The 266,630-nt window shown below is 41.2% G+C and overlaps 5 protein-coding genes across 5 annotated transcripts; 1 reads left to right on the top strand and 4 right to left on the bottom strand.

Annotated features, from left to right (window-relative positions):
- Positions 1–25,260: 25,260 nt before the first annotated feature.
- LOC139446028 (tetratricopeptide repeat protein 41-like) lies at positions 25,261–84,593 on the bottom strand. Its single transcript, XM_071227293.1, has 18 exons — positions 84,494–84,593; positions 63,004–63,844; positions 61,134–61,341; positions 56,705–56,925; positions 52,923–53,098; positions 50,671–51,112; positions 49,449–49,688; positions 48,151–48,355; positions 46,471–46,636; positions 45,560–45,733; positions 44,905–44,950; positions 43,036–43,142; positions 41,774–41,963; positions 34,000–34,153; positions 32,068–32,217; positions 31,012–31,118; positions 29,344–29,436; positions 25,261–28,232 (listed from the first exon to the last, which is right to left on the bottom strand). Exons 2-18 carry the CDS (start codon positions 63,791–63,793, stop codon positions 26,968–26,970), a joined length of 4,734 nt encoding a protein of 1,577 aa, XP_071083394.1. The 5' UTR covers positions 63,794–63,844; positions 84,494–84,593; the 3' UTR covers positions 25,261–26,967.
- A 3,096-nt stretch (positions 84,594–87,689) lies between these two features.
- Positions 87,690–148,050, top strand: LOC139445993 (uncharacterized). Its single transcript, XM_071227260.1, has 19 exons — positions 87,690–87,873; positions 90,689–90,788; positions 103,599–103,740; positions 106,864–106,980; positions 113,429–113,624; positions 114,990–115,119; positions 117,308–117,419; positions 118,091–118,284; positions 118,876–119,065; positions 119,676–119,753; positions 120,162–120,322; positions 121,757–121,928; positions 122,459–122,704; positions 123,338–123,474; positions 124,417–124,495; positions 125,262–125,417; positions 126,472–126,590; positions 130,444–130,452; positions 140,815–148,050. Exons 1-19 carry the CDS (start codon positions 87,825–87,827, stop codon positions 145,919–145,921), a joined length of 7,494 nt encoding a protein of 2,497 aa, XP_071083361.1. The 5' UTR covers positions 87,690–87,824; the 3' UTR covers positions 145,922–148,050.
- A 7,005-nt stretch (positions 148,051–155,055) lies between these two features.
- On the bottom strand, positions 155,056–209,392 carry LOC139445466 (uncharacterized). The gene is made up of 32 exons (XM_071226611.1): positions 209,373–209,392; positions 205,330–205,623; positions 204,775–204,944; positions 204,438–204,510; positions 203,227–203,294; positions 202,206–202,328; positions 198,083–198,215; positions 196,321–196,448; positions 194,476–194,646; positions 189,893–190,152; positions 188,013–188,190; positions 187,057–187,359; positions 186,106–186,232; positions 183,857–184,061; positions 182,773–182,830; positions 182,035–182,181; positions 180,735–180,868; positions 179,317–179,452; positions 178,175–178,329; positions 176,046–176,196; positions 175,271–175,405; positions 174,471–174,650; positions 173,460–173,567; positions 171,689–171,817; positions 169,373–169,567; positions 166,691–166,795; positions 165,040–165,147; positions 163,878–163,978; positions 161,366–161,432; positions 160,397–160,503; positions 158,056–158,486; positions 155,056–157,188 (listed from the first exon to the last, which is right to left on the bottom strand). The coding sequence occupies exons 2-32, from the start codon at positions 205,472–205,474 to the stop codon at positions 156,956–156,958; spliced, it is 4,764 nt and encodes a 1,587-aa protein (XP_071082712.1). The 5' UTR covers positions 205,475–205,623; positions 209,373–209,392; the 3' UTR covers positions 155,056–156,955.
- A 9,200-nt stretch (positions 209,393–218,592) lies between these two features.
- On the bottom strand, positions 218,593–219,897 carry LOC139446489 (uncharacterized). Its single transcript, XM_071227798.1, has one exon. It carries the CDS (start codon positions 219,895–219,897, stop codon positions 218,593–218,595), a length of 1,305 nt encoding a protein of 434 aa, XP_071083899.1.
- A 28,750-nt stretch (positions 219,898–248,647) lies between these two features.
- LOC139446488 (uncharacterized) lies at positions 248,648–251,618 on the bottom strand. Its single transcript, XM_071227797.1, has 3 exons — positions 251,318–251,618; positions 249,225–250,357; positions 248,648–248,725 (listed from the first exon to the last, which is right to left on the bottom strand). The coding sequence occupies exons 1-3, from the start codon at positions 251,616–251,618 to the stop codon at positions 248,648–248,650; spliced, it is 1,512 nt and encodes a 503-aa protein (XP_071083898.1).
- Positions 251,619–266,630: the final 15,012 nt, after the last annotated feature.

Here is a 266,630-nt window from a genome sequence, read left to right as displayed (position 1 = left end):
TGTACCCACTGGACGTAGAAGTAACGTGCTCCTTGTATACCCACTGGACATAGAAGTAACATGCTCCATGTGTACCCACTGGACGTAGAAGTAACATCCTCCTTGTGTACCCACTGGACGTAGAAGTAACGTGCTCCTTGTGTACCCACTGGACGTAGAGGTAACGTGCTCCTTGTGTACCCACTGGACATAGAAGTAACGTGCTCCTAGTGTACCCACTGGACGTAGAAGTAACATGCTTCTTGTGTACCCACTGGACATAGAAGTAACATGCTCCTTGTGTACCCACTGGACGTAGAAGTAACATCCTCCTTGTGTACCCACTGGACGTAGAAGTAACGTGCTCCTTGTGTACCCACTGGACGTAGAAGTAACATGCTTCTTGTGTACCCACTGGACGTAGAAGTAACATGCTCCTTGTGTACCCACTGGACATAGAGGTAACGTGCTCCTTGTGTACCCACTGGACGTAGAAGTAACGTGCTTCTTGTGTACCCACTGGACGTAGAAGTAACGTGCTCCTTGTATACCCACTGGACATAGAAGTAACATGCTCCTTGTGTACCCACTGGACGTAGAAGTAACATCCTCATTGTGTACCCACTGGACGTAGAAGTAACGTGCTCCTAGTGTACCCACTGGACATAGAAGTAACATGCTTCTTGTGTACCCACTGGACGTAGAAGTAACATGCTCCTTGTGTACCCACTGGACGTAGAAGTAACATGCTCTTTGTGTACCCACTGGACGTAGAAGTAACATGCTCCTTGTGTACCCACTGGACGTAGAAGTAACGTGCTCCTTGTATACCCACTGGACGTAGAACTAACATGCTCCTTGTATACCCACTGGACGTAGAAGTAATTTAACATGCTTCTTGTGTACCCACTGGACGTAGAAGTAACATGCTTCTTGTGTACCCACTGGACGTAGAAGTAACGTGCTCTTTGTGTACCCACTGGATGTAGAAGTAACATGCTCCTTGTGTACCCACTGGACGTAGAAGTAACGTTCTCCTTGTGTACCCACTGGACGTAGAAGTAACATGCTCCTTGTGTACCCACTGGACGTAGAAGTAACATGCTCCTTGTGTACCCACTGGACGTAGAAGTAACGTGCTCCTTGTGTACCCACTGGACGTAGAAGTAACATGCTTCTTGTGTACCCACTGGACGTAGAAGTAACATACTCCTTGTGTACCCATTGGACGTAGAAGTAACATGCTCCTTGTGTACCCACTGGACGTAGAAGTAACATGCTCCTTGTGTACCCACTGGACGTAGAAGTAACATGCTCCTTGTGTACCCACTGGACGTAGAAGTAACATGCTCCTTGTGTACCCACTGAACGTAGAAGTAACATGCTCCTTGTGTACACACTGGACGTAGAAGTAACATGCTCCTTGTGTACCCACTGGACGTAGAAGTAACGTGCTCCTTGTGTACCCACTGGACGTAGAAGTAACGTGCTCCTTGTGTACACACTGGACGTAGAAGTAACATGCTCCTTGTGTACCCACTGGACGTAGAAGTAACATGCTCCTTGTGTACCCACTGGACGTAGAAGTAACATGCTCCTTCCTATTGTGCCAACTGAATATGCTAGATAATATATGAATATAACGTTTGAGGTCCATTCTTTGTGCCCCCTGCCGCGACATGGGGGAACTGCTGCTAATAGGAGCGAACCATACTCACTAACCACTTATTGACTGTGGAGTCATGGGCGTGCAAATACATGGGGACATTGGAATGTTCCTGTCTAAACATTTAAGGAGAGACTAGACCTGGTCAAATTGGCAGTCCCTGTCGACTTGGTTCAAGTTTTTCAAACACCACTTTGTTTGCTAGATCTAATTGTATGTAGCCTATATCTATCTAAGAGTTAAAAGAATACCTTAATTGTCCCAGTATCATACAAGGCACTTATTACAACGTCTATACCTTGACTGACAATAAGCACTAGACGAGGAGCACAAGCCCCCTTTAAGTCTTAGAATATATCTATTACAGACTCGGTGACGGCAAAACAGCCACGAACTACGAAGGGAGATTACTCTCGATCATTCACATGTGCATGAAACTTATAGTAAGTGAAGTGATCGTAAAATAACCAGTGTTCCGACATCAGCTTCGAAGCTATGGCAACCCATGTTCATCTATTGACTTCGGGTTTGCCATCACAGACAGCTCGTAAAATACTCGGCTAGAAGACAGCAACAAAGCGGGATAGGGCAAATGACCCCCTAAATATCTTTATTTGTTAATTAGTTTACTCTGTATAACAACTTCTTCAAGATATCTTTAGCCCAGACTCGGTTCAGCTGCCTCTCCTGCTGTGTTGCTGTCATCTTGTCGTTATTAATCCAATGAAGGAAGGAAAACAGACTCGTGTGTATACCATTCATTAATATTTATTTAGGTGTAATCAAGAAATAGAATGGCATGCGCCAAAGGAAGGTATCTGAATCGGGGCCAAAAAGGAAGAACAGTCCCTCTCTTATTAGGAGACAAATAAACTTAGAAATGTCAGCCAAAGGATATGCCAAAACATACTAGATCGAAAGAATGTGTCTAAAAATAAGCCAAATGGAAGAAGCCAAAATAGACCAAAAGGATGAAATGAGTTTATAAAATGGCACCAAAACATATCCTCTCACACACAGAAACTCACATCCGACCATACATGCAAAACACATCTACATCACCAATACACACTCACACTAAATCACAAAGACAAAATACATCATCTCCCACATACATCCAATCACACATGCAAAGAATATTCTGTCATGCACACACAATCCCACATGCAACACATTTCCTCTCACACATGCACTTAATCAGACATGCAAAGCACGTCCTGTCATATGTAAAATACTGCACCTCACTCTAACATGCAATCACTCATGCAAAATGCATTCTTTCACATGCAGACAAAATCACTCATGCAAAACTCATCCCCTCACATGCTCACGCAATCACTCAGGCACTCGTACCCATACACACTCACATCCAATCACACAGGCAAACCACCCCCACCCCCCTCACTCACTCTCTCTCTCTCTCTCTCTCTCTCTCTCTCTCTCTCTCTCTCTCTCTCTCTCTCTCTCTCTCTCTCTCTCACACACACACACACACAATCACACAATCACACACACACACATACACACTGGATGAGGAATCTACGAGAAGATTCTCCTCCAGAAGGCAGCCACTCTCCTCAGTGCCTTCCTCAGAGGATGAACGTCTCGGTCCTCCACGAAGCTGTCGTCGTCCTCATCCTCATAGACCCAGTAGTCACTGTCGTCGTCACTAGGGGCAGGGTAATAATCGACGTAGTTGATGGTGACTGGGGCAGGGAGCGTCTCGCCGTGGTCAGGGCGGGCCCAGAACGGGGTGAAAACACTCAGGGGGTTGGGAGAGGGGGTCGGGGACGCAGCCGTGGGACGCTACATCGGTGAGTGGGAGGATGGGAGAAAGGAGGGTCATTGGGCGAGGGTTTATAGGAGATTTTCAATGACAAATTGCAAGAGAAAATCAGAGTACATAGCCCCTGATTACACATGCCATGAGACGGTATCCCACGACAAACATGCTGATAGACTGTTAGAAAGAAATCTTAGTCAGTAAATGGGAGAAGGGTCCCCTGAGACTGCTTTTCAGCACACCATAACAGTGGAAATATAATATAATGTCACTAGTATGCGTAAGAGGACATCGATACAAGGACAAAAGAAGCAAGCTATTCGGTCGATCATGAAGAACAGGTGGATAAGATACATACACACTCGGATTCCTCATCCAGCGACGGCCATAAACTCGCAGCAGGAGTGATATGATACCGGATCATATCTTCCCATGCTGAAAATAACCAAAACATCAAATTTAAATGCACATTAAATGCATGTACAATGGAACCAAAATATTTGGGGGGGCCGTCAAAAAGATAGCAACACAAGCGAATTGACGATAACAGAGACCAAAGTGTCAAAAGAGACTATTTTGGGACACGTGTAGGCCACGAGAATGTTTTAGAGGAAATAAAATGGGCATTTAATCCTTGTGTGGATATACAATGCGTCTTACAGTAATGCCATTATAGGCCACTCATTTGAAAGAGAATTTTACACAGAAAAATATACTAAAGCTACGTCTTATATATATGAAAAAACATCTATAGTAGTTTAACAACATCATCCGTCATATATAAATACCGACAGTTCTCATTTCATTGGCAGAAAAGACATTAAATAGATACACATTTCTCAATTTTTACAAATTGCAAATGGCGGCCAGTGTCATGCCCACCGATGCTGCTGTCAAACTATGGCCAGTTACAGTACTAATCTACATATTAAACACTTTAAAATACAATAACTGTCTTCTCAAATACCTTGAATATGCAGCCTAGTAAACATCTTGTTAGTAGAAGTCCTCGAAACCATGTTGTAGTCAACGAAATGCAGAGCAATAGCAAGCAAGAGCGATAGTGAATCTGTTAAAAACAGAGGGGACGTTGGCAACGACAACGGTTACTATGTTATGAAGATGAAGTCAGAACGAGGCGTCATCGTCCATTTCCGGCAACGTCAAACAGCCACCTAGAGCTGCATGTCATGGGGGCTAAACACTTGGCGAGTTTTAGGTTTTAAAGCGTTGCTTGTACATTCAAACACCGGCTATATGGTAGTTCACCATCATGTCCAGTCTGCTAGTTGTCGAAAACAAACTATTCATTCTCTAAAGCCGCGTAAGATTAGCACTAATGTGAAACTTAAGGATTCGCTATCCGTCAGAAAGGTCTAAGTCTTCCGATTCCTTTTTTGCTATTTTAAGCATGTTTATCTAAGAAACAGGCGTTGCAGTCTATACACTCACAGTCCTGATTATAATGGCCAATTATACTTCGTCATTAGCGCCATTTTGCATGATGCTGAAATACAGAGGATAAGATTTCTGGACGTGGCCATTTGTTATAATGAAGACAGGAAGAATAGCCTTTAACTTCGACACAAAAGCAAACGACTCAATACAAGAAGCAGATCCTGGTTTGACGGCCGTTGTCATGGTTTCCGTCGTTGATAAAAAGAAGAGCAGGTTGTGTTTGTTTTGACCCCGAGGATTAACTGGTTAACTGCTGAACGTATTTAATTGCTGGCAAAGACAATTCATCTGAACTGGGAACGGCATGCTGGTGTGTAGCTCGTGATGTACGTTTAAGGTTGCCGGTAGCTGAACTACTTGCTGCGGAAAGACAAGCTGTGCAACTCGTCTTGGAAATTCTTCGCTACTAAACTCGCGCTAATAAACCGACAAGAGTGGTCTCCCTTTGTTCACTGGCCGAGAAAAAGCTGGATAGGGGAGCGGTCCATCCATTCCCCACAAATACAGGAGAGATGGAAGTTAATTAACATGCTAACAGGAACCAGTTTGTTTATTGTGCTCATGATTCGATTAAGAATTTCACGCCGGCGCTACATAATATTTCTAGCTATGCTCCCGCTCATTTCAAATACCAAGGCAGGGCCCCGGGTGTTTAATTGTAAGGCAAAGTACTTGTTAACCTGCTGGTAATGATCGACCGGTATTGACATTCAGTATTGGTTGGGCGTGCATGTATTTGGTCAGTGAACCTGATGTATCATCTGGCTAAGGCGTGCTAAACTGACAAAGGCCAGGGTTAAGCAACAGAGAAGATTAAACGCCTCACGCTGATTTGAAGCTTCCTTACTTTTTAAATAAACATGGTTATATATGGGCCGTATATTTATAATACTAATGCATGTTCAAATTACGAGGTTGTCACGTCCAATATACAGCTACACGATGTTTATCTCCCAGCTTATGTAACATGCTTCTTGTGTACCCACTGGACGTAGAAGTAACATGCTCCTAGTGTACCCACTGGACATAGAAGTAACATGCTTCTTGTGTACCCACTGGACGTAGAAGTAACATGCTCCTTATGTACCCACTGGACGTAGAAGTAACGTGCTCCTTGTGTACCCACTGGACGTAGAAGTAACATGCTCCTTGTGTACCCACTGGACGTAGAAGTAACATGCTCCTTGTGTACACACTGGACGTAGAAGTAACATGCTCCTTCTGTACACACTGGACGTAGAAGTAACATGCTCCTTGTGTACCCACTGGACGTAGAAGTAACATGCTCCTTGTATACCCACTGGACGTAGAAGTAACATGCTCCTTCCTATTGTGCCAACTGAATATGCTAGATAATATATGAATATAACGTGTGAGGTCCATTCTTTGTGCCCCCTGCCGCGACATGGGGGAACTGCTGCTAATAGGAGCGAACCATACTCACTCACCACTTATTGACTGTGGAGTCATGGGCGTGCAAATACATGGGGACATTGGAATGTTCCTGTCTAAACATTTAAGGAGAGACTAGACCTGGTCAAATTGGCAGTCCCTGTCGACTTGGTTCAAGTTTTTCAAACACCACTTTGTTTGCTAGATCTAATTGTATGTAGCCTATATCTATCTAAGAGTTAAAAGAATACCTTAATTGTCCCAGTATCATACAAGGCACTTATTACAACGTCTATACCTTGACTGACAATAAGCACTAGACGAGGAGCACAAGCCCCCTTTAAGTCTTAGAATATATCTATTACAGACTCGGTGACGGCAAAACAGCCACGAACTACGAAGGGAGATTACTCTCGATCATTCACATGTGCACTTATAGTAAGTGAAGTGATCGTAAAATAACCAGTGTTCCGACATCAGCTTCGAAGCTATGGCAACCCATGTTCATCTATTGACTTCGGGTTTGCCATCACAGACAGCTCGTAAAATACTCGGCTAGAAGACAGCAACAAAGCGGGATAGGGCAAATGAGCCCCTAAATATCTTTATTTGTTAATTAGTTTACTCTGTATAACAACTTCTTCAAGATATCTTTAGCCCAGACTCGGTTCAGCTGCCTCTCCTGCTGTGTTGCTGTCATCTTGTCGTTATTAATTCAATGAAGGAAGGAAAAACAGACTCGTGTGTATACCATTCATTAATATTTATTTAGGTGTAATCAAGAAATAGAATGGCATGCGCCAAAGGAAGGTATCTGAATCGGGGCCAAAAAGGAAGAACAGTCCCTCTCTTATTAGGAGACAAATAAACTTAGAAATGTCAGCCAAAGGATATGCCAAAACATACTAGATCGAAAGAATGTGTCTAAAAATAAGCCAAATGGAAGAAGCCAAAATAGACCAAAAGGATGAAATGAGTTTATAAAATGGCACCAAAACATATCCTCTCACACACAGACACTCACATCCGACCATACATGCAAAACACATCTACATCACCAATACACACTCACACTAAATCACAAAGACAAAATACATCATCTCCCACATACATCCAATCACACATGCAAAGAATATTCTGTCACATGCACACACAATCCCACATGCAACACACTTCCTCTCACACATGCACTTAATCAAACATGCAAAGCACGTCCTGTCATATGTAAAATACTGCACCTCACACTAACATGCAATCACTCATGCAAAATGCATTCTTTCACATGCAGACAAAATCACTCATGCAAAACTCATCCCCTCACATGCTCACGAAATCACTCAGGCACTCGTACCCATACACACTCACATCCAATCACACAGGCAAACCACCCCCACCCCCCTCACTCTCTCTCTCTCTCTCTCTCTCTCTCTCTCTCTCTCTCTCTCTCTCTCTCTCTCTCTCTCTCTCTCTCTCTCTCTCTCTCTCTCTCTCACACACACACACAACACACACACAATCACACACACAATCACACATACACACACACTGGATGAGGAATCTACGAGAAGATTCTCCTCCAGAAGGCAGCCACTCTCCTCAGTGCCTTCCTCAGAGGATGAACCTCTCGGTCCTCCACGAAGCTGTCGTCGTCCTCATCCTCATAGACCCAGTAGTCACTGTCGTCGTCACTAGGGGCAGGGTAATAATCGACGAAGGTGATGGTGACTGGGGCTGGGAGCGTCTCACCGTGGTCAGGGCGGCCCAGAACGGGGTGAAAACACTCAGGGGGTTGGGAGAGGGGGGTCGGGGACGCAGCCTTGGGACGCTACATCGGTGAGTGGGAGGATGGGAGAAAGGAGGGTCATTGGGCGAGGGTTATAGGAGATTTTCAATGACAAATTGCAAGAGAAAGTCAGAGTGCATAGCCCCTGATTACACATGCCATGAGACGGTATCCCACGACAAACATGCTGATAGACTGTTAGAAAGAAATCTTAGTCAGTAAATGGGAGAAGGGTTCCCTGAGACTGCTTTTCAGCACACCATAACAGTGGAAATATAATATAATGTCACTAGTATGCGTACGGACGACATCGATACAAGTACAAAAGAAGCAAACTATTCGGTCGATCATGAAGAACAGGTGGATAAGATACATACACACTCGGATTCCTCATCCAGCGACGGCCATAAACTCGCAGCAGGAGTGATATGATACCGGATCATATCTTCCCGTGCTGAAAATAACCAAAACATCAAATTTAAATGCACATTAAATGCATGTATAATGGAACCAAAATATTTGGGGGGCCGTCAAAAAGATAGCAACACAAGCGAATTGCCGATAACAGAGACCAAAGTGTCAAAAGAGACTCTTTTGGGACACATGTAGGCCACGAGAATGTTTTAGAGGAAATAAAATGGGCATTTAATCCTTGTGTGGATATACAATGCGTCTTACAGTAATGCCATTATAGGCCACTCATTTGAAAGAGAATTTTACACAGAAAAATATACTAAAGCTACGTCTTATATATATGAAAAAACATCTATAGTAGTTTAACAACATCATCCGTCATATATAAATACCGACAGCTCTCATTTAATCGGCAGAAAAGACATTAAATAGATTCACATTTCTCAATTTTTACAAATTGCAAATGGCGGCCAGTGTCATGCCCACCGATGCCGCTGTCAAACTATGGCCAGTTACAGTACTAATCTACATATTAAACACTTTAAAATACAATAACTGTCTTCTCAAATACCTTGAATATGCAGCCTAGTAAACATCTGTTAGTAGAAGTCCTCGAAACCATGTTGTAGTCAACGAAATGCAGAGCAATAGCAAGCAAGAGCGATAGTGAATCTGTTAAAAACAGAGGGGACGTTGGCAACGACAACGGTTACTATGTTATGAAGATGAAGTCAGAACGAGGCGTCATCGTCCATTTCCGGCAACGTCAAACAGCCACCTAGAGCTGCATGTCATGGGGGCTAAACACTTGGCGAGTTTTAGGTTTTAAAGCGTTGCTTGTACATTCAAACACCGGGCTATATGGTAGTTCACCATCATGTCCAGTCTGCTAGTTGTCGAAAACAAACTATTCATTCTCTAAAGCCGCGTAAGATTAGCACTAATGTGAAACTTAAGGATTCGCTATCCGTCAGAAAGGTCTAAGTCTTCCGATTCCTTTTTTGCTATTTTAAGCATGTTTATCTAAGAAACAGGCGTTGCAGTCTATACACTCACAGTCCTGATTATAATGGCCAATTATACTTCGTCATTAGCGCCATTTTGCATGATGCTGAAATACAGAGGATAAGATTTCTGGACGTGGCCATTTGTTATAATGAAGACAGGAAGAATAGCCTTTAACTTCGACACAAAAGCAAACGACTCAATACAAGAAGCAGATCCTGGTTTGACGGCCGTTGTCATGGTTTCCGTCGTTGATAAAAAGAAGAGCAGGTTGTGTTTGTTTTGACCCCGAGGATTAACTGGTTAACTGCTGAACGTATTTAATTGCTGGCAAAGACAATTCATCTGAACTGGGAACGGCATGCTGGTGTGTAGCTCGTGATGTACGTTTAAGGTTGCCGGTAGCTGAACTACTTGCTGCGGAAAGACAAGCTGTGCAACTCGTCTTGGAAATTCTTCGCTACTAAACTCGCGCTAATAAACCGACAAGAGTGGTCTCCCTTTGTTCACTGGCCGAGAAAAAGCTGGATAGGGGAGCGTCCATCCATTCCCCACAAATACAGGAGAGATGGAAGTTAATTAACATGCTAACAGGAACCAGTTTGTTTATTGTGCTCATGATTCGATTAAGAATTTCACGCCGGCGCTACATAATATTTCTAGCTATGCTCCCGCTCATTTCAAATACCAAGGCAGGGCCCCGGGTGTTTAATTGTAAGGCAAAGTACTTGTTAACCTGCTGGTAATGATCGACCGGTATTGACATTCAGTATTGGTTGGGCGTGCATGTATTTGGTCAGTGAACCTGATGTATCATCTGGCTAAGGCGTGCTAAACTGACAAAGGCCAGGGTTAAGCAACAGAGAAGATTAAACGCCTCACGCTGATTTGAAGCTTCCTTACTTTTTAAATAAACATGGTTATATATGGGCCGTATATTTATAATACTAATGCATGTTCAAATTACGAGGTTGTCACGTCCAATATACAGCTACACGATGTTTATCTCCCAGCTTATGTAACATGCTTCTTGTGTACCCACTGGACGTAGAAGTAACATGCTCCTAGTGTACCCACTGGACATAGAAGTAACATGCTTCTTGTGTACCCACTGGACGTAGAAGTAACATGCTCCTTATGTACCCACTGGACGTAGAAGTAACGTGCTCCTTGTGTACCCACTGGACGTAGAAGTAACATGCTCCTTGTGTACCCACTGGACGTAGAAGTAACATGCTCCTTGTGTACACACTGGACGTAGAAGTAACATGCTCCTTCTGTACACACTGGACGTAGAAGTAACATGCTCCTTGTGTACCCACTGGACGTAGAAGTAACATGCTCCTTGTATACCCACTGGACGTAGAAGTAACATGCTCCTTCCTATTGTGCCAACTGAATATGCTAGATAATATATGAATATAACGTGTGAGGTCCATTCTTTGTGCCCCCTGCCGCGACATGGGGGAACTGCTGCTAATAGGAGCGAACCATACTCACTCACCACTTATTGACTGTGGAGTCATGGGCGTGCAAATACATGGGGACATTGGAATGTTCCTGTCTAAACATTTAAGGAGAGACTAGACCTGGTCAAATTGGCAGTCCCTGTCGACTTGGTTCAAGTTTTTCAAACACCACTTTGTTTGCTAGATCTAATTGTATGTAGCCTATATCTATCTAAGAGTTAAAAGAATACCTTAATTGTCCCAGTATCATACAAGGCACTTATTACAACGTCTATACCTTGACTGACAATAAGCACTAGACGAGGAGCACAAGCCCCCTTTAAGTCTTAGAATATATCTATTACAGACTCGGTGACGGCAAAACAGCCACGAACTACGAAGGGAGATTACTCTCGATCATTCACATGTGCATGAAACTTATAGTAAGTGAAGTGATCGTAAAATAACCAGTGTTCCGACATCAGCTTCGAAGCTATGGCAACCCATGTTCATCTATTGACTTCGGGTTTGCCATCACAGACAGCTCGTAAAATACTCGGCTAGAAGACAGCAACAAAGCGGGATAGGGCAAATGAGCCCCTAAATATCTTTATTTGTTAATTAGTTTACTCTGTATAACAACTTCTTCAAGATATCTTTAGCCCAGACTCGGTTCAGCTGCCTCTCCTGCTGTGTTGCTGTCATCTTGTCGTTATTAATTCAATGAAGGAAGGAAAACAGACTCGTGTGTATACCATTCATTAATATTTATTTAGGTGTAATCAAGAAATAGAATGGCATGCGCCAAAGGAAGGTATCTGAATCGGGGCCAAAAAGGAAGAACAGTCCCTCTCTTATTAGGAGACAAATAAACTTAGAAATGTCAGCCAAAGGATATGCCAAAACATACTAGATCGAAAGAATGTGTCTAAAAATAAGCCAAATGGAAGAAGCCAAAATAGACCAAAAGGATGAAATGAGTTTATAAAATGGCACCAAAACATATCCTCTCACACACAGACACTCACATCCGACCATACATGCAAAACACATCTACATCACCAATACACACTCACACTAAATCACAAAGACAAAATACATCATCTCCCACATACATCCAATCACACATGCAAAGAATATTCTGTCACATGCACACACAATCCCACATGCAACACACTTCCTCTCACACATGCACTTAATCAAACATGCAAAGCACGTCCTGTCATATGTAAAATACTGCACCTCACACTAACATGCAATCACTCATGCAAAATGCATTCTTTCACATGCAGACAAAATCACTCATGCAAAACTCATCCCCTCACATGCTCACGAAATCACTCAGGCACTCGTACCCATACACACTCACATCCAATCACACAGGCAAACCACCCCCACCCCCCTCACTCTCTCTCTCTCTCTCTCTCTCTCTCTCTCTCTCCTCTCTCTCTCTCTCTCTCTCTCTCTCTCTCTCTCTCTCTCTCTCACACACACACACACACACACACAATCACACACACAATCACACATACACACACACTGGATGAGGAATCTACGAGAAGATTCTCCTCCAGAAGGCAGCCACTCTCCTCAGTGCCTTCCTCAGAGGATGAACCTCTCGGTCCTCCACGAAGCTGTCGTCGTCCTCATCCTCATAGACCCAGTAGTCACTGTCGTCGTCACTAGGGGCAGGGTAATAATCGACGAAGGTGATGGTGACTGGGGCTGGGAGCGTCTCACCGTGGTCAGGGCGGGCCCAGAACGGGGTGAAAACACTCAGGGGGTTGGGAGAGGGGGTCGGGGACGCAGCCTTGGGACGCTACATCGGTGAGTGGGAGGATGGGAGAAAGGAGGGTCATTGGGCGAGGGTTATAGGAGATTTTCAATGACAAATTGCAAGAGAAAGTCAGAGTGCATAGCCCCTGATTACACATGCCATGAGACGGTATCCCACGACAAACATGCTGATAGACTGTTAGAAAGAAATCTTAGTCAGTAAATGGGAGAAGGGTTCCCTGAGACTGCTTTTCAGCACACCATAACAGTGGAAATATAATATAATGTCACTAGTATGCGTACGAGGACATCGATACAAGTACAAAAGAAGCAAACTATTCGGTCGATCATGAAGAACAGGTGGATAAGATACATACACACTCGGATTCCTCATCCAGCGACGGCCATAAACTCGCAGCAGGAGTGATATGATACCGGATCATATCTTCCCGTGCTGAAAATAACCAAAACATCAAATTTAAATGCACATTAAATGCATGTACAATGGAACCAAAATATTTGGGGGGCCGTCAAAAAGATAGCAACACAAGCGAATTGACGATAACAGAGACCAAAGTGTCAAAAGAGACTATTTTGGGACACGTGTAGGCCACGAGAATGTTTTAGAGGAAATAAAATGGGCATTTAATCCTTGTGTGGATATACAATGCGTCTTACAGTAATGCCATTATAGGCCGCTCATTTGAAAGAGAAGTTTACACATAAAAATATACTAAAGCTACGTCTTATATATATGAAAAAACATCTATAGTAGTTTAACAACATCGTCTGTCATATATAAATACCGACAGCTCTCATTTAATCGGCAGAAAAGACATTAAATAGATTCACATTTCTCAATTTTTACAAATTGCAAATGGCGGCCAGTGTCATGCCCACCGATGCCGCTGTCAAACTATGGCCAGTTACAGTACTAATCTACATATTAAACACTTTAAAATACAATAACTGTCTTCTCAAATACCTTGAATATGCAGCCTAGTAAACATCTTGTTAGTAGAAGTCCTCGAAACCATGTTGTAGTCAACGAAATGCAGAGCAATAGCAAGCAAGAGCGATAGTGAATCTGTTAAAAACAGAGGGGACGTTGGCAACGACAACGGTTACTATGTTATGAAGATGAAGTCAGAACGAGGCGTCATCGTCCATTTCCGGCAACGTCAAACAGCCACCTAGAGCTGCATGTCATGGGGGCTAAACACTTGGCGAGTTTTAGGTTTTAAAGCGTTGCATGTACATTCAAACGCCGGCTATATGGTAGTTCACCATCATGTCCAGTCTGCTAGTTGTGGAAAACAAACTATTCATTCTCTAAAGCCGCGTAAGATTAGCACTAATGTGAAACTTAAGGATTCGCTATCAGTCAGAAAGGTCCAAGTCTTCCGATTCCTTTTTTGCTATTTTAAGCATGTTTATCTAAGAAACAGGCGTTGCAGTCTATACACTCACAGTCCTGATTATAATGGCCAATTATGCTTCGTCTTTACCGCCATTTGCATGATGCTGAAATACAGAGGATAAGATTTCTGGACGTGGCCATTTGTTATAATGAAGACAGGAAGAATAGCCTTTAACTTCGACACAAAAGCAAACGACTCAATACAAGAAGCAGATCCTGGTTTGACGGCCGTTGTCATGGTTTCCGTCGTTGATAAAAAGAAGAGCAGGTTGTGTTTGTTTTGACCCTGAGGATTAACTGGCTAACTGGTGAACGTATTTAATTGCTGGCAAAGACAATTCATCTGAACTGGGAACGGTCTGCTGGTGTGTAGCTCGTGATGTACGTTTAAGGTTTCCTGTAGCTGAACTACTTGCTGCGGAAAGACAAGCTGTGCAACTCGTCTTGGAAACTGTTCGCTACTAAACTCGCGCTAATAAACCGACAAGAGTGGTCTCCCTTTGTTCATTGGCCGAGAAAAAGCTGGATAGGGGACCGGTCCATCCATTCCCCACAAATACAGGAGAGATGGAAGTTAATTAACATGCTAACAGGAACCAGTTTGTTTATTGTGCTCATGATTCGATTAAGAATTTCACGCCGGCGCTACATAATATTTCTAGCTATGCTCCCGCTCATTTCAAATACCAAGGCAGGGCCCCGGGTGTTTAATTGTAAGGCAAAGTACGTGTTAACCTGCTGGTAATGATCGACCGGTATTGACATTCAGTATTGGTTGGGCGTGCATGTATTTGGTCAGTGAACCTGATGTATCATCTGGCTAAGGCGTGTTAAACTGACAAAGGCCAGGGTTAAGCAACAGAGAAGATTAAACGCCTCATTTTGATTTGAAGCTTCCTTACTTTTTAAATCAAACATGGTTATAGGTGGGCCGTATATCTATAATACTAATGCATGTTCAAATTACGAGGTTGTCACGTCCAATATACAGCTACACGATGTTTATCTCCCAGCTTATGTAACATGCTCCTTGTGTACCCACTGGACGTAACTGGAAGGAACATGCTCCTTCCTATTGTGCCAACTGAATATGTAGATGATATATGAATATAACGTGTGAGGTTCATTCTTTGTGCCCCCTGCCGCGACACGGGGGAACTGCTGCTAATAGGAGCGAACCATACTCACTCACCACTTATCGACTGTGGAGTCATGGGCGTGCAAATACATGGGGACATTGGAATGTTTCTGTCTAAACATTTAAGGAGAGACTAGACCTGGTCAAATTGGCAGTCCCTGTCGACTTGGTTCAAGTTTTTCAAACACCACTTTGTTTGCTAGATCTAATTGTATGTAGCCTACATCTATCTAAGAGTTAAAAGAATACCTTAATTGTCCCAGTATCATACAAGGCACTTATTACAACGTCTATACCTTGACTGACAATAAGCACTAGACGAGGAGCACAAGCCCCCTTTAAGTCTTAGAATATATCTATTACAGACTCGGTGACGGCAAAACAGCCACGAACTACGAAGGGAGATTACTCTCGATCATTCACATGTGCATGAAACTTATAGTAAGTGAAGTGATCGTAAAATAACCAGTGTTCCGACATCAGCTTCGAAGCTATGGCAACCCATGTTCATCTATTGACTTCGGGTTTGCCATCACAGACAGCTCGTAAAATACTCGGCTAGAAGACAGCAACAAAGCGGGATAGGGCAAATGAGCCCCTAAATATCTTTATTTGTTAATTAGTTTACTCTGTATAACAACTTCTTCAAGATATCTTAAGCCCAGACTCGGTTCAGCTGCCTCTCCTGCTGTGTTGCTGTCATCTTGTCGTTATTAATCCAATGAAGGAAGGAAAACAGACTCGTGTGTATACCATTCATTAATATTTATTTAGGTGTAATCAAGAAATAGAATGGCATGCGCCAAAGGAAGGTATCTGAATCGGGGCCAAAAAGAAAGAACAGTCCCTCTCTTATTAGGAGACAAATAAACTTAGAAATGTCAGCCAAAGGATATGCCAAAACATACTAGATCGAAAGAATGTGTCTAAAAATAAGCCAAATGGAAGAAGCCAAAATAGACCAAAAGGATGAAATGAGTTTATAAAATGGCACCAAAACATATCCTCTCACACACAGACACTCACATCCGACCATACATGCAAAACACATCTACATCACCAATACACACTCACACTAAATCACAAAGACAAAATACATCATCTCCCACATACATCCAATCACACATGCAAAGAATATTCTGTCACATGCACACACAATCCCACATGCAACACACTTCCTCTCACACATGCACTTAATCAAACATGCAAAGCACGTCCTGTCATATGTAAAATACTGCACCTCACACTAACATGCAATCACTCATGCAAAATGCATTCTTTCACATGCAGACAAAATCACTCATGCAAAACTCATCCCCTCACATGCTCACGCAATCACTCAGGCACTCGTACCCATACACACTCACATCCAATCACACAGGCAAACCACCCCCACCCCCCTCACTCTCTCTCTCTCTCTCTCTCTCTCTCTCTCTCTCTCTCTCTCTCTCTCTCTCTCTCTCTCTCTCTCTCTCTCCCTCTCTCTCTCTCTCTCTCTCTCTCTCTCTCTCTCACACACACAATCACACACACACACACACTGGATGAGGAATCTACGAGAAGATTCTCCTCCAGAAGGCAGCCACTCTCCTCAGTGCCTTCCTCAGAGGATGAACCTCTCGGTCCTCCACGAAGCTGTCGTCGTCCTCATCCTCATAGACCCAGTAGTCACTGTCGTCGTCACTAGGGGCAGGGTAATAATCGACGAAGGTGATGGTGACTGGGGCTGGGAGCGTCTCACCGTGGTCAGGGCGGGCCCAGAACGGGGTGAAAACACTCAGGGGGTTGGGAGAGGGGGGTCGGGGACGCAGCCTGGGGACGCTACATCGGTGAGTGGGAGGATGGGAGAAAGGAGGGTCATTGGGCGAGGGTTATAGGAGATTTTCAATGACAAATTGAAAGAGAAAGTCAGAGTGCATAGCCCCTGATTACACATGCCATGAGACGGTATCCCACGACAAACATGCTGATAGACTGTTAGAAAGAAATCTTAGTCAGTAAATGGGAGAAGGGTCCCCTGAGACTGCTTTTCAGCACACCATAACAGTGGAAATATAATATAATGTCACTAGTATGCGTACGAGGACATCGATACAAGGACAAAAGAAGCAAGCTATTCGGTCGATCAGGAAGAACAGGTGGATAAGATGCATACACACTCGGATTCCTCATCCAGCGAATGCCATAAACTCGCAGCAGGAGTGATATGATACCGGATCATATCTTCCCGTGCTGAAAATAACCAAAACATCAAATTTAAATGCACATTAAATGCATGTACAATGGAACCAAAATATTTGGGGGGCCGTCAAAAAGATAGCAACACAAGCGAATTGCCGATAACAGAGACCAAAGTGTCAAAAGAGACTCTTTTGGGACACATGTAGGCCACGAGAATGTTTTAGAGGAAATAAAATGGGCATTTAATCCTTGTGTGGATATACAATGCGTCTTACAGTAATGCCATTATAGGCCGCTCATTTGAAAGAGAAGTTTACACATAAAAATATACTAAAGCTACGTCTTATATATATGAAAAAACATCTATAGTAGTTTAACAACATCGTCTGTCATATATAAATACCGACAGCTCTCATTTAATCGGCAGAAAAGACATTAAATAGATTCACATTTCTCAATTTTTACAAATTGCAAATGGCGGCCAGTGTCATGCCCACCGATGCCGCTGTCAAACTATGGCCAGTTACAGTACTAATCTACATATTAAACACTTTAAAATACAATAACTGTCTTCTCAAATACCTTGAATATGCAGCCTAGTAAACATCTTGTTAGTAGAAGTCCTCGAAACCATGTTGTAGTCAACGAAATGCAGAGCAATAGCAAGCAAGAGCGATAGTGAATCTGTTAAAAACAGAGGGGACGTTGGCAACGACAACGGTTACTATGTTATGAAGATGAAGTCAGAACGAGGCGTCATCGTCCATTTCCGGCAACGTCAAACAGCCACCTAGAGCTGCATGTCATGGGGGCTAAACACTTGGCGAGTTTTAGGTTTTAAAGCGTTGCATGTACATTCAAACGCCGGCTATATGGTAGTTCACCATCATGTCCAGTCTGCTAGTTGTGGAAAACAAACTATTCATTCTCTAAAGCCGCGTAAGATTAGCACTAATGTGAAACTTAAGGATTCGCTATCAGTCAGAAAGGTCCAAGTCTTCCGATTCCTTTTTTGCTATTTTAAGCATGTTTATCTAAGAAACAGGCGTTGCAGTCTATACACTCACAGTCCTGATTATAATGGCCAATTATGCTTCGTCTTTACCGCCATTTGCATGATGCTGAAATACAGAGGATAAGATTTCTGGACGTGGCCATTTGTTATAATGAAGACAGGAAGAATAGCCTTTAACTTCGACACAAAAGCAAACGACTCAATACAAGAAGCAGATCCTGGTTTGACGGCCGTTGTCATGGTTTCCGTCGTTGATAAAAAGAAGAGCAGGTTGTGTTTGTTTTGACCCTGAGGATTAACTGGCTAACTGGTGAACGTATTTAATTGCTGGCAAAGACAATTCACCTGAACTGGGAACGGCATGCTGGTGTGTAGCTCGTGATGTACGTTTAATGTTTGCGTTGCGAACGCCTGTGGGTTAGAGGAACCATGAGATATAAAATGTCCAAGATATTCTTCAATGATCACTTATTTTGCGTTAGAAAGTGATAAAAGAAATGAGTTTGTGCATCGCACATAGATATTAAAACTTCTGTCACATATTACATTACGTAAAATCTTGATACAACTGCGTTCGCTCGTCACGCCGAAGACCCGGGTTCTATTCCCGACATGGTAACAATGTGTGAAACCCATTTCTGGTGTCCCCCGCCCTGATATTGCTGGAATATTGCTAAAAGCGGTGCAAAACCATACTCACTCACTAACACAACTGCACTCACTACCCAAGGACCTTGCCTAGCCTTACCACATAGAGATATTTCTTACACTTCATGTGCTTCACTTATCTTAGTGATCGCAGATTAAGTCATAAGTTATCAAAATGTTTTAGAAACTTAATCTAACGAAGCTTTCAAAACCATATTTGTCCATATTTTGCAAGATCATTTCAGAACACTTTGGATGAGGTTTCAGGTGATATTTTGCAGTGTTACTGGCATTATATTTCTGAATTTGTGTTCTTCTGACTGCCCAGAACCAATTACAGTAACTTTCAGCTGAATAATGAAGTGATAGGACGAGCTCTTCTTGGTGAACTTATAGATGTATTTCATAATATCTACCTACGAATACAAATACACGAATTCCAAATTGACTGTAACTGTGTCAAAATCCTATGTTGGTGAATCATCCCGCCCCATCAGCACCAGAATCAAAGAGCACAAAACTTCAACCATCAAATTAGACAGTTCATCAGCTATCCCGGACTGTCTCAGCAACTGCCCCAACCACAACAACAACTGGGAAAACATCCAAATCCTCTCCAACAACCTCCATGACTTCACCAAATGAAAATTAGCAGAAGCCGTCCGTATTCGCCGCCATGAGCCCCCTCTATCAATAGAGATCTTGACTATTTAATCCATTCCGTATGGGCAGCCATGCGGTCAAAGCATACACAGTTGAAATAAAGGACAAAAGTACGCAATAATAGTCAAATGTTACGAATAAAGGTCATTATTTATACAAACGAATGATGAATTCAAAATATATACAAAATAATTCCAATGAACAACTCGCAAACAAAAGACTTCGTCATATGTTAAGAACTGCAAAGAAAGGACACTAAATTGCTACGTTGACACTATAGAACGCCAGATGGCACTGCAATATGTAAACCATTCCGAGTTAACTGGGCTTTTTCCGCCGTATTTATGATAAATGATACAAAACTTGAGCAGCTATGCTTTTTAAAGTCCAATGTATATCTGCAAGACGATCTAGCCAAGACCTGCTTTATATATCCTACAGTGAGAAGGAACATTTTTTATCAGTTATAACAGTATTTGTATATAAGTTGTATGATACTTTTTACTTTATTCTCTCATAATTCCTTAAGGAATTGGCCATTCATTTTAATCCAAGGGATTGTAATGCAATAGTGTTGTACATCGGGTGAGACTATGAGAAAGAATCTGTCTGTCCATTCCACCTATGAAGTCATCCAGCAGTTTTTGTTCAATTAACCACACCAACTAAATTAATTAGTTTAACTGGCTCCCTCATCGTGTTCTGTCCATCATATTACAATATTAACCTTCTGTTGTTATTAGTTAACCTACAGGTGTTGATCCCTCTCATGTATGGTAATTGCTACTGTTAATCCTTCACCTACCATTTATAAGTCTTGCTTGACAATGGTATGAGGATCTCTATTGAAACGTGGCCATTACAGTATAATAAAGAAGTTGTTATCCAAAATGTTTTGTCAACTTAATCTAATGAAGCTTTCAAAACCGTATTTGTCCATATTTTGCAAGATCATTTCAGAAAACTTTGGATGAGGTTTCAGGTGACATTTTCCAGTGTTACTGGCATTATATTTCTGCATTTCTGATCTTCTGACTGCCCAGAACCAATTACAGTAATGTCTTACAAATAACCATACATGTCATAAAAGGGTCAAAATATGTTTTAATGACAAAATCTGACTTAATTTCCCATAATCTGGATACTAGTATTCGTAATAATTTGTCTCAATGATTGTCGGATCCGTGAAGATACGGGTTAGAATAGGTCTTCTGCAACCCATGCTTGTCGTAATGGCGACCAATGGGATTGGGTTTAGGCTCGCTGACTTGGTTGATGCATGTCATTGTATCCCAATTGCGTAGATCGATGCTCATGATATCCATCACTGGATTGTCTGGTGCAGACTCGATTATTAACAGACCGCCGTCATGTAGCCGGAATATTGCTGTGTGCGGTGTTAAACAACAAGCAAACATAAACATGAGTGAATTCCGTGTTTGAATGGGTTTTTTTTGTCCAGACTCAGTTATTAACAGGCTGCAGTCATATAGCTGGAATATTGCTGAGTGCGGGGTTAAACAACAAACAATGTATTTGTTCTGGTCGGAACAAATGTTCTATGTGTGAAAAAACAAACCAATTCATTACAAAATGGGTTTTCTTTTATTAATCTCTGTAACCTTGGTAAAAACTTTATAATCATTTTCAGGACACTTCATCCCGACAGCCGTACTATTCTCTGATGACTGCCTTTTGGTTTAATTTATTTGACATAGAGTCATTTCATGGAATTCTCATATATCAGTACTTCCGATTTCGGTTTTTGTTTTGGCCTCTGCATTCTATCCATTTCTGTCAAAATAAATTACATGTTGTCACATTTGCCTTGATCATTAATTAACTATCAGGATTTGTTTCATGCTTTCCTTTTTCATCATATTTTTTTTGTTTTTCTTTAAGATTATGTTTATTTGTATTGCGATTGTATGTCTTAGTTTCCGTTTTTCACATTAACAAAATACAGGAACATTGCTCATAAACACACCAAAACAACTAGAACTTTTCACTTCAGGGTCGGGACATTTTCACTGTAGTTTTATTTAATCCTGATATGTTCTCCAGGTTGGAACAAAAACACGCTTTCAGGGCATCCATGTTTAACTGTGGCATGGTATCTCAGTGGGCTAGCACTATAAAATCGTCATTAGTCCGGTCTAATACAAGCAGTCACATGCATGCACGCAGGCACACACACACTCTTGTGCATGCTTGTCAGCATACAAGTGCAGTAATCTTGACGGTGACATTTAAGCCCATTTCACCCCACCTACAAAGTGTGCCCTGGCTGCCTGGGTCATCTGACCGTGATGGTGTGGATTGTGTCTGGTGCTCCCAAACAGGTGCACTGGTTTGCCTGGCCCTGATTACCTCCAAGCATCAATGATGCACAGTGAAACCCTTTTTGGGTTGGGGCATTGTTTTAGAAGGAACATTTTATTACAGAGGTGGCTCTCCAAAGGTTTGTGTATTTGACACCCTCCTACATAAGCTTGCAAGAGTGAGTGAGTGAGTGAGTGAGTATGGTTTTGCTTGGTGAGTATTGCTTTTAGCAATATTCCAGCAATATCACGGCGGGGGACACCAGAAATGGGCTTCACACATTGTACTCATGTCGGTAATCGAACCCGGGTCTTCGGCGTGACGAGCGAACGCTTTAACCACTAGGCTACCCAACCCGCTCTAAGCTTGCAAGAAGCACAACACATTTCCTGAAAGAGCTGATACAATTACCACCTTCTCTGGTGTTAAGATCCTCTTGATGCCAGGTCTGATTTTGTTCAGCGAACACTGGACAGGACAGTTTTGAAACCATCTTTTTCTTCACTCTATCTGTCACAGCCTGAAGTATAACGGTCTCATGAAAACAAAACTTACAAAAAAAAGTTGTCCATTTCTATCATGACCCTCCCAAATGTGATCTCTTAGAACTTGAGTCTACCTTTTAACTAAATGTTGCACAGGTTAATTTTCTGTAGAGTGAGTGAGTGAGTATGGTTTTACGCCGCTTTTAGCAATATTCCAGCAATATCACAGCGGGGGACACCAGAAATAGGCTTCACACATTGTACCCATGTTGGGAATCGAACCCGGGTCTTCGGTTCGACGAGCGAACGCTTTAACCACTAGGCTACCCAACTGCCCCTTTCTGTAGAGAGGACTGTTTGAATACCAGGTAACGCTGACATTGTATCTGCACTCTGTGGTTTGATCATTTCTTGTTATCAGACTCAATCGATGCCAAACCGTGAAGATCTGGGGATGGGGATGGAATAGGCTTCAGTAACCCATGCTTGCCGTAAAAGGCGACTATGCTTGTCGTAAGGGGAAAATAACAGGAATGGGGGGTCAGGCTCGCTGACTTGGTTGATGCATGTCATCATATCCCTATTGCGTGGATCAATTGGGGACAACATACCACGACATAATCTCACTTGACTTTCAGTCAGGTGAATTAGTATAGCTCAAATGCCAAGTGAGCTTAACTAAGATTAATTATCAAGAAGAAGGTTTTGGATAAATATCCACCCAAAGTGAACATGATGTAAAGGTGGTTTTATTTGCAATGAATGTTCTTGGAATGTTCTTGGCATGTTCTTGGAATGTTCCTTCAAGCACTCATATTATGAATATGCATTTACAACATCATTCTCCATTTCTAAAAATAGAACTCAACAACGTAATGACTCCGTCAAAAAACAGAGAGATCTTTTCTTAAGTAATTCTCACAACCATGTCTAACAAAATCGGTAACCACATAATATAACAATTGAACTAAACAAATATGTCTAACAAAACATGAATTCCAAACTGCCATGATCATCTATATTAGAAAAATATGGATACCAAAAAATGGACGGTTCAAGCATGTTTCATTGATAAAAACAGCATTTTTTGATAAACTATACTCTTTGGGTCAACGAATAACATAATACAATAACATTATATAATAACCATCCAATCAAATTACACAAATGAGCCAGGGCAAATTAAAGCAGAGGCCGTAAATTATATAATTTAAAGTTACTTATTTAAACGAACTATGGGACCATTAAATGAGTCCAATTGATTTATTATAATAGTATGGAGACATAATCAGATAATATGCTGGATAACAAAGATGAACTTAAAGTAGCATCACAAGGGTGCATCCAGCATTTTTAAAAGGGAGGGGTCAAATATATCAAAATCCTACCCAGATAAATTTAATGGGTGGGGTGGGGGGTGGGGGCTGAATCCCATACCTGGTTCCATAGGGTGCATCTGCAAAGACAGTAGAGACATACTCTGTTTAAATAAACATAACATATTTTTATCTCCTGTGCAAGGTCCAAAGTAGATATTGGTTTTGTTTCTTGTTAGAAAAACAAAATCCACTTGTCCAAATCATCAATTATCAATGTTAATTATCAATGAGAAGTTTATAGTCAAAATGTATTCAAAGACTAGACATGTAACTTGTGGAATTAAATATGTTTAAGAAATATAAAAACACAGGTTTCACATATTTAACAGATGAGAATTATGTTCAGAAATCTTTTCTTCTTTTTTTTAAAATGGTGTTCAAGATTAGTTATAGTTGATAAACAGTGTAAAATTTGTTGATTGAATATATTTTAATTTAATTAATTAAGTACAATCCTGACACAAATGACACAAACATGAAAATATAGCAACAATGAAAACAATACAACACTTTATCTATCATTGTAAACCTATAGAAAGTGTGTTCTGTGTTGTGATTGGCTAATTTGGGTCACATGACCAAATGTCAAATCCCGAAGGAAGCGAAAGCAAAGGGTGAGTAAGTACGAGGTGTTAAAGAGCGCGCATGTTTTTTTCAAAATAAAACAATAGGTTTACAATATCGATAAATACTATGTGTGTGTCTATTTCCGGGATTTTATCGAGTATTTGCATCTTGGAAATTTTCATTCGAGCCCCTCAAGCTAACGCTTTCAGGTCTTGAGATGAATTTCCAAGATGCAAATACTCGATAAAATCCCGGAAATAGACACACACATAGTATTTATCTTCTAAGTAACATTTGAAAAGATGTATATCACAGTCAAAGCATACTGAATTTGCTCATTAAAAGTACTCGCCTCAATAATGATAGTTTGTAGCAGAACACAACTGAGTGAGAGATCCCTCATCTGTCTCCCAGACCCTTGAGAATTTTTTTAAAAGGAGTCCGACTCAAGTCTAGAATGATTTGGCAAGACTAGATTGCCTCAGCGGAAATTAAGGATTGTACTGGGCTCCATTTGGATTTTATTCTTTTTATTATGTAGATATATATTTCTAAATAAGATAACTTTATTTCTGGGACTACATGTCAGTCTAAGAGATCTCCTACTGTTATCCTAAGGGCACAGATGAAGGTCATTATCAAGCACTACGTTCTAAGCCAGGCTTCCTGTCATGATGCTTGACAGTCTTATTATCATTAGGGAAATATTATTTATGAAAAATATAAATATTCCCTATTTATCGAATCAGTTGAATCATTGTGGCGGTAAATTTGAATGAAATGCAGTAAAAAACACTTAGATACTACCACTTGGTAGAAACTATTATTTCCTATTTGTAAAGTCAATCATCTAACTGGCCTTCTTGGAAGTTATTTTGGTACAAATATCACAGTATCTTATATAAATCACAGATAAGTTAAAGGAACATTTATAATTAGTTTCATAAATACACAAATCTGATATATTACAAACATGACACATAATATAATTTTGTGTTAAAACAACTTTAATTTTACCAACCTTAATTTTCTAGCCCTCTGGTGGCAACATAATTTAACCCATTTACAGTATTACTAAGCAGTGTGTGAAATAGCCACGTAGCAGCCTGTTATCAGATGACATGGCAACCCACAAACCTGGTAATATACCAGTGGTCAAACTTGCATATCGTCACCTTAACATACCTTATTCGCAGTATTAAGCAACCTTCTCCAGAATCAACCCTTGACCAAATTCCAGACCAATCTGTGAGTAATCTTCATATGCGCCGTCCAAAATATTTCACGACAGTCTGTAGTGTCTTGTGAATATTACAGAAAACAGTAGAGTAGAAGGTGTATATAATTGCCTAACATCAACATTTGAATGAAGTTTTTACTACCACTCAATCTCCGAACACAAATTTAGTTTGTTGTGTACGGATCTAATAGGCGAACCCCCACATCAATTTATTAAGCTTATTGTCTTATTATGGCGCATACGGTATGTATATCCAAGATGGATGACCATTAACAACCTTAACTATCTTCTTATCCTTTGACATACATGTACATGACAACACAATACTATCAGATCATTCATCATGGAAGCACAAGGTAGATAACTGTTCATCTACAAATATAACAAAAATGATACAACACAGATGAGCATATATTAAATTTGAAATTAAAAGCATAGTTTATAAATGAGACACAGTTCCTCCTGCAATAAAGAGATATGCTTTGAAGCCCAAGCTACAAATACAAATACCTGAAAACTAATATCTACATTTGGCCTGTTTTGTATGTGAAACAGATCTTAATATGGGAATAAATAAATATATATTTTAAAATAGAATCATATTCTTTAATTGTCCATAATTTACAAATTAATATATTTTAACAAAGAAAAACATAAGGCACACAGATTGCCAAAGGCAATCAATTAAATATTATGGGGATTTGTAGTATTCGTTTGCCAGATGTTCACCTAAGTTGTTGTCATGTGCAACTTGTTCTTATTTCTGGACCGCTGCGATATTGCTGGAATATTGCTAAAAGCGACGTAAAACCAAACTCACACACTCACTCTTATTTCTGGAACAAGATTAATCATTTCATCCTGATAGGTCAAAATACTTTACATATTTCATACAAGAAATCAAAAACATTTCCACCAGTTTCTCAGTTTTCAAAAGAAACAAGCAAGTAACCAATTTGTAGTGGCCTGATCAATATTTTGTGTGTAATAAATAACAAATTAAAACTGCAAAAACAGTTTGTTCTTCTATGAAGCAATGGAAAATTGTCAATATTTACAAATTATTTTTACATACCTGTACAAGGCTACAGGTAGGAATGCTAACATAAGTTACTACCCTGCATTGACTAATATCATACATCATTTCTGAACTCATATTTTACATCTATGTACACAAAATCTAAATGAATAGTCAAGTACAGATATCAGGTAACAATCACAGTTTCTGGTTTAAATGAGACAACAGCATAATTCAAGGCCACACCCCCGCGGATTCCCTCCCTTTGTTGAGACTCTCGTGATTGGTGTGGATGTGCAAGCATGGGCTCAGATCGCTGCGACATGATGATCCTCCCCACAGCATGCTTACGAGATATTGACTCCTTTTCCTTCACACCATTCCTACGTATATTATCTCTGGTTGATGAACTGGTAACAGAATTTGGTCGACTCTGGGACCGCTTTGATGGAACTGGTTCTTCGTTTGTAGAATACCTGCCTTTGACGTGATACCAGGCCGATTTGTGATGAACAGCTCGCTTCATATCCCGGGGTATGCCAGGCTTTTCCAGTAGGCTGTGGATGGAGCTGTGTGGGCCTGTGATGGAGCGGCAGTTGGAGACGTTGATGGCGTACGGACCTGGGATGCTGCAGCGAGATCGGTGACTCTGGAGGCTGCTGTTGGTGAGACAGGAAGACGAGGCGCCTGTCGTGTAGACCCCTAATCCATCTCCTCGACTGAAGTTGGCACTGTGAGTCCTATTGGGCATGCCAGGCTTCACACTTCCAGCACTGCCATACCGAGCGAACAGCTTCAGAGGAGCACTGACAGGACGGGAGTCCACTTTAGCTTTCACTGGAACCTTCTTTGGTGATTTCTGCGGCTGGGGAGCCATATCACTTGCATAGTTGTCTATCTGTGGCTCCGAGACCATGACTGGAGGGTTTCTAGGATCCGCCTCCTCCTCATCACCCCCTCCCCCTGCAAAACTGAGGTCCACAGTCAACCTCCTGATAGAAGAGTCTGATGTTAAACTGGAGGTGTTGGTCTCGGACAGAGCCACAGTTTTACCCATATCCAGAGCCTGCTGAAAGCGTCTCTCCATTGAGCCCCTTCTCAACAGCTTTGGTCGGTCTGATTCAGTCAGAATTCTCTCGGATGCACTCATGACACTAGCAGAGCTGCCCATGATGCTGAGTGGACGATTGTGCTTCAGTAGGTCATCTCTGCTGACAGATCTCACACAGTCACGATCCCCATTTCTCAACCTGTTAATGGTGGTGGAAGGCCGGAATTTTTTCTGGACAGCTGAAAGATCTTTATCTCTGAAGGAAAGACTGCTGTAGGGATTGGACGGTGTCCGGGTGTCGGTAGGTTTGGCAGGCCCAAACTCATAGTGACCCAGTCTCAGCATCACCTCCTGGTTTGTGAGGTACTGCTGGGCTGCCTTCGTGTCTGGGTGGTCTCCCCCTGGAAGTAGGACCAATAATCTTACAAGCATCAAAACACTGTAACCCTGAGAGAATAATTAAATTAAGAAAATAATCTCACTTAATGATAAAAAGAAATAAACTTTATATTTAAACAGCACTGATACCTATTGCCATACTAATACAGTCCTGGGTCTACAGAACCATCTTTACACAAAGACTATTGTAACATCTATCCTTTAACACATACAATAGATGTAGAACTAAGATCACTTCTGGGAAGTGGTTCCTGGTGATAGTTGTTTGCATAAACACTCATTCATTGTGTTTGGTAGTGAATGAGTGACTATGGTTTTACGCCACCTTTAGTAATATTCCAGCAATATCATGGCGGTGGACACCAGAAATGGGCTTCACACATGCTACCCATGTGGGGAATTGAACCAGGGTCTTCAGCATGATGAGTGAACACTTTAACCACTAGGCTACTAGTCCTGTTTGGTAGTGAGATAGCCAAGGCTATCAGTGGGTTCGCTCATCACGCCGAAGACCCAGGTTCGATTCCCGACATGGGTACAATGTGTGAAGTCCATTTCTGGTGTTCCCCCGCCGTGATATTGCTGGAATATTGCTAAAAGCGGCGTAAAACCAAACTTACTCACTCACTCACACTATCAGTGGGAGGTGAGATGGAGAGTTTTCATCGTTCATTCCCTGAACATGTCATGTTTTTCCTGTGACCCTCCCTCATGGTCCTTTGAAACAAATGCTAACTGAGGCTCACATCTCAAGTTTGAAATCAGGTAGTATTTTATAGATCCGCATACAATCTGGAAGAGGGACTGATTGGGTTGTGTTCAACACCGCTTTGAACATCATTCCAGTTATATCATGGCATGTCAGCTTAATGTGGGAGGAAATCCCAAGTGATGTAGGTCTCAGATGTTTACCACTTCGATAAAACCCACTAGGCACATCTACATGGGATGGTGCTGACAAACCTCGAAACTGAGATTCCAGGGCAAACTGGGATTTGAACCCACAATCAAAGGTTTCACAAAACTCTGCAGTGCAAATTGGGGAGCCATAGATGGCTAGGACAACTGTTCCCCCTAGTCTACTTGATACAGACCCCCACTGATCCAGCTTACCTAATCTTGTTGTGCGGATGTCCAGAGCCCGTCTCAGTAGCTTTATGGATTCCATTTTCGCTGAATAACTTGGCTGCTCCCCAATCAAACAACCTGAACAAAGGCAAGAATATTCCTAATTTGAAACATGCATGACATACTGTAGAAGCACTTACTACTCATTACAAAGTCTGAGTTTTTTCTCATAAGAATGTTGTTTAATGACAATAATACCCTTAGCACATATATATTCTCAACTAGATTGACACATATTTTCATGCAAAATGTGAATTATGGAAAATTGGACAGATCTTGTGACAGTACATTCATTATGTGGATGTTGAAGTACTGTCAGTCAAACATGTGAACCATCCTATTTTTATTTTTGTCTTATTTGTTATTTGACAAGCTTGTTGCACTGTGGACCAAATCTTTTCCGGCAACAAACTCACTTGTCCTCTCTACCTATCATAATAAAGATGCAAATCTCAATGAAATTATGCCTAAAATTGGATTTGACTAAAAGTGCAAATATTTTGTGCACAAATTCACATGCTTTCTGGCATGCTACCCTACTCAAAGAAGATAACAAACCCCTGATTCTTTCATATTACTGTAGTTGTTAAAAGGTCGACATGAGCGTCACGCCAAATAATTCATACCCAAAAAAATAAAAAAAAATTTTTTTATTAATCTATTGTTCACAGATCCACAAATGTTTAAAACTTGGCTTTTATCACACCATCTGTCAAACATCCTCAGAAAATATACTAACTGTCAAATAAATTTCATTGAAACTAAACTCCAGAACAATGTGTGAACTGTTTCCATGTGAACATGATGAATTAACCCTTTAATGTTTAGTTCTGACCCCCCATCATGTAAGAAAAACAGGACTGTTTTCAGCATTTAAAGTGCCAAAAGCTAATATCCCTCATATTGTGAAACAACATTCAAATGTTCAAATCAAGATACCATTGAGATTTCCTTCTGTCTGTAGTTAAAAAAAATATTTTTTACATCATAATGAATAATTCAGAAGCTAAGTTCTGGAATAAAAAGAATTATCACATGGGCAGGTACCTAATATGTGGAATTTGGTAATAATATATAAATTCACATCCCCAGTTCATAGGAATATGTCAACCAATATGTACACATGAGGTGCCAAGGTTGCAAAACTTTGTTTTCACATGCCCAGTTCATAAACTTGAAGATCCGGGTTAGAATAGGTCTTCATCAACCCATGCTTGACCTCAAGGGCAACTATGCTTGTCGTAAGAGGCGACTGACGGGATTGAGTGGTCAGGCTCGCTGACTTGGTTGATGCATGTCATTGTATCCCAATTGCGTGAATCGATGCTCATGATATCAATCTCTAGATTGTCTTGTCCAGACTTAATTATCAATAGACCACCATTATATAGCTAGAATATTGTCGAGTACGGCATTTAAAACAAACAAACAAGCAAACATAAACATGTGTGTTTAAATTTGTCCCCTACAACCAATGCTTGTCATGAGAAGCTACGTCAAGAGGCGTGTGGTCAAGCCTGGTGACTTGGTTGATTGCAAGTTATTGTATCTCAACTGTTTTTTCTCGTCCAGTCTCAGTTATTCACATGCTGCAGTCACATATCTAGATTATTACTGTACTGCAGCATTAAACAAACAAGCAAACACACAAACCCAGTTCATAGAGTATCTCTGCCGTGAGGAGATGGTTGGGAGTGAGGCACTGTTCCCGCACTTCTATAGCCCGACTGTACAGGTGCTCTGCCTGCGCCTTGTCACACCTGCACGGGTAAACACAGGAAGGCAACGATGAACATCTTCAAAATGTACTTACAAATCATTCCAGCTTTCACCATCGTAATAATGAAGTCGCTGACGTTCTCAAAAATATTCATTAACTAAAGTATATATGTACATCCGGAATCAACACAATGGAGTGATTTCTCTGACTTATGATATAATTATAATTTTGCATTATGACCTATAGTTCAGAACGGCCAGGGAATTCATGGCTCAGAATCAACTGTAACAACCATATAATTGTTTAATATTCACAGAATATATAAGTCGTCCTTGCTCCATTAAGCACACCCTGACCAACATCTAGATGAAGAAGTACAGCAGTGTAGAAGGGGAAAAAGGTTTAGTTCCATCGACATTGGCAATAAGTTTGTTCACTACTGCTCGATCTCCAAATATACAAATTTAACTACCGTATTCGACTTAATGGCGCCCAGGGCACTCTCAAAATTAGAAATAGGGGGCTCTTTTTAGAATATTATTTTGGTGGAAAAAACAGAGTTGAAGGATAAATTTCGTGGTTTATGCTAACGACCTGACTGTTTATATACGACAGATATATTTTTCCAGAATTTAATTGCCCATAATTAAGGGTGCATATAACACATGAGTGCGTATTATACACGAATAAATAAATCTTGTGCACATTGATCAATCGGAAGGGATGCTAATTGGGATGGTTCACTTGCCAATATATTTGTAAATATCACCATGGGTGCTTATTAGAGCGGGGTGATTATTACGTGGATTACAGTAATTGTGTATGGTTTTAATTAGCTCCACCAAATTCAAATTTTCTATGTGCCCAGAGCACCTATCACAGCAAATGCAGTATACGTAACAAGGCGTTTGACACTGCAACAAAATATGCAATGTTCATTTTCTTAAATGGCTACAATCACAGAAGAGTCACATTTGCATAAGACATACCCTTTGTTATTAGTAGTGGAAGACAGAAGTCTGGCAAGTGCTACCAGAACATCAGCAACCAAGGGATGACGTTTTCCAAACCACTGTTCTCGTAGGATAAGACACTGTCGTAGACACGACTCAGCACGAAGACAGTCCTGTTGTTTGTGCCTACCAAGTAAGGAATATCACAGTACACACATGGATATTGATTAAATCTCAAAACATTCACCAACTGTAAGCTGTGGTTATGGTGTAATGTAAATGGATTTATTGATAAACTGACATCTGATATATCAAACAATACCGATCTCTACAGGAGGTAGGTAAGTTTGTCTTATCTCATACCCAACACTCCAGGAGATATTAATTTACTTATTAATTTCAGGGTAGGATACTGTCAACACACTTTTTTATACTTCCAAAACAGGTGATATCTTATTGTAAGGGACCAGTCATTTATTACAGGGGGCTGAGGCTGGGCAGAGGTTTTTGATGAAACAATAATGACCCTCCCCTAATGCTTGTCGTAGTTTGGATGACTCTCCCTGTGTCCTTGTACATTTTTTTCATGACCTTACCGAAAAGACAAAATGTAAAAGCACTCGATATTCTATTAAAACATGTCTCTTTTTTCAAGACCCCCAAATATGTTAAAAATATTTTATGACCCTGCTCTAGAGACTGTGATATTTTATAGTGACCCTCCCCTGCTTCCCTGTGTTGACCTAAGGAATTTTTCCAGAACAAATTATCTGCACACAGATCTGTTATGGCTTGCAGATAGTGAGTGATTGATGGACCTAATGGGTTTATTTCAGTCTTGACATCTTGACAGCTGATATAAAGAGGTGTCATAACTCACAGAAGGAGTAGTTTTGTTTCAAGTACTGATGCATAATGATAGTATATGAGCATGGTAAACACGTAACATGGTATATAATGAACAATAAAATATTTTCAGATTTTATGTGCAAGGGTTCTCAAATCACTGACTCAAATTTCCCAATTATTTTCAAGTTAAGCTTCTGCTAAAGGTCTGTCTCCTGAACTTCACAAGTATCAACTGTCAATGTATTGCATCATGTATTGTATCACAACCTTACTGTTGAGATAAGTATCTAATAACAACCAGACATATCATGACAGTCCTAACCCATGTATAACTGTTGACTTCAAGGGCAAAAACCTCAAACATGATTCCTTGAGAATGTTCAACTAAACTGAAAAGGAAAGAAAAGACTTGAAAATTGTATTTGACCAAAAAATGACAAACGTTACCAGGCTGAATGTTTGGTATCTGTGAACCAACTCACGCTGATCATGACAACATGCGCTTCACTCTTCTCATTACATTGTCATCGAATAACCATTTCTTGTTTGTTTCGTTTTTAGCCACCATCAAATATAAGTGCATATCGTTGGATCATAGGTTTTCGCACACCATACGTTTTCGGACAGACATGTTTATTGCGATTATTGCGTGTTTGTTTCATTTTTAGCCTCCATCAAATATAAGTGAATATCATCAGATCATAGGTTTTCGGACATCATACGTTTTCAGACGGACATGTTTATCGCGATTCTTGGCCCTAATATAAGGGTTGTTGCGTACCACATTGTTAATACCCAAATGATTGCTTGTTTTTGAGATAAAGTTGTCTTTTATGAGTGAGTGAGATGTTCACAGTTGTTCTTGTGATAAGCAAGAAAACTACACATTTTTTAAGCATCTGAAAACCCATAACACGGGGATACTTTCTTTTGCTCGGCAGTTTACTTCAATAGAAGGCAACACCAAGCAGTAGTTATTTTACTTTTACATTATTCTAAATACTGTCCACATACTGCAAGGACAAAAAATATTGGAGGCTACAGCATTAAAGAATATTTTGGGGAAATAATCAGTAATGTAATCTATTTTTAAATAAGGCCTCAGTGAAGATTTCTTACCTTAGAATGCCAAGATGGTAGAGGATGGTTGCCCTGAGGGTGACATGACCTGGACAGTTCTCGATACTCTCAAGCGATTCCTTCAGTAGGTCCTCCGCCTCAACCAGCTCTCCCTCACTCAGTCTGATACTGCCATGGTGGCCCAGTAGACGACCTGAACGCACAAGACATCAGCATGTGAGGTAAATAGCCATGACATACCGCTTCGGATGCTCTTCTCAGATGCTCTTCTCAGATGCTCATGATTACTGAGTTTCATTACCCCACATATGATAAAGTCTGTGTCTCTATCAAGCCTAAGCAAGATACTCCAGGGTTCCATGAAAAACTTGGAATACCGGTATCTCAAATATACTGTGACAGATCTTTATGATATATAGACAAGGTTCTGTTTTTTCTCATAGTAAGGCAAAAACATTATTTTGTTGCAAACAGACACGTGCATTACTTTTCAAATGATTTCCCTATACAGTCCTTCATAATGTGTTCAGATCTATCTCCTTCAAAGGACAAGGCATGACAATGGTTGGTTGGTTTGTTGGTTGGTTGGTTTGTTGTTTAAGGCCGCACTCAGCAATATTCCAGCTATATGACGGCGGTCTGTAAATAATTGAGTCTGGACCAGACAATCCAGTGATTGACATCATGAGCATCGATCCACGCAATTGGGATCGTTGACATGCATCGACCAAGTCAGCGAGCCTGACCACCCGATCCCGTAACCAAACCATCACCTGTAAGATGACAACACGACCACTGTGCCATCCAACAGTACCACACAGGTAGAAGGCTACATAACTACATTGTAACAGCAGAACACTTAGTATGGGCTTAATACTTGGCACCAAACCATCACCTGTAAGATGACAACACTACCACTACCAACAGTACCACACAGGTAGAAGGCTACATAAATACATTGTAACAGCAGAACACTAAGTATGGACTTAATACTTGGAACCAAACCATCACCTGTAAGATGACAACACTACCACTGTGCCATCCAACAGTGCCACACAGGTAGAAGGCTACATAACTACATTGTAACAGCAGAACACTAAGTATGGACTTAATACTTGGAACCAAACCATCACCTGTAAGATGACAAAACAGTAATGGTGCCACACAAGAGAAAGCAATATTTAGTAACTCACAAGGTACAGTTCAACCCCTCACCATGTTCCAGCACAGATTCTCGATGATAACAATACCCAAATCTATATGTATCGATCTGTTTACTGGAACAATCTGATTGTAACAAATGTGAGTCTTGTTCAACCTCCTCATACACAAAGAGTAACTGACACCCATGTTGGAGGTCCTTGAGTCAGAGATAGATGGGACATCACACAATGGCCGACACCAGACGAACATTTCATGCTCAGGAGACTTTATTCAGATACTTCAGGAAACAATGACATGCTTGACAGAAGGCCATTGGGGATTGTTCAGTACTGAATGCAATACACAGTACACACCCACAACAATGCTTCAGGGTTTGATAAAACGTGTATTTGGAGCTAGATAAAATTTGATCTGTGTTGATAAGATCCAAGTGCATATTCATGTATTCATTTTGGACACCCACTGTACTGAATTGAACCTAGGACTTTGAAAAACATGAATTTATTTATATTTACTCAGAGCTGTAGGTTCAAATGAGTAACCTTTAAAAAAGGACTAACAAAAGAGGTTTAAGGTGTTGAATCTAAATTATTCAGAAATAGTCAGAACAGCTCCTAGAACAAAAATGAATTATGCTTTTACTTTTGGATATCGTAATAAATAGGGAAGAACTCATTAGATCATTTATCAAATCAACTAAATTCTGTCCTCTTGGAAATCTTGAAGTTTATTTATTCTTTTTCAACACCTGGCCTGACATAACTGAAATCTGATGACCATAAACAAAAATTATTTTACATGATAAACATAGGGCTAACCAATAATGTTCTTTAACTTAAAAGTATTAAAAGACCATTCTCAGAAAAGTTTCTAATTTTATAGCTTTCATTTTTTTTTTTAGATTATATATTTGTAAAGGATTTGAGCAGGATCTTTTTTAGGTTTTCTGGTGTGATCATATCAAAATGAATTGTAAAGGACTTGATGTAACAACATGTAAAGATTGTTGAACAGAGCAGTGGAATTAATTTAGGCTTAGCCTATTTGCCAACCTGCTTGAATAAATTTTATGTAAAATACAAGATGAACTTAAAATATAGTGTTTAAACCACATCACTGAATTGAACGAAACAACATGTACCTGGCGCCATATGATTTATCGGATTATCCCATCATGAACATCAACTAGGATTACACTACTCACCCCGAACTTAACAACAGGGATTCACCATGAGGGTATGTCAAACAGATCCACCTCCTCTGAACCAAGCAACATGCACACAGCACAACATGTACATTTAGACAGAGCTCCGGAACAAAGTTGTCAAGGATCCAAAACCTCATTTGTCCTTCAGTCAATGTGGAAGGTGACATGCTTCTCTTGAATGCTGCCAAGTTAATCTGTACAGGTTACGCTGTGTATTACAATGTAATCCCATTTGCTGAGTGACACATCATTAGGGCTTATAGATAATCTGATTAATCTTGCACCCCTGACTGTTGGCAGATACTCATAGACATGGGATTCTATACAGTGGTTCTAAGAAGCATATGGGTGGTCTTATTATCTCAGACTCAAGTGATATACGTCATGTTAAACAGTTTATGGTGATATTATTATCATTATGATACATTATGAAAACGGCATTTCAACCATGAACACCTGGGTTAGTATGTGTCCCCAACACTCCACTGCTAGTCAGAAGAGGCGACTAAATTTAAAACCTGAGATTTCGGTTTAGACTTGGTCCTTAGCAACCTACGCTGGTCGTAAGTTGGTTGGTTTGTTGTTTAACGCAGCACTCAGCAATATTCCAGCTATATCACGGCGGCCTGTAAATAATCGAGTCTGGACAAGACAATCCAGTGATTAATATCATGAGCATCGATCCACGCAATTGGGATCGATGACATTCATCAACCAAGTCAGCGAGCCTGACCCCTCGATCCCATTAGTCGCCTTTTACGACAAGCATAGTCACCTTTTGGGTTGATGAAAACCTATTCTACCCCGGAATCTTCACAGGTCACGCTGGTCAAAAGAGGAGGGAGGTTAAATGGATTGGGTGGTCATGCAGGCTTGATATTTGTTTGATGAAATGATAATGTTTCGGGATAGTATGGATTGTTGTTCATAATATCAATCACTGGATTGTCTGGTCCAGACTCAATTATTTTCAAGTCACTATAGCTGCAATTTTGCTGAGAGCAGTGTTAAACAACAAACACACACACACACTTCAATAATGAAGTCAAGCGTTCTTTGAATCATCAAGTTACAGATATATTTAAGGAGACACTACAGATTTCCTTGTTTTACAGATAATATTTTTGTTTAGGATATATGCTGGCAAGATTTTCAGATGGCAAGATTTTCAGAGACTCTGTGGTGATAGATGAAGCCTACATTTATAAGGAAATTATGAGCTTGTAAAACATCTTTGTGTTTACATGTCATACACCATTGGAATGGTCTAATCCTAGTGTATACAAATATCAAAGTTATGTTTATCACATTACTTAAATAATGCTTAAAAAATAATTACTTAAATAAACTGAAGGCCATATGGGCCTGCTGAAATTTAAAACTATCAGCCCGGAAACAAATCTTTCATCCTTAGGGCCGATGTCTATTTGGAACACTGCATGACCAACAGCCATTTCCAGTGTGTTACCATATAAGTTGTAGCAGGGTCACTCGGGGTACATAGGGTTTTATGCATCCCATATTAGGTTTTATACCACGGCCTGTGTTAAGTTTTTTACCACGTCCTGTGTTAGGTTTTTTACCACGTCCTGTGTTAGGGTTTTTTACCACGTCCCGTGTTAGGTTTTATACCACGAGCCTGAGGCGAGTGGTATGAAACTAAGGCTGGGACAGGTAACTCGGGTACTCGGTCGGGTGGGTCCTGAGTAGGACCTGAGTACCCACAGGACTACCCGGACCCATGGTTAGTCACGTGATATATTGTTTAATGACAAAAAGTATCTAAAACTCAATGTCCTGTCCTGTCGGTCGCACATTTGTTTGAAAAGCTTAACAGAATCTACATTTCTGATCTTTTCATTCACAAGTCTAGTCCACTGACATTTACTGGGAACATTACAATTAGCCATGTAATCATTCAAGACATGGAAAAGATCGTATTTATGGACAAGGTGCATCATGTTAAAACAGGGAGATTTATAACATCTTTAGTCAAAATCTGGTTGACATTTGTATTGCCCAAGTCTGCCAATAAATAGTTGTTTGAAATAGAAGTCACAGCAACATCGACACAGTTGACGAAATAAGAGCAGAGCTTGTTTATCAATGTATGCTTGAATGGTAATAAGATCTAGACTATCCAATACAATATTCCTGAGGCAAGAGAGTTAACTGACTTTAAAGGTCCAGTTTCAACCCTTGCCGAACTAGGCTGGAATTACTGGGCCCGATCCTGGCACCACCAGTGGATATTACCAGTTATGTCCCTTCTAAGCTTCTCCTATGGACCAATCAGATTCCACCTCTCGTATCACTTGCGTTTGCTTCACACAAAATGGTGGCACCAAGTCAGGACGATCTGATCGATAATCAAGATCTATATTGTGATAAAACAGGTCTTACATCGCAAAATGCATCAAGTCACGTGAGCACATTGATTAAAAACGTGAAAAGATTTGGAAAATATCTGCTGACAACGAGTTGGCAGTGCACATGCTTTGCAAATCCTGCAATCGGCCGAAATCTGCACGACAGTTTACGAACCGGATTTCAATTTCGGTGCACGATTTTGATTGGACTATGCTTAAACTCGTTAGTCCAGCCAAAATGTAACTCCATAATACCAGCCTAGTTCGGCAAGGGTGTAAACTGGACTTTTAGAGTCATTTAACTCTCTTGACTCTTGTCTTGGTAGACCATTTAACCCTAACCCTGAAGCAGCGCTGTGGTATTTCCTTCATACTCTCTACCAGTAAGTTGTCCCCATACATTGCATCCATATAAGGCACATGGCAAGATAACTCTATGTAGTATTCGCACAGCTGCAATTGGGTTCAACCCACCGAAATACAAACCATTGTTATGGTTTACATTAATAAGTCTTTTCAGTTTTTCACATGCAATACGCGAGCGTTCGAGTGTTGAGATACTGTCACTAAGGCATACCCCAGCATACGTTACAAAATACATGGCAATTCTATCTTTGCACAGGAAACATGAGGGTCAGGTCCATTATATGTACAGTGCGAAAATACTACGACTGCACTTTTATTCACATTATAAACCAGACGCCATCTACACGCATAATTGTGAGCAATATCTAGCAGGTTTTGCAGTGCTGATAGAGAGCTACTAACAATGGTTGTAATTAGTGTTTGAATGACATTGTTTATATACTTGTTACAAGTGCTGCTCAATAAACAGTGACGTGGAATATATAGTTGTTTGTTTGTCTAAGTTGGTAATTCTGCTCTCCAAAATGTATTATTGTTAATATAAATGCAATGTTTAATAATGCGTGCAAAGACCACATTTTTCGCATTTAATTCACGCTTGCATTAATTTCAAGATTTACAGTATTAACTTGGCATTCATTTACTGATTGGCATGAAGAATGAACAACACGAAACATCTACTGCAAATAACAAGAATATGAAATAAATATCCAACATTACTTTTAGAAATCGACTTTGCTGTTAATTTACATTTTGTAGGTGTGGGAACCTTCCTGATTCAGCTCGGTATCTATTCTCCATTATCTTATAACACCACTGACACAAAAAGACTATCATTCAAGTCCCAGTACGTAACACATTACACAATTTGTAATCACAAGATTTACACATGACAATCACATGACTCCTTCCACCTCTGCCCATGGTGTTGACCAAATGACTTGTTAATTCCCCATAGACACATCAATTAAACGTTTCTTTGAAGTTAGGTGTGAGTGTTACTAACAATCCAATTGGCCTTTGACACGCTGAACTCAGTGCAGTGGAGATTTCTGTCTTGAATAGCCTTGTTTATTTGAACCGTAATAATGCATGAGTCAAGGCAAGGTCGACCTATCAGAGTAAATTTGTGTTGGAAGTACATATTTTGGGCTGGAAAATGACTTGAAGACAACCTCCACACATCCGATTCGACACATCAGAGGTTAAATCATGATGAATAAAGATGAATATGAAGGGATCAAACTTCTATTACGACCAGGGCTGGTATGATTCACTCACGTATTCGGTGAATGGAACCGTAACCATTCATGAATTTAATTCATTATTCATGGTCATTAGAATCGAATATTTATGAATATGCTATCATGTATATTAACATACCCTGTACCTAAAAATATCCATAACAACATATTATATGCATAGATTTCTTTCAATGACAACACTCTAATAATATTTAATTTGACAGTATTGTTGTCACTGGTCATTGTCACATTTGAGCAGATACTAGTACCTGGATAAGTGCAGTATATAAATGAATAATTTATTCATAATTAACAAACCATGTGAAATATTTTATGTTATTGTTTCACTGAATATAATTAATAATACATTAACTGCTGACTTGTTATTGTAATTGTGAATTAATATTCGTATTCGTTACCCTTATATTCGTGATATGAATCGTATTCGCCTCACAGTGTATTCGTTGCAGCCCTAATTACGACACAACCATAAGTCCGACACATCAAAGTTCGACACAACAATGTTTGACTGTATTCCTGGAACATTCACAAAGGTCTTACTCCACACTGCCCTAGGATGACATGTACCAAGTTTCATTGACTACATTCAATTCCTCTTAAGTAATTTTGAGGCTATAAACTTGTGGATGACCTTGACCCTTGACAAGACAGATCAATGAGTCAAAGGTATTTCCCAGAGTCATGAAGGAGACAAACATGAAATGACATCTCTGAGATGTCTAAGCACCACAGGGGCGGTCGGGTAGGATGGTTAAAGCGTTAGCTCGTCACACCGAAGACCCGGGTTCGATTCCCGACATGGGTACAATGTGTGAAGCCCATTTCTGGTGTCCCCCGCCGTGATATTGCTGGAATATTGCTAAAAGCGGCGTTAAACCATACTCACTCACTCTAAGCACTACATTCTTGTATGGTTTTCAAAATGTGTGGCAGCACTGAGATCCAAATTCGGAAAAAATCTTAAAGCATCCCCATTTCATGGGTCTACTTCATAAAGTTAAATAATGGTTATCTTCATCCAGGTAGATGCTCAGATCTCAAACACTGAATGTTATTCATGCATATTAGAGCATAGCATTTTCCTATTGCAATAATGATGCAAACAATATCACCAATGTATGTCAGTTGGGCACGTGAAAAGAAATCTGATATTGTAAACATGCATTTCTATAATGATGTTGTGAAACGTCTTCCAGGCTCCCTATGGGGATTCCAAATCTGAATAGCTACCAAGTACTTGCTGCTTGTTGTAAGAGGCGACTAAAATGGGGATTGATTTGTCAGGCTCTTGACTGATTGTGTCTTGTACCTTGGTGGCAAGGATGGATGGTCATGTCTTCAACCACTGGTTGGCCTGGTCCAGAGGCTGCTGGGATATATAGCTGGAATATTGCTGCCTCATAAAGCAGTATTGAATCACTGTAATAGGAGAACACACCTACCTTTTAGCACCTGTAGTCGAGTGATGTCGATGTCCTCATCATTCTTCTCCAGGAGGTCGACAATGATCCTGAGCGCTCGTCTGTAGCAGCCCTCACAGCGCCTCATGTCACCCCGGGAGTGGTGGATGTTTCCGAGCATCTCCTGACACTCCGCCATCACCTTCAGCTCATTGCAGCTCAATGGGTAGTTCTACATCAAAGGGAAATGTAAAGGTCATTTTGAGAGCTGTATACTGTATCTCTTTCAAACAAAGGGAGAAAACCCTGTGGGATTTCCAGGTTAGAATAGGTCCCCAGCAACCAATGCTCGTTGTATGAGGTGACCAAATGTATTGGGTGGTCAGGTTTGATGACTTAGTTGATTATGTGTCATCACACCCTGATGGCATGGATTGTTGCTCAGAATATCGGTCACTGGATTATCGGGTCCAGACTTCATCGATTATTTAAAGACTGCTGTCATATAGCTGGAATATTGATGAGTGTGGCATTGAACAACAAACAAACAAACAATAAAAAAGAGTAAAACACTGAGGATGTTTTCGATAAATAAGAAAAATCATATACAGGTCACCTCCTTACCCCTTGTTTCTAGATCTAAAATTCTGTGAAATATGGAACTGACAAGAACGAAAGGAATGGGTGAATGTCATCTTAATCATTCAAAGTGATGTCTACGTCATGGTCCTCCATAATCCTGCATGTTTTTTCACATGTAGAAGGCAAAGGTACACTGACATTTTACTTCTGAAATGCACCGTCCCAATTTACAGGATTTTAAAACATTTTTCATCACCATCCAACACTGAGGCACAAACTGTTCTGTGTACATGGTAGTCAAGCTACTATAATTGCTTGAGCGAAACTGTCTGCTAACATGGAAATGAACAGTGCGACTTGATAGAAAATCTCATCCGATAGTTCAAACAATTTTTGACAAGAATCATATTAGCATGTACATATATGAACTCCATACGATTACTCAGTGTTCACCTGATGAAGAGGCAAAAGGTAGCCCTGAAACGTCGTTACAAACAATAAAGAGGTGTTATCTATAACATCTTCATGACTTCATGTTGAAATATTTGAGATCCAAAGACACAAAAATGAGATCCTATCCTGCCTGTTCATATTACTGTACCCAGGCTTCACTTAATTTCTTAATTCCGAGAGCTGAAGAGGGATGAGAATAAGCTGCTCGAGATAAAGGGGATGAGATTGTTTTGTAAGAAGTATGGGCTGTAGGAGAGTCTAGTACTGACCCTGCAGAGGTACTCGAGGAGGCCTGTGAGGATCTGCTCTGTGGTGTCAGCGTGACCAAGCTCCAGCAAAAACTGACTGATGTGCCATGCAAGGGAGGTAACCAGTCCTGCAAAAATAACATTTCTCTTATATTCACTTGTAGATAGGAAACAAAATCATCCATGTTTCTCTTCCACTTGTTCCTCATACAAAATGAGATGAAATAATCCTTCACAATATCAGTAAATCTGCAGTTATTCCCATCTTATTAATCTTCTTACAAATACATTGCTGGGACGAGTCCTAATTTACTACCCGGGTACCCACACCACTATTACCCGACCCTACCCGGGTACCCGCTGTAGGTCTCAAGAGATAGGTACAAAATGTCCAATTGGTAAACGTTTGACGTATTTAGATACACGTATAAAATGATCTGGTCATGCATACACCGAAGTTGACTGAAGTTTTATCTTTATGCAAACATATAAAGTCAGAAGGAATGCGTGCATAGTCGAAAAGAAATATGAACATTTGTCACTTGTGGTGTAACCATAGAGTTTTAGATAATTTTGGTCATTAAAAAATATATCACCCGACTAACCACAGGTCTGGGTAGTCCTGTGGGTACCCAAGTCCTACTCAGTACCCACCCAAAACGAGTACCCGAGTACCCGTCCCGGCCCTAGTACCTGATGCTATTGTACTCACGCTAATAGCTAGAGGCAGATCAGTCAGAAGTGGTGAGTGAGTTGGGTTTTGTGCACCTTGACAGTATTTCAGTTACATCATGTCAGGTTAAGTTGGGAGGAAAACCATGAATTCTACTATGAATTTGGAAAATACTCGATTTTGATTGGTCAATCAGAGGTACCAAATCACAATAAACCCACCTTGATTGAAACAGTCGATTTGACAGCTGCATCACCATTGAAGCCAATAATTTTACAATAGTTCTTCTTTTACATTTATTGTCAGTAGGCATATTTAAATAATTATATGTACCAAGCTAAATTTTGCATTTTAAAACTCATGTTGTGCGTTCGGTTTATAAATCAACTTTGCATTGTTAAATCTACAGGTAACCTAGCTCTACATTGTAAACACAGTATGTTGATCTCCAAAGTGATGCAGGTTGTTGATGTTTACTACTTGATGCAACCTACAAGCACGGGTATGGTGCAGACAGACCAAGGATCATAATCACGGCATTATGGGATTCAAACCTTACATCGAGGACACAGGTGGCCCAGTCGTCTAAGGCGCTGCGATTCACTGTGCAGAGTTGCGTCCCTTCTGCATGCCAGAAACCTATGATTGTGGGTTTGAATCCCCGTTCACCCCGATTATGTTTCTAGGTTTGTCAGCACCATACCTGTGCTCGTTTCACCAAAGTGGTAAACGTCTGAGACCTGTATCACTTCAGGCTTTCCTCCCACATTAAGCTGACACGCCATGATATAACTGGAATACTGTTAAAAGCGGCGTTAAACCCAACTCACTCACTCACTCACTCACTCACTCAAACCCTACATGGGAAGTAGGGTCGAATGTTGCATTTAATTTTCTTGCACTCATAGAGCAACATGCCTGTGTGTGTTTGTGTGTGTGTGGCTGCTTGTACTAGTCAGAACTATTGTTACTACTAATGCTAGCCCATGCTGCAGTTTAACATGGACCCCACTCAGACACAGTTTACTGACTCTGAGCCGTTTTATTCCCTTAATGCCGAACGCTAGACTGGGAAATGACAATTGATGCTGCTGGGTATATAACCACCAACCTTCCACCCTCCAGGCAGACACATTATCCACTAGACCACAGAGGCGGTCTATGTAGGTAGAAATACAATTATTAATAGTTTTACTGAGAATGTGTTTGCCACTCACCCTTGTCAGATATGCATATTTTTTCTTCTTCTTTTAATACTTCTGACTGTAAAACAAAATACCATTTCTCATTAGCAGGAAAACTCAGCTCAAATGTTATTCTTAGTAGCAATATAAACACAATATTGCTTTATATTTGATATTATATGATTCTTTTAGCATTTTCCAATTCCATAACTTAAATTCTACCAAATACCTAAAATTGCTTGGCTGAATGTGTTCTACATTATGGATATGGAGTTTCATTTCCATCTTGACAGAGCGAGGAACTGAATTGGAGTGGAAGACTGCGACTTGAGCCACTTGTATGAAGCCAGGGTTTGACAGATTTCTTCCTGTCTACTATTAAGAACAGTAAGTGATAGTCCATACATTAACACTAAAATCTACATCAATGATACAAAAAGGCTGTAAGATATGGACATTTTGGGCACAGACTGGATTGCGTTAAAGTGTGACCACCACAGTGGGACAATCCAATCCATTTGGTCATCTCTTAATAAGAGTCTTATGAGCAATATAGGTTGCTGGGGACCTATTCTAATCCGGTTTCCCCATGTGGTCGGTGAGACTACAGAGGATGCTGATCGAGTGGCATCATACAGAGTAGCATCATAGAAGGGTTTGGCTGTATAATTATAAGCATCCTCCTCACCTGCTGGCTGAATCTCTCGTCTGACTCGCTGTACCCCTCCTCTATAACAGACAGCTGCTCTGGATATCGGAGGACCGGGGTGTGGAGGATGGTGGACTTCCTGGGATCGTGGATCTCCACACTCCTCGCATCCTCCGAGTCCGAGTCATCGGGTACCTCTGTCATCATCACGGGCTGCAAGAAGAAATAAGCAGTTTAAATCTGATAATTCATGGTTCTTTCAAAACCAAAGTGACCAAATTTAAGTACATATTGAGAAAGACCCCAGCATGCTTTGAAAGAGATTTGTTTACGACATCCTTAGCTTCTTTCTTGCAAGAAAGATGCTACTGGTACATCCAATAACAAAACTATTCCACACACCAGCGTTTCAATATTATTTATAGATCAAATTAAGGACTAATCTATTGCTGTATTTTTACTTTAAAAAATACATTTATTTTTTTTCTAATAATGCTTGATCATTTATACTTATCCTGACTCAGAGTCATACATATTGCTTTAGCATATGAGTCAGGATAAGGAAAAATTATATTTACTGAATCAGTTCACTATACTTGCCAAATCCGACGCCTTTCAAAATGTTTAAGTCATTTCCCCAACTTTAACGGCATTGGATGATGATGTTATTGTCATATATCAAAACAACCTCCCTCATTGCCTGCTTGTTTCTGTTCCTCAATAATTGTATGGTGGATGTTTACAGGATGGAAGTTTATTTTATGTATCTTTGGAGATTTTTACATTCAATGCTACACAACTGAAAATGTGTGATACATGTAGCTTGTGTTCACGAATTCACCCATTAACTTTAATAACTTTCTTGGAATGTGCAGTGGCATTGCATGCATGCTGTGGCCACGCATCCCAGATGGACCTGCGGATGCCTCCAGGGGCTGAGTTGTCATCACCTGCAGGTCCTTGAGGCTGGACTCCAGCAGCCCGATCCGGACCAGCAGCTGGCAGTATGTGTTGTCCACCTCCAGGCCCAGCCGTGACAGGTACACCCAGTACATCTTCAGGTCATGTCTGTTGCCTGGGAACTTGCCCTTCTCATCCAGCAAGTCCAGCAGGTAGCTGGAGATCAAACATGGGTATATATACCAGTGCTAGCAATCACAGCCCACTGATGCACAAGGCTCCATGGAATAGTGAGTGAGAGATTCACACCAAAGCAGTATTCAAGCCAGAAACTGTAGGGACCACCCGGAATGAGCTTTGCACATTGTGTGAACTAACTATTCTGTTTGAACCTGGCGTTCAGACAAGCACAATTCTTAAGTACTAGGTTTTAACACTTCCTACTTACGTTGGGAAATCATTACCAGCTTACACAATATAAGTTGTAGCAGGATTACATGGGGTACATGGGGTTTATGTGTCCCGCATTAGAGTATAAAACCCCAAGTACACCAAGTGATCCTGCTACAATGAATTTATCTTACAGACATGTTCTAATATGACATTGTAAAAGAATTTATACAAATTCAAAATTGATAGAAAACAGCTGCTCGATTGAGCTGAGGTTTGCTTGCACTATGTCAAGTGACTTCCATTGATTTGGAAAAAATTTGAAGCTTTTTGCTTTGAAGCGGGGTATAAGGGATTTATTCTGCCTCTCAGAAATCCACGTGCAGCCAGACTTGCTTGTGGTTGGGTATAAGAGATTTATTCCCCCGATGAGAAATTTATTCCCCTCCAAGGCGGGATACACAGTATTTTATCAAGATCACTGGGCCAATCAGATCTCATTCTGACATGGAGGTATGATAAACAACATTAGAGCCCAGTGTATGTGCATGACAGGTCGATGCACTTACCACTTGTCCAGCCAGCCAGCACATCTGCTTTTATAAGTGCAGTGTGTATGTGCAATGCTAATGTAATGGACATAGTGGAATAGGATAACTGTGAGAAAGATATGTTATATTTTATGGGTACCGGCAATCATACCGATCACCTTGTCAAATTGGACACTGGAGTCCAATGATCTAAAAGTGTGTGTTTGTTGTTCAATGCCGTACTCAGTTATATTCCACCTATATGACAATGGTCTGTAAACAATCAGGTCTGGACCAGACAATTTAGTGATTGATATTATGAGCAACAATCTGACTACCCATGTAGTCGCTTTTTATTACCAGCATAGGGTGCTGGGTAGGGCTGGGACAGGTAACTCGGATACCGACAGGACTACCTGGAGCCATTGTTAGTCATGTGATACAATACATTGTTTAATGACAAAAAACTCACTGTTTACATTACAAGTCGCTAATGTTTGTAATTCTTTCTGACAATGTGCACATTCCTTTGACTTGTATATGATTGAAAAAAGACAAAGTTTCAGTCAACTTCATTGTACGCATGATTTGATCATTTGATACATGTATCTAAATAGTTTTTGCCAGGGCTGCAGTAAAACAATTCCAAATCAGACATTTTGTTCCCATCTCTTGAGACCTGCAGTGGGTACCCGGGTAGGGTCAGGTAATAGGGTTAGTAAATTTGGACTCGTCCCATCCCTAGTGCTGGGACCTATTCCCACCTGGAATCCACAAGGGAATGATCTATGAATGAATAACTGTTCTTACTCAATGTGTGTGACAAATCCCAGAAGCGCTTCATGATCTCCTGCCATCATCAGTTGCCATGGTAACTCCTGGAGTTTCCTCTGGGAGTGAGGTTGATCGTTGAAATACTCAGCGAGATGATTGTGTAGTTTCCTCTTCTTCTCCACCCATTCTGTCTCGAGCTCCGACTTCCGGCTCACGTCACTTGATGATGATTTCACAACCCCTAGTTACAACAGAGATAGAACAATTAAATAACACTATTTGGGAACGTGGGAAGGGGCTGGACATGGCACTGACATGTCATACCCACCCACTTCAATTACACATACATGTATACCACAAATAAGTACCATTCATGTAATCTGCTAAGGGTTTTTTCTAAATTGAGTTAGAAATAAATGTTCTCTGCAATGAAGACTGGTTCATGGTTGTATTTGCATTGCATCCCCTTAAAGGTGCACACAGAAATATTCTTATTAACTGAATTTACTTTTAGTGGACACCCACTAACTAAAACTAAAACTCTTTGTTTACCGAACTCGGTAAAGAAAATCAGCATCGATCAATCCTAATTGATGTCCTAAAAGTTGAATAAAGAACAAGAAACATTTTGTGTTTGACATGGTTAATGTGTTAGTAAACATTCGCCATTATGATCCATTACGAATTAACTACCACAATAATATAGTGTACCATGCTACTTGCATGTTTTGTAATAACAACAAAACTAGATGTAGACATGGTAGAGGTAGGGTTAAAATGTGTCCAAAATGCTGCTTTTCCATTTTTTAGGATTTAATGTTCGAATATTTGAACATGAGCAAGTGATTTTATTTGGACATTTCGATACAGACATACAAACATATGGTACAACAAGGTCTAGCTTGCAGTTCATGCAATGCAATTAAGAAACAAAAGTGTGAATGTCTAATTCAAAGTTAGGTGCATGGTAACTGAAGATGTGAAGGCCAATGGCCTACATCTATGCTGAAGAAAGATGATAATGATTTGTTTGTTTGTTTGTTTGTTTCTTGTTTAACGCTGCACTCAGCAATATTCCAGCTATATGACAGCGGCCTGTAAATAATCAAGCCTGGACAAGACAATCCAGTGATTGACATCATGAGCATCGTTCCACGCAATTGGGATCAATGACATGCATCAACTAAGTCAGCGAGCCTGACCACCCAATCCCGTTAGTCGCCTTTTACCTCAAGCATAGTCGCCTTTTATTGCAAGCATGGGTTGCTAGAGGAGGAGGAGGAGGAGGAGGAGGAGGATGATGATGATGATGATATGACTCAGTGTCTACTTACGTAGCACCACATATTCCACAATCTCTTTGAGATGTTGGTGTGAGAAGTCAATGAGTCCATCCGCCTTGTCATAAACCGATGACCCAAGACATGACCTGAACTGCAGCCAGTCATAATGAGACACCTCGAGACTTCCCACGTAGCCCATGTTCCGCAGCAGCTGCATGACCTCTATCCGTGACAAGCCGTTCCTTGACAGAGCCAGGAGACAGAGCGCATCGCACACCCAGCCAACATATTCTGTAACAGCATCAAGCTAGGGTTATGTTAATGCCTCATACATGGAGATTAAGTACGCTATACTGATTTTACAAAACGAGTGTCCGAATTCTTGTGTTTCCCGAGAAAGTGAGGCCAATACATGAATTCTGACACGAGTTTCGTAAATTCAGTATGACACACGTGAGTGTAAGAGTTTCTTTATTACAATTTATTTCTTAATCCATTCGAGCTCCCCTTTAGAAAAATGCACTGATCATGACAACTGTCTTTGGAAACCACAATTGTCAAATGATGTCAACAATCTTCAGCAGTGACCTCGTTTCTAGTGTGACGTCATTCCAACTTTACTTCGCAATAAGATTTGAATTATGTCAACAATGCCGTCTGGAGGATGTATACAATACACTGGTGCGCGTGAAGTGATATTTGAACACGTGAACACACAGTTCTTATGAACTCGGTTATTTCTAACCTAAAAAATGCAATTAAAACAGTCCTTATAACATAGTCAACTGGGAGATAAACTTACTGTGTTGTTTGAAGTAAAAGGTTTCAAACATAGATTTGTTACCTGTTAATTTCATTTGATACCTTACACATTTGTTTTTTTATATGTATGTTGCTCTGAGCCACATACCCCATCATTCCAGCTATATCACAGCAGCCTATACATAATCATGTCTGGACCAGGCAAACCAGTGATTGATATTATGAGCAGTCCCATCAGGGCTCCAAATAATTACTTTAACCATATAGTTATTAACATTGAATATTGATAGTTTTCTATATGTATTATATATATTAATCCCTTGGGTCCAATCTATCTATCTGTCGATCTATCTATCTATACAAACAGGGATTTGTACCCACGATCATAGGATTCTGGTGTGCCTAAGGGACACAACTCTGCACAGCAAATTGCGGCGCCTTAGGCCATTGGACCACCCGTACCTCCTCATGAACAATTAGCCCCTATTAACTGACTGACGGTTGTACGCACCAAACTCTTTCTTGTCATCCTCTTCCGTGGAATGTGAGTCCAGCTGCCAGCTGTAGTGACTCGTCCACCTCCGCAGACACTTGGTCCAGAACTCCCGCACAGAACACACCTCCAGGTTGTCCTCAATGAACTCTTCCAACTGCATGTACACATGGAAACACTGCATCTCAGCAGAGAGTACACTGAGGAAGAGGGGGCGACAAGTCATCTTGATGTCTAGGATGTGCTGCAGGCAGGACTTGGAGATGTGGGAGTAGTGCTGCTTCATGCTGTCCTGGAGGAAGTGCATCTTGTGGGAGTCTGATGTTATGGACGGGATGGACATCAGCTGGACATCTGACCGCTTGGACAAATTTCGGAAGGTCAGATCTGATCTGGTGGTTGTGACAATGATGCGACACTTCTGTGGTAGTGTCGAGGGTAACCATAGGAACTCCTTCACCTGTAAAACAAAGACCTTTAGAGCATCTTGTTCATTGCATCATGCATACTTTTGTCCTATTTATTAACTTTTCCTTTTTGTCTTTTCCAGTGAAATAGCATTGTGATTGTTACTCTACTACTAGTTACTACAACACCCAGACCTACACTACTTACTGTGGTATGGGACAGAGTGTTCCTTACTTGTGCATCCCTCACCCAGACCTACACAACTTCCTGTGGGATTGGACAAAGTACTCCCTTTTTGTTCATCCTTCAACCAGACCCACACTACTTCCTCTGGGTGGGGCTGTATCACCTTAACTACCCACCCTTGCCACACACTACTACACTACTTCCTGTGGGTGGGGCTGCATCACCTTCACTACCCACCCCTTGCTACACTCTACACCACCTCCTATGGGGTGAGACAGCATCACCTTCACTACCGACCCCTTGCTACACTCTACACTACCTCCTATGGGTAAGACAACATCCCCTTCACTACCAACCCCTTGCTACACTCTACACTACCTCCTGTGGGTGAGACAGCTTCACCTTCACAACACACCCCTTGCTACACAGTACTACACTACTTCCTGTGGGTGAGACAGCATCACCTTCACTACCAACCCCTTGCTACACTCTACACTACCTCCTATGGGTGAGACAGCATCACCTTCACTACCCACCCCTTGCTACACTCTACACTACCTCCTGTGGGTGAGACAGCATCACCTTCACTACCAACCCCTTGCTACACTCTACACTACTTCCTATGGGTGAGACAGCATCACCTTCACAACACACCCCTTGCTACACTCTACACTACCTCCTATGGGTGAGACAACATCCCCTTCACTACCAACCCCTTGCTACACTCTACACTACCTCCTGTGGGTGAGACAGCTTCACCTTCACAACACACCCCTTGCTACACTCTACACTACTTCCTGTGGGTGAGACAGCATCACCTTCACTACCAACCCCTTGCTACACTCTACACTACTTCCTATGGGTGAGACAGCATCACCTTCACTACCAACCCCTTGCTACACTCTACACTACCTCCTATGGGTGAGACAGCATCACCTTCACTACCCACCCCTTGCTACACTCTACACTACCTCCTGTGGGTGAGACAGCATCACCTTCACTACCAACCCCTTGCTACACTCTACACTACTTCCTATGGGTGAGACAGCTTCACCTTCACAACACACCCCTTGCTACACTCTACACTACCTCCTATGGGTGAAACAGCTTCACCTTCACATCACACCCCTTGCTACACTCTACACTACTTCCTATGGGTGAGACAGCATCACCTTCACTACCAACCCCTTGCTACACTCTACACTACCTCCTATGGGTGAGACAGCATCACCTTCACTACCCACCCCTTGCTATACTCTACACTACCTCCTGTGGGTGAGACAGCATCACCTTCACTACCAACCGCTTGCTACACTCTACACTACTTCCTATGGGTGAGACAGCATCACCTTCACAACACACCCCTTGCTACACTCTACACTACCTCCTGTGGGTGAAACAGCTTCACCTTCACAACACACCCCTTGCTACACTCTACACTACTTCCTATGGGTGAGACAGCATCACCTTCACTACCACCCCTTGCTACACTCTACACTACCTCCTATGGGTGAGACAGCATCACCTTCACTACCACCCCTTGCTACTCTCTACACTACCTCCTATGGGTGAGACAGCATCACCTTCACTACCACCCCTTGCTACACTCTACACTACCTCCTATGGGTGAGACAGCATCACCATCACAACACACCCCTTGCTAGACTCTACTCTACCTCCTGTGGGGTGAGATTGAGGGAGCTTCCCAGCTCATCTATCCCATCCAGCACCAGGACACACGGACCCAGGGAGGCAGAGGCCAGGAATGCTTCACATGTCTCCGGGAAGTTGGTTGGTTGGTCTTCACTGTCCGTGGACTGAGAGGGTTCATCACTGGAGTCATCCCATGTGTCTGTCAATCAAGCCATGACAAGCACACTTAACCTTCAGTTTGTTTGTTTGTTGTTGTTTAATGCTGCACTCAGCAATATTCCAGCCATATGACAGTAGTCTGTAAATAATCAAGTCTGGACCAGACAATCCAGTGATTGACATCATAGGCATTGATCCATGCAATTGGGATATGATGACATGCATCAACCAAGACAGCTAGGCTGACCACTGATCCCGTTAGTCGCCTCTTACGACAAGCATAATTGCCTTTTATGGCAAGCATGGGTTGCTGTAGACCTATTCTACCCCGGATCTTCACTGGTCAACTTTCAGTCAGGTGTGCTAAAAAATATAAACTTTTCAATACGTTTCAATGTTGAAAGCTATAGCATACTAGCAACATTTTAAATACCATTATGTTATCTGAGTAAATGAAAATCATGGATTGAAAAAAAGGTTTGTTTAGTAGTGAATAAGACTTCATTGAAAACCAGACCAGTGTATAAACTTTGGATGGAGGCAGTTGAAAACAAACTAGCAAACATTTCAGTTCTGTAGCTTTCTTGGTTTGAAGTACTGAACGTTAAACTGATACAAACTGAAGACCTGCGTTTTGATGCAATGAATATGAGTGGTTGTCAAGGAAAAATGTTTGCAGGAGGTATGGTATATACATATTCCTAACCTTCTTTCTCATACCTCCAAGTCAGAATGATGAGATCTGATTGGTTCATGTGATCTTGATAAAATACTATGTTTCCCACATGGGAGGAAAAAGAAATTCTGAGCGAGAGAATAAGTCCTTTATACCCTGCCACGAAGAAGACAGGCTGCACATGGATTTCTGAGAGGGAGAATTAATCCCTTATACCCCCTTCCAAGCAAAAAGCCGCACACTTTTTCCGAGTCAATGAAAGTCATGTGACATAGCACAAGTTAACCTCAACTCAATCAAACAGCCATTTTCTGTCAATTTTGAATTTGTATAAATTCTTTTACAATGGCAGGTTATGAGACCCTCATTAGCTATTATAGCACACGGCTCCGTCTCATGGTACAAAACCTAACACGGAAAGCATAAAACCCAATGTTCCCCGAGTAATACTACTACAACTTATATGATACTTAAAATATACTGAACAACAAAAATTCCTGTGACATTAAATAAGATTTAATGCAAAGGTACGTTTTTCACCAAATCTGAAACAATTTCGGTTTACAACAGATAAAAGACTCCCGTAAGTGTTTAAATGGTTTAATTTGCCATACTGACTTCAGAAAATGCGTGATTTCATAAAAAATATGAAAATGCCAAAATGTCAGTTTGTCAATCAATAGCGTGTGTGTCCACCTCTGGTTGCGATGCAAGCAACACATCTTCGTCTCATGGAAAAGACCAGGTGTCGCACAAAGTCCTGTGGGATATCTGTCCATATCTGCTGGAGCATGTTTCAAAGTTCCTGGAGTGTCTGTGGAACACATGGTTGACGTCGAAGGCGCTGATCCATCGCATCCCACATGTGCTTGATTGGTGAGAGATCAGGGGAGCGAGCCGGCCAGGGGATGACATTGGCGTTGTTTTGTTTAAGAGAATCCTGAACAAGTTGAGCAATATGAGGCATGGTCATGTTGAAAGGTAATGCCTGGGCCATGATGACGCAAAAACAGTAGAACAACAGGGCCGATGATCTCGTCGCGGTAGCGCTGTCCATTGAGATTTCCCTCTACCACTATCAAACCGGACCTGTCTTGCTGTAATCCCATCCCATACCATAACGCTGCCGCGTTAATCTTATAATTTTCTTCGATGACACAATGATTGACGTAACGTTCACCTCGACGTCGGTACACTCGAATCCGTCAATGACTGTGGCTGAGGTGAAAACGAGACTCGTCAGTGAATAGAATTTGTCCCCACTGCATGGCCGTCCAGCGTAGACGCTGTCTGCACCACTGAAGACGTGCTTGACGGTGGTTTCCTGTCAAAATTGGACATCTGGCGGGTCGTCTGGCGACAATCCCTGCACAACTAAGGCGGCGACGAACGGTTTGTGAAGATATTCGTCGAAGGCCAGGGATGCTTCTTGCAGTCACTATTGCTGGCTGGAATCGATTTTGTAGGTGTGTTGTTCGAATCCAGTTGTCTTGTGGATTATTGGTTACGCGTGACCTGCCACTCCAAGGATGGTCTCTGACTGGATTCGTTTGTTGCCAACATTGCCATAAACACCAAATGGTGTTTCTGTGGACGTTATATTGTCTTGCAACATCACGTTGACTCGATCCTGCTTCAAGCATACCAATGGCTCGCAGACGCTTATTTTCAGACAGCCATGGCATATTGTAATGTTGAATAATTGCGTAGCTTTGTTATTTTTCTGAGTGGTTGTTGTCAGCACGATGCTAAACAATGCATATGGAATTCCGTTAAAGCACATGCTTTTATACCCATTTTTGGGTAGTGAAATGCATGGGGCTTGCATAAAAGTCAACTTTTGTATGGAATGCATGCTTTTCTGCAGCAGTTGCGTTTTGGTGACTTGATTCCATACATGTACTACAATAATGAAAACCAAACTTAACTTGTTCGAAAAATAAATTAAAATATTGGTGGCACAGGAACTTTTGTTGTTGAGTATATTACAATTATGAAGTCACTTGACTGAATTAATACAGCTATCAGCAATCTGTATATGTACGTAATAACAGTATGTTCCAATGTTTCCTTAGAAGTCCTGTAACTCTAAGAGAAAGAGTACCACAGTCACCCATAACAGTATTGTGTATTTAGCTGCCAGGTGTGTATACCATGCATGTGCACTGTTTGCATAGAACTACCAACTATATGTAACAAATATTGAGACCATCTTTAACATGATCCTTGCTTATACAGAGTATTATACAGAGCTCCAGATAAGCTGCGTATTTGCGTAAAATTCGCATCAGAAATGTAGAAATATGCAGTAAAATAAAATCAAAGCGTATCAAATACGCAACGAACATTACATATATGCTACAAAAATCAAACTTGTGCGTATCATCAAAATATTGTGAAGTAACCCTGCGTATTCGATTAGAAAATCAGCAACTTATTTTGAAATTATAAACGGGCATTCCGTCAACCTTGCCAAACTCCACGATGACAGTAACATCATGATCATTTGCCATCCCACTTTCTTGCGGAAGTATCATGGTATTTTTGAGTCCTATAAAGCTCTCGAACCGACACGACACCAGTTTGCGGGGACTAGATGAATTGTGTTTTTAAATATTTAACTTAAATACCCACATGTGTAAAAACTAGTGGGTAACAGAAATTTGAATACCCAGATAGAATTACTGAGACCCAATGATTTTAAAATGCATGGGTAAAATACCCACAACACCAAAAGCTTGTCTGGAGCTCTGTTATATCTCTATTCTGTTATGATAAACACCCTGGACCCATCCTGATGCATTTCGGAAGTAATGTCACCACCTCCTTTGATCCTACATCTTTAACTTCATACAGACTTTCTCTCGCTCATGAGAGGTATTTAACATGATGTTTATAACATGTTTTCAGTTCCTTTTCAACACACCTGTATCTACTACCATTAATGCTGAATGAACCATGCCTACATACCTTCAGAAAGAAAATGTGCACGTAGTTGTTTGATGCAGTGTTTGAGGAAGATGGTGATGTCAGTGCTGTGTGCGCTGCAGCCAACAAAATGGTGGATGACCTTCACCTCCGGGTTGTCTTCGTGAAACACCTTCAGCCATTTTGCCACCAGTGCAGACTTGCCTGACCCTCTCTCCCCTGACAAGATCATCAATGACTTCCTCTTACAAGGCTCCTCTTTCCTGTCGTCATGGAAACATACAAAGCCTATCTGTAAACATCATTTAATGTTTATCGCCTGATTCTAATATTTTCCAGTCAAAATGAAAAAAGCTTGACTTACAACAATGTCAAACACAAACAAAATGTCCTCTCAGTCTGTAAATAATTGCACCTGGCAAGCTGACTAAAACATTCAAACTAGAGGTTGATAGCATGAAAAACAATCTGCAATGACAGACATAATCCAGGTCACACATTGATTTAACATGACACCAATTCTTTAGTGTAATAAATAGCTCAGGCCACAACAAAATGACATCTAGTTTAGGGTTTTTCTTGGGGGTTCTTACTCATAAAGGAAGCCAGACGCAGTGTATTCAATGTTCTGTTATGACGTTTTTCTATAAATAACTTGGCTTTTTATTGGTCGGCGGGACTTTTCATTCAGTCATTCTTTCGATTCCACTCGTGGGAACAATGGGTGAAGCCTATTACTTGTCTCCCCTGTTGTGATGTTGTTGCAATATTGCTGGAAGCAGTGTAAAACCATGCTCACTCACTCACTCACTCACTCACTCACTCACTCGTTCACTCAAAACTACAGTAGAACATGGATATAACGAACTACAAGGGACCAGAGAAATCAGTTTGTAATATCCGTTGTTCGTGATATACATTTTCGCTCGGAAACGTCCACCATCTTGGATTGCGTTGATTCGCTGCCATTGTGTTGATTTGCTGCTGATTGCATACAGCCAATTGTCAGTGACACTGGACAATGAATGAGATGGCTCAGTTCGCTATACCCAAACTAATTAGTGGAAGATGGGCTTGTCGGTGATCAGATATCAGTTCACTATATCCGTTAGTTCGCTGTAGAGAGTTCATTATGATTGTAAATTCTATATGATAATATATAGGAGATAAATCAGTGAATTTGTAAAGGTTCGTTGTATCCGTCTGTTCACTCTATCCGTGTTCGTTATATTCGTGTTCTACTGTACTCTCACTGAGCCAGGTCAAGCCCTCAGATTCCAATGCAGCAAAGATAAATATGAATGAAGACAAGAGTTTGCCACTAACGTGGCTATATCCCCTGTCCCTGTTGCAGAATTTATGACATAATTAAATCTAAACAAATCCTAACCTTTTTTAACCGAGGTGGAACTTGTCATGGAAATTGTAAAAAACAGAAGAGTTTGGAACCTAAGTCCATCTTGTTGCCATGGAAATGTAAAAAATAAAAATTTCTAAAATTTCTAAACAGCAAAAGGCACCAGTTCAGCATGTACCTGACAAACCTGCAAAGTTTCATGAAAAAATATTGAACGGTTTATGAGTTATGTTCCAGAAACGAACCCTACCCTCACAGAACCTAAGTCCATCTTGTTGCCATGGAAACGTAAAAAATAAAAATTTCTAAAATTTCTAACTAGCAAAAGGCATCAGTTCAGCATGTACTTTGTTGGGCGGGGGATAAAAATGTGGGGGCAAGAGAAAGTCTTTCCAATGAAGAAGAGAAATATTAATACAAATTTGTTCAAAAGTGTTAAGAAACTCCTCTTTTTAACAAATTTGGCTACCAAGTTATTGTAGCCTTGAGTTTGTTGTGGATGTCTAGTCTAAAGCCAAATTCTAACACATCATGTTATTAGAGATAAAAAATGTTGTTTAGAATGGCAAACAACTGTATATACTTCAGTGTAGGATTGTTAATTGTCTAAGGTTGTTGGACACAGATATAGAACTACTCAAAGATTGCTTATATTTTCTACGTCGATGCCTGTACTTGCAGGGAATACAAGTTTATTTTAACATGAATCCACAGTCTGTTGTAGTCAGTCACCTACTCAGCAAAACACCACATGCAGGCCAATGTAAAACTGGCAAAATAAACTGGGTGAATTCTGTGATATTTCTCTCAGTGTACATCTCCACCTCAGCTGCTTCTGTGACTCATGTGTGATACATGGCACCCCTGTATCTATCTGTGATGCACAGCCCAATGAAGGAACTCCTTTCTGTGTCACTAACCACATTTAGTATACTGCAGTACGTGATAGGTCATGACAATCGGACACATTTTTTACATGCTCTTTTCAGCAAACTTTGATTAGATTTTTTCCCCTTAACTAGTCTGAAATTGCAGATATTTAATTTGACTTCATTTTAACCCTTACTACTTGATCTGGTATTGTCTAAAAGTGATTCCTCAATTATTTACAAATAGAAATTGAAATATTATTTTACTATGACTATATTAATCCATAACAATTTGTAAAAATTGCAAATTTTAAATTATTTTTACAGACGAGACCCAGTTCATTCCCTAAATTATGCAAAATTATACAAATGCTGACTTTGAATAAAAATATTATTTTTAAAAAAATCTATTTTTGCTATAAATTTCGAAAAGTTATTCTTAAGAAAGTAACCTAAAACATGTCTATTCGATCATGATTTTTCTTATTTTGACTCCTGCCTCATGGTATATAATGTGAATAAGTAATGAGCTATGAAGAATTACAGGTGGTTATTCTCGGTCCTGCCCTTAATCAGATTTAAGTATTCCTATTCCATTTAAGATCTTATTCCGAACCACCTTTGCAATTTCTTGTAGTTATAACCCAAATATATTCCTACACAACTGTAAACAAAACACATCAGATTGAGTAAATTAGCTTGATATCACCATTCAAATTTGGTTTATTCATATCAGTTACACTTGTAGAAAAACAACATGCAAAATGTGAATTTTGTTGTTGCATTTAATGCATAATTTTATCAAGTGTAAGTTTACAATTTAATAAGCCAACACTGGCAAGTGTAACTTCTTTGAGAGGCATTTAGAAGATGGAGTCTTAGTATGTAAGGAAAGACATATGGATCATGGATGAACAACTTCTTTATTACAATTAGGAGCGACGTTTTGTTGTAGGTTCTAACACCGTTATCCAGCAAGTGATGACAATATCAGTTGAAGTGTTGACATAACATTAGAGCTGCTCAGTAGCCAAATTTAGACGAGTGTCGAACATGAAACAACGCCAGACTTGCACAACAACGCTGGATGATGCATGGATGGATATGGAATACAGTAAAATACGTTTATAACAAACACGCTTATAACGAACTCACAGATATGACAAACTTAATCTTTGGTCTCCGCCATTTGCTGTATAGATGTTGTAAGTATGCTTATAACGAACTACGGTTATTACGAACTTAAATTAGTGGTCCATTTGAGTTCGTTATAACCGTAGTTTACTGTATTTAAGTTGCAGTTCGTTATTTGGAATCAGAATTCTCTCTTGTTCTCATTCCATATCAGCATGTGGATTGATAGACTGACTGAAAGCTTTACTATCCCAGGTAAAGATATACTGCCCTTGTAATGTTAACTAGGGCTGCAACGAATACACTATGAGGCGAATACGATTCGTATCATGAATATAGGGTAACAAATACGAATATTAATTCACAAATACAATAACAAGCCAGCAGTTGATGTATTATTTGTCATATTCAGCATGTTCAGTGAGGCAACAACAACATGAATTATTTGACATGGTTTGTTAATTTTTAATATATTATTAATATATTATTCATTTATATACTGAACTTATCCAGGTACTAGTATCTGCTCAAATGCAACAATGACCAGTGACCACAATACTGTCAAATTAAATAGTATAAGAGTGTTGTCTTATGAAGAAATCAATGCATAAAATATGTTCTTATGGGTATTTTTTTTATGTAAATGCATATGCTTGCATATTTGTAAATATTTGATTCTAGTGGCCACAAATAAAGAATTCAGTTCATAAATGGATACGGTTCGATTCACCGAATACACGAATGAATCGTAACAGCCCTAATGTTAACACAATGGGTATGATAGGAAATGTGAAGTAGCCCACAGGAATTTGTACAAGCCGAAGTCAAAATTACATCAAACTAAGTGGGAAACATATATCCATCACTTGATTGCATCGTATCATATGAAACAGAAACATACGAACATGATGACAGAAGGCCTGAGTAACTGAAGTAATTCACCAATCAAGTAAACTTTGCTTTTTTTGTGTTACAGCCTTACAGGACCACCTTTTCCATACAAAAGTGTATGTTTAAAAATATTAGGGTCAGGGCCAGTGTTAATAAACTTTGTGAATGCACACTGAATACTGCAAGAACAATGACAGTGTTTGTCTGATGTGATACCCACCTCTTCCTGAGAGCGCTGCTGGCAGAATAGGCTCTGTACTTGGAGAAGGTCTCGACCTCCATGTCCATACTGACCTCCTCAAGGGCCGACAGGGCAAAGTCAGTCAAATTATCCATGACAGTGTCACTTGTCGATGAGGCAATGAATTTCTGCCGAAGATTCTCAGCAAATGACTCCTGAGACATCCATTCAGTGTACTCCTCTGTATCTGGTCAGGACAAAACAGTGGCTATGGTTTAACAACAAGTATTAAGAGTGATAACCTTGAGAAAGACTTTCTGACCTGGGTGCCGTTATACAAAGCGATCTTAGCGCTAAGGAGATCATAACTCCCATACCTTAACATAGACCTAAGACAGTCGTAATGCTAAGGTTGTTTTGAAAAACGGCTCCCTGGTACGTAAGATACTGCAGCATCTTGTCTAAACAAAACATTCTAAGTACCATAATGTAAGTCGTTCCATGATGGTTGCAATATATAGACCTTTATTAGACTCATCAGTGACAAAAAATGGAGTCATTTTCACTAAAACAAGGGGGTATGGGAGGGCATTTTCAAACATTTGGGTTTGGTTTAACACTGCTTTCCTTTGAACAGTATTCCAATTATGTCATGGTGTGTCAGCTTAACTTGGGAGGAAGGCCTGAAGTAATGTAGGTCTTAGACGTTTACCACTTTGGTGAAACCCATGAACATGTGTATGGTTCTGACAAACCTAGAAACATAATCGTGGCGAACCAGGATACGAACCCACAATCACAGGTTTTTGGCATGCCCAAAGGATGCAACTCTGCACAGCCATTTGCGGTGCTTTAAAGGACTGTGCCACCCACCTCACATCAGTGATAATTCTTGTGTCAGAACTGAAATTGATGCAGCAATGCCAAAATGACGCACTCAAGGATGATGAGTGTTAATCCTAATCACTGCAGATGCTCTATGTAAAATAAACATGTCCCCCAGCCTGTAATTGTTATTTGGCATTTTCAGCTAGTGATCATGATGACAATCTGAACATATGGGCTGTAATGTAAACTAGATGTACCTGCATTTCTTAATTACTGATATATAAGATGTTAAAATCACCAACAGGACATATTCTTGCACTATCAAATGACCCAGTCTTTGACTGATAGGCTTTGTTTATACTTCAAGCAACAAGCATAGGTTGCCAGGGGTCTTTATTCTTATGGGGCGGTCGGGTAGCCTAGTGGTTAAAGCGTTCGCTCGTCACACCGAAGACCCGGGTTCGATTCCCGACATGGGTACAATGTGTGAAGCCCATTTCTGGTGTCCCCCGCCGTGATATTGCTGGAATATTGCTAAAAGCGGCGTAAAGCCACACTCACTCACTCACTTTATTATTATGGTGGAATCCCCACAAGGTTTGAATGATGGGAGCTTTTGCCCATTCCCAGCACTCATAGCAGAGGACATACAGTATGAAGACTAACCAGTGGTCGATACAATGAGAACCATCCCATGCTGTGGGGCTACTATACACACAATCAACCAAATCCCTCTGTCTCACCAACCAATCCTATTTAGATGCACAATATACAACCAGCTAAAAGGTCTATTGATAATTGATATGAAGACAACCATTCTGATCCAATAACTATGCATAACTACAGTAGGTTCAACTTCCTCTGAAGACTAAAAGCATCAGCTTGTTTTCTTCCAAACTCCCAGTTTCAATCCCAAATGTTTAGTCTGCATGCCCCTGCCTTAATCACTGACTGCATCATGGTATCCAAGCAGCATATGTTTCTCCTTAATACGTCTAATGCAACAAAATGTTAAAGAAAAAATTGACAAACATGATAACATTCTCCACAACTTAATGAAATGGAAGCAAAGTGTACCTACCTATGAAATACTCAAAGTTCTCAAGAGGAGGATACAGCATGTCCACCACAGCAGTCCAGTCTTTGAACACCAGGCTGCCGAGCTCCTCCGGTGTCTTGAAGTACTGCACTGGCAGACCCTTCTTCACAATTCTCTGCTTCATGTCTCCGATCTTCAGTCCAGCATGCTCGCTCTCCTCCCGATACATAGCACAGGCAGCTTCCTTCTCATTCTCTCCCAAGTCAGCAAACTTGTAGTCCAAATGTTCCGCCTGCCTGAAGTAGAAGTTGCAGTGTTCACTGTCCCCAAGGAAGGCCGCCTGGATGATCTCCAGTTCTGTCAGGCTACAGTTCTGGTGAGACTCCTCCAGAACCCACTCATACCCTGCAGACGCTGCCACCATGTAGTTCCTGTCCAGAGGTGGAGATGATTCTGGGATGCTGGTGAAACATTTTGGGAGCGTGGCCGAGCTGTCTGGGCGGTAAGGGCCGTAACACTCCCCTAACAGGCAGATAAGGAAAGGCATGCATTTGTGGATGTAGTCGAGCAGGAGGCGCAGGAGTTGCCCGTTCTGGATGATGCTGTCATCAGGCTTCCAGCGAATGTCAACAGGGCTAAAATAGGCACCTCTTTGTAAGGAGAACTCAACGATACGAGGGTAGATCTTCTCAGCTAAGAAGTTGAGTTCGTCCTCAAAATCAACTGGCGTTGCGCAAATATATGGACAGATGGGTTTCCGGATCTTCAGTTCCTTTCCTGTGTCCGGAACTGTGCTAGGATCCGGACTCTCATCCAAAAAGTCCTCGAACATGGTTGCCAGTCTCCACCTACAGACACCCTCACATCTTGAGTGTTCTCACATCTGTAACACAAACAGATTGGTACAATGTGTTAAGAAGGGCTGATATATGCAAATGTCTTCTTCTGTGTATTTGTACATATTCTTAAGGCCTACTGCCACACATTGATTTCAAATGTAAACAAATCTCTAATACAAATGTATGGGCAAACAACTTTTGCTTAAAATACGAATATTATAAATGAAAACAAACAAAAATATATGAATGATCAACTTGTTTATTACAACTGATGTTTGATGTAGACCATTACAAAGCCAGTAATCAACAGAGTAATCAAACATTCATCAATGTACCACAGGCCCATGAAGATCCGGGTTAGAACTGGTCTTCAACAACCCATGTTTGCCATAAGAGGGGACAAACAGGATTGGGTGTTTGGCTGACATTGGGTGGAACGATGCTCGACATCAAAAACTGGATTGTCTGGTCCAGACTTGATTATTTACAGAAGGCCATCACACAGCTGGAATATTGCTGAGTGTTGCGTTAAACGACAAACAAACAAACAAACAAACAACAAAACAATATACTACAGGTTACATTTACATTCAATTAAAAATGAAATCACTGGCAGGATGATTCAGTGTTAAGATATCTGACTTGAGAAACAAACAAGCAAAACAAAAGTTAAAAAAAAGAAAGAATATGAAATATGTTTAGCAAGATAAGAATTTGTAAACATAGGGTTATATTATTTGAGGAGATAGTCATGTCCACAATACTGTTCAAAGGTCAGGCAAAGACATCATATTCTTCTGCACCTGAACGTACACCTACTTCAACTGTGGCACTTATCTCAAGCCACTACCAGGAACTGTTCATTCACACTGATGCTCACTTGACATCCTCATAAACCGATCGGGAGTGAGTTATTGTGACGGGCTGTGAGGACAATACAATGCTGTATAGTACAATCCTGTATAAACCTGGAGAACAACCATCTACCAACCAGCACAGTAAAAACTCCATGAGTGTCTGACAAGTATTTACTGTGTACACACTATGCTATAACACAAGTTCACAACCCCATGTTATCAGTGAAAATACCAGCTCTGCACTGATGGGCAAAATATTTAGAGAACAAATACAAACTATGAGGAATTACAGATTAATTATTTAATCATCGCTCAGAACCCCACGAGTTACAAGTAGGTTATTCTTTATATTATCTATAGCCTTTTATTCTGAAAAATGTACAAAATGTGGGTTTTCTAACCCCAAGTGGAGAAATCAGCTCTTTTGGCCTATTGTTGGAACAACATCACATAAAATCGTTTGTGACATCATGAACAATGGATGATGTCATCTTCAGTTATTTGTTAAAATACGTACATTAAAAACCTGTTATACAGGTATGGGCCTCTTCTCAAACAATTGAATACTTGGATAAATTCCAAATCAGCATTGAGCAAAAATTATAATGCTCAGTGAGAATTACAGAAGATAATTACACCAATAACCATGCCCCTATGGGTAATATTTGCCTACATTCTACAAAAGGTATGTAAAATTGACTAAAACCTTTGAGTTAGAATCAGAATAGGTCCCCAATGTGTCAATCAGGATTTAGTAGTCAGACTCTGTGACCTGGCAGAATGCTATCAGTGTAACCTGATCGTTACTCATGCTTTCAGTCCCAAATCACTGCCTGCCCACCTGCCCATGGCTGGTAACTTTTCTGTTGGGCTGAATGAAATTTTCCTCCACCTGCTGGACAGTCTGGCAGATAATTTTAAGACTACTTACGTATTCAGTTTTATTGAGATTTATTATAGTCATCATCTGGTCCATTTGTCCGTCTGTATTTCGTTTCCAGATCATAACTTGAAAACCGTGAAAGATGTTTCATCACTACTTGGTATATGTCTTAACCAAGGGCTGAGCGGTGCTTTTTGCTATTGTAGGCCAGGGGGGGATTGTCATCTTCTGATGACTCTTGTTATTCTCAAGTAGTTGTTTGCATTATTTCAACCGAATCAAGACGCGATTTGTCTCATATTCTTTTGGCAATTTTTCAACATTTATAATGTCTGAATGCGGGCAGGTAACTTTGAAGATGGGCAGGCAACACTTATGAGTCACCTACCCTGCTGTCTTCTTGGGTTTTAACATAATTTCCAACACTGCACTGGTCTGCCTACTTGCCAAATAGTGCAAGAAAAGTACTGCACACCCGGGTCCACTTGCATGAAACAATCTTAGCGCTACGACAACCATGACTCCCACATTCAAAAACACAGGCTTACATAAGTCGTAGAATTACTAAGATAATATCATTAATAATGTATGAATGGGCTCTGATGACCATCTTATAAAAAAAAAATCTCCATATAATGGTATTAAAAAAATATATATATTCAATAATTATCACTATTCAGGTTAGTGCCCCCAAAAATATCTTTTCTCCTTGACCTGATAATCTCCAGCCAAGTGCTAACTCTCAATCAGAAATATTCTGTCCCTGTAGGCATGCTAAGCCATGGATTAGAACAGTCCAACTTTTAATCTAAGCTGGTTAATCCTTAAGCTCTGACAGTCATCAGGCACAACCACTTTAGAAAGGAATGCTGACCTCATATTGGAAATATCAGATATCTTAATCCTGATTGATTTAGAGTTACAACTCCGATCTTAAATCAGGCGAGTTTCGTGCTGACAATCATAGTTCTACAGCATTACTGTAAATCTTTACGATTATTTCCGCAGAAATCTCCTTGCGGTTGTTCCTGGCGAAACAGTCTACTAAGAGAGGATAGGATGTTTATGTGTGTTCTGAAGAAGGAAAGACAGATATAAGTGAAATCAACGTCAACATTGAAGTCATGTTAGTAGGTAGCATTTTGCAATACAGTAACCATGGCAACATGCTCCAAAATATTTAAGAACTGCTTTTCTTTGCGTTTTTTTCTATATTTTCCACATGCATTATCCATTCACAGGAATTTGTAGCTCATAATACACAAATAAAAACATAATGTGTTTACGAGACCTGTGTCCCATGTGGAGGACGTTTCATGCACACATGGTAATAAACAATTATATTTATATTTCTGTACAGCTTACACATTCTTGCTATCCACCGTCAATTGTGGCATCATGTAAGACAGGTAAATATTTTACCAATTTGAAACATAATGACCTTGACATCTAAACCCATCTAAACGCAGGTGCTTTTGAATTCATTGTTTTTTCATGAATTAATACAGGTATCCATGAATCATCTGTGGTGATCTGCACGACCCTGCATCAAACTTAACTAGAACCTATTCAAATGAATAAACCTAACAGAGATCTTGTAAAGGTTCTCATCAGAAAGATTCAAGTTTTGTGGAACAAAGTTTGCTTATTTCATCAGTGCCGTATTCGACATAATAAGCACTTAGAAAATTGAGAGATGGGGGCACATATAAAAAAAAAAAAATTCATAGATCTAGTAGCAGTTAACAAACTTAGTTCAAACCACCATTAGAAATTGGCAGAAGTCCTACGGTCCCTGCAAAACTGCCCAAAAGTTAAGGTATCATGATGACTAATATAAAATTGCCATTTTTAAGGGTTTTGCTACATGTTATCATTATAAATATTAAAAAAACTGGACTAAAATGTTTAGTTTCTATTGCTCCAAACATTGATGAAACTAAAACTTTTTCAATGATATCTATTGAGCAATACTACAAATATACTACCGGTATATATATTTTCAGTCTTAGTAGGGGTTATACGTTATATAAGTTATAGAGATTACTTACAGATTGGTCTAGGCAATCAGGGCACACTTGTTGGAGCAGGGTGCTTAATACAGCGAACACAGTAAACCTGACCTTTGATTCAAGCAATCAGTTTTGTAGAAAAATTCAGTTACCGGTAAATGTCTAATTTGTGCAGTGAGTTTGTGGATGAGAACACAAGATGTGGTTGCGAAGATCAAATTCAGACCACATAAAGCTGGGCATTTCAAAGGTGGCTGCTAATGACTTCTGAGCTGAAACCAGAGACATTGCAGTGGTCATCGAAGACCAAGTGTGAGGTCAGATTGCAAAGTTACTTATACTAATCAAGGCAGATCACATTCAGCTGAAACATCATTGAGGGCATGCACTCTAAATGATTGCCTGGCATGCTGTGACACAAAACAAAGACTCGTGTTTCTTGTGTTTGGATTTCAGCAAAGCCAATGCAATTCAGCTATTTTTTGTACCTACATCATGAACAATAAACATAGAGAAGGTAGAGTGCCACTAGTCACAGACGTGTATATGACCAGTCACAAGAAAGGGAATAGAGACATCTGCCCTGCTGTGTACAACTGTCAGAAAAAGACTGCTCTTAGTTGAAAACACATGCACAGAAGGACAAAAAATTAGTCATTTTTGTTTTTGCAAATCAAAAATTATTCTTCCAAATTTCTAAAGCTGCATGTCAATGGACTGTTCATTTTAGAAATTCAGTCTGTGCCAAATCTTTCGAGTTTGCCAGCCTGAATTTGTCTTTTGGGAGATGTTTTCAGTAGATAATAGTTTCAACACATACAGAGTATCATAAGCTGAGCTTAATAGAAATTATACCCACGCTTCAGACTAGTGGCCAAACTCGTGTAAGTGATCCCGAAAATGATCATTCAATACTATCAATAAATTTGATAGTTTCAGATACCGGATATTTGATTACAAGGTAAAGTGATATTTATTATAATTACTGAAAAATTCTTCACATTTTTCCACTAAACGAAATGATGACCCCAACCACCTGAATATTTTGCCCGTGATGTTTGTAGAACTACAGACACAGGCACTGTCACCCAATCCTATCACCCAAGGCCATGGGCGGGGCACAAAACAACATGCACACCTCACCCCGGTACAGACTTACTTGACTTGTCCCAGGTAGATCGTGTGACCACAATAGTTACCCATCCAGCAGAACAATGCACACGCTTCCTCTGCAGTGGACTGAGGCACGACAACCTGATCCCAGTCATGGATCTGACAAGGAGACAGTCCCTAATGGGGCACAACTGACATGCAAGTTAAGCTTCTTATTTTCGACTGATCCTTTACATGATAAAAGTGCCTGCATGCTACAGCATTTAGAAAAAGGGAGAATGTGTTTTCTGCTGCTTACAACTACAAGTAAAGCTAAACACATAACAAATTTGTTCGGTTTCCAACACAGCTGAACCTAAGTTGACATAATCAAGGAGAATCTAGGATGCAAGCCCACAAGAAGCTCAGGGTTCACTGTAGGAATGTTCTGACATGGGCCCTTTATGTGAAAATGTCAAATATTCCCGAGGTATGCCCATAAAGCATAATGTTAAAATGCCCCATTGTATTTGAAAATGTGGGCCTTTTTTTCAAATTTAGGGGCTAAAGGCACAAGGCCCCACCCTAGAATTATCCCTCGAAGATTATTCTGGAAGCTAAGGGACACAACTCTGGTTAAACTGCACATCGAACTATCCTCCTTCCCTAACATGTGGGTTGCAAGCTATCAACCCCCGGATTGCCTATACCTGACTCATACTTAAAGTCCACTATGAAACAGGTGGAATATCAGTGACTCTGTCACTAAACAACATTCCCTCACTAAGGGTTTTAGAGGACTTCCTTTTCTGGGCCATTGATTGTCATCCCAAATTACCTATAAGTTTTTACAGCAAGTCATAACATAAAAGTATGTCCTCCCCAAAATCACTGAAATGTCCTTATGAATGCTATACGTCTCTAGCACAATCACTATTCAATCAATCACTCAGTGACCCTAATCTTCTTGTACAATAGAATCAAAGAGATTAGCCTGTAAGCCAATACAACTATCTAATGCCAAACAGCAGAAAACAATCACAGAGCCCACTTCAGTCAACGATTACCGTTATAATAGAAGGCAGAGACATACCATGTCAGATGGTCTCCACAAGCAGGTCTAGGGCAGTGGTGTCACTGACCATGCTGACAGGAGTGTCCACTCTTCTGCCAGTTGATCCCACATCAAGGGGCACCTGCAGCTACCTGGAGCTCGCTGTTTGTACACAGGACATAGATCTGATTGGGAGACAATGCCAGTGTCCACTATCTACAAGTTGATCCCACATCAACAGGCACCCGCAGCTACCTGGAGCTCGCTGTTTGTACACAGGACATAGATCTGATTGGAAGACAGTGCCAATGTCGACTATATGCCAGTTGATCCCACATCAAGGGCCACCTGCAGCTACCTGAAGCCCCCTGTTTGTATACAGGACATAGATCTGATTGGGAGACAGTGCCAGTGTCATGGGCCTGTAAAGTTGATTATTATCTGTGTTTATCACATGACTGTCTGTCAACCATCAAATCTACCACCACAGGCTAATCTGCTATCAACCACTCACAATGAGGACAACTAGACTCTTACTAAGATCTCTTGAAAGATTTTAATGTTTGCCTAAGTTACAATATTGATCAACAGCTTAATCTTACACAACCTTTTGAAGTAGATAATGAAATCGCATTAATCTTTCTTCATCTTTACCATGTTTAATCTATTTTCGTTACACAAAGAAAATATGACAACTTTTGCAGTTGTGAGGCGAAATCATAATTTATCAAAACAGATTGATAAATAATGTATGGTCATATTCCCATGTTGCACATGAACTATTACAAATCTTACTTTGTATGGAAAATTAGAAAACAGACTCTTTTTTAAAACTAACCTCATTTTCCTATCTTTGAAATATGTAGATCTGGTTAGCACTGCAGGTATAAGCCCTTATTGGAGCATGGTTGGTGCAGGAATTCTGTGTATTTGACTCTGCTTCTCATTCAAAATACTCCTAGTCATATTTTTATGAATACTCTATTTTTTCAGTCATTTTTAAATGTCAATACAACAGTGTTTGACCCGATAAATTTTTACTTTTAACCTTTTATAAGGTTATGACAAGGACTCGGTGATTTTGCTAGAGATAAATGTCATGGGAAATTTTCATGAGTTTTGCAAATTTGGATGATATTCTCCTATACCTTCACTAAAACGGGAAAAAACTTTTGAGCTCACGTTGAATAACAATCAGTCTCTATCCTAGAACATGAACCAATCTGAAACACTCAGCCCCAGGGTCTTCTTGACCTTCATGCTTAATTCTGAACACTGACTGATAACCCCAGAGTATGTATTGTTCACATCTGAACATACCATATTTCCTCTATTAGAGACCCGTGAAGATTCCGGAGTAGAATAGGTCTTCAGCAACCCATGCTTGCCGTAAAAGGGGACTATTCTTGTCGTAAAAGGCAACTAACAGGATCGGGTGGTCAGGCTCGCTGACTTGGTTGATGCATGTCATTGATCCCAATTGCATGGATTGATGCTCATGATATTAATCACTGGATTGTCTGGTCCAGACTCGATTATTTACAGACCGCCGTTATATAGCTGGAATATTGCTGAGTGCGGCGTTAAACAACAAACAAACCAACCACCAAATCCTCTATTAGATGCCAGACCTCAAATACACGCCGACCTCGAATTGATGCCCGGTCTTACACACTGGTAAAAAATACAAGCCAGGGCTCTGATACTGTGATATGTTGGTGATTAATAATGACCGTTTCCACCAAATGTACCCTTGATATGACTGTAGAATTTGGGAATCGGTAATTGGGATACGATGACATGCATCAACCAAGTCAGCGAGCCTGACCACCCGATCCCGTTAGTCACCTCTTACGACAATCATAGTCACCTCTTACGGCAAGCATGGGTCACTGAAGACATATTAACAGGTACATGTAATTCTCCTCAGTCAGACATCAGATACTAAGACATATTACCTGTGTCCTGAAGACTGCTGCAAGTGGAAGTGTTAGATGAGTTTAAAGCCAGCCTGGGAACAAGTGCAGGTGAAACTGACTGATCCCCCCTATATTAGTCTCCATGTCTAGACAGCCCTGAGGATCAATAGTCATTCCAGGCTCCACTTTCCACAACAAACCCAGTCACCCTAAACATTTTAATAAAGAATCACGTCTTATATAAATGAAATTTTCAGACACTTAATAACTGAATTTAATCAACTTTGCTACAATGGGGGACTGTGTAGACTGGGTGTGACACGTTGACTGCATGATGTTGCATGGGCCCCCCACTATGTTGATAAACTGAATGGGCATACGTGTACTGTTTACTGAAATATGTAACTAAAAAACTTGTAATTTTGATTTGAAGTTGTGCTCTGAATTTGGAATTTCTACTTAGGGTTTCAGACTGATTGCTGCCATTGGTCATTAAAAGATATTTTCCTGAAATGTGACTATTTTATGTACTGGTACAACATCTGCGACAAATCACCACCTGAACATTATATTTATGTGTGTTGATAAATTCAAAATTGGGAAGTTGAACATAGAGGCTTTCTTTTATACAAAATAGTAACTTGTTGAAAAATACCACATGAGGGTTTCATAATTTCATTCCACAAAGCAATCTCAGTACTACGATGATCACAAGCCTATATTAAAGTATGGGAGTTACGATCACCTTAGTACTAAGATCGCTTTGTGGAACAGGGACCTGCCTCTTGATCTTACCCTGCTCCATCACAGGCAGTGTGTGACAAATACTCTTGAGTCTACTAGCCCAAACTTATATTTTGACATTAATCTTCAGTAGATTTTAATCTTAATATACATATGGACTGGAATAAGATCTTACTAGGCCAGAAGAAATATTTAGACTCAGGCTTCGGAATCATGGATAAAATCCAGACAGCACTTGTATAGAATGTTTAGGTTTTACACTACCCAGCAAATAACACCCTCACTTGCCAAAGAGTTCAGAAATGTTACTGTTATAATGTTCCATTGTTGGAACCAAAAATGAAAGAAACTATTTTTCAAAGAAGGTAGTGTAAGATAGCATCTTTGTTATATTTGAAGGCTTCAGTTACAAAGGCCTAATGAGTCATTGATGAAACAGCCAAGACCTAGATTATACAACTTATACAATATTAGAAAAATCTCACAAACAAAATCAAATGAATGTAAGATACTAGCAACATATACCGGTTAATTCTTACAAAACAGTGTTTGAAGTTAAAGAGATCTTTATGCCATTAAGTTATTTTTTGTTATATTATCTAAAATTTTAGAATTTTCATCATGGCATTAATCCTTCATTTAGAGCACTCTAAAATATTGATAAATATTTACAGAGATACCCCAATAAGCCCATATCATAAGCATGCCTTGTATCCAAACATAACAACATTGATTACTGTTAAGCATCTGCTACTAAAGAAATTCAATCATTCAATGTCTTAGTATTCAGAGAAACACAATGTCTTCCATCTGTCTGTCCAACTAAACAACATGCATACAAACCTTCATCCAAACCATCCACAAAACCAAAGTCAAATCTGAAGACATGAATCCAAAAATATGAAATATTTCCACATATCACATCCAATTCCAAGCCTGGAAATTCAGGCCTCATCTCAATCTCCAAGACATGCATACTGTTTCTCACAGCGAGTTTCACATTTACAACCACAATTTAGGCTTATCATGGAGCAGTTACCTCTCCAACCCATGAGAGTGTTGTGGCACCTGAAGTGCCTAGAGTGAATCGGTTGACAAGTTCTCCTTTCAGCTCATGTCTGATCCTAATATTAAACAAGCTGAGAAAAACATCGAAGAACGGTGCTGACTGAATGACAGTGAGTGGTTTCTAAGGGGGCTGTGTGGAGTTTGCAGTGTGGTGACCAGGTCAGTCTCTCCAATGGAGCTGACAGTGTCAGGCATTGTTACACAGCGTGAGTTCCTATTGATGCTGTGTGATTGTCCACCAAGCATTTACATGCTTCCATAAAGCTGCCTTTCAATTACGAACCTTGCCTGGATTGTATTTCTGTTTTGTACATGGTTATCGTTTTAAAATAATTCAATGTACAAATCGAACATCTGTCAACAGTTATGATTTGACGGCTGGATCAGGTATCTGAATACAAGGTGATCAACTGGATTCTTTCTTTTCATATTTGGGGCGGTCGGGTAGCCTAGTGGTTAAAGCGTTCGCTCGTCACGCCGAAGACCTGGGTTCGATTCCCGACATTGGTACAATGTGTGAAGCCCATTTCTGGTGACCCCTGTCGTGATACTGTTGGAATATTGCTAAAAGCGGCGTAAAACCATACTCACTCACTCACTTTTCATATTTGTGAGTGAGTGAGTGAGTGAGTGCATGGGAGAGGGGTGTGGTGTGGTGTGGTGTGGTGTGGTGTGGTGTGGTGTGGTGGTGTGGTGTGGTGTGGTGGTGTGGTGTGGTGTGGTGGTGTGGTGGTGTGGTGGTGTGGTGTGGTGTGGTGTGGTGTGTGGTGGTGTGGTGTGGTGTGGTGTGGTGTGGTGTGGTCTGGTGTGTGGTGGTGTGGTGTGGTGTGGTGTGGTGTGGTGTGGGGTGGGGTGGGGTGGGGTGGGGTGTGGGGTGGGGTGGGGTGGGGTGTGGGGTGTGGGGTGGGGTGGGGTGGGGTATAGTAAAGCTGAGTTGAGGGGGCAGGGCAGGGCAGGGCAAGGCAGGGCCTCAGCGCCATTCACTCACTCAATCACTTTTGCAAATGTCAAACAAGTTAAGTACATACATATTTAAACAAAATCAGACAACCATGAAACCCACAAGGACATATTCATTACTTAAAAAGAAGGTTCCAAAAACAAACACGGTGGCTCATAAATAAAAGTAGTCTCTCAGTTATCCAATAAACGTCAGTGTTGTGTATCAACCACAACAAATGTAAACATTATTGCCACGTTACAACTGACATTTTGACCATGACACTCAACCATTCATACCAACACAATTCCAACCCACACCCAACAAAGATCCGCGTCGACTTGTCACAGTCACATGAGACTAAGCGATAGGTGAACTGTGATCACATTGCCCAGTCCAAATCTCTCAACAATAGCACACCTCCATAACTGCAGCTCACATGACCGGATTGGCTTTCATTGAAACGTTCAAAGTCTTCATTAAAAATCAAGTTACACTATGCATTGATCAACAGAAACTCATAATCATCTATCCACGTAGGTTTCTCACAGCTGGCTGATCTGCAGTGAATTGAATGAAATCTCAATACAAGTTCCTTGCTATAGGTAGACATATACTTTTCCCATGAGGCCAACAGGCCAATAGCACGAGGGGCGCTCTGACTGTCAGAAGTCTATGTAAAAGTATGGGAGTTACGATCACCTTAGTCCTAAGATACCTTTGCGGAACAGAGCCCAGATACTGTAATCGATGTATACACCAGGAAAAAGCAATGCGCCACTCCCTTATTTCATATAGATAAATTGTAAGTGACTCCATGGCACTTGATCAGCAAACTAAGCAATTTGTTTAGCAGTTACGTTTCCATAAACCTTAAAACAACTATCGTAGTCCTATGTACAACACTATGAATCAGTGACATCATTCAGTTCAATAATATAACCCAAGCTCCGCCCACCCTATTATCAGCCAAACAGGAAACAGGGCCCACTTGCACAAAGCGTAAGCCTATGTTAAAGTATAGAAGTTACGATCATCTTAGCGCTAAGATCGCTTTGTGCAAATGTTTGTTTGTTGATTAATGCCACACTCAGCAATATTCCAGCTATATAATAGCAGTCTATTAATAATCAAGTGATTGACATTATAGGCATCGATCCACGCATTTGGGATACAATGACATGCATCAACCAAGTCAGTAAGCCTGACCACCCGATCCCGTTAGTCGCCTCTTACGACAATCATAGTCGCCTTTTATAGCAAGCATGGTTGCTGAAGACCTATTCAACACCGGATCCTGTGGCAAGGACTACAGCAAGGTGTGTGCCTGTGTATTCAGTCAAGCAGTCCACATCATTGCAATGCGTATGCAGGACTCCAGACAACTTCTCAACCATTGAGTATTTACTCACGTTATCATTCACATGGGATAGTGATAGTTTTCTTGGAATATTTGATACATTTTGTGTCCATTTGGCTAAATCTATTGTGTATAATTAAACCAAATTTTAATACCAATGAGTAGATATTTTATAATAAATAATTCAGCTTAAAATACTGTTTCAGGTGACTTCTACTTTTCTTCTGTGCATGCGCTACTCTGAATCGGAAAAGACGTATGGTTACACAGGCTGAAATGACTACATAGGGAAATTACGCAGTGCTGATACGGTATATTTATTAAAAGATCAAACTTAGGTTATGGACACTTATTATGCATCTTTTACAAAGAACTCAAATGAGTATACACAAGAGCTGGTAAGAAATGTTCTAAGCCTAACAAACAAAACCAACAATTGTGAAAGTGTTCTTAATTATATTTTTCAGCATAATCTTCCTGCTTTTTAATACTCTTCTCATATCGAAAGTGAAACTTTACAAATTCAGTCAGAGAGAAGTTTTCTGAAGCCACCCTGAAAACCCATCCATGGCCGCTTTGAGATCCTTGTTGTTGTCATAGCACTTTACACAAGGTGAATCACTTGGTGCCAGGTCTGGCGAGAATATAATGGAGGGTCAGGAAGCTCTTCGAATCCACATTGTTTCAGAGCAGCCTTTGCATCATTAGGCCTGTCCTCCCAGCCTAAACAGCTAAACATTTAACAGTGGAATAGCTAGGGCACTTATCCCTATACACTTGTGACATGCGGTCATGAATTTCTTTGGGAGTACTCCAAAGTGAAAACCTTGATGACTCCTTGGTACTTGTACTTTTCCATTTCTGTGTCCATTTGGAACCCTATCACGTTCAACTGGCTGTCACTAATATACAAGCAGCCTAAACAGACCACATATACTTGCAATGAACTACTCAAACAAATTATACTACATTGACTAGTTCACTTTGTTATGGCCCATGGTTGAAAGTTAGTCAGGCTAAGAACCTTTTTGAGCAGCCCTTGTATATATATATATATATGTTGGTGTGTTATGTTGTTCGTAAATGGATAAAAACGTGCACATTTACATATTTCCAACACATCACAAAGTGCCGTAATCAATGTGCAATATATCGTAAACAAACCCTTCTTGTTTGATACTTAATGCTATAGCTAAGACAATTTGTTGGAAATACAGAAACATTAAAAGACCATGATTCTCAGCTGAATTGTTTCATTTCAGTGATAGATTGACTTCAGATATGTGACACCCAATTCATGACAGTTGCGCAGTTACACATAACCATTACAGCACTATGTAACAAATGTTATATTTGGGAGAACACTTTCCTAGTAAAGTACAGGTCCTCATACTTTTGGGGGTGGTTGAGTCCCATCTGGGATTCAAACCCACACTGCCAGAGTGAGGCACCTAATTGCAAGCACAAACAGTGAGCGATCTAACCCACACAGCCAGCAAGGCTTCCACAAAATGAAAGCCTGAAAACTTGTTATCTAGATTACGTACTTTGTGTACCTCTCTGACAAGTTTAAATTGGCATGGCTCCCATAGCCAAAAGCTATGAACACACAATGCCATTTAGAAAGTGGTCAAATGTAACAAATGTTATATTTGGGATAACACTTTCTTAGTAAAGTGTGTGTTCATTCCAGCACTGTGACATCTGTCGTTTTTGGGCTTCCGTTCACTTACAGTCTATATAGCACAGCTGTGGCCAAAGACATGGGGAGCTGAAGATTGGATTTAGAAACACAAATATTGTCCTGGATGTAACATGTTGTCCTGCCATAAAGTATCAGCTGTTGCCTGCCATAATCTCAAGCAGCAGTCAGTCAACACTTTCATCATAAAACTGATTTCTTTTGTGTTGTTGAGGAGTTAATGGCTACATAGTTTACAGGTAGAAAGTACAATGTACTTAGGAAATTAGCAGAACAGTAAACTATATAACGAACACTCTTATAATGAACTGACTGAAATTACAAACTTATGTTTTAGTCCCGACCATTCGATGTATATATGTTGCATATACGCTAATCATGCTAAACGAACTACTGTTATTACGAACTAAAATTAGTGGTCCTTTTGAGTTTGTTATAACCATAGTTTACTGTATATATATATATATATAACAAGAAATAAGGGTGTCACAATTCATGCCATATGATATCAGAATGCTTCCTGTGTTTTTTCCCAACAATTTTGTAAACCAAGTAAATAATTTGGTCTGGTGTTGATAAGTGATGATGACATAAATTGGAACATGAATGAAATGATCACAGATGTCAAGTCTAGATTTGCACCATTACTTAGTTGATTGTCATTTCCCCAAATCCATTACCTGCTTATAAAATAACAAGAAATTATTTTTTTTTTTTTTTTTTTAGATTACTCTTTTTCCACACACATTTTGGCCGCCAAAAATCTTATTTCTACTGGTGTTGAAAACGACACATTTCCAGCTTAAGTCCTCTGATAATACCAGTCAGTGATTTCAGCCACTTGTCCAAGTGATTCCTACATCTCTTATCATAGCTCATGTGCTTATTGCAACCCTGAATTGTAAGGCTAAAAAAATTAATAGTCTTGGTTCTCAGGCACCACCCGCACCATTATAAAGTCTGCTGCATGTTTTGTTTTTATTTCCATTTTCAAAAAACTATAAAAATCCTAATACTTAAACACAATGCACAAAGCAAATGGAAAATGGAAACAAAAACGAAGTGTGCAATGAACTTTATGATGATGCCTGAGAACCAACACTATTATTTTTTTAAGCCTAAAGAGTAATAATTTAACAAGTGGAAGAAGGTCAATATGGGGCAAGTAGTCTGGATTTCAGGTCAGTTCAATATCTAGGACGCTGACTGATAGTCATCCAAGATGTCCTTGAGAACTTCTTCCAACTTTGTAATGGTATACCAGCAGATGAATGTCCTACCAAACTAGAGAGAATTAAGACAATTTTCTAACAATATTTGTCTCCAGCAAAATCACTAAAGTAGATAAAAAAACTTTGGGTACTGACTGTACACATAAAAGTAAACCCTTTTCATTATTTTTAACATATTAAATAAAAATCAAGCGAACAACCAATAATAATAATAACAACAACAACAATAATAATAAACTATACATACACAAATCATAAACCCATAACAAGCCAATCCACAGTCTGAACAATCATAAAATCAGGATCCAAATCCCTCAAATCCGTTAAATCCATCAACTACAAAAAAATCTATAACACTGGTATAAGCAAAATCGAGTGTTACTTTATCCCTCACAGTGTCGCACGCCTGGCCTAGCGACCTATTATCTTGTTTCAATATCCTGCTACTAATCTCCGCCATATATCACCTTCCATCTAACTTTCTAATGCCGACCAGCACAGGCATGTAGTCTACCTGGTTTAATAATACAGCATTATGTTCCCTGATTTAATGCCTTGCCTGGAGGAAATTACTATATTGTTAAACTGGTTAATAACTCCGCAGCAAAAAAATTAACCTTTCTGATTGATTTATTTCTCTGTGTAATAATCTAGTGTTATTTGGATATATTTGCGTCACATGGCAGCAATTTATATTAATGTTTTATGAGCTTTTGTTGCTGTAATTAGAAGTGTAAAGTGAATTTAATCTTGTAATAAATTCTTTGTAAATTAGGCTACAATCATGGCTACAAATAACAGAGTTGTGTTGGGCTGAAGGCACATGTTCCAGGTATTTAATTGCATAATTACTGTCAGGTATTTCTGTGCTACCATGACCAAAGTTCAAAAGCTACAAAATGAATACAACATGTTAAAAAAAACATTTGCTGATTGGTGTTCATAATTCACAGGCTACCTTGATAACATCATAATATTGTTGATTACAGCATTCAACAACATTCACTCACTCACACAGGGTGAGTTAGGTTTTACCTTGAGTTACAAACCTAGGGGTCCAGAAGACCCACAATTACTGATTACTAATGAGGATCCTGTAAAATAATGAAATGGTGCAGTGTACTGTACTGCACTAATCCTGTAGTTCTTACCAAACTGCCCAATAGGTAAGGTATCCTAAGGACCAATAAAAATTTGTCCTTTTTAAGGGTTCTGCTATATGTTTTCATTGTATATTGACTCACGGGCTAAAACTGTTAGTTTCTATCACGGTCTATTATCATATTTAATAATTACTTAAATTACAAGAACTTTATATCTCTTAAATATGAATACACAATGCCATTTAGAAAGTGGTCAAATGTAACAAATGTTATATTTTGGATAACACTTTCTTAGTAAAGTACAGATTCTCGTACTTTTTGGAGTTGAGTCCTGTCCAGGATTCGAACCCACACTTGCCAGAGTGTCAGACTTTCATTTTTGTTTGAAGCTGAGTGGGTTAGATCGCTGACTTTGTGTGCTGGCAATTAGATGCCTCACTCTGGCAAGTGTGGGTTCAAATCCCGGACAGGACTCAACTCCAAAAAGTATGAGAATCTGTACTTTACTAAGAAAGTGTTATCCCAAATACAACATTTGTTACGTTTATATCTCTTGTTAAGAATTTAGTACCATGAATATTATTGTGCGTCCCTCAGAACGCCATATATATTTTTTTCTGCATCCATACACATTTGTGCATACTGGATGCACATTTCTGCATCGTGTAAAACCCTGGGACATTATCCAAAGGGTTTGGAAAAGTAAAATGTACCTTGTAACCTGAAGACAGTTTGGGTGTAGACCCCGACATGTTGGAACAGACTCATTATATGTTGGTTACACCCAACCTCAGTTTCACATTTGAGCAAGTACGTATGGGTTTTTATTGTCGAAAAACTGTTTCCATGAAAATAGGAACAGATCTATGATACGATATATATTAGAGTATCAGTATACATATCTCAGCCATGAGGGCTAGACATTATTGTTTATTTACACTAGTCTGCAAAACTGATCTGCTACAGAGTTGACATCAAGCTAATGACAAAAGTGGTTACTAACTCTACAAGAAAATGTCACAAGTCACTGTAATTGTCCAAACATTAAGTCAATAACACTAAAATCTACTGAAAAGTTTCCAAAGACACAATTTGGGGCAAGTGTTCCACAGAACATGATTATGTTTTAGTGACTTCCAACCTACAAAATAAATTTAGCGAGTAGTTTTGGGTTTGTAATCCTTGAAAATTTGAATTTTCCATATTATTTGTTTGTTTGTTGTTTAACGCCACACCCAGCAATATTCCAGCTATATGACGGCGGTCTGTAAAATAATCGAGTCTGGACAAGACAATCCAGTCATTGACATCATGAGCATCGATCCACGCAATTGGGATCGATGACATGTATCAACCAAGTCAGCGAGCCTGACCACCCGATCCCGTAAGTCGCCTTTTACGACAAGCATAGTCGCCTTTTACGGCAAGTATGGGTTGCTGAAGACCTATTCTACCCCGGAATCTTCGCGGGTCAATTTTCCATATAAAATATGATCATATAAGGCAATTTATGTTAAAGCTAAACATGGACTAGAACTTGAGCCACAAATGTAAGGTTCGTTACTTTACTTCATTTGTATGCCCAATAAACAAACTTTTTATACATTCAAGTCCACACGCCAGTGTCACAATTATATTAGTATTTACCGATTGAGTCAAGCATTAATGTCATCACACACTAACTGAGAAAAATAACTGCAACATTTTTGTTTCACAGGAATATTAATAATGGTTGCCAAATTCAAGGCATTTTCAAGGCAGATTCAACTTTAAGGCATCTTCAAGACTAGACCGCAAAATTCTAAGCCATTCGATGCTCATGATGTCAATGACTGGATTGTCTTGTCCAGACTCGATTATTTTACAGACCGCCGTCATATACCTGGAATATTGCTGGGGGAGGCGTTAAACAACAAACAAACAAACTTGTAAAATCAACTGAAAATGATGCTAAGAGCCAAGTCCGGGCTAGTAGCCTTAAAAGTGTTTGTCACAGACTGACATATTCAGCATGTTGAGGTTCTCAGTAAGAGAAAAAATTATCAAAGGAAATTTACCCACTAATGAAATTATTTGAACATGAGAGTAGTCTGTCATAGAGAGTAGGTTAAACTTTAAAATACCAGTAAGTATGTTTTGCCTCCAGGCAACCAGTACACATCAGTAAAAGTGTGTTAGAATAATCAATAAACAGAAACATGGCCAAGCAACTCATCCTAGATCAAAAGGTATTAGGTGTCACTCTTATGACAGTAAAGTATATGTAAACAGCTTTTCATGAATCACTGAATACCAGCCATGGCACTGTCTACATGTGATATTGGCCTAATTAGCTGCTGTATGGGACTCCTGTTTGACCACTTGACCCGAGGGATTTGGGAAAGGGGAGACAACTCTAATGACAACTGATGCACAGATGAGAATTGCTGAAGAAATATTCCATCTGAATAGTCTGAAGTGGTGGCTGATACTAAAAAATGATTCATGGAAACATACCCAGTTTTCTTTAAAATATATGAAAGTCTTCAGGTCTGTCGACTACGGTTATCTCTGGCGGATTAGGAAGTGATTTTGACTTGCAACTTAGGTGGTGAGGTGAAATGGGGTTTAACGTCGCGTCCAAGATTATTGCACTTAAAGTGACTTATATAGCGACGTGCATGCACATGTATGTGTGTGTGTGTGGCTGCTTGTACTAGTCCGGACTGATGCCGATTTATAGTGCTAGCAAACTGAGATACCATGCCACAGTTTAACATGAATACCCCACTCAGACACAGTATACTGACTCCGAGCCGACCAGTCCTTGTTTTAGCCCCTTAATGCCGAGCGCCACACAGGGTAACAACAAGTACCATCTTTTAACGTCTTTTGGTATGACGCGGCCAGGGATCGAACCCCGGACGCTCTACCATTAGACCACGGAGGCGGTCCTTACAAGACAGACTATGGTATTCCAACAAAACCAGCCAGTTGTCAGCAGTGCCAGCAACCATCCCCATCATCCACGCACAATGACACTGAATCAGCCAGGTCATACATTGTGAATAAAAAATCATCAACTGGATGATTCTTAAGACAAGCATAGGGTACTTGGGATATTTTGACCCCCAGTGATTAAAACTGCACAGTTTAGAACCCAAAGCTGAATAAAAAGGTGGGACCATAGTCAAAGACAATGCTGCCACCAAAGTGAAACCATTGGTCTCTTCAGAAGGCAACCAGTATAAGAAGTCCTGTCCTAAGGGTCCTTGGTTTGAGCCATAGCCAGGAAAATAACAGGCATTCCTTTACCCAATTGACAGAAGCAATCTAGCTGCCCAATAGTCAAAGATATCCTTGTTCACATCTTTGATACGTCATGGGTAAAAAAATACTATGTTTCTTCATCACCTCATAGATGACAATATACAGCCTTTGTGATGTAGTTGCTATTTATAAACAAACAAGCGATGGCCTGGTTCCAGTGAGGGGATTGGTTGGTTTGTTGTCAACGCTGCACTTAGCAATATTGCAGATATATGACGGCAGTTTGCAAAATAAGTCTGGAACAGACAATCCAGTGATTGACATCATGAGCATCGATCCACACAATTTGGACACTATGACATGCAATCAAACGAGCCACTGAGTCTGACCACCCCATCCATTTAGTCGCCTCTGATGACACGCATAGGTTGCTGTGGACCTATATTTATACCAAGAATGCCCACGTGCCATGGCAAGAGGGAAACCACTTGTACTCAGACCAATGTGCGCTAAGTTTAAATACAAACGTACATACAGTTACGCAGAAAAGACGATGTCTCTCACTTGACGTTGCGCTCTACACCTTGCTTCAAAATCAAGTAATGGTAGGCTTCACCGAATTTCATACACGGAGTAGAGATTTTCTGTCTTCCATAAGTTATACATGGTCACATGTCATTTGATGGCCAACATTAGACAGACATCGTCACTTCACAGCATATCAATATATGCATGTTACAAATTTCTTCATTGTGATTGTGAATGAAGGGCAGTGTATACAAACCTGTGAAATACTGCAGATGTGCTGCTCAGGCAACCATTTCATATTTTGAATAGTTATATGTATATAGCATTACTAAAATGAATGCTGTGGAAAACAAATGTATAGTAGTATCCTTGCTAAATTTGCAACAAGAGGGTTAATTAACATGATTAAAATACCCCTTAACTTAATTTCAATTTCAAACAAGGCAAAGCTTTCATCAGTAATGTGGTGCACTGTTTTGTCTTAAGGATTTAATGGGTTTAATGGCGTGTAGCTAAAGCTCTGTATCAATTTAGGGACCAGTATTGATCATTTATACCAAAGTGTTCCCATTTGACCAGTTTAGTTAGCGAAATACATAATTACATATTCATGAACGACATTGCCATTGAGTGAATACTTCAATACACATGGAGTTCTATCAATATGTGGGGTCAAAAATGTTACATCGTATGCAAGTGCTTCAATATATATACTGCAAAAAAATAGATCTAAATCGAATATTTTTCAGTTTGTATCACATTTTACACGTTGATTGATTTTGAATCGGTTATGTTCCGCACAGTACTATGTCACTAGGTAAAGTGACACCGGCAGTATCCCAGTGTCAACAAAACTTTAACAAGTCTCAATCTGAAGTCTAATGTTCAAAACAAATCTAATAGAGTAAAACTCACAAAAACATCGTTGGATAATCTTAGACAACAAATACCTGTAGATTTCATAAATATCCCGTATTCATATCAGGCGCCATTGAGGATTCTCCAACTTGTTGATATTCCTGATCGATCATTCATATCACCATGCACACTGTGTACACCAACTAGCAGACGCCCCGGAAATAATTGTAAAGCTGAGGTCAAAGGAGGAATTGTGGGATGGTTAACTTCGGTAATGTTCGGCAAGAAACCGGCTTCTACGTAAAGTAACGGAACGTGCTAGAACAAGGTCAATATTTATAAATAGGATACTATTCCCAGCACTGCATATAACATTAACAAAACCTTCTGTCGACAAATCTGCAACGATGTTTTAAACACAACTAACTGCAACTCTTTGAACCCCGAAGTGTTTTCTAAAAGAAAATCCATAAAGATTTTGTTGTTGTTGTTGTTGTTGTTGTTGTTGTTGTTGTTGTTTTGTCATTTGAAATGTGTAGGAATTTGACACGTGGACAGCAAAGCAACGTCTTCGACTTCTGAGAGTGACACGTCAGCCAATAAGTCGACAAGCCTGAGGTCGCTGTCACAGCTGAAAACAGTTTCTGATAAGCAAGATAACCCAAAAAATATAAAGCCAGGAAAATATTAAATTGTTTGGGCGTAAATGGGGTAAAACAATATGCCTTTTCATAGACTGAACGATATTGATATTTTCCTTTGCCAGATTTTGTATCTCGTCAGCTGAAATTGAAATATAAGATTAACCATAATTTCACTTTAAACTGTCAATATATTTGGACCATCTGTTGAGCGTTAATAGCTAGTTTGTTTAATTTGTTTGTAACGACCCAACAGGTGGTTTGCCAGTCATGTTGAGGCAAGACAGGTGGCGAAGTGGGTGAAGGTAGATATCCAGTACGATATTGCCATCAGAAAATTGCAACATATATTCCGTATTCGACGTAATAAGCGCCGCTCTCTAATAAGCGCCCACTGCGATATTTGCTAATATATTGTCTAGTGAACAATCCCAATTAGCACCCCTTCCGATCAATGTACACAAGACTTATTTATTCGTGTATATATTATACGCGGTTCACTCCCAAAACTTCTACATGCCAAAACATCTACAGAGAGTTGTCATGGCTGATTGAGTTTACCTATTGTTATAATGGTATAGTCCTCCTGTAATTAAGAAGACTCATTAGCTTCTTTACGATGTTGTTTTAGAAAGGCAAGGAAGTGTACTTTCGGAATATTAAATAGTTACAGATGTACCTGATGAAAACAACGCACTCGTGTGTTATATGCACCTTTCATAAAGGGCAATTAAATTCTGGAAAATATATCTGTCGTGTATAATACGCACAGACTTTTCTTTTGTATCATTTCAGGCTGTTAGCATAAACCACGAAATTTACAATCTTTCAACTCTGTTTTTTCCCCACCAAAATTATATTATAATAAGAGCCCCCTATTTTTAATTTTGAGTGCACCCTGGGCGCTTATTACGTTGAATACTTATAGAGCTTTGGAAAAATAGTTAAAGGGGGTCCCAGGGATTTATGCGTCTGTGGGCGCTAATATAAATCTCACATAAACAGAAAAAACTACAACGCATAGATTTAGAATAATGTTGTTATGACATTAACCACGTAATATAATACTATGAAAAAACAATATATTTTGTTCAGATATATTAGAAACGGACTTTTCTGTCCCTAGAAACAACCTCTGGCATGAATAAAAATAGTGAAAAATCGAATTATTTATTTTGTATGAAGAATCACTGACACCCATAAGAGTCAACACTTCTACCCTATTCTGTCATCAAGCTCATTAAAATCAGATCTTAGTTCTCGCTACCGCTAAACAAAGATTGTTTAGCGGTAGCGAGAACTAAGATCTGATTTTAATAAGATTGTTCTGTCACAATAATGTGTTTCCGAAGTAAATTATTCAGAACAAGCTTTGCCAGCTGATCTGTACTGACGGTTACAGCTCTGGCAATGTCAGAGGTAGGATCGACAAATGAAACACATGACTCTGGCAACGCCTGTGCACAGCTCATCCAATAAACTCTACATACAGTAAACTACAGTTATAACGAACACGCTTATAACGAACTGACGGATATAACGAACTTACTTTTTTGTCTCGACTATTTGCTGTAGCTATGCTGTATATATGCATATAACGAACCACGGCTACAACGAACTAAAATTAGAGGTCCCTTTGAGTTCGTTATAACCGTAGTTTACTGTATACAGAAAATAGCTGGAAACAAAGACAAATCAAGACGCTGACAAAACAAACGTTATCTATGTCATATTTGTAAATGAATACCAGTCCAAAAATAACTGAACTTAAAAAATAGCTGAAGCTTATATTTTGTACAGGGAAGGTAGGGATAAATAATACATATACATCTAGTTAGCGGGAATCGATGTAATATGATATCAAACATATTTCATATACCTTTTCAGACTATAAGGCCGGCAACTGTTCCAAGGAATGAAGAAAATAAGAGAACGAGTCGGTTACCTTTATCATATTGATATTTTGATGTGTTTTTTGTTTTATATTTTTTTCTGTTTCGTTTTGATGTCAGATCCGCATAGCAACATTGTCGTGTGACGCGAGAATAGATCAAACATCCCCACTGTAACACAAGCATATTTGCGATATTATGCTTCTTATTATTATTGTTTGTTCCTGATTGACGTTTGTGTACATGGTTTGCCTCTAGGATGTGCAAATTAACATAGTAATAATAATAATCTATTTCTGGCGACAGCTGTTAAAATACAATTTGTTAAAACGAACAAATGTCTCCACAATCAGTGTTATATCAGTGTATCAGATCCGTTGTCATGGCGCTAATATTGGTTGTTTTTTTTAAAGTGGCTCTTTAATTCACATAATAACGTGGCTGTTTGAGGGTCACTGGGTATCGGCAACTGTAAATATTAGCAATTATACATACAGATAACCATATCTTAATTAATCAAACACGCTTTAATGGTATGGATTGCATGAATCGGATGTATAATATCGCCAAGCTTGTACAACATATTAATTTCCGATCGAAGTTGTTTCGTCAAAGCCATATTGTTAGTAGGTGCCTTACACGTAGTATACTGCGTTCAGCCAATCAAGTTGGGCCAAGTCTTGCCGAGGACTCGTACTTGGTTCATTTTGATTGGTCAATCTTCTATATGTGGTCATATTTCATTGGTTGATCACACAGCGGAAGGGAATTCCCTAAAAGTTGCTCTGCCGAGTGAGGCAAGGACACACCGTCGACTACACGTAGAACATCGAAACACAACCTCTCCTAGTCCTACCAGGAGACGAAGGAGTTGGTTTCCTTGGATAAAAATGAAAAAGCTCATCGTTTTAGGAATTATAGGCCTTCTTTTCGTTGCTGGTAAGTTTTATTCACTCTGCAAAACACGTGCTTTTCGTTGAACCGGTCCGGCATGCGTGCGTGGAAAACGCGTATCGAATGACATTTCTTACATTAGAACTTGGTACCATAGGTAGAGAGTGCCGACTTGGCATCAGCATCTTTGTCTACTTGCAGATTCTTTCGTCGGATGGTGCCAAAAATATCAAATATACATGCACAGTCGTGACAGTTATGCATGTGTCGGTCAACTTAGTGATGAAAGGCTAAACACATGTGTCGCTAACAAAGGGGCGGGGTTAATTCGGTTCCACGTTGACCTGTCGAATCTAAGACAAACAAGGGCTTTTGAAAACAAATATTTGGATTAGGTCAGATACATATTTACAAACAGGTGAAAGAATTTGAGAAAATAGTAAGATTGAACGTATAGATAAGGAATGGATACATGTGATCACCATTCGAGTACAAACCTGTTTATGTACATTGGCCTAATGTGAAACAATATTGAAATTAAGTACACATTTTATCGTTTCATTTACTTTTTAGTGAAATAGTGTTTCAGAAATTTGAAAATATAATTGTAATACTCAACTCTATGTGAAGGAACGGTGTATGGGCAATGATGGGAAAATGATAACTCGACATCTATTAAAGCTGATAGTGAAATAAGGAAATATTTGAACAATTTAATGTTCTAAGATAGGGCCTTCTGATATCTCTCTTCAGAAATGAGAGTATATATAGTTGAAAACTTTAAACTTACACAAATAGGATATTATTTCATTATCAAAAAATATATCTTGCCTTATATTTCTAAAACCATAACACTTTTTTAACGGGTAATGGATTAATTTAGAGTTCAGCAGATTAGTATTCAAATCAATCTTAAGAAGTAAATATAAAAATTCAATTAACATTTTTGTTTTTTAATAATTTGGTGAGTTTGTGACCATGTTACATGTTAACCCAAAATTAACAGAATCATTCCTAATGGTGTCAGTAAAAAGTCTTTGCTGCCGCTGTAGCAAGGTTTTACTGTTTTCAAACCTTAGCATCACAAAGTCTTAATTGCAGGACTAGGTGTATTCTCTTCAGACCACTTAAGCACAAAACTGTTGTAGACTATCCAGCTGGGAAAGAGTGATGTAAGACAGACTGAATGCTGATGTTCCACGACTTGGCTGATTGCCGTTGTGGCCATGCATCATTTCTGCTCTGTTGTTTGCCGAATGTGAGAACAATTTATGATCACTGAAAAGCATTTTTAGTAGTTTGGATCATTCAGTTTGACTTGTCCGCCATTCTGGAGATTAATCTATAAGCTTGACCTGAGCATAGATAACCATTGATCTAGTTCTTTGTATAAGCAGATGACAAGGAAGTGAAACTAGTTTGTATTTTTTACTCTTGGATTTGGGTATCTGCTGACCTCTAATGTGCAAAAGGATAGATTATTAAGAAAATATTTTCTGCAGTGATGAGTTACGAATTTTATACAGATCTGACAAATTACCCAGTTTTAGTTCATTCAAATTTAGATAATGGATGTTAAGTTTTAGAAGGGGTCCTTGGACAATTTCTTTTAGCAAATAAACATTGAATATTGTCTACAGTCAAGGCTACCTGTTAGGATTGACGTAATCAGAATAATTGTTTGTGTTGTGAAACCTGAACTTAGTTGCCTTATCACAGATTAGTTAATTCTGAACCAATTCAGATCTTGACATAAACAAAGATGCATGATAAAGACACAGTACTACCATACTCATCGACTCTTGAGTGGCTAAATTACTGCCCCGCTCAGTCGGTGAGATGTTCCGGGGATCTATCTAGACCTTATCGGAGGCCGATATTTTGCCCCAAGGTCTGCAGCAAATTTCAGAAAATATTCTGAAATTAAAATTACAAATTTCCCAATTCATGTTATACAGTAAGAACTAATGTTGTAGTTTTGTACTGATGACTTGTTTTGTCTCACTCAACATTTTGAGCAATTTCATTAAAATCAGATCTTATTTCTTGCTATCGCTAAACAAAGATCTGAGGACAACCAATTACGGGTCACGTCAGAATGACCTTTCATCCAACTAATCAGAGCGTCGCTTACCAGATCGTGAAAGTGACAGTCGGAATGTGTTTCTGATCATGCAACCACAAAATATTTACCACGGGGTATTCAGATTGACTGTTACGGGTTTTATGATAACATCCATACAATCTAGCCCATCTATAAGCCATTCCAGAATGTTCTTATCAGTTTTAACATTTTTAATCGAGAATACATCAACATTTATTTCGAAAGTAGTCGCCAGTTTGAAACCAGTGTCGTAAAGCTCGAGAAAGCTGCCTTCTGATTGGCTAATGTCAATTTCTTGTCGGTCATTTCATTGGTCGGTCAAAATTAACGAAAGGTCGTTCTGACGTGACCCGAAATGTGATGTCCTCAGATCTTTGTTTAGCGGTAGCGAAAACTAAGATCTGATTTTAATGAGATTGAGCAAGATACAAAATTCCCAAATTGCCTGCCACAGGCATTTAGTAGTTTATGGATAACAATCTTTTTCATCCGATGAAAGAGCAATGGGCTTTCCCTGAAACACTGTGTATGAATAAAAGGAAGTTTTTATCCATGATACTCCTTGTCTTAAAGCAAATTCTGTCTTGGGAGGACGTGTTAAGCGAAAAATAACTTCAAGATTATATTAATTCCTAAACACCGAACAAGGATTTCCTTTTTACACAGTTGAATATGGACACTTGCAATCAAGAGGTAGTCTATCAAATGTCAGTTATTAACCGGAACATTCCTAATCGTGCATGATTCTTATTTCAGCCGTATCAGCAGCAGACGACAATGAGGGGGAGGAGAAGGTTAGTGAAGACTTGGGCAAGTCTAGAGATGGGTCCAAGACTGACGATGAGGCCGTTCAAAGGTGAATATTTATTAATGAGCTACCTCAGATGCACAAGTATCACATGCAAACTTTCACATCATCTGGAGTCAAAATATTACAACCGTCATATGGCTGAAATATTGCTGAGTGTGGCGTTTAACAACAAACCAACCAAAATATTACAACCCAGTGACTCCAGGGTAGAATGGGGACCACAGTAACCAGGGTTACAGGAGATCACTGGCATGGGGGTTGGGTGGTTAACATGGTTAATGTGTGCCACCTGTCTGTCTGGGTGAGTGAGTGAGATTGATCTTGTGGACCATTGGTCATGTGATCAATCACTAATTTGCCAGGAGCAGGCTGTTTATTGCTAGGAATTTACGTTATTCAGCTGGAATATTGCTGAATGAAGTGCAGTATTATCTGGAAATAATGAAATTTGAATCAGGAAAAGGGATGATTTATTTGATCAGTGTGCAAAAATACGAAAATGAACGCAATGATCAGCCAGGTCAGACACGGTGATCAGCCAGGTCAGACACAATGATCAGCCAGGTCAGACACGGTGACACGGTGACACGGTGATCAGCCAGGTCAGTCTCAATGATCAGCCAGGTCAGTCTCAATGATCAGCCAGGTCAGTCTCAATGATCAGCCAGGTCAGTCTCGATGATCAGCCAGGTCAGTCTCAATGATCAGCCAGGTCAGACATCACATCCAACCTGTCCCATTGTAGTTCGCTACTGGGGACCTATTCTAAATTGGAATTCCCACTGAACAAACTTACAAATTGGTGTACAGTCCCTTGCCAGTCTTAACACAGGGGAATGATTAAACACTGTCTGGTCCACTTCATTCACTGTCCGAACCTGTCTCGCTGTTTACTGGGGCCAGTTGTCCGAACCTGTCTCGATTACTGGGGCCAGTGGTTTCACAACACATGCATCAGTGCACAGTGAAGTCTTCTTACCGAACCCATATCTCTCACTTCACTTGATGACAAGAACCAGACGTATTACAATGTTCGTTCTGGAAACTTGGCTATCTCCACAACAGCAGGGTTTTAGATTTGTTTGTGGAAAGATGGAAAGAATTTTTGATGAATGCCCTAAGTTTCAAGAGCTGTACAAATGAGGGATTGTCATTTAATCCTGTGGTCAGCAGTATTCCAGCTAGATCATTGCAACTTGTTAATAATTGCGACTGGACCAGACAAACTCGTGACTGAATGCACCGCCTCCGTGCCGTAATAGTAGAGCGTCCGCCCGGAGAGAGCGGAAGGTCCGGGGTTCGATCCCCAGCCGCGTCATACCAAAAGATGTTAAAAGATGGTACTTGTTGTTACCCTGTGTAGCAGTCGGCATTAAGGGGCTAAAACAAGGACTGGTCGGCTCGGAGTCGGTATACTGTGTCTGAGTGGGGTATTCATGTTAAACTGTGGCATGGTATCTCAGTGTGCTAGCACTATAAATTGGTATCAGTCCGGACTAGTACAAGCAGCCACACATACACACACGTGCATGCACGTTGCTATATAAGTGCAATAATCTTGGACGCGACGTTAAACCCCATTTCACCTCACCTCACGTGACTGAATGCATATTCATCGATCCATGCCACTGGGTCATCATGACAAGCAGTCAACCAAGTCTGATCACTGATCCATTTAGTAGCCTCTTATGACCAGAAATTGGATCCTTCCAACCATTTCTACTCCACAATTCCCAGAAGCCTCACTAAAACATGACAGGGTTATAAGACATTAACACATTATTAAGGTGTCCTTTGGAATGTGCATGGGACAAGCTGCAGTGATAGTATACATTAGTTGAGTCAGGTTCAAGGACAGTCTTGTTGGTGACAGTCCAAAATCTTAGTTAAAACATAGCAGTCTGCCAATAAGTTTTGAGATTACCTGCCTGACCATGGCTCTTATCTTCATTACTGTATGGACTGTTAGAGCCTACTTCACGTACTAGACTGAAAAGATGTCTACTAGACTCTGGCTTTTGTTTGTCAGATCTACCACAGATGGGAGACTTAACATATAGTCTATCAAAGCTTATAATACACAATACAGTTCTCTTCTAAAATTGAAACCAATAGTTTTCCTGATGCTGGTTTCATGTGGAACAGAGCTGGCTAGACCTGGCTAGACCTGCTTTAGTATACGTATCTAGTTTTTTTCGTTTTTTTTCCATAAAATAAATATATTCCAGTCATGGTGCAGGACTAGGAAATGTGCCCCACATCAAAAACTATGCCACAAAACTGAGCACTGCCATGGATACGCATGGTTTACCATGCTTACAGCTACTTGGGAATTATGATATATGGCAGAATTAGTCTACATCATCATCAATCATGCTTTCAGATGTCCTATCAAAATTTTGCGAAATCCTGAAAACTTCCAAATACATTTCTTTCTGTCCAAGTCATTGGATCACTACAACTACCAGACGTTACAAGTAGCAGGGGCGGTCGGGTAGCCTAGTGGTTACAGCGTTAGCTCGTCACGGCGAAGACCCGGGTTCGATTCCCGACATTGGTACAATGTGTGAAGCCAATTTCTGGTGTCCCCTGCCGTGATATTGCTGGAATATTGCTAAAAGCGGCGTAAAACCATTCTCCCTCACTCACTAAATGAACTGAGTCAAGTATCATCAAGATCATGGTGGATTAATGAATCATTCAGCCAGTAATCTTATTTTCTTATTTTTGGTGTGGTAAATACAAACATAACAAATGCCTTGGAGCTATGGTTGATGTTCAGGTTTTGGCAGTGTGCCATTACCATATGTTTATGATCAACTCTGGTGATTGGCTACTCTGATCTACCATGGCTACTGGCTACGCGTGTTTGACGTGGGCCATCAGGGTATCGGCATCAAAGCAGGTTCTGGAGCTCACCTGTAATTAACCTCCATGTCTGGAGCTTGTCAGAACATCAGATCTGCTCCTTGATAATTATATTTACATTTGTCATGTTTTTGAACCGTATCAGCAGGAAATAGGCTTTCATTGTTAGAAAGCAAACATGTTGGAATACGTATGCCAAATTATGCCTCGTAGTTTCGTGGATGATAAAATGAATGGATTTGAACTATATTTTTCATCATGCTATCAAGACAATCGTTGTGCAGTATCTCATGAAAAAATGAAGTTATTCTGATTTATTGTTCTTTTGCGTCCAGGTCATCATTTTTAATGGGTTTTTATATTAAACATTTGTCTTAACACAATCCTGAACATGAAACAATTTGAAATTTGGTGTTAAGTGATTCCAGGTTTGTAGAGGCCCCCCCATCCTCCAAGCCTTTATGGAGTGGGTGGTCAGACTTAGTGACTTTGTTAATTGAGTGTCATTGTACCCTGACTGTGTGGATTGATGCTCTTATATCAATCCTTAAAGTTTTGGGTTAGAATTGGTCTTCAGCAACCCATACTTGCAGTAAGAGGCGACTAAAGGGATCGGTTGGTCAGGCTCGCTGACTCGGATGCTGCACGTCACCATGTCCCACTTGCATAGGTCGATGCTCATGATGTCAATCACTGGATTTTCTAGTCCAGGCTCAATTGCACACAGGCCACTGTAATATTGCTGGAATATTGCTGAGCAAGGTGTTAAACAACAAACAAAACCAATACCATATTACTATGGATAAGATCCTAAATTGACCCAATTGTTAGAGAGAAGCGTGTTTAGCATCGGTATGGTATTAAAGAAAGTGGTTATGTAAGCACCTGGTATGTCTGTAACATTACTTGACAGTTTTACTACTTGCAACTGTTGGAAATACCACCATAGTCTCTCTCGATATTGTATGTACTTGACATTTGACGGGTTCCAAGAAAACAGTGGCGACTTTGGTCCAGGGAAGCTGCGAAGACAGGCATGCAAGTCATCTTGTATTGATGATATTTTTAAGTCTACAAGTTGCGTCGGTGTTGATGTGCATGGAACGGTACTGCAGTATTTGGCAGCTGCACAGAATGGGATATGTGAACCCCATGCTGCATAGTCAGCACTTACCACATGTAATATTGATCTCGGTGCTTGGAAGGCAACACATTTTGTTATTTGCAAATGGAGTTTGTAAGAAACTAGAATTGAAAGCTTTCAATAAAATATCCTTGATGTGTTTAGCAGAGTTTTGAAATAGGTCAGGTCTTGCGGATGGAAATATCTTGACTTTTCTTTACAGACATGAAAGTATTTACAAGTTCTATGGAAGTTTAGTTGTTGAAAGATTGTAACAAGATTTGTCTTTTATTCAGACAAACATCTTATTTAGTATTTGTTCTGTCTGTTATGGATTTTTATTATGTTAGGTTGGTTGGCTTGTTGTTTATGGCCGCACTCAGCAATATTCCAGCTATATGACCGCGGTCAGTAAATAATCGAGTCTGGACCAGACTATCCAGTGATTAATATCATGAGCATCGATCCACGCACTCTGGCTCGATGATATGCATCAACCAATTCCTGCGATCCCGTTAGTCGTCTATAACGACAAGCATAGTCACCTTTTATGGCAAGCATGGGTTGCTGAAGACCTATTCTACCCCGGATCTTCACGGGCCTATCATGTTAGCTAGGGGTATAAGAATTAACAGCTAATTTTGATCATGCTAACCGCTTTTCTTTTGGATACAAAATTATATTTTTTAAATGTGAAACAATAATGCCAGGCTAACATATGGTTGTGGATATTTGATATATCCTGTTTGTGAGTGCCATGGCATCTTCACCCAGAGGGTTACTATGAGGGTATAGTCGTGTTCTGTGGCGGTTTACTGAGGCAGGGATCAAAATATCCAAATCAAGACTGTAAAATAATGGAAACACATAAGCCGTCATAATCAATCTGTTGGTTTCTCTTGCCAAACATTGTGAAGTGTTACTAAGATACTGGCATGGCATCTGACCCATTACAGTGGGAGATGAAATGGTCCCCCCTCCCTATCTTGACTGTGCACCCCTGGGTGTAGACTCTTCTGGAGCCAGGGTCCCTCTCCTAAAGTTACTGGGCAGCCCTGGGTGTCCGCTCATCTGGACCCAGGGTCCGCCCTCCTGAAGTAACTGTGCACCCCTGGGTGTAGACTCATCTGGACCTAGGGTCTCCCATCCTGAAGTAACTGTGCACCCCTGGGTGTCTGCTCATCTGGAGCCAGGGTCCCCCCCCTCCCGACCATGGCTGTGCACCCCTAGGTGTCCGCTCATCTGGACCCAGGGTCCCCCCCTCCTGAAGTGACTGTGCACCCCTGGGTGTCTGCTCATCTGGACCCAGGGTTCACCCCAGAATGGATACCTAGAGCAGTAATTACCCTCACACCAGCAACAATTATCAAACATTGCTCCCAGCTTGTAATCACCAGCCAGACAGTGGCTAATACATTTGACCAGCCTTGATGAGGAAGCAGTTAAGGGTAATGGTTGCTTGATGTCTGCCACCTGATGTGGATGAATCGCCAGTGACTGCTGGTAGATGAGAACAAATGAGTTTGGTTATCTTCCTGGGCTGGTTATAACTGAGACAGTGGTTCATGTGTTGGCTTGTCGAGCCAAAGATCCAAGTTCACTTCCCATATTGGTTATTTGTACGATTCTTAATAGGTGGCCCCATGATATGACTGGAATATTGACAAGTGCAACTCACAAACTAACAATGTTTACTTTTGTCTAAAACGTTTCATTGCATCTTCATCTTCACATTGCCATATTCATGGAAAGTTTGGTTAAATTGGGTTTTCAAATAAATGTTCCCATTTTTTTACCCAATTTTATCATTTTTTTCAAAGTTGTACGTAACTTCTGATTTGATGCCTGATGAAACATGATGAAAATAGCAGTACTCTTTACCATAATGAGACTTAGAACATGCTCGAAGGACCGCCTCTGTGGTCCAGTGGTTAAAGCGTCTGCCCAGAGAGCAGGTCAGTGGTTCTATCCCGGGCCACATCATACCAAAAGATGCTAAAAGGTGGTACTTGTTGTTACCCTGCCTGGCACTCTGCATTAAGTGGATAAAACAAGATGTCAGCTCGGAGTCGGTATACTGTGTCTGAGTGAGGTATCCCTGTGAAACTGCGGCATGGTATGTTTAATTGGACTAGCACTTTAAACCAGCCTAGTACAAGCACACATCACACACTATGCATGCACATCACACACTATGCATGCACATCACACACTATGCACGCACACCACACACCGAGCACATACCACACACCACCAAGCCATGTTAAACCCCATTTCACCTCATGTCGCACGCTGGAAGGCTTGGGGTCATTGACCCATGGAAAGAACAACGATGCTCTGCCGGAACAATATGAACCCTGCGACCCTAAATGTCTTGTACTTACCCCATCATTGTCACAAGTAATGGGTATCTGGACTTACCTGTATTCACAGGTATCTTGTACAGCAGATTCAAACTTCAACGTGAATTAAACAGAAATAATTTATTCAATTAACTGGTTGAAATTGAGTCATATGGTCCTCGTCATGCTAAATGTTAATTTTTTTTGTAGGGGTTGGGGTCCCAAGATCCAAATACTATAGCAGCAAATCTCAAAGATCCCAGGCGCCCTTTTATAATGGCAAACACAGTTATTAATTACTTAATATATCGTGTTCAAGTAGGCTACAAGGTTACTTATTAAATCCAGACCTTGACATCTGACCTCAGTACTTAATAATACCTGGTGTATATTGCACAATACTGCACATACTGCAGCAGAATCAGCTGGTTTATACCTCAATAGCGAGTGTATACACTGCGTATCACAGTGGTGTGCAACGCGATATCTGCCCAAGTTTGGCTACTCACTCCGTGAGTGCTGGGCTGTACTCTACTCCTGGTCTTCCTACAGTGCTAGCTAGCGCTCGGAGTAGTAGTTCCCTCCGCCAAAAATACTCTGCTACCTTGCTTGTGTAAATTACCACAGGAGAATGCTGGCAGTGCAAGAACGTTCAGCATTGTTCTTGTGTGTTAAGGTCACATGTGCCGAGGAGAAATAAGACAATACTCTCTTTATTATGTTTGTCATCTTGGAACTGCATCACAAGACGAAACATTTAACCCAGTGTTAAGTTATTTTTGTATCACAATGTGTTTGGTGATGGATTGAACTTTTTTTTTGTCTTTTTTTTGTTTGTCGACTTGTTTTGGTTTTCAAAATCATATTTTCATAGTTTTTGAATGTGGGATGGATGTCAACATAGACCAGGGTTCTTGTACTGGTTCGCCGCGAATAGCTGCAAAATTGCTGATGTGGCGTTAAGCAATATTCACTCACTCACTCACTCTTATACTGGTGTTGGATGGGAGATATAGAAGTCAGTCGTCAGAACTATATTAAAAAATATCAAGTATTCAACAATTGCCTTTATACATTGAGACCCGGGTAAGCTTGACCAATAATTACACCCACCTTTTTAACAATTAGCTAAGATTGTTTTCACTAAAACATTACCACTTGAAAGTTGCAATGAATCAGATATGTTACAGTCTGTGACTTTAGTCACTAGCCTGAAGCATGTGTCTAGTGAAATTCAGGAGAGAAATGGTTGCTGAACTGGTCTTGTCTGACATGTTTAATAGGCATCACTTGAGAATTCACAGAAGTTGGCTCTTCATGTTAAGGGCTGAATTCCAGTTATGTTTGAAATTTCAAGGCCATTGATAAGACTCATCACTTTTTCAATGTGGGGAACTCGTTTTCCTTATCACTTAGTTCAAGGATGAAGATACAGAATGTAAGACTAACCTACCAACGAAAGTTAAGCACTCCTACACATGGTTGCTGATATTTCTGTGGCTGGAACATGTTGAATGGTCCTGCACCATGACTGGAATACATTTATTCTATGGAAAAAAAAGCATACTAAAGCAAGTCTAGCCAGCCCTGGCTAGCTCTATTCCATATGAAATCAGCATAGGGAATTTCCATTTTATTTTTAGAGTCAAGAAGGATATTGTATAATATAAGATTTCAGAGACTTAATGTTAGTCTACATGTTGGAGTACTTTGATTGATCTGAATGTGTCTCTGAACATGAGAAAAGCAGTGGTCAGTCTAAGAAGATGGAATGTCAACATTGTACTATCTGGCAACGTTTGCTTGTTCGTTTCATTCTCATCATGTAATTCACAACTTAAAATATGTGTCCCAGGTTAACCATTTAGGTTGTATTGGTTGTGTGGAATATTATACCAGTTCCATCTATGGTAAAAGTTGTATGGAATATAGTCCCAATTCCGACCATGGTAAAAGTTGTTAGGAATAAAGTACCAGTTCCACCTATGGTAATGGTTGTGTGGAATATAGTACCAGTTCCACCGATGGTAATAGTTGTGTGGAATATAGTATCAGTTCCACCTATGGTAATAGTTGTGTGAAATATATTACCAATTTCGACCATGGTGAAAGTTGTGTGGAATATTGTACCAGTTCAGAGCAGAATTGGTCATTTTTAAGGGTTTTGCAATGTTATTATAAGTACTCATATACTAAACAAGTTAGTATCTACCAGTTATATAGTACCAGTTCCAACAGTGTGGTAATGGTTATATGGCGTATAGTATTTCTCATATTACCTGTACCGTGTCGAAGGTATGGTGTATACATTGTTGCAGAGATCATGGAGGTAGAAAAGTGGGGGAATCGTGTCTGTAATGTACCCCACATGTTGATGATAAACAGTCAGATAGGAGGACAACGAGAGACTTCCTTGCTGATTAACATCTTGCATCCAGTGCTGGAAATAAATGTGGCCTGTTGTCCTGTGGCTAGTGATATTTAAATAGTTGGACTTGTGATAATCTATATTTTCTGTTGTGGATGTATTACAAACTAACTTTGTTTATGACCACATTGTGTACGTATCTCTGTGTAGATGTAAGTTGTTCATATATTTTTTAAGAAATGCCAGGCTAGGAGAAAAGTATTAAAAAGATCATTGCTCGTGGACAGTAGTTGTACCGTATTTTCTTGAGTATAGTGCGCACCCATGTATAATGCGCACCCCCCTCTAGCGGGTTCAATATTTTGGAAAAAAAAGAAATTTGAATATTATCATGATTATGCGCAGAAAAAAATTACACCGTACCCTTTCAGCGAAGTCCGGCAAACGAACGGGTGATGAGAAACTTTGTCAGTACAAATTCGAAATTTGAGATAAAAAATCACCAGACATGTTTATTTACCGTTTAAATAGTATTTATTGTTCTGCTAGGCATTGTTTTATATCCAGGGATTAAGATTACCTTGTGTATTTTCTCGTAAACTAAGCCGGAAACAGCAATCAGCTGTACACACGTTTTCTTGGAATCGACTGGTGATTCGGTCAAGACACACCCAATGATATAACTTTATAGGATTTTTAATGCAAGGATCGGCAAAAATTGTATCTGAAACTATTTTCCGTGTTTCGTGCTCACGGTAATGTCTTTCCATGGGGGGGAAAAAACATCCAAACTCATAATTCGTGTATAATGCGCACCCCCTTCCACACAGCTGTGTTTTTTGGAAAAAAAGTGCGCACTATACTCAAGAAAATACGGTATTAGGCATTTGTTAGGAAGCTACCTAGCCAGCCAGCCCAACAGGTGGCCTAGAGATTTAAGACAAGGCACAGCAATTCGTTGTGCAAAGTTGCATCCCTTTATTGTGCCAGGATCTGCTATTCATGGGTGTTAATGCCTTATATTTGGATATTATGATGCTTAGTTTTCTCAGCGAGCTTGTGGGTTCACCAAAGTGGTAGTCCTCTAAGGCCTACGTTGCTTTAGGCTTTCCACCACCTACTATAATACAACTAAACACAATTCGACATGCTCATCATGGTGCCATTAAACCCAACTCTCTCACTACTGGTTCTGTGGTATCTTCCCACTTTTAATGGAGGGATAGGCTAGTGGTCGCAGTGTTTGCCCACCACACCAAAGATCAAGGTTCTATTCCTCATCAGGATGTCATTTGAGGTCACTTGCTGTGGTGAGACCGCCTCCGTGGTCTAGTGGTAGAGCGTCCGCCCGGAGGGCGGAATGTCCAGGGTTCAGTCACCAGCCGCGTCATACCTAAAGACGTTTAAAGATGGTACTTGTTGTTACCCTGTCTGGCGCTCGGCATTAAGGGGCTAAAACAAGGACTGGTCGGCTCAGAGTCAGTATATTGTGTCTGAGTGGACAATTCATGTTAAACTGAACTGCAGCATGGTATCTAAGTGTGGTAGCACTATAAATCGGCATCAGTCCGGACTAGTACAAGCAGCCACACATACACGTGCATGCACGTCGCTATATATATAAGTGCAATAACCTTGGACGCAACGTTAAACCCCATTTCACCTCACTTGCAGTGGTACTGCTTGCATTCTGCTAGAAAAAATGTTAAACCATGCAAACTCACTCTGTCATTGTTTAATACTGTGTGACTGAGAGAGAAATGAACTGGAAATATATCTGAAACATTTTGTATCCATAGTGACAGACTTGCTTATCATCTGTAGTTACTTGAGTATGTATTTGTCACGAGGGATTTATAGGCAGTGCTTTTTACCTATGAGCTGTGTGAGCTAATTGATGGTTAATTGATCTACCGAATGTGTTCCACGCAAGATGATGCCTCATAGAATGAGTTCACTGGATCAATTTACATAACAATCTAGAATCTGGTGCATCTGACTTTGTTGTAGAGTTATTAGGTCCTGGGGAATTCGAAAGGAACACTCAATGCATGGGATACCATTTAGCCCTTGCCTTTTAGTCTGAGCATGTTTTTTAGATCACCATAAGATCAGGGCTAGCAGACATGGTAGAGTTTCTAATTTGTTTGGGCTTGTTGTTATATTTTCACTATTTGGGCAATTAGGCTTTCCTGGTTGGACAACAAGTGGATATTGTACAAGTGGGTTAGATGTCCAAATTTAAAAAAAATGAAGCCGGATTATGTTTTTGGCATATTTTTGTAGACAAGATGTTCAATATTACATTACTGGAATGGGGTTGCAACAGGCGTAGAAGTTCTCAAATTTCTTGTAGCCTCTGATTCTCAATTGTCATGTCAATTGCATTTTTACACTTTCATGAAGTAATAAAAAAGGCAACTCACTCACTCACTCTTCATCTGTAGGTAATTGGAGATGTGGTGGGGGTGGGTGGGTCGTGAGGCGGCTGGGTGGGTGAAAATCTCTACTCTATATCTTTTTATGTGTCCTCTTTGAGTATGAAAAGGGTTGTAGTCAGCATCTTATGTTTTGACTGATCAGAACCACATGACATTTTTTTTAAGCTCCACACCTGGTGGTCGCTAATAATCCTGCATATGATGTAAACGTTTTCTTCTTGAAGACGATAATGTTGGAAGATTCCAAGTTTTCACCACATTGTATCCCATAGGAAGCCCCACCAGCAGAGCCAGGACGATATGCCTAATAATGTTACTTACAATGCTTTATCTTATCCAACCCCCTGAGTTAAAATGATTTGCCGTGTGAACACCAAAAGTATCGCCTGCATCCTACTCAGAATAGCTACAACTCTGCCAGATGCTTGCATTGCTGTTGTTAACACTGTACTCAATTCTTAACATTACAAGACTGTCCGCTGGCGCTAAGGTCATTCAGCAGACATACCTGTGTATATATTGGTCTGTTAACAAAATAAACATCCCATCGCTGCTGTATGACCATTTTGATGGTTCTGGAGATTATTTCAATTTTCACCAAGGGGCATTGGGCAACTCTCCCCAACAAGACTGATAGTGGCGGCAGGCCAACTCAAGAATAACTGCAGCAGAAGAGTAAATATCTGCAAATGTTAAGGGGATGTTTATTAGCTGACTGAAAAGTTTATTTGTAGTAGCAATGGAGAGTTTTGATATTCATCAGTATGTAGATGGGTGTTAGTACTGAGTAAGGTTGAGGGTGTTCTCGTATAGAGTGGTACTGGTGGATAGAATCGGTGTTGGTTACTTAGTGATTGATGTGTCTGTAGAGCTATAGGTTACCAAGAAACAACTGTTGTGGGGTTAGTCAGGTTGTCAGAAGGCAAGAATTGACACTGTCCCTGTCTTGTTTATCAAACTGTGGGTAGTTTATTTGTATTATCCTATGAAACGACTAAAGTTGAAACTAAAAAAATGTTTGCTTGTAGGCCAACAAAATGAGGCATGATTTGTGGGTGTTGGAAATCACTCTGCAGATTTGCCCCCCCTAGCTATGCCAGGATCTGCAGGTCATTGGTCTGGAATCAGACTACATGGTCATGATTGTGATCCTTGCTCATAACTGAACAGTTCTGAAATACCTTTCCAAGTGGAAATAAATATAATAGCTCTTTGGTAATAACTTGCTCAGAATTATGATTTCTGCAAAATTATTATGTATTATCATACAGACATATTTTTATCTTCCATCTTATACATCGGTCTGAAGTTATGGCCTAGTGCCTGAAACCAAAAGCATCGTCTGTGGCGTTCTATGTAAAAGACTTAACTGCCTCAGGGTAGGGAACAGTAAGGGGACACAACTCTTTGTGTCATGTTGGCTTAGGATTGCTCCCCAGCAACCTGTGGCAACGTAATGGGTCGAGTGGTGACTCAGTGACTTGGTTGATTGGTTGTCATCGTACGGCATGGATCATTGCTCATAATATCAATCACTGGTTTCTCTGGTCCTGCCTTCTGAACAGGCCACAGTCAAATAGCTGGAATATTGCCGAGGGTGGCATTAAACAAAAAAAACCCCAAAAACCCTTGCCAAGCTGTTGTGTGTTTTATGAGATGATGAAATTGAAGACGTCACTGTCCATGCTTACCATGTTTGTTGTTTGTTTGCAGGGAGGAGGAAGCCATTAAAATTGATGGATTAAATGTTGCTCAAATGAAGGAGCTCCGGGAACAGTCGGAGAAGTTTGCATTCCAAGCAGAGGTTGATCGTATGATGAAACTCATCATCAACTCGCTCTACAAAAACAAAGAAGTAAGTTGTAGCTTTGTACTTGGGATCATAGTTTTCTCTATGAGACAGGAACCATGAAGATCTGGGTAAGAATAGGTCTTCAGCAATCCATGCTTGTCGTAAGAGGCGACAAACTGGATCAAGTGGTCAAGCTCGGTGACTTTGTTGATGCATGTCATCATATCCCAAAGATGTATATCGATGCTCATCATGTCGATCACTGGATTGTCTGGTCCAGACTAAATTATTTACAGACTGCTGTCATTTAGCTGAAATACTGCTGAGTGCGGCGTTAAACAATTACAATCAAACAATGAATCTTTGACCATGGTGACACAGATTTGGGATTCAGGCATAATGAAATGTGTTAATTTTGAGATGATCCTACATAGTGCATCCCTCAAACTCAGGTCAGTCGTCAGGAGATTCTGCTGTAGACATGGGGATTGGGTGCCCACAATGGCTGCTGATTAAAGGACTCTTGGATCGGCAACTGACCATGATTTACTGTCATACTGACAGCAAAAATATATGATTAGTGTTAGTTATTGGCTTGTCAGGTTGTAGGTAGCCTGGTGGTTAAACTGTTTGCCCATCACGAAGGGGCGGGTTTGATTCCCCATATGGGTGTGTGTGCAGCCCATCTCTGTGTAAAACAAAGCTATTGGTTTGTCTTCATTAAATTAACTTGATATGGATGGCCAGTGGTCAGGGGGCCACACCTTCCGTGTCCCTCAGCTGTAGGGAACAACTAGTCATTGAGTTTCATTTTGGTTCCAGTAAACATGCAGATGTGTGAATCATCTGCAGTCGGTTCTTGCCAATGTGGATTAAAATGAAGACTAAAACTAAAACTCACTTTCTTTCACTCTGCATCACTCTCCACATCAGCTTGAGTCGCCATGAAACACTGCTATCAATGTTGAAAGCCCATGTCACTCCAGGCGTCTGTTGTAAGATAACAAAATACTTCTTACCATGGTTGTAAAACTCAACGCTATTTATTTAAAAACAATATGAAGTCCCAGAAAACTGCCTGTGACCTCAGTTTCAGAGGATTCCTGACTATCCATGATCGCTGAATACATATCTGTCCAAACAATCGCAGAAACAAATTGACGTCTGCTTGCATTAAATACTTCCAGTTACCTCTAATTAACCATGAAACAAGAGCACACACCCCTAGCAATTCTCTCTGCCTGATATGCCTCTACAAATGTCCCAGGAAAGGATTTTCTCGACAATCTGATAAATTTGCCGCCAAGCATCACTTGACTTATGACGGACAGCCCTGTGAGATGATCGTCAAAAAATCATAAATGTCAGAAAAAAATCCATCTTGTCTCCAGACAGGGTTACAATCTTCACCCAGTATTTGTCGTTGAGGTCAATTGTTCGATTGCCTCAGTCGAGAGCATTGCTGCTTCCAGATGCTTCGTTTTACTTCTGACAGTTTGGGTAATGACGTCTGTTGCTGCACACATTCCGCCAGTGGAATCAGTAATTACTGAATCCTACTGTTTTGACTGGCTATAATTTGCTTCAATTCTTCAGACGAGATCAAGCATAAACAGATATCAGAATGTGGACTTCCATGCCTGTTTCTCTGCCGACTGGGTTCTGTTTGGAATGCCACACTTTTTGTAGGGAATTTGTATTATAAGCAGGGTCAAGGACAGTATATGCAAACATTACATTCGATACTTAGAAGGATTTTTTCTCAAGTAAGCAATGGCGCAGCAGAACCATACTAACTGCCAAATTATGTATTGTAGAAATAATCTTAAGTTTATATTACCACGTGTCTAATGCATTATATTGCATAGTTCCTAAAGTGCTGACTAAGGTTATCATCATTCAAACGTAGGATTCAGGAAATGGTAAATTGATTCCACTCATGTTAATGTACAACATAGACAAGCTTCTGATTCCACTGAACACTCACCCAAACCATTTTACCAATTTTTATCTTATGAAACAGTTTGTTTGGCAAAGTAAGTTTCGTCTTTTCCATGTACACATTCCTGAGGGACGTTGATAAACAGACCAGAGCACCTGTTGGGTTAATGTACAGTGTTGCGTACATGGAGTTAGAGGGTGCTTCTTATTCAGATAAACACAGGAGTTGATCATGTAAACTTTGATAAACACTTCGCACTTAATCAGTACCATCTTTGTTGTTTAATATTGTAGCAGGTGATTTGCTACATGCTTGTTGAAGTTATGCCTAATTCAGTTAACATTTTGCTCATGTAATTAAGCAAGCCAAAAAAACATGATGCTTCATTTGTTTCTCAGTGATTATTACACACACTTGACAGTAACCATGGTAACAATTGTAATTGTTGCATTTTTATGGCGTGTGTTTTTCATTTGATTAGGATTTAACTTTTTAGCAAATCTAAGGTGTTTATGTATGCAGTCTAAATGTGTTTGGTTTCAAATCATCAATAACATATAAGATATGTGGACATCATTACATTGTAAGGAGAGGTCACTACAGAAACAGCAATCTATTAATTTTTATTAATCTATGAAGTTTTACATATTTTTGTTTATGTATTCCATTCTTTTGGAGATAAAGGGTCAGAAAAAAGTAAATTCGTTTTGCTAAAAAACATGACCCCAAAATGAATTTGATTTCTTTCCTGTTCAAACCATGCTGACTGCAAGTACCGCATTCGACGTAATAAGCGCTCAGGGCGCTCTCAAAATTAGAAATAGGGGGCTCTTATTAGAATATAATTTTGGTGAGAGAAAAAACAGAGTTGGAAGATTGTAAATTTTGTGGTTTATGCTGACAGCCTGAAATGATATAAAAGAAGAATTTGTGTGTATTATACACGTTAGATATATTTTCGAGAATTTAATTGCCCATAATTAAGGGTGCATATAACACACAAGTGCATATTATACACGAACAAATAAGTCTTGTGTACATTGATCGATTGGAAAGGGTGCTTATTGGGATTGTTCACTAGCCAATATACATGTATTAGCAAATATCGCCATGGGCGCTTATTAAAGCGGGGCGCTTATTACGACGAATGCGGTATTTCATTCTATGAATGTGAAGGTGATTATTAGTCCGTGTGGCTACATCACACACTTTATGCTTTCTTGACACACAGCCTTTGTTTTCAGATTTTCTTGAGGGAACTGATCTCCAACGCCTCTGATGCGCTAGACAAGATTCGGTTCCTTGCACTCACAGACACCAGTGCACTCGCGGCTACTGATGAACTGTCTATAAAGATAAAGGTATGTATCAGACAAGAAACATCTTGAAGGACAACATTTTGAGTCTTTGTGGAAACGCTTTGATACCGCGGGCATGACTAGCCAATTGTTTTTTGGCATCGCTTCAGTGGATTCAGTGGACAGCTGAGATATCTCAACAACAAACTTTATATAATATTTGAAGTGTGAATCTAAAACATACATTGAATGTAAAACAGTTTTTATGCTTGCCCACAGTAACAGATTTCACACTAGACAAGATGGGTGAAGCAGGTTGTTATTTTAGTTCTGAATAAAGTAAACTTTCCGTGTATCTTATTAAAACCAAATTAGTTCGGAGCATCTGGTAACAGGATAAGAATATGGGATCGACAGCCTAACTGGCACGTCGAGAAACTGACACTTCTGCCTTCAGTCAAGGGTGTAAGCAGAACTGCAGATGCAGGTCCACACTTTCAATGAACTCCCTTTTATTCTAAGACACTTTATTTCCCCTGGCTGTTTTCTGGTAATGTGTATGTCAAAATTGAAGATTTTTGTTATCAGCTGAAAATATTCCTTTTGAGATAACTGTTTGATGTTTGGCATTGCCAGGCATGTGTTTGAGGGATAAATAGCCTTGTGCCAGCCATCGTGCTGTTAGGTGGCGCTGCTAGACACAGTGGAGGGTGCATGTTGTGAGAGGGATGTAAACATGCAATCTGCTGAATGTTCCTGTGGAGGTGTGCCAGGCCAGGACTGTCGCAGTGTTGATTTGGGTTTGGCAGGATTCTGCATAGTGAGAATCTGCTCTAGGGGAAAGGACTTGTTTTACAGCACTCCCCAGAATAATGGAACAGCAGACTGTTTATAGTAGAAAAATCGTAATTTTGACATCGTTGAAATTATGCATAAAAATCAGTCTTTGTGAAGAGAATTGGGGGGACCCACATTCAAATACCATAGCAGCACACTTCACGGAACCCAGATCTCCCTTACCACGAATTAGCGTGGTAAATTTGACAGTGGAATACAATGATCAAATATACCATGGTGTGCCATGGTCAAATATTATGAACGCTGCTGAGGATGCCTTTGAGGGGGACAGGATCGTGGGTGACTGGGCTGATTGTGTGCCAGTACCCGAATGTTGCTCATGCTATCAACCATTTGTTTGCCAGACCACAGATATTCTCCCAGGCTGCCATGACACATATGTCATATTTTTGACTAGCATAAAACATTCACTCACCCGCCTTGTTAGAAGTTTTCTTGTACTCTAAACTCTAGTCATTATGAGGTACCCTTTCATTTGAGATTGGGCAAGCATGTTTGTTTTAAGCATTGCTAAAGGACACCTCACTGTTGTGTTATCAAGTTACGGAAACATTCTTACTGCTTTACAGTGCTGGGAGCCCAGGGTCCCGTTCCTCAAAGCAATCTCAGCACTACGATGATCGTAAACCTATGTTAAAGTATGGGACTTACGATCACCTTAGTGCTAAGATCGCTTTGAGGAACGGGGCCCTGGTGGCTGGGACAAATGGTTAATGGTACCAAATGGGCCTTAAGATATTCTAGCTTCGGTCATGTGTTTCACATTATTCATGCTTGCAGGCCCGGTGTTTGTTTGGCCACAACAACTGGTGATGTGTGGTTCATATGGGGAACTGATATGGTGATATCCAGGAATATATATATAATTAAACAATCACCCTGTTTCATTCTCATCCCCCCTTCCAGGAAATTAGGAGACATAAGTATTCGTTTGTGGTATAATAATGAAGTAAAGCTTATCACCGACTTTAATTTTGGTCTCTTTGTGTAGCAACAGAAAGACTCCATGCAGCCTCAGAAATTCGCTGTGTTTTCCGACCCAGAATACCCCCGCCTGTACTTGCTGTAGGTGTAATAGACTGTACTGCCAGCTCGGGTAATTGTGTGTGCAGGGATCGTGTTGCTATTTAGGATTCTTTTGAAATGGAGACAAAATATAGTGGCAAAGTTTACGTTCCACTGTGGGTTTGGCATAGACATAGGGTAACATAGCAGCTCTTGTAATATCATGTAATATGCATTACAAACCATTTCAATTCAACAGTAATCTGAATACTTCAAACATATGGAGATTTTATGTATTTCTAAATGAAGCAGCAAGGTCAGTGGCCATGTCTAAGGTGCCGTAATTCATTTTGAAGAGTTTCTGCCCTCAGGCATGCTAGGTATCTCTCGATCCCTCACCACGTCATACACAATGTTAAAAGATGGTACTTGTTGTTACCCTGCCTGGAGCTCAGCTTTAAGGGGCTAAAACAAGGACTGATCAGCTTGGAGTCAGTATACTGTCTGAGTGAGGTATTCATGTTACACTGCGGCGTGGTATCTCAGTGGGCTATCACTATAAAATCGGCATTAGTACAAACAGCCACACACAGACACGTGCATGCACATCGTTATGTAAGTGCAATGATCTTGGACTCGACGTTAAACCCCATTTCACTTCACCTCACCCTTGATAACCACTGTTTGGGAAGGTAAATGCTTCAGGCGATGAAACTGTAAACCTTTGGGTATAATGCAGGAATTTTGTAGACTATTTTGCAAAGCACCTATTTTTTATTCCTTTGGTACGATGTAGATTCTGAAATGATTTGTTTTAGAGCGGACTTATCAGCCTCTAAGATTAATGTCACTTTGACTTGCTACTGAGTACGTTGATTGATGCCACACTCCACAAACAGCCCATGATATGGTTAATGAAACATTATTGGCATCTGTTATCATGACATGATTTATAGAAGACAAGGTTGCTCCCATCTCTGAAATGGCCTTATCATGACTTATGTCATATTGGTATAATTAGAATACAGATTTAGATTTGTTATTAGTTAATCGCATCTTGCTTTCCATGACAAGCCCGGGTGTTCAGATGAAGCAACATTTTGTCCCTATTACCATGAGAGCACTTAATACATTCTGCCTTTGAGGAAAAGCACCTGTGCCATTTGCTAAGGGGGTTCCGAGGTCTTGGGTGTACTCTTACCTGTGTTGAGAGATGCCTTGCCAGGATACAGGCTGACTTCCAGGTGCTGCACAGAGTTGTCTGACCTTTTCACGGTCATTCTGTCACTAGGGGGAGCCACTTGTGCCGTCAGTTCTCTATTTGTTATTGCTCTGGTGAAGATGTATTACAATTTGTATTTACAGCTGTGTCTGGTTGAAGTGCATATATGTATAATTATATTTTGGAGGTTCAGATGCAGATAAATGTTCTCAGAAACCTACACCTACATGTAGGTATGTTGATAAACAGTGTTTGAATTTAATCCTGCCAGTTCTCACAAGGGCGGGAAGGAGGGGATCCGTGGAGTGGGTAATAGGTTCAATCAGTGGCTGTCCATGCCAGACACCGTGGTTGGATTCCTTGTGTAGACCAGTAGAGGGTTGAATGTTACACAAGCATGATGAACTGTGTATGTCTTTAGTATGGAATTATCAGCCCATAAAAAATGGTCTCATTGAAAAATATTGAAAACAAAATCGATATTTTGAAAACAATTAATTCATATTTGGGATATATATGTATATAATATTGCAAATAACTATTGACTGAGCTTTTATAGTAAAGAAAACAGAGTAGTGACCATGCTACGGGGTCAGTACCCACCGTCTGGCCAGGTAATAAACTAAACTGGAGATAGCATCAGAAACAGTTGCTCCCTCATCACCTTGTAAATGTATCCCTATGCAGCAGACAGGAACCCAGTTTGAAAATGCTATCTCCCTCACAGCTGGCTATAATTAACTTTGTACATATGGCACACTCTGCTGGCTATGCATGGAGCGATCAGAAAAATACTTCAACAATGTTGGAATATACATTATATTGCTGAATGGATTTTCTGCTTAAACTGACACTACATGGCCCATAATGAACATCCAGATGTCCTTTACTGCAGATTGTTTATCATGTTTGTTGCCAGATTCCTGTAATAAAGGTTTCTGTGTAAATATTTCCTGCTATGAATGAATGTAGGTGGGTACTTATTTTACACAAGATAAAGGTTCTGTTGGTTGATATTATGCCCAGAATTGAGAAAGCAAGTCTGTTTGCGGAATGGCCGTTTGGTTCTGTCAGTTGGAACTGTTTCAAAAATTTGTCTGTTGATAGAACCGTAGCACATGGTTCATAGATTAGAAGGATGGTGGTATGAAAATTAATTATTTTCCTTCTTGCTGTGGCAATGATACAGCCTGATTCTGTACAAGGTTTCGAAACTGAGGGTTATCCACACTGTGGGGAGTTCTGTTTAGAGATAATAGGTTTATTTTGGTGCCTGTTTTAAGTTGCTTCTATGTTTTGATGTAATCATTTCCTGTCCTTTGTATTTATAAACCTGCTCCTCTGTCCATGGCCATATCTGGCTTCTGAGGAAGAGCAGGGCCCCGTTCCACAAAGCAATCTTAGCGCTAAGGCGATCGTAACTCCCATACTTTAACACTGCCTTACGATAGTCGTAGCGCTAAGATCGCTTTGTGGAACGGGACCCAGGTCCCCAGTATCCCGTGCTAAAGAGGATCAGGTCGATATGCATGGTCACAGGTCAATCAAAGATATCCTAATTCGCTCTACTGAATTGACTCCCTTAAGTGTGCCAGGATCTGCTGATCTTTTGTTCGAATCCAAGATTCACACTTATAATCTTTGGTTTGTCAGCACCATAACCATGGTAACATCTATGACCTGCATCACTTTCTTCACATTACTAAGCTGGTAGCAATGATGTAACTGCCAGGCGGTAATGCAACCAACTCCTTCAGTGTTGTAGTGGATGTGATTTATTGCCTCCACTGTGTCAGGAAGAAGGGTTACCTTAACCCTTGAAGATCTGGATTAGAATTGGTCTTCAGCAACCCAAGCTTGTCGTAAGAGGCAACTAACAGGATCGGGTGGTCAGACTCATGGTTGATGCATGTCATCGTATCCAAATTGGGTAGACTGATGCTGATGTCAGTCACTGAATTGTCTAGCCCAGACTCGATTATGTGCAGACGGCTGGAATATTGATGAGTGCGGCTTTAAACATCAAACAAACAAAAGTTACATTGATGATCTCATCCTGTAATACTGTTAGCCTTATCTGTCACTCTTACACATTAGGTAACTGCTCCTTGCTCATCAGTGTAAAAGGTCGTAATACACATGCTGTATGACCTGGTGCATAGGACTGGTGCTTAACATACCGAGATGCACTGAGGCAGCAGTGAATCATGAATTCCCCGGCTGATTCCAGCTGTAAGATTGGATGCACATGACATAAGTAGTTCAACTCATACATGCTTCTCGATGGCCGACTGGGGTCTAGATCCCTCTTACTGTCTGGAAATAAACACTGTACATAAGACACCATGAAGGGATGACAGTGGAGTTAACTGCCCTTTGCTTGGCCAAGTAAAGGCTAAATTGGGTATTGGGTGGTCACACACATGCTTCTCGGTGGCTGACCCACTTATAGATACCTCTTTCTGTCTGGAAGTGAACACTGTTAATAAGGTTGGTTGGTTGTTTGTTGTTTAACAATCAACGCAATTGGGATACGATGACATGCATCAACGAAGTCAGCGAGCCTGACCACCCAATCCCGTTAGTCACCTTTCACAACAAGCATGGGTTGCTGAAGACCTATTCTACCCTTGATCTTCATGGGTCCTTTGTAGTGCTTCCATGTTGAAGTATGGGATTTATGATAATCTGACTGCTGCAATTGCTAAGGAGGAAAATATATGTAACATGGAAAACATATTAAGGACTTCTATTGGGAAATGATGGTAAAGATCCATGGTATCTTTGAATGAATCTTCGAGACATAAATCTTTGAGACTTGATAAAAACTAGATATGAGGGCCTGTGGGGTAGCCTTGGAAAGTGTTTGGTGTCGCACCATGCCCAGGTTTGATGTCATATTGCTGGAATATTGCTAAAAGCAGCATCAACCCTTCTCAATAACCTTTTTAGTGACATAATTCAAACCCATGAAGATCCGTGTCAAATAAGTGTTCAGCAACCCATGCCAATCATATGGGATCGGGTGGTCAGGCTCGCTGACTTGGTTAATGCATGTCAACATATCCCAATGCTCATGTCAATCATTGGATTGACTGATCCAGACTCGATTATTTACAGACCATTATCGTAAATCTGGAACGTACATTACTGAGTGTGGCGTTAAACAACAAACAAACTCAAATCTCTTAAATTCCAGAGCTGAAAGTGGTGATTGTTTAATAAAAAATATTCCTGGATATCACCATGTCAGTTCCCCATATGAATCACGCATCACCTGTTGTTGTGGCCAAACAAACACCCAAGTGATAGAACCTAGCTGGCCTGCAAGCATGAATAATGTCAATAAAACAAATCATTTAATATATCAAAATACTGTTTTGAGATCTTGATTCTGAGATTTATGCAGGAAATTTCTTTTTGTAGGCTGACAAGGACAACCATGTTCTCCATATAACAGATACTGGTGTTGGAATGACCAAAGATGATCTGGTCAAGAATCTCGGAACCATTGCGAAATCAGGAACTAGTGACTTCTTGGCCAAACTGGGAGACAAGTCGCAATCTGAGAGCAGCGATCTGATTGGACAGTTCGGTGTCGGGTTCTACTCTTCTTTCCTGGGTAGGCAGACTTGTTTTATGCACTACTTACATTGTGCCTCATTGTATTGTCACAATCCATTAAATGGCTACAGTGAAAAGTCACAAGGGAGTCTCCAAACTCCCACTTCCCATGTGGTATGTCACATCCACCCCACAAATACACATCCACCCCTATAACCAATTCCTTCTCATACACCCCTACCCATACACCCCCACATGCACCCACAAACACACATCCCCCCCCCCCAAACACACATCCACCCCCACAAACACACATCCACCCCCACAAACACACATCCACCCCCACAAACACACATCCACCCACACAAACACACATCTACCCATACAAACAAACACACATCCACCCACACAAATAAACAAACATCCACCCACAATTCCACCCACTCAAACAAACTCACATCCACCCACACAAACACACATCCACCCACCCAAACACACATTCACCCACCCAAACACACATTCACCCACCCAAACACACATCCACCCATACAAACAAACACACATCCACCCATACAAACAAACACACATCCACCCACACATCCACCGCCACCCCTGTAATCCCTTCCAACCCATACACACCCCATACCCCTACATACACCCACCTCCACCCACACAAATGCACACAAACATTGACCCCTCCTTCCCATACACCCAACTACCCCCACACTTCCCACGCCCACCAACCCCCCACCCACCACTAGGGGTGGTTGGGTAGCCCAGTGTTTAAAGCGTTCGCTCGTCATCCCGAAGACCCAGGTTCGATTTCTCGACATGGGTACAATGTGTGAAGCCCATTTCTGGTGTCTCCCTGCAATGATATTGCTGGAACATTGCTTAAAACCACCTACCCACAGTAAGCCTGTAAAGCACCACCCAACCATCCACCCACAGTAAGTGTGTAAAACACCACCCACATACCCATCACATCCACCCACACACATACACCCACCCACCCACCCATCACATCCACCCACACACATCCACCCACCCACACACATCCACCCACCCACACACATCCACCCACCCACACACATCCACCCACACACATCCACCCACACACATCCACCAGACCCTACCCACTCTGTATCACCATCTGAACTAACAAGCCCAACACGACCCTGTTCATCTTGGTAAAGTGATCTATGACTCACAAGACACTAACTGTTTCTATGTAGGAGCTGCCTCCATCTCACCACCTGTTCCTTCGACATACTACATGCATCTCACAATGTTTATATTGTCATATCACAGTAAGCCTTAAAACACCATCGTGTAAATTGTATAATCTGGACATAAGCACATGTGCTCGAGTCTTTCATCTGGCGTACATTCGTTGTTGCTGACCTTGCCCTTTGTTCCCCAGTGGCGGACCGCGTGGTGGTGACGTCCAAGAACAACGATGATGAGCAGTACATCTGGGAGTCTGATGCCCAGGAATTCAGCGTGGCCAAGGATCCTCGTGGAAATACCCTCGGCAGAGGAACAACCATCAGGTGAGACTCCAAGACAGAACGAAAGCATGTTTGCGGAACAAGTGTTTGATTCGTCTCCACCTGCCTTGTTTCCCACATCATATATTTAAATGAATTCATTTAGTGTCTTCTTTCCTTTCTTCTATTTTTTTAGTTACTTTATTCCATTCCATCGGGATTCTTCAGCAGAATTAGTCCCCAGTGTCCCATGCTTGTGACCTGTCTGATTGTGTCATTGTGACCCCACAGCTTGGGTCATTGCTCTTGCTATCAGTCACTGGTTTGACTTTAAGTTGGCAACTTAGCTCACTCACTCACTCACTCACTCACTGGTCGTGTTTGTTGTTTATTACCTACCTAACTCTGTCACATTAAGCTCATACACTGTTATAACCAAGATACCGTTGAAAGCATCTTGAAGCCCAACTCACACATCCCCCTTTTCTCATCCAACTGTATTTAACCACCTCTGTGGTCTAGAGAAGGTCCAAAAGATGTCAAATGATAGTGCTTATGTTACCTGTCTGGTGCTTGGCATTAAGGGGTTAAAACAAGGACTGGCCATTATACAGTAGACATGTGTGTCAGTGGGGTATCCATGTTAAACTGTGGCAAGGTGTCTCAGTGGGCTAGCACTGTAAAACCAGCATTAGTCTGGACCAGTACCTGAAACTGCATGCACATCGCTGTATAAGTGCAATATCATTAAACGGGACATTAGATCCTGTTAGATCCTCACCTCCAGGTTGTGTTCACCAATGTGAGACTGCTTCCCATACTGAGGATCAGACACCTGTGGTGAGCAGTGAGTCTATTAGAGGCTGCTGGTGTATATATGGGGAGACTTTATGTAGCTGACATTTCCGTCTCGGCCGCTGGGGACTGCCCTTTGATCTCATCTGGTTCCGCTTCCAGCTCACCTGTACATGAAATGTCAGTGTGGGAAACAAATATCCTGATGTTTGGCAATCAGTTTATGCTGATAGTTTTGTTCATAAAGAAACTGAGTTTTATGTTCTAATTAAGCCTAAATTTTAAAGAAATAATTAAAGCTAAAAGAATTCGGAACATTTGTTATTTTATGACAAAAACACATTGTAAACACAAATGTAAGTAGGCCTCAAGGAAACATGATTGTGATTTGGTTCGTTGATCAAGCAGGAATGGATATGGCCATTGGGAACCTAGCTTCTTTTCCGTGTGTGTTTGAAATAGTATGCTATGCTTTCCTTTCTTTGTATCCTCCCTACCAAAAGACGTTAAAAGATGGTTCTTGTTGTTACCCTGTCTGGCAATCGGCATTAAGGGGCTAAAACAAAGACTGGTCGGCTCGGAGTCAGTATACTGTGTCTGAGTGGGGTATTCATGTTAAACTGCGGCATGGTATCTCAGTGAGCTAGCACTATAAATCGGCATCAGTCCAGACTAGTACAAGCAGCCACACACACACACACGTGCATGCACGTGGCGATATATGTGCAATAATCTTGGACGCGACGTTAAACCCCATTTCACCTCACCTTGCATCCTCCCTTTACCTCTTCATTGCTACTAGAGTTCCAAATCAATTAGGACTTTATTAAGTCTGATAATGTTTATATCATTGCCTGGGACGTTTCACGGATACATCAACGTGATACGCTACGCAACTATTGTCATATCAGTGCCTGTCAATGCAAAGCTATGTTACATACTGGTAGTCATTACAATGTTATTACATGTTGTTTCTGTGCACTGTATGTTTCAAAATTAAAAAAAAAAAAAAAGATTTATTTTTTTCATTGAATATTTATCAACTTGTGTCTTCTGTATCATGATACGTATCCTCACTATGGTAATACGTACCGCATTGTGGCCTCACTATGGTGATGAAAATTGAATTGTGAACTTACTGTAGTGGTGCACATCGTATCGTGATCTCACTATGGTGATACATATCCCCACATTTTGAACATAATATGTGATGCATATCAAATTGTCACCTCACTATGGCGCTATGTGTGGTACCATCACTCACTATGGCGCTTTGTGTCGTATTTGTGGTACCATCACTCTCTATGGCGCTTTGTGTCGTATTTGTGGTACCATCACTCACTATGGCGCTTTGTGTCGTATTTGTGGTACCATCACTCACTATGGCGCTTTGTGTCGTATCTCGTATTGAGTGTATGGTCCGAGTCTGTTTACTCTACTGTGGTGTGTGTTGCAGCCTCCACCTGAAGGAAGAGGCCCACGACTTCCTGGAGGAGTACACGCTGAAGGAGATCGTCAGGAAGTACAGCCAGTTCATCACCTTCAACATCCACCTCTGGACCAGCAAGGTGGGTACATTTCTGTAGCATTAGAAGCCACTTGATGAATTATGATAATGTCCAGTGTTAGAGGAATCTCCTTTGGAAAGATGTGCTTTTAGTTCCATGAGAGGATTACTTTGTACCTCCCATTATTGAAATCTAGCACCAACTCTATCATCTCAACCAATATACATTAGGGTGTCCATTCAAAACTGCTAAATTTTGAAGGTTTTTCTATGTTTCACAAGGTGGGCAAGGTTAGCCCAATCGTCTAAGGTGCCACAATTATGTCCCTTGGGCATGCCAGTAACCTATGATTGTGGGTTCAAATCCTGGTTTGCCCGATCGTTTCTAGATTTGTCAGCACTATACCCATGCTTGTGGATTTCACAAAGGTGGTAAACGTCTGAGACTTGCATCACTTTGGGCTTTTCTCCCACATCAAGTTGACACGCCGTGATATAACTGGAATACTGTCCAAGGCAGGATTAAACCCAACTCACTTACTAAGTTGGACTAGTGAATAAAATCAGTTGACTCCTACACCTGAGCATATGAGGAAGCAACAAGAGTATTTGATGAATGGGTTCATGGCAGCAAATTAGATGCTACATTAAGACTATAATTCATAATCATTATGACATACTGGTGATAGTCTGTCTGAAGGGTAACTTGTACAAGAGTGCATGTGGTTTCAGACTGAAGAGGTTGATGAGCCTGTGGACGAGGAGGAGAAGAAGGAAGACGCTGATGCAGAGAAGAAAGAGGACGAGGATGAGGACGGCAAGGTGGAGGAGGAGAAGGAAGAGGACAAGCCAAAGACCAAGAAAGTCAGCAAGACCACCTGGGACTGGGAGCTCATGAACAGCGTCAAGCCCATCTGGACCAGGAAGTGAGTGTTCACATGGTCAAGTGATGGCCTATAGCATGTACAGCTCTGTTAGTCTTTAGGGATCTAGAACTGTTCTATCTTCTGGACAGGATTGTAGGGTAGCCTGGTGGTTAAAGTGTTCTTTCAAAAATCTGCAGCCTGGGTCCGCCTCCCCACGCAGGTACAATGGTTGAACCTGTTTCTGGTGTCCCCACTGTAATGTCTTCTGTTTCACCAAGTGGTCAGATAGCTATGGTTAATGTTCTTTAACAGACTTTTCACAGTGCTATGGTTGCTTTGTGAAAAAGGGCCCACAATGCTCAAATGCATTCCAGGTTTTATCCCCCTGGTATATAATATATAAATAATAAAATCATCATCTGGTCTGTCTCTCCTGTCCGTCTGTACTTCATTTCTGGAGCATAACTTGAAAACCATGGAAAATATTTCATCCAAACTTGGTACATGTATTAACCAGGGGCTGAATTGGTGCCTTTTGCTATTGAGGGGGCCTAATTTGTTATCTTGACATTTGAGTGTAGATACTTGTAGAGCTGCTCCATCTATTGAGAGAACTTATGTTCATGAAGATGGTTTCTGTCTGTTCTGCAGAACTGGCGACATTGAAGACAAGGAATACAACGAGTTCTACAAGTCCATCAGCAAGGACACCGACGAACCCATGGCCAGGACCCACTTCACCGCCGAGGGAGAGGTCACCTTCAAGTCCATCCTCTACGTGCCCAAGGCCTCCCCCAACGACATGTTCCAGAACTATGGCAAGAGGCTCGAAGCCATCAAGGTGGGCACCTGCAACTGAAGCTTTGCATGTTACTGTTAGACTAGTCTCTGAAATGAACATATCGTACAGAAAAAAACCAGTTGTTCAGTTATCTTAATAAAAATAATATATAAAGGAGCCCAGTGACTCTCTTCTGATACTGCAGTGATCTAGACTTGCCAAACATTATAGACTTGCATGGGCTGTATTTGATATATATTTGTATTAGGGTCTGAAGGAAGCAGGACAACTTACATTGTCTAGTGAAGGTCGGTGGTTTGATTCCCTGACCACGTCATACCAAAAGACTTTGGCACTTGTTGTTACCCTGTCTGCCGCTAGGCGTTAAAGGGGATAAAACAAGGACTGGTCGTCTTGGATTCGGTATCCTGTGTCTGTGTGGGGTATCCATGTTAAACTGCGGCATGGCATCTCACTTGGCCAGCATTAAAACACCAGACTAGTACCTTGGAGCAAATACTTGATATTAGTAAAATGTTAATCAAGTTTATGCGTGTGAATCTTAGTTTACACAATTGCACTGGTGCACAAGGCACCATGACAGACTAGGGTACCAACAGGATGGCTTCCTTATGCTCGTATTTTGATCCTGGCTGAATCTTGGTTTCAGATGTACGTGAGACGGGTGTTCATCACAGATGACTTCGAGGACATGATGCCCAAGTACCTTTCTTTCGTCCGTGGAGTGGTAGGTGGAGTTAATACATCATCGAGCCTAAATCTGTTGTCAGATAATCAAGTCATGCATTTATGAGTGATCAGTTTATGTAACAGAGAATAAAGCCATGACATTAGTCGTAACAAAGTTACCAGGATTTGGGAAATTTTAGATTTCAATTTGGGTATTTTGCTGACATTTGCTGACATTTGCTGCAATGTTGAGGCTGAATATCGGCCTCTGAGCAACTCTACATAAAACCCTGATGCATTTGGAATTGTTGAGTTTGATAATCAAGTCCAAAATGGTTTTAGTTGGTAACTATCAGGTACAAAAAACAGCTTACCTTACTATGTAGGGCACTGAGACATCCACAAACTTCCTGAACTAGACATGCACTAGACGTGGCATGTTACCATGGTTACCATGTGTTTCCAGGTCGACTCCGATGACCTGCCCTTGAACGTGTCCCGAGAGACTCTGCAGCAACACAAGCTCCTGAAGGTCATCAAGAAGAAGCTGGTGAGGAAGACCCTGGACATGCTCAAGAAGATGACCAAGGACGACTACGAGGCGTTCTGGAAGGAGTACAGTACCAAGTGAGTCACGCGTTGCATACCGGGTCACATACCGGGTCACATACCGGGTCACATACCTGGTCACATACCTGGTCACATCTTCCCCAGGCAAAGGAGTTAACTGACTATAAAAAGTGGTTTCCAATGTTGCCCAACTAGGTTGGAATTTCAGAGAGATATTTTAGCTGGACTAACAAGTCTGTGCATAGTCTAATCAAAATCATGTAACTAAATTGCTGTCTGGTTCATAAACAACATGGCGACAGCCGTGCAGGTTTCGGTCCCTTCGGTTTTGGACAGATGGTAGCCGAGAGCAAGCAGGGACAGTATTTGATCAATCAAGATTCTGTGATTGGATAGGGGAACGTATTCCGTTCATTGTCAATACTTTATCGGTTTGTGTACACTACCTTCCTCCATTAGCCAACAATAGCTACCAGCGTTTGTGGTGTAATTGTGGTGTATATCTTCATTAAAGTCAAGCAATGAAATGAGGCTGTGTATAACTCATAGAAGGTGCCTGAGCTTAGTGTGAAGTCAACCTCTGCCTGATCACACTGATATTGAAGCAGCGTGTAGAGTAGATGGCCATAAGACTGGCACTTGATGCTCACTGGTCAGAGCTGGGGAGTTTCCTCACTTCAGCCAGGCTGGGGCTTGATTCTTTGATTGAAACTAGCTACTACACAACAAAGCGTCTGTGTGGTCATGGGTGGTGAGAGTATGGAGCATATTGAAATCCATGAAGTATTGATGATGTTTGTCTCAGAGTGAAAGGACAGATATCAGTGGAATATTTGTGATAGACTTGTAAAATTGTTTGAATTTGTTTTATAGTCGACAAGCAAATATTTTGTCATTGGTCGTGTTGGACACCTGTAATAATATTTTTCGACCCTGATGCATGGAGGTGCTTTTGTTTAGCGCTTCATCTTCAAAGTGAACGCACACAACACGACATAATTTATTTGTAACTTTGTAAACCAAATCCTGACATAAATTGTGTGATGTGGAAAATGTGTGCAGTGGAAAGCGTGTGCAGTGGAAAGCGTGTGCAGTGGAAAGCGCGTGCTGTGGAAAGCGTGTGTAGTGGAAAGCGTGTGTTGTGGAAAGCGTGTGTTGTGGAAAACGTGTGTAGTGGAATGCGTGTGTTGTGGAAAGCGTGTGCAGTGGAAAGCGTGTGCAGTGGAAAGCGCGTGCTGTGGAAAGCGTGTGCAGTGGAAAGCGTGTGCAGTGGAAAGCGTGTGCTGTGGAAAGCGCGTGCAGTGGAAAGCGCGTGCTGTGGAAAGCGTGTGCTGTGGAAAGCGTGTGCTGTGGAAAGCGTGTGTAGTGGAAAGCGTGTGTTGTGGAAAACGTGTTCACACAAATGGAAGCTGATCCAAATACGCCATGATCTGTCAGTGTCCACAATGGTATAACTTGATGTATTCCTAATACTCCACCTTACCTTGCCAGCATCAAGCTCGGGGTGATCGAAGACACCTCCAACCGTACCCGCCTTGCCAAGCTGCTGAGGTTCGCCTCCTCCAACTCGGACACTGAGATGACGTCGCTAGCATCGTACATAGAACGGATGAAGGAGAAGCAGGACGCCATCTACTTCATCGCTGGAACCAGCAAGGATGAGGTCAGTCCTTATCGAAACCACCTTGTGGGGTCAGAAACCTATGCTGGTCGTAAGAGGCTACCAAATGGATCAGGTGGTCAGGCTCTAACTTTATTGAGTGCGTGTCAACAAGGGTTGTTGTTCACAATATCAATCACTGGCTTGTCTGGTCCAGACTTGATTTACAGAATGCTGTCATAGCTGGAATATGTTTAGTGTGGTGTAAAACAACAAGCAAACAAATAATGTTGAAGTTGGATGAAAATGTTAATTTTCTGGTCTGATCAATATTTTTTGTGAAAGCTCTTTTTAAAAAAACCCCAGTAAACTTGCATAAAAGAATTCTACCTATCGCTCACATACCCAATGCTAGTTTGGTAATTTATTGTGGAGTAGATGGTGACTGTGTCTCTTGGAAAACTTTGACATGTGACTTGGCATATTTGAGTGTTGGTCGATGTAAGCTGTGGTCATATAAACAATATGAAATGGTATATAATGTGGGGTAAAAAAAATAATAAAGTTTTAAAAACAATTTGAAATCTGTTCAGGTAACAAAATCCCCCTTCGTGGAGCGTCTGCTAAAGCGTGGTTTCGAGGTTCTGTACCTGACAGAGCCTGTAGATGAGTACTGCATCCAGTCCTTGCCTGAATTCGAGGGCAAGAAGTTCCAGAACGTGGCTAAAGACGGCCTGAAGCTGGACGACTCGGAGAAGTCAAAGGAGAGGAAGGAAGCCTTGGAGAAGGAGTACGAGCCCCTGCTCACCTGGATGAAGGACGACGCCCTCAAGGATAAGGTGAGCTATCTTATACATTAGGGGAGGAATGCCTGTCATTGTTTCTGTTTGAACATGGATACAGAAGGAAACATTAATTGCTACATGTCCAGGCATATTGCGTGTCATATCAGGTTTATGTTAGTGAAGCGTCGGTACTGTTGTCACTTATGACACTCCTACAAATTTTATCCTGCTTTGTTGGATCTGTTCTCATGTACACCCAGGTGGCCCAGTTGACTAGGGCACTTGATTTAGCCACTTGCTGTGCAGAGTTTGAACCCTGGTTTGCCTCAATTTTGTTGCTTGGTTGTCAGCACCATATCCGTGGTCGTGGGTTTCACCTAAGTTGTAAACGTCTGAGACCTGCATCACTTTGTGCTTTCCTCCCATATTTAGCTGACACACCATGATATGACTGGAATGTTAAAAGTGGTGTTAAACCTCACTCACACTCTATATCTGATTTCACCCCAGAAACCAAGGTTAACACCATGCTTTTCACCTCATTCATATACATATTACTAAAAATTATGGATTCTGAATGAATAGATTTGTAATTTGTTTTTACTCGACTGAAGTGGCTCAAGCTGAAAGTATATTTTGTCCATACTGATCTGTGTTCAAATATTTCATGTCTGACTGACTTTTCAGATTGAGAAGGCCACCGTGTCTGAGCGTCTGACCACGTCGCCCTGTGCGCTCATCGCCAGTCAGTTCGGCTGGTCCGGCAACATGGAGAGGATCATGAGAGCCCAAGCCTACGCCAAGGCCAAGGACCCCACTCAGGAGTGAGTACAGCAGTAGACTCTAGGACTCACTGCTTGAGAGACCCGTGTAGACCCCAGTTGGAATTGGTCTTCACCAACCCATGCTTGTAATAGGAGACGACTAACGCTGACTTGGTTGATGCATGTCATCGTATCCCAAATGCGTGGATCGATGCTCATGATTATTTATAGATCACCATCATATTGCTGGAATATTGCCGAGTGTGGCATTAAACAACAGACAGTGCTCGTAAAGGACAAGAAAATTTGGGATTCAGTAGTAAATGACAATGATCCTGTGAACTTTCTCTGCGAGTTCTAATCCTAGATTCAGCCTGATTATGATCCTTGGTTAGAACCACACCATGCTCAGGTGTTCACCGAAGTGGTGAAGTCTGATCCTTGGTTAGAACCACATCATGCTCAGGTGTTCACCGAAGTGGTAGAGTCTGACCCTTGGTTAGAACCACATCATGCTCAGGTGTTCACTGAAGTGGTAAAGTCTGATCCTTGGTTAGAACCACATCATGGTCAGGTCTTCACCAAAGTGGTAAAGTCTGATCCTTGGTCAGCTCCACACCAATGCTCAGGTGTTCACCGAAGTGGTAAAGTCTGATCCTTGGTTAGAACCACATCATGCTCAGGTGTTCACCGAAGTGGTAAAGTCTGATCCTTGGTTAGAACCACATCATGCTCAGGTGTTCACCGAAGTGGTAAAGTCTGATCCTAGGTTAGAACCTCATCATGCTCAGGTGTTCACCGAAGTGGTAAAGTCTGATCCTTGGTTAGAACCACACCATGCTCAGGTGTTCACCGAAGTGGTAAAGTCTGATCCTTGGTTAGAACCACACCAATGCTGAGGTGTTCACGGAAGTGGTAAAGTCTGAGGCGTGCCTCACTGTTGTGTGATGTAGCTGCTATTCTGTACTGAGATGAAGTGTAACATGCTTCTTGTTGCTTCAGTTTCTATGCCAAGCAGAAGAAGACCCTGGAAATCAACCCCCGTCATCCGCTGATCAAGGAGCTCCAGCGCCGAGTAGATGTGAGTCCTCCTTACCATGCTTACAGTGACTAGCTTTCTAGCAGATCTAGCAGTTTGAAGAAGCGGGGTGCACACTAGGGTGGTTTTGAAGTGGGGTGCACACTGTGGTGGTTTCCAAGAAGTGGGGTGCACACTAGGGTGGTTTCGAAGAAGTGGGGTGCACACTGTGGTGGTTCCAAAGAAGTAGGGTGCACACTGTGGTGGTTTTGAAGAAGCGGGGTGCACACTGGTGGTTTTGAAGAAGTGGGGTGCACACTGTGGTGGTTTTGAAGAAGTGGGGTGCACACTGGTGGTTTTGAAGAAGTGGGGTGCACACTGTGGTGGTTTTGAAGAAGCGGGGTGCACACTGGTGGTTTTGAAGAAGTGGGGTGCACACTGTGGTGGTTTCGAAGAAGCGGGGTGCACACTGGTGGTTTTGAAGAAGTGGGGTGCACACTGTGGTGGTTTCGAAGAAGTGGGGTGCACACTGTGGTGGTTTCGAAGAAGTGGGGTGCACACTGTGGTGGTTTTGAAGAAGTGGGGGGCACACTGTGGTGGTTTTGAAGAAGTGGGGTGCACACAGTGGTGGTTTTGAAGAAGTGGGGTGCACACTGTGGTGGTTTTGAAGAAGTGGGGTGCACACTATTGTGTTTTTTTATTCCAAAATAACCTGGGGTGGGGTGGGGGGAGCGGAGGAATAATCTGTCCATGTTTTTGTGAAAGAAATAAGTTATTCACAGGACTTGTGGTTTGTTTAGATTTCAACTGGATATTTTTGTTTCCACAGAACAACAAGGATGATCAGACTGCCAAGGACCTGGCTGTGGTGATGTTCGAGACGGCAACCATCAGATCTGGTTATGTTGTAGCAGATTCCGCTGGGTTTGCTGAGCGTGTGGAGCGTATGCTGCGACTCAGCCTGGACGTCCCTCTCGATGCTGCGGTGAGTTGATGATGCTGGTGGGCTCGAATAGCATTTCAGTTCCGGAGAAAAACATGTGTTTTCAGATTTGTAGTGTTACTGAATTTTCAATTTTAGGAAATTTCATTTGTAACCAACCTCATTAGTTAAAAAATTGACCCATGAAGATCCGGGGTAGAATAGGTCTTCAGTAACCCATGCTTGCCGTAAGAGGCAACTAATGGGATCGGGTGGTCAGGGTCACTGACTTGGTTGATGCATGTCATCGTATCCAGATTGCTTGGAAGGATGCTCATGATGTCAATCACTGGATTGTCTGGTCCAGACTCGATTATTTACAGACCGTCATCATATAGCTGGAATATTTCTGAGTGCAGCGGTAAACAACAAACAAATAAACAAAAAAGTTAAAGATTTTGTGTGTTTGGGAGTTCTTTAGCTTCAGCTTCTCATTGACACTCCCCAATCAGAAACCCCATCATGTTATGGACATTTAGACCATTCACGGTCAGACATGGCCACTAGTCTGTTAGTCTGAGACAAGTCAAAATCGTTTTCTAACAAAATTAAGCTATTATGCATAAACCACTTGTCCAAATTAGATTTGACAATGGTGTCTACCCCAGCCATGGAACGCTTTCTTTCTGTTTTCACACATTCACAAAGGCTGCCCTCTTGTCACTGAAATATTGCCTACTTTTCAGCTCACATTATAACACATGACGAATGTGATGCTTGATCAAATTAATCCACAATGGAACTAATCCAATTGATCTGAGTGAATCAATATTGCCACAAATCTTCAAAAGAGTAGACTTGACTTACCAAAATATTATCCCGTTTTGCCAAATCTTGATATGGTTTTTAAACGATTTCTGTCACGATATGGCTGAAATATTGCCAATGTGATGTAAATATTAACTCACTTATTCTGTATTTCATCACAATTTCTTACAAAACTAAATATGTGCCTTTTTATTTTCTGAAGTATGATGACCAATTTTTGGTTAGTTTCGTTCTTCATGACCAATCTTCCATGATGTCCTGTCACCATAACATTGTTGATCTCCTCCAGATTGAGGAAGAGCCTGAGGAAGAAGCTGAGGCTGCTGAAGAGGAGGAAGTAAACGCTGATGCTGATGAAGCTGAGGACAAAACGGAAGGAAAAACAGAAGAAAAGGTAGGTTCCGCCTGGCATGATAACCTGTTATCTCACGTCAGTCTAGGTTACCATGGAAACACAGCATTTTAACTCATTGGTAATACTCCTCTGAAACTGTTTGAATTGAGCAAACAATACACAAGTAATATTTTCAAACTTATTTTGAAATTGAACTTTTTACAATTTTTGGTTGTTTAAACCCCCAGTAAATACTATAGTATTGATTTTCTTAGATTGCAATACATTGCATTGTCTGAAAAAAAGTGTGACACAATATCAAAATTACGATCAAAGGCTTTGTCATACATTTTTGGAATACAAAAAACAAAAAAGAGTTATTTATAGGGTATTTGTTTTCTCTGAAGCCTTTCGAATCTTTCTTCTGAAAGTACCTCAAACTGTTTGCATGTATGGTAACTAACCTATTTTTGTGCTGTGAGTATTTTTCCCAGCGTCCTTGCTTCTGCCTGTGTGTCCACCCAACAGCACTGCCATGACAATAGTTCCATATCCTAGTTTGGTCATGGCGACATTATCAACAAGACCGTGTTCTTGGCAGTTCGTGTGTGTTGTCGGTTCCTTGTCCAAATACAAATTTGACATTGAAGTTTACCAGCACTTCTAGATGTGACGAAACGTTTGGTTTGTTTTTCTAGTTGCATTTGAATTTTGATAATTTGCATGTTCGCATGGTAAATGTTAAAACTAACTTTAAAAAGAAAATCGTCCAAAAATTACTATAAACGAATTTGATGTACTCGTAACATCATATTTTTTAGACAACTTATACCGACAACTCATCGATGCGTTGACACATACGGCACGGAAACAAGGACCGGGACGAGATAGGATGGAAACCGATTTCTAACTACCATCTTTTTTGTCCTACAGACTGATGATTCACACGATGAGCTTTGATCAGCGGAATTCATAGACATTTTACACAATCATTTTTCATCCATCATCATTTTCTCATCCGTGTCAACATGGCCGCAGTGGACAGACGGCCTTTATCTTGGGTCTAACAGTGTGAAAAAAATTGAATTCCATTTGGAGAACACCTTTCCCTGGTCTTACTAACCTCATCTGTAAACGCTTGGGATGCTGTTCACAATGGATACAAGATTAGGGGTTTCATATTTGTGTATGACTGACAACAAATCCTGTATATGACGTGTGTTTGTGAGGTGAAAAAGAACATATTTAAGATTTCTGCCATACTCATTCATTGTAGTTGTTATGTTGTCGATCGGGAATTATGGCAGACTGGTTGTTATGCCGTGTACAAAAAGCTCATTTAAGACTACACATCTTAATGTATTTTTGTTGTAAGATAAATAAAATTTTCTTTATAAATGTATGTTGATTTGTTTCTGTAATTGTTCAGCAAACATGGAGGTTGTTGAAAAATATGTTTTGATTTCTAGTGGGCGGTCAGGTAGCATAGTGGTTAAAGCGTTCGCTCGTCATGCCGAAGATCCGGGTTCGATTCCCGACATGGCTACTATGTGTTAAGCACATTTCTGGTTTCCCCCGTCGTGATTTTGCTGGAATATTGCTAAAAGCGGCGTAAAACAATACTCACTCACTCCAATCTGTATTTAACCACCTCTGTGGTCAAGTGAAGGTTGGTGGTTCGGTCCCATACTTCATACCAAAATGTTAAAAAATGGTACTTGTTACCTGGCTGGTGCTTGGCATTTAGGGGCTACAACAAGGACTGGCCATTATACAGTAGACATGTGTGTCATTGGGGTAGCCATGTTAAACTGTGGCAAGGTATCTCAGTGGGCTAGCACTATAAAACCAGCACATCTCTGTTTAAGTGCAATATCATTAAACGGGACAGTAGATCCTGTTAGATCCTCGCCTCCAGTTTGTGTTCACCAATGTGAGACTGCTCCCTATACTGTGGATCAGACACCTGTGGTGAGCAGTGAGTCGATTAGTATTAGTACTTGCCTTGAAATAGTTGTATTTAGCAACCAAACCAGACTCTTTTTAACTTGTGAACCTCAAATGACTTGAGGACAGTGGGGTTCACTTGTTACACAGAAGACGTGGGTATACTGTATTCACTGTAATAAGTGCTCTAGGCGCTTAGATGATTGACAAAGGGAGGCACTTATTAAAACCAAACACAAGTTCAATGTTTTCAGATTGATTGGTAGATCAAGAACAGAATTAGTTCAAACATCCATGACAATAAATCATTTTTGATAAGTTACCAAGCTGTTCTACCCTGCTGTGTGTTTACTGTGAACAGATCTGTTATATGCATACGAAGATATGTAATGTCATGTCAATTTTCAGTTTAGTACTGGTTACTGATAAAAATTATTTACAAAATGGTCTAGAATTTGGTCAGCTTATTGGCCCAGGGTGCTTAATACGGCGAATACAGTAATTCCTCACATGTGTACTGGGGCGGTAGGGTAGGGTAGTGTAGTGGTTAAGGCATTCGCTTGTCACACCGAAGGCCCGGGTTTGATTCACCACACGGGTACAATGAGTGAAACCCATTTTCCGGTGTCACCCCGCCTTGATTTTGCTGGAATATTGCTGGAATATTGTTGGAATATCACTGACAGTGGCGTAAAACCATACTCACTCACTCACTCACATGGTACTATGTTTTGTTAAATTGCCATTTCTGGTGTCTTCCGGCATTATATTGTGGGAATATTACATCTTTAAAAAAAAACAAAAAACTTATATATATGAAATCAATTAACCTAAATTACTGATTTTTTTTTTTTTATCAGGGCATGTCATGTGAAAGACAAGTGCTTTATATATTTTTACCTAATAAGACTTCAGCTGCATGAGGATTGGATTTCGTTTGTCTGAACATTTAAATATAATGGCGTACCGCCCCAGTAACCATGTGAGGAATTACTGTATTCGCCGTATCAAGCACCCTGGGCCAATAAGCTGACCAAATTCTAGATCATTTTGTTTTTGTAAATAATCTTTATCCGTAACCAGTACTAAACCCAAAACTGACGTGACATTACATATCTTCGCATGCATATAACAGATCTGTTCACAGTAAACACACAGCAGGGTAGAACAGCTTGGTAACTTACCAAAAATAATAAATAAATAATGTGGATGACACATGGGTTAGAATAGTTCCCTAGCAACCTATGCTTGTCGTATGAGGCTTGATGACGTGGTTGAATGTGTGTCATGCCACATGAATGTGTGGGTGTTGGTGTTGCTCATGATATCAATCACTGGTTGACCTAGCACCAATTTCAATATTACAGGCCACCATGTCATAGCTGGAATATTGCTGAGGGCAAATTAAAACCACAAACAAACACACTTGGATCACAGATTTACTTGGTTTCTGAGCTGGGACAATACCTCTTTTGCACCAAGCTCAAACCCATAAGCAGCACATTGTTTTTGAGTCAATGAAAGTCATGTGACGGCGTGGCTTAACCTCAGCTCAATGGAACAGTTTCGGGTGCATGTGGTACCTAATACAGAATGCAGAAAACCCCAAATACCCCTTGTGGACCTGCTACAACTTGTCTGCAATATATACAAGAAAATACTGACTGAAATATAACATTTCAGTCTTAATAGGATGTGTTTATGATTATTTACAGATGGGTTTAGAAGTTGGTCCGTAGGCGCTTATTGGAGCAGTGTGATTAATATGGCAAATACGGTATATCTGAAACAAGTTCATCACCAGACTTTAGATACACAGGAAGGGTAAAATATTACTGGTAGAAAAAGAAAGCAGTACAGTGAAAAGTAATAGACAACTGCACAAAACAAAGCATTAAGCACTCCTTTCCATATTTTCCACACCGAAGACCTGGGTTCGCTTCCCGACATGGGTACAATGTGTGAAGCCCATTTCTGGAGTCCCCCGCGGTGATATTGCAGGAATGTTCCTAAAAGCGGCGTAAAACCATACTATATTTTTCCTTGTAAAATCGTTATTTTCATAAATCTGATCCTGTAATTTTGTGGTCATCCACATTATTTATGTTTAGAAAGTGACATTCTTAATTTGGGTCTCTGTAATTACAATATGTGTATCTGACATGGTTTGTACCAGCCCTACAGCAGAACATACTTGACTTCCCTTTCAAGTCCTCGTTCTGCTTCTTTGTATCACCCCCACTCTGCAACCATCGGGAGGAACATACTGTGTTCTTGTACCACCTGGAGGAACATGCCGTGTTCCTGTACCATCGGGAGGAACATGCCGTGTTCCTGTACCATCGGGAGGAACATGCCGTGTTCCTGTACCATCGGGAGGAACATGCCGTGTTCCTGTACCATCGGGAGGAACATGCCGTGTTCCTGTACCATCGGGAGCAACATGCAGTGTTCTTGTACCATCGGGAGGAACATGCCGTGTTCTTGTACCATCTGGAAGAACATACTGTGTTCTTGTACCAAATGGTGGGACATGGTGTTCTTGTACCAGCTGGAGGAAAATACTGTGTTCTTGTACCATCGGGAGGAACATCCTGTGTTCTTGTACCATTGGGAGGAACATACTGTGTTCTTGTACCAAATGGTGGGACATGGTGTTCTTGTACTATCTGGAGGGACATACTGTGTTCTTGTACCATCGGGAGGAACATCCTGTGTTCTTGTACCATCGGGAGGAACATCCTGTGTTCTTGTACCATCGGGAGGAACATACTGTGTTCTTGTACCATCTGGAGGAACATACTGTGTTCTTGTACCAAATGGTGGGACATGGTGTTCTTGTACCACCTGGAGGAACATACTGTGTTCTTGTACCACCTGGAGGAACATACTGTGTTCTTGCAAATCGGGAGGAACATACTGTGTTCTTGTACCAAATGGTGGGACATGGTGTTCTTGTACCATCCGGAGGAACATGTTCTTGTACCATCTGGAGGAACATGGTGTTTTTGTACCGTCATGCTGAAGACCCAGGTTTGATTGCCGACATGGGTACGATGTGTGAAGCCCATTTCTGCTCTTCCCCGCCATGGAATATTGCTGGAATATTGCTAAATGTGACGTAAAACCATACTCACTCACTCACTCATTGTAGCATATGGAGGGACATGGTGTTCTTGTACCATCTGGAGGGACATGGTGTTCTTGGACCACCTGGAGGGACATGGTGTTCTTGTACCATCGGGAGGAACATGCCATGTTCTTGTACCATCTGGAGGAACATGCCATGTTCTTGTACCATCGGGAGGAACATGCCATGTTCTTGTACCATCTGGAGGAACATGCCATGTTCTTGTACCATCTGGAGGAACCTGCTGTGTTCTTGTACCATCTGGAGGAACATGCAATGTTCTTGTACCATTTGGAGGAACATGCCATGTTCTTGTACCATCTGGAGGAACCTGCCGTGTTCTTGTACCATCTGGGGGAACAAGCCATGTTCTTGTACCATATGGAGGAACATGCCATGTTGTTGTACCATCTGGAGGAACATACCATGTTCTTGTACCATCTGGAGGAACATACCATGTTCTTGTACCATCTGGAGGAACATACCATGTTCTTGTACCATCTGGAGGACCCTGCTATGTTCTTGTACCATCTGGGGGAATATGCCGTGTTTCTGTACCATTTGCAGGAACATGCCATGTTCTTGTACCACCTGGAGGATTGTGGTATGTTCTTGTACCATCTGGGGGAACAAGACATGTTCTTGTACCATCTGGAGGAACATGCCTTGTTCTTGTACCATCTGGAGGATTGTGGTATGTTCTTGTACCATCTGGGGGAACAAGACATGTTCTTGTACCGTCTGGAGGAACATGCCATGTTCTTGTACCACCTGGAGGATTGTGGTATGTTCTTGTACCATCTGGGGGAACAAGACATGTTCTTGTACCATCTGGAGGAACATGCCATGTTCTTGTACCACCTGGAGGATTGTGGTATGTTCTTGTACCATCTGGAGGAACATGCCTTGTTCTTGTACCACCTGGAGGATTGTGGTATGTTCTTGTACCATCTGGAGGAACATGCCATGTTCTTGTACCATCTGGAGGAACATGCCTTGTTCTTGTACCATCTGGAGGAACAAGCCATGTTCTTTTACCATCTGGAGGATAGTGGTGTGTTCTTGTACCATCTGGAGGATTGTGCCATGTTCTTGTACCATCTGGGGGAACATGCCTTGTTCTTGTACCATCTGGAGGAACATACCATGTTCTTGTACCTTCTGGAGGAACATGCCATGTTCTTGTACCACCTGGAGGATTTTGGTATGTTCTTGTACCATCTGGAGGAACATGCCATGTTCTTGTACCATCTGGAGGAACCTGCTGTGTTCTTGTACCATCTGGAGGAACATGCAATGTTCTTGTACCATTTGGAAGAACATGCCATGTTCTTGTACCATCTGGAGGAACCTGCCGTTCTTGTACCACCTGGAGGATTTTGGTATGTTCTTGTACCATCTGGGGGAACAAGCCATGTTCTTGTACCATCTGGAGGAACATGCCATGTTCTTGTACCATCTGGAGGAACAATCCATGTTCTTGTACCATCTGGAGGATAGTGGTGTGTTCTTGTACCATCTGGAGGAACATGCCATGTTCTTGTACCATCTGGAAGAACAAGCCATGTTCTTGTACCATCTGGAGGAATGTGGTGTGTTCTTGTACCATCTGGAAGAACATGACATGCTCTTGTACCTTCTGGAGGAACATGCTATGTTCTTGTACCATCTGGAGGGACAGTTCAATGTGTAATGTAGATTTCCCTCAAAGATGCATTGGAATTTGAGATACTTGAAAATTAAGAAACGGTGGTTCTTTTGTATATTTCTGTATAACTGATGCAGTGCAATTTGTTTCTTGTCATCTCAAGTGTTTCCGTAAATCAGGAAATGTTTCAGAACTGTTGCGAAACAGGAATAATATTGTATACAAAAAAAGTAACTGTCCAGAACGTTCCCAAACTTCCACTGATCTTGGTTCCTAGATGAAGACCTTCCACTAACATGACTATGAATTAATTGAAGTATGGAAGATTTGTGCATTAAGTAGTGTGGATTGCTCATCCACAGATATCCAGTACATTATTCTCTGTTGCATTGTGATAAATAGCCTGGACCTATTTGCACTTGTTGGAAGTGTCGTCAGCGTCTCCATCTCTTGTCAGTACCTTGCCATGGAATTGCAATGGCTCTTAAGCAAATCATAATCACTCTTTAACAGCAGTTTAGCAATATCTGTAGTAAAAAAAAGGCTCATGCTAGGAAGACTTCAAAACCTTTAGTCTGCTGAATTGTTTCAGCATAAGGCGCTGTAAAGAGGGTGGTCGATTTAAAAAAGTTGGTGCTTCATTAAACAAGCGTTTTTCGATCATACTAAGGTTAAGACCAAAGCGAACACAAAATTTTGTAAATTTTCTTGAACTCACATGAATTAAGTTTTTAAGAGTGTTTTGCATTTCCTGTTAGAAATTTTTTTTAAATCATTAGATTTGTGCAAGCTGAGCATTTATGCATACTACATGTAACTTAAATAATAGGAAAAGCCTACTCGTTAAACAGTTTCATTTGGTGTGGGGGGCACGGGTGGCCTAGGGCGTCTAAGGCGCCGCGATTCGCTGTTTAGAGTTGCGTCCCTTGGGCACGCCAGAAACCTATGATTGTGGGTTCGAATCCTGGTTTGCCCTGATTATGTTTCTAGGTTTGTCAGCACCATACCCCTGCTTGTGGGTTCCACCAAAGTGGTAAATGTCTGAGACCTGCATCACTTTGGGCTTTCCTTCACGCCGCGATATAACTAGAATACTGTTAAAAGCGGTGTTAAACCCAACTCACTCACTCACTCACTCATTTGATGTGTCCTTTGACTATGTAGTGAGAGCATTAGGTAAACCCTGCTTACATCAAATCAGAAACAGTAGTAAAAGAACTTGAAGCTGTTTTCTTGAGTATTATGAGGGGAGGGATGTCAGGTGTCCCCAGTTGTAAATGAGACGTTATGAAGAAATTGTTTCAATCAAGAAAGAGCAGTGTAAATTTATTTAGCATTCTCATTTAAACGGAGCCCAAAGGAAGATACAGTGGTGAATTAGTCCATGGTATTTTTCGTAACATAATGGAGATATGATACACTGGATGTTTGGGATGTGGATTTGCAGGCAGCAATCTCTGTGTTACGAGGGAGCACGGGTGGCCCAGTCATCTAAGGCGCCACGATTCGCTGTGCAGGGTTGCGTCCCTTTGGCACGCCAGAAACCTATGAGTGTGGGTTCGAATCCCAGTTTGCCCCGATTATGTTTCTAGGTTTGTCAGCACCATACGTAAACGTCTGAGACCTGCATCACTTCGGGCTTTCCTCCCACAATAAGCTGACACGCCACGATATAACTGTAATACTGTTGAAAGCGGCGTTAAACCCAACTCACTCACACACTGTGTTACGTTCATCAATAAAGGAGAAATGTACAGAACAGAGGCTAAACATGGTTGGAGGCAAGATTTTATATCCAGTCGAAACTGTCAGAGATGCAAACTGATCACTTGTGTGCAGCCAAATCTCATGAAAATCAGATCTTTACCTCTAATATGATACTGGGGCACGGGTGGCCCAGTCGTCTAAGGAGCCGCGATTCGCTGTGCAGAGTTGCGTCCCTTGGGCACGCCAGAAACCTATGATTGTGGGTTCGAATCCCGGTTCGCCCCAATTATGTTTCTAGGTTTGTCAGCACCATACCCGTGCTCGTGGGTTTCACCGAAGTGGTAAACGTCTGAGACCTGCATCACTTCGGGCTTTCCTCCCACATTAAGCTGACACGCCGTGATATAACTGGAATACTGTTAAAAGCGGTGTTAAACCCAATTCACTCACTCACTCCAATATGATACATCTCTGTACGAGGATCTGAGGACACTTCCATGGAAGGCCATATCACTGAGTGAACTTCGCCCGTTCTAAATGTGTTGTCTTTGAACCAATCAGATGTCAGCTTTCTTAAATGATTCCACTTCATTTCTTTACCACTCGATTTGGGAAATGGCAATTTAAACAATAGAAAACACACAAAAAGTCAAATATTCCTTTTCTTTGTGATGTAGATGCCATGGCATTATGTTCAGGTTTGATAGAAGTCTAGGGCCTTTATTGGTGAAGTGCAAGGTGTAAGGCCAATTAATTTTTAGGATTACGGATTTTTCAGCCCAAAGTCCAGGGTTGGAGGAGGGAAAAAAAAATGAAGCCAGATGTATTTTTTTTATGCAGAATACCTCTGGCATACTCTATGAACATATTCTGTGCTCAAAAGACCGCCATATGTGACGATAAAGCCCCTTGTAACAATAAATATTCAACACTTACAACACGTACAATTGTTGAGGGAGGCTATTCATGTTCGGCTTCGAGATCAACAAAGATCGATTATGTATCTCTTTACTAGTTTACAACGGTAAATTCAAATTTTTTATTAAAAGGTGATAACATATAAAATAACTGACTACGCGGCTATTGGCGGGGGAAAAAAAATGGAAATCTGATTTTTTTTTTTTTACATTTTCTCAAAAATTAGAGTCGGCCTAAGGATTGTTCCCTAATACTCTGTGCTTGTAGAACTGATTACAGTGGCAATCAGGTGGTCACAATGATTGGTATCACTCAGGAATTGTGTAGTGGTAATGATTTCTAGGCCTTTTCAAAATGGAAGTGATTGGTCTGCTTCTGTTTTAGCAAGTATATTGTACTTGCAAACAAGCTTCTAGTTGCTGTTCAAGGTCGTTTTTATACAGATATGTATCCAGCAGTAAGTTGTTATACAAATATTTACCTCTTGACTAAAGTCTTGTTGTGTGTCACATTAGTATCCCGTTACTAGGACTGTGATGGGTAACTTGGGTACTCAGTATGGGAGGTCCTCAGTAGAACCCGGTACCCACTACCTGGGCCCGTGGTTAGTCAGGAAATGTTTGTTTAGTGACAATAACAATAGAACTCCATGGTTAAACTTCAAGTCGCAAATATTGGTATTTCTTCTGACTTTTATATGTTTGAGTAAAGATAACGCTTCAGTCAACTTCAGTGTGTGCATGATCAGATTGTTTTATACGTATTTCTATACACGTTTTTGCCAGGGCTCTGGTAAAACAATTGTCAATCGGACATTTTGTCCCCAACTCTTCAGACCTACAGCGGGTACCCAGGAAGGGTTGGGTAGTAGGGAGACAGGTACTGAGGTAGTAAATTTGGACTCATTCTACCCTTTACAATCCTGTAGGGTAACCTACGTGTGTACGATTCCTAGGATATCCAATATAATTCCAAGAAAATCCATATGTTCAGTCTCACATTGAGAATAGCATATGTTATAGCAGCCAAGTGAGACCTTGTCTGGATGCGATATACCATATTAAGTACCCTTTTCCATATAAGCACCTCCTGACCAACTTCTAGATCAACCTGAAGGTAATGCTTGTTATAAGGGCTTGCCACTAAGACCGAAAATTTGAATGACAATTCATCTTTCCTTGTGGATATTATGGATTGATTTTACAATAGGGGTATGTAACTGCATTGTAACTATTATCAAAAATGTTATGTTTCATCTATATTTGAACTAATTTTGTTCACTACTGCTTGATCTCTGAAAACACACTTAGTTTGTGTATGGTTTTAATATGCACCCTCCTTTGTCAATTTTCTAAGAACCTGGGGCGCTTATTACTGCAAATATGGTACTGCTTATACTTTTAACTTCCATCAGACTCAAACCTTATTTTCTCACACTCAATCTCTCTCAATATTGGGATGTCAAGACAACATCAATGGACGACAAGTTCTAAGTTGTCATGGAAACCAGGAAGAGGAGGAAGAAGACAGATGGATAGAGGTATCTTAGCAGTCTCAGGAATCAGAACTGTTGATTATAATAGGGGGCACGGGTGGCCCAGTTGTCTTAGGTGCCTCAATTTTATGTGCAGAGTTGCATCCCTTGTGCCTGCCTGTGAAACAGGGCCTATGATTTGAATACCAGATTTGCACTGGTTATGTTTCTAAGTTTGCTACAACCAGGTACACACCTGTACATGAGGGCTTCAAGTGGTAAATGTCTTAGACCTGCATCAGTTGAGTCTTTCCCCAAACATCAAGTGGTATGACTGATCACCAAACATCAAGTGGTATGACTGATCCCCAAATATCCAAGTGGTATGACTGATCCCCAAACATCAAGTGGTATGACTGATCCCCAAACATCAAGTGGTATGACTGATCCCCAAACATCAAGTGGTATGACTGATCCCCAAACATCAAGTGGTATGACTGATCCCCAAACATCAAGTGGTATGATTGATCCCCAAACATCAAGTGGTATGACTGATCCCCAAACATCAAGTGGTATGACTGATCCCCAAACATCAAGTGGTATGACTGATCCCCAAACATAAAGTGGTATGATTGATCCCCAAACATCAAGTGGTATGACTGATCCCCAAACATCAAGTGGTATGACTGATCCCCAAACATCAAGTGGTATGACTGATCCCCAAACATCAAGTGGTATGACTGATCCCCAAACATCAAGTGGTATGATTGATCCCTAAACATCAAGTGGTATGACTGATCCCCAAACATCAAGTGGTATGACTGATCCCCAAACATCAAGTGGTATGACTGAACTACTTTCAGAGTCATGTAAACCAAAGTTACAAACCTACTCAATCTGATTTAAATAACAATCTCATTTAAATCATATCTTAGTTCTTGCTACTGCTAAACAAAGATCTGTGGACATCCCATTACAGGTCACGTCAGAACGACCTTTCGCAAACTTTGACCGACCAATGGAATGACTGACAAGAAGTCGACATTAGCCAATCAGAAGGCAGCTTTATTGTGCTATAAAGCATTGTTTCAAACTGGTGACTACACTTCAAAACATTTTGATAAGTTCTCGATTCAAAATTTTAAAACTGAACAAAAGAACATTCTTGAATGGCTAATAGATGGCCTAGATTGTATGGATTCAGTCATAACAGCCGTAATTGTTGTTTTGAATACCCAGTGTTAAATTTTTCGAGGTTGCATGTGAAGAAAACACATTCCATCTGTCACTTTCCTGATCTGGTAACCAACGCTCTGATTGGTCTAATGAATTTCGCTCTAACATTACCCGTAATGGGATGTCCTCAGATCTTTGTTTAACTGAAGCGAGAACTAAGATCTGACTTTAATTAGATTGATTAGAATAATGAAATTGTATGCCTATTTTCTTTTTTATAATATATAAATTACTACAGATTCCTGCGGCATGATTAAAATACTGAACATAAAATGTTAAGGGTCATGAATATTTTGGGCGATTGAGCACACAATTTCTTAAAATATCCCCCCAAATATTCATGACCGCTAACCTTTTTGGTTCAGTATACATGCCTCTACATGACAAGGGAGTGTCACCCATCACACAGGCTCTCGTATGGGGCGATATGGCAAGGTTCGTGCCGCGATGTTTGTAGACTGGTTGCCCCTGTGTGTGGACTGAAACAGCATGTGAGTGTACTTTACTAGCATGAGCATGGTACTACATGAAAACCAGGAAACAGTAATCCTTAAGTTGTTATCTATCTTCAGCCCCAGGGTCCACTTGCACAAAGCCATCTTGTCGCTATGACGATCGTAACTCCCATACTTTAACGTATAGTTGTAACGCTGAGGTCTCTTTGTGCAAGTGGGACCAGGCACTTATTCCTTCAAACTCAAACTTAAAGTGCACAACATTTTTTAGATATTCCTTGATGGGTATCTGATACCTGAAAGGAATCAATAATTTAGAGATTATATATGTTTTCTTACCTGACACAATTGCTTGGACAGGGTATGCTAAGTGTCCTTTTTGACCTTCAGGATCAGCATAATTCATCACAATTTAAACCTTTAGTCATCGGGATGAAAGTTATCAGATATGATCATATGAAAGAGAATTAAGATTTTCTTCAACATTTACATTAATTGTTTTGACCTAATACAACACTTAATGTATAGGTAATGCTAAAATGTTTTAAGACTGATTTGGAGGTGTTCTGGAAGCATTTTTTAAATATTTAAACATGAGCTGATTTTCTATGGAGAGATATCTTGTGATTTTCTCTTGAATGTTTTACTTTCTATTACCGGTACCTTCATGATACCAGTTGTCCAGATTTTTACATGTAAGAAAGAAAACCATCTAGTTCCAAGTTCCAGTTCATCATGTCTTAAAATGTTCGTAATATTTCAGTTTTCTTTAGACATTTCTAATGAACCAAGATGACTCTTATCATACCTCGTCCTTGAGGAAGTTTGAGAGGAATCTTGAAGTGGATGACAATCAAATATTTTATTTTTTTTGGCCTCGTGCTTACTTAAAAGAAATGTTTGAGCCTGTAAAACATTATTGCTTTTAAACATTATACCATTTCCTTATTTTGATCAGTAACGACTTTGTCCGACTCCACTGGGTGTGTTCAATCTTCAGCAAATCTGGGACACTAGTGTACCTTGTCTCGTACATCAGACACAATGTAGTTCATGATCCTGTTCATCATCGGAAACATGTTCATGATTCATGTTGATCACTGAGATGAGTTTACAGAGTATGTTCATAATCACAGTAAGATGAAATGTGCAATAGGGTTATCTATATTTGTCGGCAAAAATATGATCAGATGATACTTTGTGAACCAATGTCAGGAACCAGTATTACGTTTATTTAGATATTTGTGTCTTTAAGGATTTATTCAATTGTTTGAAATCATTACCTTTTTTCTCTGAAACAAGTAGCGGAAAATTTTATCTGTTTACAACCTTTCTTCTTCTGGATGTCCGGCAGGTCCATTGAAAAGTTTATTTTGAGGTAAAACCTGAGGCCAAAGTATATTTTTCCAGTATTTACAGAACAAATATTTTTTTATTTTTTTTAAATCACAGGTCGTACCAACTTTGATACCAAATGTGGTAATCAGTGTTCCAATACAAGGCATGGAAGTCAAGGATTTGTGTCATATCTCTAATGTTAAAAGATTTAAGGGGTCCTTAGATTCAAATACATTACCGGACAACCACAAGGACCAGGACACTTAATTTTGAACACATGTAATGATTGTTACAGTCTGCCAAGTGTAATATGATGCTGACCTGTTTAAGTTGGATACTGACCATAGTAGGAGTGTCATGTCTTGGCTGAGAGAGTCTTTCTCAAGCTGCTTCTGTGGTTATAGCCCAATCTGATATGTTTTCAGGAAACCTGCACCTTCTGCAGCAGAAAGCTGATGTTCCTCTTCAAGAAGGATGACCCCATGAAGGATTCTGATGGCGATGGCATTCCTGACCACCTGGACAAAGATGACGATAATGATGGCATCCCTGATCACCTTGATGGAGATGATGACGGAAATGGTATCCCTGACGATAAGCAGGTTGATTCAGATGGTGATGGTATCCCTGACTTCCTTGATGAGGATGATGACAATGATGGCATCCCTGATCACCTTGATGACCAGATAAATGTAGATACTGATGGCGATGGTATTCCAGATTATCTTGATGATGATGACGATAATGATGGCATCCCTGACCATCTTGACAAGGATGATAATGGTGATGGTGTCCCTGATGACAAAGAGCCGGACGCTGATGGTGATGGTATTCCAGATTATCTTGATGATGATGACGACAATGATGGCATCCCTGACCATCTTGATAATGATGATGATGGTGATGGCATCCCTGACAATGAGGAAATTGACACTGACGGTGATGGCATCCCGGATCATTTAGATGACGATGATGATGGTGATGGAATTCCCGATCACTTAGACAATGATGATGATGGTGATGGTATACCAGATCACAAAGAATTAGATACTGATGGTGATGGCATCCCAGATTATCTTGATGATGATGACGACAATGACGGCATCCCTGACCATCTTGATAATGATGATGATGGTGATGGCATCCCTGACAATGAGGAAATTGACACTGACGGTGATGGCATCCCGGATCATTTAGATGACGATGATGATGGTGATGGAATTCCCGATCACTTAGACAATGACGATGATGGTGATGGTATACCAGATCACAAAGAATTAGATACTGATGGTGATGGCATCCCAGATTATCTTGATGATGATGACGACAATGACGGCATTCCAGATCATTTAGATGATGACGATGATGGGGATGGCATCCCAGATAGTCAGGAGGTTGACACGGATGGTGATGGAATTCCTGACTACCTTGATGACGATGATGACAATGATGGAATTCCAGATTATTTGGATGATGACGATGATGGTGATGGCATCCCTGATTCTCAAGAACTTGACACAGATGGTGACGGTATTCCAGACTATCTTGATGATGATGATGACAATGACGGCATCCCTGATTACCTTGACGATGACGATGATGGGGATGGTATCCCAGATAGCCAGGAAGTGGACACGGATGGTGATGGAATTCCTGACTACCTTGATGACGATGATGACAATGATGGAATTCCGGATCATCTTGATGACGATGATGATGGAGATGGGATTCCTGATAGTGAAGAAATTGACACGGACGGGGATGGAATTCCTGACTATCTTGATGATGACGACGACAATGATGGTATCCCAGATCATTTGGATGATGATGATGATGGTGATGGCATTCCTGATCGTTTCGAGAGGGATACGGATGGCGACGGGATTCCAGATTATCTTGATGATGATGATGATAACGATGGGATCCCTGATTACCTTGATGATGATGATGATGGGGATGGAATTCCTGACAGCGAAGAGTTAGATACTGATGGAGATGGCATCCCAGACGACATTGACGACGACGATGACAATGATGGTATACCAGACTATTTAGATGATGACGATGATGGCGATGGCATCCCTGATCATCAAGAGGTTGACACAGATGGAGATGGCATCCCAGACTATCTTGACGACGATGATGACAATGATGGTATCCCTGACCATCTTGATAATGATGATGATGGTGATGGCATCCCTGACGACCAGGAAATTGACACTGATGGTGATGGGATTCCAGATTACTTGGACCTGGATGACGATGGTGATGGGATTCCAGATCATTTGGATAAAGATGATGATGGTGATGGCGTTCCTGATGACAAGGATCAAGATACAGATGGAGATGGTATTCCTGACTACCTGGATGACGATGATGACAATGATGGCATCCCTGATCATTTGGACAATGATGATGATGGTGATGGAATACCAGACAACCAGGAACTCGATTCAGATGGGGATGGAATCCCAGATCATTTAGATGATGATGATGACAATGACGGGATACCAGATGAGCTTGATGATGATGATGACGGTGATGGAATTCCTGACTGGCAAGAAGTTGATACTGATGGTGATGGTGTTCCAGACTACCTAGATGATGATGACGATGGTGATGGGATTCCAGATAGTGAGGACAACGATGATGATGGCAATGGCATCCCAGATGACCAAGAGGGTGATTCAGATGGAGATGGTATTCCCGACTACTTGGATGATGATGATGACAATGATGGCATCCCAGATGTTGAGGAGGGTGACACAGACGGGGATGGAATTCCAGACTATCTTGATGATGATGATGATGGTGATGGCATCCCGGACTGGCAAGAAAAGGATACAGATGGGGATGGTGTTCCTGATTATCTGGATGACGATGATGACGGAAATGGTATTCCAGACTATCAAGAAGTAGATTCAGACAATGATGGGATCCCAGACTATTTGGATGATGACGATGACAATGATGGAATTCCTGATCACTTGGATGAAGATGATGACGGAGACGGTATACCAGACTATCAAGAGGTTGACACCGATGGTGACGGTATTCCAGATTATCTGGATGACGACGATGACAATGATGGTATTCCAGATGATGAAGACGATGATGATGATGGTGATGGAATTCCTGATCATTTAGCTATTGACACTGATGGTGACGGTATTCCTGATCATCTCGATGATGACGATGATAATGATGGCATCCCAGACCACCTGGACAATGATGACAATGGCAATGGTATTCCTGATGACCAAGAGTTAGACACAGATGGCGACGGTATCCCAGACTACCTGGATGATGACGATGACAATGATGGAATCCCTGATCATCTTGATGATGACGACGATGGTGATGGCATCCCTGATTCTCAAGAACTTGATACAGATGGTGATGGTATCCCAGACTATCTTGATGATGATGATGACAATGATGGTATTCCTGATGCTCTTGATGAAGATTCAGATGGTGATGGAATACCTGACTACCAAGAAATTGATACGGATGGTGATGGAATTCCTGACTTTTTGGATGATGACGATGATAATGATGGTATCCCTGATCATCTTGACGATGATGATGATGGTGATGGTGTCAAGGACGAAGATCAAATTGATACAGATGGAGATGGAATTCCTGATCATTTGGATGACGATGATGATGGTGACGGAATCCCTGACCACTTGGACAAGGATGATGATGGCGACGGTATCCCTGACGACCAGGAGAGGGACACAGATGGGGACGGTATCCCAGACTACCTAGATGATGATGATGATAATGATGGAATCCCCGATGATGAAGACGAGGATCAAGATGGGGATGGAATTCCTGATGAACTTGAGCAGGATACAGATGGAGATGGAATTGTAGATTTTTTCGATGATGATGATGATAATGATGGAATACCTGATGTCAGTGATACGGATGCCAATGGCAATGGAATCCCTGACTTCATGGAGAAGGACAGTGATGGAGATGGTATTCCAGATTATATTGATGACGATGATGACAATGATGGCATACCTGATGTTTTGGATAATGATGATGATGGTGATGGCATTCCTGACGATAAGGAAGACTTTGACGGGGATGGGATCCCTGACTACATGGACCTGGATGCCGATGGTGATGGCATCCCAGACAAACTCCCTGATCAGGATGGTGATGGTATCCCTGACCATCTTGATGATGATGATGACAATGATGGCATCCCAGATGACAAGGAAGATGCTGATGGTGATGGGATTCCTGACTACTTGGACGAGGATGCCGATGGTGATGGCATACCAGACAGAGAGGTTGACACCGATGGAGATGGTATTCCTGACTACCTGGACGATGATGATGACAATGATGGAATTCCCGACAGACTCGATGACGACGATGATGGGGATGGCATCCCTGATAGTGAGGAGAAGAAGCAATGTGAGAAGGATGGATGTAAACTGGACCCTAAGAAACGGCTGAAGAGGAAGAAGAAAGGAGGAAGTCAGTCGGAGAGCAGCCTCTTTTCCCAGATGGCCAGTTCCTTGATGGGCATGTTTGATGGAGAGGATGACAAGGAAGGGGCCAAGGAAGAACCTGCACAGAAATATTCTCCAATCAAACAGAAGGCCCATGAAGAGAAGTATGACATTGTTGAACTTCTGTCTGAAAGATTCTTTGGGGCGGAATTTAAAAATAACAATGATGACAATAATGACAAAGAGAAAAAACCTGGCAAGGATGTTGAGGTAGATGAAGATGTTAAAGCAAAACTGGCTAAAAAGAAAGCCCAGATGCAAGTGCTTCAGAATGCCAGAATGAAGCAACTGGCCGCAGAAAAGAAGCTTCCTCAGGTCGTCCGAGCTAAGCAGCAGGCTCAGCAGGTGGAGAGACTCAAGCAGCAAGCAGTAAGGGAGGCATCAATAAGGAAGATGAAGGCTGCCAAAGCTCAAGAACAAGGTCAGGGAAAACAACAAGTTCAAGGTAAAGGTAAGAAACAGTATGCAGGCCAAGGAACACCACCAGTAAAAACTGAAACCAAGAAGCAGACACAAGCACCTGTTAAACCAGTTCAAGCTCAACAAGGACAAGGGCAAAGTAAACCAAATATTAAAACTCAGGACAAACAGCCAAAACAACAGCCAAAGCAACAGCCAAAGCAACCGCCCAAACAACAGCCAACTCAACCACCTAAACAACAGCCAACACAACCACCTAAACAACAGCCAAAGCAACAACCAAAACAACAGCCTACACAACCGCCTAAACAACAGCCAAAGCAACAACCAAAACAACAGCCTACACAACCACCAAAACAACAGGCTGTTCCACAGGGAAAACCAGCTCAAGGTCAAGCCAAGCCTCATGGTCAAGCCAAGCCCCAAGGTCAAGCCAAGCCTCAAGGTCAAGCCAAGCCCCAAGGTCAAGCCAAACCTCAAGGTCAAGCCAAGCCTCAAGGTCAAGCCAAGCCTCAAGGTCAAGCCAAGCCCCAAGGTCAAGCCAAGCATCAGCCCCAGCCACAACAGGCAGCCACAAAAGCAAAGCGGCCACATGCGTAATAAAGTATGGAACACCGTGTAGAGCTATGAATGCGCCAAGAGTCTGGAGTTGTTCTACAAACACATTCCCTCTTTCCAGTCAAACTCCGATCCCTTGCTACATTCTTGTCCGAGATTAGAACAGCTAGTGATGACAGATCCGTTTAACTGATCTCAGTTGATACCATGAATGAAGATCACATGATGCCTCCTCAAGAAAGCACCGTTGAGCTGCAATAGCATCATGTTGAATAAGAAAACCAAAGAAGGAAGATGCTGCCTTGAATTTAGTGAAGAAAGTGAAATAAGTGCAGCCTTTCAAAATTTCACTCCAACCGTAGAGGCTCAGGGATGGCACTCAGTAATGGCTGTGCAGTCCTGAGTGGGTTGTTTCTTGTTTAAATCCATCCAAGTTCCTAGGGATCTTAAGCTGTTCAGCTGAAATAGTGTTCAGTAGTTGTCATTCCTGAACATTGTTTATATTTGCTCCACCTATGTACCGTTCATATGGCTATATAAGTGAGCTGTGTAAATATGAGCAATAGATGTATCCTAGAATAAGTCGATCACAGGAATGATCGAGATTTACATCACCCCAATCCTTGCCATAATCCTCCTTAGGAAACCCTGCAATGGTACGCCATTACTCCTTCAAGGATGTCTGCTGGTATGGTTTTGCAGTCACTGTGTAACTCTGTCTGAATCAGGGGGCACAGGTGGCCCAGTCGTCTAACGCGCCGCGATTCTCTGTGCAGAGTTGCGTCCCTTAGGCACGCCAGAAACCTATGATTTTGGGGTTCGAATCCCGGTTCACCACAATTATGTTTCTAGGTTTGTCAGCACCATACCCGTGCTCGTGGGTTTCACTGAAGTGGTAAATGTCTGAGACCTGCACCACTTCGGGCTCTCCTCCCACATGTGATATAACTGGAATACTGTTAAAAGCTCACTCACTCACTGTCTAAATCAGGAGTGCTTTATTATAACCAAAGTCAATCAGTCGCTCAAATTGTTTGACAAAGTTAAAACTATCACTTGTATCTCTGTGTGAAACTGCTGACACAGTGATTTCACTACGGGTCACAATAGCAAAATGTGAATTTGTCGCTGTTGTTAAAAAGTATCTTGTGCAAAAAATGCATATAACACTCTTATTTTTCATTTGTACTGTTAGGTTTTTATTAGATCTGTATTATCGAATATATCATAGAAAAAGTTCAATACTCTGACCAGCGGACATCCTTATATGCAGTACATGTCTCTCTGGAAGACGTACATGTTCGGCTGAGGACCGGTATATTCTGCAACCAGTGTATATCATATATCCTGGCCTAAATAGGTAGTATATATCCTGGCCGGCTTATGTAATATATCCTGGCATATATCTGTGATATTGCAAGTCATAACATCTCAAGGCTCTATTACCGTATTCAACGTAATAAGCGCCCAGGGCGCTCTCAAAATTAGGAATAGGGGGCTCTTATTAGAATATTATTTTGGTGGAAAAAAAAAGTTGAAAGATCGTAAATTTTGTGATTTATGCTGACAGCCTGAAATATATATATATATATATATATACGACAGATATATTTTTCCAAATTTGAATTGCCCATAATTGAGGGTGCATGTAACACACGAGTGCGTATTATACACGAATAAATAAGTCTTGTGTACATTGATCAATCAGAAGGGGTACTAATTGGAATTGTTCACTAGTCAATATATTAGCAAATATTGACGTGGGCACTTATTAGAGCGGGGCTCTTATTACGTCGAATACGGTACTATGTATTTCAATGTATACATAATGTCCACTGGATGTTGATATATTTTGTTATACACTATATCTGTAGTGCCTTAGGAAATAGTTTCCAGAATATTCACAATGGTGCTGTATACCACTAACTTATATATGATATATATTGAACATCTGTGATATATCTATGCAACATGTTTCGAGAGCAACGTTTAAGTTGTGTTAATATGCGATTGTTTAGTAATAACTCATGCAAAATAATGGAAATTGTCGGAGGATGTCATAGTGATGGTGGTCACAACATGCACATATCCAGGTAATGACTCTAATGTCGTGAGTCAGATAGGAAACCACAAAAAGGACACATATTTTTAGTGAGCTACATATTTATTTGTAATGAATATTTTTTTTTTTTTTTGGGAAAGGATTTTACGCACGGGTTTCCAGAAGTAGAATATGAAAGAAATTCTTTTAATTTTTCTTATCATCAGTCTGGCTTGTTGGTTAAAGAGTGAACGAAAATGAGAAAAATATTTTGTCTAACTTAGAGATCAAATTTAAACATTGTCTAGAACAATATGAAGTTCTTTCTTTTGAATTGATGATTTAGATTTTCTCTTGGGTTTCAAAGTTGAAGGATGGCTTGCCCTTTGCATTTTTAATATCAGACACATGTTTAAGAGGGGAGTCTTATGTATTGTTTACCTGTGATAAACCTATGGATGTGATATAGACAAAAGCTCCCATTGCACCACCAGTAGAGGAAGACCAGGCATGGGATAAGTGACTGCCACAGAAAGTTTTAATCAAGACACTTAAAACTATTTGTATGATGATGTATTTCAGTCAGTCAGATTACAGAAACTCATCTTCCCAAGGCAAGGGCGTTGACTGACGATGAAAGTCCAGTTTCCACCCTTGCCGAACTAGGCTGGAATTCCGGAGTAACATTTTGGCTGGACTAACGTGTCCAATGAAAATTGTGTGACGAACTAGACATCCTGTTTGTAAACAACATGGATTTCAACGTGCAGATTTCTGTCCACTGCAGGATTTGCATAGCATGAGTACTGTCAACTGGGCGTCGACATATTTCGAAAATTTTCTCATGTTTTTAATCAAGGAGCTCAAGTGATTTGATGTACTGTTTTGCTACAATATAGATCTTGACTAACGATCACGTCGTCTTGAAAAGGTGCAGCTATTTTGTTTGAAGCAAATGCAAGTGACTTGAGAGGTGGAATCTGATTGGTCAATAGGAGGGACATATAAAGGGACATAACTCGTACTTCCAGCCTAGTTGGAAGGGAGGAAACAGGACTTTTAAAGTCAGTTAACGCCCTTGCCTCGGGAAGATGACAGAGACTATGTCTTTGTTCCTCTCACACGAAACCCTCTTTACACCTTGACCAGGGCACCTGATCATTGAGCATTCGCCCCCATGTAATACTATTTGCTATGCAACACATCAAAATCATATTTTTTTGTATGCATCCAAATATAACGCACAATAACTATAATTGTTAGCGTGTGAAGCTAATAGGAAGAGAAAAAAAGGTGATGTTTTACAAGTAATGTTTTGATTTGAACACTTGATTTTACCTGGTCTCATCTTTCGTGAACGATTTACATGTAGAGGTTTGTCCCTGTAGCCGTCTCATAGTACCTGTAGCTTGGAATATTCACATATCTATGACTATGAAATTTTGATAATAATGGCATGTATGTGTTATAAATGGTTGACTTTTTTCATGCAAAATGGTTGATGAAAGTGGAAAATACGAAGTGTGTATGTCGTATTGTTTTGAGATTTTTTTTTTGTTGTAAACAGCTTTTAATCATATCATTGAAGTGGCAATATATATATATTTCTTGTACATACAAATATGGTGAATGTCTAAGCAGCCTTGTGTTTTGGAAATTTGGAAAGCTAATATCTCTAAGATTATTTATTTATTTATTTATTTATTTATTTATTTATTTATTTATTTATTTATTTATTTATTTATTTATTTATTTATTTATTTATTTATTTATTTACATGATAAAATTTCGGAATCAAACCCAGGTCTTCGGTCTAATAGGCCAACACTTTAACCACTGGGCTACCCCACCGCTTCCTCAAATGTATGAAATGTTATAAGTTGTCACTTTAATGGTATGAGAAGCACATATAAATGAGTATTACACCACCCGACTCGTTATTGAGCCAGAAGAATCCAGGACAGCCAAACATTCCTGAGGGCCTGGGAGATGATCTCAGGATATCGTACTGATTTAGAGTACCACCGACATCTGATCTTGACTTAACTCTGCCTTAGATTGTTGTGTTATTGTCCTTCTGTTTGACCTTGTGCAATAAGTTACCTGTTAATGTTTATGAGTTGCTGGTTGACCAAATGTGACTTTATTTCTCGAGTCTGAGGCAAAATGAAATGTTTGTCATTAATAATTTTATTATATAAATATAAAATGTTGTCAGTCTTTTTTCATCATTTAGAAGATAAAAACAGAGTGTAGATGTACAGATATTTTATCTGTATATGCCAACTTCAATTTGAAACCAACCATCAACAGAGTTTCAATTGTGTGATTTAATGCCATGAAATCTATAATTGCTTTATGCTGCTGAAAACGCTGAAAGTTTATCTGCTGATATGATGCCAAGGTTAAAGTTGGCGTTAAAATTTTGTTATTGTGTTACTGGTGCCATTAAATATAGCAACAAGTAAACCACAAAAAATGAACAAAACCGATAGAAAACATTGTGTAACAAATCTAAAAGAGAAATATGTCATGGACCTCATGGTTCAAGAAATAGCAGACATATTTTGACCAATCAGCAAAGGCGAGACTATTTTAGGCTACACTGTGTTTTAGCCAATGGAAATGCTGTATATATGTGCTGGCTGTTTAGTTACATGTTCAGAGCTAGAGTTATGGAGTGGGTTGCAGCTTGCACCTTGTTGTATGGGTGGTTTCTACAGGCTAGAGATAACGGTTCATTAGCGTTTCTGTGATTTGTTTTCTGGAAAATATATAAACCCTTTCCGTTCTATGAAACAAATAATCTTAATGTGATAACATCAATATCCTGTTACTATTGTTTCTTTATAGAGAACACATTTTAAAAATATATTTTAGATTTTGCATTAAGTGGCTGTTTGACAGTTGTGTAAAAATGTGCAATTTTCATCCAAGTAATTAAATGCTTATAGTTGCATAAAAAGAAATCTTCCACAATAGGTAACACGAAAGAATTTATTTGTCTGGCACAATATCTGATAAGAAAAACCTAATGATGATAACTTATATATTAAAATATCTCTTTGCCTGATTTAAAGGAAAGTTTGATTTTGGAGCCAAAACAAATGATATGTATATTTTGGTAAAAAACATATATTATTGCATAACAAATACATAGTTTTAAGGATACATTTTAAAAAAAGAATGAACTGTCATTAATGATGTTTGATTTAGATATCTACTGATGATTCATGATTACAAAACTCAGATAAAGGAATATCAGATATTCAGGTAGTCATGACAACCACAAAATGTTTCATCTTCCTTATTCCACTTCCTCCTCTTTAAGCTATCCCGGCACCGCCGTCTTCTGTATATATGTTTTTTTGCTGGACCACCGATCGATGGAACTAGTTGTGTGGTGGCAGTAGCAGTAGCATTTCCCAGTAGGCTTCAGGGGAAGTTGGCGTCCGTCTATGCTTCACTGTACATTCTGTAAATATCCTTGTCAATAAAATGTACATAAACTGTTTTACTCATTCTTTGTTGTGTTTTTGATTTTAAAGGTGAAATTCCACGTAGGCAAGTTTCTGTACGCAAACTACTCAAAAGAGACCGAACCGTGGTCTAGTAGTAGAGAAGAAGTCCTGGGTTTGATCCCCGGATGTGTCATACGAAAAGACATTAAAAGATGGTACTTGTTGTTACCCTGCCTGGCGCTCAGAATTAAGGGTCTAAAACAAGGACTGGTCACTTCGGAGTCAGTATACTGTGTCTGAGTGGGGTAGTCGTGTTAAACTGCAGCGTGGTATCTCAGTGGGCTAGCACTATAAAATCGGCATCAGTCAGGACTAGTACAAGCTGCCACACACACACGTGCATGCACGTCACTATATAGGTGCAATAATCTTGAACGCAGCGTTAAACCCCATTTCACCTCATTGCACTTACTCAAAAGAAGGTAAAGCACATCCGATATTTTCATATGACTATAGTTAATCTGACATGACATAACCTTGTGGTACATGGATGGCTGAGTGAGTTGGGTGCAACAGCTTCTGTGGCCTCATCTCTTATAAAACTCCACAAAGCCAGTGTTTGATGCTAAGATGAGGGCCAACAGGTTATTGGCGTAACCCTGATGCAATCTCATGAAAATCAGATCTTAGTTTTCGCTGCCGCTAACAGAGATCCGAGGGCATCCCATTACGGGTCATGTCAGAACGACCTTTCGCAAACTCTGACCGACCACTGAAATGACTAACAAGAAGTCGAAAAAGCAGCTTTCTCGAGCTTCACGGCACCCGTTTCAACCTGGCGACTTCCATTTCAGACTACGCTTGAAAAATATGTTGACACTGTTCTCAATACAGATTTTGAAAACTGAACAAATGAACATTCCAGAATGTCTAATATACGGAATGTATGGCAGTGCTTCCCACGTACTGTGCAACGCCTCCCCCGTTCAAATGTTTATCCCAACGAAAGCAAGAGATAGACGATTATTTTGATGCAATCAGTCATAAGGGCCGTAACTGTCATTCAGAATATGCCACGTTAATGTTTTCAAGGTTGCATGATTAGAAAACACATTCCAACTGTCACTTTCACGATCTGGTAAGCGATGCTTTGATTGGTCGGATGAAAGGTCGTTCTGATGTGACCCGTAATGGGATGTCCTCAGATCTTTGTGTAGCGATAGCGAGAACTAAGATCTGATTTTAATGAGATTGAACCCTGATGTTAAAAGTTGGAAATGGTTGGAAATTTTCAACCTCCTAAATCTCATGCTTAATTGCTTTCAATATTTTTTCTATTTTTGCCCCCATTCTGGACCCCAGTTGAGTTAGAACTCAGGCCATGGACTTTGAACCTAATTTGTTATAGCATAGCATTTCAGCATATTGTGGGAGGTAGGCGAGAACCTTTTCAGTGGAACTAATGGGTGTGGTATGTTAGAAAACAAACATCTTTATGGATAACAAGCTAGATAGCGGTGTGAGAATCTACATTGAACGTTGCTATATGCAACGAACCAGAAGCTGGTATCCAGAGAGATGTACATTTTCTTATTTACTCACCAACTTCTAGAATGCTTGTCAAACTGCCTGTGGTATGGTGCCATCATAACTGGATAATAATTGTGGCAAATCTGGAATTTTGAGTGAGTGAATGAGTTTTACGCCGCTTTTAGCAATATTCCAGCAATATCATGGCTTCACACATTGTACCCATGTCGGGAATCGAACCCGGGTCTTCGTCGTGACGAGCGAACACTTTAACCACTAGGCTACCCGACCGTCCCTCTGGAATTTTGAACCATAAGCGATGAATGTTCGACCACAAGTTCACCTGGGGAAGTGTGTTATGAATGACAGCTTGAGTGAGTTTGTGTCCACTGTGAAACATATAAGATTTGTCAGGTCAATCTGCTTTAAAAGCAATGCAGTCAAAAATCATCCCCAAAAATTCCAAGATATGGCGATATGATTTTTTGTCTCCTGCTGAACGCCCTACTCAGCAATATTCCAGCTACAACCAGGGTCTGTAAATTATCTGCACCAGACGATCCAGTGATGAGCATCAATCCAAGCAAATGGGATATGATGACATGCATCAACCAAGTCAGCAAGCCTGACCACCAAATCCTATTAGTCGCCTCTTACGACAAGCATGGGTTGTTGAAGACCTATTCTAACCCGGATCTTCACGGGTCTATGTTAATATGAGGCAATAATGGAATTAATTCCCAGGTTGTGTAGTGCTGACAGCAAATTGAAAGAGTAAATCTATGACATCACTGCAGTGTAGACTCTATTTGCTACATCATAGCACTGTATGGCATTGTTAATGGAATTTTGCCATGTGTGAAAAATTAAGGGCAAAATAAATTGTAGCAGTAAGTCAATATATCTAATGTGTTTACATTATAGCATGTTCCACCAGAGTGCTATGCACACAGTTATTATAGCTAGTTGTTGTACCAGCACTGTACTGTAGATCATTGGGAGTTATTCCCCTTTAGTTGATTAAACATGGCTACAAACCAGACAATAAGACCATTACATAAATGTAAAGATATTTATCCATATGGACATCCCTAAATCACTCGAGTAAGTGAGTGAATACTGCTTAACGCTGCAGCAGCAATTTACAGCTGTACACGATGAATTTTGTTCGTTGGTCAATAAATAATCGAGTCTGAACCAGACAATCCATTGATTGACATCATGAGCATCGTATCTATTCACAAAGAACTTAAACATGTAACCAGGAGTAACTGTGCAACTTACAGTCACTTTCAACACATTTTCAGTCAGTTGGTTGGCTAGTTTGTTGTTTAACGCCGCACTCAGCAATATTCCAGCTATATGACGGCGGTCTGTAAATAATCGAGCCTGGACCAGACAATCCAGTGATTAATGTCATGAGCATCGATCCACTCAATTGGGATTGATGACATGCATCAACCAAGTCAGCGAGCCTGACCATCCGATCCTTTCAGTCAGTGTGGGAGACCTTGATCAATGGCATAAACTCCGGTGTGAGGTATCGTGTTAACCTACATGATGTTCAAGGTTGCAAATCTAGCATTCAAACCAACAAGACTGTCTGGTCATGGCTTGATAGCGTCAACAGTCATCGCGGCATAGCTCCTAAAGTGCTGACTACAAATTCTTGCAATATTTCAGACGAAGAAACCACAGAAATAGATTCAATCACTTCAAAGTTATTATTCAACAAATGTAACAAAATTTGACATTCATTTTGGTAGGAATAAATACAACAGTTTCTCCATACACATGAACACATGATTCAATAGACATACAGGCATGATCAACTATATCTGAACAAATCTACCAATCATACTGTACCATACTAGCTATTCCACACTCTTGACTATCAGGACTATGTACCACTCGACTCGCCTCTGTCCAGTAGGACATCAATGAGCTCAGTCAGGAATCAATAATGACCTGGGTCCCATTCCACAAAGTGATCGTAACTACAATCAATCTTAGAGACTTACATCGATTATAAAATCGTCTTAGCTAAAGTTTACGCCTGTTCCACAAAGCGATCTTAGGGCGATTGTAGCTTTACAAGTTCTTAAATAGCCAATCTGAACAAAGATCGGAATCTTCAGCCCTTGGTCATGTTTAGCAGACGATGCATTGTCGAAATATGGCCATCTTTGTTGTTATGGTACAATACTTAAGATTGATTTTAGCGATCATAAGTTGGTCCAGAGCAACTTAGCATTTTGATATTAACTTACAACTCTCTTAGTTAAGATTGCTTTGTGGAACGGGCGGCCGATCATAACCAAAATTTAAGATTGCGTACTTAGTGAGTTACAATCAACTTAGCCCTAAGATCGCTTTGTGGAACGGGGCCCTGGGCCCGGTTCCACAAAGCGACCTTACCACTACGACTATTGTAAGGCAATGTTAAAGTATGGGAGTTACGATCATCTTAGCGCTAAGATTGGATTGAGCAAGTGGGCCCTGAACCTAACTGACTCTTTTAACTGTTCTGTTTGCTGTTATTATAGGGTAACACTATTTTTCAGGGCATTATCATTTGCAAAAGTCTGGGGTCTTCAATTAATTGCCTGACAAGATCAAGGGCTTCTGAAATGATAATGCCCTGAAAAATAGCGTTACCGTTATTTTAGCTAAAATGAATATTATTTGTGAAATAAAATAAACAAAATTATTTTTGAAACATTTACTGCAATCAACACAACGAATGTCACTGACCCACATTTATAAATATGGAAACGTCATAGAACAAACCAGATGACGTCACTTATGAACGTGAGTCACCTATCCCTCTGACATCACCTAACAACGGGCGTGAAAATGGCCCGTCATCAAGCAATATGAGGCCCCTCATTTCTGGTAACATGTGGGCATGTTTAATGATAATTCTAACCATTTTAGCTACAATAAGTGAGTGAGTGAGTATGGTTTTATGCCACTTTTAGCAATATTCCAGCAATATCACGGCAGGGGACACCAGAAATGGGCTTCACACATTGTACCCATGTCCGGAATCGAACCCGGGTCTTTGGCATGACGAGCGAATGCTTTAACCACTAGGCTACCCGACCGCCCCCCATTCATCCAGAATTATACAGGGTATTATATCTCCATTCTCAAAAAACTACAGGTAACCTAGCTCTACATTGAAAACACAGTAGGTTTATCTCCATTCTACCATGACTAAATAAAACGCAAACTCTTTGGTTTCGAGTGAAGCGGCATGGGTTGAACCATGTGTTTTGAGTGGGTTGTCGATCAGAAGTTATGGAATCATGACAACTGCCTTTAAACAAAATAGGGCAATCTGTATGCTCAAGCAGTTTGTTTACACCGTAATACTTCACACAAACTTATGAAAGGTATGTGGTACGACAACTTCATTGTGACGCAAAAGATATGACGTCACAGTCACATGTAGAAAAACGCTCAATAGCAAGCTCTCTGTTGTCCATAAAACTTGAAATACATTCTTTTGTAGATTGCTATCATATTTTCTGCACGAAATATATTGACACACATCCTTTGAATATTGTAGTAACCACAACTTTGCATTTTGTAGCCTATAATTGTACATATAATTACTTAAATATGCCGACCGACAATGACTCTAAAAGTACTATTCTAAAAATATTAGCTTCCCTTGTGATGCCCCGTCAAATCAGCTATATCTAATCAGAGGAGGTTTATTGTGATTTGATACCCTTGTGATGCCCCGTCAAATCAGCTATATCTAATCAGAGGAGGTTTATTGGGATTTGATACCTATGATAAACCAATCAAAATCGAGTATTTTAAATTTTTTATGGTAGAATATAGGTTAAGTTGTGGGTATTCCAGAACATGTATTCTTGCATAATCAGTCTCTGACCCTGATTAAAATATCAGCTATGATAAAGCTGGAATATGAATTACCCATGTAAAACTCATTAATCTTAAATTCACACTCAAAATGACTATGATCACACATAATAATGATGAAACGCCAGATTTTCAGATTTGATTGTCTCATGAAATTGTCATCAAGGCATTTAGCACACATTTGGGACAAGCAAGGGGAAGTAACCCCTGCCTGCTGTAATACTGTTTCAGCACAGTCGCACTGTATGGGAGTTTGTTGGGTCCCTCGGTCAGTTCGCGGTCGAAGCTGACAAGCACCTCGTCTGTGAACGTTGTCCTGGTGAAGTGATGGCCGCACGTGAACAATATGGCACTATGGGGATCGTCAGGCTGGATGGTGTCTGGAAGTCAACAGTGGCGGAAGTTTCAGGAACATGTTTTACATTATGGCCCAACACTGGGATTTACAGGATCTTACAAACTGACTGGACTAGCACGGCACAGACCAAAGGTCGAGGGGTTTGCACAAACATTCAGGTCTTACAGTCCAGTTCATCCTGGTAATGACACTTCAAAAATTTATAGGCTTGGCAAAAAATATCAACTATCAGAATTATCGTTGATGGGAAGAAATATTAACAATTATTAATAATTATAAATAATAACTTAGGCTTAAAAAAATAAAAGAATTGGTTTTCAGGCAATGTTTTTTGGAAATATAGTGCAGGGGGGCGGTGTCCTTTTTTTTGGATGGGGGTGGGGGTGGGGTTGGGGGTGGGGTTGGGTGTGTGTGTTTAGACTAGTATGTAACCAATAAACAGTTGTGTAATCAATAAACAATTGTGTACAATCAACCTGGGAATGGGCCTCCCTACATAAATGTATTCCTTGATAGTAAAATACTGGAATACAATATTTGACCGCCATTGAACTTGAAGTATTTGTGGATTTTTAATTATTTAAAAAAAATGGAAATAGAAACGAACGTGCAGCAAACTTTGTGATGATGCAAGCGGTGCCTGAGAACCAAGACTATTTTCATTTTAGCCTTACATAAACTATTGTGATGAAATAAAGTTTTAATTTACTGAATCAGAATTGTTAATGTCAATTGATAAAGATAAAGTAAATGCTTTTGTTATAACTTAAATGTCCACAAAGTAATCCCTGCATAAATGTGACACCACTCACCCATGGAGTTTAATATCTTGATTTTGTATTTTTTTCATATTTGCTCAACATGAAATCCAAGCATCCCATACACTCACCTGTCTGTGTTTCCTTCCTGTCAGTCTGTCTGTTCGTCTTCTCCTCCATCTGCACCTCGATGTGATCCATCTCATTCCTGGTGAGGGAGATGTAACTCCGGGAGTCTGCGTGTTTCTGCAGGTTCTGCACAATGTCTTGCCACAGGCGGTCGTACGGTATCAGTTTGTCACAAGGCTGGATGTCAACCCTCGGTCTGGTCTGGGTCGGCTCGGGTTTGATGTCCACCATGTCTGCGCCAGAGTCTGCTGCCCCGACCTCATGGTGCTGGAGCAGGGACATCCACTGCTTGGGCAGCGTGCTGGGCTTCCTGGAGGAGCTGCTCAACACCGAGTGCAGCAGTTTCAGGCAGAAGTCTGTGGAGAACTTCTCCAGGAACTCGCCTGACGGGCCCAGCAGTGCAGCAGGAGCTTCTTCATGCTTATCATGGCACCTAGGATCAGACAAAGTGAGTGAGTGAGTATGGTTTTACGCCGCTTTTAGCAATATTCCAGCAATATCATGGCGGGGGACACCAGAAATGGGCTTCACACATTGTACCCCTGTCAGGAATCGAACCCGGGTCTTCGTCGTGACGAGCGAACGCTTTAACCACTAGGCTACCCGACCGCCCCATCAGACATAAAAAGGACTGATGTGACTGAGTCTGGTTTCATGATGCAGTGAATAGTAGCTTAGTTACTGTAGGTACACATGCATTATACCGGACACCAATCCACCATGTTGTTTGATACTACTAATAAAGTATTTTGAATCTACTTTGGTAATTAAAGATTTCATTTACTTACAAAAGCATTTAATTCAAGGCGTTGAGTGGGGGGCAAGTCCCCTAAACCCTAAACCTAAACCCCTGTTGTTTAAGCGAGGCAACAAAAATGGCGTCTGAAAAAACTTAGAAACTGTTTCAAAGGAATGAGCTCGTGCATATCCCTTACAAAAATGGTGGAAGGTGTCCAGTATACTGCATTCTTGCTGTTACTGTATTTCTTCAATGATGGGTCGGGTCTTTGTAAATTTCAATTAATAGAGGCTGGCTCTTTTGAGAGGCTGGATCTTATAAGAGGCTAGCTCTCATTAGAGACTGGATCCTAATAAATACTGGCTCTTATAAGAGAATGCCTCTTATTAGATACTGGCTTTATAAAGGGCTGGCTGTTATTAGAGGCTGGCCCATTTGCTTTTGTACCTGTGATGAGATGGGACAGCTTAGTTAGACTTGGTATTCAAATGTAATAAAGGGGATATCATTAGCTGGAGCTGACCTGTCCCTTATTAGAGGCCTGGGTCTTACTTAGAGTGAACACAGGTACCAGAAGATCAGGAGGCTGAGAGTGGGGGCGAGCTGTGTGAGTGGGTGCAGGACAATGTGTGACACGTACCTGAAGAGCAGGAGGCTGAGAGTGGGGGCGAGCTGTGTGAGTTGGTGCAGGACAATGTGTGACATTTACCTGAAGAGCAGGAGGCTGAGAGTGGGGGCGAGCTGTGTGAGTTGGTGCAGGACAATGTGTGACATATACCTGAAGAGCAGGAGGCTGAGAGTGGGGGCGAGCTGTGTGAGTGGGTGCAGGACAATGTGTGACATATACCTGAAGAGCAGGAGGCTGAGAGTGGGGGCGAGCTGTGTGAGTTGGTGCAGGACAATGTGTGACATTTACCTGAAGAGCGGGAGGCTGAGAGTGGGGGCGAGCTGTGTGAGTGGGTGCAGGACAATGAGTGACACGTACCTGAAGAGCAGGAGGCTGAGAGTGGGGGTGAGCTGTGTGAGTGGGTGCAGGACAATGTGTGACACGTACCTGAAGAGCAGGAGGCTGAGAGTGGGGGCGAGCTGTGTGAGTGGGTGCAGGACAATGTGTGACATTTACCTGAAGAGCGGGAGGCTGAGAGTGGGGGCGAGCTGTGTGAGTGGGTGCAGGACAATGAGTGACATTTACCTGAAGAGCAGGAGACTGAGAGTGGGGGCGAGCTGTGTGAGTGGGTGCAGGACAATGTGTGACACGTACCTGAAGAGCAGGAGGCTGAGAGTGGGGGCGAGCTGTGTAATGGTGCAGGACAATGTGTGACATATACCTGAAGAGCAGGAGACTGAGAGTGGGGGCGAGCTGTGTGAGTTGGTGCAGGACAATGTGTGACACGTACCTGAAGAGCAGGAGGCTGAGAGTGGGGGCGAGCTGTGTGAGTGGGTGCAGGACAATGTGTGACATCTACCTGAAGAGCAGGAGGCTGAGAGTGGGGGCGAGCTGTGTGAGTTGGTGCAGGACAATGTGTGACATCTACCTGAAGAGCAGGAGACTGAGAGTGGGGGTGAGCTGTGTGAGTTGGTGCAGGACAATGTGTGACACGTACCTGAAGAGCAGGAGGCTGAGAGTGGGGGCGAGCTGTGTGAGTTGGTGAAGAAAGATGGCTTCTAGGTCGACCACCGCCAAGTCGTGCTTTTCCCAGTAGTCAAGCACCTGGACAGGAAGAGTTGAGGATGAATCAACTCAGACTGTCACAATTATACATATCACAACACAAACTGCTTTCTCTGGTGAAATTGTACATAAGACTCTTGTGTTAACCTGGTCATGTGAATTGGGGTTCTACATGGAAATGTATTGTTTCTTGACATGGCACAGATTAACCAATGGAATTGCAAGATTCCTAAAAGAGGTGTAACAATATACAATTATAGACTTTACACAAGGTCAATACCTCATCCTAGGTCGATACTGATATTTTCGAACCAATAAAAACAGGTATTAATCTCATATAAAGTCGATAATTATTAATGAAGAGACAAACGCAAATTTAACATCTCAGACTATGTCAGCTACTATAACGTTAGGTGCCAAGAAACAGAGACATCTGATTGGTTAAGGTTTGGGGAATTCCACTTCTGGCTAATTCCCATTCTATTTTTAATAACTCAAGTCAATACCATAAATCATCAGACCTAACATGGGAGTTAATATGTGTTTCTGTCGAATGACATGTGACCGATTCTAGGCCATGGATATGGTGGAACACTCACATTATATAGTATAATATGGTAATAGTACAGCTTATCATGACAAACCAGTGGTTGATAGCAAGAGCAATCATCCATGCCAAAAGAAAAAGTAATTGACACCAGGCAGCACATATGACAAAACAGACTCTTTTCTCAAATGGACTCAAAAAGTACTGACGGCACTTTTGTTAACCTGACAAGTAATAGCGTGTCTACTGTTTTATCCCTCATATCATCATGATTATGACTGTCTGACAAACCAGTGGCTGATACCATGAGCAATTAAACCATGCCAAATGTGACTCACAAGATTCTGGACTCACCTCAACTATGATCACATTCAGCTCCTCACGCAGCTCGGACGGGGTGTTGTCACCACTGACTGTGCATCTGACAAAGAAAATACTGTTAACATGCAGACTAGCTTTACTTGCAGGTCAACTTACAGTGAAACGGTGCGGTAGGCTTGTGGTTTAAGTGTTCACTCGACATGCTGAAGGCCCAGGTTCGATCCCCCACATGGGTACAATGTGTGAAGCCCATTTCTGGTGTCCCCAGCCATGATATTGCTGGAATATTGCTAAAAGCGTCATATAACAAGTCATCAGGAGATGACATATCCCTCGATCTGGTGCACATCGGAAACGGAGTTTGGCTACTTTTTGGTTTTTGCCATTGGATACCTTCAGTTCAGTGAAGAAAAATATAATTCTGTTCTGTATTTGTTAAAATCCTGAATTATCAATAAAGCACCAGTTCACCACTAGACTGATCTGCATAGCAAGTTTCAACAAGAAATATTCAATGGTTTTGCAGTGTTGCTCCAGAAACGGATGTCTGACAAATGGACTGACAGACATGGCTATATCCCCCTGTTTTTCAAACCAGGGGATAACAATTCTCACTCACAGATAAAGAACAATAATTGTTTAGGGTACTCATATATGAAGCGTCAGGCTTCTAGGAGAAAGTGTTTTCTCGTCACATCAAAGGCCGTGTTCGATTCACGTCATGGGTACAATGTGTGAAGCCCATTCTTGGTGTCCACATTCATAGCATTGCTGGAATTGTGCAAAACGACAAAACATTATTCATCTTTTTCTTGGGTCAGAGTACTTGTAGATAACTCTATCTTCTAGAAGGCACTGTCAGTTGTTGTGCAACTATTAATTGTCCAAACTGATGAATTTCAGCAACATCTTGTCTGGAAAAATCTTTGAGGTAATGATTAGCGAAGACAGTATCTGATCTCCAGAAACAGCCTTCCATAATTGTTGGGATGCCAGTTGCCATGAAGCGCTTGGGTTGACGGTTTGGCTCTCACTTCGTGCGGATGGGATGCTGATGGATACAGTCTTGCTGCCTCATCCAGTAGGAGATGGTTGTTCTGCTGTACTATCTTCAGTGTGCTCTGATCCCAGGATGGATAAGAGAGGAGGGACGAGAAGTTGTCTGTCTGGTTGACCTGGTAGCTGATTCTGGCGATGAAATACCATCTGAGACTGAGATGGGCCGATGCATGTTTGTCGCTTTTGAATTTTGAATGTTAAAAAACGATCACATGAATCTCTGACATTCTGGCTGCTGTGGCTAGGGCGAGTAGAAATAATGTCCTCTGCTTTAGATGTTCAAAATCAGCTTGTTGTAGAGGTTTGTAGGCATCACTGGTGAGATGGTTGAGCACCACATTTACATCCCAGGCTGGGTCTCTGAATATGTTGTGTTGATCTTCAAGCCCGTATGATCTCAGTAAGGCTATCAATTCTGGAATCTTGGTAAGTTTGATTCCATTACCCATAGTTATAATGGAGCTGCTATCTGCCAGGTGGGTGCCTAAAGTCAAACCCTAGAAGTGCCTAGTACTACTAAGGGGACATAGGAAATCTGCACCTAGTGGTGAAGATGCTTTAGTTGCTATGAATCCCTTGGATCTCGCAAAACTGGTCCAAACTCTTCCATTTATTGCCACATGATATTTTGTAGATCTGTGAAGCACTAGCTGAATATCCTCTACTGGTGAGGTTAAATGTCATATGTTCCATATACAAAGTTAGTAGACATTTTTCACCTTGAAAGTAAAGGTTCAAGAGCAAGGACACTTATGTCCCTGTTGCATCCTGTGTGTGTGTGTGTGTTATGTGTGTGTGTGTGTTATGTGTGTGTGATGGTGTGTGTGATGGTGTGTTGTGTGTGTGTTGGTGTGTGATGGTGTGTGTGTTGTGTGTTGTGTGTGTGTTGTGTGTGCGTGCGTGTTATGTGTGTGTGTGCATGTGTTGTGAGCGTGTGTTGTGTGTGTGTGTATGTGTTGGTGTGTGTGTGTGTTGTGTGTGCGTGCGTGTTGTGTGTGTGTTTGTTGTGTGTGAGTGTTGTGCGTGTGTTGTGTGTGCGTGTGTGTTGTGCATGCGTGTGTTGTGTGTGGATGTGTTGTGTGTGCATCTGTGTTGTGTGTGTGTGTTGTGTGTGTCTGTGTTGTGTGTGTTGTGTGTTTGTGCGTGTTGTGTGTGTGTGCGTGTGTTGTGTGTGCGTGTGTGTTCTGTGTTGTGTGTGTTTGTGTTGTGTGTGTGTTGTGTGTTTGTGCGTGTGTTGTGTGTGCGTGTGTGTTCTGTGTGTGTGTGCTTGTGTTGTGTGTGTGCATGTGTTGTGTTGTGTGTGTGTGTGTTGTGTATTGTGTGTGTGTGTTGTGTGTTGTGATCCAGTGACTGACGCCCTATCACCAAGTCATAAGCCTAATCACTCAATCCATTAAGTTGCCTTTTATTACCAGCTTGGGATCTAATCTAACTTGGATATCCCCATGCGCTCACAGTGCACATGCCCAAGCATTAATGTCGGTACCTGATGTGGTGCTGGATGACTTGGATGCTGAAGTGACGGAATGTCTCTGCTGACATGAACGGCTTCCTGTCCGTCAACACCTGCAGCTGACACAACAACGCCTGCAACAACAAGGACCATAGCTAAACAAGCAGTAGAGCTGGGGACATTGAGGCAGAGTGTAGGACTTACTTCGTTAATTTACCGACATGTCACTAGGCACATGTTTCTGTTTAATGGTAATAGTTTTTGACAGATAAAATGTAGCTAGGACCAGGAATTTACTGGCTGATCTGACTGGCAGCTGGAAAGTGTATAGGTGTCATGGCTGACCTGACTAGCAGCTGGACAGTGTGTAGGTGTCATGGCTGACCTGACTAGCAGCTGGACAGTGTGAAGGTGTCATGGCTGACCTGACTAGCAGCTGGACAGTGTGTAGGTGTCATGGCTGACCTGACTAGCAGCTGGACAGTGTGAAGGTGTCATGGCTGACCTGACTAGCAGCTGGACAGTGTGTAGGTGTCATGGCTGACCTGACTAGCAGCTGGACAGTGTGAAGGTGTCATGGCTGACCTGACTAGCAGCTGGACAGTGTGTAGGTGTCATGGCTGACCTGACTGGCAGCTGGACAGTGTGTAGGTGTCATGGCTGACCTGACTAGCAGCTGGAAAGTGTATAGGTGTCATGGCTGACCTGACTGGCAGCTGGAAAGTGTATAGGTGTCATGGCTGACCTTACTAGCAGCTGGAAAGTGTGAAGGTGTCATGGCTGACCTGACTGGCAGCTGGACAGTGTTTAGGTGTTACTGCTGACCTAACTGGCAGCTGGACAGTGTATAGGTGTCATGGCTGACCTGACTGGCAGCTGGACAGTGTATAGGTGTCGTGGCTGACCTGACTGGCAGCTGGACAGTGTATAGGTGTTATGGCTGACCTGACTATGGCAATGGGACAGTGTATAGGTATTATGGCTGACCTGACTATGGTAATGGGACAGTGTATAGGTGTTATGGCTGACCTAACTAGCAGCTGGACAGTGTATAGGTGTCGTGGCTGACCTGACTATAGCAATGGGACAGTGTGTAGGTATTATGGCTGACCTGACTATGGCAATGGGACAGTGTATAGGTGTCGTGGCTGACCTGACTATGGCAATGGGACAGTGTATAGGTGTCATGGCTGACCTGACTATGGCAATGGGATAGCAGGTGTATGTCGGCAGCAGTCAACCAGTCCGCGGCGTCGACACACTGTATCAAGGCAGTGGTGATCTGGCACAGGTGAGGTAGGTACTGAAATAAGTGGAAATGTCACTGTTTGCTCTTGGGTTTGCTTCATATAAATACAACTAATAAACTATGTTAACTGTAGATTAGACTTAACCAAATCATGCACCAACCTGGAGTTAGCACTACACTCAGTAATATTCCAGCTATATGATGCAACTTCTCAAGTCTGGGCCCTGTGTCACAAAACAATGATAGGAGTATCACTGTTGCAAGTCTATGTTAAAGTATTGTAAATTTTACAATAAATTATATATTTATAATACTCATCCTGTCTCACTGTTCATCCATGATAAAAAGAAACAACCATGACAAGGACTGTAAAAATTGAAGAGGAAAAAATGGAAAAAGAGAAAACCAAATGGATTCCCTTAGTGAAAGCATGTAACCAAACTGTGGTGATCAGAAAGAGAATGAATTGAGTGGGGGAATCACATCTTCAGCGCATGTAGGTCAATCAGGGTGAAACGCGTGACCATGGTGATGCTATGTGCGTTCAGTTGAATTGTTTTTTAGAAGCTGGAAACCTTTGTTTAGCCATGTTTCCACTTAGGATTGAAAGAAGAAATAGAAATACATAGTGTGAGATAGAATAAGTTTAAAAATTAGGAGTTACAATCGTACAAGCGCTACGATCGATTTGTGGAACGGGGCCCAGGCCCAGACAATCAGTTATTGATACTGTCAGGGTATGAAGACACACTATCAAGTCACTGGGTCTGACCACTTGATCCTTTTCTAGTTACAACCAGCATAGGTTGCTGGAGACCAACTCTAACCTGGGATTGCAAAGGGCCCTTTTATGAAGGAACCATTTATACGCAGCAGACAATGTGACTGTGATGTTGCTTAAAAACAGCCCTAGTTTTACCTGAAGCACTTACATACGAACCCTCCTCTAATTTGATAAGAGTTGTGTGGTGAAATGGGGTTTAACGTTGCGTTCAAGATTTCACTCATAAAGTGACATGAATGCAAATGTGTGTGTGTAGCTGCTTGTACTAGTCCGGACTTATGTCGGTAACACAGTGATGGCCTTTTGAGATGTCTTACTGCAGTTTTAACATGGATACCCCACTCAGACACACTGTATTGAGTCCGAGCAGACTATTCCTTGTTTTATCCCTTTAATGAATCAAGCAGGGGTCGGGAAAATTTAAAATCCAAATCGAACATTTGCATTTAGGTGTTCCCTCATTATTGCGCGTTTCTGTTATAGCGTGCGTTAAAGCATAGCTCCCAAAATTTACTAACATTTTTAATAAACTCAGGTTTTCCAATGACACAATGTTTTCCCCCATCTCAGAAAACATTATCAGCTGATCACCGCGATCACGTAACACTGAAATACAAGTCAACAAATCCGAACTGAAGCATTCTGAATAAAAATTATTTCCCACCAGACTGTGAACTCGGCACCCCAAAAAAGAAGGCAAGCACCTAAACCAAGTAAATCTTTAAAAAAGATTCAATCAAGTACCACCTTTCGTTGTCTTCAGTTTTAGGGGACTAGACAGTGGAGACAGCCCATCACTATACAGGACGTTACCTTGAGCACAACCGGGATGACTTTGCGCGAGTACCTGACCTTGCCAACCTTCTCCAGATTTGGAATCATGGCCAGATGGTGGTCCTCCACCTTGCCGTCCGTCACCTACAACAGACATGTGAGGGACGTGAAGTCATTGAGGCTCTGTATTACAATAACACATTTCACATTCATGCATCACCTGAAGTCTGGAGCCAACAAGTAAACTATAGTGTACACATCATTATTAAGGCCAGGCTTTTTTTAGTTTTAGGATTACGGATTTTTCAGCCCATAGTCCAGGGTTGGAGGAGGGAAAAAAAAAGCCAGATGCATTTTTTTTAATGCAGAATGCCTCTGGCATACTTTATGAACATATTCTTTGCTCAAAAGACCATCATTTGTGACGATAAAGCCACTTGTAACAATAAAAATTCTACCACTTACAACACGGACAATTGTCAAGGGAGGCTATTCATGTTCTGCTTCAAGATCAACAAAGATCAATTATGTACCTCTTTACTAGTTTACAACGGTAAATTCATATGATTTTGACTAAAAGGTGTTGATAACAAATAAAATAACTGACTACGCGGCTATCGGTGGGAGAAAAAAATGGAAATCTGATTATTTTTTAAAAATTAATTCAAATATTAGAGTCGGGGGGGCCGTAATCCAAAAAATATAAAATGCCTGGCCTAAGAAAGTATGGATGCTTACACACAGATGTCAACACCAACTTGAGGCAAAGGAATATCTGGGATATGTGGGGTCTAAATTAAAAACCTAATTGTCATCACCATTATCATGATTGTATGTTTTTTTAATAGAAAAAACGTCTTTCGCATTGCATTTTATCACTCAAACTCTTCAAAATCAATATACACATCACATGCTCTTTGACAACAATTCTTATATAACTTATTTTCTTGTGTTTAGTGCACACTTTTTTAAAAACATACTGCTGTGTAGATGGGGTTGCACATAATACACGCCGACAATGAGTATTGATTATATTTGCCAACACAAACATATTACTGTCAGCACATAACATGCATAACATTGGAAATTTATTTCAAATTTCACAATTTTGTAATCTCCTGTTCATTCACCAGAAGCGATACAATATAGTTTTTGACTGCACCCTACATATGAAAGAGAAATATTTCTCACACCTTGTACCAAAGAATGAGGGGTGCAAATTATAGTCTACTGAGTGAGTGAGTGAGTTGGGTTTAACGCCGCTTTGAACAGTAATTCCAGTTATATCACGGCATGTCAGCTTAATGTGGGAGGAAAGCCTGAAGTGATGCAGGTCTCAGACGTTTACCACTTCGGTGAAACTCACGAGCCCGGGTATGGTGCTGACAAACCTAGAAACATAATAGGGGCAAACCCGGATTCGAACCCACAATCATAGGTTTCTGGCGTGTCCAAGGGACGCAACTCTGCGCAGCATATATAGTCTACTGAGCACTATACACAAGAAAATTTGGTACCGGTATTTCATCTTTTGGTTCGATTATAATTTGAAGCTTCTGTCAAAGATGTATCAATCCACATCTCTGTTAAAGGGCAACAATCATGACCCTTGCAACTAAGAATTAATTTTCATGTATACTACCTCAATTCAACAGCTATGCATGTCTATAGATAGCATTTACCTACATGGGCTAGTACAGTCACAACCAGCCAGGTACACCCACAAACACGATGTCTGTTGAGACGAGGTTTACTTCTCAATCTCATTAAAATCAGACGTTAGTTCTCGCTGTCACTAAACAAAGATCTGAGGACATCCCATTACGGGTCACGTCAGAACGACCTTTCATCTGACCTATCAAAACGTCGCTTATCAGATCATGAAAGTGACAGTCGGAATGTGTTTTCTAATCATGCAACCTCGAGAACGTTAACATGGGGTATTCCGAATGACAGTTACAGTCAGTTCGACTGATTCCGTCAAAATTCTCAAAAATGTCTTGCTACTGTGCGATAAACATTTGAACAGAGGAGGAGTCAAAGTACATGGGAAGCACTGCCATACAATCTCAACCATATATTGTACATTTCGGAATGTTTGTTTTAATCGAGAACTGTGACAACATAGTTTTCAAGCGTAGTCTGAAATGGAAGTCACCAGGTTGAAACGAGTGCCGTAGGGCTCGAGAAACTGCTTTCTGATTGGCTGATGTCGACTTCTTGTTAGTCATTTCAGTGGTCACTTCGAAGTTCGCGAAAGGTCGTTCTGACGTGACCCGTAATGGGATGTCCCCAGATCTTTGTTTAGCGGCAGCGATAACCAAGACCTGATTTTAATGAGATTGTTTACTTCTCAGAGGGGCAAGTACAAGATGGAGGCTGTTGCCAGAGACTACATGACGTACAATTGTACAACTAATCATACTGGCGATGAATCAATTATTGGTTCTGAATTTGTGTCTGCAAACAGCGTGATTACCTTGCATTGACGTTAAACCCACTGATTAATAGGAAGTGCACTGTTGTCATGGTAATGTGCAAAATATGGGTAGACAGCGATGGTATCTTGTGTGAAACCATGTTTACATGTTTGATTTATAACATTACATTTAAATACTAACAAAAAATTAAAATTAAACATTCTGAATAAAAATTCAAACCATGTTTCCTAATAGCCTATTACATAATCTTGCAACAAAAGAGGTCAAAACAAAAGATTACCCAAAATTCGGAATCTCCACTCTCAGAGGACGCCATGAAGGACTGTTGCCATGGTGACATGACAGTGGGGTCCTGAGCAGGAAGTCCTTTGAGGATTGTGGGACTGAGGAAGTCGGTACTGCTGGGAGTCGAGCGTCGCCGGGACCGAGTCACTCTGAGCGCCTGGGAGGATATCTCAATGACATGGTATCCCAGCTGGAACACACAGTAACCATCAGTCAACATAACAGTCACAACATCAAAGCTTTTTGACTGGAAAATCCAAACGTTTATTGCTTATTTTCTATCAGAACATTAAATAACAATAATAATGAACATTTATCATAATGGATGCAACATATAGATGCCATACACCAATCTGATCAACTTGATATCACAATCCAATAAATATGCAAATGATGTCACTTAGCAGGAACTACTTTTAAACTTCCTTTAAACATCGATGCATTGTCTGCTTCATCAGTTTAGTATTGTCTGATCCTACGAATCAGTTTAGATAGGGGATTCCCGATGTATGGGTTTTCTGTAGACAAACGTGGCTGTAAGTCATTTGGCACTATATGATAATGGGGCAATTCACTCACACATTGTATTCATACGCAGTTTTCAAAGATACATCATTGAGTAAAAACACATCTTAATCATGGATTATTTGGAGAATGAGATTCTATGAAAAAGAGATCATTACCCTTGTCTGTTTAGATATTATACATATCATATGTTAAGACAAAAGTTTGTATGCAGGCTCTTAGCGACAATTATGATACAGAAACTTTCTCGACTAATAATCACTATTTATCAGCTTCCATACACTTGTGCATGTTCAAAGCGTTACATTAGCACCCTGGTTAATGGATCAGTGTGTACTTGAATTTCGGTCTCAACTCCCTCGGGAGTATACAACACACGCTGCCTATGTGGTGCTAGAAGGTTAACAGTTACATTACCATCTCATCCAACAGGGTACCTATTAGCTCTTGATTGAACAGAACAGAGGCATAATCCGAACAAGTCTATGTGACCAACTTTGCTAAACTTCACCTCACTTGTTAGAACAGTTGGTAGTAAAGCAAGGACATTCTCGATTATCCATCTTCCCAAGGCAAGAGAGTTAACTGACTATAAAAGTCCAGTTTCCACCCTTGCCGAACTAGGCTGGTATTATGGAGTTACATTTTGGCTGGACTACAGGTCTATGCATAGTCCAATCAAAAGCACGCACCGAAATCGAAATCCGGTTCGTAAACTGTCGTGCAGATTTCAGTCGATTGTAGGATTTGCAAAGCATGTGCACCGCCAACTCGTTGTCAACAGATATTCTCCAAATCTTTTCATGTTTTTAATCAAGGTGCTCACGTGATTTGATGCATTTTGCAATGTAAGACCCGTTTTATCACAATATAGATCTTGATTATTGATCAGATCGTCCTGACCGGGAGCCACCAATTTGTGTGAACCAAACTCAATTGATACAAGAGGTGGAATCTGATTGGTCCATAGGAGAGGCTTAGAAGGGATATAACTATTATTAGCCACTGGTGGTGCTACGATCGAGCCCAGTTATTCCAGCCTAGTTCGGCAAGGGTGGAAACTGGACTTTTAAAGTCAGTTAACTCTCTTGCCTCGGGAAGATGCGATTATCCAGTGTATTTTATCTCTATTCTATTATGATCAATATCCTGGACCCATTTGTCACCACAGCTTCATCTCTCTAATCGTTACAGCAGTGGGGTAGCCTAGTGGTCAAAGTGTTCTCTCACGCCGAAGACCCGGGTTCGATTCCCCACGTATTTAGCCCATTTCTGGTGTCCCCCTGCCATGATATTGCTGGAATATTGCTACAAGCCATGTAAAACCATACTCACTCACTCACATTATCACTGAATAAGCACAGAACTTGTCTCACTCATGCGCTTGAAATAAGCACACTAAATAATATGCCTCTTCTGAAAGTAAATTTGGCATCGATCCACATTCAAAATTGCAGCTTCATCTGAATGAGAACTTAATGTATTTAAATGAATCACAAGATTGTTAGAGAAATGATGTTTTAGCTTGAAAAGATGTTTTCCTCAGTACTAAGACCTTAAAATAAATCTAAAAGACGTATTGTAGTGATATTGCAGCTTGTTTAAATCATGCTTGTTTAAAGTGTAATTTGATTGGGTGTCTCTTTTTGGCAATCTGTTTTTCAAACCGGCCTCCAAAAGATGCCGAATGGGTCCTGGGTATAATAGACTGGGACATGATGCCCTGAATAATCAAGGATACAATAAAGCCTGTAGAACAAATGTCATAAACAAGCACCACAGTTACCTGGGCGGTATCGTTCTTCCCCCAGACCCACACTGTGTTCTCCGTATCCATGGCAATGTTAAACTCTCCTCCAGACTTTACACACACAATATTGTGGTCGTTAATCTTCGTCAACATTCTTGGAATTTTCTGAAAAAAATGACACAAGAACATGATCTCTCTGTCCAACAATCATTTATACAATCTCTAACCATCCTTCTTCATGGCTAGATGAAGGAAGGAATGACACTAGATGCCTGATATTATACACAGTGATGTGCATAGCATGAATCAAATGTCCTCAAACAAACTGACAATATTGCTTGAGAACTCTTATGCATACAATCAGGAAATAGTACTTCACAATTAAATTTCAAACCAAATCTAATTCGCTATTTATATACATATTGACATAAACTCATGACATGCATTTAGCATTAAACAGATCACATTGTTGGTGAATTGTTACAGCCCCTCTTAGTAGTAAAGAACACCCGATTCTTTGAAATAACTATAGTTAATCTGGCATGGCATGACACATATATATATTTGTAACCTTGCACTAAAGCACTCAAATTAAAATAGGAGGTATCTACTCTACAGTGGGACTGCATCAAATTACAAAATGAAAAAAGTTTATCTCCCAACTGAACTGTGCTCCATAGCTTGAACCTACACTGAACTGTGCTCCATAGCTTGAACCTACACTGAACTGTGCCCCATTGCTTGAACCTATACTGAACTTTGTGCCCCATTGCTTGAACCTACACTGAACTGTGTGCCCCATTGCTTGAACCTACACTGAACTGTGCCCCATTGCTTGAACCTATACTGAACTGTGTGCCCCATTGCTTGAACCTATACTGAACTGTGCCCCATTGCTTGAACCTATACTGAACTGTGTGCCCCATTGCTTGAACCTATACTGAAATGTGTCCCACTGCTTGAACCTACACTGAACTGTGCCCCATTGCTTGAACCTACACTGAACTGTGCCCCATTGCATGAACCTATACTGAACTGTGTGCCCCATTGCTTGAACCTAAACTGAACTGTGCCCCATTGCTGAACCTATACTGAACTGTGCCCCATTGCTTGAACCTACACTGAACTGTGCCCCATTGCTTGAACCTATACTGAACTGTGCCCCATTGCTTGAACCTATACTGAACTGTGCCCCATTGCTTGAACCTATACTGAACTGTGCCCCATTGCTTGAACCTATACTGAACTGTGCCCCATTGCTTGAACCTAAACTGAACTGTGCCCCATTGCTTGAACCTACACTGAACTGTGCCCCATTGCTTGAACCTATACTGAACTGTGCCCCATTGCTTGAACCTATACTGAACTGTGCCCCATTGCTTGAACCTATACTGAACTGTGCCCCATTGCTTGAGCCTATACTGAACTGTGCCCCATTGCTTGAACCTATACTGAACTGTGCCCCATTGCTTGAACCTATACTGAACTGTGCCCCATTGCTTGAACCTACACTGAACTGTGCCCCATTGCTTGAACCTATACTGAACTGTGCCCCATTGCTTGAACCTATACTGAACTGTGCCCCATTGCTTGAACCTATACTGAACTGTGCCCCATTGCTTGAACCTACACTGAACTGTGCCCCATTGCTTGAACCTATACTGAACTGTGCCCCATTGCTTGAACCTATACTGAACTGTGCCCCATTGCTTGAACCTATACTGAACTGTGCCCCATTGCTTGAACCTACACTGAACTGTGCCCCATTGCTTGAACCTACACTGAACTGTGTGCCCCATGCACTCACCTCATCCTGTTTGCTGCCGATGCCAAGCTGTCCATCCATGTTCCTTCCGAACACGTAGATTTCCCCCTCGCTTGTCTGCAGGATGGTATGGAGGCTGCCACAAGTCACCTGCAGACAACCATAGTCACTACACTCAACAGGATACCGCTCAGTCCATCATCCACTGTACTACATAACAGGATACCTCTCAGTCCATAGTCAACACACTCAACAGGATACCGCTCAGTCCATAGTCAACACACTCAACAGGATACCGCTCAGTCCATAGTCAATACACTCAACAGGATACCTCTCAGTCCATCATCCACTATACTACATAACAGGATACCTCTCAGTCCATCATCCACTGTACTACATAACAGAATACCGCTCAGTCCATCATCCACTGTACGATATAACAGGATACCTCTCAGTCCATCAACCACTGTACTACATAACAGGATACCTCTCAGTCCATCATCCACTATACTACATAACAGGATACCGCTCAGTCCATCATCCACTATACTACATAACAGGATACCTCTCAGTCCATCATCCACTGTACAACATAACAGGATACCTCTCAGTCCATCATCCACTGTACTACATAACAGGATACCGCTCAGTCCATCATCCACTGTACTACATAACAGGATACCGCTCAGTCCATCATCCACTGTACTACATAACAGGATACCGCTCAGTCCATCATCCACTGTACAACATAACAGGATACCTCTCAGTCCATCATCCACTGTACTACATATGAGGTTTGGGTGTTCATCCAAAGTTGAATCTCAGGGTATTAAACTGAACTTGTTACCTTAACTTGAACTCAATTAAATTTTTATAAAGGGCACAGTAATGGCCATCAACAGACTTTGTAATATGGCTGCTTCAGAAAACATTCAGTTGTCATTAATGGTGTAAAGATGCACATGACATTTACATGTGACAAACAAATAGGTCAGGACATAAACTTACTTGGAGATTTGAATCAGGTGAGCTAAAACTTGACAGACTACTAACCTGTGTAATCTTCCCATTGACATAAGCGGAGTCTACAATGCTGGGACTTAGATAGCTCTCCACAGGGTCACTAAGATGCTGACCCAGTTGTCTGGCTCTACGCACAAGCTGCGCGGAGTACCGAAGGCTGTGAGGATGACATCCCCAGGAGTACACACGGTTGCTACTGGTTACGGCAATCTGCAAATATACTTACCACTGAATTATCTACATCGAGTAATTCCAGCTGTATCACAGCAGTATTCCAGCTGTATCACACCCGTATCACAGCCGTATTCCAGCTGTATCACAGCCATATTACAGCTGTATCACAGCAGTATTCCAGCTGTATCACAGCCATATCACAGCAGTATTCCAGCTGTATCACACCCGTATCACAGCCATATTCCAGCTGTATCACGGCAGTATTCCAGCTGTATCACAACAGCATTCCAGTTGTATCACAGCAGTATTCCAGCTGTATCAGAGCTGTATCACAGCCTTATGGCATGGGGGCAATCGGGTAGCCTAGTGGTTAAAGCGTTCGCTCGTCATGCCGAAGACCCGGGTTCAATTCCCGACATGGGTACAATGTGTGAAGCCCATTTGCGGTGTCCCCCGCCGTGATATTGCCGGAATATTGCTAAACGTGGCGTAAAACCATACTCACTCACTCTCATGGCATGACAGATTAACTATAATAATATGAATCAATCAGGTGGTCCTTAACTTCTTTTGAGCAGTATATAACTGGTATTGATTACATTTTCTGACAAGATATTATCTGTCAACAAAACTTCAGATCATAACTAGCATCTCACGGAATGGAAGTATTTGGTGGCGATGATGGAGACGGGTTCTGGCAGGAGCGAGATCCGGGTGGGGCAGGACTTCTTGCTGTTGTCCCCCTGGCCCAGCTGGCCAAAGTAACCACACCCAAACGAGTACACGGCACCCTGCAGCAGTAATGTATTGCCTCAAGTAATAAGTCCATGTAATAATGTACCATTCCATTCAACACACGAGTACTCACTGCACTACGGTACTATTACCTTAGTCAGTGGGTCAGTGTATTACAGACATGACATCAGATTCAGTTGTAACACACACAAACTGATGTCCACTGCTGCCTCACCGTGACATACAAACACAAATAGACAGACAGATGGACAGACAGATAAATAGACAGACAGACGGACAGGCACAGACCCACACACACAACACACACACAACACACACACACACACACACACACACACACACACACACACACACACACACACACACACACACACACACACACACACACACACACGCACATGCCTCACCTTGTCATTGAGCACCAGGCTGTGGCAATACCCCACCGCAATCCTCACCACATCCTTGACCCTCACCACACACACACATGGACGGACGGAAGACCAGGCACATACACACATATTTATACACCCAGGCAGACACCAACACCCATCCACAGAAACCACCACCACACACCACCCACCCGCCCAACAAACACACACCCCCTCCACACACACACACACACACACACACACACACACACACACACACACACACACACACACACAGCCGCCTCACCTTGTCATTGAGCACCAGACTGTGGCAATACCCCGCCGCAATCCTCACCACGTCCTTGCCCCTCAGGCTCTTCACCAGGGTGGGGCTGAGCTGGTCCTCCGGGTCACAGTGCCCGAGCTGGCCATGGACCCCCCAGCCCCAGCTGTACACACTGAATAGAACATACAACAATGTTGGTCTTATGTAGAACTTCATCAACATCTTTTGACAATCATTTATTCCCTGACGATACCTCTTGCAGGAAGGTCTGACTCAACAGAACCCTAAGCTATCTTAGGGTTCTATTGTTCTTGAGACAAACAGACGCCAGCTTTCTTACTATCCCACCATGATTCATAAATTTTGATCTTAACAGAAGTCAAACCACACATAACCCTTATATACCCTCACTTGTGTGTGTAGATGCCATGATGGTCAGAAATGAGAGGGGAGTTAAAATATTCTCAACAATATAATAGCTCAGCCTTTATTATTTGCATTCAGAACTGTCCATGTTTGTTTGATTTGGAGATACCATCAGACCAACCATACACCCCAAGAAGAGTAAATAAATATCTGTACACTGTTAATCGTTGACTAAATTTACTTCATTCATGGACCCAAAAGTAATAGCAGGAACAGTGTTCCCATTAGAAGAGGGCCCATCAATGAAGTCAATAGTGTTGGAAGCAGTCGTCTAAAGTACCACAAGTTGTGTCCCCTAGGTGTGCCAAGATCATGGATTCAAAAGACAGATTCTCGCTGATAATTTCCATGTTTTGTCAGAAGCATACAGGGCATCCTGGGTCCGTAAATGTCAAGAACAGCATCACTCTGGGTTTGCCTTCAACATGGCTGACAAGCTGTGATATACTGTAAACAGGGATTTATTTGCGACCATTTTATTATTGCGAGTTTTGCGAACGAGACTCAGTCGCAAAAATTAAAAACGCAAAAATAAGTATAAATAATTCATACATACTTTATTCATGGCAACACGTCATCAAATGTTGAAATCATCAACCAGAACCACAAGTTACTCAATAAGTTAAAAACACAAATGAATGCAGAATGGTCACACAAAACATCACAAATGACAGTGTAAACAGACCAATTAGTGTCACTGTTACCTCACAGTAATCCTGCCTTCTTCCAACCGCGCTTGATTGCGTCAGTGTCCTTTGCAATTTTGTCCACAATTTTGTTTGCATTCAAACTCAGTAATGACACTGAGTTGAGTCAATTATCGTATTTGATAATTGGTCGCAATCCCACTCGGTAAACTTTCCGGCCAACTCAGATTAACTAACTTTAGAGAGATGCTGTCTATTGTTTAGTAATCGAGAGGTCATTTCAACATGGCAACTCGCAAAAATATCTCGTCGCAGTATTGTCCTTGGTGTGGTATTCGCAATATTTTAACGGCGCAGAAATAAAGCTGTTTACAGTAACAACAGTAGAACAAGGATATAACGAACACGGATATAGCGAACAAACAGATACAACGAACTGTTAAAAAATCCACAATTTATCTCCTACAACATATCATATAAAATTTACATATAACGACTTCTCTACAGCGAACTAACAGATACAGCGAACTAATATCTGATCACTGACAAGCCCATCTATCACTAATTAGTGACGTGTATAGCGAATATATGTGTATGGAATTTGACATTCCCAAATCATTATTAAGTACCCTTATGAAGAAGAGAGAATCCATTCTTGAATCCTGCGACTCGACTGACTTGACATTTTGTACATGTATTTGATAACAATTTTCGGAAAATGTTATGAATTTAATGTTATTAAATGAATGTTATAAATTGTTATCAATTGAATGATCACTGCTAATACAAATCAATGCTGCAATTATGTGTTTTGTGTGTTTGTCTTATCCAAGATGGTGGACGTTTCCGAGCGAAGATGTGTATAACGAACAACGGATATAACGAACTGATTTCTCTGGTTCTCTGGTTCGTTATATCCTTGTTCTACTGTATATCATCCAAGACTGGCTTCCACAGGAGATATTGCTCGGGTGAGATTAAGCGATATCTTCTAGAAGATATCTCTACAGTGAAACTACAGTACAATGCTTTGCAGTGTCAAACCAAATTTTCACTCACACATGTGTCACCACTTACTCGCTGTTCTCTGTGAGAGCTAGACTGTGGTACTGTCCACACTCAATGCTGACGACCATCTCGGGCAGCAGGGACTCGATCAGCATGGGGCGGGTGTAGCTGTGTCGCGTCCCCACCCCTACCTGGCCGTACTGAGACCGTCCCCACCCATACACCTGCAACACACATCGTCAAGGTTACACAAAAATCATATTTTCACCATCCAAAAATATGATCTGCTACAGAGCTGCCATCTTCTGAACATGTTAATGCTACAAATGCTAGTCTGATGGGAAATGTTACCAGTCCTTTCAGAACTTTACTAGTGAGTGAGTGAGTGAGTGAGTTTGGTTTAATGCCGCTTTTAACAGTATTCCAGTTATATCACGGCGTGTCAGCTTAATGTGGGAGGAAAGTCCGAAGTGATGCAGGTCTCAGGTGTTTACCACTTTGGTGAAACCCACGTGCATGGGTATTGTGCTGACAAACCTAGAAACATAATCGGGCCAAACCGGGATTCGAACCCACAATCATAGGTTTCTGGCATGCCCAAGGGCCGCAACTCTGCACAGCAAGTCTCAGACTAGTGGACATACATGTATTTGAATCAAAATCAACACAATGAATGGTAAGGACAAAATATTAACAATTGTAGCCTATCATTTAACACTTTATAGATTGTATATCACTGGACATAGGATGGCTTTTGAAGACCAAAATAGGATGATCAATATTAAGGCTGGGGTGATTCCAAATTTATTACCTGGGTACCTGGCACCCTATTACCCGGCCCTCTCTGGGCACCCGACACCCTATTACCCGGCCCTCCCCGGGTACCCGACACCCTATTACCCGGCCCTCCCTGGGTACCCGACACCCTATTACCCGGCCCTCCCTGGGTACCCGACACCCTATTACCTGGCCCTTCCTGAGTACCTGACACCCTATTACCCGACCCTCCCTGGGTACCCGACACCCTATTACCCGTCCCTCCGCGGGTACGTGCTATTACTCTCAAGAGTTGGGTACAAAATGTCCGAATTGGAATTGTTTTACCGCAGCCCAGGCGTTAGCATTTGTGGTATATTTGACATTCTGAAGCTCTATAGAAATTATACAAAGAATGCCATGATCGTCCTGGACATTAAGCATTAAAGATGTACCCCTTGCTGTGTGATGACGAGCGTGTGTTCCCCCCCACACGCCACGGACAGCACCCGCATCTGTAGCATGTGCAGTGTTTCCACCCGAGCCGGCGCTGCGAGGCTGTTCTCCGTCACCAGGTCACCGTGACCCAACCTGGGTCAACAAAAAACACATGTGAACCGCCATAGTCATGTGCTCTCTGCATGTATACTAGAGTAGTCTCCCCTTACTAAAGGAGGGGGGCACGGGTGGCCAAGTCGTCTAAGGCGCCGCGATTCGCTGTGCAGAGTTGCGTCCCTTGGGCACGCCAGAAACCGATTATGTTTCTAGGTTTGTCAGCACCATACCCGTGCTCGTGGGTTTCACCGATGTGGTAAACGTCTGAGACCTGCATCACTTCGGGCTTTCCTCCCTTTCACTTACTAAAGTACCATGACACTACATGGTTGGTGTACACCTGTCGGCTGTTGCTGTATGTTCAAGCAATATCACGTCAGATTGTAAATAAGTCTGTGGCAGACAAACCTGTGGTTGATATTATAAGCAATGATCCCATACCATCGGGCTATGAGGTCACACAATTAACAATGTCACTAGTTTTAGTTTGTTTGTTGGTTAACAGTGAGTGATAATGCATATTCGCCATTCTTAGCAATAGTCCAGGAATTTCATCGGAGTCCTGGCAAATCCTGTTTCAACACACTTATAGTGAGTGAGTATGGTTTTACGCTGCTTTTAGCAGTATTCCAGCAATATCATGGCGGGGGACACCAGAAATAGGCTTCACACACTGTACCCATGAGGGGAACTGAACCCAGGTCTTCGGCGTGATGAGCGAATGCTTAAACCACTAGTCTACCCGACCGCCCCTTTGTTGCTTAACACCATACACAGCAATATGTTAGCCACAAGACAGCAGCCTGTAAATAATCACGTCCAATCCACAATCCAGTGAATGATATTGTGAACAATGATGCACACCGCTGGGGTACGATGATAAACAACAAACCAAAGCCACTGACTACCTCATCAAGCCTACCTCTTACGACCAAACCTGTGAAGAAAAGGTCTTCAGCAACCCATGCTTGCCATAAAAGGTGACTTTTGTCATAAGACGTGACTTATGGGATCAGGGTCAGGCTCCCTGACTTGGTTGATGCATGTCATTGTATCCAAATTGCTTGGATTGATGCTCATGATATCAATCACTGGATTGTCTGGTCCATGCTCGATTGTTTACAGACAGCTGTCATATAGCTCAAATGCAGCGTTAAACAACAAACGAAACAACAAACAAAATCTTACGACTGGCATAAGCTTTGAGGAACCTATTCCAACCCAGAATCCACATGGACCAAGTATGACCATCCTATCAAATATGGTCACCTCTCCCGTCAAGCAACGTTTGAGACGCACAACAACTGATGCTGCTGACCTGCCGTTGTTGGTGAGCCCCCAGACGTAGAGGTCGCTGTTCCTGATGATGGCGGTGTGATGGCTGCCACAGCCGATGACGGTGGGCTGCAGGGCCAGCTTCCGAGACATCTCCACGACGGGTTGTTTCTTCTCCTACACAGACAGATGTGATGGGTGATGTCCCCACTGAACCAACACTACAGTTCACAGCAGAGCTGTGCTGGTGATCCGTCATATTGATGACTGACTGGTTACCAGTACTGGTACAATGGTCAACATGGTCAATTGATGAATAAAAGGCACTTTATTAAACATAACAACTTAGTTTTTTTTAAGGTAATGCAGGATCAAGAGGTAGAAAGAAATGCTACAAAGAATAAGATAAAAATCTATAAAAAATAATCATCTTCTAAATGCCTATCAAAGACTTCATAATTGATTGTGGTTAAAAAGTAAATTTGAAATATATTTGAACTATTTAACCACTTATCAAATCTTCGTATAATTATACATAAGCACTCTTATTATTTAATATACAGCTGACTTTGGTTAAGCGGCAACTCAAGTTACGGAGCTGTAAGTATCTACGTGTATGGTTTGACACTTATTGGACAAGACAAGAGAGTGTATTCTTCGATCACTGACAACTATTACAGTAATACATAGCCACAAAGTGAAATTAAAACATGCATACATAGTATTTGTACATGTATAAAAAAGGGTTCAATAATTTTTTTATAAAATAAATAAGACAGAAATTGTAACAATAAACACACTCACTCACACGCTCACTCATTCCCTCACTCACTCACTCACACTCTCTCACTCACTCTCACTCACTTACACTCTCACTCACACTCTCACTCACCCACTCACACTCTTTCACTCACAATCTCTCACTCACTCAATCACACTCTCTCACTCACTCAATCACACTCTCTCACTCACTCAATCACACTCTCTCACTCACTCTCACTCACTTACACTCTCTCACTCACACTCTCACTCACCAACTCACACTCTCTCACTCACAATCTCTCACACACTCACTCTCACTCACTCACTCACTCACTCTCACTCACTCACTCTCACTCACTTACACTCTCTCACTCACGCTCTCACTCACCCACTCACACTCTTTCACTCACAATCTCTCACACACTCACTCTCACTCACTCACTCTCTCACTCACAATCTCTCACACACTCACTCTCACTCACTCACTCTCTCACTCACACTCACTCGTGCTCCACTCACTCACTCACTCACTCCCAGATTCATCAGCTATAACTAAATGTTGGTACTGCACACTGTCGCACCCTCAGCTCCTCCAGTTGAGTGTTGATGTCTGCCAACATGTCCGCCAGGTCGAGCTGCACGCTGTCAGCATCTCGCTTCTTGTTGAGGTGCAGGACGACGGAGATGAAGAAGTCCATCAGTTGACACAGGTTGGAGGTCCCCATGTCCTGTGGGAGGAAAGCAGCAACAGTTACTGATGTCTTCTACAGACGCAATCCGTCAGAAATAGTCAAGACACAATCACAGCCAGCACGGAGATTATTAAGTCGCACTGAATTTTATTCCTTCATGGATAGATTTTGTACACAAACATTTTGGTGGGAAAAATATAAGATAAAATAAAAGTTCAGATCTTTATTAGGTTTTTAGAAAGTCATTTGAATATATTGCCATTTGTGTTGCTTTAATGAAGCCAGTCTTATCAGTCTAATAGTTTAACATACTGTACATAAAATGTTTTTTCTGTAAAAATTAAAGTTTGCAATCAGCAGAATAACATAATGTTTCAAGTGCTTTTCAGATTTTATTTCTTGTCTACAAGTTTTTAGGGTTGTCAGATCTGGACAACAATTTCCATAAAAGGTATTGCCTTACAGATGTTCAAAAATAGATGTTATCTCATATAAATCTATACAGTAGTCGTCCAAACTTCTTGAACATTCTGTAGAGGTACAATTGTTTGAGGATCTAAGACTTCCTACACTTTTGAACCAATAATTTCAGGCTTAATTTGTTGAAATAACTTTGTGATGACCTACCCCTGAAAAGTCAAGGACATCACTCGTGAAGGAGGTCAAGGAAGAGATGCTGGTTGTCCTAGGAACAAATACGTAAAGATTCAGTTGTTATGGGCACCAACAATGGTAACTAATGCAGGTGTACCTACCTCCTCCTGGAGTACTGGTGTCTGTTGAGGGGCGGTCGGGTAGCCAGAAACCATGGTAACACACATGTGTACCTACCTCCTCCTGGAGTATTGGTGTCTGTTGAGGATGCCCCTCATCACAGGTCTGATGGGGTCAAAGACCTCCAGTAACCATGGTAACACCAGTGTACCTACCTCCTCTTGGTGTATTGGTGTCTGTTGAGGATGCCCCTCATCACAGGTCGGGAGGGGTCAAAGACCTCTAGTAACCATGGTAACACATGTGTACCTACCTCCTCCTGGAGTACTGGTGTCTGTTGAGGATGCCCCTCATCACAGGTCGGGAGGGGTCGAAGACCTCTAGAAACCATGGTAACACACGTGTACCTACCTCCTCCTGGAGTATTGGTGTCTGTTGAGGATGCCCTCATCACAGGTCGGGAGGGGTCAAAGACCTCCAGAAACCATGGTAACACACGTGTACCTACCTCCTCCTGGAGTATTGGTGTCTGTTGAGGATGCCCTCATCACAGGTCGGGAGGGGTCAAAGACCTCCAGAAACCATGGTAACACCAGTGTACCTACCTCCTCCTGGAGTACTTGTGTCTGTTGAGGATGCCCCTCATCACAGGTCGGGAGGGGTCAAAGACCTCTAGAAACCATGGTAACACATGTGTACCTACCTCCTCCTGGAGTATTGGTGTCTGTTGAGGATGCCCCTCATCACAGGTCGGGAGGGGTCAAAGACCTCCAGAAACCATGGTAACACACATGTGTACCTACCTCCTCCTGGAGTATTGGTGTCTGTTGAGGATGCCCTCATCACAGGTCGAGAGGGGTCAAAGACCTCCAGAAACCATGGTAACACACATGTACCTACCTCCTCCTGGAGTATTGGTGTCTGTTGAGGATGCCCTCATCACAGGTCGGGAGGGGTCGAAGACCTCTAGTAACCATGGTAACATGTGTGTACCTACCTCCTCCTGGAGTACTGATGTCTGTTGAGGATGCCCCTCATCACAGGTCGGGAGGGGTCGAAGACCTCGGCCAGTGAGACCAGCAGCTCCTCTTCCAGCAGACCCAGCTGGTTCTCCATGAGACCCACGTTCTGTATGGCCAGCTGGGGCTTGGTCAGGAGGAGGCGCACGAGGTCGTCCGCACTGATACACTGCAGCAGCGACCCTGGAACACAAGGTGTGAGCAGGACATTAAAGTTAAAAACACTTATACTGTGGCAAAGCCATTCATATCATAAAAATAGTGTCGTGGAACTGTAGCTCACCTGGGTATGTAGTCAACAGTTAAAAATGTCAACAAAGATAGCTACCTTACAAAAGTTGCTGTCTGTGGCCATATTGAAAATTGGATTCAAATCTTTTGAACAAACTGGGGTGTCATCACTGGTGCATCAAGCATGTTGAGTTTCATTGGTTAAGTGATTTCTGGGTAGTTGATGTTTACAGTGCAAGGAATTGCATTTTGAGAGCATTTAAGAACATGGTCCAAAGGTCCAAAAAAGGTCAAAATTTGAAATATCACAAAAAATGGAATATATGTATTTTGTACCCTTACTAACTACACATGTACAAAATTTCATTACATTTTGGCCAAAAATAGCTTTTCAATATGGCTGCCATTGAACCAATGAATGGGGTGTCATTGACAGGGAGAAGTATGTGAGCTTTCAGCTTCATTGTTCCTGTGGTTTCTGAGGGGTGGTCGGGTAGCCTTGTGGTTAAACCATTTGCTCGTCATACCGAAGACCTGAGTTCGATTCCCGACATGGGTACAATGTGTGAAGCCCATTTCTGGTGTCCCCCACCGATATATTGCTGGAATATTGCTAAAAGCATGTGTAAAACCATACTCAAACACTCACTCACTCACTGTGGTTTCTGAGAAGATGTTAAATATGGATGAGTGATGACAGAAGACGGACAAACATGCCATGACATCAGCTCCCAAGTTTAGTATTTTATTTATTACTTGATTTATAAGTTTTTCGAAATATTTGTTGTCTGTGAATAGGCAGACATCTACATGATCCACATCATAAGCCACTTGAGTTTAACAGAATGATACTACAAACACATTAAAAGTATGCACGTATTGATTTAATACCAAACAAAAGACTTCCTTTAGAATTCAAGGGGCCCTTCCACAAAGCTATCCCAGCGCCAATCTCATTGAAATCAGATCTTAGTTCTCGCTATCGCTAAACAAAGATCTGTGGGCATCCCATTACGGGTCACATCATAACAACCTTTCATCCAACCAATCAAGCGTTGCTTACCAGATCATGAAAGTGACAGACAGAATGTGTTTTCATGAAACCTCGAAATATTTAACAGAGGTATTCTGAACGGTAGTTATGGGTTTTATGACTATATCCATACAATCTAGGCCATCTATAAGCCATTCCGGAATGTTCTTCTTATCAGTTTTAAAATATTTAATCGAGAATATGTCAAAATATGTTTCGAAGCGTAGTCGCCAGTTTGAAACTAGTGTCGTAAAGCTCGAGAAAGCTGCCTTCTGATTGGATAATGTCGATTTCTTGTCAGTCATTTCATTGATCGGTTAAAGGTCGTTCTGACATGGGATGTCCTCAGATCTTTTTTTAGCGGTAGCGAAAACTAAGATCTGATTTTAATGAGATTGCCCTAGCGCTAAGGTTATCGTGACTTGCATATTCTAAAATAGACTTACAACTGTCGTTGCGCTACGATCACCTTGTGGAACGGGATCCTGCATCACAAAATTTTGTTGCAATATCCACCGGTGAAACAATGCCATGTGACGTCAGCCTAGCAACAGGGTTGCTGGGGTCATCGAGTGGGCCTATCATTGATCTATCATCTCATCACCTCCACACACAATGTCTTTGAAAAAGCCTGGGATGTTAGGAGTTTTCAATATTTGTCAGTGAAACTTGTTCCCCCAGTACATAAGCATGCGCTTTGGAATGACACAATGTGCAATACAGCTGTATGTTTAAACAGATGATCTTTTCACGGGCAAGTAATAAATGACTTTATTATATACAGACAGATCTTAGAATGTTCCATTCTGGGTCAATCTCATTGATGAGATGTGTTCAAATCTTCATACAGAGAGGTACATATACCATATCGGGGGTAATAGATCTGATAGTAATGAGGTTGGTTCTGGACTATATTCTATTAACCGAACCTGCACCCTACACTTCTAATGATGGCGTCATCACCTTGTCCAGCCTGCAGTAGATGAGCACTGAATCCCCGGGTAACGAGATCGGACAGGAGGTGGGTGGGGACGTTGAACTGACTCCGCGACGACAGTAGCTCCAGCGCCTCCACCACCAGACCACGTGCCTGCAACATGGGGATATGACATGTATGAATTTTACATGAACAGGTATATTTACCATAATCAACAATGACAAAAGAAATCCTAACTCTACCAAAACTTTTGCAGGATTAACAGAGATAATCTGGGATCTGTCCATCATGGAGGACACACGGTTGAGCATAATTTAAGAGAAAATAATATGTCCATAATAAATCAGTCCTCCCAAAATAGGGCAGGTAGATTATCTATTATTATTTTCATAATTTCTTTCTCTGTGAAAAGGCTACTTGCAGTTTGTCATCTTGCTTCAAATGCCAGTTATTTGTTATCATATTGATTTGTTTGTTTGTTTAATGCCACACTCGGCAATATTCCAGCTACATGACGGTGGTCTGTAAATAATCGGGTCTGGACCAGACAATCCAGTGATTGACATCATGAGCATCAAATTACGTAATTGGGATACGATGAAATGCATCAACCAAGTCAGTAAGTCTGACCATCCCATCCCATTAGTCGCTTCTTACGACAAGTCTCCTTTTACAGTAAGCATGGGTTGGTGAAGACCTATTCTACCCCGGATCTTCACGGGTGTTATCATATTGAAGATAATGGTTTAACTATAGCAAACACATTTATGCCCGAGGCATGAAATACAGAAAATGTTTAATGCAACTTGAGAATAACAAGAACAAAGGTTTTGTTTCTTGAGAAAGGTTTGTATGGTAAGTGGAAGAACAACTTATTTTGGGGGGTTCTATCGTGGCCATGTTGGCGGAAAAGTACATATAAAAGTTTACAATGGTCATATCATTCCGATATCACTGTCTGTAATTTTGACCTTCACCTTGGCAAACTCCAGCAGTAGTTCATGAAGAGAGAAGTCTGACAGAAGGCGTAGAGCTTTCATCTCGTCAAAAGAGAAGCTCCCAAACAGGAACTCCTTGAACGTCTCGTCCATCCCTGAAGATCGGTCAGCATCGTGGGACAGGAAGTACACACAGCAGTGGAGCGCCATGTCTGCCAGCTGCTTCCTCTCTATCGTGCTCAGCTCCACCTGGTGGTTGTTCAGGACTTGACGCAGCACTGATGTCACTTCCTGTAGACGACCATGGCGGGCTAGGTTCCCGACTCGCTTCACATGAGAACACTGTTAAAAGAGAGATATTAGGGCTGGACAAGTCCACTGCTGTTGGTCTCCAGAGAGTCAAGAGTCCAGTAAAATGTGCGATTGGCTATTGTTTCATCGGAGCCGTGGCAAATCCTATTTAAACACACTTATAGTGAGTGAGTATGGTTTTATGCCGCTTTTAGCAGTATTCCAGCAATATCACGGCTGGGGACACCAAAAATAGGTTTCACACATTTTACCCATGTCAGGAATCGAACCCGGGTCTTCGGCATGACGAGCGAACGCTTTCACCACCAGGCTACCCAACCGCTCCTAAACACTTATAAAACGATCTGATCATGTATAGCCTCCACTGAACTTGACTGAAGCTTTATCTTTATTCAAACAATATAAAAGAAGGAATGCGAACATTAGCAAGTTGTTGTGTAACCAAGAAGTTTTATTGTTATTGTCAACAATATCTCACATGGGAAGGGAACATACACAGCAGTTCTCTCCGTCTGTAGGTCAATGGTGACAACAAAATGATGTGAGTTAGTGTGTGTGGTGTGCCGCAGGGGTGAAAATATAATTAATTTAAATTGGCCTAATGAAATCTCTAAATTTGTTGACAGCATGCAAATCTAAAGGAAACATGGTGATACCATCCAGTTTTCAATGAGCATACAGACCTTGGAGAGTTGGTAAAGACGAACAGATCTGGAGAACTCTCCTGCTCGGAGGAGGTAATCTGCTGCCACCTCAAACAGAGCTGTAAGGTCAAGGCCGATGCTGATTCCGAGGCTCTCAGCATACGCAGCGTCCGTATGCTGTATTGCCAGGCCGAGGAACAGACGCTCTGGAGAGATCCTGACAAGGGAGGTAATCTTGTAACATTATATTGTTATGTAGCATTTGTCTCCACAGGAGCTAAACGTAGGTGACTCTGACTTTACATCATTCTGGTTACACTGATGTTACACCGATGTTACACCTAAGTTAAACTGGCTTTACAATGGTTTAACACCATGTACCATTCTTACACTGGCTTAACAATTTTCTTGTTAAACTGATGTAACACTGATGTTACACTGATGTTACACCTAAGTTAAACTGGCTTGAGACTGCTGATACACAGGCTACAACAAACACGGGAATGGTGCTGATACACAGGCTACAACAGACACGGGAATGGTGCTGATACACAGGGTACAACAGACACATGGGAGTGGTGCTGATACACAGGCTACAACAGACACGGGAATGGTGCTGATACACAGGCTACAACAGACACATGGGAGTGGTGCTGATACACAGGCTACAACAAACACGGGAATGGTGCAGATACACAGGCTACAACAGACACATGGGAGTGGTGCTGATACACAGGCTACAACAGACACATGGGGGTGGTGCAGATACACAGGCTACAACAGACACAGGGGGTGGTGCTGATACACAGGCTACAACAGACACATGGGGGTGGTGCTGATACACAGTCTACAACAGACACATGGGAGTGGTGCAGATACACAGGCTACAACAGACACATGGGAGTGGTGCTGATACACAGGCTACAACAGACACATGGGAGTGGTGCAGATACACAGGCTACAACAGACACATGGGGGTGTTGCTGATACACGGGCTACAACAGACACATGGGAGTGTTGCTGATACACAGGCTACAACAGACACATGGGAGTGGTGCAGATACACAGGCTACAACAGACACATGGGAGTGGTGCTGATACACAGGCTACAACAGACACATGGGAGTGTTGCTGATACACTGGCTACAACAGACACATGGGAGTGGTGCAGATACACTGGCTACAACAGACACATGGGAGTGGTGCAGATACACTGGCTACAACAGACACATGGGAGTGTTGCTGATACACAGGCTACAACAGACACATGGGGGTGGTGCAGATACACAGGCTACAACAGACACATGGGAGTGGTGCAGATACACTGGCTACAACAGACACATGGGAGTGGTGCTGATACACAGGCTACAACAGACACATGGGAGTGGTGCAGATACACTGGCTACAACAGACACATGGGAGTGTTGCTGATACACAGGCTACAACAGACACATGGGAGTGTTGCTGATACACAGGCTACAACAGACACATGGGGGTGGTGCTGATACACTGGCTACAACAGACACATGGGAGTGGTGCAGATACACTGGCTACAACAGACACATGGGGGTGGTGCTGATACACAGGCTACAACAGACACATGGGGGTGGTGCTGATACACAGGCTACAACAGACACATGGGGGTGGTGCTGATACACGGGCTACAACAGACACATGGGGGTGGTGCTGATACACAGGCTACAACAGACACATGGGGGTGGTGCTGATACACAGGCTACAACAGACACATGGGGGTGGTGCTGATACACGGGCTACAACAGACACATGGGGGTGGTGCTGATACACTGGCTACAACAGACACATGGGAGTGGTGCTGATACACAGGCTACAACAGACACATGGGAGTGTTGCTGATACACGGGCTACAACAGACACATGGGAGTGGTGCCAGCACTAACCTGGGTCGACATTCATAAATTCCTCGGTTTGTTATGACAATGCATCCATCTAAAACGGTGTGGGAGGTGACTGGAATAGCTTGAATGTTTGTTGGAATACTTGTTGGCTGTTCCATGTATTCCCCTTCTTGCACTGATCGAAGTCTTTCCTCCTCGCGTTTCTCGTGCCAATAAAACGGGAAACACTTCTTCTGAACTCCAAGCAAGGTCTCGTCTTGTGGCAGGTCAAATTGCTGAACTATGGATTCTTTGTTGAAATCCTACAAAAGTTCAAAATATCACAGTAATACTTGTCCCTGTCAGTGCTAACAACATCTGCAACAGTTTTACTACTAATACCATTTACATAACCTTGAAATAAGATAGAATTTGTTTGTTGCCTTGCTTGTTGTTTAATTCAGCAGTATTCCTGCTATATGGTGGAGGTCTGGAAATAATCAAGTCTGGACCAGACAATCCAGTGATTGATATATGAGCATCCCTAACTCTGACCCTGACCCTGACCCTGAGATTAATATTCTGTCAACATTCAACATAAAACCAGACCAGTTCTTTTAAATGTTTTATGGACCACTGATTTTGTTTTTCTAAACTGTAAGAAAGAACACGAATATAAGTTCCCGTGAACCATTACCAAATATAATGCTAGATCAGAAAAAATATTCCAATACTGGATTTTCCGCTCTGTTCACATGGTTCAGTGACCATGAACGAAAGGACAAAATGGTGACTGTCAAGATCCTCAAAGAGTTAATCATTGTGACATCTCAATAAGTATACAAAGTCTACATCCCCTACCAGCTGGTTACTGACAGAGAATGGGGGGATTCAAGGTGAGTTCAGATGAGTTGCAATCTCTCTAGTCGGGTCTCTCCGCATCTGATGCAGAATCGAGGCCATTTTGTGAGGAGAGCATGTCATGATCAACAGTGATAATCACAGGAGATCTTGCTGAGAGGAATATAACAAACATGAAGTCCCATCCAAATTTATATACTTGATGAGGTAAATACCTTTTCTTGGTCCACTGGCAATGTCAAATTGCACAATTATGACAAGCTTTGAAATATATATATGAAAATGTTCAAGACATATTCAGATGGGTGATGAGCCCTTCTCCCTCTCACACATGCAGGTTTGGGACTTCTGACATGATACAGTATTTGAGAATCTAATCTAAGTATTAAATAAAATCTAAGTATGAGGAAGTCTGTGAGCCAAGATGATTATTAACCATATGTCTGCAATGCCGGTATGTACATCTCCAAAGAAAATCAGCTCAGGTCAAAGGCTAGTCTACTCGAAGGCTTGCAAATATCACTAAAATTATTTAATTATAAACACTATGCCTTTTGACATATTTTAACCACATTTGGTGTTGTTTTGATTTTCTAAATGCACGTGTTTTACTCATAATAGTTTACATAATTTCTGAAATTATGCAGATTCTGAGGTCCCAAAGGGCTGTTATCCTACCTATACTAAGATGCTTTGCCAAAAGTCTGGACCAGATGATTCAGTGACTGACATCATAAGCATCGATCCACGCAATTAAGATACGATAAAATGCATCAACCAAGTCAGCGAGCCTGACCACCCGATCTCTTTAGTAGCGTCTTACGACAAACATAGTCTCCTTTAATGGCAAGCATGGGTTGCTGAAGACCTATTCTAACTCTGATCTCTTCACTGAAATGATAAAAGGCATCCTTGTTCTTTTAATACATAAGTTCAGGACAAAACGCTAATTTTTAACACTTCACAGAGGGGTAGAGCAAATTTTACTTCCTAAATAAAATACCTACAATCAGAAGTTCTCTATCTTCCTTGACAAGCATATGACCAAGTCAGATACAGACATACACCAATCTCTGTTTTCAGGTTGGTACAATTCTCAGTGAAATTGTTCATATTAACAGAGTATTTCTGGTTTACAAATCCCAGGTACGGGGTAATGTCCTCTGTATGTAGTTCCTCCTACCAGTAATTGTTCTCTAACAGGGTTTCCAGACCAAGGCCATGTCCCACCAAGTGATCTTAGCGCCAGTGTGAACGTAATTCCCATACCATAACATAGGCTTACAACAGTCATCATGCTACGATTGCTTTGTGGAGCAGGGCCAAGGCTTCACTGTATGTGGCTAACATTTGAAAGGCATTAGCTGCCAATCTCATTAAAATCAGATCTTAGTTCTTGCTACCGCTTAACAAAGACCTTAGGACATCCCATTAGGGGTCACGTCAGAACGACCTTTCATCCGACCAATCAGAGCGTCGCTTACCAGATCATGAAAGTGATATTAGCGATTCAAAAATGTTCTTTTGTTTTTAAAGCGAGAACACATGTTACGAAGCGTAGTCGCTAATTTGAAATTAGTGCACGAGAAAGCTGCCTTCTGGCTATTGTATAATTCTTGTCAGAAATTCCATTGGTCGGTCAGAGTTTGCAAAAGGTCGGTCTGACGTGATCCGTAATGGGATGTCCTCAGGTCTTTGGCGTGACGCAACTTGCATAACTGTACTTCCTAACAGATTTGTATCTTCAGGTATAACATACATGAACTCTTTAGTGAATAATTCCTAGACAAGGCGCTTACATCTCCCTTATTGTTAATTATACATGTATATCACTGTTGAATGAGTGAGTGAGTGAGATTGAGAAACTATTTTACAACAATTTAACAACAAACTACAGAGCTGGTGACAGACTACATACAAGAAGTACCGCTACATGAGGAAATACAGGCTATTTCTCCACAATGATTGCAGACAAACATGCAAACAAATCTCAAAATCTGCTACTGCTACTTATTACGAAGAATAGGAAAAATAAATCTCGCAACCGGGAAGAATTCACAGCATGATCACATTCCCCTTTAAGTGTAATTCCTGTCATATAACAGGCAAGGGACTTAACTAACTGTAAAAGTCAAGTTTTCACCCTTGCCGAACTAGGCTGGAATGTTTGGGCTCTACCAGGGCATCACCGGTGGCTATTAGAGTTATGTCCCTTCTATGTCCCTCCTACTGACCAATCAGATTCAACCTCTCATATCACTTGCATTTGCTTCAAACAAAATGGCATTGCCCAGTCAAGAAGATCTTACTGATAATAAAATTCTCTACTGTGACATGCTTTGCAAATACTGCAATCGACTGCACAGCAGTTTACGAACCAGACGTTGATTTCGGTACATGATTTTGATTGGACACACAATCACAGGCACAGCAGAGTTGGTCATTTGCCCCAACGAAGTGAGTTACTATGGTTTTGATGTTGGTTTCGAAAAATATTTCAGATATGTCATGACATGTAATCTTGATGTGAGAGGAATGCCTAGAGTGATGCAGGTCTCAGACGTTTACCACTTTGGTGAAACCAACGAGCACGGGTATGGTGCTGACAAACCTAGAACCATAATCGGGGCAAACTGGGATTTGAACCAACAAGAAAGAGGTTTCTTGTAAGTGTAAGGGATACAACTCTGCACAGTTGGTTGGTTGGTTTGTTGTTTAACACCACACTCAGCAATATACCAGCTATATGAAGGCGGGCTGTAAATAATCAAGTCTGGACCACACAATCCAGTGATTGATATCATGAGCATCGATCCACGCAATTGGGATCGATGACATGCATCAACCAAGTCAGCGAACCTGACCATCCGATCCCGTTTGTCGCCTTTTACGACAAGTATAGTTGCCTTTTACGGCAGTAAATTGTGGTGCCTTACATCATTTGCTACATGACTGGGTTACCCATGACCCTCACCCATGGCCCCCACTCGTGTCCCCCACCCATGCCCCCGACCCATTTTCCCACCCGTGCCCACATCTGAAACAAGTCATTCTTACTTATTATCATCTGTTCACCACAAATTCCATCTTTGTAATCCCTTTAGACACAGAATCCCAACACGAGAAAAACAACTTTCTTACGACAAAAATGACAAAAATGACAAATACAGAGCTGCCAGGGATCACTAAGCAAGTTTTCCGCTTCAGGATAAATGTCTAATCAGCCAATTAGCATTTAGACTTTTAAGGTTTAGGAACGAGTGAGTGAAGCATCCGGACAATCACATATGTTTTCTATCAAAAATATATATAATCAGGGAGTTCTGAATGCAAAAGAATAAAGCCATGCAATTTTATTGTGGCTATTTATACATCCTGCTGTTTGTGAGAGAAATGACATTTACATCCTAAAGGGTGCACTATCGACATACTTCAAGGGTATGATTACTATTATTCATTTAAATATTAGCCTGGCAAACTAGATACTTCCTGTATTTGTCAAAGGGAGCTAACAACTAATATCACATTCCACCAATGTTTTACCTTCACAATACCCATCTGCAATTAGCAATATACATCTGAATGTTATCAAATATGTCCATATCATTTCTCATTTACATATGTAAAATAACACATTACTATCATCATATCTATAAAATATTATAATCTTGTAGAATAATCAAACAAGCTTAAAATTTAATTAAAGTGATGAAATATCAATATTTAGTTTTGTTACAAACATCTTGAAATGTATAGTTTCAACACAACCAAGGGAGGTAACTCACCTGGTGGTCCTCCAGAGAAGTTTCGGCCCGTTGGTTAGATATGATCAGCAGCCGCCTACCGCTCACCCGTGATGTGGTGAAGATGAGGCGATCCGTGAGGATGACATTGTAGGCTCCGATGGGCAGCTTGTACACAAATAGGGGGGAGTGCTCTACATGGCTGTCATAGACCTGGGCAGAGCATGCACAACATGTGTACAACATTCACGGAGTGAGTGAGTGAGTGAGTGAGTGAGTGAGTGAGTGAGTGAGTGAGTGAGTGAGTGAGGTTTAACACTGGTTTGTACTGTATTTTAGTTAGATCATGGCATGTAAACTTGATGAGTGAGTGCGTGAGTGAGTGAGTGAGTGAGGTTTAACACTGTTCTGTACTGTATTTTAGAATGAGTGATTCAGTCAGGTGAAATTAGGTTTAATGTCACGTCCAAGATTATTGCACTTATACAGCTTATACATTTATAATCCCAAGCACCCGACACAGTAACAACGAGTACCATCTTTTAACGTCTTTTGGTATGACGGGGCCGGTTATCGAACCCCGGACCTTCCGTTCTCTGGGCATATGCTCTACCACTAGACCAGCTTATTGTGATAGGAAAGCCCGAAATGATGCAGGTCTCAGAATTCTAACCCACAATCATAGGTTTCTGGCATGCCCAAGTGAGGCAACTCTGCGCAGCAAATTGCAGCACCTTAGATGACTTGGCCACCCTTGCACCTAACTTGATGTGGGAGGAATGCTCCAAGTGATGACCTAGACGTTTACCACTTCTGTAAACCCCACCAGTAAGGGTATGGTGTTGACAAGAACATGCATTGAACTCATACATCTATTATTTCCTGTGAGACTCACACTGTCATGACAGAACTCATGTTTACATCAACGTGTTCAAAATATTTTTTTTCCTTTCATCAGATGATATTCAGGTTAGGATAAGATTTCAGGTAACTCGACATCCATTAACAGTCACAGTACTTAAGTATGCCAGGAGAACACCAGAGACATCAACCAAAGGTGAAAAACAGAAGAAAAACAGTTGTGGACAAGGTTACATACTCTATGCAACATAGTATATCCACAACACATAGAAGTGTGTCTTTCAGACAAGTCACTTTAATGGCTGACCAACTTACAGCATTTTTATCCAAGGGAGATAACTCCCAATATGTGACAGGTACCACATACCACAAGTGGCATTCATGCAACAAACAGGCACATATTTTTTCTTGTTTCACACCAACCACCACTAAAAGTCTTACTGACCCTAAGGTTATTATTTGATTGAAGTTCTGCATATTGAAAATATATTCAAGGACACTTATAATCTTAGTTAATTTCACACCAAAAATTGCCACAAGTAAGAGACTTACTGTACAAAATATTTTCAGTGGCATTGTAATTAACTTCAGCATGTGTACGTTAACAAAGGTTTGAAGACACCAGATACTTCCTTGATAATCTGCAAATCATTACAGCCAATGTAACTATGGTAACACCAATGGTAAGCGCTGCATTTGCTGTAATGACTCTATAATCTATGAGCGTCTATGTATAGGAATAACCGAGGGCAGATTTAGTCTACATCTCTAATCTGGAGCTGCCTTTAGAAGCAGTCCCATAATCATACGCCAGGGATATAGAAGGTGGTTTTACAAGATATAGTCCGTGTGAATAACATTTGTCATGTCAATTTAGGCACATCAAGACTATTTGAGGAATCAAAACAATTTATCAAAATGGCTTCCTCCCAACATGGCCGACTGGCCTGATGTGCAGGATGTTATGATCTCCTAGGTCTGACGACCAGGTGAGCTATGTGTACATTCTGTAAGATCTCGGTCTACCTGGAATGTGGATGTCTTGTCTTCATGAGCTGTGATGAAGTGCCGGCCTCGGGCATTCTGCGGACAGAGAATGACGGAGCGCTGGAATTGCTCGTAGCGTAGGGGAAGAAACTTTTCTCTGTTCTCATCTGAAATGTATAAAATGAGGTTATAACATAGATGTATAACATGAGGTTATAACATGGGATGTATAACATGAGTTCATAACATGGATGCATAGCATGAGGTTATAACATGGGAGTATAATGTGGGGTTTTAACATGGGATGAATAACATGAGGTTATAACATGGGATGTATAACATTGGGTTATAACATGGGGTTACAACATGGGATGTATAACATGAGGTTATAACATGGGATGCATAACATGAGGTTATAACATGGATGTATAACATGGGGTTACAACATGGGATGTATAACATGAGGTTATAACATGGCATGTATAACATGGGGTTACAACATGGGATGTATAACATGAGGTTATAACATGGCATGTATAACATGGGGTTACAACATGGGATGTATAACATGAGGTTATAACATTGGATGCATAACACGTGGTAATAACATGGATGTATAACAAGAAGTTATAACATGGATGTATAACATGAAGTTATAAAATAGAATGTGTTTCCCTCACAGTTTTCGCAGTACTTTCCTCCTTCCAAACTTACAGTATCTAAATAATCATGTAAAACAATGTCTTAAATGCACTGAAAGGCTTTCATTTGACCAGTCTCTGCTCCGATTTCAGAATAAGGGCACACGTTTACAAACAAGAGAAAAATAAGCTGTCAGTGGTGTAATGCTAAATCATCAATGCTCCAGAGTGTGCACAGTGACATCACATTTAGTCCTGCATTTAGCTGCACGTGCATGATTGCCATCATTGAGAAAGGGATAAAAATGCAAATCATTCAGTTGTTTGCACATCAAGTGTAGATCTCACATCTCGTATATTTAAAGCTATTGTGCTTGTAATAATCTCCATAAGTTGTGAATAACACAATATTTAGATGTGAAACATTTAATGAATATAGAACTTCTCTCATAGCTGATAAATACACACATTATTCCAACATCACTAAACATCACTGATATCAAAGAAGCTCACAAAATTTCCAAATATGAAATAAATAACTCATTCATTTATACCCTTGCAAACCTTTAAAGTATATGAACTACTGTACACATGTTCCCATGTACACTATATTTATTTTTCTTATGATATATTGTTATACATTGTAAATAATAATGTGGGTGCATTATGATGTGTGAGGGGGCACGGATGGCCCAGTCATCTAAGGCGCCGCGATTTGCTGTGCAGAGTTGTGTCCCTTTGGCACGCCAGAAACCTATGATTGTGGGTTCGAATCCCGGTTCACCCTGATTATGTTTCTAGGTTTGTCAGCACCATACCCGTGCTCGTGGGTTTCACCGAAGTGGTAAACGTCCGAGACCTGCATCACTTCGGGCTTTCCTCCCACATTAAGCTGACACGCCGTGATATAACTAGAATACTGTTAAAAACGGCGTTAAACCCAACTCACTCACTGTCATGTTTGAAAGATCATTCAACGACATGTATGTGATATACAAATGTGCATTACCGGTATTCTATTTGTATATGCATGTATTCATGAAATATTGCTTATCCTGACATCTTGCTTAATATTTAATCATTTTGTTGAAATATATAACTTTTCTCTTGTACCACATTGGTTTTTTTTAGAATAAACTTGAGTCACTGACAGTACTGACCTGTCTGTACCAGTATGTTGTTGACAGGGTCTGGGGATGTCTCAGTCCCGTCGAAACCCAGATCGGCAAACATCCTGTCGATGGAGCGACTCTCCAGGAGCAGCTTCCACTGGTTGTTCCTGCTCGCAGTGATCTGGAAGACACAACACTCATCAGCCATCTCCATGGGACCTGCCCCATACAGACATCCACACACAACACTCATCAGCCATCTCCATGAGACCTGCCCCATACAGACATCCACACAACACTCATCAGCCATCTCCATGGGACCTGCTCCATACAGACATCCACACACAACACTCATCAGCCATCTCCATGGGACCTGATCCATACAGACATCCACACACAACACTCATCAGCCATCTCCATGGGACTTGCTCCATACAGACATCCACACACAACACTCATCAGCCATCTCCATGGGACCTGCCCCATACAGACATCCACACACACAACACTTATCAGCCATCTCCATGGGACCTGCTCCCTACAGACATCCACACAACACTCATCAGCCATCTCCATGGGACCTGCTCCATACAGACATCCACACACAACACTCATCAGTCATCTCCATGGGACTTGCTCCATACAGACATCCACACACAACACTCATCAGTCATCTCCATGGGACCTGCCCCCTACAGACATCCACACAACACTCATCAGTCATCTCCATGGGACCTGCTCCATACAGACATCCACACACAACACTCATCAGCCATCTCCATGGGACCTGCCCCATACAGACATCCACACAACACTCATCAGCCATCTCCATGGGACCTGCTCCATACAGACATCCACACAACACTCATCAGCCATCTCCATGGGACCTGCCCCATACAGACATCCACACAACACTCATCAGCCATCTCCATGGGACCTGCCCCATACAGACATCCACACAACACTCATCAGCCATCTCAATAGGACCTGCCCCATACAGACATCCACACACAACACTCTTCAGCCATCTCCATGAGACCTGCTCCATACAGACATCCACACACAACACTCATCAGTCATCTCCATGAGACCTGCCCCCTACAGACATCCACACACAACACTCATCAGCCATCTCCATGGGACTTGCTCCATACAGACATCCACACACAACACTCATCAGCCATCTCCATGGGACCTGCTCCATACAGACATTGACACACAACACTCATCAGCCATCTCCATGGGACCTGCCCCCTACAGACATCCACACACAACACTCATCAGCCATCTCCATGGGACCTGATCCATACAGACATCCACACACAACACTCATCAGCCATCTCCATGAGACCTGCTCCATACAGACATCCACACACAACACTCATCAGCCATCTCCATGGGACCTGCTCCATACAGACATCCACACACAACACTCTTCAGCCATCTCCATGGGACCTGCTCCCTACAGACATCCACACACAACACTCATCAGCCATCTCCATAGGACCTGCTCCATACAGACATCCACACACAACACTCATCAGCCATCTCCATGGGACCTGCTCCCTACAGACATCCACACAACACTCTTCAGCCATCTCCATGGGACCTGCTCCCTACAGACATCCACACAACACTCATCAGCCATCTCCATGGGACCTGCTCCCTACAGACATCCACACAACACTCATTAGCCATCTCCATGGGACCTGCCCCATACAGACATCCACACAACACTCATCAGCCATCTCCATGGGACCTGCTCCATACAGACATCCACACACCACTCATCAGCCTTCTCCATGGGACCTGCCCCATACAGACATCCACACACAACACTCATCAGCCATCTCCATGGGACCTGCTCCATACAGACATCCACACAACACTCATCAGCCATCTCCATGGGACCTGCTCCATACAGACATCCACACAACACTCATCAGCCATCTCCATGGGACCTGCCCCATACAGACATCCACACAACACTCATCAGCCATCTCCATGGGACCTGCTCCATACAGACATCCACACACAACACTCATCAGCCATCTCCATGGGACCTGCCCCATACAGACATCCACACACAACACTCATCAGCCATCTCCATGGGACCTGCTCCATACACACATCCACACAACACTCATCAGCCATCTCCATGGGACCTGCTCCATACACACATCCACACAACACTCATCAGCCATCTCCATGGGACCTGCCCCATACAGACATCCACACACAACACTCATCAGCCATCTCCATGGGACCTGCTCCATACAGACATCCACACAACACTCATCAGCCATCTCCATGGGACCTGCCCCATACAGACATCCACACACAACACTCATCAGCCATCTCCATGGGACCTGCCCCATACAGACATCCACACACAACACACATCAGCCATCGCCATGGGACCTGCCCCATACAGACATCCACACACAACACACATCAGCCATCTCCATGGGACCTGCCCCATACAGACATCCACACACAACACTCATCAGCCATCTCCATGGGACCTGCTCCATACAGACATCCACACAACACTCATCAGCCATCTCCATGGGACCTGCTCCATACAGACATCCACACAACACTCATCAGCCATCTCCATGGGACTTGCTCCATACAGACATCCACACACAACACTCATCAGCCATCTCCATGGGACCTGCCCCATACAGACATCCACACAACACTCATCAGCCATCTCCATGGGACTTGCTCCATACAGACATCCACACACAACACTCATCAGCCATCTCCATGGGACCTGCCCCATACAGACATCCACACACAACACTTATCAGCCATCTCCATGGGACCTGCTCCATACAGACATCCACACACAACACTCATCAGCCATCTCCATGGGACCTGCCCCATACAGACATCCACACAACACTCATCAGCCATCTCCATGGTACATGCCCCATACAGACATAATGACAAAGTTAATCCTTACTCTGTGGTTAAACATACTGACATTGCCCCCGTTAGTTTTATTTGTTTGTTTGTTTGTTTTACGCTGCACTCAGCAATATTCCAGCTACATGATGGCGGTATGTTAATATTCAAGTCTAGACCAGACAATCCAGGGATTAACATCAATCAACACAACTGAGATACAATGACATGCATCAACCAAGTTAGCGAGTCCGACCACCTGATCCCATTAGTCGCCTCTTACTGACATAAAAATGACCTATGTCTATGTATTCTCTGTCAAAGACTACAAACCCAAACACTGCTCAAAGCACAATTTTCAGTCGACTTGAGTGCTATCCTATGGACTAATATTAGCAGAGCTTACTAGACCAAACAGCATTTTACTAGACTCAGGCTTCAGAGTAGTGGCTAAAGTCCTACAGGTTATGACAATCCTAGCCCTACGATCACTGTGTGAACTATCGACTTCATGACTTGAGTCCAGTATGCATCCCCCCTTATCCAACATCCTAGCTCCATCTCTGACGACTGCTGCAAGTGTCTGGTTGCACTTTCTCTATATCAGCCAACTAGGCTGCAGACTACCCTTAACCTATGTACACAAATGACTTGTCTATTAATTAAATCTGTTTTCACTAGGACCTTTAACCCTGTTAATATCGACCCATTTCTTATCATTGGGGGCACGGGTGGCCCAGTCGTCTGAGGCATTGCAATTCGCGGTGCAGAGTTGCGTCCCTTGGGCACGCCAGGATCCTATGATTGTGGGTTCGTATCCCGGTTTGCCCCGATTATGTTTCTAGGTTTGTTAGCACCATACCCGTGCTTGTGGGTTTCACCGAAGTGGTCAACGTCTGAGACCTGCATCACTTCGGGCTTTCCTCCCACATTAAGCTGGCACGCTGTTATGTAACGGCATTAAACCCAATTCACTCACTCACTCTTTATCATTGCTTTTCAACTGTGATTTCATATGTGACTTGTCTACAAGATGAATCTGGTTGAAGTTGAAATCAGATAGAAATTGTTCATGTGACCAATTCACCTTGCTTGAATCGGCTGATCTGATGATAAGATGGCTCACCCAACAAATCTGGTACATTCCATGACATATCAGGTAGAAACAAAACATATGGCCAGAGGTAGACAATGGATACAGCACTAGTGTATAATGTAAGCAGGTGAGCTATCCTACAAAGACATCCCCTGTAATTACCAGCAGTGATGTCGTCATCTGTTGATCATCCATCACCAGGTCCAGTTTCAAGATGGCCGTTTCAACGCGGGTAGAAACCACAGTCTTTTTCCTCAACAAATCCACAAAAATAATCTCTCCAGCCTGAACATGAAAGGAAATAATACATCCTTAAAAAAAATATATGAATATGTTTACTGACCTACTGACCCTAAATATAGGGAATGTGGAAATACAAACTCAAACACAGAGAGTTTTAATTACCACTGTGCCTGATATTCACATTTCTGGAAAACGAAAAGCAAATTGTTGCCCTGACTGAGCTAAAATGACTCAAGTCAAAAAAGGACGAGAATCTGTACTTTGCTCAGAAAGTGTTATCCCAAATATAACATTTGTTACGTTTGACCACTTTCTAAATGGCATTGTGTGTTCGTATTCACTACACTGGAACTGGCAGGGTATGACTTTGTTCCCATGTGAAAACTAAATCACCAATGTGATTACAAACCCCGGCCACGGCCCCCAGCCACGTCATACCAAAAGATGTTAACAGATGGCACTTGTTGTTACCCTGTCTGGCGCTCAGCATTAAAGGGCTAAAACAAGAAGTGATCTTCTTGGAGTCAGTATAGTGTGTCTGAGTGGGGTATTTATATTAAACTGCAGCATGGTATCTCAGTGGGATAAAACTATAAATCGCTATCAGTACAGACTATTACAAGCAGCCAGAAACCCATTAGTCTGGACTAGTACAAGCAGTCACCCACCCACACAAACCCACACATCGCTATATATGCGCAATAATCTTCAACATGACATTAAACCCCATTTCACATCACCTCACTAAAGTGGTAAATGTCTAAAACCTATAACACCCTCAGCTGTCTTCCCACACCAAGCTGACATGCCCTGATATCCCTGACAGACACTTGAAGTGGTGGTGAACCACTCACTCACTGGCTGTGTTAAACTAACGTTTGTAGCGCAAACGTCACTTTGTCAAACAGAACCCTGTCTCTAGTACAGGAGAAACACGTACCCTAGTTCCAATGACAGCAACCTGTTGGTCGTCTAAAGTGTGCCACCAGCTCACCACACACACGTCACCTGTAGAACACGTCACTGGATGAGTGAGGAACTGGGCGAGGTCTAAAGCGATTCTATAACACACTTTCTGATTTATGTTATTGCTATTTTTCCATGTCCAAAGTCATGATTTTATTTTTACCCATCACCCCACAAATGTTGGGAGAGAAATCATCTGCACATATATCAATGTATTCAGACATTTCTCAAGAAAAACACTTGTCATAATGCAGGTCCTGGTATTTCTCTCTCCTAATAATTTCTATGAAATTCTAAAATTAACATTTTTTGTGAGTGAGTGAGTTTGGTTTAACACCGCTTTTAACAGTATTCCAGTTATATCACGGCGTGTCAGCTTAATGTGGGAGGAAAGCCCGAAGTGATGCAGGTCACAGACGTTTACCACTTCGGTGAAACCCACGAGCAAGGGTATGGTGCTGACAAACCTAGAAACATAATCAGGGCGAACCGGGATTCGAACCCACAATCATAGGTTTCTGGCGTGCCCAAGGGATGCAACTCTGCACAGCGAATCGCGGCGCCTTAGACGACTTGGCCACCTGTGCCCCCCCAAACATTTTGTGACACTATCTCTTGTATATATCCTGTGAGAGTAGTAACCTGTCCTTGGGCAGTGGTCAGTGGTAATGTCCAAACCATGGGGAGTGTTGTGTTTATCTGCATTGCCCAGCTACATCTATGAGGAACAACTCACTAGACACTCCCCTCTCATATATAACCTCTTCCAATATACGACGTCATCCAGTTGCGAGCTCATGTTCGCATCTCCAGAAATGATGTCATGATGGAACAATGTTTTATCGTGATATAAATAACACTTCGTTAGTCATTGTTCTTTGCGTTTTATTGTGTAGCTATCTTATATTTCAGAATAAATGAGTTTGTTTACAAACGAGAGAAAAGTCTGGTCATGTGATATGCCTACACCCGCGGTGTGGTCACTGGAGCAGAAACTTCCCTTGCTGAATAAGGCGAGCAGAGCTGAGTAAGCTCTGGGGTTATTGTTTGTAAACAATGCCTCAGAACGGTTAATGTACTGTCCCTATTCCACCTTTCAGACAAAAAAGAACACAAAAAGAACACAAAAAAATCATATGTATGATATGATGATGAATATATGAGACAAATGACGGCCTTGATTACCCTTAGGCTGCTGAAGTTTGATGTGTGTGACGTCGTCTGTGTTCCACAGCTGGTTTACTCGTGCCTTGGGTTCCTGAAAAAATCCCACATAATTCTTTCACAATGCTCTAAACAACAGAAAATGTTTGATTTTGAATATGGAGCATGTCAGGTTAATCAGCCCTTTTGTTTCCTGAGTGAGTGAGTGAGTATGGTTTTACGCCGCTTTTAGCAATATTCCAGCAAAAATGCCAGGGACACCAGAAATGGGTTTCACACATTGTACCATGTCGGGAATCGAACCTGGGCAAAGGCTTTAACCACTAGGCTACCCCATCGCCCCCTGACAGATACTCACCATGAGGGAGAAGGCTGGCACCAGGTAGATGTCTGGTTCGTGGGTCAAGATGAGAAGCCAGGTCACTGTTGGGTCAAAACACATCGCCACAATTGTCTTGTTTGGTATCCAAGACAACTGTTTAATAAGTGGAGGTTTTCCAGCAATGCTGTACCGCAACACAATTTGATCTGAAATCATCAGCAAATACTTAAACCATATATATACAAATAATATGGATCTGAAGATAATCAAATCCCAGATGTTCACAGGGCCATGAAAACAGGTCCCCAATCATAAAAACAGGTCCCAGTATGGCCACTGTGACAACAACATCTAAAACATAAACCAGACGTAAAGCATGAAATTAATCATAGATGGGGATTTCTATGTTGTAATTTGTATAAAATTACCTCTGAAAACATTGGACAATTCGACGCGGGACAGTCTGATTTAATTGTAATCTGGGTCACATTACACAAAATGCTTTAAGCTCTAAGACAATGGTTACTTCCATACTTTACATAGGCCACAGACAAGTGTAGCTCTAAGACTGCTTGATCTAGCTCTACATACCATTTGAGCAAGCCAGTGCAAGCAGGTTGACCTCGCCTTCCTCCTTCCAGGCATACTGTGTGATGGAGGTCTTGGACTTGACGCTGCCGCGTGTCTCCTGACTCAGTGACAACAGCCGGGACAGCTCAAACAATGAGTGCTGCATTGTGCCGGATACAACTTGTATAGGTGCTGCAGCCAAGTGGTCTTTCTCCTCAACTACATGACTTATCTTCCTCTCAAATGCTGTTCTTGCATATTCATCTTCAAATCTATCCCATCCTAGGTCTGTCTTGGTTCACAAGCATATTAAAGCTGAAAACACAGACTGACTTTCAAAAAACATCTGAACATGATGAAGGGCTATGGCCATGGATATTGCGTAAGGAATTAAAAAAAGACTTCTTTCATGTAATGATACTAGATAAATATTTCTACATAAAATGCAATATCCATAGAATCAGATCTTTTACACTGATACAATTCCTCTCTGCATGAAGATCATAGGTAGGGCTGGGAAGAATCAAAATTTACACCCAGGTACCTACCCCACTATTACCTGACCCTAACGGGTATCCGCTGTAGATCTCAAGAGACAGGTACAAACTGTGCGATTGGGAATAGCAGAGCTCCAGAAAAGCTTTAGGTGTTGTGGGTATTTTACCCATGCATTTTAAAATCATTGGGTATCAGTAATTCTATCTGCGTATTCAAATTTATGTTACCCACTAGTTTTTACACCTGTGGGTATTTAAGTTAAATATTTAAAAACACTATTCATCTAGTCCCTGCAAACTGGTGTCGTGTGGGTTCGAGAGCTTTATAGGACTCAAAAATACCACGATACTTCCACAAGAAAGTGTGATGGCAAATGGTCATGATGTAACTGTCATCGTGGAGTTTGGCAAGGTTGACGGAATGCCCGTTTATGATTTAAAAATATGTTGCTGATTTGCTAATCGAATACGCAGGGTTACTTCACAATATTTTGATGATACGCACAAGTTTTATTTTTGTAGCGTATCTGTAATGTTCGTTGCGTATTTGATACGCTTGGATTATATTTTACTGTGTATTTCTGCATTTCTGATGCGAATTTCACGCAGATACGCAGCTTATCTGGAGCTCTGGGAATAGTCAACTGTAACCCTGGAAAATTGTATTTAGATGTACACGTATAAATTAAACAATCTGGTCATACATACACTGAAGTTGACTGAAGCTTTATCTTTATTCAAACACATGTAAGTTGGAAGGAATGTGTGCATAGTCAGAAAGAAATGTGAAGTTTCGAGACTTGTTGAGTAACCATGGAATTCTAGATAATTTTGTCATTAAACACTATCACGCGACTAACCACGGGTACAGGTAGTCTTGTGGGTACATGAATCCTACCCAGTACCCATCCAACCCTTGTACCCGTCCCAGCCCCAATCTGAGGATACGTCCAAAGGTCATGTCATGGCATCTTTCTAATCAGCTAATCAGCACAGAGGTACTAAATTCTTTGGATGAGTGATCAAAAGGGTGCATGCATTATTGAGGGTATATTTGTGTTCTGCAGTGGTTTTCTTGTGATAGGTGAGTGAGTGAGTGAGTGAGTTGGGTTTAACGCCGCTTTTAACAGTATTCCAGTTATATCGCGGCATGTCAGCTTAATGTGGGAGGAAAGCCCGAAGTGATGCAGGTCTCAGACGTTTACCACTTCGGTGAAACCCACGAGCACGGGTATGGTGCTGACAAACCTAGAAACATAATCAGGGTGAACCGGGATTCGAACCCACAATGATAGGTTTCTGGCGTGCCCAAGGGACGCAACTCTGCACAGCGAATAGCGGCGCCTCAGACGACTGGGACACCCGTGCCCCCTCTTGTGATAGGATTGAAATTTCTGCATCAAGGTGGAAAACAAATGAAGCTGAATCAGTTTAGAAAGCTTACATCTGATTGGCTCAAGAACCCAATCATCCTTCGTGTACACAGGGCAGTCAAAGTTCGCTAAGTGTTTACTAAAAACAATCTTCCATGGATATATCCTCAGATCTTCATGAAGAGAGGTATCTTTCAGGTGCAAAAGATTTGATTTGAATGAGATTGTATCAAATATCCTGATGATGCAATAAGTATTTCCATTTTCTCATTACTCATTTTTTCTTTATCCAGATTATACGATATTCTTGTCACTGAATGCTCCTAGGGACTGGTAATTTATCAGGGGGCATGGGGGATTTGCTCTTAGGCTGTATCATATTTTGCTGACCTCCCCCTTCCCCAACCCAAAATAAAACTACATGTAACAAGTTTTCATGACCCCCCTTCCTATAGTAAATGACCAGTCACTACATATATACAGATAGTGTTCAAATATATATGTTTTCTATTTAAAACATAGAACTTTATAGGAATAGTATAAGCATGGTCAAAATGGGTGCAGGCTATAACAGCCCCTCAGCAAAACGTCACCGATTTATCTGGCGAAAAGGGCAACGCATTTGGCGAAAACAGACACTATGTATCGGGCGAAAACGGCACCTCTATTTTTAATTACAACGATTTTTGTAGTAATATATATGGTTTATTTACATGGTATTTTATATATTTACATGTCATTTGATGTATGTGATGTATTTACATTGTATTTCCTGTTTTCACAGATAGTAAGTGAGTGAGTGAGTATGGTTTTACGCCGCTTTTAGCAATATTCCAGCAATATCACGGCGGGGGACACCAGAAATGGGTTTCACACATTGTACCCATGTCGGGAATCGAACCCAGGTCTTCGGCGTGACGAGTGAACGCTTTAACCACTAGGCGACCCGACCGCCCGTTTTCACAGATAAGTAAATATGTTTGTATATACAGTTTTGTGGCATGTCCATCTTCATCCTGTTCACAATATTGGCCCATGTACAACCGAACATTGTCAGAGTACTTGGGTCAGGGAGGGATCTCCATCCTTGTATCGTGGTCATATGACGAAGATCTCCTCTTGACGAGATGTGGAAGATTTGCGTATAGTGTTTTCACAATAAGTTAACTGCACCTCCCAATCAGAGTCGGTGAGTAAATTGGAGTAGGGGGCTAATGTCTTACTTGTTTTATTTCACAATTATTTGTGTTTGTAAGAGACGATGTGAGTTCAATTTCTATTATTTTTCTTCAAAGCATATTATGTTTTCACAATAAGTTGAGTTGCATATAAGCTAAGTTGGATTATAGTTGGAGTAGAGGCTAATTTCTAATGTAAACTTGTTTTTAACATCTCACAATTGGTGTTTGCAAGTTACAATGTAAGTTTAATATCATTTATTTGACCAAGGTAACAAATAAAATAAGGTGCCGTTTTCTGTTGAGTCGAGGTGCCGTTTTCGCCCGGTGACGTTTTGCAGAGGTGCGGTTTCGCTATAACCCTTCAAAACATAGTGTAATAATATATTTTCTCCAACCATATATATGTATTGTCAAGGAAGAAAAAAACAACTGACACACGTCATATTCCTACCATGTTTCCTTCATTTGCAAAACCTGTTCACATCACTTTTAATGACAACTTCAAAACAGAAGCAGATATAACCCCTGCAGCACTGTTCAGGCTAAATGTTTCATTGATACTGGGGTAGTTAGGATATATTTATACTCGTGGTATTGTTTCGTTAATCTACCATCACGGTAGTGTAGAAAAGAAACAAATCGTGTATTGCTGTGTATTGGATTAGACGTCAGAGAGACAATATTTTCAGACTTTATGGAAGAATGCGGATGCTGGATAATGTGAATAAGTGATTACGCGTTCTACTGGAAAGCCTCTATGACTACATACATGTACAGTTGATAAAACAAATCGGAATTTGATCAGTATTTCTAAAAAAAACATAAGTAGACCCAGCTGATTGACCATTGTTTTACAGTGAATTATGTTGAAAATGCAGGGCTGCGATTACACATGTGGATCTAGAATAACTGTTTTACGTTCAGCATTGTGAGTCCACTGTGAGCCATACCCTAACAATCTACCTCAGCACAAGTAAATGTCAACAAATGAAAAATTTACATGTAAAACACACCTCTTGTTTACATGTCACATGTACCGGAAGTAGTATAACTGTAGGAAAAGGCTTTAGAGTTATTTCCCTTGCTTGCCGCCTGCACAAGCTCCTTCCCAGCGCGTGACACCTTCGTTATAGTACCGAGAGCTCCGCGAACGGGATATCGCTGTGAGGAGCTTGCCACCTGCAATGTATTTATTTATTGTATCCTTTTTTTTCTCAGTAATGAATTTGTGTTAAAACAATATTCTTACTCTTTTTTGAATGCCTTTCAGTACTTTACAGACCACTTCATTACTAATGGCGCTTATGTTATGTTTGCACAATGACCGCCATACGCCCAGCTGGTAACGATATCATTACTTGAATCAGAGACCATATCATAGATCTTTCGTCACCACTCGCCCCTTTCCGTCACCTGCAAGAAAGCTTGTCCCGGAATAACACGAGTTGGTCACGAATGATAATAGATATATGGTCTCTGCTTTAATATAGCATCGCAACATAGCTCTAGATGGAATGAATATTCGTGAGTGCAGAGATAAGCATGAAACAATCAATCAGTAAATGGTGTATTGGTATTGGTATGTGGGATTTTAGGTAAATTGTAAGGGAAACGCCTTCACCAAACCATGTGCCGGAAAAAAAAAACACTTTGGCGAGGGATAAAATATTTGTATGAAAACTTCCCCGACTGGGATTCTATCGAAGGTAATCTATGAAGGTCTTTGAAAGGCATTTAGAATTGATACACTGATAGGTGAAAGAATGGACATAGCAAGGGGCAAATAGAGGCCAGCTAGGTAATTAGCCCCGACAAAGATCGAAGCAGTAAGTCCCAAGCACTGGGCAGATAGGTTCCCTGGTCACGGTTCATGGCTGGCTGGTGTCTCCTCATTTCAATGGCTTCTTGTAGTTTCCTTTGTCGCCAATTGTTGTTGGTGTTGGACAGGACTTTGGTGGCTTCCCACATGATGTTATGGTTTTCGTTCTTCAGGATGTGTTCGGAAACAGCGGATTCGGATCGAGTTTGTTAACAGAGGTTCTGGGTCTTGTTTGACTTGAATCTTTTGGTGAGGGGTCTAAGGGTTTCTCCAATGTACTGGCGGCCACAGTTGCAAGGTATCTGGTATATACATCCCGGGGGTTGGGACTTGCGCTGCTTGTTCCTCTGCTATTTGCTTGTAGATGGGTCTTGATTGACTTGCCGCTAGAGAAGGTGACATATATGTTGGCTTAATTACTTAACAATAAATTAACTAGGTTGTGTGTATTTAGGTAATTTATTATGCGTTGAGAGATTGAGAGATGTTGGTTTTGTTCTTGTTGTGGCGGGAAATCTGATGAGTGAGTGACAGGGCCTTGGTAGGGTATGGTGATTCTGATGGGCGATGGAGCTGGTTTGGGTCTGGGGTCGGAGTTCTTGAGGGTCTTGCGGATGGTTTTGGAGACTAGGTGGACAGGATAGTTGTTGAGGGACGTGAAGGTTTCCTTGAGATGGTCCAGTTTACTGCTGAGGGCACCAGGGGGGCAAATGGATTTGACCCGGGACTTTAGCTCACCTAAATGTGTAGTTTAAAATATCAACAAAGACAGCGTCTCAACAACAGCTGCTTTCAGAATTGCTATTCATGAAATATTAAAAACAACATGACACAAACAACTAAATTGCCGGAATGGCAAGAGGGATGATTTCGGTCTTCCAATAGTCAACTCACCCTTAATAATAAATATTCCAGCCACCAACCCTTGAGGTACAAACGAGCATGTTCTTTCAAAGATCATTCGACTCAGTTCAAAAGGTATTTGATCAAGGTCACAACATTCAAGGCCTCAGCAAAACTTTCAAAACGTTTTATCGTAGACATCTGGAGGACATTTCCAAATGTTACGAAACAGGGCAAAAATATAATGCACGATGTAATTCCCTATTTTGATTTGTCACATATTTTTCCGTGTCTTTTTGTTCAGGTGAACAATTAACTTGTGTGTGCAAGTGTTTGTGACGGAGCGACCAGTGGGGCAAGATACGCTCACATTTCGCGAACACCTGATATGATCACTATTTGATAGGGGCCGGTAGGTAGCCGAGTGATTAAAGCGTTTGCTCGTCACGCCGAAGACCCGGGTTCGATTACGGCGGGGGACACCACAAATGGTCTCCACACAATGTGTGGAGACCATTTGTGGTGTCCCCCGCCGTAATATTGCTAAAAGCAGCATAAAACCATACTCACTTACTCACTATTTGATAGTGATTCATAAACACATGCTCATGATGTAGTCAATATCGTACAATCGACTCGAATCGATAACTTTCTCGTTAATTTGTATTTACTTTTACAGGTGGCATCCGGAGATTCGGGGAGATGTGCCCTTGGCTCTCCGTGTAGTTTTTCAGCTCAGTTTTCTTTATGGGATAAACACTGAATAGATTCGCTTATTGATATTGTAATTTTCAGGGATGTGAAATCTCCGCGGAAACGCGGAAAATCGCGTTTTTTAAAACTGTAGTGCTCGGAAAAAATCATCTTCCGTGTAAAAATATAATTAATGTTTTTAAAAAACACTCCGAAAAAGGTTATCGAAAACCGAACAACCGTGGCAGATTGTCCTGTTTTCGATCAGAGCTTTCAGCATCATAGGTTTTCGGACATCATACATTTTCTATCACAAATACTTGCATCATAACGTGGGGTCTCTTATCGGGAAAACCTGCTCACATCCCTGAATTTTCGACGCAACGCCATTTTGGTTCCGATTTTTTTCACAAAACACCAACAATGTCCTCCCGCACATGTCCAACGAAATGTCACTCCAATGAATGCTAAACTGTGTCGCAAATTGATGTAAGAAATGGCGTTCAAATCAACAACCAAAAAACTCAGATTGTTCTTTACCGTAATCCCTCCTCGGTACAGTCATCGTTTTATTTTACACGTGGGAATGAACAAATAGAACTGCTACATTCCTACAAATGTTTCGGCCTCTGGTAACAGGAAAATATAGATTTGAATTACGCGGCAAAGGAAATCGCTAAAACGAATTATGAAGTTATTAACATTCTATGTAATAATTTGGCCCAACCAGGTTTTATCATATGGTTCGGCAATCTGGGTTACAATGAATTTAGCTGCATTAATGCTGAACAGAACAGAACCTATCGTTTCTTTTTTGAGTTCAATTTGGGTAATAAAACTCACGGGTGGCCCAGTTGGCCCAGTCGTCTAAGGCGCCGCGACTCGCTGTGCAGGGTTGCGCCCCTTGGGCACGCCAGAAAACTATGATTGTGGGTTCGAATCCCGGTTCGCCCCGATTATGTTTCTAGGTTTGTCAGCACCATACCCGTGCTCGTGGGTTTCACCGAAGTGGTAAACGTCTGAGACCTGCATCACTTCGGGCTTTCCTCCCACATTAAGCTGACACGATATAACTGGAATACTGTTAAAAGCGGCGTTAAACCCAACTCACTCACTCACTCTGACATGGGGTAAATGTTTCACCATACGATGCCTTAATGGCCTTCCAATTACGTCCTTAGTGTACACAGAGTTAAGATGAAGATAAGGTTGCGTTAAGACTAAGATTACATTGTTAGTTGACTCTTACTACACGCTTTAGCATCTGAGGACCTTTTCATCCTCGTAATGTCCACGGGTACATTATTTACACAACCAGCACGTTTAAAACATACTCATCATATGACTATATGTTTTAAAGGTGAACTGAACTCAACCCAAACCTATCTCAAACAGATTACATAGGACTATCGGAATAAAAAAGTTGTTTCATGTGGTTGCAACCTTCACAAGGTTTACTTGAGTGTTTTTTCTCTGTGATTTCTTCTGCTATCTCAATGATTGACACAATAATGCATAGGCTCCGCGAAGTCACCAAGAGAAGATGTCTTTGATGTCGCCAAACCGCGACACTCACAATATACGAGGGGTGTTCATTAAAGATTTCTCCTGACCCACTTCCGATGGACCTAGTTGAATGAAACTTGGCATAGGTATTAGTCTTTCTCCACATAGGAACCACCAAGAGTTACACACTTCTCCCATCGTTTTATGCAACTATGGAGACCTCGCTTGTAAAAGCCCTCATTTTGCGTCTCAAACCAGGACTTGACTTCAGAAATCAGCTTAAGCTTGATAGCGTCCCGCAATTTCCGCAGCCGTGAAGCATAATAAGCTCCTGTAATTGTGGTACCCTTTGCCAAGAAATCCATCATCGCTACTCCGTGCTAGTCCCAAAACATGACCTTGCCTGCAGAGGGTTGGACACGTACCTTCTTTGGGGGTGGTGACTCCACAGTTATACGTCGGTCTGCCAAAATGGCGGTCTCCACTTGATGGATAGTGTCCTCATCAATGGCTGAATGGGGGCGACCAGGAATGGCAGCTGTTTCCACAGATGTCCGACCACACTTGAACTGGCGATGCCAGTGTTTAACAACGTCATATGATGGGGCATCTTCCCCATAAGTTGCTTTCATTTCATCGAAAGTTTATTTTAGTATGCGACCTTTCAAATATGAAAACCTAATCACTGCTCGGTATTCTACTGGCTCCATTGTCACACCCTACTCGATCATAACACCTGTAAAAGTGGTAAGATTAATAGTTCGGTGCTGCAAATTCAGACATAACTCATAGATACATGTTTCATTACACATGTGAAATTTCAACCAAATATGATAACCCTAAGTGGTTTAGGGGAAATCTTTAATGAACACCCCTCGTAAAATCATGAAACAACCATCAGATACTCATTGGCTGCTAGATGCCTCTGCCAAAGCAAAGGAAACTGAATCGATTCAGCACGGCATCTTTAGAGGAAACAGACGCAGCTTGTTATAAACCATTCCACTGCTTCTAGGAGAATTCCGCTTGCGACTTGGTTTAACAATGCATTGAGTTGTAATAGTATGCTGTTGCTACTGATTCTTATATCTTTGGTCTACTTCTCATCGCCTATTATAATTTCTGGACATGGAGTGAGTGTGAGTGAGTTTAAGTTTAACGTCACATCGGCAATATTTCAGCCATATCGTGACGAAACAAAAGTTGACATGAACAATATATTTTAAACTGCATACAATTCTGCCGACGAAGGGCAGTATAATAACTAGAATATCACAGATGTACATAAAACTAGTCAGAGAGCATGTAAAAAGAGATTAACATTTTACAACACAACATAAAAACAGGCTATAGATCACCAACAACTGAAGGTAGATCACCACGCCAGGGTCCATGGGGACTTACAGTACTTTTGCTACCTGCATGGACCCCAGTGGGATTTACATCATCCCTTCAGTGGTTGGCGATTATTGGCAGAGTTAGCCTCACGTCTTAAAATGACACATATTCTACGATTAAAAACACGGTAGTACTAAATTTACCTTGAAAGAAGTGGAACTTATGTACCCTCTCAGGAGGACAATAATTTTACAGTACTTTAACCCCCCTCGAGGATACAGCCACTAACATTCTCAGTTGCTAATTTAATCTACCAATCATAAAACATTTATATTTCACAAAACACAATCAAAATTTTGCACACAACTCTATTTCTTTTAAAAAACCAATGATTAAACGAGAATCGATACTGCTAAAAAGATCCTTAATAGATGACGATTTGAAATATTTATCCCTTGTGATAGAAAAATCAACACAATCAAGCAGGACATGCTTGACGGTGATTCTCTCATCACAAGGGATACAAAATGGAGGATCCTCACCTTTTAAAAGATATTCGTGTGTATACCTGCTATGGCCAATACGACATCGTCGCATAATGACCTCTTCAAATCTGGACTGACAGCCCAAGTAGGTGTAACCAATATTTGGTTTAATTTCATGTAATTTATTCATACCTACTTGGGAGTCCCACTTCTTTTGCATCAGATCACAAATATAAGATCTGATTACAGGTTTAAAATCAGTGTATGGGATAAGAAGTGGTGTCACAGATTTGTTGAGTGCTGCTTTTGCAGCAGCATCAGCCATTGAGTTGCCTTTGATGCCCACATGACTGGGCAACCAACAAAAGACGATGTCGTATTGGCCAGTAGCAAGTTCATTAAATAATTCAATAATTTTGATTAAAAGTGGATGTTGACATGAGATGTTATGGATAGCCTGCAAGCAAGAAAGAGAATCGGAAAATAGGATAAACTTATGATATTTTGACTGTTTACTGATATACTGTAAAGCTGTTAAAATGGCATTGGCCTCAGCTGTGAAAATAGAACTAGTATCGGGTAATCTGGAGGAGATAGTCCTGGATCCAATGACAGTGGCGCTAGCAACAGCGCCACTATCCTTGGATCCATCAGTAAATATAGATTTGTAAGTATTATATGTGTTTCTTAATTCATTATATTTTTGTTGATAAATAAGTGGATTTGTTTCCGATTTCTTTAATTTAGTTAATGACAGATCCACCTCTGGCTTTACTAACTGCCAAGGTGGAGAAGACAAAAGCTGCGTGGGGGCTATAGCATCAAGATTAATTTTAGCGGCAGAAATATCAGATTGAAGTCTTATTCCAAGTGGGGGGAGAACCGATGATTTTTTATTATAGAGATTTTCATAAAGTGGGTTAAAAACACAGTCATATGCAGGATTCGAGTTATTAGAGCGTAATTTAGTGACATATTGTAAGGATAATTTAATTCGGCGTTGTTTGAGGGATGGTTCATCAGCCTCAACGTACAGACTGTCAATAGGAGAAGTTCGGAAAGATCCAAGACAGAGTCTCAGACCTTGATGGTGGATAGAGTCCAAAAGTTTAAGATTACTTTTGCAGGCTCCACCATAGATGATGGAGCCATAATCAAGTTTAGAGCGAATAAGTGCTCTGTACAGTTGAAGGAGGGTTTTCTGATCCCCTCCCCACTTGGAATTTGAAACAACTTTTAGGAGATCAAGGGCCTTCAGGCATTTATTTTTCAAATATTTTATGTGAGGTAAAAACGTTAAATGTTGGTCAAACATAAGACCCAAGAACTTAGCCTCTTTTACTACTTTAATCGGAGTGCTATCTAAAATTAAATCAGGGTCTTTATGGGGTTTGTATTTCCTACAAAAGTGGATACAATTTGTTTTGGATTTTGAAAATTTAAAACCATTTTCTAAACACCATTTATTTATCTTATTTAGACATAATTGTAATTGTCTTTCGATAGTATGCATGTTTTTACCACGACATGATATGTTAAAATCATCCACGAATAAAGATCCATCAATGGAGTCATTTAAAACCTTAGAGAGACTATTTATCTTAATACTAAATAGTGTAACAGACAAAATACTGCCCTGTGGGACACCCTGATCCTGATGATAATGATCAGACAGGGTTGAGCCCACACGGACTTGAAATTGTCTGTCAGTTAAAAATCTGGATATGAATTGAGGCAAACGGCCTCTCAATCCAAAATCATGTAAATCTTTTAAAATCCCGTGTTTCCAGGTAGTGTCATACGCCTTTTCCAAGTCGAAAAAGATAGACACTGCATGCTGGTTATTAATTATTGCATTTTTTACAAATGACTCTAACCGAACTAAATGGTCAACAGTACTTCGATTCTTTCTAAAACCACACTGAATATTTGTAAGTAAATTATTAGATTCCAAGTACCATGTTAATCTATTGTTGACCATACGTTCCATGGTTTTGCAAACACAGCTGGTCAGTGAAATGGGTCTATAATTTGATGGATCAGTATGATCTCGTCCAGGTTTTGGTATGGGTACAACTATGGCATCACGCCAGGAAGAAGGAAACTCACCTGAAGTCCAGATATCATCAAAAATTAACAGAAGGGTTTCTAGACACGGTTCTGGTAAATGCTTCAGGAGTTGATAGTGTATACCATCAGCTCCTGTAGCAGTATCGTGAGCCTGATCAAGAGCAGTATGAAGCTCATGGATTGAAAATACTTCATTATAATCTTCCCCATTATCTGATTTAAAATTAATAGTTTTCTTTTCCTGCTGTTTTTGGTATATTTGGAATTTAGGTACATAGTTTGAGGAGGAAGAATGTTTTGCTAACGTTGCACCAAGTTTATTTGCAATATCCGATTTGTCAGTTAATAGGTCATCCCCATTCTTAAGGTGGTGGACGCTAGATTTGGAACCCTTACCTTTAATTTTCTGTATCATATTCCATACCTTAGACATGGGCGTCCGTGAATTTATTTTTGAAACATAATCACGCCAAGATTGGCGTTTATTATGTTTAAAAGTACGCCTGGCTTTAGCATTTGAAATTTTAAATTGATTCAAATTATGGACCATCGGATGGCGACGGAAATAACGCTCAGCCTTTTTCCGTGCCTTCCTAGCTTGCCTGCAGTCATTGTTAAACCATGGTTTACGGATGTGTGCATTTGCAGAGGACTTTGGAATACAATCATCAGCTATTTTGTACAGTTCATCAGTGAACACCGTAATAGAATCAGGAACATCAACAAAAAGGCCAGGATGTAATTTGCTCGTACACAGTAATTGGAACAAAGGCCAGTTAGCCTTTGAGAAGTTCCATCGTGATGATGGAGGAACGTCAGTTGGAATTATTGTTTGAAGAATAGTCGGGAAATGGTCACTTCCACAAAGGTCGTCGTGGACTGACCATTCGAATTCATTCAACAGATCGGAGTTGGTAAGTGATAAATCAAGAGAAGAATATGTGCCTGTTCCAGGATGTAAATAAGTTTTAGAGTTATCATTAAAGATGCATAAATCATTGTTCGAAATGAAATCTTCTAATATCTTACCTTTACTGTTCGTGTCAGCACTACCCCAAAGTGGATTATGCCCATTCAAATCGCCCATAATGATACAGGGCTTGGGGAGCTGGTCATAGAGTGCCTGAAGATCAGTTTGGTGAAGAGTAGAAGATGGAGGTACATAAAGCGAACACAATGTGAAAACAATGTTGAGGCTTAAACGGACTGCAACAGCTTGAAGTGGAGTATTAAGTGGAACAGGGCTATGTATGACACCCTGCCTCACCAACACTGACGATCCTCCAGTAGCCCTAGGTCCTGGAGGAGAAAAGAAGTTATATGCATCATATTGCCTCAAATTGATTTGATCATTATCTTTAAAATACGTTTCTTGTAAACAAAATGCTGATGGTTTAAAATCCTGTATCAATAACTGTAAATCATTAAAATTATTCTTTAGTCCCCTGCAATTCCACTGAATAAGAGTATTGGAGCCATTCATGGAGGCTCAACTGGAGTTCTTGAGTGAGAGGGAGGTCCACTCCCACGAACCGGGAGTGAGGGACTGACCTCCATCGCTAGAGGCTCAAATGGATTATGAACCTCTACTGTGGTGTCAGCAAGAGAAGGCAATTCCAAGTGCTGGAGAGCCCTTATCTTTTTTAACTTCTTTTTTTCTGTTTTAGTCAGATGGGCTTCGCCCTGAATGTTTTTGGTGATTTTCACATGGCTGGGTTCTGATGGAGTTACCGTTTTCTGAGTTTGCTGAATCTGAGGTGCTGATGGTAGATGGTCTGTCTGGGAAGCTGAAGTAGATTTCATAGATTGAGATGTCTGTGCATCGTCGATGGTAAACTGGTCTTCTTTTACCCAAGAGATCAAAGTCTGGCAGGATGTAGAGGCTGTAGTAACTTTGAGAACTGGCGGCGGAGAAGAGACTGCAGCTGAATAAGTGATATTTGTGGGTGATTTTGATGGAAGTTGTACCAATTGTTTGGCAGCAGAGTAAGAAATATTTTGCGTGTGCTTCAGTTTTAAGATCTGTGATTCTGATACGAACACTGGACATGATTTGGATGAGGCCACATGCTCCCCGTCGCAGTTGGCACACTTGACATCATCTGTGCACTCGGAACCTTCGTGAATTCCACTGCAACGGAAGCATCTGGCCTTGCGAGTGCAAGTTTTTGCCCCGTGTCCAAACTGTTGACACTTGTAACACCGGAGAGGATTTGGAACATAAACCTCCACTCCGATGTTAAAGTAACCGGCTTTAATGGAATTTGGTATTTTAGCAAGACAAAAAGTAAAAAGATACGTGTTAGTGGGGATAAATTTTCCATCTTCTGATTTTCTGCTGAACCGCTTAACAGCAGTGACCCCTTGATGTTTCAATTCAGCAGCAATCTCTTCTTCTGCCATGTCAGAAAGACAGCGTGCGCGGTCCCTGACAATGCCTCTACTTGAATTCAGTGTCCTGTGCACCGAAACAACAACCTGGGTGTTAACAAACTGCTGTAGACCCAGCAGATTGACAGATTGTTGTCTCCGTGCACATTCCACAAGGATGGAACCAGAACGAAGACGTGTAACATTGGTAACTTCTCCACAGGCACTTTGAATGCCTTTCGAGATAGCGAAAGGATTTAGTTTTAAAGGATTGCCATCAGCAGATGCGATGACAATGAATCTCGGCCAAGAATCTGCAATCTCAGTTGATGTTTCTTCTTCGTCAGACGTTATAGAATCGACATGACGACGTTTATTTGTTTTGAAAGAACCAGATAGATTGTGGTGAGCCATGGTGTTATGTAGTGATTCGGCACCCCTGCTCCCCACCCGCCATCGAGTGTCAACAAGGACGATGTCACAGTGGAAGCCAACCTGCAACACCAGGGATACAGAGGTGTTATACTCCAGAAAATATAGACTTGAAAAGCTATGAGATCAAAAAGAATAAGCGTCAGGCTGGTTCGGCCCATAACACTTTCCCCAAGAAACACAGAATTCAGAGGTCTCTATCTCCAGATTGGCCCATGAGCCACCGCCTTCTGGCATACGACTCTAGGCAAACAGGAACAAAACAATGATTTTGATAACAAAGTTTAGCGTGCGATTGTATTCTTAATAATATAGCCATGTATTTCATGCTAGGGCATGACGTGACCAGCCGATTGATAGAATCGGGCCAATTCTACCACCCGTCTAGGCGAAGTAAGGGTCGAAGTGGTGTGTTGGGCAATAGGAACACTTGTTCCTGGCTCCAATGCCCTCAACCACCAGAATCCCGTCCTCCGCCGACACAGGGGCGCAACCCACGGCAAACGGGTTGCCCAATTTGGTCGCCTTTTACGACCAGCAATGGGGTGCTGTGGACAAATTCTACCCCGAGTCCACATGGGGGAAGAGCTATTAGCGTTACCCAGCACTCACCACGGGGAGGTTGCTCTTCACGAGTGCCTCTGGACATGGAACCAAATGGATGACTTTTAAAAATGTGATTGTTAAAAAACCCAGTCATATTAGAAATTCCAAACATTGGAAATAGATTAAGTTGTGTGGGTCTATGTCTCCAGAACGAAGCTTGTGTTTCTGTGTTCTACAGACAGCAACACCAACGGTGTCAGCTCCACGACGTTTTGTTCATGCCCCCCCCCCCCCCCCCCCCATAAATATGTTATTTATGAATATAATCATTTTATTTTGTACAACCTGAACAGTTTGAAGTACATGTTATAAACAGCACAGTTTGCGCGCGTGCGTGCGTGCGTGCGTGCGTGTGTGTATGTGTGTGTGTGTGTGTGTGTACCATGTGTATGTGCTTGTTTTGTTTGTATAATGCCCACACGGGGATATGAAGGAGACTTGTAAACAATCGACTCACTGATTTAATGACCGACGATCCGGCATTCAACAACAACAAAGTTCAACTACCACTGTGGCTGCCAACTATGTCACGGAATTCATGACGAAGGTATACGTTTAGCCCTCTTCACGGCCAACGGTGCATATGTACATTGGCGTTTTGTCAACTTGAGGCGGTGAGGATTTATACGAGTATTGTGTAGGACATCTCTGATTTTATTTGTTTATTCTTCTTAACCCACATACGCCCTCCCTTTTCTTATCCCATATACTCTACATATATCTGTGGTTCTTTAATTCTAGCCCCATTTATGTCCACGACATATCTATGCATACAAAATGAAGATGAAGGGCCACCAGTTTGAATTATGTGTTTAGAAATTTAGGCAACCCAAACTGATCACTGACAGGTGTGTTCAAGGTTGAAAAAGAAAACAGATGATTTTTTTTGTCTACTCAAGATATTTCTCTTTGGGCAAAAATGGAAATTGATCTTTGAAATAAAGTTCTGATTAGAAATTTGTTATACTCTGACAATATAGAGTAGGGTGAAATACTACATGTATGCTGATCAAAATAGAAAGTCGTCCGAAACATAACAAGTGGGGGTCCGGGTAAGAATATAGGTCCCGGTCAACCTATGCTTGTCGTAAGAGGCGACCAGAAGGATCAGTGGTCAGTCTCGGGGATATTTTGTATTGCATGTCATCGTACTTCAAGTGAGCGGGTTGATGTGTATGATGTCAATCACCGGATTGTCAGGTCCAAACTCGATTATTTACAGACCGCCGCCTCATAGCTGGAATATTGCTGAGCGCTGCTTTAAAGAAACAAACAACACCGTCGACATAAGCATTAAACAAACCATGATAAATAAAACAATGTTTCTGTTATTTCGATACATTTGATTACAGGAGTCAAATTCCGATCGAAAACTCCAGTGAATGTGAGTAGGTGAGGGCTTAACGCGGTTAGATTGGGCGTCCATCAAGGTGTTCCTGTGCGTTTGTTGCAGTAGTGATGCATCATTTCTTGTGATCAAATCTAAAAGTGCGTATATTTCAATACTGATATTTGTCTTTAAACAGTTTGGTTACTTGTTACGATAGGAAAACTGTTACAAAATCTTCATCCCCACAGCATTCTTACAGTTAATTAACCCACAGTTAAATGCGGAGTTACGTCCTTGTGGCGTATGCTTACATGTATATCTGCTATATATTTGTTCAATATAGTCTAAATTCGATTTTCTTCATAACATGTTATTTTTCATGTAGAATGTACTACACCCGTGAAGATACGGGGTAGAATAGGTCTTCAGCGACCCATGCTTGTCGTAAGAGGCGACTAACGGGATCGGGTGGTCAGGCTCACTAACTTGGTTGATGCATGCCATCGTATCCCAATTGCGTAGATTGATTCTCATGATGTCAATCTTACCCGTGAAGATCCGGGTAGGAATATGTCTTCAGCAACCCATGCTCGCCGTAAGAGGCGACTAACGGGATTGGGTGGTCAGGCTCACTGACCTGGTTGATGCATGTCATCGTATCCCAACTGCGTAGATCGATGCTCATGAAGTCAATCACTGGATCGTTCGGTCCAGACTCGATTATTTACAGACCGCCGTCATATAGCTGGAATATTGCTGAGTGCAGCGTTAAACAACAAACAAACAAATGCAACCATTCAAGTATTTTGACATGTTGCAATTTTATAAAAATGTTTTCGGCATAAAATGACAGTCAGGTCAGCTGAACATTAACATTGTGAAACATCACATACTTGTTCCCATCCTTGAATTATATTCGAACATGATTTACAATATCTCCGCCCGGGCAATGATATTGAGAACCTTTTTGTGGCCATAACTCATAACATTTTATATAAAATATATAGACATTGGTGTATGTTTAGTTGAGGTGGGTATTGCGACGAGAACAAGTTGATACACATACAATTGAGTCATGAATTCAAAGTTATATTTAAAAGTTGTTAAACATATATGGGGATAACAAAATTATCTACAACCGTTTAAAACACAGGCTGGGCCACCTCGCTGAGGATCATGGGGACTTACGGTGTTCGCTTCCTGCACGATACTCCAGCAGGATTTACCGTCATCACTTTAGCCACTGGTGGTTTTGGAATTCATTTAAAACAAATGCTCAGCAACGAGTTGGCTTAAAACACTGGTTTCAATAATCTTTGTTGATTAAAGCATCACACCAAATTTAAAAATAAGCAATTTGTTATTTACACATATATTTAAAGTTTATTATACAGACCAATTTCTTTAAAGCAGCTAAGAATGTGATGCCCGCTTACACGGGGAAACGTCTTTCAGAGTTACTGTTTGGCAATGTGAATCCCTTGCGATTGCAAGTCCACACAGTCAAGAGTTAGTATTTGGACTATTATAACAATCTATGTTTCGTGTACTGATGAAAACGAATAAGGGAACAATGAAAAAGTATAGAGAAATATGGTTTACTGTCAGTACATTTGAAACAACGGGCATGTCTGAATCGAATGTTGAGATGTGTTTGTGTGCATTGTTTCCAACGCATATTTGGGTGACAAGGCTGTGATAGCATATCATTTTACTGTGTCTAAAACTGAGTGTTCCGTTATTGACGACGGTATATTAAGCTATTGTCTAAATTTTCAGTTGAGCTACATTGCTGTGGCACTGTTTATTTTATCGAGGTGAAATGGGGTTGAATGTCGTGTTCAAGATTATTGCACTTAGATAGCGACGTGTTTGCACGTGTGTCTGCATGTGTGGGTGTTTTTACTTGTCCGGACTTATACTGATTTTATAGTACCAGCTCACTGAGATGCACTGCCGCAGTTCAACTTAAATGCCCCACACAGGCACAGTTAGTGCCTCCGAGCCGACCAGTCCCTCAATGCCGAGCTCCAAGAAGGGTGAGTGAGTGAGTGAGTGAGTTAAGTTTTAAGTCACATGGGCAATATTTCAGCCATAACGTGACTATCAAAGGTTTAAAATTATAAATACTTTGAAAACGTATAAAAAAACTGCCAACGATGGGCAGTAAAATAACTAGACTTATCACAGAGAAATATTTAAAACTAGTATGGAGTCATAAAATTGATATTACTATACATAACAATACATTATAAAAACAGGCTATGATCTCCAACAACTGAAGGTAGATCACCACACTGGGGACCATGGGGACTTACAGTACTTTTGCTACCTGCATGGACCCCAGCTGGATTTACATCATCCCTTCAGGTGTTGGCGATTATTGACAAATGTAGCCAGAATAAAAGAACATATATACTACGATTAAAATTGTGGTGAAAAAACATTACTTTGAATGACGTGGTCTGACAAACCCTCTCTGGGGGACAATCATTTTACACTACTTCAACCCCCATCAAGGGTAAAGCCACGAACAATCTCAGTTAACAAGTTTTCCGCTACCAATACTAAAATATATATTATTTACAGAACATATCATCAAAATTTATGTAATAATTCTATTTCTTTTAAAAAACCAATAATTAAATGACTACTTACGTGATTAAAAAGATCCTTTAGCGATGAAACTGTGAAATAGTTATCCCTTGTGATGGAAAAATCAATACAGTCAAGCAGGACATGCTTGACCGTGATTCTTTCATCACAAGGGATACAGAATGGAGGATCCTCACCTTTAAGTAAATATTCATGAGTATAACGTGAGTGACCAATACGACATCGTCTTAATACAACCTCTTCAAATCTGGACGGACAGCCCAAGTAGGTGTAACCAGTATTTGGTTTTATTTCATGTAATTTATTTATACCTACTTGGGTGTCCCACTTCTTTTGCATCAGATCACGGATGTAAGATCTAATTATAGGTTTATAATCACTGTATGGTAAAAGAAGTGGTGTCACAGATTTGTTGAGTGCTGCTTTTGCGGCAGCGTCAGCCAGTGTGTTACCAACAATCCCAACATGGCTTGGTAACCAACAAAAGACGATGTCATATTGGCCAGTCGCAAGATCATTAAATAACTCAAGAATTTCAATTAAAAATGGATGTTTACATGACATATTTTTAATAGCCTGAAGGCACGAAAGTGAGTCTGAAAAAATAATGAATTCTTTATATTTAGATTTGTTCTTGATATATTTTAGTGCCGTTAAAATGGCGTGTGCTTCTGCTGTGAATATGGAACTATTATCGGGTAATCTTGAAGATACTGTTCTGGATCCAATGACAGTGGCACTAGCAACTGCGCCACCATCCTTGGATCCATCTGTAAATATAGATTTATATGTGTCATAATTGTTTCGTAATTGATTGTATTCTTGTTGATAAATAAGTGGGTTTGTATCAGATTTCTTAAGACTAGTTAATGTGAGATCTACAGTTGGTCTTACCATTTGCCAAGGAGGTGTTGAAAAAAGTTGTGTGGGAGCTATATCTTGAAAGTTAATGCTCGCAGCAAAAACGACTGATTTTATTCTTATTCCAAGAGGTGGAACAAGAGATGATTTCTTATTGTAAAGATCTTCGTAGAGAGGATTAAATACGCAATTAAAAGCTGGATTTGACTGATTTGAATATAATTTAGTGATGTATTGTAATGATAATTTCAGACGGCGTTGTTTAAGAGAAGGCTCATCCGCTTCAACAGACAGACTTGGAATAGGAGAAGTGCGAAAGGCACCAAGGCAAAGCCTCAGACCTTGGTGATGGATAGTATCTAGTTTTTTTAGATTACTTTTACATGCTCCACCATAGACGATGGAGCCGTAATCAAGTTTAGAACGGATCAGTGATCGATATAAGTGTAAGAGGGTTGTCTGATCCCCTCCCCACTTTGAATTAGAAACAACTTTCAAGAGATCGAGTGCCTTCAGGCATTTAGATTTAAGGTATTTAATATGTGGGAGGAAAGTTAAGTGGCTATCAAAAATAAGTCCCAAGAACTTGGCCTCCTTAACAACTTTGATAGGAGTGCCATTCAGAAATAGTTCAGGGTCCTTATGTGGCTTATATTTTCTGCAGAAATGTATGCAATTAGTTTTTGATTTGGAAAATTTAAACCCGTTTTCTAGACACCACTTGTTAATTTTATTGAGACATAATTGTAATTGCCTTTCTATTGTGTGCATATTTTTACCACGGCAAGATAGATTAAAATCATCCACAAAAAGTGATCCATCAACTGAATCATTTAAAACTTTTGACAAACTGTTAATTTTGATACTAAATAAAGTGACAGACAAAATACTGCCTTGTGGGACACCCTGATCCTGATTATAATGATCAGACAGGGTTGTACCCACTCGGACTTGAAATTGCCTGTCTGTTAAAAACTGGGATATAAAATGAGGCAGACGGCCTCTTAATCCAAAATCATGAAGATCTTTTAAAATACCATGTTTCCATGTTGTATCGTAAGCTTTTTCTAAATCGAAAAAGATCGATACAGCATGTTGTCTATTTACAATGGAATTTTTAATGAACGATTCTAAACGCACTAAATGATCGATAGTACTTCTGTTCTTCCGGAAACCACATTGTATATTGGTAAGAAGATTATTTGTTTCCAAGTACCACACTAATCGATTATTTACCATGCGTTCCATCGTTTTACAAACACAGCTAGTTAGTGAGATAGGTCGGTAATTTGATGGATCAGAATGATCCCGCCCAGGTTTGGGTATTGGTATAACAATGGCATTATGCCATGAAGGTGGAAACGTCCCAGATGTCCAAATGTCATCAAATATAGTCAACAAAGTTGCAAGGCATGATTCGGGCAAGTGTTTCAGTAGCTGATAATGAATATTATCAGCGCCTGCTGCTGTATCATGAGCTTGCCCTAAGGCAGTATATAGCTCATGTAGTGAAAATACCTCATTGTAATCTTCACCATTATCAGATGTAAAATTTACTTTTTTCTTTTCCTGTTGGAGCTGATATTTTTGAAATTCAGGAACGTAATTTGATGAAGACGAATGTTGAGATAACGTTTTCCCAAGGCTATTGGCAATATCAGACTTATTCGTTAGCAAAGTATCGCCATCCTTTAGATGGTTTACTGTAGAATTTGATCCCTTGCCTTTGATCTTTTTGATCATGTTCCATACCTTGGACATGGGGGTACGAGAGTTAATTTTTGAGACATAATTCTGCCAGGATTGACGTTTATTTTGTTTGAATAGACGCCTCGCCTTAGCATTTGAAATTTTGACAGTGTTTAAATTATGGACAGTGGGATGTTTACGGAAGTATTTCTCCGCCTTCTTACGACATTTCCTAGCTTGTTTGCAAGAGTCATCAAACCACAGTTTACGAACATGTGGGTTGACGGAGGACTTAGGAATTGATTCATCAGCAATTTTATTCAGTTGATCTGAGAACAACTGAATCGGGTCATTAACATTCTGAAAGGACGTAGGTTGTAATTTATCTTTGCATAAAGATTGAAATAAAGGCCAATCAGCCTTCACAAAATTCCATCGAGGTGAAGGTGGATCATCAGCGGGATTAATGGGTTTAAGCACCGTGGGGAAATGGTCACTCCCACATAGGTCATCATGGACAAACCATGAAAATTCATTCAACAAAACTGAATCCGTCAATGACAGATCTAATGATGAATACGTACCAGTTGCAGGGTGTAAGTAGGTGTCCGAGTCATCGTTAAAGATGCAGAGGTCATTATCAGAAACAAAATCCTCAATGACTTTACCCTTTTGATTAATGATAGAGCCTCCCCATAAAGTATTATGCCCATTTAGATCACCCATGATGAGACAGGGCTTTGGGAGCTGGTCGTACAGTTTTTGGAGATCATTACGCTGAAGATTTGAGGATGGAGGAATGTATAAGGAGCAAAGTGTGAAGGCAATATGCAGTGTAAGTCTAACTGCAACTGCTTGCAAATTCGTGTCAAGCGGAACAGGACTGTGAACAACGCCCCGCCGCACCAAAATAGAAGCACCTCCAGTAGCTTTATCTCCCGGAGGAGAAAAAGAATGATAGGAACTATACTGCCTTAATTCAAATTTATCAGTATTTTTCAGGTACGTCTCTTGTAAACAAATTGCTGATGGAATAAAATCAGTTGTTAATAACTGTAGTTCGTTAAAATTGTGCCTAAGCCCTCTGCAATTCCATTGAAGTACATTTGAATGATTCATGGCGGTTCCACAGGAGATCGCTCACGTGAACGTGAAGAGGAGTCACAACTGTTGGTGTGATGTGAGGATGGAGTAACATCCATCTCTAAAGGTTCAAAGAAGTTGTGAACATCTACAGATGTTTCAGTAGGAGTCGGGATCTTTGTTGTAATTTTCCTGTTTTGTTTTTTCTTTTGTTTTCTTGACGTGTCAGCTGATGTTTGTACAGTAGCTGACATTTCTGGAGCTGCTAAAGATTGAGTCAAAGTTTCACTCATAATCTTAGATGGTGGAGAATTGTCACATGCTGTAGTAGCTAATTGAGGTGTCTGGCTTTCAGATGTTGTCGTAATAGGCATTGGATGGTCTGAATTTGTCCATGTCAAATCTGTTTGACATTTTATTGATCTAGTTGTGGAAGGGCGAGAGACAGCTGCAGCATAGGTTTGTGTTGATGGAGGAGACCGGCTGGCAACAAGTTTTTTAGCATCTAGATAAGACAAATTATTTTGACATTTGACAGTCAAAATATCCTTTTCCAGTTTCCACAGTGGACAGAATTTGGAAGAAGCAACATGTCGGCCATTACAATTAACACATTTGAGTTCAGCTGTACAATCAGAACCGTCATGATTGCTACCACAGCGGAAACAAACAGACGATCGATTGCATGTCTTGGACCCATGTCCAAACTTCTGACACTTATAACATCGGAGTGGATTGGGGACATACACCTCCACTCCGATGTTGAAATAGCCTGCCTTTATTGATTGGGGTATGGTTGAAAGGGAGAAGGTGAACAAATATGTGTTCGTAGGAACGAAGGTCTCACCGTCTTTTCTTGAGAAACGTTTCACTGACGTGACATGTTGTTCCTGTAATTCATCAAGTATCTCGTCCTCTGACATCTCAGCCAGACAACGGGCTCTGTCGCGGATGATACCTCGACTTGAATTTAGCGTTCTGTGCTCAGAGACAACTACTGCAGTGTTTGCAAACATTGTACACTTCAAAAGATTGATAGCTTGCTGTCTCCGTGCACACTCCACCAAAAGAGAGCCGCCCCGGAGCCGTGAAACATTTTTTACCTCTCCGCAAATACCTTCAATGGCTTTGCAAATTGCAAATGGATTCATTTTTAAAGGATGATCAGTTCCAGATTCAACTACAAGAAATCGTGACCAATTAGAATTTTGTTGAACAGAAGCAGCGTCAGATGAGAAAGTCTCAGCTTCTAAACGTCTTTTCTTTTCGTTGCGGTTTGAACCAGAGAGATTGTTTGCCATGGTGAAAGTAAATTATTCAGCACCTCTGCTCCCCACCCACCATGGAGTGCTACAAAGAGCGATGTTATATTGCACCGGATCTCCAACATGCAAACATCAGTGATACAGAGGTGGTATACTCCAGTAAGAACAACATGAATAGCTGTATTTGTCTATCAAATAAAATGCCAGGCTGGTTCGGCCCATGACAGGAAATTGAAGACATACAGAACTCAGAGGTCGAAAGTACCAGATTGGCCCATGAGCCACCGCCTTCTGGCGTAAGACTCTAGGCAATTTATTCAATCCAAAATTGATAATATACACAAGATATGCACGGCCAAGACCGAAATATACATTAGAATACAACACATGTGTGCATATACATTATTACGCACAGGGCCTGGCATGACCAGCCGATTGATAAGACCGGGCCCATCTTACCACCCGTCTAGGCGAAGTAAGGGTCGAAGTAGTGTGTTGGGCAAAGGAACACAGTTCCAGGAACCAGTGCCCTCAACTACCAGACTCCCGTCCTCCGCCGACACAGGGACGCAACCCACGGCAAACGGGCTGCCCACTTTGGTCGCCTCTTACGACCAGCAATGGGGTGCTGTGGAAATATTCTACCCCGGTTCCACACGGGGGAAGAGCTATTAGCGCTACCCAGCACTCACCACGAGGAGGTTGCTCTTCACGAGTGCCCCAAGAAGGGTAACAAGAACCGCCTTTTAACGTCCATTGGCATGAATAGCTTCCGCTATTCAGACGGACGCTCCACCACTTGATCACGGAAGCGCTCGAACCTGTTTAGGAGCTTAATATAATGCGCGTTAGAAAGAATACACTATACCCGGAGTGCCAGGTGTAACATGAAATGGTCTAAATATGTCCTTTCCAGGTTGATGTCCCTCGACGTATGTCCACAACCGAATTCTTAACATCTGCTACCAGATTCATCTGAGCGCAACGACCCTTGCCATCGGCGTGGAGGACTGTAACTCCAGAGGGGAACACTTCATTGTCATTGGCAGTGACGACAAGAACATACACGTATTCAAGCAAGTCAGCTCCTCCTCCGGTTAGTACTGTACCAACAACCATCCATTACCATGATATCATAAACATGTTCCCTCTGTACATATTTAGCCAATTAGTATCCATTGCTTGTTTAACTGACCCTTCGGTTTAGTGATTACTGAAGTGTTTTTTTTAACTGTTTTTTTAGTTCACCTGCCAGGAAAGGTCAGGTGATTTCAAAGCACTTCCAAAACGAGGTTGTGAAATGGTCACTATATGTAGTTTCAAGTATGTTTGGTGCGTATCTTGATCGGAAATTAAATGGCTCCGATGAAAAATCATTGATTCATCATCCGTCAGTATGTTCTGTTTTTCCATATTCATTGTTTTGATCTTGATTTGGACGATGCTTTAAAATTCTCCCACAATACATCCCCTGGCACAGTAAACATATAATCTCCTCAGAGGTGAGGTGAGGTGAAATTGGGTTTTACGTCGCGTCCAAGATTATTGCACTTGTATAGCTAATTGCATGCGCGCGCGTGTGTGTGGCTGCTAGTTCTAGTCTGGACTGATGCCGATGTATAGTGCTAGCACACTGAGATACCATGCCGCAGTTTAACATGGATACCCCACTCAGACACAGTATACTGACTCCGATCCGACCAGTCCTTGTTTAAGCCCCTTAATGCCGAGCGACAGACAGGGTAACAACAAGTAAGATCTTTTAACGTCTTTTGGTATGACGCGGCCGGGGATCGAACCCCGGACCTTCCGCTCTCCGGGCGGACGCTCTACCACTAGACCACGGAGGCGGTCGCAGTTCAAGGCATATCTTTGATATCTGTTCCCATAAGTATGAGTAATGCTATATGTAAGTAGTTACTTACTTATCCGTAGCGTTCCTTCATGGACGAATATGACTGACAAAATGCCCCACGACCCTTTTAGTTCCCTTTTCCGTACAAAGGAATAATAATCAACACCATAAAGATGTTGACTCACATTGACAACTTATCCCACCGGGTACCCATTCACCGCTGCGCGAACAGATGCGTAAAACATGATAATTAAAATAATGCAGAAGATTGCAATCAAGCAACAATTTTGTGCCTGAATCGCCTTTCCTACGTACATGGGACATAATCAATGTGTATTAACACGTGGCATTATCGGTAATTATTTCAGTCTGATCGATATGGTACGCGAACATAAGGCAAATCGTTTATTTACTCGCCGTGTTGGTGACTGAAGAAAGACGACATTCTTTGCGCAATGGAGGATGGTTTTATTACATTCTTACTGACTTATTTTGTCACCGGTGATTCTCCTACAGTCAAGTCCGGCTTTGGAAACAAGTGGGAAAGGTTCACAAATATTATAATAGCAACTGACATCCTCTCTGAAGTTTCTGACATTTAAAGCAGAGTGCGTGTGTGTCACTGTGCCTCCAGAACGAGGCGTGTGTGTCTCTGTGCCCCCAGAACGAGGCGTGTGTGTCTCTGTGCCCCCAGAACGAGGCGTGTGTGTCTCTGTGCCCCCAGAACGAGGCGTGTGTGTCTCTGTGCCTCCAGAACGAGGCGTGTGTGTCTGTGTTCTACGGACAGCAACACCGGCGGTGTCAGCTCCACGACGTGGTGTTTCTGTCGCCCCAGGACGGACAACAGGAAGCAGGCACCGTGTACTACAGCCTTACTGCGGGTAATTTAGTTTTACATTCTTCGCCAACTCGAATTCCAATTTGATTATCAAATTTATAGAGATTGAGAGTGACGACGACAGTGACTACTGGGTCTATGAGGACGAGGACGACGACCACCAAGAGGTTCATCCTCTGAGGAAGGCACTGAGGAGAGTGGCTGCCTTCTGGAGGAGAATCTTCTTGAGAATTCTCATCCAGTGGGCGTGCGTGCATTTGGGCATGTGATTTAGTGTAAGTGTATGTGGGTGATCAGAATGTGTATTGCGTGCATGTGAGTGTGTTTGGGTGATGAAGATGTGTTTTGCTTGCATGTTCGGGTGTAAGTGATTTTGTGTGAGAGGATGTGTTTTGGTGCTCGTCTTATAAACTATTCCCCCTTTTGGTCTGTTTTGGCTACATCCTTTTTGCTTATTTTTGGACTCACTCTTTCAATCTAATATGTTTTGGCATACCCTTTGGCTAACATTTCCAAGTTTATTTGTCTTCTAATCAGAGGACTGTTCTTCCTTTTTGGTCCTGATTCAGATACTTTCTTTTGGCACATGCCATTCTATTTCTTGATTATATCTAAATAAATATTGATGAATGGTATACACAAGAGTCTGTTTTCCTTCCTTCCTTGGATCTAATAACGAAAAGATGACAGCAACACAGCAGGAGAGGCGGCTGAACCGACTCTGGTCTTAAGATATCTTGAAAAAGTTGTTATACAGAGTAAACTAATTAACAAATACAGATATTTAGGGGGTCATTTGCCCTATCCCGCTGTGTTGCTGTCTTCTAGCCGAGAGTATTCTACAAGCCGTCTGTGATGGCAAACCCGAAGTTAATAGATCAACAAGGGTTGCCATAGCTACGAAGTTGATGTCGGAACACTGGTTATTTTACGATCACTTCACTTACTATAAGTTTGATGAAAACGTGAATGATCGAGAGTAGTCTCCCTTCGCTGTTTGTGACTGATTTACCGTTACCGATTCTTTAGATATTTAGATATATTTTAAGAATAAAAGGGGGCTTTTGCTCCTCGACTAGCGCTATTTTTCAGTCCAGGTATAGACGTAGTAGTTAGTACCTTGTATGAGACTGGGACAATTAGGGTACTCATGAACTCTTAGATAGATATAGGCTACATACAATTCGATCAAGCAAACAAAGTTATGTTTGAAAAACTTGAACCAAACTGACAAGGACTGCCAATTTGACCAGGTCTAGTCTCCCCTTGAATGTTTAGACACGAAAATCCCAATATATCCCCATGCATATGCACGTCCATGAATCCAAGTGAATGAGTATGGTTTTAGCAATATTTCAACCATCTCACGGCGAGGGACACCAGAAATGGGCTCCACACATTGTACCAATGTAGGGAATCGAACCCGGGTCTCGGCGTTACGAGCGAACGCTTTAACCACTAGGCTACCACACTGCCCCCCGTGACTCCAAAGTCAATAATTTGGTGAGTGAGTATCGTTCGCTTCCCCCATGTCGCGGCAGGGAGGCACAAATAATGGACTTCTCACGTTTTATTCATCATGTATGTTCATCTTGAACATTGAGTGGGAACAGAAGGGACACGTTACTTCTATGTCGACCTGGGAGATTTACAGCGTGTAGCTGTATATTGGACGGAACAACCTAATAATTTAAACAGTAGTAGTAATAGTAATTGTGGTGGTGGTAGTAGTAGTAGTGGTATAAATATACGGCCTACCTATAATCATGTTTGGTTTAAAAAGTAGGGAAGCTTAAAATCAAAGTGAGGCGTTTAATCTTGACCAGAGGGTAGATCAGGACAATACATGCACGGACAACAATGATGAATGTCAAAACAGGTCACTCATTACGAGCAGGTGAACACGTACTTTGCCTTACAATTAAAGAGGCTGTCAACCCCCTTTTGGTACGCGGGATTCAGGGGTTCATTTAAAGGGTATTAGGGATTCAGCAGTGTGGTACGCGGGTAGCTAATACAATCGCATTTGGTACGCAGATTTAACATTTAAATAAAAATATTGGTGCAAGTAAATATTTCCTTTATATTTTAAATTTGTTATCGATATTCTTTTAGCAAGTAAACCTTATGCTACACCCTTTTGCCAATGCCTTTGAGATTTGTGTTAAGTACTTGGTATTCGGGATTCAGGGTTGAGCAATGAGACTCGGGATTCAGGGGAGTGGGGCTTGGCACTCTCGTTAAACAGCCGGGACCCTGCCTTGGCATTTGGATGAGTGGTAATACAGCTGGAAATAGCATGTAGAGGCGGCGTTACATTCTTAAACGAATCATGAATACAATATACAAAGTGATGCCACAGGCAAGTTAATTAGCTTGTATCTCCTGTGTATTTGTGGGGAATGGATGGACGGGTCCCTTATCCAGCTTCTTCTCGACCAATGAGCAAAGGGAGACCACTCTTGTCGGCTTAATAGTACGAGTTAAGTGGTTACACACAACCAAATGTTTTCCCACAGACTTCTATAATAATGTTATATTTTTAAACAATAAAATAATAATTAAGCATTCAACAGCTATTACCTGTACGCATGTGCAAAGTCTGGCCTTAGAGCAGCAATATTTTTATTTTTTTAAAATGACTTGCTTAGCCAGCTCCTTTCCCGAGTACAGGAAGCTAAACACACCATCCCCAGTTCCGCGCCAAATGTCACTTTACTTGAAAATATCTGTGGTCACATCAAACATAAGTCATCATGTTGAAAAAGTACTAAATACAGAAAAACACGGTCAGTTTTAATAACTGGATGAATGTACATTAAAATGACATACAAATCTTCCACAATATCATCCAAGCACAGCCTGCAGATATCTCTCGATCTGCATTGAAGACTCCCTACCAAAACGGCACAGTCACACCTGGTTCTGATTGGCTGGAGCAGACCCTACTGGCAAAGAGTTTTCAAGACCAATTGCGCAGCTTGTCTGTCTGCAGCAATTAGTGCAGCTACCGGCAACCTTAAACGTACATCACGAGCTACACACCAGCAGACCGTTCCCAGGTCGGATGAATTGTCTTTGCCAGCAATTACATACGTTCCCCAGTTAGCCAGTTAATACTCACGGTCAAAACAAACACAACCTGGCCTTCATTTTATCACCGACGGAAACCATGACAACGGCCGTCTAACCAGGATCATCTGCTTCCTTTTATTTAGTCGTTTGATTCTGCGTCGACAGTTTAGGACTTTCTTCCCGTCTTTATCACAACAAAAGGCCCCGTCCAGAAATCTTATCCTCTATATTTCAGCATCATGTAAATAGGGTTAATAACGAACTATAATTGGCCATTATAATCGGGACTGCAAGTGTATAGACTGCAACGTCTGTTTCTTATATAAACAGCTATGAAATAGCGAAAAAAAGGAATCGGAAGGCACAGATCTTTCCAACTGAAAACGAATCCTAAACTTTTCTTCTTGGTACAAATCTTAACACGGCTTTAGAGAGTGAATTGTATGTTTTTAACAGCTAACAGGCACGACTTGGTGGTGAACTACCATATATCCGGCGTTTGAGTATATAGGCAAAGGTTTGAAACCTAAAAGTCGCCAAGTGTTTGGCTCCATGGCATGTAGCTACACCTGGCTGTTTGACGTTGCCGGAAATGGACGATGACGCCTCGTTCTGACTTCGTCTCCATAACATAGTAACCGTTGTCGTTGCCAACGTCCCCTTCTGTTTTTAACAGACTCACTATCGCTCTTGCTTGCTATCGCTCTGCATTTCGTTGACTACAACATGGTTTCGAGGACTTCTACTAACAAGATGTTTACTAGGCTGCATATTCAAGGTATTTAAGAAGACAGTTATTGTATTTTAAAGTGTTAGTATGTAGATTTACACTGCAATTGGCCGTTGTTCACCAGCAGGATCGGTGGGGATGACTCTGGCCGCCATTTGCAATTTGTGAAAATTCAGAAATCTGTATCTTGTCAATGTCTTTTCTGCGACTGAAATGAGAGCTGTTGGTATTTACATATGACGGACGATGTTCTTAAATTTCTGCAGATGTTTTTTTCATATATATAAGACTTAACCTTTGTACATTTATATTTGTAAACTTCTCTTTCAAACGTGCGGCCTATTACTGAAAGATGCACTGTGTATCAACACAACGATTAAATGCCCGTTTTATTTCCTTGAAGGCATTCTCGTGGCCTATACGTGTCCCCAAAAGGTCTCTATAAACCCTAGGGTCTATATTATCGGAATCTGCTATCCTTCAGACGGCCCCCAAATAGTTTTGCTTCCATTGTACACGCCATGTATGTAACGTGCATTTAAATGTGTTGTTTTTGTTTTTTTTCAGCACGGGAAGATATGATCCGGTATCATGTCACTCCTGCTGCGAGTTTGTGGCCGTCGCTGGATGAGGAATCCGACTGTGTATGTATCTTATCTACCTGTTCTTCAGATTCAACCGAATTGCTTGCTTCTTTTGTCCTTGTATCGATGTCCTCTTACGCATACTAGTGACATTATATTATATTTCCACCGTTATGGTGTGCTGAAAATGAGTCCCAGGGTACCCCTCTCCCATTTACACAATAACAGTCTATCAACTTGTTTGTCGTGGGCTACCGTCTCATAGCATGTGTAACCAGGGGCATTGCACTCTGACTTTCTCTTGCAATTTGTCTTTGAAAACCTCCTTAAAACCTCGCCCAATGACCCTCCTTTCTCCCTCCCTCCCCCATCACTGATGTAGCGTCCCCAGGCTGCGTCCCCGACCCCCGTTCCCAATCCTCTGAGTGTTTTCACCCCGTTCTGGGCCCGCCCTGACCACGGCGAGACGCTCCCAGCCCCAGTCACCATCACCTTCGTCGATTATTACCCTGCCCCTAGTGACGACGACAGTGACTACTGGGTCTATGAGGATGAGGACGACGACAGCTTCGTGGAGGACCGAGAGGTTCATCCTCTGAGGAAGGCACTGAGGAGAGTTGCTGCCTTCTGGAGGAGAATCTTCTCGTAGATTTCTCATCCAGTGTGCTTGTGTGTGCGTCCGTGCGTGCGTGCGTGCGTGCGTGCGTGCGTGCGCGTGCGATAGGGTGTTTTTATGCATGTGTGATTGGATGTAAGTGTGTATATGTGTGAGGGTGCGTTTTGTCTGATTGGATGTTCATGTGAGAGGATGTGTTTTGCATGAGTGATTGGGTGGAAGTGTGTTTTAGTGAGAGGATGGATTTTGCATGTGCGATTGCATGGGTGTGCATGTGAGAGGGTTTGTTTTGCATGATTGTGTGTGCATGTGAGAGGGTTTGTTTTGCATGTGTGATTGTGTATGCATGTGAGAGAATGTATTTTGCATGTGTGATTGTTTGTGCATGTGAGAGGGTGTGTTTTGCATGTGTGATTGTTTGTGCATGTGAGAGGGTGTGTTTTGCATGTGTGATTGTTTGTGCATGTGAGAGTGTGTGTTTTGCATGGGTGATTGTTTGTGCATGTGAGAGGGTGTGTTTTGGATGTGTGATTGTGTGTGAGTGTGTATGGGTGATGAAGATGTGTTTTGCGTGCATGTTCGGGTGTAAGTGGTTTTGTAAGGATGTGTTTTGGTGCTCGTCTAATAAACTATTCCCCCTTTTGGTCTATTTTGGCTGCATCCTTTTGGCTTATTTTTGGACTCACTCTTTCGATCTAGTATGTTTTGGCATACCCTTTGGCTAACATTTCCAAGTATATTTGTCTTCTAATCAGAGCACTGTTCTTCCTTTTTGGTCCTGATTCAGATACTTTCTTTTGGCACATGCCATTCTATTTCTTGATTATATCTAAATAAATATTAATGAATGGTATACACAAGAGTCTGTTTTCCTTCCTTCCTTGGATCTAATAACGAAAAGATGACAGCAACACAGCAGGAGAGGCGGCTGAACCGACTCTGGTCTTAAGATATCTTGAAGAAGTTGTTATACAGAGTAAACTAATTAACAAATACAGATATTTAGGGGGTCATTTGCCCTATCCCGCTGTGTTGCTGTCTTCTAGCCGAGAGTATTCTACAAGCCGTCTGTGATGGCAAACCCGAAGTTAATAGATCAACAAGGGTTGCCATAGCTACGAAGTTGATGTCGGAACACTGGTTATTTTACGATCACTTCACTTACTATAAGTTTGATGAAAACGTGAATGATCGAGAGTAGTCTCCCTTCGCTGTTTGTGACTGATTTACCGTTACCGAGTCTTTAGATATTTAGATATATTTTAAGAATAAAAGGGGCTTTTGCTCCTCGACTAGCGCTTATTTTCAGTCCAGGTATAGACGTAGTAATTAGCGCCTTGTATGAGACTGGGACAATTAGGGTACTCAAGAACTCTTAGTTAGATATAGGCTACATACAATTCGATCAAGCAAACAAAGTTATGTTTGAAAAACTTGAACCAAACCGACAAGGACTGCCAATTTGACCAGGTCTAGTCTCCCCTTGAATATTTAGACACGAAAATCCCAATACATCCCCATGCATATGCACGTCCATAAATCCAAGTGAATGAGTATGGTTTTAGCAATATTTCAACCATATCACGGCGGGGGACACCAGAAATGGGCTCCACACATTGTACCCATGTAGGGAATCGAACCCGGGTCTCGGCGTTACGAGCGAACGCTTTAACCACTAGGCTACCACACTGACCCCCGTGACTCCAAAGTCAATAATTTGGTGAGTGAGTATCGTTCGCTTCCCCCATGTCGCGGCAGGGAGGCACAAATAATGGACTTATCACGTTTTATTCATCATGTATGTTCATCTTGAACACTGAGTGGGAACAGAAGGGACACGTTACTTCTATGTCGACCTGGGAGATTTACAGCGTGTAGCTGTATATTGGACGGAACAACCTAATAATTTAAACAGTAGTAGTAATAGTAATTGTGGTGGTGGTAGTAGTAGTAGTGGTATAAATATACGGCCTACCTATAATCATGTTTGGTTTCAAAAGTAGGGTAGCTTAAAATCAAAGTGAGGCGTTTAATCTTGACCAGAGGGTAGATCAGGTTGACTGACCAAATACATGCACGGACAACAATGATGAATGTCAAAACAGGTCACTCATTACGAGCAGGTGAACACGTACTTTGCCTTACAATTAAAGAGGCTGTCAACCCCCTTTTGGTACGCGGGTTCAGGGGTTCCCTTTTGGTACGCTACACCCTTTTGCCAATGCCTTTGAGTGAGTGAGTGAATATTTATAGTCACATCGGCAATATTTCAGCCATATAGTGACTAAATCAAGTTATACAGAAATAATACATTCACATAGATATTAAAATCTGTCAACAAAGGACAGTAAAAGTACTAGTCTATCACAGATACAGATTTAAAACTAGCATGTTACAATAAAAATGTGACTACTCTGAACAATACATTATAAAAATGGGCTAGAGATCACCAGCAACCAAACTTTGGACACCATACTAGGGACCATGGGGACTTACGGTACATCTGCTTCCTACATGGGACCCCAGCAGGATTTACACCGTCCCTTTGGCTACTGGTGAGAGTTAGACAGTTGAAGCCAAAATATTTAAAACTAACAAGCATACTACGATTAAAATCCAGGAAAATGAAACATACTTTGAAGGAAGTGGGACTTACGTACCCTCTCAGGAGGACAATCATTTTACGATACTTTAACCCCCTTTGAAGGTACAGCCACAAACAATCACAGTTATCGAATCATTCTACCAAATTAAAACCACTTATTTTTACAATAAATACAATCAAAATTTATCTATTAACTCAATTTCTCTTAAAAAACCAAGAATTAAATGAGTACTGACATTATTAAAAAGATCCTTTAATGAAGATGAATGATAATATTTATCCCTTGTGAGAGAGAAATCGACACAATCAAGCAAAACATGCTTGACGGTGATTCTCTCATCACAAGGCATACAGAATGGAGGATCTTCAGCTTTTAACAAATATTCGTGTGTATAACGAGAATGGCCAATACGACATCGTCGCAGAATGACCTCTTCAAATCTGGACTGACAACCCAAGTAAGTGTAACCGATGGTTTGTTTTATTGCATGTAGCTTATTTACACCTACTTGGGTGTCCCACTTCTTTTGCATAAGGTCCCTGATGTAACATCTAATAACAGGTTTAATATCACTGTATGGAATAAGAAGTGGCGTCACAGATTTGTTGAGTGCTGCCTTTGCAGCAGCATCAGCCATTGTGTTACCCACAATGCCGACATGGCTGGGCAACCAACAGAAGACAATGTCGTATTGGCCAGTGGCAAGGTCATTGTATATTTCTAAGATATCCAAGATGAATGGATGACCCGAAGACCCATTTTTAATCGCCTGAAGACAAGACAGTGAATCAGAAAATATTATAAATTGTTTGTGGATGGACTGCTGTTGAATGTATTCCAAAGCTGTGAGTATTGCCTTAGATTCGGCTGTGAATATAGAGCTATTGTCGGGTAATCGGGAAGAGATAGTTTTTGATCCAATGACAGTGGCACTAGACACATTGCCACCGTCCTTGGATCCGTCAGTGAAAATAGAACGGTGAGAATCATAATTGCTCCTCAACTGTAGGTAATCCTGTTGATAGTGTAAGTCATTAGTGTCTGATTTTTTGTTATTAGCAAGCGTTAGATCCACTGTCGGTCGAACCAATTGCCATGGAGGAGATGATAAAAGTCTGTGTGGAGATACGGTATCAAGTTCTATCCTGGCAGCAGTAATATGGGATTTCATCCGAACCCCAAGAGGTGGAATATGTTTGGGTTTCTTCTGAAACAGTTCTTCATATTGTGGATGAAAAACTGTATCATAAGCAGGATTTGATAGATTTGAACGCAGTTTTGCAATATACTGAAGAGACAATTTAATACGTCGTTGTTGAAGAGAAGGCTCATCAGCTTCGACATAAAGGCTATCAATAGGAGATGTCCTGAAGGCGCCAAGACAGAGTCTCAGGCCTTGATGGTGGACTGTATCTAATTTTTCGAGATTACTCTTACAGGCTCCACCATATACAATCGAGCCATAATCTAATTTGGAGCGAATAAGAGATCTGTATAAGTGGAGGAGGGTTGTCTGATCCCCTCCCCACTTAGAATTTGATACGACTTTCAGTAGATCTAAGGCCTTCAGGCATTTATTCTTCAGATACTTAATATGAGGCAAATAGGTCAAATGATGGTCAAAAACAAGTCCCAAAAATTTGGCCTCCTCAACAACCTTGATTGGAGTATAGTCAAGAAACAATTCAGGATCTTTATGAGGTTTATAACTTCGACAAAAATGAATACAATTTGTTTTGGATTTTGAAAATTTGAAACCATTTTTTTCACACCAATTCTGAATTTTATTTAAGCAAAGCTGCAATTGTCTTTCAATAGTGCGCATATTTTTTCCACGACACGAAATGTTAAAATCGTCAACAAATAATGACCCATCAATCGAGTCATTTAATACAGTTGCTAAACTGTTAATCTTAATACTAAACAAAGTGACAGACAATATACTGCCCTGTGGGACACCCTGATCCTGATTATAATGATCAGACAGGGTAGAGCCCACGCGGACTTGAAATTGCCTGTCAGTTAAAAACTTTGATACAAATTGAGGCAAACGGCCTCTCAAACCAAAGTCATGTAAATCAGTCAAAATACCATGTTTCCATGTGGTATCATATGCCTTTTCCAAGTCAAAAAAGATTGATACCGCGTGTTGTTTATTTACAATGGCATTTTTTATAAACGAATCCAAACGTACTAAATGGTCGATGGTACTTCTGTTTTTTCGGAAACCACATTGAATGTTAGTGATTAAATTGTTGGTTTCCAAGTACCAGACTAATCTATTGTTGACCATACGTTCCATGGTTTTACAGACACAGCTAGTTAATGATATCGGTCGATAATTTGAAGGATCTGAATGATCCCGGCCAGGCTTTGGTATAGGTATGACAATGGCATTATGCCAAGAAGATGGAAAATTCCCTGAAGTCCAAATTTCATCAAAGATACAAAGCAGAACTTCTAAACATGATTCAGGCAAGTGTTTTAGAAGTTGATAATGGATGTTATCAGCACCCGTTGCAGTATCATGGGCCTGTCCAAGTGCAGTATTTAGCTCATGAATCGAAAATATTTCGTTATAATCTTCACCATTGTCGGAACTAAAATTAATACTTTTCTTTTCTTGTTGTTGTTTGTATTTTTGAAATTTAGGTACGTAATTAGATGATGAAGAGTGTTTGGCCAAAGTTTCGCCCAGTTTATTTGCAATGTCAGTCTTATCAGTCAGTAATCTATCTCCATCTTCAAGATGATGAACAGCAGACTTTGAACCTTTACCTTTGATTTTTTGTATCATGTTCCACACCTTTGAAATCGGAGTTCGAGAATTGATTTTTGATACATATCTTCTCCATGATTGGCGTTTTGTTTGTTTAAATGTACGCCGTGCCTTGGCGTTTGTTATTTTAACATTATTCAGATTATGTACCGTAGGATGTCGACGGAAATACTTTTCCGCCTTCTTTCTAATCTTTCTGGCCTGTTTACAATCTGTATCAAACCATGGTTTACGAATGTGGGGTATTACAGAGGACTTAGGAATAGCTTCGTCAGCAATTTCATTCAGTTTATCAGAGAACACCTGAATCGGATCAGGGACATTTATTAAAATGTCAGTTGTCAACATTTCCTCACATAATGATTTATATAAAGGCCAATTTGCCTTTGAAAAATTCCATCTCGTTGAAGGTGGCTCATCAGCTGGGTTGTTGGCAGTAAGAAGAGAAGGGAAGTGGTCACTCCCACACATGTCATCATGGACTGACCATGTAAATTCGGTTAACAGATTTGAATCTGAGATTGAAAGATCCAAAACAGAATAAGAACCACTAGCAGGATGTAAATAAGTTTTTGTGCCATCATTAAATATACAGAGATTATTATCAGTGATAAAATCTTCAATGACTTTACCCTTAGAATTTGTGCTATCACTTCCCCATAGAGGATTATGACCATTCAGGTCGCCCATGATGATACAGGGTTTCGGGAGCTGGTCATATAACGATTGTAGGTCAGATCGCTGAAGAGCTGAAGAGGGTGGAATATACAATGAGCACAAAGTAACAACAACGTGCAGTGTGAGTCGAACTGCAACAGCCTGTAGATTGACATTCAGAGGAACAGGATTGTGGATCACATCCTGCCTCACCAAAATAGAACATCCCCCAGAAGCCTTAACACTGGGAGGAGAAAAGAAATGATGCGAAAAGTATTTTCGCAAGTCGAACTTATCTGTAGGCTTGAGATATGTCTCCTGAAGACAGAATGCTGACGGCTGAAAATCCTGTACTAATAACTGTAGTTCATTAAAATTTGACCTAAGTCCTCTGCAATTCCATTGTATCAGATTAAGAGCTCTGTTCATGGAGGTTCAACCGGCGAACGTGAGCGTGTGGAGGGGGCATTCCCATGATCTAGGAGGGAAGGAGAGACCTCCATGTTTAATGGTTCAAAATGATTTTGAACCGTCACAGTGGTGTCAGAAGAGGAGGGCACAGTCAGATGCTGAAGTGCCCTTGCCTTCTTCTTCAACTTTTTTTTCTCTGTTTTTGTAAGATGTGCATCACCCTGGGCTATATCTTGTGATGGTTCAGGTGTTGAATCATCAGTTTGACAAGCGGAAGATGTTTTAAAAGTTGGAGGTACTTCCTCTAGTAATCTTTGCATGTTATTTATCCAAGATATGTCTGTTTGACAGGATATAGAAGCTGTGTGAGGTCTTTTAACAGAAACTGGAGAAGAAGAAACTGCAGCCGAATATGAAACAGACGGATTTGGATTTGATTGAACCGGAACTAATTTTTTTGCTTCAAAATAGGAAATATTTTGTGTGCATTTGATTTTCATAATTTTTGTTTCATAGTCAAATGTGGGACAAGATTTTGATGATGCTAAATGTTCACCATTGCAATTTGCACACTTGATGTCACGTGTGCAATCATTGCTCTCATGAGCTTCACCGCAACGGGAACATTTAGTTTTGCCATGGCAAGATTTTGCACCATGTCCAAACTTTTGACAATTAAAACAACGGAGAGGATTTGGCACATATACCTCCACTCCGATGTTGCAGTATCCGGCTTTAATAGATTTGGGTAGAGTTGTCAATCCAAAGGTAAACAGGTACGTATTAGTGTTGATGATGTCTGATCCTTGTTTCCTAGTAAACCGTTTCACAACAGTGACACCTTGAGATTTCAACTCGTCTGCAATTTCTCCTTCTGACATGTCAGAAAGACAGCGTGACCAGTCCCTGACAATGCCTCTACAAGAGTTAAGTGTCTTGTGCTCTGAGACAACAACCTGGGTGTTTACAAACTGCTGTAGACCCAGCAGATTGACAGATTGCTGCCTCCTTACACATTCCACTAAAAGAGAACCACCTCTGAGTCGAGTGACATTTTGTACGTCTCCGCAGACACCTTGGATGCCCTTGGAGACAGCAAATGGATTAAGTTTCAATGGACTTCCGTCCGCAGCTTCAATAACCAAGAATTTTGGCCAGGAATCAGACATAAAAGAGGATACTTCTTCATCTGACGAAGAAGAAAGATGTCTTCTTTTATTTGCTTTAACAGAACCAGAGTGTAATGTATTAGCCATGGTAGAGTGATGCGTTTCAGCAACCCTGCTCCCCACCCGCCACCGAGTGTCAACAAGGACGATGTTGCAGCGGAAACCAGGCTGCAACATCAGGGTTACAGGGGTGGTATACTCCAGAAATACAGATGTGTATAGCTGAGAGATCTGAAAGAAGAAACGCCAGGCTGGTTCGACCTGAGACATTTTTCTTGAGAAACTCAGAATACAGAGGTCCATATCACCAGATTGGCCCATGAGCCACCGCCTTCTGGCATAAGACTCTAGGCAAACATTTACATAATAATTTGGGATGTCAAACACGTAATACATGACCAAGACCAAATAATACATTAATATAAATCACATTTGTGCAAACACAATATTATGCACAGGGCCTGGCATGACCAGCCGATTGATAAGACCGGGCCCATCTTACCACCCGTCTAGGCGAAGTAAGGGTCAAAGTAGTGTGTTGGGCAAAGGAACACAGTTCCAGGAACCAGTGCCCTCAACTACCAGAATCCCGTCCTCCGCCGACACAGGGACGCAACCCACGGCAAACAGGTTGCCCATTTTAGTCGCCTCATACGACCAGCAATGGGGGGCTGTGGAAATATTCTGCCCCGGTTCCACACGGGGGAAGAGCTATTAGCGTTACCCAGCACTCACCACGAGGAGGTTGCTCTTCACGAGTGCCTTGTGTTAAGTACTTGGTATTCGGGATTCAGGGTTGAGCAATGAGACTCAGAGTGAAAAATTAGATGGTTTTCGGGATTCAGGGGAGTGGAGCTTGGCACTCGTTAAACAGCCGGGACCCTGCCTTGGCATTTGGATGAGTGGTAATACAGCTGGAAATAGCATGTAGAGGCGGCGTTAAATTTTTAAACGAATCATGAATACAATAAAAAAGTGATGCCACAGGCAAGTTAATTAGCTTATATCTCCTGTTTATTTGTGGGGAATGGATGGACCGGTCCCTTATCCAATGAACAAAGGGAGACCACTCTTGTCGGCTTAATAGTACGAGTTTAGTGGTTACACACAACCAAATGTTTTCCCACAGACTTCTATAATAATGTTATATTTTTAAACAATAAAATAATAATTAAGCATTCAACAGCTATTACCTGTACGCATGTGCAAAGTCTGGCCTTAGAGCAGCAATATTTTTATTTTTTTAAAATGACTTGCTTAGCCAGCTCCTTTTCCGAGTACAGGAAGCTAAACACACCATCCCCAGTTCCGCGCCAAATGTCACTTTACTTGAAAATATCTGTGGTCACATCAAACATAAGTCATCATGTTGAAAAAGTACTAAATACAGAAAAACATGGCCAGTTTTAATAACTGGATGAATGTACATTAAAATGACATACAAATCTTCCACAATATCATCCAAGCACAGCCTGCAGATATCTCTCGATCTGCATTGAAGACTCCCTACCAAAACGGCACAGTCACACCTGGATCTGATTGGCTGGAGCAGACCCTACTGGCAAAGAGTTTTCAAGACCAATTGCGCAGCTTGTCTGTCTGCAGCAATTAGTGCAGCTACCGGCAACCTTAAACGTACATCACGAGCTACACACCAGCAGACCGTTCCCAGGTCGGATGAATTGTCTTTGCCAGCAATTACATACGTTCCCCAGTTAGCCAGTTAATACTCACGGTCAAAACAAACACAACCTGGCCTTCATTTTATCACCGACGGAAACCATGACAACGGCCGTCTAACCAGGATCATCTGCTTCCTTTTATTTAGTCGTTTGATTCTGCGTCGACAGTTTAGGACTTTCTTCCCGTCTTTATCACAACAAAAGGCCCCGTCCAGAAATCTTATCCTCTATATTTCAGCATCATGTAAATAGGGTTAATAACGAACTATAATTGGCCATTATAATCGGGACTGCAAGTGTATAGACTGCAACGTCTGTTTCTTATATAAACAGCTATGAAATAGCGAAAAAAAGGAATCGGAAGGCACAGATCTTTCCAACTGAAAACGAATCCTAAACTTTTCTTCTTGGTACAAATCTTAACACGGCTTTAGAGAGTGAATTGTATGTTTTTAACAGCTAACAGGCACGACTTGGTGGTGAACTACCATATATCCGGTGTTGCGCAGTGGAACTGAATATTTGAGCGTGGTTTAACTTAAATGAAAACTAATGTAAAATTTGTATGACTTACCTTTTTTGTGGTATCCAGGAACTAAACGTGATAACCTGTTATAAAACTATGAAGACCTATAAGGAACTAAACGTGATAACCTGTTATAAAACTATGAAGACCTATAAGGAACTAAACGTGATTACTGTTATAAAACTATGAAGATCTATGAGGAACTAAACGTGATTACCTGTTATTATATGAAGGAAAGATGAATCAACCTCAAATGAAAGAAACTAAATGCTAATTCTAACAGTTACTCCTAAGGGAGTCTTAACACTGTCTAACACTGTCTAACCAACGAACTCTCTAACGAACTCTGGCAAACTGTCTAACCATCTAACCAACCATCTAGCGAACTCTAACCAGCTCTCTAGCGAACTATGACCAACTCTCTAGCGAACTATGACCCACTCTCTAGCGAACTATGACCAACTAACTAACTGATGCGCGCTACCGCCTTATATTTGCTCACATCCTCACATTTCACGTGCAGTCACAGCCATACGTTGGTGTGTTCAGGCGATGCGATCGGTATGCATCGTGTGTGTTTTGGAGAACAGATTCCTTTTTAAAACTAACACGAGTGCACGTGAAGCGCGATCTATAGGCTCCGGGTGCGTTATGGAGCACACTTTTAATGAACGAACATGTCTTCAGAACATGCCCCCCTCCATGATAGATCCATGTCTATCATGAAAACCGACTAAACTTAGAAGAAACTGAAAGGAAACTGAATCTATGAGTATGTACATTTGTTGCTGTTATCCAATTTGACAATTTCAGAACTCAACTCCATTCAAGAGGGCAGACCTTCGTGATAGGTCTTTTCAAGACTGTTTTGCCAACTTGAACATCAAGGACGCGCACGTGATCATCCTTTCCAGGATACGTTTTGAGAACTCTCCCAAGAGGCCAAACTCCACGAGGAGTATCTGGAGATACCACAATGACAACGTCATCGACCTGTATATCTCTGGATGGTGTAAACCATTTCTTTCTAATGTTGAGAGTCGGGAGCCACTCCCTCATCCATCGTTTCCACACATGTCTGATGAGTTCTTGAACTCTCCTCCATCGCTTCTTTGGGCTGAACGAGGTAGAGTCTAACTCTGGTGCGAAATCTCCACCCACCTGACCATGTAGGAAATGGTTGGGCGTAAGAGGCACATCATCCTGTGGATGTGCACTTTGATAGGTCAAAGGCCTAGAATTCAGAAGAGCTTCAGCTCCTGTAAAGGCTGTCATCAGCTCTTCATCACTGACGTCACCTGAACTCAGTATAGCATAGATAGCCCGTTTTGCTGACTTCACTAAAGACTCGAAAACACCTCCAAAATATGGTGCGTGTGGAGGATTAAACAACCACTTCACACTTTTGTTTGCCAAGGTTGACTTAATCACATCCGAGTTTAGTCCAGAAATGAGCTGCTTCAGCTCCTTTGCAGCACCAACAAAGTTGGTTCCATTATCCGAGATTACCTCCTTTGGCATACCTCGTCTGTGAGCCATACGAAACAGGGCATTCAGAAAGGAATCCGTGTCTAAACCGAATGCCATTTCTAAATGAACCGCTCGGGTTGACAAACATGTGAAAAGGCAGAGATAACGTTTCTGTCGACTCTTGCCTCGACCCTGTACAGTGAAAAAGGGACCTGCATAGTCCACACCTGTTGTCACAAATGCTTTCATTGTACACCTCACTCTGATCTTCGGTAGGTCTGCCATTATCTGATGCGCTGGTTTGGCTTTTTGTCGTCTACACCAAGAACATTCTCTTTCCCACTGACGGATTTCCTCTCTAGCTGAAATAATCCAAAACCTAGATGAAACTGCTGATAACGTACTGTTCGTACCTGTGTGATTGACCTGCTCATGGTAAAACTTGACAATCAGTTTGGTGACCCAACTATGTCTAGGGAGTATAATTGGAAATCTGGCACTGAATGACAATATGTCAGCAAATCTGAGTCTCCCTCCTGTCCTCATCAACCCATTTTTATCAACGTAAGGCTGTAAGCCAAACAACTTGCTGTTTGAAGTCAAGTTTGATTTCCTCATCAGTGACGAGTAGTCATCAGAAAATTCTTCTCTTTGAGTCCTGACCATAATTGTAGTTTCGGCGTCCTCAATTTCTTCAGGATCAAGTTCACCCTTTTTCCTAAGTGAATATGGAACCCTAGCGTTGTTCAGAAATCTAAAGATCCATGCCGACACTCTACACAATCTCTTCCAACTAGAAAATCTAGCTGGCGCTAATCTCCAAGAGATTGGATCAGACTTAGTAAACATGGCGATGTTTACTTGAGAAGAAGGCTTCTTCAGTTCTGATGTCTCAGTATTGTCCATGTCAATGGTCTGCTTCGGCCATTCGGTTTCATCATGTGTCATAAATTCAGGTCCATTCAGCCATTTCTCTGTCAAAAGTGCTTCAGCGTCTACACCTCTACTAAGAATGTCTGCAGCATTCAGTTTGGATGGTACGTATTTCCACTGACTGATGTTTGTATGCTCCTGTATGTATCCAATCCTATTTGCTACAAATGGCTTAAAACACCGACTCTGTCTTTTGATCCACCACAGTACGTTCTGGCTGTCTGACCATAGCGTTGCACGCTGCGAAGGTAATTCTAATGCCTTTGTTATAGCCAGTAACAGTCTTACACCCAGAACTGCCGCAAGCAGCTCCAATCGAGGCATACTAACTGCCTTGAGGGGAGCAACGTGGCACTTGGAAGCAACTAGATAACTCGACTTTGTGTCATCTTCACGAGTGGTTACTAAATATACCACAGCTCCAAATGCTGCCTCTGAAGCATCTACAAATGCGTGTAACTTCATCTTTGAAGTATCTAAGCTAACCTCAAGCCCCCTTGGAATTTTAACAGAACACAACTTTTCAATTTCAAGGTACCAAGACCATGCTTTTTGTTCCAGATCTGGACTGAGGGTTTCATCCCAGTTAACACCGGATATCCACATTTCTTGCAGAAGAACCCTTGCCCTAATGATGAATGGACCTAAGAACCCAAGAGGATCAAACAGCTTAGCAGTTTCTTTCAAGAAGTTCCTCTTAGTCATCTTGATATCCTGCTTTAAGTACATGAAAGAAAATCTAAACTCATCTGATTCTGCATTCCAGAGTAAGCCCAGTGCTTTTACAGATGGCAATTCACTCATTTGAATATTAATCTCTTTCAGTCTATCTTCTTCTGGTATTTCTTGGAGAACTTGCACGGAATTGGAAACCCACTTACGAGCGTGCATACCTGCTGTACTCCAGAGCTGTTGCAGCTGTTTGTAAAGCTCTATAGCTTTGCTATTTGTGTCAACGGAATCCATATTGTCATCCATATATGTTGACTTTTCCACGGTTGCTGCAGCCAGTGGAAGTTCTTTCTCCATGGACTTAGCATGTTCTTGAGTGATATACTGAGCTAAAAAGGGGGAACAATTTAGTCCAAACACAACCTTTGAGAACTCAAACACATCTGGCTTTTTGTTCAGATCCATAGACCTCCAAAGAAACCTTAGATATGGACGGTCATCCTGAGCGACTTCAATTTGAAGGTACATTTCAGCAATATCGCAAATGATTGCAACAGGATGTTTGCGAAAACGAAGCAAGATCTCAAATAGATCATTCTGGAGTTTTGGTCCTTGATGAATGACATCATTTAAAGACATGCCTTTATTCTTTGCAGATGCGTCAAATACGATTCTTACCTTTGTTGTACTTCTGTCTGGTTTAATGACTGGAAAATGTGGTAAGTACCATTTACTTTGATCTATTTCTGTTTCAGGTACCTTTCTGATGTAACCTTTTTTCAGGTATTGTTCTATGACTTCATTGTAGGCTCCCGAAATCGTTTGATCCTTTGACAACTTCCTTTCTAAATTAAGAAGACGATTGTATGCCATGTCATAATTGTTTTTCAGATTCTCATGACCCTCCTTCCATGGAATGCCAACCTGATATTTGTCTGCTTTGTAAACAAGGGACTGTTCTACAGCCTTAACTGCATCATTCTCATCAATGCTTCTAATCGATGTCAAACCTGAAATGCTTTCAGACTCCCAAAATGAGTGAATCAAAGATTCAATATCTGTATCTGCGATTGCTTCTATTTCTGTATTTCTGATGAAGAAGGAACCTGCTACATGTGTTTTGTCTGAACCTGATACAGCACCAACACAGGTCCAACCTAAGGGTGTCAACCGAGCCACAGGCTCTCCTTGAGCTCCACGGACCTCTTTAAGAGAGGAATGCAGCTCTAAATAATCCATACCTAACAGGATGTCAACTCTTGGACGAGAACTTACCTTTGGAAATTTTATTTTCATCAAATGTGGCCATTCCTTGGCATGTTTTCGCCAATCAATGACTTCCATTCTACCTGTTACTTTGGTAGTTGTCAAAGCTGTGATGTTCATGTCAACTGAACCATCAGTACTTTCTAAGCCGATATCAATTAGCATACTATCAAATATTTCCTGTTTGTCATTGAGGACATTGACTGACACTTGATGTGTCTGACCTTGAACACCAAGTTCTGCAGCTACATCCTCGTTGATGTAAGTATGCGTGCTGGCATCATCCAGCAAGGCATTAACCATCATTCTGTGCTGACCATTTTTCAGGATAACAGGAACTGTCCTAAGTGAAAGGTAATGACCTTCCTGCTTAGAAGTTGCCATGGTGATTGTTTCTGACCTACCTGCTTGTGGTGTTCTTGTTGTGGTATGTTTGATCTCTACATTACCACTGACGGCCCTAGCACTGCTTGTAACTTTGGTTTGATCATGAAGTAACCTGTTATGATTTGCTTTACAACCATCAATCCCACACTTCAAAACTCTGCTACACGATCTTCCCAGATGACCGATATCAAGGCAACGAAAGCATAAACCTAACTGTTTTGCCCTTTCCCAGCGTTTAGGCAAGCCAATAGATTTAAACTCTGTGCAATCTGAAGTGTCATGATCTGCTTCATGACACACATGACATTGCCTTGCCCTAGTTTTATTGTGTGTGGTTGCATATGTTCCTTTCTTAGAACTATCTCTCTTGTCTGTTGTCTTTGACCTATCAGCTATTCCATGTTTTACCTCTGAAGCTATCGTTTGGAACTCTGCTTCTTGCAGAATCCATTCCCTAAGCGTCTCAACAGACTCTTGTCTTTGGTGCTCAAATAACCATCTGTGGAACTGAGTTATCATAGGCTCATTCATTTTCTTAACCAGTAGTGAATACAAGCATCCACTACCAAGTTCCTCTATTTTATCAGATTCCCTCAGACTGACTACAGCTACATCAAGCATGTCCGCAAATCTGTCCATATCCTTAGCATTCCCTAATCGTATTGGCTTGAAATTGTATATTTCGTCCAATTGTAATGCTACCTGGCGTCTCTTGCCGCCATATTTTCTGTCCAATCTCTCCAAGGCTACGTCATAGACCGAAGCACTGTGACCTAGCCTTGCAACTATGTGTGCTGCTTCTCCGGAAAGGTACTGCTTCAATTGCAGAAGTTTATATTCATTGGTGGCTGGAGCTTTATCAACACATGCCATAAAAGCAGACTTCCAGCCTTCATATTCTCTGACATCGCCATAAAATACTGGAATGGAAACTCTCTTCAATTGTTTCCACATGTCTTCACCTAAATTGTGTTGCCTAGATGACTTACCTGAAGTTGTATAACACCCTTTTGTGTTATCTGGGACTGGTGTCCGTTTCATATCCATATTTGACCTTTGTTGAAAATGGCCTAAATTGAACGCAGCATGTTTGTAACCTTGGTTACTGATTTGTCCAGTGCCATCACTGTCCAAGTCTGCATCATGCAACAAACCTTTACAGCTGTCATGCGACCGATTCGCATCGAATTGACGAGACCTTAACATTTCTGACTGAATGCTTTTTACGTCCGAACTATCATGTGATCTGTTCTTAAGAAATGCTTCAGCCTTATCAATGGCAAGTTCAATTTCATCTTCAACAGTTTCTATCTCCTTACTAGTTTTCTGAACTTTCTCTAGGTCACCAGCCCAGTTGTAAGCTTCTAGTAACTCAACTATGAGACCTATAGCTTTGCTCTGCAGAAAACTTACCTGATCAATTAGACTCCGTATTGTCTTACGATCTGGTGACTCAAGTTCAACTAAATTCAACAATTTGTTCTTTGATTTTGTCAAAGCTGACTTTGTAATGGTTTTCTGATGCTTAAGTCTAGCTATTTTTAGCTCAAGCTCAGAAGTGTTCTGTTTTAGTCCAACGTCTGAAGAAGTGTACTGTTTCAGCGCTACGTCTGAAGAAGTATCCTTTTCTATTTCCGCCTTACTCGCAGACCCTAACTGCGACATACTGCTTGCATGTTACAATCAGCTATACCTAATGCTAAACTAACGAAAGCCTAATACAAAACTAAAATATTCTAACCAGAGAAACCACGCTCTGCTACCAAATGTTGCGCAGTGGAACTGAATATTTGAGCGTGGTTTAACTTAAATGAAAACTAATGTAAAATTTGTATGACTTACCTTTTTTGTGGTATCCAGGAACTAAACGTGATAACCTGTTATAAAACTATGAAGACCTATAAGGAACTAAACGTGATAACCTGTTATAAAACTATGAAGACCTATAAGGAACTAAACGTGATTACTGTTATAAAACTATGAAGATCTATGAGGAACTAAACGTGATTACCTGTTATTATATGAAGGAAAGATGAATCAACCTCAAATGAAAGAAACTAAATGCTAATTCTAACAGTTACTCCTAAGGGAGTCTTAACACTGTCTAACACTGTCTAACCAACGAACTCTCTAACGAACTCTGGCAAACTGTCTAACCATCTAACCAACCATCTAGCGAACTCTAACCAGCTCTCTAGCGAACTATGACCAACTCTCTAGCGAACTATGACCAACTCTCTAGCGAACTATGACCCACTCTCTAGCGAACTATGACCCACTCTCTAGCGAACTATGACCAACTAACTAACTGATGCGCGCTACCGCCTTATATTTGCTCACATCCTCACATTTCACGTGCAGTCACAGCCATACGTTGGTGTGTTCAGGCGATGCGATCGGTATGCATCGTGTGTGTTTTGGAGAACAGATTCCTTTTTAAAACTAACACGAGTGCACGTGAAGCGCGATCTATAGGCTCCGGGTGCGTTATGGAGCACACTTTTAATGAACGAACATGTCTTCAGAACATCCGGCGTTTGAGTATATAGGCAAATTCAACTTGACCCAATCGCTGATCTGAGTGGTACCCCTCAGCGGTGGCTTTTCTCTAAAGCTGACTGGTCTGCGTTTACTGCTTTGTGCTCTGACACAATCACGCCTGCTCTAAACTCAATTGATATGGAGCAGTTTTCCAAATGCTTAGTCTCTAACATTATTGATGCTGCCAATAGATTTATAGGCAGAAGTTCTGGTACACGTCCGCTTAAACCGCCTGTTTGTTGGTGGACTGATAAATGTCAATCAGCACATGATGCCAGGAAGAGGGCAAAGAAAATTGTTGAAAGATCGGCTTTGCCTTGTGATTTAATTGAGTATAGGCACACTTCCGCATTACTGAAAAGAACTGTTATTGAAGCAAAACGTTTGTCATGGTCCAATTACACCAGTTCTATAAATAACAATACACCTCTATCCCAAGTATGGAGGAAAGTGAAAAAGATTTCTGGTAGTTCAAGTTCACATCGTGCTCTTCCGTCTATTGGTAAAGTCACGCCTGCAACATCAAATATAGACAAGAGTAATGCACTGGCTAAGTCATTTCAAAAAGTATCGAGTACAGATAACTTTAACTCCGATTTTCTCCGCTATAAAGAAACACTTGAATCTGAATTCTCGGACATCTTACATTGTCCAACATTTCATATTGCTGATTACAACTCCTTATTTAGTTTCCAGGAATTAAAGAATGCTATTTCTGGACGGAAAAATACTTCTCCAGGAGATGATTCATTATGCTATGATATGTTTAAACATCTTCCCCGTATCAGCCTTGACACCATGCTTTTACTGTTTAATAATATTTGGTTTGAAGGCAAACTTCCCTCTTCTTGGAAAAAAGCAATTGTAGTTCCAATTCCAAAGCCTGGTAAAGATCCTACTGAAGCCACATCCTACAGACCTATTGCTCTTACCTCTAACATGTGTAAAATAATGGAAAGAATGGTAAATAATCGGCTGGTGTACTTCATGGAAAAGAACCATCTGTTTTCAGAAGTTCAATCAGGATTTAGAAAAAATAGATCTTGTGCTGATCATTTAGTCCGACTTGAAACTGACATTAAAAAGGCATTAGGTAGCACTGAATATTTAATGGCTGTTTTCATGGACATTGAAAAAGCATATGACATGTTGTGGAGGGAAGGTTTGGTAATTAAACTGTATAACCTTGGAGTTTGTGGACGTATGCTTGATTGGATAAAAGCTTTCTTAACGGGTAGAACTATACAAGTTCGCATTGGAACGTCACTGTCAGATATTTATATTTTAGAGAATGGAACTCCTCAAGGAAGTGTGATCAGCCCAACATTATTTAACGTCATGATAAATGATTTGTTTGAGAATATTAATATCCTGGTTGAAACATCACAGTTTGCCGATGATGGAGCTTTGTGGAAAAGGTCCGGTAATTTTGACACTGTCTTCAAAGTCGTTCAACAATCTCTCTATCTTGTACAGAATTGGTGTGTTCATTGGGGTTTTAAGATTTCAGCTTCTAAATCTTCTGCTATCATTTTTACTCGTAAAAAGATTCCTCACGATTCCAAATTAGTCTTGTGCGGTTCTGAATTGGAGTTTGTCGACAAAGTCAAGTTTTTAGGTCTCTGGTTTGATAAGAGGCTCACCTGGAAACCACATATTGACTATCTGATTCAGAAATGCAATAAAGTCCTGAACCTTCTGAGAAGCATTTCCAGTACCAAATGGGGTGCAGACAGGAAGTGTATGTTAATGTTATATAGAGCCCTCATTAGATCTCGACTTGATTTCGGTTGCCAGGGCTATGGATCTGCATGTGCTACACAAAAAGCAAGACTTGATGTTGTTCAGTCGAAAGCCCTAAGATTATGTCTTGGTGCGTTCCGGACCACATCTGTTGAGGCTTTACAGGTTGAATCTGGTGAAATGCCTTTAGATCTCAGGCGTGAAATGTTAGACGTTAGATATATGTTAAAATTGAAATCTTTTGGGAAAAAACACTCAACGTCAACTGTGTTGAATGATTGTATAGAATATTTTCATGACACTTGGAAAAATGGTATGGGGCCTTATGGGATGCGATCTCAGAGAACGGCTTTCAATCATACTGTGCGTGATGTTCCAATAGATGACCCTACTGTTCTGCCTGAAAAGCCACCATGGCTGCTTGGACTACCATCAGTATATTTTGATGTCCTGGAGCAGGTAAATAAATGTGAGCCAGCTCCTCGAGTTAAAGCTATAGCTGAGGAACATATCCGAAGTCTACAATGGTTGAATGCTATGCAGATTTACACTGATGGCTCTAAGTGCCCAGTGTCTGGTCGTGTTGGTGCTGGTATATTCATTGTTAATGAAAAGAGAGAACTTTCTGTCCGATTGGCTGATCACTTATCAGTATTTTCTGCTGAACTAGGAGCAATCATTGAAGCATTGCGTTGGATTACTTTTTTAAGGCCTGTTTCAGCTGTAATTTTCAGTGACTCTGTCAGTGCATTACAAGCAATTCGGGTAGGTGCTTCCTCAGCGAGACAGGACTTGATCAACATTATTCTCGTCCTTTATAATGACTTAAGTAAAGATCTGTTAGATGTTGAATTTTCATGGATCCCCGCTCATATTGGATTATTTGGAAATGAAAAAGCTGATAAATTGGCTAAAGCTGCACTAGACTTTGATGACTCCGAACTGGATGACGCAATTTTACCTTCTCCTGCAGAGTTAGGCACCGTCAGTATGGCCCATGCTAAAACAAAATGGCAGCAGAGATGGGCATCATCCTTAAAAGGACGGCATCTCTTTGGCATCGATCCTGTTATCACTAAATTACACATATCTAGAAATAATCGGAGAGAGGAGGTTCTCTTAACCAGACTTCGTCTTGGGCATTGTGGTCTTGGAGCCTATCTAAATGTTATTAATAAAGCCGTTTCTGCACATTGTACAGTGTGTAATCAGCTTGACAATGTAGCTCATTTTTTATTGCATTGCCAAAAGTATGTTAATCAGCGTAAGGTCATGGTGGAGGCACTAACAGTTTTCAATATTGACTTCTCATTGTCTGGTATTTTCTGTTCTAGGAATATTGTTCACCATGATGTTCAGAATGTCATTCTCGCTTATATTAAAGCGTGTGGCAGTTTTGATACTTTATAAAATATCCAGGTACTTCGCAAACCTTTATTATGGGCAAGGTGTAAATGGGCCTAGTTGCCCGAACACCTATAAAATATTTTACTAATCAATCAATCAATATATAGGCAAAGGTTTGAAACCTAAAAGTCGCCAAGTGTTTGGCTCCATGGCATGTAGCTACACCTGGCTGTTTGACGTTGCCGGAAATGGACGATGACGCCTCGTTCTGACTTCGTCTCCATAACATAGTAACCGTTGTCGTTGCCAACGTCCCCTTCTGTTTTTAACAGACTCACTATCGCTCTTGCTTGCTATCGCTCTGCATTTCGTTGACTACAACATGGTTTCGAGGACTTCTACTAACAAGATGTTTACTAGGCTGCATATTCAAGGTATTTAAGAAGACAGTTATTGTATTTTAAAGTGTTAGTATGTAGATTTACACTGCAATTGGCCGTTGTTCACCAGCAGGATCGGTGGGGATGACTCTGGCCGCCATTTGCAATTTGTGAAAATTCAGAAATCTGTATCTTGTCAATGTCTTTTCTGCGACTGAAATGAGAGCTGTTGGTATTTACATATGACGGACGATGTTCTTAAATTTCTGCAGATGTTTTTTTCATATATATAAGACTTAACCTTTGTACATTTATATTTGTAAACTTCTCTTTCAAACGTGCGGCCTATTACTGAAAGATGCACTGTGTATCAACACAACGATTAAATGCCCGTTTTATTTCCTTGAAGGCATTCTCGTGGCCTATACGTGTCCCCAAAAGGTCTCTATAAACCCTAGGGTCTATATTATCGGAATCTGCTATCCTTCAGACGGCCCCCAAATAGTTTTGCTTCCATTGTACACGCCATGTATGTAACGTGCATTTAAATGTGTTGTTTTTGTTTTTTTTCAGCACGGGAAGATATGATCCGGTATCATGTCACTCCTGCTGCGAGTTTGTGGCCGTCGCTGGATGAGGAATCCGACTGTGTATGTATCTTATCTACCTGTTCTTCAGATTCAACCGAATTGCTTGCTTCTTTTGTCCTTGTATCGATGTCCTCTTACGCATACTAGTGACATTATATTATATTTCCACCGTTATGGTGTGCTGAAAATGAGTCCCGGGGCACCCCTCTCCCATTTATACAATAACATTTCTTTCTAACAGTCTATCAACTTGTTTGTCGTGGGCTACCGTCTCATAGCATGTGTAACCAGGGGCATTGCACTCTGACTTTCTCTTGCAATTTGTCTTTGAAAATCTCCTTAAAACCTCGCCCAATGACCCTCCTTTCTCCCTCCCTCCCCCATCACTGATGTAGCGTCCCAAGGCTGCGTCCCCGACCCCCGTTCCCAATCCTCTGAGTGTTTTCACCCCGTTCTGGGCCCGCCCTGACCACGGCGAGACGCTCCCAGCCCCAGTCACCATCACCTTCGTCGATTATTACCCTGCCCCTAGTGACGACGACAGTGACTACTGGGTCTATGAGGATGAGGACGACGACAGCTTCGTGGAGGACCGAGAGGTTCATCCTCTGAGGAAGGCACTGAGGAGAGTTGCTGCCTTCTGGAGGAGAATCTTCTCGTAGATTTCTCATCCAGTGTGCTTGTGCATGCGTGCGTGCGTGCGTGCGCGCGTGCGATAGGGTGTTTTTATGCATGTGTGATTGGATGTAAGTGTGTATATGTGTGAGGGTGCGTTTTGTCTGATTGGATGTTCATGTGAGAGGATGTGTTTTGCATGAGTGATTGGGTGGAAGTGTGTTTTAGTGAGAGGATGGATTTTGCATGTGCGATTGCATGGGTGTGCATGTGAGAGGGTTTGTTTTGCATGATTGTGTGATTGTGTGTGCATGTGAGAGGGTTTGTTTTGCATGTGTGATTGTGTATGCATGTGAGAGAATGTATTTTGCATGTGTGATTGTTTGTGCATGTGAGAGGGTGTGTTTTGCATGTGTGATTGTTTGTGCATGTGAGAGGGTGTGTTTTGCATGTGTGATTGTTTGTGCATGTGAGAGGGTGTGTTTTGCATGGGTGATTGTTTGTGCATGTGAGAGGGTGTGTTTTGGATGTGTGATTGTGTGTGAGTGTGTATGGGTGATGAAGATGTGTTTTGCGTGCATGTTCGGGTGTAAGTGGTTTTGTAAGGATGTGTTTTGGTGCTCGTCTAATAAACTATTCCCCCTTTTGGTCTATTTTGGCTGCATCCTTTTGGCTTATTTTTGGACTCACTCTTTCGATCTAGTATGTTTTGGCATACCCTTTGGCTAACATTTCCAAGTATATTTGTCTTCTAATCAGAGCACTGTTCTTCCTTTTTGGTCCTGATTCAGATACTTTCTTTTGGCACATGCCATTCTATTTCTTGATTATATCTAAATAAATATTAATGAATGGTATACACAAGAGTCTGTTTTCCTTCCTTCCTTGGATCTAATAACGAAAAGATGACAGCAACACAGCAGGAGAGGCGGCTGAACCGACTCTGGTCTTAAGATATCTTGAAGAAGTTGTTATACAGAGTAAACTAATTAACAAATACAGATATTTAGGGGGTCATTTGCCCTATCCCGCTGTGTTGCTGTCTTCTAGCCGAGAGTATTCTACAAGCCGTCTGTGATGGCAAACCCGAAGTTAATAGATCAACAAGGGTTGCCATAGCTACGAAGTTGATGTCGGAACACTGGTTATTTTACGATCACTTCACTTACTATAAGTTTGATGAAAACGTGAATGATCGAGAGTAGTCTCCCTTCGCTGTTTGTGACTGATTTACCGTTACCGAGTCTTTAGATATTTAGATATATTTTAAGAATAAAAGGGGCTTTTGCTCCTCGACTAGCGCTTATTTTCAGTCCAGGTATAGACGTAGTAATTAGCGCCTTGTATGAGACTGGGACAATTAGGGTACTCAAGAACTCTTAGTTAGATATAGGCTACATACAATTCGATCAAGCAAACAAAGTTATGTTTGAAAAACTTGAACCAAACCGACAAGGACTGCCAATTTGACCAGGTCTAGTCTCCCCTTGAATGTTTAGACACGAAAATCCCAATACATCCCCATGCATATGCACGTCCATAAATCCAAGTGAATGAGTGTGGTTTTAGCAATATTTCAACCATATCACGGCGGGGGACACCAGAAATGGGCTCCACACATTGTACCCATGTAGGGAATCGAACCCGGGTCTCGGCGTTACGAGCGAACGCTTTAACCACTAGGCTACCACACTGACCCCCGTGACTCCAAAGTCAATAATTTGGTGAGTGAGTATCGTTCGCTTCCCCCATGTCGCGGCAGGGAGGCACAAATAATGGACTTATCACGTTTTATTCATCATGTATGTTCATCTTGAACACTGAGTGGGAACAGAAGGGACACGTTACTTCTATGTCGACCTGGGAGATTTACAGCGTGTAGCTGTATATTGGACGGAACAACCTAATAATTTAAACAGTAGTAGTAATAGTAATTGTGGTGGTGGTAGTAGTAGTAGTGGTATAAATATACGGCCTACCTATAATCATGTTTGGTTTCAAAAGTAGGGTAGCTTAAAATCAAAGTGAGGCGTTTAATCTTGACCAGAGGGTAGATCAGGTTGACTGACCAAATACATGCACGGACAACAATGATGAATGTCAAAACAGGTCACTCATTACGAGCAGGTGAACACGTACTTTGCCTTACAATTAAAGAGGCTGTCAACCCCCTTTTGGTACGCGGGTTCAGGGGTTCCCTTTTGGTACGCTACACCCTTTTGCCAATGCCTTTGAGATTTGTGTTAAGTACTTGGTATTCGGGATTCAGGGTTGAGCAATGAGACTCAGAGTGAAAAATTAGATGGTTTTCGGGATTCAGGGGAGTGGGGCTTGGCACTCGTTAAACAGCCGGGACCCTGCCTTGGCATTTGGATGAGTGGTAATACAGCTGGAAATAGCATGTAGAGGCGGCGTTAAATTTTTAAACGAATCATGAATACAATAAAAAAGTGATGCCACAGGCAAGTTAATTAGCTTATATCTCCTGTTTATTTGTGGGGAATGGATGGACCGGTCCCTTATCCAATGAACAAAGGGAGACCACTCTTGTCGGCTTAATAGTACGAGTTTAGTGGTTACACACAACCAAATGTTTTCCCACAGACTTCTATAATAATGTTATATTTTTAAACAATAAAATAATAATTAAGCATTCAACAGCTATTACCTGTACGCATGTGCAAAGTCTGGCCTTAGAGCAGCAATATTTTTATTTTTTTAAAATGACTTGCTTAGCCAGCTCCTTTTCCGAGTACAGGAAGCTAAACACACCATCCCCAGTTCCGCGCCAAATGTCACTTTACTTGAAAATATCTGTGGTCACATCAAACATAAGTCATGTTGAAAAAGTACTAAATACAGAAAAACATGGCCAGTTTTAATAACTGGATGAATGTACATTAAAATGACATACAAATCTTCCACAATATCATCCAAGCACAGCCTGCAGATATCTCTCGATCTGCATTGAAGACTCCCTACCAAAACGGCACAGTCACACCTGGATCTGATTGGCTGGAGCAGACCCTACTGGCAAAGAGTTTTCAAGACCAATTGCGCAGCTTGTCTGTCTGCAGCAATTAGTGCAGCTACCGGCAACCTTAAACGTACATCACGAGCTACACACCAGCAGACCGTTCCCAGGTCGGATGAATTGTCTTTGCCAGCAATTACATACGTTCCCCAGTTAGCCAGTTAATACTCACGGTCAAAACAAACACAACCTGGCCTTCATTTTATCACCGACGGAAACCATGACAACGGCCGTCTAACCAGGATCATCTGCTTCCTTTTATTTAGTCGTTTGATTCTGCGTCGACAGTTTAGGACTTTCTTCCCGTCTTTATCACAACAAAAGGCCCCGTCCAGAAATCTTATCCTCTATATTTCAGCATCATGTAAATAGGGTTAATAACGAACTATAATTGGCCATTATAATCGGGACTGCAAGTGTATAGACTGCAACGTCTGTTTCTTATATAAACAGCTATGAAATAGCGAAAAAAAGGAATCGGAAGGCACAGATCTTTCCAACTGAAAACGAATCCTAAACTTTTCTTCTTGGTACAAATCTTAACACGGCTTTAGAGAGTGAATTGTATGTTTTTAACAGCTAACAGGCACGACTTGGTGGTGAACTACCATATATCCGGCGTTTGAGTATATAGGCAAAGGTTTGAAACCTAAGAGTCGCCAAGTGTTTGGCTCCATGGCATGTAGCTACACCTGGCTGTTTGACGTTGCCGGAAATGGACGATGACGCCTCGTTCTGACTTCGTCTCCATAACATAGTAACCGTTGTCGTTGCCAACGTCCCCTTCTGTTTTTAACAGACTCACTATCGCTCTTGCTTGCTATCGCTCTGCATTTCGTTGACTACAACATGGTTTCGAGGACTTCTACTAACAAGATGTTTACTAGGCTGCATATTCAAGGTATTTAAGAAGACAGTTATTGTATTTTAAAGTGTTAGTATGTAGATTTACACTGCAATTGGCCGTTGTTCACCAGCAGGATCGGTGGGGATGACTCTGGCCGCCATTTGCAATTTGTGAAAATTCAGAAATCTGTATCTTGTCAATGTCTTTTCTGCGACTGAAATGAGAGCTGTTGGTATTTACATATGACGGACGATGTTCTTAAATTTCTGCAGATGTTTTTTTCATATATATAAGACTTAACCTTTGTACATTTATATTTGTAAACTTCTCTTTCAAACGTGCGGCCTATTACTGAAAGATGCACTGTGTATCAACACAACGATTAAATGCCCGTTTTATTTCCTTGAAGGCATTCTCGTGGCCTATACGTGTCCCCAAAAGGTCTCTATAAACCCTAGGGTCTATATTATCGGAATCTGCTATCCTTCAGACGGCCCCCAAATAGTTTTGCTTCCATTGTACACGCCATGTATGTAACGTGCATTTAAATGTGTTGTTTTTGTTTTTTTTCAGCACGGGAAGATATGATCCGGTATCATGTCACTCCTGCTGCGAGTTTGTGGCCGTCGCTGGATGAGGAATCCGACTGTGTATGTATCTTATCTACCTGTTCTTCAGATTCAACCGAATTGCTTGCTTCTTTTGTCCTTGTATCGATGTCCTCTTACGCATACTAGTGACATTATATTATATTTCCACCGTTATGGTGTGCTGAAAATGAGTCCCGGGGCACCCCTCTCCCATTTATACAATAACATTTCTTTCTAACAGTCTATCAACTTGTTTGTCGTGGGCTACCGTCTCATAGCATGTGTAACCAGGGGCATTGCACTCTGACTTTCTCTTGCAATTTGTCTTTGAAAACCTCCTTAAAACCTCGCCCAATGACCCTCCTTTCTCCCTCCCTCCCCCATCACTGATGTAGCGTCCCCAGGCTGCGTCCCCGACCCCCGTTCCCAATCCTCTGAGTGTTTTCACCCCGTTCTGGGCCCGCCCTGACCACGGCGAGACGCTCCCAGCCCCAGTCACCATCACCTTCGTCGATTATTACCCTGCCCCTAGTGACGACGACAGTGACTACTGGGTCTATGAGGATGAGGACGACGACAGCTTCGTGGAGGACCGAGAGGTTCATCCTCTGAGGAAGGCACTGAGGAGAGTTGCTGCCTTCTGGAGGAGAATCTTCTCGTAGATTTCTCATCCAGTGTGCTTGTGTGTGCGTGCGTGCGTGCGTGCGTGCGTGCGTGCGTGCGTGCGTGCGTGTGTGTGTGTGTGTGTGTGTGTGTGTGTGTGTGTGTGTGTGTGTGTGTGTGCGTGCGTGCGCGTGCGATAGGGTGTTTTTTTGCATGTGTGATTGGATGTAAGTGTGTATATGTGTGAGGGTGCGTTTTGTCTGATTGGATGTTCATGTGAGAGGATGTGTTTTGCATGAGTGATTGGGTGGAAGTGTGTTTTAGTGAGAGGATGGATTTTGCATGTGCGATTGCATGGGTGTGCATGTGAGAGGGTTTGTTTTGCATGATTGTGTGATTGTGTGTGCATGTGAGAGGGTTTGTTTTGCATGATTGTGTGATTGTGTGTGCATGTGAGAGGGTTTGTTTTGCATGTGTGATTGTGTATGCATGTGAGAGAATGTATTTTGCATGTGTGATTGTTTGTGCATGTGAGAGGGTGTGTTTTGCATGTGTGATTGTTTGTGCATGTGAGAGGGTGTGTTTTGCATGTGTGATTGTTTGTGCATGTGAGAGGGTGTGTTTTGCATGGGTGATTGTTTGTGCATGTGAGAGGGTGTGTTTTGGATGTGTGATTGTGTGTGAGTGTGTATGGGTGATGAAGATGTGTTTTGCGTGCATGTTCGGGTGTAAGTGGTTTTGTAAGGATGTGTTTTGGTGCTCGTCTAATAAACTATTCCCCCTTTTGGTCTATTTTGGCTGCATCCTTTTGGCTTATTTTTGGACTCACTCTTTCGATCTAGTATGTTTTGGCATACCCTTTGGCTAACATTTCCAAGTATATTTGTCTTCTAATCAGAGCACTGTTCTTCCTTTTTGGTCCTGATTCAGATACTTTCTTTTGGCACATGCCATTCTATTTCTTGATTATATCTAAATAAATATTAATGAATGGTATACACAAGAGTCTGTTTTCCTTCCTTCCTTGGATCTAATAACGAAAAGATGACAGCAACACAGCAGGAGAGGCGGCTGAACCGACTCTGGTCTTAAGATATCTTGAAGAAGTTGTTATACAGAGTAAACTAATTAACAAATACAGATATTTAGGGGGTCATTTGCCCTATCCCGCTGTGTTGCTGTCTTCTAGCCGAGAGTATTCTACAAGCCGTCTGTGATGGCAAACCCGAAGTTAATAGATCAACAAGGGTTGCCATAGCTACGAAGTTGATGTCGGAACACTGGTTATTTTACGATCACTTCACTTACTATAAGTTTGATGAAAACGTGAATGATCGAGAGTAGTCTCCCTTCGCTGTTTGTGACTGATTTACCGTTACCGAGTCTTTAGATATTTAGATATATTTTAAGAATAAAAGGGGCTTTTGCTCCTCGACTAGCGCTTATTTTCAGTCCAGGTATAGACGTAGTAATTAGCGCCTTGTATGAGACTGGGACAATTAGGGTACTCAAGAACTCTTAGTTAGATATAGGCTACATACAATTCGATCAAGCAAACAAAGTTATGTTTGAAAAACTTGAACCAAACCGACAAGGACTGCCAATTTGACCAGGTCTAGTCTCCCCTTGAATGTTTAGACACGAAAATCCCAATACATCCCCATGCATATGCACGTCCATAAATCCAAGTGAATGAGTATGGTTTTAGCAATATTTCAACCATATCACGGCGGGGGACACCAGAAATGGGCTCCACACATTGTACCCATGTAGGGAATCGAACCCGGGTCTCGGCGTTACGAGCGAACGCTTTAACCACTAGGCTACCACACTGACCCCCGTGACTCCAAAGTCAATAATTTGGTGAGTGAGTATCGTTCGCTTCCCCCATGTCGCGGCAGGGAGGCACAAATAATGGACTTATCACGTTTTATTCATCATGTATGTTCATCTTGAACACTGAGTGGGAACAGAAGGGACACGTTACTTCTATGTCGACCTGGGAGATTTACAGCGTGTAGCTGTATATTGGACGGAACAACCTAATAATTTAAACAGTAGTAGTAATAGTAATTGTGGTGGTGGTAGTAGTAGTAGTGGTATAAATATACGGCCTACCTATAATCATGTTTGGTTTCAAAAGTAGGGTAGCTTAAAATCAAAGTGAGGCGTTTAATCTTGACCAGAGGGTAGATCAGGTTGACTGACCAAATACATGCACGGACAACAATGATGAATGTCAAAACAGGTCACTCATTACGAGCAGGTGAACACGTACTTTGCCTTACAATTAAAGAGGCTGTCAACCCCCTTTTGGTACGCGGGTTCAGGGGTTCCCTTTTGGTACGCTACACCCTTTTGCCAATGCCTTTGAGATTTGTGTTAAGTACTTGGTATTCGGGATTCAGGGTTGAGCAATGAGACTCAGAGTGAAAAATTAGATGGTTTTCGGGATTCAGGGGAGTGGGGCTTGGCACTCGTTAAACAGCCGGGACCCTGCCTTGGCATTTGGATGAGTGGTAATACAGCTGGAAATAGCATGTAGAGGCGGCGTTAAATTTTTAAACGAATCATGAATACAATAAAAAAGTGATGCCACAGGCAAGTTAATTAGCTTATATCTCCTGTTTATTTGTGGGGAATGGATGGACCGGTCCCTTATCCAATGAACAAAGGGAGACCACTCTTGTCGGCTTAATAGTACGAGTTAAGTGGTTAC

Source organism: Haliotis cracherodii, unplaced genomic scaffold, assembly GCF_022045235.1.
Source record: "Haliotis cracherodii isolate W230 unplaced genomic scaffold, xgHalCrac1.p SCAF_6, whole genome shotgun sequence".
NCBI classification, from domain to species: domain Eukaryota; kingdom Metazoa; phylum Mollusca; class Gastropoda; order Lepetellida; family Haliotidae; genus Haliotis; species Haliotis cracherodii.
This window is presented reverse-complemented; position numbering and strand designations above follow the sequence as displayed.

Bases quoted from the DNA above. Each gene is read 5' to 3' on its own strand.
- LOC139446028 (XM_071227293.1), bottom strand. From the start codon at position 63,793: ATGTTCGAGGACTTTTTGGATGAGAGTCCGGATCCTAGCACAGTTCCG. The intron at 46,637-48,150 runs GTAAGAACAGTT...TTTGATCTCCAG, and splicing joins GGATTTGTCACACACATTGA to CTACCTGCTGGACTTGCTGG. The intron at 41,964-43,035 runs GTCAGTACTAGA...CCTTTGATGTAG, and splicing joins TCCTCGAGTACCTCTGCAGG to AACTACCCATTGAGCTGCAA.
- LOC139445993 (XM_071227260.1), top strand. From the start codon at position 87,825: ATGAAAAAGCTCATCGTTTTAGGAATTATAGGCCTTCTTTTCGTTGCT. The intron at 119,066-119,675 runs GTGGGCACCTGC...TCTTGGTTTCAG, and splicing joins AGAGGCTCGAAGCCATCAAG to ATGTACGTGAGACGGGTGTT. The intron at 121,929-122,458 runs GTCAGTCCTTAT...AAATCTGTTCAG, and splicing joins CTGGAACCAGCAAGGATGAG to GTAACAAAATCCCCCTTCGT.
- LOC139445466 (XM_071226611.1), bottom strand. From the start codon at position 205,474: ATGCAGCACTCATTGTTTGAGCTGTCCCGGCTGTTGTCACTGAGTCAG. The intron at 179,453-180,734 runs GTCAGCAGCATC...TTGTTGACCCAG, and splicing joins GGGCTCACCAACAACGGCAG to GTTGGGTCACGGTGACCTGG. The intron at 157,189-158,055 runs GTGAGTGTATGG...GTTGACTTCCAG, and splicing joins CAGGAAGGAAACACAGACAG to ACACCATCCAGCCTGACGAT.
- LOC139446489 (XM_071227798.1), bottom strand. From the start codon at position 219,897: ATGGCTCACCACAATCTATCTGGTTCTTTCAAAACAAATAAACGTCGT.
- LOC139446488 (XM_071227797.1), bottom strand. From the start codon at position 251,618: ATGGCAACTTCTAAGCAGGAAGGTCATTACCTTTCACTTAGGACAGTT. The intron at 250,358-251,317 runs GTAGAATGGAAG...CCCCCTTTTTAG, and splicing joins GACAACTACCAAAGTAACAG to CTCAGTATATCACTCAAGAA. The intron at 248,726-249,224 runs GTAAACATCGCC...GGATTATTTCAG, and splicing joins TGAAGAAGCCTTCTTCTCAA to CTAGAGAGGAAATCCGTCAG.